The 266,156-nt window shown below is 41.6% G+C and overlaps 3 protein-coding genes across 54 annotated transcripts; 1 reads left to right on the top strand and 2 right to left on the bottom strand.

The window, feature by feature from the left end:
- Nucleotides 1–30,512: 30,512 nt before the first annotated feature.
- MND1 (meiotic nuclear divisions 1) lies at nt 30,513–76,028 on the bottom strand. 3 transcript variants are annotated; one of them, XM_005307391.4, is made up of 8 exons: nt 75,763–76,028; nt 71,065–71,130; nt 68,898–68,955; nt 66,080–66,228; nt 50,117–50,191; nt 47,920–48,034; nt 32,646–32,690; nt 30,513–30,760 (listed from the first exon to the last, which is right to left on the bottom strand). In XM_005307391.4, the coding sequence occupies exons 1-8, from the start codon at nt 75,763–75,765 to the stop codon at nt 30,654–30,656; spliced, it is 618 nt and encodes a 205-aa protein (XP_005307448.1). In that variant the 5' UTR covers nt 75,766–76,028; the 3' UTR covers nt 30,513–30,653. The 3 variants fall into 3 exon arrangements, with proteins under 3 accessions (XP_005307448.1, XP_023959165.1, XP_065453951.1); XM_024103397.3 differs by lacking the exon at nt 75,763–76,028 and adding an exon at nt 75,367–75,494; XM_065597879.1 differs by lacking the exons at nt 30,513–30,760; nt 32,646–32,690 and adding an exon at nt 38,244–38,433.
- A 10,203-nt stretch (nt 76,029–86,231) lies between these two features.
- Nucleotides 86,232–196,529, bottom strand: TRIM2 (tripartite motif containing 2). Of its 50 annotated transcripts, none has more exons than XM_065597854.1 (14): nt 196,186–196,495; nt 174,579–174,711; nt 137,035–137,142; nt 136,178–136,359; nt 133,844–134,081; nt 118,678–118,829; nt 116,490–116,670; nt 112,058–112,781; nt 102,538–102,641; nt 100,997–101,164; nt 95,301–95,469; nt 92,331–92,401; nt 88,674–88,814; nt 86,232–86,708 (listed from the first exon to the last, which is right to left on the bottom strand). In XM_065597854.1, exons 4-14 carry the CDS (start codon nt 136,309–136,311, stop codon nt 86,556–86,558), a joined length of 2,235 nt encoding a protein of 744 aa, XP_065453926.1. In that variant the 5' UTR covers nt 136,312–136,359; nt 137,035–137,142; nt 174,579–174,711; nt 196,186–196,495; the 3' UTR covers nt 86,232–86,555. The 50 variants fall into 50 exon arrangements, with proteins under 50 accessions (XP_065453926.1, XP_065453910.1, XP_065453921.1 ...); XM_065597838.1 differs by lacking the exon at nt 137,035–137,142 and adding an exon at nt 158,013–158,095 and having other exon boundaries at nt 95,289–95,469; nt 196,186–196,466; XM_065597849.1 differs by lacking the exon at nt 137,035–137,142 and adding an exon at nt 158,013–158,095 and having other exon boundaries at nt 196,186–196,466.
- LOC135983954 (uncharacterized) lies at nt 150,326–152,326 on the top strand. Its single transcript, XM_065597878.1, has 2 exons — nt 150,326–150,725; nt 151,720–152,326. Exons 1-2 carry the CDS (start codon nt 150,353–150,355, stop codon nt 152,193–152,195), a joined length of 849 nt encoding a protein of 282 aa, XP_065453950.1. The 5' UTR covers nt 150,326–150,352; the 3' UTR covers nt 152,196–152,326.
- Nucleotides 196,530–266,156: the final 69,627 nt, after the last annotated feature.

Raw genomic sequence — 266,156 nt, 5'->3', positions numbered from 1 at the left:
CTTTCCCACATACCAAGCAAAGCCTGTTGACTGCTGTGGTTTTCCTGTTAACCTTCAGCAGCAGAAAACAAACTAACCCCGCCCCCATCCAATTATCTGGGATGATTGATGTACCCCTCCCCCCACCGCGTGGCTGGTATCAGGAAAAATCCCTGCTAGCCAAAGGCGAAAAGCTCAGGGCCAATTCCCCCCTACCCCCCCCCAACCCCCCGCGCTTGGCTAACTGCAAGGAAGGATTTCTTTTCAGCCACAGGCAAACAGCCCAGTAGGCACGGCCACCTCCGTCCCCTTAATTAAAGTCCCGTATTTCAACCAGGTTACCATGAGCGATATCACTCTCCTGAGGATTACACAGCGAGATAAAGAACGGATGTTGCTTGAATGCCAGCAAACACCGGGACCATACGCTGCCAGGCTTTGTCATGCAATGATACCAGATTACTTGCTACTAGCATGGCGTGGTCAAGTGTCCTACCATGGAGGACGGAATAAGGCTGCACTGCCCAGAAACCTTGTGGCAAGACTTTTGGAGTACCTCCAGGAGAGCTTCATGGAGATGTCCCTGGAGGATTTCCGCTCCGTCCCCAGACACGTTAACAGACTTTTCCAGTAGCTGTACTGGCCGCGAATGCATCCCAAGTCCTCAGGGCAAAGTAATCATTAAAAAACGCTTGCTTTTAAAACAAGTTTTATATTTTAAAAGGTAAACTCACCTGAAGTCCCTTCCATTGGGTCATGGTCTTGGATACTGGCTTGAGAGGCTTGGGAGGGTACTTCAGTCAGGCTGAGAAAAAGATCCTGGCTGTTGGGGAGAACGGACTGGTGTGTGCTCTCCGCAAGCTCGTTCTCCTCCTCCTCCTCTTCCCCGGCCGCAGAATCCTAAGGTGTAGCTGATGAGATTACCCCCGCCTCGGAATCCACGGTCAGGGGTGGGGTAGTGGTGGCTGCCCCCCCAGAACTGCATGCAGCTCGGCATAGAAGCGGCATGTCCGCGGCTCTGACCCGGAGCGACCGTTTGCCTCCTTTGTTTTTTGATAGGCTTGTCTGAGCTCCTTGACTTTCACGCAGCACTGATCTGAGTCCCTATTGTGGCCTTTCTCCATCATGTCCTTGGAGATTTTTTCAAAAGTTTTGGCATTTCCTCTTTTCGAATGAAGTTCTGCTAGCACTGAATCCTCTCCCCATATAGCGATCAGATCCAGTACCTCCCGAACGGTCCATGCTGGTGCTCTTTTTCGATTATCGGCCTGCATGGTTACCTGTGCTGATGAGCTATCTGTGGTCACCTGTGCTCTCCACGCTGGGCAAACAGGAAATAAAATTCAAATGTTCGCGGGGCTTTTCCTGTCTACCTGGCCAGTGCATCCGAGTTCAGATTGCTGTCCAGAGCGGTCACAATGGTGCACTGTGGGATAGCTCCCGGAGGCCCATACCATTGAATTGCGGCCACACAAACCCTAATTCGAAATGACAATAATCGATTTTGGCGCTACTCTGCTAGTTGGGGTGGAGTACAGAAATCGATTTTAAGAGCCCTTTATTTAGAAATAAATGGCTTTGTTGTGTGGACGGGTGCAGGGTTAATTTGATTTAACGCTGCTAAATCCGAATTAAAGTCATAGCGTAGACCAGGCCTAAATAGTCTTTTATAAAGCTCAGTAGTAACCCACTGAAAATATTTTAGCTCTTAAAAATATATAAAGCACAATAGCATCTAATTTTCTGGATGAGAGGGGCACAAATGTGTTCAAAGTATCAAAGATGCAATAGATAATACTCCTTTCAAGTCATTTGTATCCAACTGTGTCTAACTTTTGTAATTTCCATTTCCAATGCAAGAAATTCACTATCTCTGCAGGCTGGTGCAATGCAAGAGATCCCATTCTAATGCCCTGGTGTGGGAGAGCTGTGAAAGCATCACATTCAGCTTCTGTGGTGAAACTGTGTCACTTTATTCAATACAGGGTGCCTCTATCTAATTATGGAGCAACATTAATAGCCTCCAAAGAGAGTCTCTTCTGATTTTCATTGGATGGCAGGCTCAAAGATGTGTTGTGGCCATTCAGAATGTGTATGTTTGAAGAAGCAGAGAATTAGAACTCCCTCTAATTGGGAATCAGTCTAGAAAAATTAGACATTTTAACCTCTTCCCAAAGACATGTGTATATACACAGAGTATATATAGGTCTGAAATAGAACTTAGATGATTATGGTATTTTGAAGGTTTTATTTCCCAGAAATGTATTATTTTTGTTTTTAAAAAGTTTGTGCAAGTCAGTGTAATAAAAGTCTCTTTTTAAAATGGCATTTTCACTGCTGTAGCTTCATTAAAAATAGCTAAGTACACTGAACTTCATGAGAGAACTAATTGGTGGTGCATTTTGTTTGACTTCATTGCTCCTCTGCCCTTCCCCCCCACACACTCACTACTTTGCCATACCAACAGTTTTGGGACCGTATCCATTTGCTCATCAACATTATTTTCAATAGTACAGAAAGAACAGCTGGACAGAAAGAGGTACGTTTTAGGCACAGTGCTTGGAGAATTAGACATGCAACTTCTATTGACTACAGGAGCCATGTGCCCAATTCCCTGCATACCACAGTGAACATTTACTCCACTGTGCCCAAAGGCCATACAATGGCACTGGGAATAAAGGGTAGCTGTGACAGTACTTAACGGGCCTAGTAAAATGTCAAGCAAGGAAACTTCTGAAAACTTTGCCAGCATTTCCCCCACTTAACCCTACAAAATTTGTAAATTATTTGTTTATATCCAGAACTGCTCTAGTTTCAGGCAAGTAGAAGAAAGGAAAATAGATCACCAAAGTCCTTTTTTTTTAATGTCCTCAATCTATCAAAACAGCTATCAGTCCATTTTACAAATATTATATGTGCAGCACATGGAAGACCATCTTACATACAAAAATATCATTGTTTATACTGACCTCTATATACACAGAGATTTATAGATGATAATATTTCTCTGTAAAAATATTATCTGTTTAACATGTAACTTTAGGGCTTAGTGCATTCAGCTTTATGAAGCATTATACATTATGCTGATTACACACTAGACTTACATGGTTTCTTATTTTTTGGCTCACTGGAGCAAGCAGTTAGCTTTTACCTCATTCCTGAGGGATATCAGGTTACAACTGATGTTTTCCACTCATATATAGTTACCCAGAGGCTTATTAAAATGCATATTTTCCATTTGATTTTCACCTCACCAGAGTCACTTGTAATGCCACTTTTCTTTCCCCACTTATAAGATAGTGTTAGCAAACTACTAGTTTAGTCCCAAATATAAAAATACAGGCAACACATTCCCTGTGTTACTGAATTCAGAATCGGGGGTAGCAGTGTTAGTCTGTATCCACAAAAACAACAAGGAGTCCAGTGGCACCTTAAAGACTAACAGATTTTTTTGAGCATAAGCTTTCGTGGGTAAAAAACCCACTTCTTCAGCTGCATGGAGTGAAAATTACAGATGCAGGCATTATGTAATGATACATGAAGAGAAGGGAGTTATCTTCAGAATAGTGTTCAACTTAATTGTGGGTTTAGTCATCATTGGTCCCAAAAGTGCCAGTTCATTCTAATTTAGTAAATATATAATGTATCTCTGAGGCTAGAATTATTTTTAATGAATTAATTTTTGGGGCAGTAGGTAAGATTCCATCCCAGTGAGGAGGTTAATGGTGAAAGCATAATACAGCTGCAAGCATTCCACTGCTGCTGATCCAGAACATGTGTCATCTCATACCATAAAATGTCTCCAACTCTCTACCAGCAGGGTCTGGTATGTGCTCCAGTATGGAAGTTCTTATATAATGAATTATGGTTTAGGAATTTGCTAGCCCTTTTCTGATCAGAGATGAGAGAAACCATTATTGAAGCTTTTGGGGGTTTGTTTGTGGGTTTCCGCCCCAAACTCTCTACAACCATTCAGTAATTGTACAGTTTTTGTGAAACCTTACGTTTACTCCATCTCTGACTGTAACTGTAATGACTCCTTTTAATAAGTTCATCTTATGTTAGAACTTGTTCTTGCAAAAATATCTGCACACATGGGCTCTTAGCTCCCATGTAGCAACCCAGTAAGGGCAAATCTTGGCACCCACTGATGCTGCTTTGTACTGCTCCTGCAGTGTAAAGTAGCCTTAAATCTACCTGGGGATTCTTCTGCCACATAGCCAGTATCTTTCCATGACACCTTTTCCTGCCTTTTGCAGGGCCTGTGGAGTGTCCAGCACTGCCTGTGCCCTATTGTCCTATGATCAGAAAATTGTGAAACTGTCCCCCTGAACTGCACCAAATAGCTCCTTCTGAGAATCTGGCCCACTGACATTATAATTGAACAGTGCCCAAAAGAAAGGATCTGCGTGTGACGTGGGCAGGATCAGGCTCCTAGTTTCTAAACTCTTCAGGTCAGCGATTAGGTATTCTTGTAAAGTACCATGTAAATTTACTCTGCTATATAAATGTTTATCAGTATTAAACAACACTATTCATATTGTCTGAACTCGTATTGGAAGTCAAATGAAGCTTATTAACTAGAACTGATGCAAAAATACCAGCAGACGGATGCATTCCTGAATGATATTTATTTGCAGTAGTAAAAACAAACTATTTGGTACTCTGCAGAGTTTTATAACCATAAAAAGCCTGAGGGGCAGTTTATCATTTTCTCAAAGAGTACCCTGAAATAAGGAGAAGGGAGTTCCAAACTTTTATACCGCCAGCATAAAAATGATGAAAGCTCCTGTCTGCAATTATATTTGTGGCTTACTAATTGCCCAGCTTTGGAGAGTGTGGGGCTAAGGGTCTGTCACTGCAGAGGGAGGCAGTTAACTAAAGTGAACATTGCACTCATAAAAATGACTGACCACTGCATTTAGAAATGCTGTTTAAAGGAATTAAATTGTTTGTTGGCATAACATCTTCTCCACCCATAATGGAGTAAATAAAGAAGTGGATTTATTATTAATTATTAAATTATTATATAGTATATATATAAAAATTATATAAATTATTAAAAAAGAATTATTAAATTCAAACTTCTAAATTGCTTTCCCATTGCTTGGCTTTACCTGTGGCTATGAAGTATGGATAATCACAAAATAATTAAACACTGTCAGTGAGTAATGGTTCACCCCACAGAAAGACCTAATAAACCAACAAAGGCAAAGCAGAGCCATATATTTAAAAAGCAGGAGAAAATTTTATAGTCAGTGTTATTTATTTAAAATATGCAGGGAGGACAATTATAATTTTTAAAAGCAAGAAGTAGGAGGTGAATACATTTATTTTCTGTAAACAGTAAGAGGTGATATAGGACTCAGATACATGTATTTCAGATCATGCTTAATCCTAAAGACTGGGGTTGGGGATTTTAATGCATGAACTTTTAACTCTTCACCTAGCTAGTGACACGTATTAGGGTCCATGCTAGCTCATATGAATCTTCAGCAAGATAGCTAGCTAATACTTGTTTGCTTTGTGCAAATGCAGTATTGGAATTCTGCATATTTATGAAAATTCAAAGTAAATTAAGAAGCTTCTTAATCTATTTAGCATGAATCAACACATGGGGAAGAAAAAGAGGATACCCAATAGCAAGGGAAGACAGGATGTGGGGCACACCAATCTCATAATATCATATCAACAGCAACTAAAAAGACATCAATCTAGTCATTTTCCAAAAAATGAACTCTATACTGCACCTATAGTCTATATAGCCCTAAATCAAAGCTGAGATCATTTTGATCATGTTAAACTACTGTGGATGCAACTTTGTCTACATCAATACATCCAATGTCTTGACTGCGTCAAACATGTAAAATGGGTTTGTGGTGTAAAGAAAAATGAGATTTTTGTAGAAGAAAAAGCAAAACTGAATAGTTCCAATGTATGGGTCCACTTTAATCCAGATCCTTCTTTAATATCAGCAGGCACTGTTCCTCCAGTAGGGGATAGGACCTTTAAATTTCTCACATATGTAAAGATGGTAAAGAAAACTTGTTGCATTTCTATCAAGAACATTAAAAGCTGAAAAGCATTAGTCTCAAACTGAAAAGAGAGGCATTCGTTATTATTTTGGAGTCATTAAATCATAGAAGTGTAGGGCTGGACAGGATCTCAAGAGGTCCTCTAGTCTAGCCCCCGGTGCTGAGACGGGACCGAGTATACCTTAGACCATTGCTGACAGATGTTTGTCTAACTTGTTCTTAAAAACCTCCAATGATAGGGATTCCACAACCTCCCATAGAAGCCTATTCCAATGCCTCGCTATCCTTATAGTTTCAAAGTCTCCCCACCCACCCCTGTCCCCCAGTATCTAACCTAAATCTTCCTTGCTGCAGATTAAAGTCCATTACTTCTTGTCCTACATCAGTGGACATGGAGAGCAATTGATCACAGTCCTCTTTATAAGGTTCTTCCATCAGTCTTCTTTCTCAAGACTAAACATACCCAGTTTTTTAACCTGTCCTCATACGTCAGATTTTCTAAACCTTTTATCATTTTTGTTGTTCTCCTCTGGACTCTCTTCAGGCTGGCCATATCTAAGGGATAACCAGTGCCTAGTAGAGCATGACAATTACCACCTGTGTGTTACATACAACCACCCTATTAATACATTGCAGGATTAGATTAGTCCAGAGGTCCCCAAAGTGTGGGGCACAGTCCCCTAGAGGGGCATGGAGGAACATCTGTGGGCATCGCAGGGCCTGGGTCAGCCCCCAGGGGGGCGGGGAAGGCGCACCACCCAGCCCCTCTCTGCCCCCAACTCTGCATCAATCTTGCCCCCAGCCACATCCCCGGCTCCCATCCCCATGCCTGGCTCCGTCCCCAGCATTAGTGCAGCTCTGCTTCTGGGGCCGGGGCAGCCCCCAGCCTTGGCCACAGCTCCATTTCTGGCCTGGGGCTGAGCCTGGGGGCAAGGCCAGGAGCGAAGCCACAGCTGGCCGCGGGCCCGGTTGCTGGCCCCCACTGCAGCCCTGCTGTGGCTCCGCTCCCGCCCTCAGTCTGTGGGTGCAGCCCTGCTCCTAGCCCCAGACCCATCCCCAGCCTCAGCCCACTTACCCCTGTTTGAGCTCAACCCCACCAGGAGCTAAGGCCCGCTCCTGGCCCAGCTTCAGGAGCGGGAAGGAGTATAGACAACTTCAAGGGGGGGCGCGACCCTCAAAAGTTAGAGACCACTGGATTAGTCTTTTTCACAACTGCAGAACATAGTGGATTATAAATTGAATATGAATCAACAATAACCGCTGAATCCTTTTCAGCAGTATTACTGCCTAGCCAGTTAGTCCCCATTTTGTAGTTGTGCATTTGATTTTTTTCTTCCTGAGTGTAGTACTTTGTATTTGTCTTTATGGAATTTCATCTTGTTTATTTCAGTCTAATTCTCCAATTTGTCAAGGTCCTTTTGAATTCTAATCCTGTCCTCCGAAGTGCTAGCAACCCCTCCCAGCTTGGTGTCATCTGCACATTTTTAAGCATTCTGTTCACGCCATTATCCAAGTCAGTAAGGAAAATATTAAATAGTGCTTGACCCAAGACAGACCCCTCCGGGATCCCACTAGATGTGTCCATCCCAGTTTGACAGTGAATCATGGATAACTACTTTGAGTAGTTTTTCAACCAGCTGTGCACCCACCTTATAGTAACTTAATCTAGACCATATTTCTCTAGTTTGCTTATGAGAATGTCACAGGGGACTGTGTTAAAAGCCTTACTGAAATGAAGATATATCATGTCTACTGTTTCCCCCCTATCCACTAGGCCAGTAACCCAGTCAAAAAAGGAAATTAGGTTGGTTTGGCATAGGGTTACCATATGTCCGGATTTTCCCAGACACGTCCGGCTTTTTGGGCCTCAAATCCCCGTCCAGGAGGAAATCCCAAAAAGCCGGACATGTCCGGGAAAATAGGAAGGGAGGGGCCGGCGGTGCTCGGCCGGGGGCTGGGCCGGGCTGGGGCCAGCGGTGCGGGGACGGGGACGGGCCAGCAGTGCGAGGCCCGGGGCCGGCGGTGCTCAACCAGGGGCTAATCCGCACCACGCCCCAATTTACTTGCTGCCTCCCTGTTTCAGGCTTCTCGCGAACATTTGATTTGCGGGAAGCAGGAGGGGGGGAGGAGCATTAAGGGGAGGGGACTTTGGGGGAAGGGGCGGAGTTGGGGTGGGGGTGGGGCCCCGTGGAGAGTCCTTTTTTTAAATTAAAATATGGTAACCCTAATTTGGCATGACTTTCTTGAGAAATCCATGTTGGCTATTATTTATCACTATTATCTTCTAGGTGCTTACAAATTGATTAATAATTTGTTCCAGTATTTTTCCAGGTATGCTAATTGGTCTATAATTCCCCCGGTCCTCTTTGTTTCCCTTTCTTTTAAAGACAGGTATTATGATTCCCCTTCTCCAGTCCTCTGGGACCTCACCCGTTCTCCGTGAGCTCTTGAAGATAATTGCTCATAGTTCCAAGATTGCATCAGCTAGTTCCTTAAGTACCCTACAATGAATTTCATCATGCCATGGTGACTAATTTATTTAAATATTCTTTAATCTGAGCTTTCCCTATCGTGGCTTGTGTTTTTGATGTCATCTGTTATTAGATCTTCTTCGGTAAGCAGAGGGCCTACACTTTCCTTTGTCTTTCTCTTGCTTCTAGTATATTTATAGAGCTTCTTTTTAATGCCTTTTATATCCTTTGCAATGTGTAACTCATTTTGTGCCTTACTCTTTCTGATTCTGGCCCTGCATGCTTGTGCTAGTCTTTTGTACTTATCCTTTGAAATTTGTCCATGCTTCCACTTTTGTAGGCTTCCTAATAAGTCAGCTTATTAAAGAACTCCTTCTGGAGCTATATCGGTCTCTTATTATTCTTCCTATCTTTCCTTTGTGCTGGGATAGTTTGCTGTTATGCCCTCTCTTCGAGAAACTGCCAGCTCGCCTGAATTCCTTTTTTCCCTTAAATTTTCTTCTCATGGGACATTACCTACCAGTTCTCGCAGTTTGTTAAAGACTGCTTTATTGAAATCCAATGTCCTGCTGCTGCTGCTCTCATTACTTCCTTTCCTTAGAATCATGTAATCAATCATGTCATGATCACATTCACCCAAATTGCCTTCAACCTTTAGATTCATAACAAATTCCTCCCTGTTGGTCAGACTCGAGTCTAAAATGTTTGTGCTCCCCACACTCTCCATTTCCTCCACTTTCTGAAACAAAAACTCCCCCTTACATTCCAAGAACTTATTCCAATAATACTCATTAGGAAAGAAATTTATCTTGAACGTTGATATTAAAGCTCTGATAAAGATACTAGATGCAAAGGAAGGTATTTTGCCTCTGACAGTGGCCAGGATACAGAGGTGGCATTTAATCTTGGGTACATATCATTACTGTATCCAAAACAAGGCTTCCCTGTAACACAATAAGGCTGATGCTCTTATCCTTTTCTATCTGAAAATAGCAGGCAGAATCAGTGTACAGAATCTCTTTTTTAGACAATATTGTAAGCACTTTGGGGCAAAGACTATCTTCAGATATTTTTGTATTACATCTAGCACAACAGGGATCTTATTCTGATTGGGACTTGAATGATACTTTAATAAAATATTAAATAATCTTGCAATTACGGTAAGAGAGGCATAGAAACAGAAGAAATTTCATTTTGTTTAATATACTTTTCTGTTTGACTAAATCATATCAGGAATTCAAAATCCAGTCCTTATTTCTTAGACAAAGTGTATATTACAATGAGAGTGACAATACACCATACGTTAGATCAGCTGTTTATCACCCATCATCAAGTGGGTTAGCAGAACATTTTCTGTGCAGACACTCTAAAGGACATTAGAAAATAATGAAGGTAGAGTCTAGCAACATTGTATTACAAATTGTCTTGTATTATAAGACCACAGACCTGCCTCACAGAACACTCCAGTAAAGTTATTTAGTTTATATAAGAATTAGATGTGATTTGACAAGATTTAACAAAAAGATAAGGTGAATATACAACAGAGTAAGAAACCCATGACATAAATCTCCTAGATTTTTATTCCTGAAGCACAAGGCATTGATTTGAAATTACAGAGGAAGAGAATAGAATATAGGTGTTACAAGAGAGGTGTCAGGGTCTGTGACATACCTGATTCAGATAAATAGAGAAAGAAATAGACAAACGTTTTGATCAGTGATAAATAAAGGTTCAAATCAACAGGGAATTTAAATGGACACTATGGCATTAAGAGAGAAAATTGTTTTATTTTTCATTGTGAATTGATTATTGCAATGACAGCATTTCTATAGAAACTGAGTTGAAAAATAAAGAGGTTATTGCAGAAACTGATTCTTTAAAGGTGAATGATGAACAAGTAACAGCTACTCTTCCTGATTGGCACCTGTGAAAAAGAGAATCAAGGACTACCCAAAATACTAAAATCTCTAAGTTATAAAATGACACGGGGAAATGCTATATGGAACTTTTGTGACTTTGGGGGAATCACGTTTCAGACCTGGAACATTCTGGATACAGAATTCAAAAGAAAGATGTTGGTTGGAGACAATTTCAATTGGAGGTAGTTGAAACAGACAAAAGCCTAACGGTGAAATAAAGCTGGATGTAGCTTGTAAGCAAGCACTCCCCTCGCTGTGCTAACTTGATTGGTTTGTTACTTTTATTTCCTTTTCTCTGACCAAATTAAAGTCTCATCTGTGGTTAAATTAAAAGGCATAATTGGCCGATTGGGTTTTGAGGAACATAAATTGCCTGAGAATTATTGTAGTTTTACAATAGTATTTCCTGTTTTTCTTTCCCAGGTTGTCCGGGTGGTTCTTTCATGTAACAATGTGGAAAACTGACTATACTGAAGAAAACAGTGAAACTGACTGCACTCAAAGTAAACCGAATAGAGAACAAAGTCCGCTCTTCTCTCAGATAGTAATCTTAGGTGTTACATGTAAAAATAGGAAATTTAAAAATTCAGGGAGAGGAGTGGTTTTTAAGTTGGTAGTGTCTTTTTTAAACATAACTAGATATAGGGATGTACTTTTTCTTCAACAGTGGACCCAATAATGCTTTTAAAATTAGTTTAGGCCCTTCCCATTGAGACAAAACTAATTTGTATCTCTGGATTTGCAAATGACAGGATCTGAAGTGTCTGATCATGTATGAATGGAACAGGGATATCTTGTGATCCCTGCTTAGGTTGCCTCATCGCCAGAACAGCTGAACTTTCAGGTAACTAATACAATGGCATAGTAGGGGGAAAAAAATATTTTTTGGTAACCTGGGACAACCAAAAATTTGGTCCCAACAAGTGAAATGTACTTACTGCCCACCAAACTAGGACTTACCTGCAGCACAACTTTATTAAAAAAAAATATTTTGGTTACAAAACTAATTTACTAAACAAAATCCTAGTTTCATGGTAGACACTCAGAACTGAGACTTAAGTTGTCTTTGCACAAGTGCTTTCAACAAATATTTTCCTAGACTTCAAAGTAAACATTTTCCTAGCCTTGAGGCTTTTAGAGAAAACATCTAACTGAAAAAATCCACAACATTAAGCAAACAAATACTTGATACTACCAATCTGATGATCTACTCTAGCTGGAATGCAGACAGAAGTCCCAGAGTCCTTGCAACTCCCCTTATGCATATAGATGAGGAGTCGTTTCATGGTGCTGAGGACTACAGAACATGTAATTCCAGCCTCTAGCCAGCTGAAAGTGCACAGCAGTGCAGTTGTCTGTTGGAAGGGCCTACCACACCATCAGGTCATTCTTTATAATGGTGGAGATCAAAAGCAGATTACTGCCAATGGTATTTCAACCCACCTGAATAATGAAGACAAGCTGAAACACCTCCTAAAAGTGGGAGACCCACACATGAATTGGATAGCGCCTCTCTTCCTTAGAGTTAAAAATCCATCATGAGAGTATTTACAGCAAGTATATGGTCATCAATACCTAATAAAACCCCTGTCAATCCCAGACTCTCATTAAGTCTCACTAGATGGAAACAGAAGGAAAGCTACTTGTCAGTATTCCCGCCGAGTACTCCGCACTGGCAGTAGGCTGTGCAAGACAGCAGAGCTACAAAGGGAAGAGACATTACTTCCATAAGAACAGAAGGGCCTATCATGGATAGGTCTGGGAATCTGTGCCCTAGGCAGGCATAGGGAAAAGCATTTTGCCAGTAGCTTGAAGCCTGGAAACTTATTTCCAAAGTAGAATCTTTCTTCCTCTGTCTTCACTCTACTTTGCCTTTTCCTTTCATTTTTGTTGCTTCCATCATAGAGGGCTGGAGAGAAGATAGAAATGGAGAACTAAGGCATGCACATGCTGTATGGTTACGGCTGAAAGAAGCAAAAGAAACTTAAATAGGTACAAACCAGCCTTAAACAAAATAGGTAATGCTACATTTCGTATTTGCATGAAGTCTTTCTTCCAACAATTGTTAAGTCTTTCACAATTAATTAGGAAGGTATTTTCTGTTTTTTTCCCCACAAAGTAAATTAAGGGGCAGTATCCAAGATAACACAGAAAGTAATTTGCAGAACTGCAAAGAGAATCTAATAGTCCTGACTACCAGGCCCAGGCTCTAACCACCAGACTTGGAGATATTAGGGTACCTGAAAGGTGGAGGGAGTAAATACTGCACCTTGCTTCTTTGTAGGATAGGAACAGAGGCAATAGATGAAAAAGTCAGTCCAATCAGGTTTTGATCCATTTGAATAGATTCCGAAATCTAGCCAGCCTGTAAGACACAGGCAGCCATTTTACAGAACTGTTGCTTTTTCTATTAGGCTAATTTTTTGAATTGAGTTTTTCCTTCAGTGCCTTCTAGAGCACTCAGATCTGGCACAAACGCGGTTTAATTTTAGTAAGGACTTAAGCATCTGTCCTAACACCTCTTCGATAGCTCAGAGGAAAGAGGATAAAAGATTAGTCTTCCAATTCACTGTGGCTCAGTGTCTAACAAAAAATGGAAGGCACTGACACATACTGTATTGAAAGACTTACATCTTCACATATATACATGCTGTTATGAAAGGGTTTCTATTAGGGTTTCTCTCCATTTTAACATATAAGCATGTTCTCTGTGTTGAACAATCATTTAAAAATTCGTTAATCTAGTTACATATCAGTTGATTACCCCGAAAATTCATATTACAGTGTAATTACTTACCAACCAATTGCCACAGGAGAGCACTGGCTGGCAATGTTGTGTCACAGACAGTAGGGCCCTCTCTCAAAGTGCCAGAATAAAGAACCACTATTAATATATAGATCTAAACATAACTCTTGCTAGTGCTCCTTAAACAGAGACGATTTCTTGCAAAGACCTTTATCAATCAGGGAGGGAGAAATGCCAACTACTATAACCACCGTTTCCTACAGGCTCCGAGATGCACAAACCAAAACGTGAGGAAGGTGGAGGGTGCTGGAATGAATGAAAGGGAGGTGCTTGTCAATGAGTTCAGGGCATATGACACATTTGAGTAACATTTTAGTTGTAGCCCTTGGATCTCAGTACAAACACAGAGCTCAGACAATTCCATTACACTGTTTCACAAATGAGATGGTAACTTCTAAAACATCAGCCCAAAACAGGAGCAAGATTTGAAATTAAATTCCTTTTTTATCATCTCCTAAATTGTCATCAGGTTAGATGCAGAGTTTGTGCAGTAGTAGCAGAATGTAGGATATGCATGAATGGAACATTGTATGAGAATCACAGTTTGTATTATTAGAGAAACAGTATAAAAGGGATGAAAATAAGAGGATGTCCAGTCTAAAAATTCAGCAAATGAGAGGATGGAGAAAGACCAATAACAGAGTTTAATCTCTTACAAGGAGGCATGGGCTAATGGTCCCAAGTACAAAACCAGGAGCTAGGAACTATCAAATTCTAAACCTGGGTCTGGAAGAGACTCTTTGTTGTCACACGCAAATCACTCAACCTCTCATCTTCAGCTTCCCTATTTTTGAGGTCACTACTACTTACCTGTCTCCAAAGAGAGCTGAGAAAATTAATTAGGGAGTGCAAAGTTCTTTGACGAGGTAAAGTGCCAAATAAAAATGTTAAGGTTGGAGGTTTTTTTTAAACTGTCTTTACTCCTCCTCTGGTCTTGGAGACCCTCATGTTTACTGTACACTAAGAGATGATGCTGGGGCCCCTTTATTCTATCCCCAGGCCACGCAGCATCCTTGGCACAAAAAGATTGAGAGAACGTGGGATGACATATATAGAGCTGGTTCCTTCCCTCCTCAAAAATAAGGTGGAGATAATTGTATATGAAAGCTCAATGCACCACCTCTCCCAGACCAACACAGTAGGTGCCTTACTGGAATTTCACAATTGGCACAATTGGAGCTGTTTGAGAAAAGACCCTAAACAGCTTTTTTGCTACGGCCATAAAAGCAATCTAGAAGAAGCAACTAGATGTGGTTGGACATTTATTCTAAGTTGTCCACAGGAGTTAACCTGTTGAGTCAGGAAAACCAATGAACCTGTTGGAATGGAACAGGTGTAAAGGATCATTTGCTCTGTGGAAAAAGGTGAGAAAAGAAGTCTTCCAAAGGTGCCAAAACAAACTGATAAAGGCTTCATCTACTGATAAAACTCGAGGAGCTAAACACTTGGATGGCTTATGGACATTTCAAGATGGAGGGATTCCATCAACTAGATTTCCTTTCACAAAAGGGTTACCTACACTCTCAAAGCCAATGCGTGCACAACAGCAGAAAAACTTACGGTTTTCTTTTGGAAAGGCAGTTTACCAGTCCGCACCCGAAGGGTTGTCACTGCTGATATTGCCGACATAAGTAATGGCTATGCTCGGGGCTAGAGGCCTCAGTAATTATTTTATTTGTCAAGCATCTATCATCCTGCTCAGACAAACAAACAACAAACACTTTAGAGACCAGCATGAAAGCAGATAAAATACTTCAAAAAGCCAAAGGATGGGGTGTCATTACCCTCTTGGTATAAAATGTGCTTGCCTCGCCATTAAACAAGTATCTTACAGTTTTCAGAGGCAAGTGTCTGAAATGACATTTTTAAAAATTCCTTCCCTTGTGTTTTTTTCCTCTTGAAGAGAATACAGTAGTAGTGGGTCTCAAGTCCCTCAATGCCCAAGGATTCCCCTTCTACTTTTACCCTTTTGTCTAGTCTCCATTTGCAGAAGGTCCCTAAATTGCAGCATCACGCCAATCAGTCAAAGAGAATGTGTTTCCTCCCAGAGTCAGGTGATGCTAGTCAAGTCAGCTGGAAAACAAAAATCACTAGACTGTCCCATTGCTTTGTTCTTTCCCCATCATCTCAGGTGATGAACATGCTCCCAGCCCATGTCCTCCTATAAGTGGCAACGTTTGAGTGCTGAATTCCTATACCCTGCTTGGGCATGTATTCTATTCCCAGTAGATCCTCTTCTCTCCCCCTCCCCCCCACAATGATTTATGCATTTATCCAAAACAAAGTAGACCCTAAATTTGAAGAAAAAAAGAAAGAAGAAGATTTCAAAGCTTCAATAATCAATTTGAATAATGCTAAGGTTGATCAGAGCTGTGAAATTTTTAATCCCCTTCAATCCAGGGAGCGAGCAGAGTTCATGGACCAATATTTTCAGAATACATTTATTTGAAAGGACCACAAAACAGTTTGTATGGAATCCTAAATCAGATTTGTCATTGAATAAACTCTCCCAACACATGCATCATGTGGGTAAGGTGCAAACACTTGTGCATAAAATTGCTAATTTGATTGAAAACCCTTGATTTCATAACTTTTCCAGAGAGATGGAACAGACTATGCAGTTGCTTTCTATACAGAGGACACTGGTGATTAATCTCCAAGTGAAACCAATGCATCAATGAAAGGACCAAATAAATCTTCTGAATTCTGTTTTCCACAAACTGAAAACTATAAAAGTGTCTCTAAGAATTTTACACCAATCTCCTCCTCAAAGTTATATGCCAGATTCCTTTCCCACACAGATTTGATACCAAATGACCTTATCTGTTGGATAAGACATAAACATGTTATAAAACCTAGATATTTTTTCAGTTTCTCTTAAAACACTATAGAAATGTTCTTCCATACAGATATTACATATCAATGCTCTTTCTTGTTTGACCTAGAATGAACTTTAAACTGCAAATAAGTACACAGAAAAGTTATTTATTATGCTTCCCAGACATCCTTCACCTACTCAAAAAATTTCCTATAATTCAGGTGTTCTTTTTACAAAGTATAGTGAATCACAATCATACAACAGATAAGAAAAATCCTTAGCTGAAATTACTGGTGGAGAACAAACTACAAAATCATCCTTCATCTGCCTTAAAAAAAATCCAGAACTCTAATGTGACATGTCAAATGCTGATATTTTGCATGGCTTGTAGGGTTGAAGTATAAGTCTATATTTTTGAATTTTTTGGAATAGATAATGAGAATGCAAGCAACAAACACCTGTCTCCATTAAAAACTGAGTTATCCTACAAGATACTCTAGGAAACAGAAAACCACAACTCTTGCATCTATTCAGAAAAAATCTCCTCTTTTACCAGTCTTCAAAACTGCCAGATGCTCAGTTACCACAGGGTCACATAAGTAGCTAGAAACAGTTAGGTAGATGAGAAGTTTCAGTATTAAGAAACTTAAAAAGAGATGCACCTCAACTTTTGACATCTTATCAATGGTAAATTCAGAGCCTCAAAATGGAGTCTATGTTCAGACCACTTTCACTTCCAAAACACCTCCCCCCTTTCCCCAAAAAAGCTACCCATGTTTTTTTTTATATACCATAAGCCCCCACTAATCTTTTACATCTTTCCCCCAAAATATCATGACCTTCATGACAGAGCTTTATTATGTTTCATAAAATACAGAGTAGGCCCTCAAAACTGGAGCTCTACAAGCCCTCACATTAGGGCTGGTCAAAACATTTAAATCAAAACTCCCCCCCCCCCTCCCCCCACCCCCAAACAGAAAATGAGGTTTCAACTACATGAAAATGTTCACAGAAACTGTTTGCTTTCCTCAAAAATATCTGATTCTTTTGTTGGAAAGCTGAAAACCAAAAGCTGCCTGGTGAAAAAATTTAGGGGTTTTTTTTTTGGGGGGGGGGGGAAGGGAGGGTGTAAAAATAAAAATAAAACAATTCTGACCAGCTCTACCTTATAGTATTTGGTCAGCATGTCACTGCTTCATCTACAAAGAAAAGACTACGTTCATTTGTTCAGGGAGCATTTCAAGGCTTTTAAGAGACCTTGTACAGAGCAATGAGTAAGTGTGTGTTTGTTTTCTCAGCTGCTCTCATACATACGCCCTGATTTACCAAGTTTCTAGCTGATCTCTAACCTTCCTGACATATAACCTTTTGTATATACAATTTTAAGAGACTAATTTTATTTTTGTATGTACTGTGTCCTGGTCTGTGTCACTACTATTTCTACTGAATCCAATATGCTGCTGCTTCAGCCTACTAAGGATATTCAATTCCTGGTAAGTAAAATAGAGAGAAAGGGAAGAGAGAGCAAAAGGAGGGAGGAAGGGAAAGAAAAGGGAAAAAGAGGCAGAATGAGTAGGAAGATGAGGAAAAGAGAAAGGAGCAAGAGTGCCGCTTGTAATGGCACAATCTCATAGACTCGTGAATATTTGAGGGAATGTTATACCCTGCTAATCATAGCAGCAGCACCTGCTTACAAATTCTGAAGAATCCAGTGGTTTGTGACAGATTTAACATTAGCCCATATATCTGTACAAGCTGAGCAAATGAGCTAGTCCTGGTATACTCTGTAGGGTTGTTTGTAAAACCCTGTATAAACTTACAGTGGTACAAAATTACTGCATAATAACAAAAGTAACGAGTGGTCAGTTTGCCTCCATTCTTAGAAATACCTGTGGGGGCAGAAAACTCCCTAAGACTATCCTCAGCCAATCTTCCATAAATGATTCCATGCTAGGATGTGTGGCCTTTGAAGAATGAGCCATAGTTTTCTCATGGGCTTCATTTCCAACTCTGCTACTGATTTACCACATGACTAGGGACAAGCCCTGCCTCCCTGTGCTTCAGTTTCCCCATCTGTACAATGGGGACTATTACAAGCTTTGTAAAGGGCTTTGACATCTACATTACAGTATACACATAATTAATAATAAAAATGGAAAAGGAAATTAATACATTTACCTAAACATGCATTTATCTCACAGTATCCAGCCCTGTTGTCTGTACTCAGGCCAACCCCTTTTATTAGAATATTTTGATGCATGCTGGGGGAAGGTTATATAAGGCTGTATAAGGACTGCAAGATTCAAGCTCAGTACTGTGCAAAGACTCTGTGTAATAGCCTTAAAAGAAAATCTGCAGAAGCACAGATGATTTCACAGACAGCATGGGAAGACAACATTTTTAGCTGGAGAACACTGTGGGAACAGCAACTTTAAAAAATGTATTCTGTACCTGATTTTGCCTCAGAGTGTCTGTTCAAACTCAATGTGAAGTAGGTTTACCATAAGTCTGTATCTCCTTTTGCACTAAATTGTCACTGAGCCTTACTTTGAAAGACTGACCCCAACATTACTACAGATGTGTGTAAACGTGATTGTAAGCATTGATGAAAACACATTTGCTTCTTACATGTTAGTGCCAATAGCTGTTTAATTTTAAACCTGAATCACAGTAAGGGCTTGACCTGCTGACTTTACTACAGCAGCTCAAAATATTTACCTTACATGGGCAAAGAAACCTACAGTGCAATAAAAAAAAAAAAAAAAAAAAAAGAGGAAGATATACACAGTACAGCAGTGACAGAACCACAAGGGTGACTGCAGGAGTGAGTCTCTTTTTCACTTTCCTCTTATGTTAGACTGTTTGTTTAAAAAACCCTAGATATTCTCTTAGAAAATCTAAAGGAATCTAACTGGAACTCAGGATTGCAACTGACTACTTGTGCTAATCTTTATTATGAATACCATGAATATAGTCCAAAACCTTTTTTCTTTTCTTTCTTTTTTGGGGGGGGGGGGGGACAGGGGGGAAGGAGGAAATAATTGTAATCATGGTATGCTCAGTGATTTTAAATCATCAGAATACAAAATCATCAAATATCGTTTAGAAAATGTTCACTTTCCACAATGCCCTTCCTCTAGATCACATAGTAATCAGACATTAATGTGATTTACAAGCTGACTGCCGCTCTAACAAGAAAACTTTCCAAATGTGAGCAGAAACCGTATTACCTCAAGCCTGCAAGCAGTTTGGGACAAGTGAGAGGTGTAAATTATCCATTCATCCCAAGCAGGTTTTGATTGACTTGTATTACTGAAAGGTACTTACATCAGAAATGCAGATCACAGAGAAATAGTTACTTGTACTAAAGAAATGAGCATTTTAGTTTCCTGCATGTATAATTTGTCCCCCTTATTTTAGGTCTTTGTCACACATTGCATCCCACATTTGGGCATGAGCAAGTTGAGTGGTGTGCTTCCTCCCTTCTTCTCTACCCTCACAACTTTGTCCTGCTCAATAGTAGGTTAGAAACAGGTCTCACGCTGACTGTAACTATCTATCCACGTTATATCCACTACTATATCTCAACTTCTCAAAGCCTTGCATGCACTACACATGCAACAGCTGTCCTTGATATCTAACAAGCACAGATTGTAATGGCAGACTCAGAGTAAGCTTTTATCCCAAATACAGCTAAGCTGATGCAATCTGTAATGATTTCAACCCCCTCCCCCAACAGGAAACCACAAAGCATTGTGGTTGCATCCATTCTGCTGGACTTCCTAAATTTCTTCTTGAACTTGGAAATTACCCAAAAGCACCACAATTATTTAAAAGTCCCCGTTCCAAGCAACTGTGATAGGCATTATGCGATAGCGGCTTCAGGTGTCCCAAAAAGTTCTTGCACAACAAGTTACAAGCCATGTGGATGCACCAAAACTGGCAAAGTAAGGGCATTGGTGTGTTCAAACTAGACTACTGTACAGATAAGCAACGTAAAAATTAACATCCCTTAGTGCCATGGTTCCCCCTTTTAACAACAACAACAAAAATAATAATAATAATTGTGTCTCCCTTACAGATATTTTAAAGCTTCATGGCTTCTCACAACCAAATACCTCCTCTTAAAACAACAAACAAAAAACTGACTCATGACAGATTCAAGAGGGACACAAGAGTTTGGACGATCCTGTGACTTTATTCAAATACACAGTTTGTTTAACACTGCTCTACAGCCAAAATGCTTCTGAAATAAATGTAGTCAAACTTTACTAATTCTGGGTCACTGAGAACAAAAATGATGCTTAAAATTGTTGATTGGCTCTAGTTTTCAAGATATGCTATTGGGTCAGTATATACGACCCTTGACTTGGGAATGGCGGAGGATAAGTGAGTTATAAAGGGAAGGGATCTCAATTTAAACCAGAAATGACTAAAATACATCTTTGACTGGATCTATGAATAAATCTATAACTGGGTTTGTACAGTACTTGCTTTTTAGGCAAAACAATGATGCAATCTGAAGCTGGTATTGCATCATACCTGATATGAATTGCATCATGTTATTCCTAGAAGTCATGGATGATGCAATCATAACAAAGCTTACATCACTTTGCTGAACAAATTGCCCTATATCAGCTCTAGAAATCATACAGTGTCATGCTCTCTTATTTGTCAGTGTTTGATTTTGCAAAGGGACACATTTCTGTTTAGCCAAAGTGAGCAGAGATGCCTCGTACTTGTGTGAACAATGCAGATAACTTCTGCTATGTTTGTGGTGAAGTGACTTTTGCATCACAAAAGCGCAGTATAACCACTATGGTTAAGAAAGCCTATCACCTTTATTTTGGCTGCAAAACAGGAGATCAGGACAAGAGGTGGGCCCCACACATATGCTGCAACACTTGGGCAACAAATCTTTGCCAGTGGTTGAACAGGAAAAGGAAATCTATGCCTTTTGCAGTGCCAATGATTTGGAGAGAGCCAACAGATCATACCAGCAATTGTTACTTCTGCATGGTGCCTCCAGTTGGGAAAGGTGTGTCAAAGAAGAAAAAGTGGACTGTGCATTATCCAAACATTCCATCAGCTATACGCCCAGTACCCCACAGAGAAGGACTGCCGGTTCCTGATGCACCAGAATCATTCTCACTTGAGTCAGACGAGGAAGAGGATGAAACTTCTGGTCCTGAACCATTAATGTCACAGGACCCACATTTTCTCCCATCCTCCTCCTCTGAACCACACCTCATAACACAAGGTGAACTGAATGACCTTATCAGGGATTTGGAACTACCCAAGAGTAAGGCAGAGCTGTTGGGCTCCAGACTACAGCAGTGGAATCTCCTGGCAGATGATGTTAGGGTTTCCATGTTCCGTGACCGTCAAAAGGATCTTGTCCCATTCTTCTTCATGGAAAGTGATCTTGTAGCCTGCAAACAACATTGATGGTGTGATGGCAGCCCTCAACATCGTTCACGATCCAGATGAATGGAGACTGTTCATTGATTCATCGAAGACGAGTCTTAAAGCTGTTTTACTGCATAATGGCAATGTTTTGCCATCAATTCCAGTTGGTCATGCAGTCCATATGAAGGAAACCTATGACAACATGAAACAACTTTTGAGGTGCATAAACTATGACCAACATCAGTGGCAGCTTTGTGGCAATTTGAAGGTTGTTGCTCTCTTGCTTGGTCTGCAGACTGGATACACAAAGTACTGCTGTTTTCTCTGCGATTGGGTAGTCGTGCAAGAGAGTCCCACTACATCAAGAAAGATTGGCCACTCCGACAGTCATTGGAGCCTGGGAGGAAAAGTGTTCAGCATCCACCACTTGTTGAATCAAGGAAGATTTTGTTACCATCCTTACACATCAAGCTGGGTCTGATGAAGAACTTTGACAAGGCCCTTGACAAAACACAAGCAGCTTTCAAGTACCTCCGTGGAAAATTTCCAAGGTTAAGTGAAGCTAAGACAAAGGAAGGTGTCTTTGTTGGTCCTCAGATTCGTGAACTTCTTCGAGATGATGCATTTGACCATGCACTGTGTGGCAAGGAAAAGACGGCATGGAAAGCCTTCCAGTTAGTGGCAATACATTTTCTCGGAAACAACAAGGCAGACAACTACAGGTTGTTGGTGGAAAACCTCCTCAAGGCATACAAAAGCCTTGGTTGCAACATGTCACTAAAGATACATTTTTGGCACTCTCATCTAGATTTTTTTGCACCAAACTGCGGAGCAGTGAGCGACGAGCACGGTGAGCGATTTCACCAGGACATTGCAACAATGGAGAAACGCTATCAGGGCAAATGGAGCCCATCTATGCTTGCAGACTATTGCTGGACAGTGACAAGAGATGCTCCATTTAATGAATACAAGAGACAAGCCAAGAAGCGCCGAGTAGACACTGAATAGGACTAAACTATGTACATAATAGTTTTTTGCCTTTTGTTTCATAATCAATTTTATTTATATAACCCTTTTGCTGATTTTTAAAGTGTTACATAAACAGGACAGGTGAAATATTATCATGTAAAGCAACCATAAACACATGAAAAGACCTAGGTTTACAATTTATGATTAAAACTCTACTATCTACACAATATACATAGACATAAAATGTAAAAACTTAAATATCTTAGAAACAGTAGCCAATCAGTTGTTTTAATTGTCATATTTGAATTCAGCACATCAAAATACATAATAACTAGCACATTTTATCTCTGAAGCAGACGACTTCTCAAAAATTGAAGACCAGTGTTATGTAATGTGATCTAATCTTATTCAGGATCAGGTTAATATTCAAAGAACCTGGCTAAAGATTCTGACTTACTGGATTTTTTGACATGTTTGGACACAGCCAAAGATTTTAGTGAGAAGAACAGGCTTGTTTCTAACTGCATAGCTGCACAATGTTTGGTGGAATCTCTGAGAGTGCCCGACATATATTGTTTTCCAGCTTGATTTTTAGTTTTCACAGAAATCAGTGCTGAAAATTAAGACTCAAAGAGACAACTGGAAGTGAATGGAAGTAGTACTTCCATAGTTTCCTCACTGAATTCTCTGTACTCTCCTTTAACAGTAATCCAGAATTCCTAGTTTGTTAGATTTGAAAATTTGGTCTGGTGTGTAATCACTTAACAGTTTTAAGAGATTTTCTTGAGCCAAGATACTTAAGGTTGGAACAGCATCAATGGTTACCGAGAACAGGTTTTGATCTAGCTGGTACCTGGAGATTCACGTTCAACTCCAGGAAAATATTAATCAAAATGAGACTACAACTCAGGCAAATGAGTTAATATTTGTTCTTTATTAGCATTTTGAACACTTTCACTCTGTTCTTTGAAAAAAGTCTGATAACGCTGGAAACATCTTGTTAATCCCTTTTCAACATGGCATCTCCAAAGACAAAGCATCTTCATAAATCCCTCAATTTTCTCTTTCATATCTGTATTCCTACCTTGAAGTTCAGTGCATTAAATTTGCCAAATATGTCCAGTAGGTAAGCTAACGAAGAGAAGAAGTCCACGTTACACATATAATCTGCAAAGTTTGTTTTCCCAAGGAGGAACATTGTCATCCAATTAAAAGACATGTAACACTTTCCCATGTGACAGCCACCTGACTTCACTGTCAAACATAAGCGGAGTGTGGTCAGATCCCATCTCTCTTCACCCAGTATACTAAAACAATGCATGTTCACTGCCTGGGATTTTATAAAATTAACAAATTTAAGAACAATATTGAAGGCCTCCTATACTTCAAGTTGCAATTTCTTTGATGCCAAAGCTTGGCAATGAATTTTGCAGTGAGCCCTAATTGCTGCTGATGTCACTTTCTTTCTTTGTGCTGCAACCCCACTGTTCTTTCTGGGCAGGGCTGCTGCCCCAGCAGTGCACAGCCCCACATACAAAGCCCAGTTAAGACCTTCCTCCACTATGAATTGAGGATTATGACCATTTCCTCAACAGTTGTTTGGGTTGGGATTTTTTGGCAAAGTAAAAGTTCTTCACCTATTGTACCTGCTTTGACAAAACTCTCAAAACACAGAAGCTGAGTCATGTTGGCTATGTCTGTGGATTCCTCAAGCTGCAATACTAAACACTGCCTTTTCTTAACTTGTTCTGTCAGCTGGTCCTAGACGTTTTCTGCAAGGTCATCAATGCGTCAGCGGATGGCATTATTTGACAGAGGAATATTGTCAGTGCTATGACTGCTTGTTCCCCAATTATAGTTCTAGATGTCTATTGCTGCTGGAAGTAGTAGTGTTTCACCAATGGTATGTGCTTGTTCGCATTTGCAATTAGCATGGCCACAACATAAGCTGCTTCTAAAGCTTTTTGAGAAACAATTGCTTCTTTAGACATGCCTGGTTTATTTGCTGCTTTAGTTTGTCTTGAGCTGCATTTTTTCATTCAGAAACTTGTTTACAAATCCCAGGAGTTTGGTTTCCAAATGTCACAGTCATTTCCCTGGCCTCATTTACTAACATTTCCAAACAAATGAAATTATGGCTGTGGACTTTCCATAGTAATAACAAGACACAAAAACCCAAACATAATGTAACAACCATCATATTGTCTACTGTTCTTCCTATCCTTATTAAAATAATTTCTTCAGATGCATGTTGGCTACATGTAGACTTAGCACTTGTTAAAACTCGTTTAGAAAAATAAGACAGCTGTGTCTCCCTCAGCCTTCATCTCCTATCTGCAAGTGCCACTGCTGCTGGCAGTGGGAGCCTCTCTTTGCCATCTGCTCCAGCAGGGGGCCTTCAGCAGAGCCTTCCTGATGAGGTAAACATTCAGCAGGAAGTCTCTCTGCTGAGGGCCCCGTGCAGAAGTAGAGGGCACAGAGAGGCTTCTAATCCTGGGTGCTGCAGCAGCAGGACAAGATGTCAATGATTTCTAAGCCTAGTTTAAGAGTTTCTTAATTAGGAAAAATAGTGAATACCAATTAATTTTTGTCCCCAGACGCTCACAGCTCCCCTCTGAGACCCCTGCGACTCCCAAGGGAGCCATGGCTCTCAGTTTGGGAAGCACTACCTCAATAAGCACAGATCTTTTGAGCCATCATTCATGTGGCAGATAAGTGCTCTTAATTGGAATTATGCCAAACAACTGTGACACCACTGAGGTTTAGTAGCAGAGAACAGTTTTACAACAAACGTTGGCATTTCTCCTGTAAGGATGTCACCTCTCAGATAAATTCATTAAAGTGTAGGTAAGAAAAATAGCTCTTAATCTCTCAGTGTCCCACAGCACAAGGCAAAACCCAAGAAAAAAAGAGAATCACTCAAAGCCCTGTAGAGACAAACTGTGTGTCATCACTTTGTTTTCGCATCATTTAGTCATGATCAATAGCATGACACATGGGCCTGTATCCAAGCCTGGAGAGAGCAATTGCAACTCCAGTCAAGTCAACTGTCCTTGCCTTATACCAAGACTGAATTTGGCCCAATGTAATTAATAGGCAAAGTGTTACCTACTAATTACATTAATAATAAAATCCAGTCTTTTAGATTTTGCGCTAATTAAGAGAAAAATGTTCTCCTCCCCCATTTTTAACTTTAATTAACCCCAGATTGAGGCGACATTGCCAATTTAAAAACCACACTTCTGTCTGAAAATTTTCCACCGATCTTGTCGCTTATCACAACGTAAAGTTACAATAACTGAAATATTTTTCAGTTTTTGTACTTTGTGCTTTTGACTACACTTGGATTCAAATTAATTTTAGTGTTTCACTGTAGTTGGTTTTGCCCAGTTTGTCCAAGTTTTCCACACAGCAACAGGGAGAATTAACAAAAAAAAACCCAGACACATTATATATATTAGAAATGACCAAAACAATTGGCAGAGACCTCAGGGGCAGATGTACAACTGGGTGTTACATTTAACTTTTTTTTTCTTTTTTAAACTGTGAGTTAACAGCATCTCTAAGTTACACAAGAAATACACACAAGTGTTATGTGAACTAGAATGCTGCACAGAAACTGCAAATGGACATAACAGAAAATGCATTTTTGCTCATTATACAGTTTTTTATAGATCAATTTTTCACTCATGTACAAGAACTCCTATATTTCTTAACTTCTCAAACTGACTGAGAACTTTGTTGCACCCCAATTTTAGCTCCCAAAAATACCAGACTATTAAAAAATAATTGAAACAAAAAAAGTCTTTAAATTAAAAATATAATACATTTCTAGCCAGAGCTTCATTGTTATGGAAGATTTAAGAATAAACATGATCGTATAGCTAATAAAACAGGAAACAAAATGAGAAATCTATATAAGGGCACTCAAAAGTCTGGTCTTCAAAGAATATTTAGAAGATGCCTCAATTTAACATTTTAAGCAAAAAGTGTTGATACAGTGACATGTCAGTGTGTGTCATATCACATACCACAATTAAAAAACCAAGCATGAGAGCCCATGTCCAGACTATGAAAACGATGCCTGTCCCTAGGTTCAATTGTCAAGACACTTGCATGAGAGATCAGATCCTCCCTCTAGGGAAGTGACACATCAAGTCTGAAAACCACATGTTTGCAAGCTCCTCAGACTCTAGAGGGTATAATAAACTACTAATCCCTGAACGGAACTAACAGTTGACTTAGTCCCACTATGCTCCTCTGTGGGTAACCTGCTCAGAAATGCATAGAAAAGGAACTGGTTGGAAAGATCATCCTTTGATTCAAGTTGATCCTCCCTCAAATCAGAGTCCAATTAGAGTTTCAACTACAGGGCCCCGTCACGAACACCACGCTGTTTCAAGCAATGCTGACATTTTCTCTGATTATGCTCAGAGTCCTGGGGAGACAGCCCTAAGTTTTTGGCTCAGGCTGTGGCACAATAGGGCACTTGCTTAACCTGCTGTAAGGGTTATTGATTTGTGTCTGGGAGACTTACCACTGACTTGGAAAAACAATCAAAAGGTTTGTGCCTCTAGGTCATTATTTTGTGCTGCAGAAAGATGTGCAAATGTTAACTGTGCTCCCTATTTTCTATCAAAGGTGCAACTGGGATGTAAGGAACACCCAATTATAGTTGCACTGGACAGGAAGGATGTGTGAAGGGATGTCCAAAAAAAAATCAGCATCTACCCAGGGAATTTTAAACAACTGCACTTGGGCACAAGCGGACACCGAGCCTTTTGCACCTCACTTTGCGCTGCATGGCCCCATTAACCATCATGTTTGAAGGAGCAAATGGAGGGATCCCAGCATCCACTGTTGCTTCACTGATGCACTGCATTGGGTTTATTACATGACAGTATGGGGGTCATTCACAGTGCAGCTATATCAGGTACCATAAATGGCCATGGAGGGGAGAGAGAGAAGAAAAAAGGTGTCCTCTGCCCCCAAAGGCCCAGACCTCCTGCAGGATCAGGCTTGCCACAAGGCCTATAGGCTACGAGTGGGGTTCATGGAGTTAACAGAGACAAACTACTCTTCAGGTTCAGATTTAATTTAATTTTCAAACCAGCTACACTGCAGAGGAGGATTTGGAAGAGCCAGACACAGAGGAGCTGTGCCCTAACTACGTCACCACCACCCTGGGGGCCATGGCAACAGGACACTTTCAGAGTTCTGGGGGCTACCACATGGATCAGACAAGTCTGCCACCTCCAGCTGCATTAAGCATTTCTCGATGGTATCTTCAGGAAAGGGTAGTAACTCTCTCTGGGAAAGGCTGCAGCACCAATCAGTCAACAAGAGAGTTCTTTGACATTGCAGTTTCTATATCTCCTGTATTAGTGACTGCATGCATATTGTCCTTAGGCCAGGTTATGCTCAGCCATCAAGGTCACCTATAGGAAGAAAAGAAGGTTCCAATCCAATTAATATATATCTATCCTTGGCAATGCTTATCACATCCTTAGGGTCCTACCAAAATCACTGCCATGAAAAACATATCATGGAATGTGAAATCTTGTCTCCCCCTGTAAAATCAGGTCTTTTGTGTGCTTTTATCCTATACTATACAGATTTCATGAGAGAGACTAGAGTTTCTCAAACTGGGGGTCCTGACCAAAAAGGGAGTCGCGGGGGGGGGAGGGGAAGAGATAAGGTTATTTTATGGGGGGAGGTCATGGCATTGCCACCCTTACTTCTGCGCTGACTTCAGATCTGGCAGCCGGAGAGCGGCGGCTGTTGGCCGGGCGCCCAGCTCTGAAGGCAGCGCCCTGCCAGCAGCAGCACAGGTAAGGGTGGCAATACCATACCACCCTTACTTCTGCACTGCTGCCTTCAGAGCTGGGCAGTCGGACAACAGACACCGCTTTCCGGCTGCTCAGCTCTGAAGGCAGAACTGCCGCCAGCACCAGCGCAGAAGTAAGAGTAGCTGTACCACATCCCCCATACAATAACCTTGCGCCCTCCCCACAACTCCTTTTTGGGTCAGGACCCCTACAATTACAACACCATGAAATTTCAGATTTAAATAGATGAAATCATGACATTTACAATTTTTAAAATCCTATGACCATGAAATTGACCAAATGGACCGTGAATTTGGTAGGGGCCTACACATCATCTTAGACAAAATTGCCCAATACCCAGGAGCATGTCTTAAATCCTTCAGTTCTCAGACACTCTGGGCTGTTTGGGAACATTGACTGGACAGATCACCAGAGACTGGCTTCTGAGCAAGTACCCAAATTAACATCACTTTTCCAGTAGAACTCTTGCTAAAGTTAGCAAGTAAACCAAGGTGGAGACAAAGAAGGCACGTTGGCCTAATTCTCACACTGTTTGCTTGTAGCAGGCAGAACCTACCTTCTGAAAACTTGGCTCATGATCTCTGTGGCAAACTCCCAATAATTTCCAAGAGTTAAATTGTGGTGCTGCCCATCAGGGTACCAGTTCAATCACAGATATCTTTCAGCATCCTGAAATTGAGATTCATATGTCTGGATAATCAAGTGGCATGTTGCTTTACAAGACAGTAACAATGTGAAACACCATTTTGGGCTTGCTGCATCCTGCATATTGCCTTAGGGTGCAGGATGCCATTGCCAGAGGGGCTAGAAGTGGAAAATCATAAAGTCCTATCCCAGAGAGAGATTTCCAGATGACTCCCACACTCCCGGATGTGGATCAAACAAAGACATTCAGGATTACCAATAACGCCCTCACACATTCAAACAGAAAAAGGAGGGGTGAAAGAGGAAAGGACACAGATGCTGCAGTTAATTGAAAGTTATCTTAACACCATGGACACTTGCTAAATGTAGTGAGAAGTAGATGTAAGTAAGGCCTGAATTTAGATCCATGTAGACAGATGCAAGAACAAACAGAAGTGCTAACAATGTATTAGTCTGCCAAAGCAAAAATTGCTACAAGACTTGTAGTAAAAGCCATCAGAACGGCATATACAGAAACATATGGTTCATAAAATTTACTTAGGTGTTGGCAAGGAGACTATTCTCACAGTACCCAGGGGCAGCTACACAAAATAGAAAGGAGGGGAATGATCATACAAAAATAGCTGTTTATATTTCCTTAAGCTTTCCATCCCTGCCTCTCATTCTTTTCTTTTGTATTTGATGCTGAGGTCTCTGAAAAAGCCATTCTGAAATTGGCTACTTCACTCACTCTCAATGGGTTGCGTTGGCTCCTTAAGGGCATGTGAGGCATCCCCTACAGCTGATGCTGCACCAAGATATTATTACACTTGACTCATGAGGGTAACTATCACGGAAACACATGACCTTACAATCAGTAGCACATCTGATGGTCTGGGATCAGTCCTTTTTTTGTGGCCAAGCAATAATACATCCAGCGGTCTATCACCAAGCTCATGGGTTGTTCGATATATCACATGTGCTGCTTCCTCTCAGGTCTTTTCAACAGCTTGTGCCTGTTGCATTTCAGGAAGCAAGTCTACTCCCCAATCTGTTTGTCTCAAGGACTATTCATTGTCCCTTACCAGTTCCACCCTCCCTCCTACAATCAGCCCCCAAACGTTGTCCACCTTCTCTACCTCTGGGATGATTAGTAGTTTTGGTCATTATTTCTTATGATGGTGTCATTATCCAGATCAACCCATCTACTCTCTGCAACTTACTTATCCTGATTCAGACTTTGGGATGCTGGACTAAGTCTTCTACAGAGTATGTGACTGACGCGTCAACATGGATAGGTGGACATGTATTGGTTTACTAGGATGGTTTGTCCTCATCCAGATCAGTGGAAACTTCCTTCCTTCCAAGTCCTCCAATGTTATTCCCATTCCACAGACTCTTCAGCAGAGTCAAATTGCTGAACATGCCTAGATGGGAATTTCTTGGAGATTTTGTCTTCCTCTTGATTGGGCTCATCCTGGTTCTTATAACAAGCAAACAGAAGCATGAAGACCAGGACCTTATGACAACTACCCTGCACAGCCTTCCTTAATACTTGGGCTAAATCACTCAGTGCCAGAGTGAGAGAGTGTTCTGGAAGTAATGCGGGAGGGGGGAAACAAAACCGACAATGTATTGTTTATATTTTATTAACATTAATGAAAAGTGCAACTAATACAAGGGGGTGTTTGGTTTGGTTTTGAAAAGCAACACAGACAAATGTCAGCTGAGCAATATTAAATAAGATATGTACAGTGTGTGTGTCAGTATCACATTAATCAATATAGTCAAAGTCTTCTGGAATCCCAAAACTTTTGTCAATTCTGTTCTCTTCAAATCCAAATTTCCGTTTGGCCCAAGATTTTATTGCAAAGATATTATCTGTGAACAGAGTGAAGAAATGTTTCAGTTCACAAGCAGAATGGGGGCACTAGATTCCTCACTACTGTAAACTCTTCACTACCTCTGGAAACATCCGAAAAAGCACAGAGCTGCAAAGCTTCTGAATATAATTTACTAGGTAGGGCTAAGAGGGGAAAGAGGAATCAAATACTTGTTCTGTTTTTATGAATAACTGAGCACTGCTACAAATGCTAATGAGGCAAATAGGGTTGGTAAAAATGTGTGCATAAAAATAAAAATTATGCTCAAAATGAGTTTTTAGCCACTATTATGTCCTTAGCTATAAATTCTGTAGCTATTTTATTTTGTATAGTTAAAATATTACTTAAAAGATTAGAAAAAATTGGGCTTATACAGTTGTTATTTTGGGGGAGCTTCTTCACGGTTTATGTACAGAAACTTGAAAAGGTGTAGGGTTTTAAAAAATATTCCTATCTGATTATTTTCACCCAAGAAATATTAGCAATATCAAATCTGTTCTTCCCTGATTATGCTGAGGACCTGCTGAACAACCTAAAGAATGTGCATTTTCTGTGAACTCTCACAGCTTAATTTGTTAAAAAGTGTTAATAATTGAAGCCAAATAGATGTAACAAAACCAAACTGAAGTGTTTCAAACAGTCTGATAAAGAATCCTTTCTCCTCTCAATTATCCAAATGTCTCTTGCCTCTGATGAGGTCATAATTTTACTTGATCTCCACTCATTTTAGGGCTGGTGTAGTCTAGCTTGTAACTGAGCCAGCTGTCCTGCACTGGTGTAAAGGTAAAAGTTCAGTATATCCACACTGAATCATGTTAACAACCTTCGCAAGTTTTGCCATGCACCTGCAATGTGCGGTTCTAAAAAATTACAACTGCAATGTTGTGAGGGTAGCTACTTCACAGTTCCCAATACAGTCTCCAGAAGCAGTGTATTCTGGGTGACTTTTCAAAAGGCCACCAGTACACTGTGGAGCACTAGTCAGAGGACTAGTTTAATTAGTGGTCTTTTGAAGTCACTGAATACATTCTCCCACTACTATTGAATAAGGGTTAGTCTACAGTGGCAATGTTAAAGTGCTGCTGCGGCAGCACTTTAATGTGGCTTGTGTAGTCACAGCACAACGCTGGGAGAGAACTCTCCAAGTGCTGTAAAAACAAACAAAAAACACCTCCACGAGAGGCGCGGCTCCCAGCGCTGGTGCACTGTCTACACTGGCACTTTACAGCACTGAAACTTGCTGCGCCTACCACTTCTCTGTTTCTAGAAAAGATTGGGCTATTCACTTACTATACAGTGAACAGGGACAAATTCTGAAAAAATGTAATTTACAAACACAATATTTCCACCAATTAAAACCCAAATGAAAAATACACATTGTTTGCTCTGCAAAAGGGCAATATGTAACACAAATCACCTGCAGAGCAAAAGGGAGGGGAAATAATGGGTAAAATATTTCCATAAGAACATAATGCAGTAACCTTCTTCAAAACTGCAACAGCTTATAGATTTCATCTGTGACACTGAGCAAACTCTACATACTCTAAGCAAGAATAACTACTTTATCACGCCACATATATATTTACATCTGAATGCACACCAGCAACAACAAAACCTCGATATAGCATTGTAAATTTTAAACACATTAAAAAATGTAAATTAAGATTAAATTCATAAAATAATTCATGTAATTTGCTATGCCAGTGCCAACCACATCACTAACATTAAGGGACTTCTGCTATTGAAGTCTCCTGAAATCAACTGTAGAAATTAGCTCCAGACTGAAATCTGGCAAACCAAGTTTCTACTAGGAGAGGAAGTCTGCTGTCCATTTTAAAAAAAAATTAAACTGGTAGGTTGTGAATTATATACATGAAACACACCAGTCCATCTGTTGGCTGCTTCCTTGGCGACTTTGTTTGCTTGACCTGAAAGAGAGGAAAACCATGAGCAGCCACATAATTTAACAAGTGCAAAACAGTGAGATGATGTTTATATTGACACAGTTCCTATGAATCCACTGGCCATAATGAAGATATTCATCTGTGGCTTTCAAATATATCTTTTTTAAGATTCAACCATGGCCCAAACCTAGGTTCATGAAAAATCTTTAACAAAGGACCATAAAAGATAACATCTGAAGTGTCAAAAGTATTTTTAAGAATGTATTTTAAAAGAAAATAATTCTGGTTTAGCCTGCTTGGTGGCTCAGCAATAGTGCTCTGCACAGCTATGTGGGAGATCCGTGGGCTGGAAGTGCTGCAGGGACAGCTGCCTCCTCTCTGAGAGAGAATGCTTGGCATTACTCAGGAGCAATCTCTCTCACCTGTAAATATTCTTATTTTTGTAGCATCACAGGTGTTCACGACTCTTTAGAGAAAAAGCACATAGCAATGGTAGTGGCCTGTGAGGGAAATCCAGTTGTGTATCATGTGCCTTAGAAGAGGGAACCAGAAAGGTTCTCAGGACTTCAAAGATATTAAGGACCCCTTTGATGAGACAGACAGAATAACGTTTCTGGATAACAAATGCAAAAATAAAGTTTAAAACACTTTTTAAAAAACCCCATCTCCACTGCAAGTAGCTTTAAAAGAGTTTTTATGACACAAACCAGTTTCTAAGAAAGTTTGTTAAATCTTCTTGTCCCCATTGGTGTAAATGCTGTATCAGCCTGGGAACTTATCAGAATCATCATATTTCTCATGCTTACATACACCTTGACCATTTCCAGTCAGCCTTGCTAGTGCTTGCATGATAATATTCATTTACAATGGTCAGCATGAAATACAAAGTTTGTCTCTAGGGCTACTGAAAATGAATATGAGATAAAGTGTTCATCGCCATGGATTCCACTGTAGGCAAATTTTAATTATTTTGCAAAATAAACTTAGCACACGCTAAGGTTGGTGCTCATTATTTAACCTTACGTGCTGCAGTCAGTGATGCGAAGAATGATTAGATAATAGTAAAATGTAGTGGTGAAAGCTCTGAATTTTTTAAAGATGGCTTAAAAAGGGGGGAGGGGAGAATGGGACTTTGCCCTTTTGCTTCTTTATGATGTATGAAGGCAAAGAGAGAGTGTTAGTTTGTGTTTTATATTGGAAATTCAGGTCATGTCTGTCCTGAGAGACTCTATACTCTTCTCTGCACTGGCATTTGTTCCGAGAATTTTCCATTGTTGCTTCCACGGGTTCAGCAGCTCCATCGATGGGAATGCTAGCACTGACAATGTACTAGCAGCATCAGCATTTTAAGCACTGTATGGCCTAACCCTGCTCAGAGCAGGTCTACAAAATAAGGGCTTGTGTAGTCTAGGATAAAATGTGCATTTTTAAAATGTGTTAGCTAAACCATTTTAGCTAGCATGTTTTAAACCCTAGTATAGATAGGGAAAGTTGTATCGGAATCTAGGGCTTATCTATACTTGCTTGTGTGTGCTAAAATATATATACAACTTGCCTAGCCAACACTAGGGTTTTAAAACATGTTAGCTAAAATATTTTGAAAATGCACTTTTTCTCCAAGCCTAAACAAGAGCATATTGTATAGACCCACTGTGAGCAGGGTTAGGCAATGTAGTACATAAAATGATGGTAGCCATTCTCAGCAAATAGAGGATAAATAGGTACTTATGTATTTAATTACTATTTATTCAATATCAAGACAAAGTACATTCACCTGCAAAAATCACAACACACCTGTCCAATTTCTTTTAAATATTAACATTTGATAGACATGCTTGGTTTGTCAAATTTGTACAGAGATTTTACTTATTTTAATAACATCACCAGAAGCATATCATGGGTACTATAAAGATTCTCACTCTGTAATATGGTAACATCCTGTTAAATGGAGAGATCTGATGATTATATTGCTGTTTTACTATATTAACATTTCTCTAAACAAAATCTCACTCTGGTAACAATTATTGTTTTCTCTCTGATATTTACATAGCATGGATTTGTAAACCTGATAAAACTTCCTAAATAAATAGTTAAAAAAAAATAAAAAGCAAGCTGGTAGCTGCCTGGAGGCTTGCCTTTGCTAGCACTCCCACTGCTAGAGCTGAAACGTTGGTAGGCAGCGTCTTCTGATCAGTGCTTAATTTGTAATGAAAGAGGTGCTGGAGCTCAAGCAATTTTTTTACTTTCATAACTGATGTGGCAAGCCCAGAGGTGCCAGGGCTGTGACTGACAAGCCCAAAGGTGCCAGGGCTGTGACTGACAAGCCCAGAGGTGCCAGGGCTCAGCCCTGGCACAAATTAAGCACGGCTTCAGATTGTAGAAGTAGAGAAATGACATCACAAGAGCTGGAAAGTGAAGGTTTAACAATTAAGACAGGAAAGGGTTTTTAGCCACACTTTCTAACTTTGTTTGTTTGTTTTGCTAAAGTCTATTCAACTTCAATGAATGGTAACACTGTATAGAAAACTTATCTTTGTCAAAGATTAAACAGTTAAGGTGTGTGAAATCACAATGCACATGCTCCAAGACATCCATTAGGTCCCTCCAGCAGAAGTAGAGTGGACAATGACATTCTTGATATTTTTATGGTTAAAAAACAACACCACACAAATCTTTTAAAAAGCCACTTTCAGGCTCTTTTTAGACATAAAGCAGGAAAAAGGGACAAGTCAATTTTTTGTTTAAAATCAGTCATTGTTCATTTCTAAAGGGTTACTGTAGAAACAATGACCCATCAATGTTACTAATAAATGCTGAAAACTCTCAGCATCCAGAACCTGCATATTGATTTTCTTCCTTCAAGTTTTTAGGTGGTAACGAAAGAATTGTACTGAATTCCCTTTCTTACCCTGACTACTTTATCTTTCCAGGCCACCCTTAAGGCTTATCTTTTTATGTACCAAATAAGATCTCCAAAAACAGGAACCTCAAGATCTTGCCCATAAGAATAATGAAATGCCAAGTCTCCCAAGACAAAGTAGCTAAATTTACAAAACAAGTAGCAGCTGGTGACAGTGTGAGGTACCATACTAACTCAGCAGGCAGGTTTTATGGATTTCTTCACTGAAAGGATCAGAGATTGCAGAGAAAACTGACAACTTTTCAAGGATATAATTAACAATCAGCCTGCAGAACTGTTATCAGGTAATGCAAAATATAACTAACATCTTAAATATTTTTGGGGTAAAGTAACTTTTACATCATGAAGTGTAATTCTGTTGTATGGATCAACAGCAGGTGCAATTATTCTCACAGGCTAACAAGCACTGTTAGTTGTGGGCTTCCTAGTACTGCTCATGCAGGGAGGTCTCAGTAAATAATAACCCTATAGTTACAGAAATGGAATTCACTCTGATGAGTCTCCCTTTGTATTTAAATATCAAAATGGTAGCTATAGTAAGAATTGTCTATCAACCTTAATCTTCTATACTTCTTCCTACTGACAGAAACAATTTTGTATAGAAAATTTTCTACTCCCCTGGGTCTAAGGCCTCTGCTGTTGAGAAATTCATTAAACATTTCCCTTACCCCTCCAAGCACAATAGGCCAGATTTTCCTCTCACACTAATTCTTGACCTCTCTTGGAGAAGCCTCTTTAAGCTATTTCTGGGAGCTGTATGACATAAGAAGATGCCTACTAATGAAAGTGTGCTCATGCAATCAAATTCTGAGTTCACGTTTATTAGGAATGCCACTTCCAAGACCACTGGTCATAGGTGCATTGCAGAACTTACACACTTGGCATACAGGAGAGCATACTGCTAACTTGATTGCCTAGCAATTCCTGCTGACTCATCCATAGATCAATACTGACAGTGGCCTTGGACAAGGTTCTGCATTTTGCCATCAGAGACTATTTGTAGCAATGAGAGGGAAATCAAAAAAGTTAATGGAAGAGGCAGCGCTCACGAGACAGAAAGCAGGGCAACAGCTCATATGTGAATGCCTATGCAAGTCAGGGTCCAAAAAACTCTACCAGCAGACTCTATCAAACACTGAAGGAAGAAAAATCTAATTGTCTGGTAGCATTGGGGAAGAAATGGATGCTCATGAGATGTTTCCATCATAATCAGAGTGAAGAACATGACCCATGACCCCAATGCTCTGCTTTACCAGAATTCTTTGCACTGTTTCAGCCAAAATATCAAATATGCTGTAATACTTTTAAAGTTCACTACATCATAAACTGGATTCAATGTATGCATTTGATTTGTCATTTAAATTATGCATTAAATATCTTATTTACTGTAGCTATTTACATTGAGAATGTTATCTTCACAACAAGGGCTAAAAATGTTTAAGTGAGTCTAGATCCTGTAGAAAATTTTGCAATTACTAGGAAATTCACCTGGGAGTCACAACTCTTAGCTTAAGATCCACTGTGTGTTAGAATGGTTTTGAAAGACATGGAGCATTACATAGTGCAAGCCATCTGCGATTGAAACCACTATGTGTATAACTTATATTAGCATTGCTTTCTCAAAAAATGAAGAACTTATGCCTGACAATAACCCCTGTGCAAATGCATATAATAGTTCCACCTCTGACTCTACAGTGAGACACAGTAGCACATACTAAATTATTGGGAAGCTAATCCCCTATTCTGGGAGTGTGTTATTAAAGTGTCTAAGATCTTTGTCAGCCTATTTAAAAAAAAAAAAAAAAGAGAACTCAAGTTCCATCAGTACAGGCTCTCTATGTCCTTTATGACAAGGTTAGACTGTCAAGTCTCATCAATACATATGGAATGTGTCTTTGAAAAATGTCTCATATGTTTTGTCAGGACTGGTAACAAAAAATTTCTGCAACCCACACATATACACAATGTACAGTGTCATGTACTCACACATACCACATTGTGCATGCACACTCATGCATGCGCACGTACACACTATTCGCTTTAAAGATTTTTTTTCTTAAAATCCCACTCCTTAATTCTTGGTCTCATAACTCTTATAACCAAAACTACACCTCTTCTGTTGCCCAAGCAGACAAGAGCTAATGCAAGCAGGAAATAGTGCACCTAACAAAGAGAAAGTGACCACACTGGCCTAGGGTCTGATCCAGTGTTCACTAAAGTCAGTGGGAGTATTTCCCTTGAGTTCAGTGGACTCCAAAAACAAAAAAAATTCACTCATGATATGTCTACACTGCAATTAAAAACCCATGGCTGGCCTGCGCCAACTGACTCAGGCTAACGGGCTGTAGATGTTCGGGCTCAAACTGCAGCTCAAGCTCTGAGACCATCTCACCTCGCAGGACCCTAGAGCCCAGGCTCCAGTCCGAACTTCTACACCACAATTAAATAGCCCCTTAGCCTGAGCCCCACAAGGCAGAGTCAGCTGGCACAGGCCAGTCACGGGTGTCTATTTGCAGTGCAGACATACCCACAGTTGTGAAGTCTAATGAACTACATCTCCCCACATAGGCAATTCCTTACTGCCCTCAGAGACCGTCAGTATTTGTATTAAATTATTGCATCTAGTATGTATTTGTCCCCCAATATTTTTATTAGTTACCTGCATTTGATGTTACCTGCTCCCTCCCTCATGTACTTTGCAGCCATGACACTAGTCAAGAGGAACATCAAGACTTTCGTTCTGTTATACTGTATTTAGAAAGATCCATAGAGCCTCAAAGTTCTTCCATATCCCTACATTTTGGGGTGTCACAAATCTAATATCCTGATCATTCCAGTAAAGTTGACCTACAAAGGAGGGAGGGAGAAATTACATCAATCCTCCCGTGTACACATGCACCACATGTAAGACAGGACTTGCATCAATACAATCTGCCCCGGTACATTACTGGTGTAAGCTGCACAGCACAGTGTGTGTGTCCACATTATGAGTTTGCCCTGGTGTGTAACAATAAATTTCCCTAGTCTAGACAAGCCCACAGTTATAGCACATCTAGCTCTAGTGAAGACATGACAAAGCTCTTAATATACATGAGACTGTTGACACATTTTCTCAGGAAAGAGGAGACTTGAAAAATCCTGATATTTTAATGTAAAAGCAGAAAGAATAATTAAAAAATCCAAAATATATTTCCAGGTCTACTTTATACAACATGAAACAGCAAAAAGGGCACTGTAGCAGGGTAGTCACCTCGTTCCAGCCTTGAAGGGGTTAAACCAGCCCAGGGAAGGGGCTGAGGCTGCCAGAGGGCTGCTGCTGGGATAAGCGCGGCAAGCCTGGGCTGGAAGGGGAAACACTCACTGCTGGGGCCACGCCCCAATCAGGGCTCAGCTGGCCCTTATAAGAGGGCATTGGGACAGGAACTCCGACAGAGTCTCTCTCTAGCTTGCTGAGAGAGGAGGGACTGGCTGTTGGGGAGCTGAACAGGGTACCTGAGTGGAGCAGGGCTGGGGAAAGACTAGAGAAGCTGGGAAGCTCCAGCCTGGAAACTCCCCAGGCTGGAGGCTTGATAAAAGCCAGAAAGGTACTGGGGCTGCAGAGAGGCAGCCCAGGGTAGGCAAAGGCAGGAGGTCCAAACCCCCCTTGCCTATGATGAGTGGCTTTTACACTGCAGTCCGCCCCACTGAGCAGGGGCTAGATGGTGATTGGCAGTAGCCCAAGACTGAGGCGAGGTGGGGATAGGGGGTTGAGGGTTCCCCTGGGAGGGGAGACCCAGAGAGCTGAAGGGGTACTGCCAGGAGGCAGCACCCAAGGAAAAGGGGCACTGGGGTCCAGGAGGGACACGGAGCCAGCGACAGGTGAGGCTTGGGCCTGCAGAGGACGCTCCAAAGGCTGGAGAGCTAATTCCCTAGACAACCAACAGGAGGCACCACAGGGTGAGTCGTCGCCCCATTACAAGAACAAAACCAATATTTTAAATTTTCCTTTGCAGATCACCTTTAAACAACAGTCAACAATATCTGCATCAAAGAGCTCAGTGAGCTGTTTTAGTGGAAAGCCAAGTAAGCAAGGTTGTTCTAGTCCTTTGTTTAACAGTGGGACAGTACAAGTGATGCAACCAGTCTCTTTCTCTCTCTCTCAAAGTAGTCTCAAACATCTTCTCTCATTTCTTTAGTTTTTTTCTGGTAAATGCAGTTTCCATGTAATCTTTTTAAGACACCACCAAGTGAACTGCTGCTTATTCCGTCACTGAGAACTGATTGCAAATTGTGATGCTCCCCATTTAGTCACCTGTAGCCATTTGCCCACATCACAAAACCGATCACGTGTTCACCTACCCATTATATCAGCTCCACAAGATGGTTATGAAGATTTACCAGCTTAGGCACTAACCTACTTACACTAATTTCACTCCCCATCTTCCTTTTCAACATTTTTTTTCTCTTAAAACAGAACAGTAATTTAAAACAAAACTAATGATCCTTCCCCTTCCTCTCCAAAAACAGTTAAATACCAGGGCAAGTACAATTATTCAGGGTTGAAGCAGAGCGTGTTGCAGGTGCTAGTTAAAGGCCTGATCCTGCAACTGGACTCATGAAGGCGAACCCCTATCCTGTGTTGAATCTTTGGAAGTGCCTGCGTTGAACCCCGTGGACAAGATGATTGCAAGATCTGTACCTAAAAGTTTGAATGAGCCACTTCATTATAAACCCTTGTTTTCACTTGCTCTTACAGCTTTTGAAAAGATATTCCTTACAGGATTAAATGTCTCCTTTCTTCTCTCAGAACAAAGAGAAAAAGGTTTTTTGGGGTTTTTTTCCCCTGCTCTAAAGCTGGAACAAAATATATTGAGCCAGTCATTCGATATATCAGTGTGGAAGAAAACATGCGTTCCAGCTTTTAAAACTGTGGGGTTTTTTTTGCTTAGCTAACTAAAACAGCTTCATTTTAAAATAAACTTGGCAGAGATACAAGTTCTCAGAGAGGACTCATCACTTTGACTTGTTTGAATTTGTCTGAAGTGTAAATACCAGGTATGCATCTATAATCTCAGATTCACAGTATTTGTCACATTAGTTTCTACTCCAGGCTGACTGTGAAACGTGTTCTCTAGCTACTGAATGTGTACAAAAATCAGACAGCAGTAGTTTAGAGAAATTCTCCACAGAAGTGGAGAACCTTATTTATTCAAACTTGATTTCTCTACAGAGTGTGCCAACAAAAACTGCAATTACTTGTGATCTATAATCTTCACCCAGGTTTTCAAATATTAAAAACTAGTGCATTCATGTGCAATTATACTCAGAAATGAGATTACTTAAAAATGACACCTGCTTACCAAATTGGTCTGTTCCCTATGTATGTTCAGTGACATCTGCTTATTTCACTCACGAAACAAGACTTCAGTTAACCAGTAAAGCCAGTACCAATGTGGATGGATTCTACTATGGCTCACGTTTCTTCAACAGAATTGTTAACTACAGTCAAGCTGCAGAAGCTTTACTACTGGTGTCGATGCACAAGGCACAAAGAACACAACTGAACTATTGGATATCAGGTGCATATTGCATGGCTGGTAACTACAAAACATCTTTTTATTAGCAAAATGAGCACATTTGATCTGGAAGCTGTTGGAAAATAATCTCTCACTACAGGCCTGGTTCAACTCCCATTGACTTCAGTGGGCTTTGGACTGAGCTTAGTCATTTTTCACTTTTCTAAGTATAACTGCATTTTAAATAAGAGTGCCATGTAGCTCCTCACTCCAAAACATACCATATCCACAAATTATACATTAAAGGTATTTTAAAACAAAAAACCCTCATACAATATACTTTCCAATTTAAAAAAAAAATGAAAACCTTAATAGTTATGTACATCATTTGTATTTTGGAGAATTTTACATACAATTTACCTACTTCACTCATTTTTTGAGCCTCTCCAATTCCCTAAATTAATTCATTCCCCTTTGAGATTCCCCACTACCTTCGTTCCTCCGGAAATAGTAATTTTGTGTTAAGGAACAAACACAAATCCAATACTCGTGGAATAATAAAGTTTTTCTATCTTTAAATCTTGTAATACTTTTCTACATGGAATGACTTTTCAAATTAATCCAAAAGCAATGGCTTGCATAAAGCACAACAACTAGATTCTTCTACTCAAAGGATCAGTAGTGAAATAATTAAATCATCAGCAGCTTTCAGAGTTAGTTCTCAAAATAATAATGTGGAGTTCACACCGTTCACAATTATTGTTTCATTCTGTTAGTAGACTCAGCAAGATAGTACTGCTTCCGTTCACAAGTGGAAAGTTGTCTTCAGCACCAGAAGAGTTAGAACTACAATTTGGTTTTAAAATGAAAAAAGATGGTTACTCACCTTTCTGTAACTGTTGTTCTTCCAGAGGTATTGTTCATGTCCATTCCAATCAGGTGCACGCATGCTGCGTGCATGGCTGTCGGAAACTTTTTCCCTCAGCAGCTCCCATCAGGTCAGCTAGGAAGCCCCCTGGAGTCGCGTCCTCATGGCACTCAATATATGACACTGCCGACCTGACCCCCCTTCAGTTCCTTCTTGCCAGCTAATTCGACAGAGAGGGAAGAGGGTGGGTATTGGAATGGACGTGAACAATACATCTCGAAGAACAAGTTACAAGAAGGTGAGGAACTGTCTTTTCTTCTTCGAGTGCTTGTTCATGTCGATTCCAATCAGGTGACTCCCAAGCTCTCCCACGGGGGTGGGGTCAGAGTTAAGAAATCACTGATTGGTGAACTGCCCTGCTGAAAGCTGCGTCCTCTCTAGCATGCTGGGTGATGGCATAGTTGGTGGTAAACGTGTGCACCGAGGACTAGGTTGCCACTCTGCGAATCTCCTGAATGGGCACCTGGGCCAGGAAAGCGGTGGACGAGGCTTGAGCTCGTGTCGAGTGGGCTGTAATAGCTGGGGCTGGGTCCTCAGTGAGGTCATAACAGGTACGGATACAGTCCGTGATCCAGGAAGAAATGAGTTGTCAGGAGACTGGAAGCCCCTTCATCCAGTCTGTCACTAGTACAAACAGTTCGACTTCCTGAAAGGGTTTGTGTGCTCAATGTAGAATGCTAACGCTCTCCGCACATCTAGTGAGTGAAGCCTCTGCTCCTGTGCATTAGCATATGGCTTGGGATAGAAGACTGGTAGAAAAATGTCCTGGCCAATGTGGAATTGGGAATACCACCTTTGGCAGGAAGGCCGGGTACAGCCTGAGCTGTACTTTGTCCTTATGAAAGACTGTGTGGGGGGAGTCGGAGGTTAACGCTTTTAACTCTGACACCTTCCTGGCTGATGTGATGGCAACTAGGAATGCCACCTTCCACGAGAGATACAGAAGGGAGCACGTAGCCCATGGTTCGAATGGGGCCCCCATTAGCCTAGCAAGGACCAGATTGAGCTCTCAAGCAGGTACCGGCAGTTGGGACTGTGGATATAGCCTTTCCATGCCTTTCAGGAAATGGCCCACCAGAGGGTTGGTGAATACCGAGAGCCCCAACTCTCCTGGGTAGAATGCCAAGATGGCTGCGAGGTGTACTCTGATGGATGATCCGGTCAAACCTTGCTGCTTCAGATGCAGTAGATACTCCAGGATGAACGGTATATGTTCTTATGTATAGATGCCTGAAGTAGAGGTATGAGACTCTGCTCACACCAGCATGAGAACCTTTTCTACTTAGCTAGGTAAATGGCCCTGGTGGAAGGTTTCCTGCTACCAAGCAGCACCTCCCCCACAGATTCCGTGCCTTGGAGCTCCATTGGGTTTAACCATGAAGCTTCCAAGCCATGAGATGGAGGGATTGGAGGTCCGGGTGAAGGAGCCGACCGTGGTTCTGTGTGATCAGAGCGGAGTGGAGCGGCAGTGCAATCGGGGTGTCCACTGACAGCTCCAGAAGAGTGGTGTACCAATGTTGGCGTGGCCACGCAGGAGCCAGCAAAATTACCTCCACCTGGTCTCTGAGGATCTTGAGCAGTACCTTGTGGACGAGTGGTATCGGCGGGAAGGCATACATTAGATGGTCCCCCCAGGGGAGCAAGAACACGTCCGAGATAGAGCCAGGACTGTGTGTTTGGAAGGAGCAAAATGGACACTTCCTGTTGCTCCTGGTGGTGAATAGGTCTACCCAGGGAAACCCCCACCTTTGGAAAATGGAATGTATGACGTCCAGACGGATGGACCACTCGTGACTGCGGAACGACTTGCTGAGGTGATCCGCAAGCTCGTTACATATTCCAGGGAGATCATTCACCTGGAGGCATCATGAGTGGGCTATACAAAAATCCCACAGCTGGAGAGCCTCCCAACAGAGAGGGGAAGAGTGGGCTCCCCCGTGCTTGTTTATGTAAAACATGGCGATGGTGTTGTCAGTCAGCACTGCCACACACTGAACCTGTATTCTGGTCTGGAAGGTCTGGCAGGCTAGTTTCACCGCTCTGAGCTCCTTTATATTGATGTGGAGCGGGATCTCGGACTGCGACCACCTACCCCGAATCTGTAGGTCTCCTCGGTGGGCCACCCAACCCAGGTCTGACGTGTCCGTTACAAAGGTCATGGATGGTTGAGGGGTGCTGAATGGGACTCCTTCGCGGACCATGCGAGGGTCCAGCCACCAGAATAGAGTATCTAAGACTCGCTCCGGCACTGTTACTACCAAGTCCAAAGGGCATCCCTTCAAAACCCGAGTGATAAGCTGAGGCGAGCCACGCCTGGAGAGGTCTGAACCTCAGCCTGGCATGCCTGACCACATAGGTGCATGCCACCATGTGTCCAAGGAGACAGAGGCATGTCCCTGTGGTTGCGGTGGGGTATTGTCTGAGAGTCTAAATGATGCCGGTCAGTGTTTGAAATCTGGACTCTGATAGTATCGCTCTTGCCTGAACCGAGTCCAGCACCGCCCCCAATGAATGAATGAATGATCGATCCCACTCAACAATTTCTATAGTAACTACAAACAACAATACACTAACTACTAAAACAAGAAACCAGGTAGGACTAGGTAATAGGCTAAGGGAACACTTGCAAGCAAGTGAAATGCAGTTCCAACGCCAGCACGGATGGTAAGAGGGAACTGAAGGGGGGGTCAGGTCGGCAGGGTCCTATATTGAGCACGCCACTTCAAGGGGCTCCTTAGCCGACCCGACGGGAACTGCTGAGGGAAAAAGTTTCCGACAACCATGCATGTGGCATGCGCACACCTGATTGGAATCAATGTGAACAAGCACTCAAAGAAGAACTTAAAATATTGAAAACACCACTAGAAAAAACAAAGCCGGAGATACTTTGAAGTCCACGCTATAGCTTGGACTTTCCATGGTGCCTATTTCCAGTGGTCTGACTCATGAACCAGTAGCTTAAAAGAGGAAATTTATTATCTGCTAACAAAACTCATTCTGCCTCCTATTACAAACCCTGGTTTAGATCAGGATGTGGCCAGATTTCATTATAAAGGCCTGGTCCCCACTAAGCCCCCACTTCGGACTAAGGTACGCAAATTCAGCTACGTTAATAACGTAGCTGAATTCGAAGTACCTTAGTCCGAACTTACCGCGGGTCCAGACGCGGCAGGGAGGCTCCCCCGTCGATGCCGCGTACTCCTCTCGCCGAGCTGGAGTACTGGCGTCGACGGCGAGCACTTCCGGGATCGATCCCGGATCGATTTATCCCCTCTAAACCAGACGCGATTAATCGATCCCAGAACATCGATTGCCTGCCGCTGGACCCTCCGGTAAGTGTAGATGTACCCAAAGTGTCCATTGCCCCACTATGTTCAAAATAGTTTTTGGCTATCCTTACACAGCTGCAGAAGCAATTAATTATTTTGGAGAGGTAACCTAGCTCCAACCTAGCATTGGTAGTGACACATGCCCTTAACTAGAGCCCTGCACAGATACAAAATTTGTATCCGCGTCAGATCTGCAAACATGATCAGGGGATATCTGCATCTGCGGACATACAGCGGATATCTGCAGATTTGCAGGGCTTTACGCTTAACCACAGGCATGCAGACTCAGAATGACAACTATCTGGACAGTCCCAGCTAGAAATCCAGCCCATCAGCAACATAACTGATGAACAAACCTAATTTCTTGACTACTTATACTCTTACCTATCATTTACGATAATATTGGAGGAGAGGGAAGGAGGGAAAAGTTTGACTCCTACTACTTATGCTAAAATATTCACAAGATTATATAAACAGTTTGCAAACTGCTTCTTCAGAGTAAAATGCCTCCAAATATTTTCAGCTCACCATTCCAAAGCTAAAACTATAAAAACGCAGGCATACTAGAAAACACTGATTAAACAGGAATGTTGATGGTCTTCCTCTAAAAGCCTGCCCTCAAATGTGAACATTTGTGTTCAGCCTGTACATAATTATTGTTGAGATTAACTATACTATGCACACACACACAGTAACCAAGATACAGATGCTGTGAGAACCATAACTACATATCCTCAATTTTGTTTCAATTATCAACTATAAATGTTGAATTAATATAGTCTGACATTAAATTTTCCTTTAATCAAAAGGTTTAAGAATAAAAAATCTTGATGGACAGAAAATGGCTGCAGTTGCTTTAGTGTGTGCATATCTAGTGCTTCACGCCGTAAATAATTCCCTCCAACCCCATTTATAGACTTTATTGTCTTCACAGTAAATAGTAGGAGCAAAGAGATTAGATTTGATGCACACACTTATTTGGGGCCACTATTTCAAGGAGCTGAGCGGTTCTTGAGGTGCCCCGAACACCCTCAGCTCTCTTTGATTTCAAGCGTGTGTCAGGAGTAAACGACAATTGCTAGCCTGCTTCCCTTCTAGCATAACCCCCAGACAGTCTAAAGAGTAGAGTTAGGCCGCAATTGAGCCTCCTCATAGTCCAGGGGTGGGCAAACTTTTTGGCCCGAGGGCCACATCTGGGTATGAAAATTGTATGGCAGGCCATGAATGCTCATGAAATTGGAGGTTGGGGCATAGGAGGGGGTGAGGCTCCAGCTGGGGGTGCAGGCCCTGGGGTGGGGCCAGAAATGAGGAGTTCAGGATGCAGGAGGGGGCTCCGGGTTGGGGGGGGGGGTGAGGGCTCCGGCTGGGGGTGAAGGGTTGGGGGTGCAGGAGGTGCTCTGGGCTGGGACTGAGAGGGGTTTGGAGGGCAGGAGAGAGATCGGGGCTGGGGCAGCCCGGGAGAGGACAGGGGTGCAGGCTCCGGGCAACGCTTACCTCAAGCAGCTCCTGAAAGCAGCGGCATTTCCCCCTTCTGCCTCCTACACAAAGGCACGGCCAGGCGGCTCTGCGAATTGCCCCATCCGCAGGCGCCACCCCTGCAGCTCCCATTGGCCGGGGTTCCCGGCCAACGGGAACTGCGGGGGCTGCATTTGGGACGGGGGCAGCATGCAGAGCTCCCTGGCTGCCCCTATGCGTAGGAGCCGGAGTGGGGAAATGCCGCTGCTTCCAGGAGTTGCGCGGAGCGAGGCCAACCCCTGACCCCGTTCCCCAGCTGGAGTGCCAGAGCGGGGCAAGCCCCGGACCCTGCTCCCCGGCGGGAGCTCGAGGGACAGATTAGAACATCTGAAGGGCCAGATGCAGCCCCCGGACCGTAGTTTGCCCACCTGTCATAGTCCAACCACCCAGATGGCTGAGGGAATTGACAGACCTGCTCTTAAGCCCAGCAGCAGGGCCCTGGCTACTCAAAGCATTTGCCCACAGCTGCACTAGCTCCTTTTCCTGCCTTGTTCCTGCCCTGCCCCAGCCTTGGACCCAGCCCTTCTGCCTTCTCTGACTCCTGGTGGCTCAGTTCTGAACTTTGGCTCCAATTCCTGACTCTGACTTGACTTTTGGCTCTGGTATCTGGCCTCCGGCTCTGGTTCTCTCTCTCTCTCTCTCTCTCTCTCTCTCTCTCTCTCTCTCTCTCTCTCTCTCTCTCTCTCTCTCTCACACACACATTCTCTTTCCTTGCTCCCAACTCGTGCTCCGACTACTAGGCCTGACTGCCCATGTCCCAGTCTGTAACAGTTTATCAGTAATGAGTTATAAATTATAGAATAGAAGCAGTAGCAACCTCTATTTAGGTTACTTAACACTCTTGATTATAAAATAAAATGTCAGAAGAATTTTTAGAGCTTTTACAACTCTTTGGTTTGCAGCAGCAACTTGAAATTTGGCAGAGGAAGTTTGCCTTTTGTGCCCACATGAAAATCCATTCAGCTGTGCGCGAGTTATGAGCTGTTGAAAAGCACCATTTTTCCTTCAGTGTTTGGTTCTTTTTGTGAAATTTTAATACATTAAAGCTACACAATGTACAACTTACGGATTTCTTCAACAACATCTGGATCACATTCTTTGTATTGGTCTATTTCTGCCTTTAGGTGCTCTTTTTTCTGCCGGAGAGCAGCAAGTTCCTTTGTTAGGGCAACACGTTCTGCCTGGGTTCAGAGCATTTTGGGAGAAACCAACAGTAAAGAAAATTAAATAGGCAATGATTATACTACTACTACTACTACTACTACTACACATTTATGCAAAATGTAAATATCATTTTACTCTCCAAAACTATCAGATGCTCCATTTCCTACTATTTTAAGGTAGGCAAACCAATCCTGCACTTTATGCACATTCAAAATACCCTGTTTCAAAGTGAGTCTTCAGTGCATAATGAATGCAAGATCAAGGCAAAGTGGTTAAACAAATCAAAATTATTCTAAATAATCAAACTGTTCTTTGTTCCTAGTTATACACATGGGTAAATAAGGATTGGGATCACATCTCAGATCCTCACCACACTACCTATACACGTTATGATCATTCATAATCAATAACTAGCAATTGTTTCTTTAGTGTACCTGACTGCTTCCACTGAGCCCTTACTGTAAACACACTATTATATGTAATCTTGATAACTATTTAGCAACTAAAAATATGCCAGCGCATGTATATCAACAGTGAAACAGACAGTTTCCAGTTTAGATGAACTTGTGAGGGAGAAATATAAATATAGTGAATCAATTAAATGCAATACTGTGTGAATTGAACTTGAACTTTATTATGATAGTTGAGAATAGTGTAAATGAGAAAGATAATTCTAGCTTAAAGTTAAAATAAAAAACATAATATTAAAAGAGCCACACTCTTCCATTCTAAACACTTTAATGCAGGGGTTCTCAAACTGGGGGTTGGGACCCCTCAGGGGGTCATGAGGTTATTACATGGGCGGTCGCGGGCTGTCAGCCACCACCCCAAACCCCACTTTACCTCCAGCATTTATAATGGTGTTAAATATATTTAAAAAGTGTTTAATTGATGGGGGGGGGAGGGTTGCACTCAGAGGCTTGCTATGTAAAAGCGGTCACTAGTACAAAAAAGTTTGAGAACCACTGCTTTAATGTGTGTGGATATAGCATCTCTCTCAGAGAGTCTCTTTCTTACTACAGTAATTGATTACTCAGAGGACTGAATGAATAATAATAATAAAATTAAAAATATAGCTTATTTTAAAGAAGAGACTTTACGTTATAATTTTATGTCACTAACGGTACCATACAGTAGACCAATTAGTGAGAGTAACAAAAATCTATTACAAAGTTATACACATGTATTGTAGGGTGTAGAAAAAAAATGTATGATGTTATTTGAGAGCTAGTACGCGGTCACGTAATTCAAGATTGTGTATCCATAACACATTAATCCTTAACTTTCACATTTTCTGATACCTAGATACTTGATTGTGCAATACTAATGTTCTCTTGACAGTTTTTTTAATGGAATTATTGTTTCTATAACAAAAACCTTACCTCTGTTTCACATCATTTTAGGGCAGCAGCAATCTCCAAAGTACAAAAACTAATTCAAATATTTCAGATCTATACTGTCCCTCCAAAGAACATCATCTACTTCAAACATACTACTGATCAGTAAGAATCTAGATTTACCTGCCCCAATGCTCAGTTTAGCTAGGATACTGTATGAAAGACATTTCCACCTAACAGGCCTATGAAGTGGCATGTTTTAAGTTTCGTTTGACAGTGTTTCTTCAACAGTTTCAACACAGAAAGGATCTTGGTTAAATTTAGCCAGATTAAAATCAAGATCCAAATTTTAAACAACCACCTAAATTCACAGATAGCTGGGTTCATTTGGCCATTCATCAACCTCTGGCATTTCAGCACATACTTATGATTAGTTTAGTTTGGGGGTTTGTTTGTTTTATTTTCAGTCTGATCCAGGTTTATAAAGAGCAGCTCTCAAACAATCACAAAATTTCCCACCCTATGAAACACCCACCTGGTACTCACCACAGATCAAAATCAGCTGTGCCATCAGCATTGATGGAAAGTGCTGTCTAGCAAGCCTGATATTTTTCCCCTCCCTCATCCTCTCTTCCAATATTTAGCCATTCTATTAAGATTTTCAATGATTTTATATAAAACTGTAACATGTTAACATCTACAGATTGTACATCCTCACAGACAGATTCTTTAATTTTAATGAAAAAATGAACAGAAACTTACAGTCTCTTGGCGTCCGATTTTTGATTTCTCAATGCTTTGCTGTAACCTCTCTTTCTTCTGGCTACTTTCAGCCAACTGAGGAAGGAAAAACAGAATCCAATCAACATATTTTATTAGGTATTTAAAGGTTGGATTTTATAAACGTATTCATAGACTGGGTGTCATATATTGAGTTTTCCCCTTCATGGCACATCATTTTGCTACCTCATTCATCACCAATAATAGCCCTGTTTCCTATCAAACCCAAGAAGCCAACCTTGGTATAAGAGGCTTCATGATACAGAAACATAATGCTGCTGTTACTTCTCCCCCCACTGCATCCCTACCGAGCAATGACTAATGTGTGCATATTGTGACAGATCCACCTGGTATTTATGACCCTTCCCTAAGTCTGGTAAGTCCTGTGGACTGCCCCAACCACCTGGTTTGTAGTAAGTCCATAGAGTGCAAAGCTGTGGTCCCCAAAATCCTGCTCCCCTGTTCTGCTAAATTGCATTGATGATGCTATGGCTGGAGCCATCTGCCTGTATGCGTGTGGGAAGCTGCACAACTACTCATTTATATAGCATCCACTTTCAAGTATTACTTCCTATTCTGGACAAGATTTACCAATATACGGAGCAACTGTAATCACGCTCTGAAAGAGTGGAAGATTCCCCCACCCCCATTAACAGTGATCGATTATATAAAAGTTACACTAACAAGTAAGGCACATAAATTTTGGGTGAATTAAGTCCAACTATTCCCTCATTGCTGTCAGTGAAAATAACCACAAGCTCAGTGAAGACTTGGAAGAAAATTATTTTCAGTGCTTATGGATCAATGTCCTAATAGCAAAAGCACATAATGGGGTACTTGTTGGTGTCTGCTACAGTCCACCAAATCACACTAGGGAACAGGATGACCGGCCCCTTAAGCACTTATCTATACTGTTTATGAAAAAAGGCTGCATGATCACGCGAGGACTTCAGTCTGAGTCACATAAGCTGGAGGGCTCATGCTGCCAGTGCTAAAACGTTTTCAGAATTTCTAGAAATTACAAATGACAATTTTCTAATTTAAGAAGTGTTGAATACAACATGGGAGAATTCTATAGGAGACCTCAAACTATAATTTGGTGCTAGCTTAGGTACAAGTGATCATGACTTGATCAAATTTGTTCTGTGCGAACAGTATGAAGTCCAAATAAGTATTTACACACACACACACACACACACACACACACACACACACACACTGAAGAAGAGCTCTGTGTGGCTTGAAAGCTTGTCTCTCTTACCAACAGAAGTTGGTCCAATAAAAGATATTACCTCACCCACATCATCTCTCTTATATCCTGGGACCAACACAGCTGCAACTACACAGCGCGCTCGCACTCCCCCTCCCCCACCCCTTGCTATAAAACTGCCAATTTCTCAAAGCTGAAAACAATTATGAGCCAAATCAGGTGGAAGAATTTAAACAGAAAAATATGAATTATAATTGGGAATTGTTTAAGAACATTTTACTAAGTATCCAAAAAACCACAATTGAGAAAGGAGGCCACACTGGTTAAAAAAACAGCCTGTCTTAGAGGAGTAGTGAAAACAACAAGAAAAAAAATTATAAACACAACTATAAGAAGCTACGAATTGTAAGAAATGGGTAAGGGAAGCAAAAGGATACATGGAGAAATCTATGGCCACCAGCAATAAAGACAATAAGGAGGAGGTTTTTTAATTAAAATTTGTCTATTTGACAGTGAGGAATCATCATCAGAGAATATGTTTCTAGTGGGGTCCCACAGGGATCAATTCTTAGCACTTTGCTACTTAATATTTTTATCAATAATCTGGGGGAAAAATGAAATCAATTGATAATATTTGCAGATGACAAAAAGTTGGAGGAGTGGCAAATAATTAAAAGAACAGGTCACTGACACAGAGCAATCTGGATTGCCTGGTAAATTTGTAAAAAGCAACAGAGGGTCCTGTGGCACCTTTGAGACTAATAGAAGTACTGGGAGCATAAGCTTTCGTGGGTAAGAACCTCACTTCTTCAGATGCAAGAAGTGAGGTTCTTACCCACGAAAGCTTATGCTCCCAGTACTTCTGTTAGTCTCAAAGGTGCCACAGGACCCTCTGTTGCTTTTTACAGATTCAGACTAACACGGCTACCCCTCTGATACTGGTAAATTTGGTGCAAGCAAATACTTTGTGTTTCAATAAAGCCAAATATAAAAAGTCATACATCTAGGAACAAAGAATGTAGGCCATACTTACAGGATAAAGGACTCTATCTTGGGAAGCAGGGATTCTGAAAAGGACTTGGGGGGGGGGGTCAGGGTGGTAATCAGTTGAACACGTTGTCCCAGTGCAACCACTGTGGCCAAAAGGGCTAACGTGATCCGTGGATGCATAAACAGGGAGTAGTAAATAGGAGCCGGGAGGTTATTTTACCTCTATATTTGGCACTGGTGCAACTGCTGGCAGAATATTGGGTCTGGGTCTGGTGTCCACAATTCAAGAAAGACGTTGATAAATTGAAGAGGGTTCAGAGAATAGCCACAAGAATGATCTTCAAGGAGCTTAATCTGTTTAGTTTAACCCAGAGACAGTTATGGGGTGACTTGAACAGAGTCTATAAGTATCTACAAGAGTCACAAATATTTAATAATGGGCTCTTCAGTCTAGCAGACAAAGATATAACAAGACCCAATGGCTGGAAATGGAAGATAAACAAATTCAGATGGAAAAAAAAGATGTAAAATTTTTACCAGTGAGGGTAATGAACAACTGGAATAATTTACTAAGGATCGCCAAGTGATTCCCCATCACTGGCAATTTTAAAAACAATATTGTAAAAAATATGCTCTGTTCAAATTATTTTGAAGAAGTTCTATAGCCTGAGTTATACAGTTGTTCAGACCACCGGCCTTAGACTCTATGAACGTGTACTGTCAGCACACTCAGGGTATATCTACCCTGCAAATAAAAAGATGTATTCTTAACTAGGGGTTAGGTAACTTGGATTAAAAATAGCAGCAACAATACAGCAACTCAGTCTTTAACTCACGCTGGCAACTTGAGGTAAAGCCTAAAGGAAAGCCCAGGGTTGAACTCGAACTGATGACATGAGTTGCCATGTCTTCACTGCTATTTTAACCCAAGTTAGCTAACCTGAGTTTAGCTAACACACTTTTTTTTCCCCTTTGGGGGTGGGGGGGAGAGGAAGCACAGAAATATCCTCATTACTGTGGCTGGCCACTGGGCTAGCCCCTTAGGCATCTCAATAATTCAATTAAAAGTTTGATAAAGGAATGTTAATCCCTGCCTTGCAGGGAATGTTGGGGTGACCAATTATATCATGTTTGTTCAGCACTTTGGAAGAAGTACTGTTGTCTACCTTCCAGTTCAGTTTGTAATAAAGGATAAAAAATAAATGGACAGTGAAGATTTACAATATATTGTATAAAGGTCATTGCTAGGATTCCATGGAGTCAATTAATTAATTAATATATGCTTTGAAGAGGAACATTTATACATTCCCCCTGCACAAGAACAGTAGTTTTCACAGTTTCACACCCCTTGCTCTTCCTTGTGGTGCAGTCAAAGACTGAAACCTTCCTGAAATCTAGTTTAGTTTAAACAATATATGCATTATCTTAAAGTGCTGATCTCTTATTTTTCAGAGCAACAGTGAAATTTTTTCTTGGATATCTTCCTTCTAGATCCCAAATTCTCAACCTCACTAACCACTAATATCCCTCCAACCATGTAACCTGCCTATCACATTAGAACAGCTATAAATCTGCCATAAGTCATTCAAACATAGACCCCAGTGTGTATACTGGACAGGAATCAAACCAAAGGTCCCATATGCCAACCACCAAGAGCATTTTTCAGCTGTTACACTGGTATCATTTTGGTCTTTAAAAGAAATATTATCATAGTTGGTTTTCTTTCAGTCAAGCAACCTAACCAAAGATGGTAAGACAACATAACTACCATAGCAGGTGGGGATAGTGCACATGATAGTTACCGAGTTCCAACAACCATTCCAACGTCCCTTTTTCAGACGCTCATAATTTAGTCAAATTAATTCCTTCTGGGTTTAAATTCTCCATGCTTTGTCTCAGTCCAGAGGTTAGCACTGGTATGCTTTTTAGTTTGAACAAAAAGCAGACTATTTTTTTTATACATGCAGTTTTTTTATACAAAACATACGCTCCTTTCTATATTATAGAAACCCTGCTCATCACTGAAGAGATTAGATAAACTGGATCTTAGAAGGCATGGAGACGAGGGTAATTTTACAGCATTTATTACACTATATTTTGTTCTGATCAGCAATTATATGCAAGAGTAGCTCATCAGCTGGAGATAGAAAGCAGTCTAACAAAATATAGATATACAGAACAGAGTGGAATCTAGTGAAATTCATCTAATAAAACATTAAAAATAGACCCATTAAGTTAAAAATCATAATCCTTGCACTAACACGAAGTGTATACAACACTACAAAAATACCACTCTCCAACTATTACTAACTAAACCAATAAGCCTATTTATAAAGTAGATAAGTCTGTAAGCCAAGTCACTGTACTGAATTGGTTTCTGCTGTACTACTCAGGGTTACACTCAGCTGCAGATTCAAAGGTCTGTTGATACAATTATTTCTCTTAGACATATATAGTTCCAATCACACACTTGCTGAATAAAGCAGGGTACAGATACTTAAGATATAAGTTTGCTAGCGAATTACACTGCCAGGAAACTCACAACAGAAGCAGTGTATCTGTGATAAAAAGTGTACCATACAGCAGTTTTGCTCTGCTCTCCAGAGATCACTGATACCAAAGGCATTATCATCAGTCACAAAGTGCCACTGCGGTACATAACATTGCACAATAACTAAACTGAACCCAAGTAGGAACAGGTTCCACAATGACACACTGGATACAGAAAAAACAGTTTTGGGGAAGGACAGACAAAGGACATGTTCATTATATACCACATAATGTCAAAAATAGTTTTTTAAAGAAGTTTCTGAAATTGAAAGGAAAAGGAGAAACTTGAAATACATTAATTGGGCAGTTGTTCCAAGCCTGCTGAGCAGCATGAAAGAAGGGATGCAATCTGGACCTGGTGAGGGAGTCAAAGAAAGCAATCAAAATAGTGAAGCACAGGAAGCATAAGAGAAGATGAAGGCAGAGCTATTAGAATCAGAGGGGTAGCCGTGTTAGTCTGAATCTGTAAAAAGCAACAGAGGGTCCTGTGGCACCTTAAAGACTAACAGAAGTATTGGGAGTGGACTGGACAGTAACTACACAAGAGAATAAATGGACACAAGTCAGATATCAGGAATGGCAATATACAAAAACCTGTAGGAGAACACTTCAACCTCCCTGGCCACACAATAGCAGATGTAAAGGTAACAACAAGGAGTCTGGTGGCACCTTAAAGACTAACAGGTTTATTTGGGCATAAGCTTTCGTGAGTTAAAACCTCACTTCTTCGGATGCATAGGTAAAGGTAGCCATCTTACAGCAAAAAAACTTCAGCACCAGACTCCAAAGAGAAACTGCTGAGCTCCAGTTCATTTGCAAATTTGATACCATCAGATCAGGATTAAACAAAGACTGTGAATGGCTATCCAACTACAGAAGCAGTTTCTCCTCCCTTGGTGTTCACACCTCAACTGCTAGCAGAGCACCTCACCCTCCCTGATTGAACTAACCTCGTTATCTCCATACTGATTTATACCTGCCTCTGGAGATTTCCATTACTTGCATCGTAAGAAGTGAGGTTCTTACCCATGAAAGCTTATGCTCCCAATACTTCTGTTAGTCTTTAAGGTGCCACAGGACCCTCTGGAGCTATAAGAAGAATCTAGACTCCAGACAATGGGGTATGCATAATAGGCTTCCATAGAAGGGGGGCGGGGAATCATAAGAGAGATGACGAGTAGAATGGAAGAATGGAGAACAGCAAGAGTAAGAAGAAAGAAACCAGTCCCACTACATTTCTAGACTCTTGAGGGAAGCCTCTTCTTTTGGGGGATGGGGGAGAAGAGAAAGAGAGAGAGAGAGAACATTTAGTACAAAAGCTCTTTTCTTTTTGCATGTGTCTAAATGTACCATAAAAAGACAGATTAGCTCAGATGAACGTAATCTTTGAAAGAATTAATTTAAAAATCTGGAGAAAAATAATCAATCCCACTTTAGCAAAAATTGCATACTAAAGTTTTCTTACACTGCTCATAGTGAAAAAGTGGTAAACAAAACAATTTCTCCTGAACATTATTTTTAAAACCACACACAATGTATTTCATCTCCAACACCAGTAAGATTTGTTACTATTGAACTGCAAAGGATTTTTATAATTGAACAATTATGGTTTACAACCATGTTTCTCAATGATAAAAAGTCAATGCTTTGGACAATTTAAGGATAAATAATCATATTTAAAACACCTATTTTGTACTGTGATGTTTCACGTTAGGCATTTCAAATAAAGCCAGCAGGGGACAAGGGGAATGGGTCGAGTTGGAAAGTAATATTTGTTGTTTTCAGTAGTTTTCCATTAAATATTTTTGCAATGATGCTTTTAGTCAGTTTCATTTTGTTCTCTGTTCTTAATACTAGTTCCTAGAAAAGCAAATATCATACCCTTTGAAAAATATATGACAATTGACTAAAGAGCTGTACTTTATATCTGAACACCTACTACTTTCCTCATACATTGATTAGGAGTTGAAAGTGTGTACTTTTCCATCAGCAGCAATCCTTGAGTTAAATACTGCAATGCCAAATTCAATAAGAATTTAGCGGTCATTAGTAAAAAGTGAAAAAGCAGGTAACAAGTTTGAAGAGGCTTTGACTTAAACAGCACCAGGTTACAAAAAAATTAAAAACAAAGTAATTAATAGCACTAGTTAGCAGAACTGGAATTAATGAATGAAGAAATAGTCATGCTAGCAGGAATTCCTGAATAAAGGAAGATATTTTTGCAGGGAATCATGATTGGAAAAATACATTGACTCCTTTTACAAATATATGATGGAGAGTTGTCAAGACCATAAAACTGGGTGCCTAAAAGTTAGGCTCCTAAGACTGTAAGTGGCCTGAATTTCAATAGCATTGAGCAGCCATGAACTCTTATTGAAGTCAATATAATTAGTACTACTGAAAATCAGGCCCCTTACTTAGCCATCTAACAATGACTTGGGACTCTAATATTAAGTATCCGTTTTTGAAATTTTTGACCTCTCTCTCTCCTTGCCATAGATACAACAACCCTCACACTAGTAACTGAATTCCAAGACTTGAAAGGAAGCAGTTTTTAATACTGTCATTTTAATCTGGGATTAATTCTTCTCACACTTAATCATTAATACTTCTTCAGAGAAAATATTTTATTTTTATTTATTTTGTTATCTATCTGTAATGCCAGTTGTAAACTCTACAGTTTGGAAACAGAAAATAATAAATCCAGACCAAGTTTTTTTTAATTAGACAAAAAGATGGATTTGACAAAAGATAGAGAATGAGGACTTGCATATGATTAAGTGGAAGAATTAAGTTTCTCAGACTGCTTTCAGACCTGGTGTAATTGGCAAGACTTGAGGGACAGATGGCTGTCTACTCAGATATCAAGTATGCCAAATCAACCTGAACAAAAATGAGAACAAGCAGAAATGCCTCATTCCTTATCCTTGCTTTACAACTGCAAGCAATCTTACAGTAAGAGCTGAAACAACAATCAAAAAGCCATCAGATACATCTGACAAAACAGTGCAAATTTTTAACATGTGCAACACCCCATTGTTTTTCTTAGTGCACAATTTAGAATTTGCTGAATTGGGAAATAAGAGAAAAAGTGGAGATTAATAGTTACCAGGTCAGTGGACAGCAGAAAGAATACTGAGGAACGTTACCATTAAAAAAAATGAAAGTCTTCTTTTGACAACTTTTACCTCAAAGGCTTTTCAATGATTGCTGTTTCTAACCCCGTTGCCAACTCTGTCTGCATATCTATTCAAGGGACACCATCATAGGACCTAACCACTTCAGCCACACCATCAGGGGCTCATTCACTTGCACATCTACCAATGTGATATATGCCATCATGTGCCAGCAATGCCCCTCTGCAATGTACATTGGCCAAACTGGACAGTCTCTACGCAAAAGAATAAATGGACACAAATCTGACATCAGGAATTATAACATTCAAAAACCAGTAGAAGAACACTTCAATCTCCCTGGTCACTCAATAACAGACTTAAAAGTGCAATTCTTCAACAACAAAAAACTTCAAAAACAGACTCCAACAAGAAACTGCAGAACTGGAATTAATTTGCAAACTGCACACCATAAAATTAGGCTTTTCATTTAAAATTAAATTAAAATGCAGAGCCCCCCAGACCGGTGGCCAGGACCCAGGCAGTGTGAGTGTCACTGAAAATCAGCTCGCGTGCCATATGTTGCCAACACGTGCCATAGGTTGCCTACCCCTGAATTATAGTATTAAAGGAGGTTCCCAAATAGTCATTCTGAGACTTACTGAATTCAGACTCATTTTAAGCACATGTATTTTAAAATCTAAGATGCAAAAAGGTAATAAAAATTTGGAAAACAATAGTTTAACTTTAAACAAAAGCAGTCTCAGCATCTTGCAGGAAATGATTCCAGAGCAGTGAATTATACAGAACTTTATAAACCACATTAATGCCAACATAAGACAGATACCATCAAGTATATTCGTAGCCCTAGTATCACCATAGGAAAGCCAATAGTTACAATACACGTAGTTCCATTACTGGCCCAAACATGTGCCTAATCTGCTCACACTAAAGTTGAGGCAACAGTTTTAATACATTTAATATGTGCAATGTTAATTTTGTATCGTTCTAGTCATGTGCTACCAACTTAAATGCCTTTCAAAAGTCTAAATATATTACTTCAACACTATTACCTTTATCAGCCAAACTTATAATCGCATAAAAAATACTAAATTAGTTTGACAAGATCTATTTTCCATAAACCTTTGCTGATTGGCATTAATTATATTAGTATCCTTTTAATTCTTTATCAACCAAGTCCCATATCAGCTATTCCACTATTTTGCTTTGGATCAATATCAAGTTGACAGATCTATATTTATTCAGGTTGTTCCTTTTTTTTTTTTTTAAATATTGACACATTAGCTTTCTTCCAGTTCCCTGAACTTCCCCAGTGTTCCAAGACTTATTGAAAACCAACAATGATCCAGAGAACTCCTTGGTCAACTCTTTTAAAACTCTTGCATGCAAGTTATCTGGACCTGCTGCTGGGAAAAGTTTGGAAGAGAATAAAACTTTTTTGTCTACTCCCATCAAAAAGAAATTGTTTAGAAAACAGTTGTTCAACTCTGTCAGTAATGTTTCTCTTGGCAGAGAGATAGAGGTTCATTTGGTACTTCTTATTCTATAGGCTATTGGAAACAAGATTTGTTGCAGAAATCATGTGATTGAAGATGTTTGCCAACTTTACTATTCACACTTCTTCTTGTGGTTCTCAAGAGGGAAGCTGGGTTAGAAAGCAGTGGTAAAATCCTGACCTTACTTAAGTCAATGGGAGTTTTTCCATGAACTTCAACGGGGCCAGGATTCCACCCTGGGTGTTTAGCAGAAAACCAAGAGCAAGATGGGAAATTAAAAAACAAAAGCACCCAAACAACAGTGACATCCACAATGAAAAGGGAATTAAAACCAAGGTTAATTGCCATGTTGCTGATTGCACAACAGGATCACTGCCTAGAATGTATTCACACTGTTCACTAAGAACTGAGAAAAAAGGATGGGAAAGTGTCTACTAAGCGACCAGATGCATCACTTTTGATAATGCAATGGAGTTTTCCTGAAAAGATAAGCATGTACATAGCCGTAATGAAAGCTGAACCACAACACTGCAATATCCAAGAATAAAATTTCGTATTTTCTTGGTTCTGAATAGATGAGTCAGACTCCATTGCTAGTGAGCAGCTGAATAATTCGGGTGTGGTTTTGCAATTCCTAAAAGACTGAAACAAGTGTTAAATTGCAAAAGCAGTTGTTAAACTGACTGCCCCAGGCTTGTCTTCACCAGGATTTCAAAGTGTGTTAGAACATGTTAGCAAACACCTATTCTAAACCTCTAGTGTAGACTTTAACATATGCTAGTTGGTCAGGCAGAATCATAGGCTTAATTGTTGAGTTACACCAGGGAGGAATTTAGCCCATGGTTTCACATTTACAGACATGTCTGTTCACAACTCAGTGTTTGTTTTGACTAATAGAAAGGTGTGTTGTTAGATCATCCTAGTTAACACATTCTAAAGCTGAAGAAAGAGATTTAGGCCAGGTTTACAGTACAGACCTATACTGGTGTGAAAAATCCACACACCTGAGCTAAATAGTTGTACCAACCTACCCCACCTGTCCTCCCCTCCCCCATGTCCTCCTCCCCCGTAGACAGTGCCATGTTGGCGGAAAAGCATCTCCCGCCCACTTAGCTACCATCTCTTGGGGAGGTTGATTAACTACGCCAAAAGGAGAGCTTTTCCCGTCCTCAGAGGAGTGTCTTCACTATAGGCTGCGCTACAGCCGTAGCGCTATATGTGATGAAAAACCCTTAAACTCTCCACTTGAAAAATAAGTAGTTAAATCCTGCAAGTCTTCAGAGTTAACACTTCACTGAAGTAACTGGGAGTGAAAGAGTTCACCCCTCTCATACAACTATTTATTCAGGCTCTCTGCAAACAAAGGTCTTGTCTACACTAGGAACACTAGGATACAAAAAATCGACCACCGACAAAGCTCTTAGAGTCCTATCTTCACTACAGCCACATTTGTTACTAACAGCAAAAAATACAAGTCCTAAATACAACTTTCATAGCACTGACACATAGCACAGACTGCATAGGGTCAGTTAAATTCAGTACACATGAGAAAGGATCACCTTCTACCAAACCACTAAATATTTTTTTCTTCATAATGAAAGCATACGTTTTACAGATTCTGAAACAGATGAAGGGAGGGCACAATAAATATACCATACAAATGGACCTGGAGAAGACAGACAAAAGGGAAACATATCACACTGCACATTGTAGGCTGTAGGACTATAATCAAAAGTGTGTGATGTGCTAAAGAAGTGGGATGATAACTTACAATTATTTGCTGCTTTACATGTTATGACATGAGAGACTTGCTGACTGGATTTGGAAAGCATTAAGAAAACATATGCAAGTGCTCATGTAAGGAAGAATATAAACACTTAGATGTAACTAATTGTTTTAAGTCTGTAACCATAGACAGAACATTTCATCATCTAGTAAAAATAAGTGTCCACATTTTCTTTAGAAAGACCTACTTACAGAATAGTGAGGATCCAGAAGGAAACAAGCAAGTCCACTTGTCTTTTTCTTACTGAAGTACTATCCAATTCCCTTCCCTTTCAATAACTCAGAATAATCGGTCCAAGAAACCTAAAGAATGTCTTAGGCCCAGCCTATGCAGTTTTTGGACCAATATAATTGCATCAATTAGGGGTGTGATTTTTTTCCAGAAGTAGTTACACCAGTACAACCCTTATTGTGAATGCAGGTATACTGATATACAGGGGCTCATACCAGTGTAGTTTATCCCCCTTCCCATATGAGACTAGCCATACTGATATAAAGCACCCTTGTATTACTATAACTGCATATATACTAGGGTGACAATTATCACTTTAACTATACCAGTAGAGTATAACTAGTGTATGTAGATAAGCTCTTAAATAATAAGTGCGATTTTAATGCAGCTACTGCAGGATATTCCAAGGAAAATATTCATCAATATGAGAGAGAGTTTATGATAAGATATGCCAGAGGGCAAAATAATGACTATAGCATATTAATTTCATTATTCAGCTACAGGCTATGTGTTCTTTTAAATAAATTATACTCAGTCAGACTTGTAATGACATGTCCAAAAACAAATCACTTGCATTCAACAAGGCAGTTGTAATGGTGCGTTTGGGTGAACAAGGCTGGAGTTTTGGCACACACCAATTTGGTTGCTCAGCTTCTTATTTACATTGTGGCAGGTTTTTTAATTGGCCATTTTGCAGATCTCTCAAGTTGCCTTGTCTCTATCTTATCTGGACACTACTGAGATGATGAATTTTACTACTTTTGCTAGGAACCTAATTCCAAAATAGGTCAGTGGAGGAGAGTTAAACTGATCTAGTTTTTCAAAGAATTAAAAACCTTGTTAAAACGTCAAACAGGAACCAGCACAGCGGTACTCCCATGTGGCAAAAATGGATTTAATTTCCAACCCCTGCAGATACTCAACCGGACACCGTGCCTGGAAATGCTGTAAGATCATCCTGCTGAGCATAGGAAGCAGTTCATGTTATAATTTGCACTCACATAGTGCCTTTCATTTGACAGTTTCAGATGTCACACAAGGGTGTCGTGAGGCTTTACTAACATTAATGAGGCCGCACAACATACCCGTGAGGGAGCTGTTGTTTAAACTCACTATAAAAATTGGTGATCTGAGGCACAAAGAGGGTAAGTGACTTGCCCTGCAAGTCAGTGGTGGAACCAGGAACAGAGATGAGGGCAATAATTCTGACTCAGTAGCCATGCAGCGTCATTGTCATGTTAGCATCTCTTTCAACTCATCCAAAGCACTTGCCTACATGACTGCCAATACATCTGGAACACCCTGCTCCTATTAGTGATGGTCAGGATTGCAGTGCTTCCTCCATGCTGCCTTACAGCACTTTGAAAATTGCGCTGGCTTGTGAAAACCAGAGGAATTATGGGATACCAGAAAAGGAATCATGGGAGCTTGTGAATCTGACCCAAGTCTCAGTAGGTTCCAATAGCTACCCTACAATGCATCAAAAGAAAAATCCCAGAATACATAGAGCCTGGCAGCAAAACACTGGACCCAGGGGTGCCTGCCCAGAATGTGGTGGACCTATTTAAAAGAGCAGTATTGCGTGGATGCTGTGATTCACAAGGGAAACAGCTTAAACCAGTTTACATAAAGCCGTGTGGATGCAGAACTATACTGAGAAAACTCTCATGTAGACAAGGCCTCAGCTCATCCCACTTTTTGTTAAATAAGTAACATGCTCTGAAGCAAATAAATCCTCCTGGACAGAAAAATGACAAGGGACTAACAGCAGTTAGCGATGTAAAGTCAGGGTGAAATTAAGAATTCCAAGAGGAATGCAAAGGAACACATAGGGGGTCGGGGAAATAGCATTTAAGTATTGAAGATAAAACAAAAGGATCTGCAGATTAACACTGAAGATGCACTGCTCAGGCACAACAGGCATCCCTTAGTGCAGGGGTCTCAAACTCAAATGACTACAAGGGCCACATGAGGACTAGTGCATTGGCCTGAGGGCCGCATCACTGACACCCCCCCCATCGCTGGCCCCGGCTCCACCCCCACTCCACCCCTTCCATGAGGTCCCACCCCTGCCCTGTCTCTTCTCCCCCTCCCCCAAGCGTGCTCCTCCCCCCCCTTCCTGGAAAGTGCTAAGTATTATACAGAGCATACAGATCACTGCTGCTCCTAAAACAAGTCATTTCCAAGCGGTTTTAATAAAATATATACACTCAGTAATGCACCTCACTGAAAGGACAAAACATGTACTTAGTTAGATTTACTTCTGTTAAAGCCGCCCCCCCCCCCCCCCCCCCCCCACACACACACACACTGCACTGCACCACCACTGCTCTGCCTCTTCCAGGGGTGGCAGGTTTGTAGAAATTTTGGTGGTGCCCAGAACCTGCCCCCCCAAACTCCACCCCCACCTGCCTAAGGCTCTGGGAGAGAGTTTGGGTGGGGGTGCAGGCTCTGGGATGGAGTTTGGGTGCTGGGTGCAGGCTCCGGGCTGGGGCAGGGGAAGAGCTCCGTGGGCCACATGCGGCACCCATGCGGCCCCCGGCCACGTGTTTGAGACCCCTGTCTTAGTGCTTAGCTATTATGGTACCAAAAGATCTTTGAAACTGAAACACCTATCGTTATTGTGAGCAGTCATGTTTCAAAAAATAAACCTTTGGATTCTTTTAAAAAAAAAAATTCAAAAACCCCAAAACGCTGTAACAAGAACTGAAAATGTTTCATTAAAACCATTCAGGCCTCTTCTTTTTAAGTGGTTCTCTGAACACCAACGGTAGGGAAGTCTCAGAAAAGAGCAGCAACATTTAATTAAGCCTTGTGCAACTGACAATCAAGATTTTATTTGAATATTCTGCAGCAAAAGAAATTAGAACAATTCCATTGTCTTTAGATACTGTTGCAAAAAGAATCCCTGAACTGACAAGAAGAACAGGAGGACTTGTGGCACCTTAGAAACTAACAAATTTATTAGAGCATAAGCTTTCGTGGACTACAGCCCACTTCGGGTGCATATGCATCCGAAGAAGTGGGCTGTAGTCCACGAAAGCTTATGCTCTAATAAATTTGTTAGTCTCTAAGGTGCCACAAGTCCTCCTGTTCTTCTTTTTGCGGATACAGACTAACACGGCTGCTACTCTGAAACCTGAACTGACAAGAAATATTTACAGTAGAACCTCGGAGTTATGAACACCTCGTAACTCGAACAAAACGTTATGGTTGTTCTTTCAAAAGTTTACAACTGAACATTGACTTATATAGAAGAACAATGCTGCTTTCCCTTTATTTTTTTAGTAATTTACATTTAACACAGTACCATGCTTGCTTTCCATCCCCTCTGCGCTGCTGCCTGATTGTCTACTTCCAGTTCACAATGAAGTGTGTGGTTGACTGGTCAGGTCATAACTCTGAGGTTCTACTGTATAAGGAACTAATTACAATATGGACTACTCCACAGATGTGTCATCTACTGCACAACTAATTGCATTTATTTGGTATGGATCTTATGACTGTTTATGAAGAGAAATGTGGAAATTGCTTTTCATTTCATGCTACAAGTAAAGCACATTTTTTAAACTTAATTTGGGTCTCAAAAAAGATAACTTAAATTGGCAACATTTCAAATTATATTGATGGTGCAAGAGCCATGACTGAGAAATAAGTCTGTAAATATTTCTCATAGGTCAGGAATAAGAATTTTGTATTCATAACACATTCACTGAAGAATCAGTTAATTGTGCCAAATCAGGGAAAGAACAGATGAAAAGAAATGTCATGTGATCAGACCATGAAGTTGCTTATAAAAAGTTGCCCTGTGAGTTTTGGTTATTTTTATACTCTGAATAAACAAAACTGACGAGTAGAAGTGAACAGTGAACAGCAATTCAAACAAACAAGCAGAATGATTTGGTTTATTTAAAAAACAAATAGAAATAAAACTGAAAATATAGAATAACAATATTGGATCAAAAGAGAGTCATGCTCTTCTCTGGAACATTGTGACCAATTTGGTCGACTCCCCTAAACAGGAGTGCAGGGTTGGTTTGACAGTGTACTTGAGGACTAAAGCTACCAGTCAGAAACAGATGCCCAAGTTAAGGCAGCACTCTGCTGGGATGCCCATTTTAGTCCTCAGAACAGGCAGACACTTTAGAACATCACCCAGCCACAACATTCAGTGGCGGACAAAGGAAAATGCATACTGCCCAATAATTTAAAGATAATTCCCCAGTTAAAAATGTTTTGAATCAAAAGCAAATGGGCCACAATTTTTTTCTGCATCAATGGAACAAAACAACAACAAAAATCTTCTCAACCGTGGGCAACATTTTTTAAAGCATCTGTGGTTCTGGTGGTGTGATCATGGCTCACGAATAGGCTCTTTTGATGAAACAGTGAAATAACAGGAAAAAAAAAAACTTTATTAGCTGGGTGCCAATGGACTTGCTGGCAGCATTTCCTGTAACAAACTTAGATAGATATGGCAAGGGCTGTAGGAAAACAGAATGCTAATACCATTCAAACAAACAAGTGTTTTTCTCAACACAAATATACCTGAGTCTCCAGTGCTTCCAATTTACGCTTCCTGGCATGAAGAGCTTTACTTGGAAAAGCCCAAAAATAATTGGAAGTTCCAATCCTATCAGTGTCCACCATAGCATCATCAACTAAACTTTGCAGGATCTCCTTTACCGACATGGCAGCTAACAAGGAAAAAAGAAAAAAAGTCACTTTTTCTTCAGTGTATGTGTTAGGTGGTTACACTTTATTTTAAAATGTGATTGAGTAGCAAATATGACAATGTAACAGACAATGTACTAGACCTGTTTTCATTTTCACTGCAGATTGCTTAGAACTACAGCAACATAAATAAAGCACATAATCCACGAACACACATTTCTGAAAAGCTTATTCCTTTTTCATAGGCTATCTGGAAGACACCAAAAATAAAAATCTTGTGCCACAGCCACTCCATGCAGAGAATCCCTTTGAAGTCAATGGCAGTATCATGCATAGGAGTTTACAATATGAAGACAATTTGTTCCCGGATATTTTCCATTCTGGGTCCTGACTTTTTCCCTAATCCAGATCAGTTTCAAATGTAGCAAGCAATAAAGAAAAATCATCAGAGCAGGTGAGATTAGTAATCTTCTTCCCTAAAGTCATAAGTACTACTTTATAGAGGGAAATCCTTCCTACAAAAGGACACTTGTGCGTAAAATTGCAGGTCAGGCCTGTAGTGCTTAGTAAAGGTGATGGGGGACCATCAGCAGTGGGCAGTCTCACGGTTACTTCTGTGGTGACTGATGCTCTTTTGGTCTCTGAAGTTGCCAAGAATCCAGTTAAATGGGCCATAATCCCACCTAGGATAGGTTTATTTGCAGCTAAATATGCCTCCAGGATGCTGTTTGCATGATGCTATTGGTTTAAAGTTCTCCAGGGCCTTAAAATAATCTAAGATTCAAAAACATTTTTAAACAACCTATAAATTTGTGGGAAGAAAGAAAAACCAAAGAGGTGGGAGACTGCAGGTCTAAGCTTGACTAAATGAGGCAGTGATCTGCAGGGATCTGTGAAAAGGAGTAGCATGAGACTATGTAATTAAAAGACTATGGCAACACATACAGACAATAGGGCAAATTAGAAGTTGTCCGGCAACCTTAATTCTAGCATTTCTTAATGTTTAATTTCTTAATTTGGCATGTAATTTTTACTCTTGGTGAAGAATTAATCAGCAGTAGAGGTACTGGAGCTCTCTGCCTGCAAACTCAAGAGGACAACATTGCATTAAGTATCGGGGTAGCCGTGTTAGTCTGTACCCACAAAAACAACAAGGAGTCCAGTGGCACCTTAAAGACTAACAGATTTATTTGGGCATAAGCTTTCATGGGTAAAAAGCCTCACTTCTTCAGTTGCATCTGAAGAAGTGGGGTTTTTACCCACGAAAACTTATGCCCAAATAAATCTGTTAGTCTTTAAGGTGCCACCGGACTCCTTGTTGTTAACATTGCATTAGTTTATATTCAGTTCACATACAGAATGTTATCCTCCGTAATCAAAAGGGCCAGTAACATTTAAGTGAATTCATGTTTATTCTTGAAAAGCTGATAGCTTATGCCCCACACTTGCCAGGGAAAGCTTCCCACTCATCACAGGAAAGTGGGTTTTTTCAAGCATTGTAAATATAAAACAATTAAGCTAAGAAGTAAGCTTCTATAGACTTGAAATTGTATCGTGTCAGCTTCCACATGATTCTATTGGCAAAGTATTCAGTTACAGGTGTACAATAAGGGATTACAAGAGAAAGTGTGTACAGCAATATTTTTAAAAATTGTATTTAAAAATTCTGTGAATACAAATGAATTTTCTTTGCTCGATATTTAATATTGTTTTGCATTCCTTAAAATAGAACTGCAAGTATGTTGAAACACCAACTGAAACCCTATCTTATCTCCATACAGCTTTTGCAAGTGCCTCTATTCTCTGCTGACATTTTTAAAAAATGTATTTCACCACTAAATATTTTTTGGGTTATAGCTGAGCTCCCTGCAGCTCTTACAACAAAACTACTTTTTTTTTTTTAATCCATTATTGGAGCATGATCATGTCACAGAGATGTGCTGATCAAGGAGGTGAACATTTATAAACCAGTACTAAAACACAGATCTAAAGAGGAGAAAACATACAATCAATATAGAAACAAGAATATAGGAAGTGCACAAAATATATAAAGTCATCTTGGTCCTGATCCAAAGCCAATGGAAGTCAACAGAGAGACTTCTGTTGAATTCTATGGGCTTTCCACCAGACCTTTCCTGCATAGAATAGTCTTGCAGCTTTGTTGGAGAAATACAACAGAGTTTGATTGTGTACATGTGTGCACCAAAATTTTTTAAGATGTGGATGACTGAAGTTGGACACCTAAATCCTTAGTTAAGCATCTAAACATATGGCATGATTCTCAGAGATGGAAGCTGTGAGTACTCAGCAATGACTTCAGTAGGTGCTCAGCTCCTTTGAGAATCATGCCATGTATTTAGGTAGTTAACTAGGGATACAGGTTCCAGACTTTAGACATCAGCCTTTGAAAATGTTGGCCTTAATGCCCAATATAAGTTACAGCTACTAGTGACATAGGGTTGGGATGTGTGTGCATAAAAGTACAGTTTCCAAAGTTACACTTGGCTAGGCCACCATGACAATCCAGTACCACTTGCAGCTAGATATTTTTTTCTTTTGTTTAACGTTATTGTTATAAAGATCATAAAGTCAGTGTTATGTGAAAACATGAAAATTCACATAGTATGACGGGTCCACAAAACAATTCTCAATGTCTAAACAAGTTTTAGAAAGAAAAAGCATTAATACTCACTAATTCCTTTCTCTTTTGGAGCAATCTTCTCCATATCCTTTAATTGGAACACATCTTTCTATTCAAAACACAAAAGGCATGTCACCTCTGAATGACAGTCTCATTTAAGTCATGTCTACATTCTTTACTAAATTAATCCCAACAAATACACACGTAGCATATCTAATGTAATTTTTCATTTTTCCAGGAAAAATACTGCATGCTCCTCAAGCTAGAGCTAAAGTATTTGAAAATAAAAAGTGATTTTATTTTGTTGTAGGCTTTGTTATTTCCTCCAGTTTTTCTTTGTTATTCTAATTAATTGCTTCATGCCTAAATTTAGACTGCTAGCTCCTCAGGGCAGAGAGCGCTGTGGCCAGATCCTCAGCCCCTAGTCTAGCTGCTTTTTCACTGCAGCATCACAATAAATTTATTTTAACAAACAAAATAAATAATATTTCAGTTACGTCGCAAACACAAAGGTGTCTCTGAGTTGGTGCTCCATTTCTCTTCCCCTTCCACTGCTCTCTTTTGGGTGCATTCTCATCCTTCCCTTTCCTATTTCCCAGTTTCATCCCCCTCCCATACTGTCGAATTTGAGCATCCCTAACTACTCCCTCTGCCTTCTGTGGCAGCAAAGTGAAACTGATGAGATTTGGAACCTAAGGAACAAAGCAAATACTGAAAATGTCCCAAATTCCTATTTAATTTTACTTTGCTGTTCCCTCACATATGGACTGGAGGTTATTAAGGTACCAGGTCAGAAGGCTTTGTGCATCCATCGCTGTTGCATATGCCAGCCCCTTTACAGGAAAAGGTTTGAGAAGTACTACATACAAGTACATAAAGCACAAGCCAGTCCGCAGCAATTACTGATGTTATGGGAAATCTAACTTTGGATTTCCTGACTATTGTACCTAAATTTGAAAACGGTGCATTACACGAAAAATACACTTTTTTGGTTTTCCACTTAACTGTCAATAACTTATCCACTGCTGACAAAGGAAGCAATAAAAGTTCAGTTGAACTGGTGCCGAACAATTTAACTAAAAGAGCATCCAAAACTCTACTTAGCACAAGCTCATCTGCACCTCTCACCAACACCTTTGATCAGCAACTGATAGTTTCACAAATGCAAGTAAGGCCAATGTGTCCTAGGAAAAATAAAGCTTGCTAAAAAATTTTACAGTTTGGTGGAATCACAAAGGTATTTTCCCCTATGGTACGTTAATAAAGAATAGTAAGACAGTAACTCCTCACTTAACGTTGTAGTTATGTTCCTGAAAAATGCAACTTTAAGTGAAACAATGTTAAACGAATCCAATTGTCCCATAAGATTTAATGTAAATGCAGGCGGTTAGGTTCCAAGGAAATTTTTTGGGGGCAGACAAAAGGCATTACACTGTATACTGTACAGTATTGTACTGTACTGTGGTGTGGTTGGGAAGTGCCCCTGGCTCACCCCACACAGGCATAGCCCGCTGCAGGCCAGGACGCTAGGAAGCACCTTTGCAGCAGCAACGGGAGCTTCCCCAGAGAACAGGCTCAGATTTTGCCAGGAATGTTCCAGGCCCGCCTCTTCCCATCCCTGCTCCACTCCAGGCCCATCTCTTCCCACCCCCACTCCACCTCCTCTCCGGAGTACGCCACATCCCTCCTCTCGCCCCCCCCGCCCGCAAAGTCCTAAGCGCTGCCAAACAGCTGTTTGGCGGTGGGGGAAGTGCTGGGAGGGAGGGGGAGGACGCGGAGAAGCAGAACTTGTGCAATGCTCCCTTGTAAAGTCACTGCTCTTCCACAGAATCTTACAAGCAGGTAGCCAAACGACATTATAAGGAGCATTGCACAACTTTAAAGGAGCATGTTCCCTAATTGAGCAGGGACGTAACATTGAAACAACGTTAAGTGGGACAACGTTAAATGAGGAGTTATTGTATAGCACTTTTCATTTAGTCACTCTCAAAGCACTGCATAAAGGAGAGCAGTATCATTATCTGCATGTTACACATGGGGAAACTGAGGCAGAGAGCAGGAACGTGACTTCCCAAGGTCACCCAGCAGGACAGTGGCAGAGCCAGGAACTGAACCCAAGACTCCGGAATCACAGTCCCGTGCCCAGGCCACTCGGCCTCTCTGGCTCCTTATGGATGCTCCCAATGGCCAAGAAATATACAAAAATTAAAACACTTACTGTTTCAAAAAATATTTCCATCATACGAGTTCTCTTCTCTTCAACACTCAGTCCCTTTTTCTTGGACTACAATAGAACATGTATTCAGTACTTTAATACTATCTTTAGAATTAACATTTCATTCAGAATTCACATCTAGTTACCTCTAGAAGAAGCATTTCCTTGACATCTCCCTTAATACTCTACTATACCACAATACTTCCTAAAAAAAGGACTTCTTCACAAAGAAAAACCATGCCAGCCTAATCCATTCAAAATATATCAATTGTTTCAAAGATATTAAGTTTGGGACTGATTTGTTGTATAATATAGTTCATCCCCTACCTCACTTCACTGCAAGGTAATTTTCAATGCGTTTTACTACATCCCTATAGTTCCTTGTCTGTATTGCCTTATTAACTCTAGAAATGGCAATTCTAGTCTCTCTTGGTAGTTGGTATCAATGCCCAATTGTCCTTAAAGTAGTAGAAATAGTTATTTCTACTATTTAGTCTATAGTGCAAGACTTATGCTTTTTGTCTGACTCATTTACTTCTGTGAATATTGTTCTTTCCTTCTTGTGACATAGCCAATGTGAAATCTAGGCCATTTTAAAATACAAGTTGGAGTAGTTTTCAGATACTGTATCTGCCTTCAAATCACCTTTCCAATGTTGTGGTTTAACAATCATATTATCTTTATTAAAAACATAAGAACGGCCATACTGGGTCAGACCAAAGGTCCATCTACCCCAGTATCCTGTCTTCCGACTGTGGCTAATGCCAGTGCCCCAGAGGGAATGAACAGAACAAGTAATCATTAAGGGATCAATCCCGTCGCCCATTCCCAGCTTCTGGCAAATAGAGGCTAATAGCTATTGATGGACCTATCCTCCATGAATGTATCTAGTTCTTGTTCTTTGAACCTTGCTATAGTCTTGGCCTTCACAACATCCTCTGGCAAGGAGTTCCACAGGTTGACTGTGCGTTGTGTGAAAAAATACTTCCTTCTGTTTGTTTTAAATCTATAAATTTCATTTGGTGACCCCTAGTTCTTGTGTTATGAGAAGGAGCAAATAACACTTCCTTATTTATTTTCTCCACACCAGTCATGATTTCATAGACTTCTATCATATAGCCCCTTAGTTGTCTCTTTTCCAAGCTGAAAAGTCCTAGTCTTATTAATCTCTCCTCATATGGAAGCCATTCCATACCCCTAATCATTTTTGTTGCCCTTTTCTGAACCTTTTCCAATTCCAATATATCTTTTTTGAGATGGGGCGACCACATCCACACGCAATATTCAAGATGTGGGTGTACCATGGATTTATATAGAGGCAATGTGCTATTTTCTGTCTTATCATCTATCCCTTTCTTAATGATTCCCAACATTCTGTTCACTTTTTTGACTGCCGCTGCACATTGAGTGGATGTTTTCAGAGAACTATCCACAAAGATTCCAAGATCTCTTTCTTGAGTGGTAATTTAGACCCCATCATTTTATATATATAGTTGGGGTTATGTTTTCCAACGTGCATTACTTTGCATTTATCAACATTGAATTTCATCTGTCATTTTGTTGTCTGGTCACCCAGTTTTGTGAGATCCCTTTAACTATCTTGAGTAGTTTTATATCATCTGCAAATTTTGCCCCCTCATTGTTTACCCCTTTTTCCAGATTATTTATGAATCTATTGAATAGTACTTGTCCCAGTATCGACCACTGGGGTACACCACTATTTACCTTTCTGCGTTCTGAAAACTGACCATTTATTCCTACCCTTTGTTTCATATCTCTTAACCAGTTACTGATCCATGAGGTGACCTTCCCTCTTATCCCAGGACAGCTTACTTTGCTTAGGAGCCTTTAGTGAAGGACATCGTCAAAGGCTTTCTGAAATTCTAAGTACACTATATACAATGGATCACCCTTATCCACATGTTTGTTAACCCCCTCAAAGAATTCTAGTAGATTGGTGAGGCATAATTTCCCTTTACAAAAACCACATTGGCTCTTTCCCAACAAATTATGTTTATCTGTGTGTCTGACAATTCTGTTCTTTCTGATAGTTTCAACCAATTTGTCCAGTACTGAAGTTAGCCTTACCAGCCTGCAATTGCCGGGATCACCTCTGGAGCCCTTTTTAAAAATTGGCATCACATTACCAGATGACTGGAGGATAACTACAGAAGCTGATTTAAATGATAGGTTACTTATCACAGTTAGAAGTTCTGCAATTTCACATTTGAGTTCCTTCAGAACTCTTCGGTGAATACCATCTGGTCCTGGTGACTTATTTCTGTTTAATTTATCAATTAGTTCCAAAACCTTCTCTAATGACACCTCAATCAGGACACTTCCTCAGATTTGTCAGCGAGAAAGACTGTCTCAGGTTTGGGAATCTCCCTTATATCCTCAGCCATGAAGACTGATGCAAAGAATTCATTTAGTTCGGCAATGGCCTTATCACCCTTGAGTGCTCCTTTAGCATTTCAATCATCCAGTGGTCCCCTTGGTTGTTTAGCAGGATTACTGCTTCTGATGTACTTAAAAAAAAAATTGCTATTACTTTTTGAGTCTTTGACTACCTGTTCTTCAAATTCTTTTTTGGCCTTCCTAATTATATTTTTACACTTCATTTGCTATAGTTTATTCTCCTTTCTATTTTCCTCACTAGGATTTAACTTCCACTTTTTAAAGGATGTCTTTTTGCCTCTCACTGCTTCTTTTACTTTGTTGTTTAGCCACGGTGGCACTTTTTTGGTTCTCTGTTTTTTAATTTGGGGTGTACATTTAAGTTGAGCCTCTATTATGGCGTCTTTAAAAAGTTTCCATGCAGCTTGCAGGGATTTGACTTTTGGCACTGTACCTTTTAATTTCTGTTTAACTACCTTCCTCATTTTTGAGTAGTCCCCTTTCTGAAATCAAATGCTACCATGGTGGGCTGCTGTGGCGTTTTCCCCACCATAGGGATGTTCAATTTAATTATATTATAGTCACCATTACCAAGAGGTTCAGCTATATTCACCTCTTGGAATAGATCCTGTGCTCCATTTTTCAAATATTTTTCTTTTCATCATGCTGTGTCAAACAATTAGCAGGGGAAACTGATTGAATATATAGGGACACACTGGAATTGATTATATACAAAGTGCTGAATAATACAGAAAAGTAAAACTGAAAAGTATTTTCTTCTCCAATCTCTTTCAATTATATTAATTACTAGGATATAAAATATTTCTAAACAGAAATGTGACTTTTTAAGTTGACAGCGTCCCTTTAAAGCCCATAAGAAGAAAGTGGTAGCTCATCACTTGCATCAGATTATGTACTGGAAAAATATTCTGCATAATCTTCATAAACACCCATCAGTGGGAAAGTAAATTTGGTGAGTTCCTAGAAAAAAGGTAGGTAGCATTCAGGGGCACCTAGGACTTTGGAAGGGGAGGATCACACCTTGCTCCCATATCATATCAAAGCTTCAGTAGAGTGAAAGTGATGGAATTCTTGTCAGTTTCATGGCTTTTTCACTTTGAAACAGGTTATATGCAAGAGCAACAAATATTTGAATTTATCATCTGTAGGGACAGATTGATTTGGATTTTTTTTTAATTATATTGTACAAAATCTTAATTTTAGAAGCTAGTTTATTCAGCAGTCACTTATACATCAAGCTAAAACAATATAATTCATTGTAATAAAAGTTTATTTGACTAAAGACTTTGTTAAATTGTGTATTTTTTTTTACATAAACTCCTCCCATCTGATTTATTCATCTCTGCCACATACCTATATTGGTGACATCACCACTAGTTATTATGAAAGAAGCTGGAATTGCCATACATAAGGAATTGCCATATTGACTAATCAGTCCATTTACTCCAGTATCCGGTCTTTGGCAGGGCAGAGTACCAAATACAGATCCAAAAAAAACAGTAATGGACAATCATAGGATAATCGGCCCATTGTGGATGTTTCTTCCTAACCTCTGGAAAGTGGTGGCTATTTCATTCCCTACATAATATAACCGGGGTGAGCCCCCCTTCCCCCCCCCATCTTGTTAAGCTATTGGCCTCAATAAGATCTTGTGGTAGTGAGTTCCACAAGTTAATTACACCCCATGAATTCTATTAAAAGTCCGCATTTTCTCCTCCAATACAAAGCCTGGTGTTTAGAATTGGATAAATACACTAAACTTGTAACGACTTGGGTCTTGTCTGACTTTTTTTTTTTAAGCCGACATAAGACGACTAAAGAAGCTGGGCTGGAGCCCCCAGGAGTGAGTGTGGGGGCTGCATGCTCCGCCCGCGGACCGGTACACACCTGTGGCGCTACAGGTCTGACTCCGGGCACCTGCCGCGGGGCCGCGCCGGGTGCACAGGGCTGAGGGGCCCAGCAGGATCCGGGGGAGGCCGTTTCTAGCAAAGCTCAGCACAGACAAGGCGGCTATGGGCACACCCCGTCTGTCCATTGCACCGGGCGGTCCAGGCGGCCACGGGCCCCCCAATCATCCCCTCCGCGCACCTAGGCCATAAACCGAGCAGCGCCTCGGACAGACTCAGTCCCCGCCCACCCGCGGTAGCGGCTGACTCTGGGGAGGGCCCCGGAGCTCGGTTCCCGCAGGGACGCCCGGGCAGCTGCCCAAACCCCCCGTCCCGCAGCCGCCCGCTGAGGGTCCGCGGCTCCCGGGCGGGAAGAGCCGGACCGGACGCCGCTTACCATATCACCTCCTTCCCGCTGGAGCGGGGAGTCCGGCCCGGAGTGGCAGCGGCGGCGCTGAGGGCCCAGCCAGGCGCCGAAATTTGATTTCCGCGCCGCCGCCGGGAGGCAAAGGGCAGCGGGAAGCGACGGTGGGGGCTCACAGCGCCGCCTGCCGCCTCCAGAGAGAGACCGAGCGCTGGCGGGACCCCCTTCCCTTCGCTCCCTCTGGGTCTTCCTGCCTTGTTTAACCTCCCTCCCTCCGCCCTGCTTCTAGATGTAGCCCTGGCTACAATCAGTTTTTTACATACCCCAATTCAAAACGTACATCACGTGAAAATTGACGGAATTAATTTCCCTGACTCTTCTCGGCCTGCTTGGTCTCCCTATAGGTCTCTAAAAATTACACAGACCTCCCTCAGGGTGCCTCTGATTTTCATAGCCAAGCAAACGAAAGTGCCTACAATAAAACTTCTTATTAAAGCTAATGTTGAAATTATCTAATACACAGGTTAAGGAAAGAGTGCCTATACATCTGGGTATAATACTTAAATGATCCAAAAGTACAAAGTTTGGTTTTAAAGTCATAAAATACATATTGTACATAATCTGCAATATCCCAAATTAAGGTTAATAATTTAACAATACAATTAAAATATTACCATCCAAATATTCAGATATGTCACTAATAAAAATTTATACTCAGAGTAGTAGTTTGTGGAAAGCAAATATAACAACAGTGATAGATTGTCCCTCAGTAATAGAGAATTTAGGGTAGGTTGTCCCTCAGTAAATACATGATCATTCTGTCCAGGAGCAGCCAAATTACCCCCTCTGTTTGTATCAATTTATACTTCATCCTTTGTATAACATAGCTTTTTATTGATTGATACATTGATCTGATACAACTCAAGCTAATAAGCAAAATTCAAATTTAAGACAATAATAAACTAGATGTTCTAGCTGCCCCACCCACAGAGAAATGTTCTAAGAATTTTGGAGTTTGATTCCCTGTATATCAAAGAACAGCTGATTCCAGGATTCTGGATTAATTTTTAAATATTTCTCAAAAGCATATGCATTTTTAAAATTTCTTTTAGAAGAGTTGCTGTATTTGAACAGAATATAGAAATATCATAATTTCTATTTTTAAATAGCAATGTATCAGTTTCTAAATAAAGAGATGAGTAAGGGGTGATATGACAGAGGTCTATGAAAATCATGACTGGTATGGAGAAAGTAAAGAAGGAAGTGTTATTTACTCCTTCTCATAACACAAGAACTAGAGGCCACCAAATGAAATTAATAGGCAGCAGGCTTAAAACAAACAAAAGGAAGTATTTTTTCACACAATGCACAGTCAACCTGTGGAACTCGTTGCCAGAGGATGTAGTGAAGGGTAAGACTATACCAGGGTTCAAAGAACAAGAACTAGATAAGTTCAGAGGGATGGTGTCCTTAGCCTCTGTTTGCCAGAACCTGGGAATGGGTGATGGGATGGATCACTTAATGATTACCTGTTCTGTTCATTCACTCTGGGGCACCTGGCATTGGCCACTGTCAGAAGACAGACTACTGGGATAGATAGGCCATTCTTGTGTTCATATGTAAATTTTAAATCCACCCAGCTAAAAATCAAATCTGAAATATACACCTACCCCTAATCCTTGCCTGGTGTAATAGTGGTTTTCAATTTTATTTTTCTTGTCCCCATAATGAGACCTGTTAACCTCCTTCCACCCTGCTATAAAGATCCAGTAACTTTCTGTCTCTGTGCCTTGCCATCCCCCAGAAATTGTTTTTCCTTCATACCTCCTTCCAGTTTCTTCCCCCCGTCACAGTGGCCTACTATCCCCACTGAGCCTTATTCCTGCTCACTTCATACCCCATAATTAAGTGTAGCTTTCATCCTGTGTTTACCACTCTAAAGCCAAAGGGGAAACACAGTAGCTGAAGCAGGAATGAGGAGCTGCGGCTTTATAGAGGTGCCTGAAGTGCTAAGCATCAAGTGGGGGTAGCACAGTAGGTGACTAAACTAGGGAAGGCATTGGCAATTGTGGAAGAGGGAGGGCATTGGAAGTAAGTTGTGTCAAAGGGGCACCCACTTTTTAAAGCTATGCTTGGGGCCACATCCATAAATCATGCAGTTGAGGTCTTTATTTAACCACACAGTAGAAAGTGACTGACCAAGCTTCCACCTAGTGCCTGATTACATATAGTGGTTCCTGCCTGCAGGGAATCCAGAATGTGAGCCTTTCAGATATCCAGAGTAGCACCCCTATTCTAGCAACAACAAGAAAAAGCCATGGGAGCTTTAAACTACTGTACCAAACTTTGGTTTTATGTCATCTAACATAGTGGTTCTCAAGCTTTCCAGTCTACTGTACCCCTTTGAGGAGTCTGATTTGCCTTGTGTACCCCAAATTTCACCTCACTTAAAAACTCAGGCTTCAGCTCTGTGTGGCCAGGCTTCCTGCCCTAGGTCCCAGCGAGTCTAACCTGATGAACCCATTAAAATGAACTCATCCACACTTTGAAAACCACTGATAGAATATATAGAATTGTATAAGCAAGTCATTGTCTGTATAAAATTTTAGTTAGTCCTGACTTCACTATTGCTTTTTATGCAGCCTGTTGTAAAATAGGCAAATATCTAAATGAGTTGATGTACTCTGTGGAAGACCTCGGTGTACTCCCAGAAATATACATACCCCTGGTTGAGAACCACTCATCTAACAGAATAAACATCTAGCATCACACTGCCTGTTAACCCTATTCTGGTCCATTAGTTCAATATTGGCTCACAAAAAGCACCTGCATGTGTCACAACCCAATCCACTAATACTCTTAGACATGATACAAGATCACATTCTTGGTGGCATGGCTGCAGGGTTAGAAACTTTTTCTGGCTACTTTCTCTGGAGTAAACCTACTTAATCCCCAACCAAGTTTGCTGGCCCTGAGCCCTGGTAGCCATGGGCCCTTTCATGGACAAATCATTAGATCAGTTTCATCTTGTAATGAAAAATTCAATTAACACATCCCAATTTGTCAATGCCAGATTAAAATTAAATTAGAAGAGCACTGAGTAGGGAGTAGTGGACCCAAGCAGAATGAAAATGCACAATAGAACTTTTGACATGGACAAGTGATTACCATTTCTCACTACTGGTTGAGTTAGTGTAACTGCTCCTTTTACACACCAGGTAATAGCCTGTGGCTTTGGAGCTGACAGGGCCATTTAAATTTTTGAAGCTGTAAGTATGTGGTTAGCTGATAAGCTTGCTATTAAGTGTACAATTATTATCATTATACTATTATCAGACAAGTTAAATGATGTACAGTAACATTATTATAGGGGGAGCTGATTGGCAGCCTTCATTAAGCACTGGAATGGGTTACCTAGGGCGATGGTGGAATCTCCTTCCTTAGAGGTTTTTAAGGTCAGGCTTGACAAAGCCCTGGCTGGAATGATTTAGTTGGGAATTGGTCCTGCTTTGAGCAGGGGTTTGGATTAGATGACCTCCTGAGGTCCCTTCCAACCCTGATATTCTATGAAACACACAGTTAACAATTTCCATTATAAGACTTGAGTTGCCTAGAACTTTCCCAAATTTTAACTGATTGGGCTGGAATTTTCCATGTCCAAAGTTGAATTTTTTTGTTTGTTTTGTTTGAAGTTTTGGCAAAAATGGTTCAGCTGTTTCCTAGAACAAGATTAGAGAAAAATGTTGTTTTGTACACTTTAAATTCTTACAGCTATTTTGTGAAGATACTCCAGTGCCTTCATGCTTTGGAGCAAGATCTTAATTTGGGGGGGGGGGGTCAGCCTGGTATTTGTCCCTGTCAAAATCCACCATAATTTGGCCAAGTTCTGAACCTCATAAAAAATCTACATTCACATACGCTCAGTGGAGATTTGTTAGATTATGGCAGATTGTCTGAAGAGTCTATCAATCTTTAGTATGCTCCAGTCTCCGACTGAGCAGCCCTTTCTTTGTAATTACTCTTCCCACTGCTGAGAGCTGCTATTGTGTCAGGCACAGGAACTGAGAGCAGGAAGACTGTCTTTCCTATGCTCTCAGCCTCTTCCTGCAGGTGCCCAGGCAGCATAGAGGAGGAGAACAGCTTGACTTGGATGCAGAGGATGTGTAAAGTCAGGCTTTGGGGCAGGGATAGGGGACTGTGGGGCAGGGAGAGATTGCACAGGCGCATACTAGGGACCAGAAGCAGAAAAGGAGAGGGGGTGGGGAAAGAAGGATATGTAACTACTAGAGTACACTTCCCTCCAGAACCAGAAATTCTTTCTCTGCTGTCAGAGGATAGCTGTGAAACCCACGGGCAAAGTAGGTCTTATATTTCTCAAGATAGGGTAAGATGTGGTGGTTGGTCCACACGTTACTCTATTTACTCCATTGGCTCAAGTGATGTGGATCTAAATGCACCAAACTTGCTGATGATCCACATTGGGGGATAATATACATGACAATTCGTTTTATCAGTATTTCATAACAAAACAAAAAATCTAGAAAATTACATACAAAAACTACATTAGAAGAACATAAAGGTTGCAAAGTCACACACTCAAAAGTTAGGAAATACCAGAATTAAGGTTGCATTATAATTTAGATATGCACTAAGGTATGTGTTATGATACAGTCTTTAATTACATAATCACATACAGCACTGTCCATCCTGTGCACTGAATGAGGAAGGTGTCATGTGGAAAAGAGTACAGTATGTAATCATATAGTTAAATATTATAATGCATAGTCACAGGAGAGTCGAGTTAAAGTTGCACAGGCAACCTTGATTGTAAGTTCCTTGAGACAGGGACCATCTTTTTGTATACTGCCTCACACGGTGGAGTCCTGCTCCACGACCAGGGTTCCTATGTGCTACTGTAATATAAATAATAAATAAATCTTAATTCTGGCAGTTCTTGTCTTTTAAGTGCTCTGCTTTGCAACTTTGTTACAAAAACTGTTTTTATGTTAAAGATTTTTTTCATAAAGTATTTGGAAAAGTTCCCCTAAAGGAGAAATTTCAGATACAGAATAAACCAATAGTTATACAATTTAAAAGTATTCAGTTTAGTACAGTAATGGCATTTGGTCTTCATGGAAAGACTAATCAGAGTATTAGAAAAAGTTGCCAATGTTTGCAGAGGACTAACTGAGGTGGAACAGTTCATATTATGAAATAATGTACTAGCACTAAACAACGTATTATAATGAATAGCAAAGTAAGGTACTGAAGGACACGGACATTGTCATTTAGGCAAATATTTCATTAAGCACTTCTCTGTTGTTTAGAAATGCTAGTGCAAAAATTAAGAATGTTCAAAGAAACCAGAGAGCTGTTCAAAACACAGATTTCTTGACTAAATTCTTCCCTCACACCCCCAAAAGTTGTGTGTTCTCTCCTCTTTTCCTTTTTATGTTCTCTCTCCTCCTCCATGGGAGTAGCAAGTGCTCAACATCTCTGAAATTCCGGCCAATACTGCTCTGCTTCATTGTGTTTTGTTCTAGCTGGCAGCCAAATAGAATGGATTGTGTACTGCCAAACTTCAAAACAGCTACAGTGCTTTGGCAAGTTCAGCGTTGCACTGTTCTTCACAGCCATATATTAATGTGAGACTTGATGAATGAGAACAAAGCCTTACAGATCCATTACACTAGTAAATTTTGCCTTAGGAAGAAAAACTGGAGGCCCTGAAATATGTCTGTTGACACATTCTGAGACATGCAGTAAAGAAAAGAAAAGGATGCCTACTTAGTGCTGGCAAAGACAAGAGAAACTGGGTGACTGCTTCTGTCCTTTGAGGTGCTTTGCACTTTTGAGTGTCCTGCTATCAACACACTAGACCTGACTCCCCATGAGCCTGTGCAACCCAGCTGTCTCAGAGCCATCCCTGCTGCACCAAAAGAACCCACGCTACTTGTTAAGTGAGTTGTTGGGCCAAACTGACTTTTCACAGGATCCAGTTTTCGGCGATTTCACCAGAGACTAAGAAGGAATCCCAAATATTATCCAAAGAGAAAGGGAACATAGGCCAATAAGATGTAGGCATTGGGAGGGAGTCTGATTGAACTGCTCCCTTATGCCAACCCTGTGTCTTTTTAATACTGTGTTATTTTTCTAAAATGTTGGCTGCAGTAGACAGAGTCAGTGTTAACAGAGCATACAGAACAAGTGGTAGTGTGGATCTTAAAAGACTATAGCATAGCTGAATAGGTATCACATTTTAATGACTTAAAGGAAGAAAGCCTACAGTTCTTAATCATATTCCCGCTAAGCAATAAAAACCACTCAAAAACAGAGGACAAGAGAAAAAAAAATCCTCTTCTTCCTCTGTGTATACATGATAAGGGCCAAACACATATGAAACAGTTTTCCTGCCTAGTGATCTGTGGCAAGAGGTTCTCCTTTTGAAACAATTGCCCCTTTTACAGTGTGGATATCTGTGAGAACAATGAATAGGATACACTGACAAATAAGTCCAACTCTGAAAATAAACAGAGGAAACAAGCTTTATTTTTATTATTTGAAATTTGTGTGTGTGGTAAGATACAACATTTGATTGACTTTTCCTAGGTTTCCAAGACGGATTAAATTTTAAAAGTTTTTATTGTAGGCTAAAGCATCAAAAATACCACAGCACACATGAAGCTAAAACTACACACATACAAACACTTTTTGATGCACATCTTTCATCCTCGACCTTAAGCAAACAGTTTGTATTTTGTCCTCGAGGGGGGCGGGGAGAGAAGAACAAATGGCTAGAATATTTCAATATCAGTTTGAGAAGACTTTATATGTTCTATACACAAAACATATGAAACTGATTTACAAAAATGGAATGTACAAAACTTAAAAAAATGTATATTCACTTCTAGGACTGGAAAGGTATAATGTATTAAATGATACGGATTTCTAGCACAGGGATATTGCTGTACGCTATGCAAAATATGGAACATTCCCATGTCATAAAGCAAAAGCATCAGGGTTAAGGCTGTGTTGCTCACAAACATTAACTGAAGTGCAGTACATTCATCAGAAACATCATAACCAATTTAGGATCATCCTACTCTAAGTACAAATATCTTTCATACAATCTCCACAAACAGACTAAATAATCACTGCTCACAATTCATCTTCAAGAAAGCGCTGAATGTACATCATGACTTCATAACTTGTCATCCATAAACAAAAATAGTTTCCTTATAACATAACTTATTGGGCACTTATAGTTTTCATTATGGCAACACTAGATCCTTAGTTATAAAAAAATATTAACAAAATTATAAAGTTGAAAGCCCTGTAACTTTTACAGAACATACCAGCATTTACTAATTAACAAAAGTCTCCAACACCATTAGACAATGTTTGCCTCAAACCATCTTCATTTTCAGTTACATTGCTGAAACTTTAATCAATGTAAAAAAATGCATTAGCGTTTGTTCAGGATTTAACTGAACAGATACTTTTCTTCCGTTTCAAAAATTAATAAATATATATAGTCCACTAGTTTGTCCTAAAATAGTGCAGATAACAACTCCCAGAAAACCATCTGACATTACTTCCATAGTTTAAACAGAACTCATACCTCCACCACTCCTCCGCTGTGTTGCCAATCTCCTAGCATTCCATTGAAGTCAGTGGAACAGTTAGGGTGTACATGGCAGTACAGGAGGCGTGTTCTACCTGGAGCCTTTGATAGATGCTAATAGCTCAGAGGACCTAATAGTGCAATTCAGGCAGTTACTTAATTGAAAGAGAAAAGAATGGGTCACCATAAAATATTACCAAATTTCTACCATGATTGCTGTCTTTAGGGTCTTTTATCCAAATGTTTTAGCTGACTAGGTTTCCAAAGCACACTGTGAAAGCAATGCATTTCTCTGTCTTCTTGTTCCAGGAAGATAAGATTGGCATTGTAAAGGGACTGCATGATATCATTGAGTTTAAAACTGCAATTGGGAAGTATTTACTGTGTAAGCAGAATTCAGATTAGGGGCAGTTGTCAGCACTGGTTAGTATCAGTGGGTGCTGCATTGATGACAGGTTCTGAAAACTCAACACAAAAGATGAACAAGGATCTAGAAGGAGGCGGCCACATCCCCTAAATGTATTAGTAAATGGATTATGTAAGAGTTCCAGATTTCATCAAGGTGTGACAGATTGACATAGATTAATTAAAGTCTTATTTATTAATATTAGATCAAAGGAACTCTTATTTTCTGAAAATCTTTAGAGGAACAATGTACATACATGTATGTACACATGAAATGGTATCTTGAGTATGTGTTTTATAGAACTTTTTCAAGAGACCATTTAGGGTCTGATCCCTGTGGGCCTCAGAATTTCTGTGTCAATGGAGGATTTGGCCTGTACTGATTCCCCTCCCCCCTTTCCCTTCTTTCCATGAAAACTCTTCCATTTGTCTTAATCTTAGTAAAAATATTTTTTACAAAAAATCTAAATTTTGGGCCAAATTAATACCGTCCTTTAAAAATAATCTACAGCAATAGATTATTTATAATTTTATTCAAGCCCTTAACATAGAAAATAGGTGGAACTTTTTTCTTGGTTAATAAATATAGTTGAAATGTTACATATAGAATATTCTTTTTCCTTAGTATGTTAATAGTTTTCCAAGTGCTCCAATGACCGAGTGATTGTGTGTCAGAGTGTTGGCTAGAAGGCTCCTTCTAGAAGGATCTAGAAGTTTAAGAGGATAATTCATAGTGAAATAATGGATGGGACTCTATCCTCCTTGCAGAATTTTAGGACAAACTAAGTTCAAACACAAAATACCTTGCCCTCTTGATAATACTTGCTTGGTTTTTAAAATTTAGAAAATGTTATTACCAATTTTCCAGCTACATTTTATAGTCCAACACTGTAGCCCTTAGACAAGCCAGTCATCCTACTGAAATCATGAGATTAATTTTGTCTGCAAGGGTTTGCAAGATTGGGGTCTAAGTGCAAAAAATAAGCAAGAGAAGGGGGAAAAAACTCAACAAATATAACAATTCAAAAAATAGACAACTTCATCCTCATGAATTTCAAGGTCTACTTCTTTACAGAAAATTGATGTTATGCACATTTCTCAAGAGAGCTGAAACAACAGATTTAACTTGTTAGAAACAAAATAATACAAGTAATTTAACAAAAATCAACTTCAATTTTGCAGACATACTTAAGATGGTCCCCCATCTACTTTCCTCTTTAAAAAAAAATAAAAAATAAAGATTCCTAAATAAAGAAAAGGTACTACTCCAAGATTATTTCAGCCATTGGCACCATACTGACCACAGCCTCTCTGCACAGGGTTGAGAGAGGGCATGACCCTGTATTCCTGAACAGTGTCAACACATCTTTTGAGACTCAAATTTACAATTCTTTATAAAATTAGTGTTTCTTAAAATGGGCAGGTTCACATTATACACAGGAAAATACAAAATTTGGCTCTGTTTTAAGTAAGTCAGATGACTAAGCATTTTAAATTAAATTGGAGTTTCAGAAATATAGTAGAGATGGGGGGAGGGAGAAGAGACACTCCTTTTTAGAGTGCTGCCATCCTCAAATGGCTTGCTGAAATCACTGACACTAATACTTTCTTTATTCCTGTGTCAAACAAACATACACACATACATAATGGGACAAATCCTGCGGTCCTTATTTTGTCTTCAGAAAAACATCTCATTGACTAAGAACTTCAGAAATTGGTTCAATTCGCTCTTATTTGTAATGTACTTTTCTTGAGTTAAATAGCTTTGATAACCCTTGGCTGTCACCATACAACATTTGTTAACCACAGTTCCTTTGGTTGTACAATGTAGGTCCTCCAAAGGAGTACCTGTGTGGCTTTCTGTCCTGTGTGATATGTTGATGAATATATCGAGTTGCCTTTAGAAAGTATGCCAAAGAACATGTATGGAAGAATTGTATACATGAGGATAGGACATTATAATGACCCTGATTCTAATGACTTTGTTTGGTGTTAATGGATCTGTCATTCTACAGAAAGTCAGCAGTAGCTAATGTATCATTACAGTGCAGTTTTTCCAAAGCTGTAGAAATTGTAGGTCTCTAGAAAGAGCTTACAACACAGTGAGCAGTAGGAGGGTTGGAAACAAGCACATGAAACAATCCTTCATTAATCTCACAAAGAGTAAGAAATTTGCGTCGATTTGTATAATACTAAAAAGTTGAGCTGTGTTATGTCTGGCAAATAGAGCTGGAAGGATTTTGCATGACTTAACGTTATATCTTTACTAAGAGAGCCTATCTGTTATAGTTACTAAGACTGAAGAATGTTACATGTGCAATACCTACCATGATAATGAGATCTAAAAGACTCCCAGTCTTCACTGTTGGATTAAATAATGCATAACAATGACACTTTTCAAATTTGGAAGCTCTGAACGGGAGCTACCCTTCACAGGTTAAATAAACCCCTTCAAATAGTTTAGATATTTTCATTTTATTTTATTTGCAAAATTAGTCAACTACTTAAATTCCTGTTCCACAAGCTGCAGTTCACATGTTTAATATTTCATTGTCCTAATGAATTCAGGAAAGGAGGGTTTTGTTTATTAACCCGTACAATAAATTCAATGAGGAACATAAGAAGTGCAAGTCTTATGTAAACAAGGTAAGTTTGGAAATAAACATGAAAAGTCCACTGGAGACTCCTTCAACATTAAAAAGTAATTAATTAAAGTACACATCCTCCACAGAGAGATCGATTAAGGATCTCTGGGATCAGTTGTTTGTTAAGGGCCAGGCAGCTCCAGAGCCCATTGTTACTGTAAGTATCGATAGACCTTGAAGCAGTGATTTCCAGAGTCTGCAACTACAACATGGCCATCTGAAGTTAGCGCCAGACCTTGGGGACCATAAAGTGGGTCAGCAGATGTGTTAATGTAGGATAAAAAAGATCCGCTTCCATCAAAAACCTTTAAGGAGAGAAAACACATAAGTAATGTTATCTGTATTAATAGGGATAAAAATAATGGATCAAATTACGCTCTCAGCTGGACAAGTGTAGATCTGTAATATTTCCACTGATTTCAGGAGCTCTGGATTTCCACCAGTGTAAACGGGAACAGAACTTGACCTCCTATTCTCAAATATAAAAATTCACATTTAAAAATATTTATTTTTACTTATAATAAATTAGAAAGCCTATCTAGGGCTGTAGGTGCCTTTGCCAAAAAATAAACATATAATCAAATTAAAAATAAAACCAGCAGCTGTTCCTCATTTCAAAAATAACTATCCCCGATAAATCAAACCACCACTACCCACCTCCCTCCCCTAAAAGGATCAGCCTTCACCACGCTTCTCTCAAATCCTAGTAGATAGGTCCTCAGGGTGCAGCAAAAGCAGGGAATAGATTACAAAGTTGAGGGTCTTTCACAGAGAATTTCCTGCCAGTATCTTTCTTTTTTTATATCAAATGAACTCCAGCTGAAGCATCTCTGCTGATACATGTATTTAGTTGCTTATTAGATATTCTTTGGCAAGGGAGAGTAAATGAGAAAGGACTGTGATTCATACTTGAAACAGAGCAGTGCAACTTTCATCACAAATGCAGAATATTTTCTCAATAGGTGGGGAAAAAAATGATAAAAAGCTACTGGGGATTTGTCTCAGTGCCTGAACAGAATATTTTATTTTTTCTGTTATTTAAGTATGTCCCCTACCCTCAGTTACAGGGGCTATACATTATTACTGCCTGTACAGTACTGTATAAACCCCCTATGGGCAGTAGTTGTATACCATTTCTCATCTGACTTCAACTGATTTGTATAGTCCAGTGCATTATGGAGTATCTCAGCCCTAGTGTTAAAGGGCCAGGATGCACCAGTGGTGGCAGAAGCAGAGTGGGGTTTTCAGTCTGCTGTTGCAGAAAGTAGGAGCAACCAATCTACTCATCCCCGAGGAGGAAGATTAGGAGGAGCAGGCTCCCAAGGCACTAACTGAAGAGTCAGGATGGAGGAAATGGGTTTGCCAGAAATCCACGAGAAAGCCTAGGCGGAGACAGACTAGAAGGTTACTGTGCCTTTCTCCCAGAAGACAAATTAAAAATAATATGAGAGGCCCAGGCTATGAGGAGAAAGAGAATCTTGGGGAACGTAGGCCGGTCCTATCGGAGGAAAAGGAAAGGTCTCTGGCCACTCATCTTCACCCTGTAGCCCCTTCAGGGCCCCAAAAGCACCATTTCATTCTTTTTGTCCTCCCCCTGGAGGCTAGCTGAGGATTTCTACTCCTTCCTTCACTGCTTTGATCAGGAAGAGAGTAGAGTCCCTGCTTCGGCAGATGGCTGAAAGGTTGTCAGCTAGGCCCTGTAGGCAGAACTAGAAGTGCTTCTCGGCAAAAATAAATATCTGGCAGCCCAGTATTTCTTGTGAGATATTAAAAAAGTTATTTGGCTGCCCAAAGAGCACCAATACCTGCGCCATTCAGCAATTTCATTGTTCGATTTTCCCTACCCTGAATACTGCAGTAAGTCTGTGTCCCAGTTCTGAGATACATAACATACCAAGATTAGTATGAAATATCAAAGGGGTAGGGTTGGTATTAATTCAAGAGAGCCATAAATCTTCAGACTGCTGTCAGTAGTGGGGCCTATGGAAAATACAGTGGAGTTGTTGTGGTAAAGACTCCTATTCTCTAAAGTGGACAAAACATCACCATCAGCCTTGTTAGCAGTCATAGCAAAGATTCTAAAGGACTGAAAGAGCATGGAGTTCGTCTATCCTACCAATCCTTAAAGTGGTCCTGCAGCTCAGCATTGAGGCATAAAAAAACTTGTGCCTGTTTTGTGGTAAACAGAGGGCTTCATTTTCCAGGACTATCAATCCAGTACCTTCCAGAAGCACTCTAATAACTTTAAAAATGTATAACATTTTGTCTACCTGTATTCGACTGTTTCCCCAATCTGCTACAATAATATTTCCATTAGAATCTACAGCTACTCCTGTTGGAGCATTAAACTGTCCATTGCCTTCTCCATTAGATCCAAACTTCAACATGAATTCTCCTTCCTGGTTATATACCTATATGAAGTTAAAAAAAAAAAGGCATTAAGTCAAATATTACTTAAATTCTAGCTAACCTGAGCAGTTTTGGTTGTTCAGTTCACTGCCACTGGAATGACTTGAGAACAACTTTGTAAGTGAAGTACAAGACTGGGTATTAATCAGCACAGAAGAATCTCTACCCTACTTAATAAGCCTGTCTTTTCTGTACTCCCTGATAATTCTGTAGGTAATTATGTTTCTCATTTTATTTTCTGGGGAAGTTTTACCCTCATTTAGAAGCATTATATTTACCTTACCAAAAGGCATTAGAGTACATGCCATATGCTCAGAGTGATGCTTACGTGTATCTGTAATTTTTAAATAGCCAGTGTTTTTTATTATATCTACATTTTATTGTGTTCAGATGCTTAAATCATTAACATTTCATTTTTCGGCTTTAGAGGAGAGGGGAAATAGTCAGCCAAGAATGAAGTTATTGTTGTAATCACTGCCAATACCTGAACTAGCCTACACCCTGAATAACCAGTTTATTAAAAATAAGAAGTACCCCCTCTCTAGAATCAAATATGAACCAAAACCTTTCTAACCAGGCATTTTCTGATCTTTAAAGACAAGACCCACCTCCACTCTCTTCTCTTTCCTATATGGAAATACATAGGAAAAGACAGATTTTGCCTTTCCTCCTCGCACCAATCCTGTGATCTGCTGACATACCCCCTCTTCTCACTTTAGGTCTGATCTACTATGCGTGTACAGGGGGCGAGCACATGGATCCTACACTGGGAACTAGTGAGTGCAAACAAAAGAGCAGTGGGATGAAGCAGGGACATAGCTGGTATGGATGAAGGCCATACAAAACAATCAGAGGGAACAAAGCATGCTGCACCCTCTGTATGGGTAGCACAGCAATTGTTCACTGTGAAGATTTGCATACTGTTTCTTTAAATCTATGGCTTCTTCCAACTGCCTGGGTCTCTGGTTGGGACTATAAATTCCCAGCATGGTCCTAGACAAACCAGGACAGTTGCAAACTATGAAAAATGATCCCTCTTCAGTCTCGCGCAACCCAAAGGGATGTCTCCGCATCACATCAAGATTAGTGACAGAACCTTTCCAGGTCTCTCTTTCATGGGTGGTGAAATCACAATAACCTATGTGAGGGAGGAGGAGGAAAGCAGACCAGCTAAATGCAAAAAAGAAACCAGCCCATCTGCAAATGAGGTGCTTAGTGAATAAATAAATAAATAAATAAATAAAACTGTAGTCCGAAAAAATGACAGAGAGGAATGGAAGAAAAAAGTTGGTCAAGAGACTTTTCTCATTAGACAGGTGGCAAGAGAAAACATACTGTTGCGGAACACCTGGAGAGGTGGAAGAAGAAAAGAGAAAACAATTCATGGGGGATGGAGATGAATTAGTATGCAAGGTTGGCTCCTGAGATGATTAGAAAAAAAAAAAAAGTGGAGGGAGGAAGGGAGGGCGAGAAATCAATTGATGGCAAGAGAAAAAGAGAAAAAAAGAGGCAGAGATGTGTGTTTATCTATTTCTGGTGAAGAACGGGATATCATTGAGAGGAAGTAGTCATGGTCAAATGGGGTGCTATGCGGGAGAGAAGAAAGAAAACAAATAAACAAAACCAAACAAAAAAACAAACATCCATGGGGGGAATATGAGGGACAATTATTGTCAAGGGATCGTTTTTCACTTAAGCTGGGGGAAGGGGGGGGAGAAAGGCTGGTGGAGGGTTTTAGGTGCATAAGGTGAATTTTAGGGATTTGCTCTCTGCTTTTCTCTCACCTTTTAAGAAGAAAACTTAAATATCACCAGAATGCACAGAACTTTCCAATATGTTGACAATTATATACACAAAAAAAGAATAAAAGGGGCAATGTTTTAATACCATCAAGATAGAACAAACAATATTGTTAAGCACTGAATTAAATCAGGGCCAAATGGGAACTCTTTAATCTAACAAGGAAGACAGTAATGTGTGCATTTTAAATTCATATTTAATGAATTAGATGCCATATTTCTTACTTCTCTTTTGACTGGCTTTTGTGTCTCGTAAGCTGCCACTAGTTTCTGAAGCGCTCTGCAGTCACTCCTATTACTGCAGTAAGCCCTGCTGGTGAAGATATAATTTACCAAATCAGAGCCCTCCTATTGCTGAACCATGTAACTAATCTGCTTTATGGCTCCTGCAGTGCTCTTGCTTTTTCTGTTGTAATCCAAACCACGAGTTGCTATTGCCTCTCTAATTAAAAAAAACACCCATATGAAAGGTCACAATTCAAAAGCTAGAGGTTTAGTACCAGATTAAAGATAGTAAATTACAGTACCTTTTATTATTCATGTTACAATAATCAGTAACATTTTTGAAGTAAATGTTAAAATTTGTGGCTCTACGATGTGAATATTGATCAAGAAAACTAAATCTTTATATTCAGCAGAACAGAAAGTTAATGGATGAAATCCCAGCTGCATTAAAAGTCAATGTCAAAACTTCCATTGACTTCACTGGAGTCAGGATTTCACCCAAATATATTTAATTTCATACCTCTGAGAACTTCTTGACACATAGCAGCATTCTTTTTGGGTGTGTGGGAGTGGTGGGGTGTGTTTGATTTATGTTTTTTTGCGGGAGAGAAGGGAAAAACTAGCATTCCAAATCGGAGAGGAAGCCTGAAGCCCAGAAAAAAAAAAAAAAGTTATGCTGGTGAGTAATAGCTTCTTTCAAACTCAGTGGCCTCCCACCAGCATACACCATCTCTGATATGCTATCTGAATGGTAATCATCGTTCCTGCCCTATATATTACTAAACCTGAGGCAACAGAAATGTAACGACTTGTCATAGGACTTTTCAACCAGTCATGAACAAGGACTCTTCTTAGGGCTGCAATAGACATCACCAACCCAGTGACCAATCCTGCTCAATGCAGGAATTACTGAGTGAAATTCTATGGCTTGTGTTACGCAGGGGCATAACACAATATGGTCACAAATGGTCCCTTCGGTTTTAAAACCTATGTATCTAGGACAATGGAGATGTACATTTAACATGTGGCCTCCTTTTACTAATCTTTGTTATACTAGTTTTAATCTGGAAGTGAGGGAAACATTTATTGAGAATACCTAAAAGAAGGGGGGAAAAAAAGTCTTTCAGAAAATAAACAGAATACAATATATAAGAAATTATTTGCCAGGAGGGCAAAATAACAAACATTTTTGATTATTTTTTTATATCTGAGTTACAACTTGCATTTAAATGTTATTTCATTAGGGGGAAAAAAAATAAAAAATTACCCCAATCCAAGAAATCAACTTTATCTACAAGAAATTATTTGTTAAATCTCTGGATTCCCCAGTCCTTAATGAGGCCTTTCTTTCTTATCCAAATTTGTGAAATTAGACCTTGGACCAACAACTTCATTGTATTACAATAGGGCTTAATTTTTATTTTAGTTTAGGAAGGAAGATGTTAAAAGCCAATATGAACTGCCAGAATAGCAAATGGCATTAATTGACAGTACCTTGACAGAATGGTTATGAAAATCTGTAACAATGATTTCATTGTTGCTGTTTACAGCTGCAAAATGAGGACCTGAAATACAGAAGAGGGAAAATAAATAAAATAATAATAAGATAATTAGTAAACTTCAAAAGTAAGGATTTTTACTTAATTTTTTAAGTTATGACAAAAATCCATTACACTCTTTAAAAAATTACGGTTGACTTCTGAGCAATCACTAGTCAAGTAGGAGGGAACAACAATTTAGAAGCTTTTCATTCTATTTTCCAAGTAAAATGGTACTTTTTTTTTTTTAATTGGCATATGCTCTGTCCTCCATCCACTCATCTGTTATAGTTATCTATCAGTAATGCCTAATGTCCTCCCAGTTACACACTGATTATTATATGGGGTTATTATCATTAACTAGCACTGGTACTTAAGGACACTAATGTTCAGGGATAGAGCAAGGTATAGAATGCAGCAAGGTTTCTGAAATATTCATACACATTTTTAAATGAAATCACCCATATACTTTGTATTCACTCTTCACAAACATTTGAGTCATCAAGTTTTAGAACAAACACAAAACTGATATCATATGTAAAGCAAATTCACTTAAATATATGAATATTATCAGAAAAAAATGCATTTTTCACCCAGCTCCATACATCAAAATTGCACATGCATGTTTTGGTCGAAACCAATTTGTTAAATCCAAAACACACAAATATTTGGGCTAGAAGATCTCAGTGCCATGCTACTTAAGTAATTACAAGAAGTCAACACAATACAAAGTTCCAGTTTTGTGATAAATTCATAAAGTAAATGTGAAAATATATACAATGCGTAAATTCAAATAAAGACTGAATTCAAGTAACTTGTGATCTGCTATGGATATTCCACCAGCAGAAAGAGAATGTAAATTGATCAAATAAATTGTTAGAGATTACTTGTTCAGCTGTACTCAGGAATTCATACCTACAAGTTTTAAAAAGAAAGGAAAAACAGCAAATCGAGAAAATTTTGGTAACAATTAATATTTAGCAGAGCTAGAGCTAAAACTCCAGTGAATAATATGCAGTTATAAGTGTACCATAAAGCACTATTAGAATAGGGAATCTAATAAAGCCAAAACACATTCAGCTACCTACTCTACTAGAAAGGTAACTTTTGACAAGATTATAACAGTGTACAATTTAAGGCAGTATTCCTCCCATTCTGCACACTTATCAGAGTTCCAGACTAACACTGGGGACAGTGACAGGGTCTGCTTAGCCCGCACTAGCCCAGACAGGGTTAAGCCACAGGTATTAACAGCGGAAGTCCCGCCTCCCTGGCGAGACTGGGCATGCTCCAAGTGCTCTAGTAGGAAAGGGAGGGAGACCAGCTCATTCTGGGCTGGAGCCCGCAGGGGAAGGACCTGCCTGGGAAGCTCCTGTGGAGGGCCAGCCAAAGCCTCTCACTGCACCGGGAATCGAAGCCGTCCACGGCCCGCCTGCACCCCGGCGACTGGAGGAAACCCTGGAGACCACTGGCCCTGCCTAACACAGAGTACCCGACATCTCATGGGAAACCCCAAGACAGACTCTGGTAGGAAGTGACCCAGGGAGGGTGAAGGAGTGGTAACTCCCACCCGGGGAAACTCAGCGTGTTTGGGTAGGACCCCCCCCCCCCGCGAGTCAGTGGCAAGCCGCTATGCCATTTTTAGGGCCCTGGGTCGGGGCCTGGTGGAGTCAGGTGGGCCCAGACCCCCTTACCAGGGCTGCCCTACCCCATAAGGGGCGCCCCAATGCTGTGTAGACTCTGGCCGCTAGGATATACTGTCCTGCACCCAAGGGTGGTGCTATAGACTCTGGCAGCTAGGCCACACTGTCCTGCACCCAAGGGCCGCTTTGTAGACTCTGGCCACTAGGCTGCGCTGCCCTGCACCCAAGGGTGGCGCTATAGACTCTGGCCGCTAGGCCGCGCTGCCCTGCACCCAAGGGTGGTGCTATAGACTCTGGCCGCTAGGCCACGCTGTCCTGCACTGAAGGGCTGATTCATAGACTGTGACAGATAGACCATGCGGCCCTGACCCTAGGGGCGTGGACCGTCACACGGACATTATCCAAAGTGACCAAGCACCTGCAAAATGATCTAGACAAGTCACTTGGAGTTGCAAAGTTAGGTATGCACAAAAGTGCATGCCTAATTTTCACAATTATATGTGCAAACTGGATAATGGCATGAGCAAATGGCCAATTAGACATGTAACTGGCATTCTTCCTAAAGTAGCTATTTCCTCTCACATGATTGTCCATGCCTAAATTTGCACTTAAAGTCTCTATGCCCATTTTCAAAGTGTCAAGAAGGGGAAAAAATTATTTACTTTTATCTACATAGGGTTAGTTAATAGTTGCATGGTTCTTCAATGATTGTAAAGTGCTGTATAAGTGTTAATTATTATCAGCAGCTGAGTGCAGACATTACAAGGCATTCATCAAATGCCTATTATGATCTATCTTCCCTAGGTCATTAGCCTGAAACATAGCCAGGCAAAGGGAGGTAGCTAATAAGAACTGGTTACAATTATTGGTGAAGAACAAATTGTTTATCTTCCTGACTGATTAAACTAACTGCAGAGTAGCATGTTAAAATGTGAACCCAACAAGGCGTAATTTTCAGAGCTGTCTTTCAAAGATGGATTTACCTTTTGAAAAAGACTAAGAAGACCGAAGTTCCTAGAATGTAGCACCAGTTAAGAAAATTAGCATGATGAACTTCTGAACAACTTCCAGGTTTAAGAAAAAAGTCTCAGACAAAGACCCTTCCTTTTCCTGGTGCAGCTGCTGAAAGCTGAAGATTATACTTTGGCTTTTCTTCCCATCCATTTTTTTAAATGACAAGGAAAAATAATTCAGATCTCGCGTCTTCAACATGCTCAAACATCATGCAAAATGTGAGCAGAAGAAGCAAGAAAAGGGGATTTACATATTACCGTCAAGTGTACCTGCAAACTGCTTGTCCCCATTTCCTCGGCTACCAAACCTGGTTACTATTTTTCCATTTGGCTGGAAGATAAATACACAACATGCTTTGTTGTCTACAACAATGATATGCCCATTACGATCCACGGAAACACCTTTTGGTCCCATAAGTTTTCCAGATCCAATTTTTGCCTGCAAGAGAAAAGAAGGAAAAAATGATTGATTTTGTGAGATACACATAGAATCACAGAAGATCAGGATTGGAAGAGACCTCAGGAGGTCATCTAGTCCAACCCCCTGCTCAAAGTAGGAACAATCCCCAGACAGGTTTTTGCCCCACATCCCTAAATGGCTCCCTCAAGGATTGAACTGACAACCCTGGGTTTAACAGGCCAATGCTCAAACCACTGAGCTATCCCTTCCCACATAACCAAGGTCAATTCAGGGATCTACTGTAATTTATAATCTTTTTATAAACATGGTGTGCCAAGTGAAATTTAATCCTCTAAAATTTACCAGACAGTTTAACTGCGGACGCAAGATTTATTACGAACATTTTCATTACTTTTTTTCATTTTAAGAAGAAAAGTTGCTGAAATATAGGCCCTTTCTAGGATGGAAAGCTATCAGCATTCAAGGCATAAGTAGGCAGACTTAACCTTGCATATACTAAATTCTTTGCACGCTGTGGCGTGTCAGCAATTGTAGAAGCCAAGCACATACGAAGCCAAACACCTAGCTTGATATCAAGTGCAAATACAGTAGAACCACAGCGTTACAGACACCTCGGGAATGGAGATTGTCCGTAACACTGAAATGCTCACAACTCTGAACAAAGCTCAGTTTGGGCTCCAGATCCAGCAGCTGATACTCCAGGCCAGGATTCAACAGAAGCTGAGTTCCCTACTCAGAGGAGGGTGGGGTAAAAGCAGCAAGGCCCCCTGGGGTGAACGCTGCACAGAATGCAAGGCTGCTCTTGCTCTGCTGGCTCGGGCTGCCTTGGGCTGGCAGCCCCTGTGTCTTGCTGTAAGTGGCTTCCCAGGGGCGGCGTGGGGTGGGTACAGGCAGTGCAGATTGCCTACCTTTAAGATGCAATAAAGGCACAGTCTAGTACTTGCCTTGGGGGGGGGGGGCGGTCTCAGCTGCTGCCTGATTGGTTACTTCTGGTTTCACATGGTGTCCGGTTGACCAGTCAGTCTGTGACTCTGGTGTTCATATCTTTGAGGTTCTACTGTATGTCACATTTTATGTTGTTGATGAAACTGGAGTCTCTGGGAGGAAAAATTGTGGGCCAGACTGTTGCCAACCCTTGTTCAGATGCAGGGGTGGGAGGAAGGTACAAAGGACCTCTACCTTTTGGGTACCTGCTCCAAGTCCAGTTACCTGAAAGGAGTAGAGAAGGGCAGGGCCAGGACCTGATCCCCAGGCCATCAGAGCTGGCTGGGGATATGGAGTGTGAAGAAGCATGCTGCAGCCTCTCTTAGTGCCTGTTAGCACAGCGAAGGAATTCTGATAGAGCCAAAGCCCAATCTAGCTTCAAATATACTGTACTGGGCCTCTCTGACACTATACTGCTCACAGCTTAGAAATGTGGGTTCATCAAAAAATTTTTGGCCACTGTAGTTGAAGGTTCCAAAAATCTTGAGATTTTATGCAAATGAGTCAATGGTCAAATTTGCATCTTTGATTAATACACTGCCTTATTTATAAAAATGATAGCAGATGTCCTAATTATCAGAATTTCTGCCTGACAAGAAGAAAGCATGGACCAAGCTTTAGAAACATGGGAGTTGCTGTGCTCCTGGGTGGTCCTGGCATTGCCCTGGGTTGATGTCCAGATGGCTCCTTGAGGCTCTGGCCTAGTTTCTCCTTGTCCTGGACTGGGTGAAACACTGTGGTTAGGTTGCTGGATCCCCTGGGCCTGACTGCAGCTTTTTCTAAACTGGTAAGGGGGTATGGATGGGCTGCTGGCCCCTAGCTGGGTGCCCTTCTCTGACAGCTCTCTGCCACTTGCTCCCTGGCTGGTGGGGTGGGGGGTTCTGACTGTGGTTGCTGTTCCCTGTCTATTGTTCGCAGGTCCTGTGGCCAAGAAGAAATGATTAACATGTTATCCTGTGTCACTGTGCCATAGTTCTGAGTCTGTTGCCATGTGACTTGTGGGGCTAGTGGAGACAAAGCATCAGGAAAGTGAAACTTTTCTCCTTTGCATGGGAGTTAGCTACAATAAACCAACCAAGTCCTGTAACTGTGGAGATGCTTGGCCATAGCTCCAAAGAAATTTGCTTACTGGCTCTCATGGCTGTTAAAATGGTGCAAAGGGAGGAGTGACTGGAATGAGGAAAAAAGTGATAAAAATGACATATAGAATAAGATCAGAAACTCTGATGTGACCCTCAATGGTGCAGCCTAACAACTAGCAGACTTCTTGCATCAGATAAGCTGCCCAGTATTTCATGCCTTTCTTCAATCAGAATCACCATTAATACTTTGTATGTTTATCTACAGTCTCAAAGCGCTTGGCAAACATTGCTGACTTTAACCTCATAAAACCCCAGTGAAGGAGGGAAGTATTATTGTTCCCATTTTACAGATGGGGAAACAGACAAGAGATGAAGCGATTTGCTCAAATTCCATATATTTCTAGCTCTGCTAGACTTGCTAACAGATCTTCTGAATCCCCATTCTGTGTTTCAACCATAAGACCAAGCCTGCCCACTATATGTAGAATACTTATTTAATAGTCTTGAATTTCTCTCACAAATACAGTCCATTCTGTTTACATATAAAAAAGTGTTTTATATTATAATTAAGTTTCTCTCCCATTTAAACATTCTGACTACTAGCACCATAAAGTCTGATGTATTGACTTGTACTAGATACAAAGATATTGCCAACTTTTTTTTTCCTTTGCAGAGCTCCTATAGTCCAACAGAAACACTAACTAAACCAAACAAAGTCGGTCTGTATGTCATGTATATGTCCTTAATATCAACATTTTGAATACTTGTCTCTGTGCTGGCGGGGAACACTGCACAGGATACTGGTTCCCAGAATAACCATCCAGTTTGCTTAGTTTATGTTCAATCTAGGGGAACTAAAGAAAATGGCACTCCAGCATCATCCTCCAATCCAAGCCAGTTTACATGGAAGATTTTAATTATTTATACAATGTTCCAATTACTCCAAAGGTTTGAATTTGATCCCAGTTGCACTTGTTTTACACCAGTCTGTCTTCAGTTCATTCACTGACTTCAATGGAGTAATTTGCCCTAGTCAGAGAGGAGAACCAGATCCCCTGAGTATCTGAACATTTTGGAAGCTATTTTACCTTTATAAAGGGACCTACCTCATGTTTCATGCACACACCGGAGACATTCTATATATTTTTTTTAAAACAATTGGTTAATTACTGATCTTCAGGTAAAAGTAGAACAAGTAGGAAATACAGCTGCACACACCTTAAGGCTATGTGACTACACAATTTTCTAAAAGGGGTGTCACTGAAGAGATGATAACTGTCTACTATAGAATGAATTATTTAGTAAATAGCAGCCAAAAAGGAGGGCATTTCCTCCCTGTTAAAAGCCACCTCGAGCAGCTCAGGCCTGAGATTTTGGGTTGTTAACTGCCAGAAAATGCCAACTAGAAAATTATGCTCCAAAGCCAGACTCTGTGAATGAGAAAGTAGGTTGGTAGTTTCTCAGCAGGTCTTTTATGTGACTGAAGAGCATACTGCCATCTCACTCAATCCTGCGGCCTCTGTCTCAGACTTAGGCATGGTCTACACTAGCCTGTTATTTTGGAATTAGCCGAGTTATTTCGGAAAAAAAGATTCCGTCCACGTGACCAAACCATTTTTTTCGATTTAAAGGGCTCTTTAATTCGATTTCTGTACTCCACCTTGGCAAGTGGAGTAGGGCTTAAATCAAGATCGCAATCCCGGGTTAAAGGTATTCTGGATGCAATTCGAGGTTATTGGCCTCCAGGAGCTATCCCAGGATGCTCCCTTGTGACTGCTCTGGTCAACACTCTCAACTCCAATGCACTAACCAGGTGGGCAGGAAAAGCCCCGGGAACTTTTGAATTTCATTTCCTGTTTAGTCACCAGAAGAACAGGTGACCACCAGCACAGTCCACAATCACAGCTCTTTGAAATCAACAGGGCTTTGTCTAAACTAAGGGTTAAAAGGTGTGATGTAGCATGTTAGCTAACTCATGCTAACTAATGTGTATTAGAAATCTAATACAGACAAAGCACGCTGCCTTTAACATGTGCTAAACTGACCAAGTTGAAGTCTAGTGGAAGCCTACTCCCATGAGTAAAGAACTACTTAATGTGAGTAATGATTGCAGAATCAGGCCTTACATAACACTCACAGGCAAGAACACAGCCTCTTTTGCTTTAAGTAAAGGAGAACACCTCTGTCTAACACTAATAGTACATCCTTATTCTTTCCACGTGCTGACCATTAAAGAATAACAGCATGCACTCACATACAAAGTCAGTTCATTACTGTAAACTTCATTTCACTGAGAACGAAGAAAAAAAAAATCACATGCAGAAAGTTTTTCTTGAGCAATTAAGTACATGATCCAAAAGAGATTTTCTTGGTCACATCAAGCTTTAAGGCCCAGTTTGTCTTGCCATGTGTGGGTGGCACATAGCTGGCACTGGTAAAATTTGTCAAGAACTAGAGGTTCTTCCTGACCACACACTGACCACAAAGAACCGTGGGACAAGGGATAATATAGATGTGTTTCTAGCAAGTTCATAACTTTTATAGAATTTGCCCCTCTCTCTAGTGGAGATCTCACCAGGTCCTTTTTTATTGCTACTCGAATAATGTAATTCTCTCTACTCTGGGATGCCTGCAAGTCAACCAGCACACAATATGGCAGCCCATACAGCACTCGGGTGATCTTTTGTGACGATAATAAACCTGCCTTGCTGTTTTTGCATTGTCTGCCAATAGGATAATGGGTGAATTACAAACGTGCTTTGCTGACATGCATGTAGTAAACAGAGTAGGACGCACCTTTCTGGGGAACCAATTATCAATTTAGTATCCTTCTAAGACACTACGTTCTTTCTTTAACTGCCGTTTGAAGGTCTCAACTCATTTTAGGTCACGGCCTCCAGGATATGAAATGGGCTACCACTGGAGGATCTGTTTCAGAGTGGTAGACGTGTTAGTCTGTATCAACAAAAGCAAAGAGGACTACTTGTGGCACCTTAGAGACTAACAAATTTATTTGGGCATAAGCTTTTGTGGGCTAAAACCCACTTCATCAGATGCATGGAGTAGAAAATACAGTAGGCAGGTATAAATACACAGTACATGAAAAGATGGAGGATCTTGTTAATCTTCCCGCCTAGTCTTAAAGTACTGAAGACTACTTAATGATATGACTGTGGAACTGTTTGGAGTTTGGCACTGTGTATTATTGTTGGGTGTTTTGCAATTCGAAGTTGTAGTGTGGCCCCCAAGCACCTATCTGATAAAAATTTTATTAAAAATATAATTCATATACTTTTGGTATCTCCATTTTGACATTTTCCTATTTATTGTTAAACTTGGTTTTAGGCGCATCATGGTTTTCCACAAGAAAAGAATGTATTTATTAATCTGTTTCACATCTCCAGTTCTCTTTCTCAAAACAAAACAAACAAATGTATTCCCTTGTTAAAAACGGTCAAAGCTTCATATTATAATCTTACCTTAAATTTTCCATCTGATGAAAATATGCTAACCCATTTGTTATCGTAGTCTGCAATAATGATGTCACCACTAGGATGCACAGCCACTCCTGTAGGCCTCTGCAACTGGCCAGGAGACCTTCCTCGTATACCAAAACGACTTTTGAACTGGCCATCATTGGAAAATATCTGTGATAAAAAAATATTTATTTTTAAAAGTAATTGTACATTAATCACAGTAATCTATTTCTGATGACATGGTCTTTGGCAAACAGGAAAATAATTAAAGCACTGGAAATATTAATTGTTACAGTCCCTTATCTGACTCTAATAATGAAACAATGTTACTGCACATATCTGAAACCTTTGAGCCCAATTTACAGGGAGGCCTTAACCAGGACCCTAGCTTTACTGTAAACAAGTACTTTGCATTTACATAGCACCATTCTTGCAATAATCTCAAAATGCTTTACGGACATTAGTGAATTAATCTTCACAACATCTCTCTGAGGTAAGGAAGCATTGTGATTCCCATATTATAAATGAAGAAAGTGAGGCACATAGACACTTAGCCAAGGTTGCACAAGAAGTCTGTGGAAGAGACGAATGTAGAATAGAATTTCAACATCTAATTACCTGAGTTAGGGGTAAATATTGGGCGATATCCTGGGAGGTGCTAAGGTACTTATCACCTCTTAGAATTTAGCACACTGGCTATGTCGTCAAGACAAGTAATTAGATACTGAAATTCCATTTGTGGCTGCAAATACATGAAATGCAAGTGCAAAATTTTAAGAGCATGTTTAGAAGCAACTGATGAAAATTTGATCCCATATCTCTTTGAAAACGTGTATAGTTTACTAATAAAAACAAGTTTTTACTGCAGTTGACTCTGCGAATCCAATATTTTTAGGGAAGAGGAAACTTCTATCACATTCATCTCCAACCATATGTGCAGTCAGAATGGAGCTGATAAATCCTTAATAGTGAAGATGATACATGATAGAAGGGAGGGAAAAACAACCCACGCACCCAGCTTGATCTTCACACAGGAAATTGAATCTGAACACCTAAAACCAGGCTATTGTGGTCATTGGGGCTGCTGCTATAGACATCAACATTTGGATCATAATATCAGAGAGAAGAGTAAATTAGACTGATGTGAAACTAAAAGGTATTTGAAAATGAAACCTACATTAGTTTGTTTTTCCTCAAAAAAAAAAAATCAGATTATGTAACAGAGTTTGGGCACTGTATTCTGGATTTTATTTGGGAACACTGATTGAAGTAATAAAACTTGCAATGCAAAGTCAATATTTTTCTAATATGACTGCTGATCAATCTCATCTTTATATTCAAATATAATAAAAAGGGAAGCAATTCTAGCACATGCTGTAGCAGATCTGATATGAATCTGAAACAGCTACAATATTTCAAAAAAATCAGAGTGATCCTGAATGCTGAGCAGAGCAGGCTTCTCTATATTTTCTAGCCATGCTTGTATCTTACAAAACTTATCTTTAATACAGTAAAATACTGATATTAAAAGAGAGACATAATACCTGTACACACTGGTTGTTACTGTCTGCAATTAATATTTTTCCATTTGTAGATGCAGCTACCCCCTGAAGATTTGTAAATTCCCCTTTGTTTCTTCCTTTGGTACCTTAAATTGGATATAAAGCACATAACAAATCAGGTTTCAGAGAGGTAGCCATGTTAGTCTGTATCAGCAAAAACAATGAGGAGTCCTTGTGACACCTTAGAGACTAAAAAATTTATTGTTAAACTTATGCCCAAATAAATTTGTTAGTCTCTAAGGTGCCATAACAAATCAGATTACACAGATCTAATCAGTTAGGGCTTTTTCAATTCTAACACTTAAATTAGGTTTTATTTTGTCCTTGTACCCTAGATTCTTAATGTGAATGGTTTCTTTTACCATCACCAATCAAAAGGAACATGTATCCTAAAGCAACAAATATCAGTAAAAGACAGAGGCATTGTCCTCTTTACTCCTCAGTCTGACTGTAGTAATCCCTTTTCCCTTTCAGAAATCATGGTATCTTCATACTTTACATCTTTCTGCAACAACAGGAAAATACTTCTCAAAAGAATGATGGCTATCAGGCTTCATGTTAGCTCAGACCTACGATAGTGATGTGTATTAAAATAAGAACCAGGACAGATGGATGAGTGTATAATACGGGCCTACACTGTCTGGACCAGTGAAATTAGAAGTTTAGTTAAAACGTATCTGAGAGTGTGTTTGTGAGAGATCTTTCCAGCCATTTCAAAATGGGAAGCTTGCCGGTCATCTGTACATATAATTTCCAGTTTATATAAGTTTTCCAGACCTTATTTAGATTGTAAATTCTTTGAGGCAGGGACTGTTTTCTCTTAAGGATTTGTTCTGCATCTAGCACAGGGGTCTCAAACACACGGCCCGTGGGGTGATTTTCTGTGGCCCATGAGCCCCCCCGCCCTCCCCCAGTGTTTACCAGAGCGGCTCCAGCTGGACATGCACCAGGAGCAGGGCAGGCTCCCTGCCTGCCTGCCCTGCGCAGCTCCGGGAAGAGGCTGGAACGTGGGGAAGGAGGGGCTGGAGGGGCTGTGTGTGGCTGTTGCTTCAGGCAGCGCCCTCAGCAGCTCCAATTGGCCAGGAATGGGGAACCGCGGCCCATGGGAGCTGCTGGAGGTGGTGCCTCAAGCAACAGAAACAAACAGCCCCTCCGCCACCCCCTTCCCCACGTTCCAGCCTCTTACGGGGACAGGGCAGATAGGCAGGGAGCCTGCCCTGCCCCCGGTACGCGCCAGGCCAGATCCTGCCCCCCGAACCCCTCCTGCAGCTGAACCCCGTTCCCTGAGCTCCCGCCGCACCCTGCACCCCAACCCCCTGCCACACCCCACACTCCTCTTGCACCCCAACCCACTGCCCTGAGCCCCCTGCCACACCCTGCACCCCTCTTGCATCCCAACCCCCTGCCCTGAGCCTCCTGCCGCACCCTGCACCCTTGCTGTACCCCTCACCCCTCCTGCACCCCACACCTCAACTCCCTGCCCTGAGCCCCCACCACACCCCACACCCTTCCTGCACCCCCTGGGGGCAGAGAGGGGGCAGAGTTGGGGTGGGGATTTCGGGGAAGGAGTTGGAATGGGGGCAGAGAAGGGGTGGGAAGAGGCAGGGCAGGGGCGGGGCCTCATGGAAGGGGTGGAATGGTGGCGGGGCCGAGGGCGGCGGGGCCGAGGTGTCAGTAATGCAGCCCTCGGGCCAATGTACTAGTCCTCATGTGGCCCTCGGGGTCATTTGAGTTTGAGACCCCTGATCTAGCACAACAGGGACCTAATTCTGATTGGGTCTCTGAATGCTACTGCAGTATAAATATTAAATAATAACAACTGATATAGAGCAATACATGTAACACCACCACCTTACAAGTGCCTTGTAAAAATCAACTAACGAATTCTCACAAATAGTGCTGTGATGTAATTAGGTACTATCCTGATTTTACTGGGGAAACTGGGAAGTTAGAACAATATTTTCAGAAGTGTTCACTAATTTTGGGTATCCACTTTGAGATACGTAAGGGTCCATTCAAAATAAGTGGACACTTTTGAAAATGTTGATCCTACGTGACCTATCAGAGGCGACAGAGGGAGTCTAAGTTGTGAGCACAAGCCTCAGGATTCTCAGGGTGCCTATGTGGGTACTGAAGGATTCTCTGTGTCCTCGTCCCGCCTTGTACAAACATGCAAGAATGGCAAGAACTTGCACCAAGGTGACCTGTAGCTCTTAGCAATGAGCTTCTTTTCAAACAAAAAGATTCTATGCAATTTACTAAAAACTGGTCATAATACTATTTCCACTGGGCAAGTATTTTTAGAAGCATTCATTGGTCACATATACCTTCTACTTAGATGTTTCAATATATCATTTTCATTGAAAAATTGTATTTTGTTTTAGTCAACCCAAAATATCCCTTAGCGCAATTAAAAATGTTCTGGCTAGGATTCCAGATACAGGAGTGATGTATTAACCCTACCTTATCTTTGGCTCTCATTAGGGATGCACATTCAAGAGCAATGCATTTGGCACTACTCCTCCTCCCTTCAATGACATTTTCCGTTGGGAAGTATGGATGTTGGGTGCACAGCTCCAGTTATTGGTCTACAAGAAAATCTAATTCCTCTGCACTTCGTGCTGAAACTGTATCCCTTTGTTTCTCTCAGTCTGTTCTGCCAACTACTGGGCACTTTCAGTCTCTCAATACGACACACTTTTTTTATAATTATGGCATTAGAAAGGGAAAGTAAATGTTATGAGAACAGTCACCTATACACCATTCATGCTATCCACACTGGACTCATTGCTGTGTATTCTTTTAACGAGTGACTTCCATAGACATGTATACTGATATCATTTGCATATGCAGGAAGAAAATTACAAACTTGCTGTTGTGCCCTCCAGCCAAAGGATAAGTGACAAGCATTCCCTTTAACACTGGCAGAAGGGGGAAAGCATTTGTCATAAAACGAGAAGGCCTAAGTTACAGCATCTGGAAACAACTAACATGAATATTATAGAGCACACACTCTTTCCCTCAAAAAGAATGCTCTTGAAAGTTCAGGAATTTTCATTTTTGAGGTAACAGAGTATATAACAAAGGGGTATTTAAAATGCTTTTCAATGCGACCCTGTAAATATTCATGAGATGAAAAAGAAAGAATGGCCATTGCAGTAGGAGTTATGAATGGTAATTTATTAACACAGTTCTCAGGAGGTGAAATTCAACCCACAAAAGGCACATTGCAGCACGTAAGCCCTTGATGTGGGGCTTAAGTTGCACATGGGGCTTTGTTCAGTTCTTTCATTCTGGAGTGAATTGCCATCAGGAAGAAAATTGTGCTTAAGTAACATTAACTTGATTTCTAATTTACACTCAACAGGAAAATGAACAACTTTTAGGATAGTTATCTTACTATTAGAGCTGGCTGACAAATTCTGACAAAATATTTGCTGTGGGAATTTGCAGATTGGTCTATTTAAAGCAAAACCGGTTTGTGGAGACTGTTTGATTTTGATTAAGTTCTGATGGAAAACAGGCATATCTAGAAACTTGCCTGCCAGGCAACTTTCTGTTGGAAATCTGCCTATTTTCCTGATTGCTGGCTGCAGGGGAATCCAGGCTTCCAGGGTCCACTAATCCAAGATACATCCACCCACCATGCAGACTTCCCTGGAACCAGAGACCCCAGGGCTTCCAGCATCCTTGACCCTGGGACAGCTAGCTAGGCAGATTGCCCTGGAGTCCTAAACCCAGGGCTTTCCCTTTTGTAGAATTTCAAAATTTAGAGGTTTTGTTCCTAAACAAAATGTCAAAATATTGAAACTCACCACAAAATGGAATTTCCTTTCTTAACACAGCTCTAATTTTGAGTGTTTCCTTTGGATCTGATGCATGTGGAAAGGAATAAAGATGAAACAGCAGATCCTCAAGGATCTCTTTTAAAAGTAGAACAAATAATTTTGGATTTTCACAGCTGTTAAGTTTAATTATTTGTCAAATGTATACCCTTATCCATTCCATTGTGAAATTATTTGTCCGTACGATCAATTATCTAGGTAAACAATACTCTGACTATTGGTCCCATTCAGCATTTCATATTCAAATAAATTCTTAATAAGCCCCACAGTAGCTTTCAATACATGTGAGGAATCAAAAGATCAGATATGTTTCTCAGTAGAAGGTGGAAACTAAAGCATGTGAGTTTTTAAATAAATTAGATTACACATGCAAAAGCATCTATTTACACATTCAATTAGGCAACTAATCACAATCTGGGTAAGTTGAAAATTTCATATTTAAGTAGACAACCAGCCCACACTCCCATTCAGGGGACCAATAGTTTTTGCTACCTAATATTGCCTCTGTAAATTGCAAGTGCACGTTTGTTGTGCAACTTGAAACCTAGATGTATATTACTGAATATTTAGCCTTAAGAGTTAAAGGAAGGATTTTTACAATACTAGTAATATGCTCACTGGTTTTCATTGCTGTAATGTAGCAAGTTCCACTTCCCATTAGTGTTATCTGGTAAGGGATTTACAATAGAATTACATATTTGCTAAAATAATGTTTTGATATTTTGAGCATTTTTGCACTCTGTAGCGTTTAGAACACTAAAATGTGTGCATGTTTCTAAAGCAAGCTAATCCATGGACATAGAAAATTAGCAAGAAATTTCACGTGCAACTTCCCAAGGACAGAGCGTTAATTAATACCACATTTGTATTAAGTTAATGGCCAGCACAAAAGCATTCTCCTACCAGATTTTGATGAGTTTTCTTGTGTATAAAAAATTCAAATCCTGGTTGTAAACAAATATCCACATGCTCCATTATGGTTCTCCAACAGAACTGTATGAACCTTTGGCCGCAAAAGCCAGAACTCTGCTAAACTTGCCCAGTTTTAAATTACAAACCCCAAACTCAACCCAGGATTGTCAAAGGGTTTACATGAAGCTTTTCCCTCTTAATGAATTCAAGAAATGGATATATGGTTTTATTAAAAACCATGCAAAAACTTCTTTTCAAGCACAACTAGATAAAATTCAGAATTTTCAAATGAGTTTGGAATTTGAGACTGAAACACAAGTTTTTAAAATTCTTAGACTAATGGGGCTGCAAATCAAAATAGCAGGTAAAACTTTAGATATGCTCATTAATTAAGGCCATTGAGTTGTGACTGCAAGACCATTCAGTCAGTACTTACGTTGTTTTGGAGCTCTCTAATGGACTGTGCACATATAATACACACTACATAGTCCACTGGTCAGCAAGGCAGCTACTTCTCCATAGATTCTTTATCTGGAAGAGCTATTCTGTTAAATAAATAGATATAAATTCTCCACAGAATGGGACGAAGTGACCCATGTATCCCAGTGGGGGAAACTCCAATGTCAGTAGACAAAGCTTCAAGTTCTAAATTTATTTTTTCAAGCAATCAAAACAAAAACAAAACATCACATTATGTTGTTTTTGTTATAACTGTATGAAGCTGTGCTTCAACTTTCAAAATACAGTTGGGCTTGTTTTATAAGCGAGGCTTGCAGTATACAGATAGGGCTGTGAAAAATTGGGACTGTCCCATGAATTGCAATCCAACCAGATATCAGGTTCATGGTACAAGCTGCTCACTTGAACCAAGATATGCTACAATGCTAACAGACACTACAGGTAGAAATGTCAATCTACAGAGATTTAAAAAAAAAAAAAAAAAAAAAAAAAAAAGTCAATCCATCCATCCAAATCTCTTAAATTATTTTCAAGGTATCATCTATTTTAGTATTTTTAAAAAACATATTAAGCTTATCTGACACTCTAGAAAATAATTCATTTTAAGGATTGGCCAAATTCTTCCCTGGGTAAATCTACTGACTTACATCAGGGATGAATTTGGCCTTCCCTCTGTGTACAGGTGAGCGAACATGCATGCACGTATGAGCAACAGAGAAACTAGTGCTCATGAAAGAGGTCAGATGATTGACAGATATGGTAACAGAGGTCCCCTGTTTATTCTCAGAACTGGCACATCTCTGATAGCAGCTTTGCAAGCTTTCCTTATGTTGCCACACTATTAGGCCTCAACACTGACCCAGAGGGACATCCCTAGGGTCTTGTGTGCTGTAGAAAAGTTAGGACACAGCTGCAACAGCGGTGACAGTGAGAAACTTCTGCCATTGTGTTTTTTAACCTTACTGCGAGTAGGGCTAGATGACTGTTAAAAATGTCTGAAACGTGTCTACACTAACCCCTCCGTTGTTGCTACCACCAATGGAACTGCATTGGTGGAGAATTACAGATCCTGTAATTATCTAGTGTAGACACAGCCTAGATGGGGGGGAGGGAGGGGAGGGGGAAGGTTTAATCTCCACAGCCCTTTCAAGGACCAATCTCTCTGATGAGACTACTAGTAAGAGTTGCATTGGTGCTGGGTGTGGTAGTATTTTTTGTGAGACGGATACGTGCCCACTAGAAACTGGAGAACATCCAATAGGAAGCATTTCATTCAGGCCAAACAGTCAACAGGATACAAAGTTTGGCCACTATTGAAGTGAGCTGAATTTGAACCAGTGACCTAAATGTGAAGGGCTCTATATCTCGTTTCCAGTTTTCTGAGACTGCATGCCCCATAAGAACAAATGTTATTGCCAATAAAACTGAGCACCATCCTCTCCCCGAAAAGACTCATTAATATATATTGAATCTGTTATATTCACAGGGCCAATTATTTCACAATGCAATATACTGGTCTGTTTCTTTACCCTCCTTTTAGAAAAGGCTGGTGATTGTTAGGTAAAATTAACATTCTCTTTCTGAAAATGGACCTAGGTACTATGGTAATGAACATATTAAAAATACAGATAGATTACATACGGAAATCAAACGGATACGGATAATCACATGCACGAAGAAACCATTTATGATTGTATGTCCAACACAATCATTAACGTATTCTGGTCTTTACCATTTGTTCAATCATTCTTCAGTGACTGGCAAAGCCAGCATGTTGTCTTGTTAGCAAATTCCATACATGAACCTCTGTAGACCTGATTTTTTACCTGATTTGTAATCTTGCTCATTTTTCCCCTCCCCAAGTCCTAGGGAAATTTATAGATTTAATATTTAGTTATTTTAAGATACAGTAAAATAATTTATAGGCCTTTTTAGTTAGTGAGTTGTTATAGTCGCAGGCACTATATTAAAGACTAATTAAGAATTAAGACAGAGTAATTGTAAATGAGACTGAGATGATGTATTTATTTCCAAAACAAGCATTGTAAGCCCAGGAATTCAGAGATAAGGTTAAACTAAAAAAAAATAATAATAATATTAGTCCAAATATATTAAGGTATAGATGTCTTAACTGCACATTTCCAAACAACTTTAACTCTGCCCTGTAGTGACATCATGAAATACTAGCTGTATATGATTAAGACATTTAGCTTTTGTAGTCCCAGATTAGTTAAAAACATTTTAAAGACACATAGGAGTCTTTTCTTTTCTCTTTCCGCTACTTACCATGTGAGAGACATTTTAACAAAAATGTTTAATCTGAGATCATACTTGTAATCACGTGGTTACTGCATGGGGTCACTATAGCAAGGTTAAGTAATAGTTAAGGTTGTAACATACACCTCTACCCCGATATAACACGAATTCGGATAGACCGCAGTAAAACAGTGTTCCGGGGAGGGGGGGGCTGCGCACTCCGGCGGATCAAGGCAAGTTCGATATAACGCCGTTTCACCTATAACGCGGTAAGATTTTTTGGCTCCCGAGGACAGCGTTATATCGGGGTAGAGGTGTACTTTATCCTAAATCATGATAAAATGGGACTGGTTGAGAATATATAACAGTTTTTGTCTCAACATTTCCCTTTTTAAACAATATTAACATTTTCATACAATAACAACAAACAAGAAAACCAAAGAGAATATTACCATGTGCTACTTCTAATGTTCTGAAGATATGTAAAAAATATCAATCTTAAATTTTAACTTTTGGGGCCAAATTCAGCAGTACACTCTGGGTGCTTACACTGTTCTGGAGCAGCATGAAATAGCCAGTGTACACATCAATTTTGTCCTCTTTCCAGAGTTTTCTCTTCTCCTGCACCCTATATTCTCCTGCTCATACACCCCAGCTTCCCCTTCCTTCTGGCATCTCATTTTCCCTGCTCATACACAAGACAGTTTCTACTGCCCTATTAGACACACATCACATTTCCCCCTCGAATCAAAAGCTTTTCTCCTTCCTGCAGATCTGATGCAATGGCTAGTTGTTGGTTTGGTTTTGGGTTTTTTTGGTTTTGGTTTTGGTTTGGGGGGGGGGGGAGTAGGAGGAAGGGAGGAAATTAGGGTTAATGATAATTTTTTTTTGCCATTTTTCATAGCTTGAAGTTAATCTGGTCAGTAGAGGCTGAAGAATAAACTCTTCTATTTCAGAAAAAAAATCATGAAGACAGACTTGTCCTCCCAAAAGGTTACCATATCTCATTGTATACAGCGGAACAGGGGCCATAGACTGACCTCAGTTAGTATGCCCTCCTTCAAAATAACCACTACCTTCCATTGTTCTCAGTTGGGAGGGGAGGGGGAGGAGAAGAGGAAGGAAGGAGAGAGTTAAGCTTCCTGCACAGAACATGGCAGCCTCCTTTGGTGTCAGGAGGTGGAAAGGAACATTGTGAGGAGAAGGCAAATTGAGGCTTTGGCTAGATAGTGACTGTCTTTTGAGAAGGACATGTAAACGGAGAGCAATATTTAGATCAGGGGTAGGCAACCTATGGCGAGCTGATTTTCAGTGGCACTCACACTGACCGGGTCCTGGCCACCAGTCTGGAGGGCTCTGCATTTTAATTTAATTTTAACTGAAGCTTCTTAAACATTTTAGAAACCTTATTTACTTTACATACAACAATAGTTTAGTTATATATTATAGACTTATAGAAAGAGACCTTCTAAAAACGTTAAAATGTATTACTGGCACGCAAAACCTTTAATTAGAGTGAATAAATGAAGACTCGGCACATCACTTCTGAAAGGTTGCCGACCCCTGATTTAGCTTCAGCCCTATTGATAACAATAGAAGATAGAAGCCATTTTGAAAGAGGGGAATTATTCTTCAAATATTCTGAAAAAGAATTTGCTACTCAGCCCTGTTTTAAGGAGAACTTGGAAGGGACAGATTTTTAAAGATATTTAGGTGCCAGTGGGAGTTAGGCACTGAGAGAATTCAAAAGATCTGGCCCAAAGTGTTTTATCCTGTAGGACTATAACCTCCTGCCTTTAAACCTCAAATCCCACTTACATCACTTAGGGACATATGGAATGAAATCCCATGTAACTCCTCATTTACTATTCTAACAACTTCAAAAGCCTAGACCTGACCAGTATTAAATTTCACTTGTGTGTTGACAATAATTTAAAAACTAGCTTTTTACCCAGTTTTCCTAAAGTGTCCTTAATTACAATTTGAATGCCATGATCCTAGTACCAATAGATAGAAGATAATTTCCTTACCCACTCTGAAGATCAAGTCGTCTTCAATAGGATTCTCTTTTCTTTTGCCAGTGCTGTACATACTAGCTGGTCTTTTCACAGCTTTCTGCTTCACATGGCCACTGCCAGGAGACTTAACACGCCTCTTAACTCCTTCGGTAGTAGGGGACACGTCTGCTGATCTGATCACTTTAAGTTTAAATGGACTGCCCCTGATATGCTGATCATAAAGTCTCAGTGAGAGAGTAAAGTCCCCTTCTTTCTGAACAGTATACAAAAATTCATAAGTGCCGTTTTTATTGTCAAGTATTTCTCCATCCGCCACACTCCCATCAGGTGTGCTCAGTTCAGCAGTGAGGTAAGCATTCCCAGATTTACAGAGCTCCCCATCTTTGTCCTTGGTTGTTATGGTAACTGACATCGGCTGTCCAATCACAGTTTGCCTCAGCCCCTCACCTGTGGCAACTGTTTCAGATGCTACGGCATTAGTGGTTAAAATAGTACCCAGGTTGTGAATGGATTTCTTCAGTCCTTCTGTTTCTACTATGAAGTCCAGCTGGTCATTTTCACGGGGCTGCAGTGGGAAGTCCTGGTCAGCCAGCTCATTCAGCTTGTCACTCATTTGCTTCTTAACTAGTAAAACTTCAGTTTCAGTGCCATGGTTGAGTGCTTGGGCTGTAAAGTTGCTGCAACTCTTAATACTCTCCTGTCCTTCAAGCAGGGTATCCAGCTGTGTCTGTAGGACCTGAAAGTAACATGAAACACCTGGTTCAAGTCATGTCAGGATGAGATTGGGTGACATCAAGCTGGAAACGCAAACTTATAGATATGCAAACCCTTAACGCACAACCTATTGTGTCATATGTTAAAAGCTTCAACTTTTAAAAAAGTGCAGTGTCAATTCTCTGGAACCCACCAGTAAGCTACGGCAAGATTCGTGGAGCACCAGGACTCAGTTTGTATGGACCTCCTAATGTGAAACCCTGCAGCACTGGCTTCAGAGGTCCACCAGTAGCAGCATGTTACTCCATCTCCCTCACTACTGAATGTGCTGGTAGAGCTTCCATCCCTCTGTCTGAGAACAGTCATAGATTGTTTCACAACAACGTTGACAAGGAGCTCTGCACACAGGGACGCTGGTATTTTGGAGTCGCCAGACATTCCCCTATTTAGATGGGAGGCTGCAGCAAGTTGCCCCAGAGAGTTCCTCTTCTCCCACATTTACAGTGGGAAGAAACAGCTCTGGAGACCCCTCTCCTCTGTAATACAAGAAGCATGGTTGGGGGGGACGGAGGTCTCAGAACGGCTGAATGGCGAGAGTGGCCTTCAACCAAGAGAAGAGAGAAAGGAAAGTCTCCTTATGACAGGGGTGGGCAAAATACGGCCTGGGGATGGCATCAGGCCCTTCAGATGTTTTAATCCAGTCCTCAAGCTCCTGCCGGGCAGCAGGGTCTGGGACTTGCCCTGCTCCAGTGCTCCAAATGGGGGTTTGCCCCGCTCCGTGCGGCTCCCGGAAGCAGCGGCATGTCCCCCCTCCAGCTCCTACTCATATGGGTGGCTAGGGGGCTCCGCACACCGCCCCCACCCCAAGTGCTGCTCCCGCAGCTCCCATTGGCTGGGAACCATGGCCAATGGGATCTGCAGGGGCAGTGCCTGTGGACAGGGCAGCGCGCCGAGCCGCCTGGCTGTGCCTCTGCGTAAGAGCCGGTGGGGGGATATGCCGCTGCTTCTGGGAGCTACGTGAGGTAAGTGCCACCTGGAGCCTGCACCCCTGACTCCCTCCCATGCCCTGATTCCCTGCCCCAGCCCTGATCCCCGTCCCGTCCTCCAAACCCCTTGGTCCCCACCCAGAGCACCCTCCTGCACCTCCAACCCCTCATCCCCAGCTCCACCCCAGAGCCTGTACCCTCAGCCAGAGCCCTCACACCCACCCCCCGCACCCAACCTCTGCCCCAGCCCAGAGCCCCCTCCCGCACCCTGAACTCATTTCTGGGCCCACCCCAGAGCCCTCACCCCAACCCCCAATTTTGTGAGCATTCATGGCCCGCCACACAATTTCCATACCCAGATGTGGCCCTTGGGCCAAAAAGTTTGCCCACCCCTGCTCGATCAGGAACCAGGGAGAGAAGTCTACTCCCCAGTTTTCAACAGTCAGGAAGGTGGGGGCTAACAGGATAGTGGGAAGAATTGCTGGGGTGGGCAGGGAAGGTAGCCTGAAATTTTGGTGGATTTTAAGTGGCCACTTCATACTTAAGGTTGCAACAGAGTATCCATTATACACTCAATTTTAGCCCTCGCTCTAAAATCCACAAAGTCATATCAACCTCAGAATTGGTAAGTGAGCTCTGGAAACAAAGGTAGAAATATTATATTTTACAAATTTGAAATGAACTGGAAAAGGATTCCTGAATTATGACACCCTAAAAATAGAGGGATTTACTCAAATACAAAAAGTCCAACTTTTTGATATATTGTAGTGAAAATGTAAGAAAAATTGTGCACATTTTCAATATTTCAACCATAAAGATCGGACTGTAGCAGGCTGGCATCTCTACGGGGCAGAATTAAGGTAATTTGTCTACCACTGATGTGAATGTTTATATTTACAAATGTTACAGCTCCTTGTACATCTAATCTAAATTTAGAATTAGCCTGACTTTATACCTACTTCTATACCATCTTCTTTTAAGAATTTTTACCTTTAAATTATTGACATGTACCATTAATCTTAACTTCACTTTAAAGTATTTTGTCCAGGAATTTTACGCTGTTCCCCACCCACTGCACAAAATTCAGGAATATTTGCTATTGATATGAACAGGCAGCAACGTAATTACAAAGCATTTTGTGATCTTAAAATTCTTTACTTACCTACAAAAAACTCCACAAATTTTTTTCTAGGACATACTGAGCTAAACAGATATTATAGCTAACGATCAGTCCCAATCTGACTAGGAGCCACATGTGGCTGTAACTTGCTGCACAGTAAGAGGAATAATCCACAACTATGGAGAAAACCAATTTGCAGCTATAGCTTAAAAATCATTATATTCCAAATATTTTTTCTGTCATTACACACAAGGAAAATATTCAACCTCACATGTATAACATATTTCAAATATTTAAAAAGAAATATGCCTGTCAGCTTGGATAACTGCAATATACTGGTCAATTCACTTTTGTTTATAGTGTACTTGTAGTCAATTTCATTTTTAATATTCACACTGTACTTTAGCAGGATGCTGGAATATTTGGGTTTAACATGAATAATCCTTCCCTGAAGTATTTCAAAGTAAACTGTTTCTATTCACTGTTTTAAAATAAAATTCATTAAAACATTTCTTCTAGTGTTTGCTTATACAAAACCCCCCTAGATTTTACAAAAATCTAAAATGACCTGAAAGTGTACCTTTAAAGGAAAGTATGATAATATATGCTTTGAGGATACTTTCCAAACTAAAGAAAATGTGGTATCAGACATAATGGCTGCATTGCACACTAAGTGGTGGAGGGCCATTGTCTAGCTTGCTGGAGAAAGGTATGTACGTCTTTGAGCGACAGAAAGAGATAGAGTGATTTTGTAGCCTCAAAGCAGGTCAGTGTGAAGACACGGACCCATTCCCCCTCATTGACCAGAAGAGAGGGGAAATTATATAAGTACACGCTGAGTAGGAGAAGTCCTCTTTTACCGGGACCAGGTGGAGCAGTACCCACCTTCCTACCCATGGAAGTGGCAAAATACCAGGTTTGGTCAGGATTCACTGTGAACACTGCGCTAATTGTTTTTTTCAGGGGGGGGTGGGGGGAGAGGGACTGGGAAGGAATTCTTCCTTCATTGCCAGATTGGCCTAGGCAAAGTATGTGTGTGCGTGCCGGGGGGATGGGGTGTTTGCCTTCCCCACAGTGGGTTGGGGGGAGTGGGAGGGGGAAGTTAGCTGGGAGTGAACACAGTACAGGAGTTAAGCTATGATGTTGCAACTCATTATGCTCACACGGGGTGCTACTCTATAAGGAAGGGATACAGTGATCAGATAAAATGGACTGGTAAAGGATTTAAAGGAGGTATTTGTTAAGAGCAGAAATGGGGGGGTTAGGGCTCTTACGAATGACACAACAGGGAGCCAACACCCCACTTCTTTTATAGCCTACCTTAACCCTCATTCGTGGAGCGGGAGCAGAAGAGAGAGTAAGGTTCCAGCAGAGGGTGGGCTGATAGAAGCCCCTGGGTATAAATTGAAATGATCATGGAATTACCTGCACGGTATGCTTTTACCTGATGGGTATTCCCAGACAGTTAAGAATAAAGTTGCAGCCTCATTAAACCACATCCAGTGTCTCCTGTCCTCCTTTCAGCAAATCTGGACAATTATTTGACCTGTTGGCATCATGCACCCTTATAAGAATTGGCTTACTAAACTAATAACGGTCACTGGAAAAAGAACACATCTCTTACTTTGTGTTTAAGGCCATAATTCACTTCCAGTTCCATAAGCAACACACTCTTTCGCACATTTAAAGTCTTCTGTAGTTCATCAAAAGTGGAATGAATGTCATCTACAATGCTAGCCTTTTGGTTGGCTAACTGACGTATAATTTCAGATATGAAGTGAAGTGCAGAATCTATCTCTGGAAGTCTGTGGAGGAAATAAATTACAATTGGCATCTCAAAAAACATTGTCTTGTCCCTTGTTCCTAAAATTCTGTGATGAAACAATCCCATTCGCATGTGGTTTTTAAAGGCAGTATTTTTCAACAACAGAATTCTGCTCCTTTTATTACAGTTAGGGTTGACAATTTGGGTTGGATGTATTCCTGAGGTTTCATTACATGACATTAAAGAGTCATCTTTAATTCCTGGAGATTCCAGGACAATCCTGGAAGGTTGGCAACCCTCAGAGCCGGAGCTTCCATTTAGGCAACCAGGATTTGGGGGGGCAGCATTTTACTGCCCTTGGCAGCAATTCGGCGGCAGCGGGGCCCTTCTGCGCTTTGGGTCTTCGGCGGCAATTCTGCGGTGGGTCCTTCACTCGCTCCGGGACCCACCGCCGAAGTGCCCCAAAGACCAGGAGCGCGGAAGGACCCCCCCCCCCCCCCACCACACAATTGCCGACAACGACCTGGAGCGCGGAAGGACCGGCGCCTAGGGCGCCAAAAACCCTGGCGCCGCTCCTCGCAACCCTACTTACAGTATAGTCGTTTAACCTTTTTAAAACAAAACCAAAAGATTGGTGCATTATCAATGACATTCTAGGGCCAAAATCCTCTCTGGTGGAACTCCATTGAACGTAATGGAGTTCCACCAGGGAGAACTTTTAAGGATAGACAGTCATTCATGCTTCTGTAAGGGTGGGGAAGGGGGTAACTGGAACTTTCCCACATCTTTCACTATTTCCCAAAAAGTTCTAATATATTTTTAAAGATCAAGTATCATTCACGTGTTCTGCGTCTAAATGCGCATACCAAATATTTTTCTCCCCAGCATTCTACACCCCCTCCTTGGAAGGTATGTACCTTAGGGTGCATAAACAAGACCTGGCTTCTACCATGCAGAAGATACCTAGCTATTTTTTTAATCCTCTTCTCTGTAGTACAGAAGAACCTCAGAATTAGGAACACCTCAGGAATGGAGGTTCTTCTTAACTTTGAAATGTTTGTAAATATGAATGAAACATTGTGGTTGTTCTTTCAGTGTTCAGCTATAAACTTTTGACTTAATACAGCTTTGAAACTTTACTCTGCTGAAGAAAAATGCTGCTTTTAACCATATTAATTTAAGTTAAACAAGCACAGTAACAGTTTCCTCATCTTGTCAAGTTTTAAAAGCTTTCTTTTTTTTTTGGTAGTTTACATTTAACATAGCACTATACTGTATTTGCCTTTTTTGGGGGGGGGGGGGGGAAGTGGTCGGTCTCTGCTGCTGTCTGATTGCATACGTCTGGTTCCAAACAAGGTATGTGGTTGGCCGGTCAGTTCATATCTGAGGTTCTATTGTATTGGAGTGCATCACAGTCATTAATAGATTTTTATCCTCACAACCAACCACATCTCTGTGAGGCAGGTAAGTATTACTCCCGTTTTACAGGTGGGAGGACTGATGCACAGTTGCCCAATGTAACACAGGAAGTTTGTAGTTATGCTGGGAACTGAACCCAGTTCTCTTGAGTTCCAGGCCAGTGCTCTACCCATAAGACTCAGACTCTTTCCATCTTCCTTAAGAACTGGGACTTTTAAAAGTATTTTTTCTTACAATCTTAGTTCAACTAAATGAGTCACACACCATACAACTGAGCAGGATTATTATGCTTCATCTCTCCTCAAGGGATCCAGGACTGGAACAGTGAGGTAAACATTCAGAGCTGTATAAGCAGCTTCCTACTCTGTGATCAGGGGAATCGAGTGTATTTGGTCCATCACCTTCATAATGACCAAGTTCATTTAAAAAAATTGCTAAAATATTAATATTCAAAAATGTTAGTCAAAACCACATTGTAAAGGAAAACAAGTCAGGGGGTCCTGTTGGATGACCTAGCAGTTCCACAAGGGGCAGTGTGAACTGATTAAGACAGCAGTTTCAATAATAGCTTGACCAATCACCTAATGCACAGCAGTATGTCATGGCGGAGCCAGAATAACTTGTGTACCTTTTGTTGACAGCATCCAGCTGGACTTGTAGTGAAGCCTTGTGTTGTTCTACCACATCCTTGAGAGGTACAGTGGGGTGTTCTGCATGTTCTCCCTCTGTACATTCCCGGCACATGGCTGTCTCACAAGATTGGCAGTAAAATTCCATCACCTGGTGCAAGAAAGTGCAGTTCTAAATTTAACATTGCAGCAACAGCATCACTTGCAGCATCTCTTAGGCTACAGGAAGGATGTTTTGAATATATTATCCAAATCCTGAGACTATAGCCTGGCACAAAGCATAAGTGTTTAAGAAAGTGGCTGTTTTAAAATTTGTGATATTCCTTAAAAGCTGATATTGCCATTGATTTATTTCAAACTACCAAATACAACTGCTTTAAATCAATTTAGTCAGAAACATCAGATCAGCTCTGGAAACTGAATACCAATACAGCAGCAGCTAGCCTTAACACTCACCTGACACTGTAACAATAGATAACAATGTGTCTCCATTCAGCAATGCAATGAACCACCACTGAAAACCAGGTCACTTTAGTCTTGGTGCTAATTCATCCATAGCCTCTTTGCTGAGACTGCCAAGCAGGGTTTTCCATAATGTCGCAAGTGGAGACTGAGATCACCAAACATGACCGTCATTTGCTACTGACCTGGATCATATCTGAGCCAATGATCAAAAAGGGAAAAGCTCCATATCCCATTTCCAATCCCCTAAAAACATTATAATCTCAGGTGGGGATCTGATTGAAGTAGTGATCTACATTTATAAAGGGAACGAACGTTTCAACCTGTTACACTGCCAGTGCAATGTTTGCATTCTATTTAGAGACAAACCTGATTGTTATATTTGCTAGGATATGCATCAGAAGCTGCATATATTCACAAAAGGACAAGGAACAGACAAGTCCTACATTTAAAACCTATAGGTTAGTTGAAATGATACCATACTCTCTCTGTTTGGAAGCATATTATGTATACAAGGAATGTCAGATTTATTAAAAAATATAAAGAAATTCCTAGAATGTGTGTCAAAGCAAGAAGCTGGCGGCACACTCGGGAATTCCAAACAGTGTCAGCTTCACATGCAATTAGGCCCATGTTTTTGGAACTCAGAACTCTTAAACAGAGCTATCTGCACTGAGTATGTTGACACCAAGAAGTCTGTGAGAGGAAGAGTGAGTCAGCTATGTTCACATGAGCCAAGGAAGTTGTATAGGAGTTGCACAAAGTAACTAGCAAGATCAAGAAGGTCCTGAGAATTAGTGAGGTAAAAGCTGAAAGTTTTTTATCTGGTAAGATAATTAGTTAGTATTTTCCTCTAATAAGCTTCCCTTGTCTCCACCCCCAAGATGCGGACAACACAGATGACAAGGGTTTATTTATTTGTTGGTAGCTCATGGAAACTATTTTACAGAAAAGAGAAGACAGAAGAGCAGCTGGAGAAGAGAGTATTAGGTAGAGTATAAAAGCGGAGGGGGGGGAGGAGGAAATATGTAGAATTTACAAATTAAAGTTCAGTCATGCAAACGTGAAAGGTGGTGAGCACCATCAGCCCCCACTGAATTCACTGGGAATTCAGGGAGCTCAGCACCTCACAGGATGAGGCCCTTTGAATTGAGATGGTGTTTCTTCACGCATGGAGAGTTGCCACTTTACTGATAAACGTCAGCAAGAGGTTCAGTCTCAAGGTGACTATAGGATTAAGACAAAAGAAATGTAACAAAGCTTGGAGACATTCATGGTTGTGAAGTAACAGAAATTAACAACAATGAAGAAAAATAAATATCAGACTTTAGACAACTCTGAAAGTCTTTGCCATATGGTCATGCACTTCATTTCCTTTGCCTTATTCTACATCACTGTCAAGATGTTAACAACTCTGTTTCTTACTTATTTGACTATTATATTTAAGAGACTTTACAAAACTCTTTAGTGATTTAATTTTTTTGTCATTAGATATAATGATTAAAATTAGGGCTGTCAATTAATCGCAGTTAACTCATGCGATTAACTCAAAAAATAAATCACGATTAATCACAGTTTTAATTAAACTGTTAAACGCTTGACTACCAATTGAAATTAAATATTTTTGGATGTTTTTAATACATTTCAATTACAACACAGAAAGCAAAGTGTACAGTACTCACTTTATATTTATTACAAATATTTACACTGTAAAAATGGCAAACAAAAGAAAAAGTATTTTTCAATTCACCTCATACAAGTACTGTAGTGCAATCTCTTTATCGTGAAAGTGCAATTTACAAATGTAGAAGTTATTTGTTACATAACTGAACTCAAAACAAAACAGTGTAAAACTTTAGAGTCTGTAAGTCCACTCAGTCTACTTCTTGTTCAGCCAATCGTTAAGACAAACAAGTTTCTTTACATTTATTGGAGATAATGCTGCCTGCTTCTTATTTACAATGTCACCTGAAAGTGAGAACAACCATTCGCATGGCACTTTTTTAGCCGGCATTGCAAGGTATTTACGTGCCGGATATGCTAAACATTCGTATGCCCCTTCATGCTTTGGCCACCATTCCAGAGGGCATGCTTCCATGCTGATTATGCTTGTTAAAAAAAATGCATTAATTAAAATTGTGACTGAACTCCTTGGGGGAAATTGTATGTCTCCTGCTCTGTTTTACCTGCATTCTGCCATATATTTCATGTTATAGCAGTCTTGGACGATGACCCAGCGCATGTTGTTCATTTTAAGAACACTTTCACTGCAGTTTTGACAAAACACAAAGAAAGTACCAATGTGAGATTTCTAAAGATGGCTACAGCATTCGACCCAAGGTTTAAAAATCTGAAGTGCCTTCCAAAAAACCTGAAAGGGACAAGGTGTGGAGCATGCTTTCAGAAGTCTTAAAAGAGCAACACTCCGATGCAGAAACTACAGAACCTCAACCACCAAAGGGGGAAAAAAAAATCAGCCTTCTGCTGGTTGCATCTGACTCAGATGATGAAAATGAACACACATCAGTCCGCACTACTTTGGATCATTATCGAGCAGAACCCATCATCAGCATGGATGCATGTCCTCTGGAATGATGGTTGAAGGGACATATGAATCTTTAGCACGTAAATATCTTGCAATGCCAGCTACAACAGTGCCATGCAAATACCTGTTCTCCTTTTCAGGTGACATTGTAAATAAGAAGTGGGCAGCATTATCTCCTGCAAGTGTAAACAAACTGGTTTGTCTGAGCAATTGACTGACCAAGAAGTGGGACAGAGGGGACTTGTAGGCTTTAAAGTTTTACATGGTTTTATTTTTGAGTGCAGTTATTTTTTGTACATAATTCTACATTTGTAAGTTCAACTTTTATGATAAAGGTATGTCTACACTACGAAATTACTCTGATTTTACAGAAGTCGATTTTTAGGAACAGATTGTATAAAGTCGAGTGCATGCGTCCACACTAAGCACATTAATTCGGCGGTGTGCGTCCATAGAACCATGGCAAGCGTCGACTTTCGGAGCGGTGCATTGTGGTAGCTATCCCACAGTTCCCGCAGTCCCCACTGCCCAATGGAATTCTGGGTTGAGCTCCCAATGCCTGATGGGGCCAAAAATTTGTCACGGGTGGTTATGGGTAAATGTCCTCCGTCAACCCCCCCTCCATGAAAGCAACGGCAGACAATCATTTTGCGCTCTTTTCCCTGGATTGCCCGAGCAGACACCATAGCACGGCAAGCATGGAGCCCGTTCAGCCTTTTTTCCACTGTCACCGTACGTCTACTGGATGCTACTGGCAGATGCGGTACTCCAGTGCTACACACCAGCAGCTGCAGCTCCTTGCCTTTGCAAGTTAGCAAAGACTGTTACCAGTCATACTGTACCATCTGCTGCTGTCACGGGTGCTCCTGGCCGGCCTCCGTGAGGTCGGTCGGGGGCGCCTAGACAAAAATGGGAATGACTCCCCAGGTCATTCTCTTCCTTAAGTTTTGTCTAATAGAGATTCAGTGCTGCCTAGAATATCAGGCAAGCCTACTAAAGAACCACAGATGCAAGCTGCTGCTCCGGGTCAGAGCCCCAGACATCCCGCAGAAATGATGAGCTGCATGCCATTCTAGGGGGTGCCCGTACCACAACCCCACCCGTTGCTTCCCTCCTCCCCCACCCCTCCCGGGCTACCTTGGCAGTTATCCCCCCATTTGTGTGATGAAGTAATAAAGAATGCATGAATTTGAAACACTGACTTTATTGCCTCTGCAAGCAGAGATCAAAGAGGGGAGGGGAAGGGAGGGCGGTTGGCTTACAGGGAAGTAGAATGAACCACCATTCTGCACTTGCTCAGCCTATAATCTGTCCATCACGGCCTTGGAGATTTTTTAAAATGTTTTGGCATTCCGTCTTTTGGAATGGAGTTCTGATAGCACAGATTCGTCTCCCCATACAGTGATCAGATCCAGTACCTCCCATACGGTCCATGTTGGAGCTCTTTTTTGATTCTGGGACTGCATGGTCACCTGTGCTGATGAGTGCTGCATGGTTACCTGTGCTGATCAGCTCTGCATGCTGGGGAAACAGGAAATGAAATTCAAAAGTTCACGGGGCTTTTCCTGTTTACCTGGCCAGTGCATCGAGTTCAGATTGCTGTCCAGAGTGGTCACAATGGTGCACTGTGGGATAGCTCCCGGAGACCAGTACCGTCGAATTGCGTCCACTCTAACCCTAATTCGAACCGGCAATGTCGATTTCAGCGCTACTCCCCTTGTCGGAGTACAGAAATCGATTTTAAGAGCCCTTTATGTCGACAAAAATGGCTTCATTGTGTGGACGGGTGCAGGGTTAATTCGATTTAATGCTGCTAAATTCGACCTAAACTCGTAGTGTAGACCAGGCCAAAGAGATTGCACTGCAGTACTTGTATTAGGTGAATTGAAAAATATTTCTTACGTTTTACAGTGCAAATATTTGTAATAAAAATTATAAAGAGCACTGTACACTTTGTTCTGTGTTGTAATTGAAATCAATATATTTGAAAAAGTAGAAAACATCCAAAAATATTTAAATAAATGGCATTCTATTATTAAGAGTGCGATTAATTGCAATTTTTTTTAATTCCTTGACAGCCCTAATTAAAATACATATTTTTACTGCATTACATTGAATTATCCCTTTTTAATACAGTATAATGCACCCTGATGTGCTGCTGCAAACCTACATTTGAGATCTTGACTGGAACAATTTAGAACATGTGCTCCAGTTTGTCCAAAGACCTCTTGCTGGCATATAGAAAAATCAATCCTGGCTAATCTTCTCTCTCCTTGTTCCAATACCAAAGAATCACATAAAACCTGAATAGCAAGAGTGGCTGTGGTCTAAAGAGAACATCTATATGGCTCCCTAGGAGCAATCCCCTTTGCCTCAGACATATTTTAAATGTTTTCACTGAATCATCTTTCATTTTGATATGACACAATCTAGACAGTTTCACGGCAAATGAAAGGGGGGGGGGGAGTTACTTTCTATGCAATTTAGGCTTAGTTTAAAGTCAATCCTGCCTAGAAACTGATTTCCCCAGATTTTGTCTAGCATCTCTTAACCTGCTAACACTTTTAATATTTTGTTCTTTTGTATTTAGTCCTAACTACAGACATGCTACTGCAATGGCTCTGAACCTTTTCAGACTACTGTACTCCTTTCAGGAGTCTGATTTGTCTTGCATACCCCCAAGTTTCACCTCACTTAAAAACTACTTGCTTACAAAAATCAGACAAAAAAAATACAAGTGTCTCAGCACGCTTACTGTCTCATTTTTACCACATACTTATAAAAAAAATAATTTTTCAGTATATAGTATATAGAACAGTACAAACAAGTCATTGTCCATATGAAATTTTAGTTTGTACTCACTTCACTAGTGCTTTTTATGTAGCCTGTTGTAAAACTAGGCAAATATCTAGTTGAGTTGATATATCCCCTGGAAGACCACTGAGTACCCCCAGGTATAAACATACCCCTGGTTGAGAACCACTGTGCTGTTGGATGTTTTTTTTTCTGAACAGGATTATCACATGGAGCTTTTTTGCTGATGACAACTTTGCATTCTGAAAGTTCTTGCTAAATATATTGAGAAAACATGTGATCAAACCTCTGGTTTCCAAGTGGAAGCAATCTTGAATTGATCTTATTGGGACGGATATTCTAAAGCAATCAGCATTGGCCCAACTCTGCTTTCACTGAAGTCAGTGAGAGTTTTTACCATTGGCTGTAATGAGATCAGAGTTAAACCAATGCTAAGTGCTTTTGAAAGACTCACCCACTGACTCCACCTTAAAACCATCCAATCTTATGCCAGCACAATGAGGTGCTTTTAAGCCTCTAAGTATGTTGGCTACCATCATTTGACACTTAGAGCAACATGTTAATCTGTACAGTGAAGTAGATATGTACTCTTGAGATAAATAATTTCTTACAGTAAGACCACATTTATCCCAAGCTCCCAGCTATTATGTCACCTGACATCTGTTATATGGAAAAGGTGATCAGTAGTCAAAAAATTCACTTCTCCATGTTTATATTAGGATAATCAAAGTTGTATTGCATTTAAATTTTTTCCATTCACTGATCTTGTGTACAGTTGAATTAAAGCAGCAATACACTGTACAGCAAACCTAGCAGTACTGACTTTTGTTGTACCAACATTTACCTATTATTGCATATATGTAGTAGGTAAAGCTTTAAATAATTTTTAAAAAGGTTTACAAGGTTACAGTGGAGTTTTAAAAAAACCAAATATGCAATGCACAGACAACACACCAAAACCTTACATATCTTTTCAATTCAACCAAACAGACAAAAGTATCTGAATCCTAATATTGTGTCTCTCCAGTTAAATATCAGCTAGTATCCTAAATACTCCCCTTGAGACAAAAAGCTCCTACCTCTCAGTAGTGATCTCAGCTGTTTAGATTCTTCATAAGAGTGGTAACCCTGACATACACGATTTCTTTAGCCTCAACAATGCACTTGTCAGGGTTCCCGCCCCACTCTGAACTCTGGGTTACAGATGTAGGGACCCACATGAAAGACCCCCTAAGTTTATATTCCACCAGCTTAGGTTAAAACTTCCCCCAGGCACAAATTCCTTTCCTTGGATGGTATTCCTGCCACCACCAAGTGATTTAAACAAACATTCGGGGAGGGGCCACTTGGAGCCCTATCTCCCCCCTCCCCCCAAGCCCTTTCACCCCCTTTCCTGGGGAGGCTTGAGAATAATATACCAACCAATAAGTTAACAAAGTGAGGACAGACCAGACCCTACCCTTGGGTTTTTAGGACACTAAAAGCCAATCAGGTTCTTAAAAGGAGAACTTTATAATAAAGAAAAAAGTAAAAGAAGCACCTCTGTAAAATCAGGATGGAAGGTAATTTTACAGGGTAATAAAAAGATTTAAAAAAAATACAGAGGATTCCCCTCTAGGCTCAACTTCAAAGTTACAAAATAGGAATAAATCTCCCTCTTAGCACAGGGAAAATTCACAAGCTAAAACAAAAGATAATCTAGTGCATTTCCTTGCTATTACTTACCATTTCTGTAATTTTAGGTGCATCATTTCAGTAGGAGCTGGGTTACCTGCTTGGTCTCTCTCTTTGTCTCGAGAGGGAACAAAACAAAGAGCACAAACAAAACTTCCCCCCACCCCCAGATTTGAAAGTATCTTCTTTCCCCTTTGGTCCTTCTGGTCAGGTGCCAACTAGGTTAATTGAACTGATTAACCCCTTACAGGTAAGGGATTCTGTACCTCTGGCCAGGAGGGATTTGATATTACTGCATACATAAAAGTTGTTACCCTTCCCTTTATATTTAGGACAGCACTGAACACTGGATAGTACACAATAATAGAGATTACAGTCTAATGAAATACATAAATAAGTGGCATATGGGGAAGTACAAAGGATGGTGGAATGACAAGGATTTTAATGTTACACTAAACACACTTCTTGTGAGCATCAAGGGATAAGTGAATTTTTAAGCAGACAGTACAGTAGCAAGTAGCATCCACACAAGTTTACAATAAATTCTTCTGTTCTAGACAGGCTCTGGTATATGCACATTGACACGTCACTTCCTTTTGGTCTTCTATGTAAACAGCAAGTGTAGTATCAATTTAACAGCTCACATTCTCTAGCATAGGACTATATGCTGCAGTTGCAAGAAAATGAATTTGATGATCTAATAATTTTCTCTCATTTTTAACTTCTATGATCCTAGGCCAAAATCTTCAAACCTTAGTGCCTAAAGTTTGACTCCTATTCTCAATGGAAGTTGCAGGTGCTCAGCACCTTTGAAATAAAGCCACTCTTATCTCAGTGTCTAAATATAATGTAGGAGTCAAACTTTATGCACTCAGGTTTGAAAGTTTTACAGTATATATATGACCTATTGTCCTAATTTAAAGTGTGAGGAAGCACCTATTCATAGTTCAAACACAGGAAATAGTCTCTGACATATAAGACTGAGTTTCTCTTATCACAAGGGAGCACATGACAAAGATGTCACGTCAAAGGATTTGTTTAAAAAAAATTAATAGAGGGATATAAATAAGTTGCAAAATGAGAGGGGTTAGATTAAGTGGCAAACAGGCAGAGAGATCATAGAATTTACAAGGACTGAAGAAGGTTAAGCTAAAATCAGGCACCAAGCCAGTGAAACAGTTTTGACCTCCCTCCCACACACCAGTGTTTATCTGATTTTAGTCAAGGGGATTTTTATGCACTTAATCCAACATCACTGGAGCAATGAAAAATTACTTCCATAAAATAAAAATATATTTGGATTTCCGAACTAAAAATACAAAGTCTGGTAATATTTAAATGCAATGTATCAAATATGTGTTTTCCCTCCCACTTGATAATAAAAACACAATGGTATGACCTCCAATGCAATACCAAACCTATAATGAAAAAGGTAATAAACAGTAGGAAGAGAGGGGTTAATGGAGACGTGACTGCCCATTCCTACAACTGTGGCACAAATACATAACCATGTTTACCTAATGTCTCCCTGCCTCCCCCCCTACCCAAAGTCCCATCTTCTTTCAAATCTCACATTTAGCCCTCAGCATGTTTCTCTACGGCTGTCAAATGCACTTTCAGTGCCCTGTAACATCCCCTGACTGCCACAGATTCACTCCATTCATTCTTATCTAACCTAAAGGAGACTCTTCACAGAAGTCTTTACCAGTTTTCATGGGTTCTAGCTGTTACCAATGGAGAATGAAGAAATGAGAAGCTCTGTGAAGCACGAGCAACATCTGTTTGGGAGCAAGGGAGTATGGAACATCTGGGACTCTGACCTACTAACAGAGATTTTCCCCCTCTAAAATGAGGTATGGAGATTTAACAAACATCCCCCCCATTCCTGGACATATGCACTAAACTAATCAATTCTAAAGATTCCATTATTCAATACTAGAGACTGTGCAAATTACTGCCCAGCATCTAACTTCCCTTTTGTAAGCCAGTTAAATGAGACTAGCAAAAAAAACAGCCAATATCCTGGATTCGTCTCAGTCAGGGAATGAGACAGCACTTTATGTTCTGCTGGAGGAGCTCCTGCTGTTCATAGATAAGGGGAGAGCAGCCATACTCATTCTGTTACACCTCTCTGCAGCAAATGATACATTTTATCACTACATATTCCTGTACCTTCTTGCAGAAGATGCATGGGTGAACAGAAATGCTCTAAAATGGCTGAGGTCCTTCCCTTTAGACTGAATTCAGAAGGTCATTATGGCAACTACCAAATAGTGTTTCCAACCCTCCAGGATTGTCCTGGAGTCTCCAGGAATTAAAGATTAACATTTAATTAAAGATAATGTCATGTGATGAGACCTCCAGAAATTCATCCAACCAAAGTTGGGAACCCTACTACCAAAGGCCTAGCATATGGACTCCCACAAAGCTCAGTCCTCCTCCCCATATTATTTAACATTTATATAAAGCTTCTGGGATAGCAGGTGAAACAACATGGGCTGAAATGCCAACAGTATGCTGATGACAGCCAATTCCTGATCACTGCTCTCCAATGTGAGCATCATCCCCTAGTTTACTCACTAGCTAGCTGAAGTCAGCACCCAAATGAAGAGCCGTTTGCTAAAGCTGAGCCCAGACAAGAGAGAGAGTTGATGCTGGTAGAAAGAGAAGCATTCTGGAAAGTTTACTCTCGCTGTAACATTCTGAATCATCTAGGGCATTTACACTCACATAGTTATGTTATGTTGGTCGGCAGCCCTCAAAAGTCTTTGGGACTGCTCAATACATTTGGATACATTGGATACCCAAATTAGCAATGGCAGCACAAGATGCCCACTTCTATCTGCAACTAGCCACAGATCTCACCATAATGATCCAAGTAATCATAAGATCTAGGTTCATTTATAGAAACTTATGTCCAGAAACTAACACCCTGGAAAAGCTCCAAATGCAACAAAATGCAGCAGCTTGTTTGCTTAGCAACACAGATTACAGTGGACACATCACCCTGGTATGCCGCTTTCAAGTTTGGCTTCCCAGTTATTAGCCTTGTTCAGGATCTCTCTTCTGATAGAGTCCATCGTGGGATTGGCCCTACCACCTGACCTCCCATCACAGCTACCAGTATGTTTCCATGGACCAGTGGAATAATTAGCTAATAGGAGGAGCCTCATGAATACCAGAGCCAGAACTTTCACAGTACCTGGACCTCGATTATAGAACTGACTCCCACAAGAGGTAAGAATAACTACAGAAATCGAATTTAGGTGCTAAACTCTTTGGAACAGGGATGGTCTTGTTTGTACAGCATATAGCACAATGGGATCCTGGTCCATAACTGGAATTCCAATGGGTTATTACAATACTGACAAATAATAATAATTACACACACAAAAACTATGTTACCAGAACACAAAGGCTGCAAAGTCAAACACTCAAGAGTTAGGAAATGCTTGAATTAGGGTTGCCTGTGTAAACTTAATTCAGTCCCCATCTTGTATCTGTGCATTATGATAGTCTTTAATTTCATGATCACATGCTGTTTTTTCCACAAGACCTCTGCCTCCTTCAGTGCACAGGATGGACAGTGCTCACTTAATGAGAAACAATTCAATCTTTTGTTTTATTCTCGTTGATCAGTGTACCATCCGATGCCTTATTTATTGCACACTAAAAACCCTGCTCAGAATTATCATGGGTTTTCCTATAGTGCTCATCTCTACAGTATACAAGTGCTGCACAAACATTACTTTGAGATTCCTAGGACCTGGTTTTTTCAGAGTACTTAGCATTATATAGCACTTTATATGTTCAAAGCACAAATCCCATTGACCTCAGTTGCAGCTATGAGTGCTCAGCGATTCTGCAGATCAGACTCCATAATCTCAAATTAGGTGCCCAAAAAAATTGGGAATACACAATTAATGACCACTTTTCAAAAAGATTGGTTTCACCGATTTGCTGAGCATCACTCTGTGGCAGAGGAAGAGATAGAATCCAGTTCTCCAGGGTATCATTCAGCTGCTTAACCATGATGCTCTCCTTTCACTACACAAGTTCTGATGTCTGCAACAAATGTCCTACAGAAAGCAGCGTCAATCACTGCACAACCATGATTCATCCCAAAACAGATCCATCCAGGGCACTGAATGAGGCAGGGAACTTGTGGGAAAAAATAGTATCGTTATGCGTTACGAAGTTAAAGACTATCATGATGTTTACACATAAATAACCTAATTAAGGTCACACAGGCAACCTTAATTCTGGCATTTCCTAACTTTTGGGTGCTTGAATTTGCAACCTTTATATTCTTTCTAACATAGTTCTTTGTGTGTAATCTCCTAGATTTTTTTAAAAAAGCAAACTGAAAAAACAGAAATTCTATCAGGTGGCATCATATTGACAACCTCAGGGCTGGAATCATTAGATTGACCACATAGACTTCTGTCACTTGAGCTAACAGAGTAACTGATAGCAATAGTAGGTTGTCATCTTTCATGTGGACCAGCACTAGAGGAGGATGAGACACACACTTGACCAGTGGGTTTCACAGATATTTGCTGATAAGAAAGGAATGGTGAAATTCAGGAATCTTGAGCTTTATTCCAGGCTCTGGAAGGGAACATACACTAGCAGGCATAGTGTCTTCTACATGTTCTCCCGGAAGCTTGGCCCTTCTGCCCTGTCCCCTCCCCAGTTTTGTCTCATCCTTATCCCTGGCTCCTTATCCCAGTCCCATTGTCTACCTACCCCAGTCTCTGCTCCTCAGGCTTCTCATCCCAGTTCCCTTGCCCAGCCAGCCCTAATCCACCACTCCCTGATTCCTTGTTCCAGTCTTTTTGCCCAGTCAGTCCCAGTTCTCACTTGTTTCACCATAATGAAAATTATAAAAAGTGCCCAGTTCAGGATGCTCTAAATCTTTCTTTTCAACAAACTAATGCAGGAGACTGGCTTATACAGGTGGAATTTGTTGAAAGGTAATCAAAACTGTGATGTGTAGGCCAGGGGAAAATGGACACTAAATCACCATCACAAAGAGTCGTGGTGTTCAAAATCATTTTTAAAATGACATATGGGTATTTATATTTCTCTCAGAGAAACAGAACAGAGCCGCTGAAATATGGAAGAGACAGGTGGAAGCCTGCAACTTTTTAAAAAGGCATAAGCTGGGCTACTGTCCAGTGTGGTCTCCTCAGCTCTCAGGATGCATTATTTGCATGCCACTGTGACAGAATACATGTCTGTTTCACACCCTACACTCCATTGTAATCTTTTTTGTACAAAGTATGCCTTGTAAGGGATCTTGTGAAAACTCATAATTTGCTGGTCAGTACTGTTCTTATAACATACGTGTGGCAACATTGTATGTGAAGTTATAAGATTTCCCCTCTATGATTTTATTAACATACATTACGAACCCCACAGAATGCCGAAACAGAAATTTGGGAAACAGGTCTGTCCTAAACAAAGGTTTGTGTGCTCTGCTTAGTTTGCATTTCAGAAGTAAACAAAGTCATCAAGTAGGGAGGGGAAAAAAAGGAAGCTCAAACAGGTGACAAAAAAACAAGCAGGGACCATCCTTCCACATAAACTCTTTGTCTCCTAGTGCCCAGCTGGAAATGTTTTTCAAGAGGGGGACAAACTATAAAAAGGAGGGACAAAACACCAAGGCACCCCTCTTTCTCTTTGCCCATTATATTCACTATACCTAATGAGACAAATGAAGCATTTGTTGGACTCTGGGAAGAGAGGTCCTGACCGGTCCAAGAGTTTGGTCACTAATCTGCTGACATATATGGTGAAAACCTCTGCTTAAATCTTCTATAGTTTGTTAAGTTAGGCATTAGTAAATGTCTTATCTTTATTTTTCTTGTAACCATTTCTGACTTGTATGCCTCATTACTTGCACTCACTTAAAATCCCTCTTTGTAGTTAATAAACTTGTTTTGCTCTTATCTAATCCAGTGTGTGTTTAAATGGAAGTGTCTGACTAGCTATTTAAGATAATAAGATGACATTATTCCCTTAAAGAAATAGTGGATTTACCATATTAGTACTGTCAAGGAGATAGCTGGAAGTACAAGACATGCATTCGAGGGTGGGGTGGGGGCAGAGAGAGAATCTGAGACTGGGGGTGAGTTGGGGACACCATGCAGTATAACCAAGGCTGGTGAGAGCCAGAGCGTAGCCTAAGTGTGGCTGGCGGGCTGCAGTTACACACAAAAACACTGTAAGGCACTCAAGGTTGCAGGGCGGGGTGATACAGCTACTCACTAGTCTAGATTGTATCTTGGTATGTCACAGCCATTATGCTTCTTTGCAAAGAGGCGGCTGCTGAAGGTATTCTCCCCATACCCCAATAGGTCATCATTTAAGACTAAATACCTCTGAGATGACAATACTGACCATTCAAAATAATTAACCCGGTCTCAAATTTTAATAAGCTCCTCCCTTGGCCAGTCTTAACAGTCTAAACTTCTCCCTAGTAAGGCATAATATAAAGGATGGCAAGCCAGATAACATCTTGTTTTTTGAATTTTCCTACATTTCACAACCATATAGTCACTATAACTATACCAAAGGGGGTTGCCTGCTATTCAGTTTGCTGGAGAAATCATCATTAAAAGTGTAAAGTAAGAATGGAAACTTTGGTCAGTAACCAGTGTATACACAGAAATACAGTATACTTTTTAAAATCTATGTTTTTTCATTAGTTGAAGCACACAATAGGTTTGTTTTCCAAGCCTATCTGGATCAAGCCAGCAGATCAATAATGGAAGGGTAAGCAATTGTTATTTTATCTGATGGATGCTGGTATTATAGAGTGACTGTTTCTATTATACCAGTACCAAAACTGAGTCACATAAAACAATCCTCAAAAATTGCCTTGAAATTTTGTCACAAATTTCTTGGCTTATAGAACAAGCACAGCACTCATCTTATAACACAAGGAGGACAAAGTTTGCAACATGGCCTTTTTATGCTTCAGAAACAGGCTAAGAAATAAGAAGAGTTGGAACATTCATGTTCCGAACCAGGTTCAATGAAACACTTGGAAATTGTATGACTGACATGGAATCAAAGTTGCTCTGTAGTAGTTTATGAAAACTGTGTTGACACTGTTCCTGGAATGTTTCCTGAATGAATTTTAAAAGGGGATTGTAAGGAAAAACAAGATAAGCCACTTTTCTGCAAACCCTTGAGGGTTGGTGTACTGGATACTGTATCCCAGGGCCGAGCCTAAGAGTGGCGGATTTGCAGAATTCTGCCCTGGAAGAGGTAAAGGCACAAGACCTAACACCTGAAGGAGGGCATTCAGAGAGACCAGAAAGGGGACATTGGCACAACAGGCCCTGTAAATTTGACAGTGTTTTTACAGTGCTCTAGAAAACAAGCAGGTAAGCAAGTATAGAGACAATAGCAACTGCGCTGAGCAGTAAGAAAAGAATATCCTGAATATTATAAGATGCTAACAACCCACCTATTAATGAATAGGCAGTCTGCTCTAGTATTGTTCCTTTAAAACAAGTTTCTTAATCTTGTTGAGATGGATATCAGAGAGAGAGAGAGAACTGCTGTGGTTCTCATTATCCCTGCTATCTGAAAAACCATCATTGTTATAAGCTAGGGTGATTAGTTTAGCATGCATTACCGGAAATCATTTCACTTACATTTCCATCGTGGTTGGGGCAGGAGAGAGGTTTTCCTGCAGCAACAGCTGTGACAGTCTCCAAGATGGAGGACTCTTCAATGCTGTTTTCTGGTGTTCGCTGCAGGACATCCATCAGGTTAGTGATAAAGAAGTTGTTCTGGAGTGCAGAAACCCCTTTCTCTGGCAGAATGGAGGTCTGGCGGCACACTGGGCAAGAAAGGGTTAAACTGTGGGCTGGAATGTAATTCTGCAAGCACCTATTGTGAGGAAAGATTGAAAACAGAGAGTAGCATCAAAATCCAAGATCTCTTAGAAGGTATTTTGTTTTTTAAAGAAAATCATTTTTAACCAGCAACAGCTGTAGTTTGCATAGCAAGGGTGAAAGCTAGCCATCATGAAGGTCAGGAAGGAATTTCTTCTCTAATCTTTCCTCCCACTCATACATCTTACTCCTACACACAAAGAATGCAGGAGACTGGATTTGATCTGATCTGATAGGACAAATATAAGCTCCTTCAAGAGTTTGTGTCTTTTTAATTGATATCTGTTGGCTAACCTGCTGTCTTTCCCATACAATTCTCCTTGTTTAATTTTAATCTTTGGTTTTAATATTTTAGGGCCAAATCCAGTTCCCAATAAAACCAATGGGAGCTTTGACATTGCTTTCCACAGCGAGCCAAATAAAATGGCTGAGGGCCTTTGTAGAAGACACATAGCATGAAATCCTGACTTCACAAGTCAGGATTTCATGCTGTCAGGATTTCATGCTATGTGTCTTCTACAAAGGCCCTCAGCCATTTTATTTGGCTCACTGTGGAAAGCCACCACTACGTGCCACAAACCATTTTGCTCTTCACCCACACAAAACTGAAAATCTTATACTTCAATGTTATTGGTAATACCCACTGCAAATCAAGCTAGAAAGCGATGTTTAACACCTGAACTATAAATTCACATGAAGTACCATTTGACTTTAATTCTCCAACAGTTCTGTATGTAAAATAAGAAAGTCTACCACAAGCTAAATCTCCTGGGTCGAACAAAGGACTCCAAACTGTATTTTTTAAACTGACTTTTCAAAAACCACATTTTCCTTCTCGCCTCAATTTGGTATAAAATATAATTCTAAAATATTGCTAGCTGCATTGGAGAGACAGTCAACAGAGCAAAAGTGGAAGTCAGATATATTTTCAGATTTCCTTTCTGAGAGAATTTTTTTTACATACCAAGCATTACCTACACTGAAAGAATGATAGTTAATTACGAGTCAATATTTTAATATGGCATGTAGAAAAGTTGGATATTCAAGAATGGAATAATTATTTCCTCTACTTAATAAAACAACAACATTTTTATTGCTTCTAATAATGGACTAATCAATATAAAATGGACACTGTTAATCTAAAGGCTTGATTCTGATCGCACACCATTTTCATGCTGGTGTAACGCCCTTTATTAGCTTTATTGATTTACTTCTAATTTACAGTGGTATAAATGAGATTGGAATCAGGCTTTAAGGTCTCTAAAATCTATGACAGTCTAGGAGATACAGAACCTTCAGTACTGTTACAAGCAAAGGCCATTCCCCTCCCAATATATTTGTCATTCAGAAATAACATCTTAAAGAACCACAGTAAAGGAAAAGGACAATGGATTTTTAAAATACCATTGACCTCATTCTCTTCTCATTCCCGTGTAAATCAAAAAACGTCATGGACTTTAATAGAGTTACTCATCATGGTAAAGCCATTGAAAATATAGAATCAGGCCCACTGTATCTCTGAAGTATCTCTAAGATTCCTTCAGGAACAGTTCTTCGCCTTTAATCAGAAGCCTTTTACGTGCAGGTATTTCAGCTGGATTTAGAGAAATAAAGACAGCCCTATAGACTTGAACTCAAGCTGCTAACCCAAGTTGCTGTGTCTCCTCTGCTATTTTAACCCAAGCTAGACAATGCTGGTTAGCTAACCCCAGTTAAGAACACACCTGTCTTTGAAGTTTAGACATACTCTAACTTATAGAGCAATAACTATGTTTGGTCCTGGCTCTTTTTAACAAGGCAAAACCAGAAGTGGACGGTGGAGTGAAAGAAGGGAAAAAACATACAAAATTCATTTATAAAAATAAAAATTTGGGAATGCAGATATTCTGTTGCTGTCTCCTGCTTACTGCCCAATATGAAGAATGCCAGTTCACCTCCCTAATCTTTAATTTAGGATCATGCTTCAGGATGACCTAGATAGACAGAAGGTATATTGCTGGTTGAAGATAGTTGTAGGTTTGTGGGTATGCACTGTAATAACTAAAAAGAAAGAAAAACATGAACCACAAATGGTGAAAAAACAGCTCTTACCTCTCACAGAAAGTGTGCAGACAGGGAAGTACTTTGGGGTTCTTGTAACGTTCCAGGCATATGCTGCAAATCAGAAACTGTTTGTCAATCTGTCGCACCACAGGACTTGGGATGTTGGAGCCTTCACTGGCCATCCTAGACCATTGACATATGGGTCCCGATCCCTTCTACCCTGCACACTGCTGAAACAGAGGGAGGGAGGGGAAGTTTTAATCAGCCTGAAATGCCAATTTTAATACCCAGTTCTCCAATATACTTCATCCTGATTTAGAGGGCAATATTTCCATTTAGATCAAAATACAGAGGGGAAACTTCTAAAATGCCCTATCACCGGCTACAGCCTGGAAATAGAAATGGCTGACCATCACACTAAATAATAAAAACCTGTGTCTCTGTGGGTTCTCTGGAAAAGTATGTTGCAGCTACATTGTAAGAGTTACAGGGCTGCTTGTGCCGCAGCCATTATCAATTCTTCCATACTCTGTGATTTAAGTATGTCTAAGAATCTATCTACCCTGGCAATAGAACCATTTTTAAACATGGACCTTCTTAAAGATAGCTTCATATCAGTTTCTCCAGCCAGTGCTTCACAAACAGAACCATTTTCTAGAGTGTGGAAGACAGTTTTGGAATGCTTGTGCTGGGACTGCACAAGCCAGCTAAATGACTTTAGTATAAATCAAGTTTTAAAGTGAGTTGCCCAACATAGTTTCCGTGCCAGTGCAGATAGAGCCAAAGATGGGGCACGTTTGGTTTCTGGAAGGGAAAGGAGCCTCAGCTTCAGAACCAACTGAGTGCTGAGAAGGAGAAAGTGATCAGATACTACATTAATGGGTTCAGTAAAGGAGCCTACGTACCTAGGAGACCCAAAACTAACACATCATCCTGCCCATCACATTGGAAGTGCCACCAGCAGCAGTTGGCAGAGAGGGAGGAAGGAGATCCAGGAAACAGTTAGAGAATAGCTGTAAGAAATAGAACATCCCCAAAAATGAAGTGGGCATTGCCCACATTTCTGTGACTGAAGTCTGCTCATCCCCTCATGGCAAAAATAATGTAAAGTGGGAGAACTATGTGACAATCTGGTGACACAGCAGCAGGTTTTTACTCCTCAAGAAATAGGGGTCAGAAGCAGACTTGGAAATCCTGCTTGTCTAAGAGAATGGCCACAAAACAGAGTCATCATAAGGAGAAAAACCTGTCTCTGGGTCAGTGGAATAATACAGAAATGATAGACATACATAAAACAGGTAATAGTTAAGGAGAGAAAATGTGGGGAAGAAAAGAGAGCAGCAGCATCCAACAAAAGGAACTGAAAACTACATGTTAAAATGTATTAGGAAATGCTAGCAAAACACATGCAGCAAAACTGCAGGTACAAAAGAAGTGTTGTATGAAGTCAAAAGCAATCATTTATTTTCCTTCTAACCAATAAACACAGCACTATTCCTGCACTAGAGATATTCTTGGGTTGGCAAACTTCTTGCAGAAATGTTTCTTTCGTGTTCATTTGATATTTGTTTTAATAATAATGCCCATCTGTCTGGGATGAGGGTCACATGAATTCAGAAGCCAATGGAATTACACAAAGTTTGGTCCAAGCTATTTTGTAATTACTGTAAGGTCTGGTCTCCTATTGAATGTATTATGTATAGCAACAATTACAAAGGCAAAGCACATAAACCGAATAGAGCTGAACCCGGCTTGCATTCTTGGAGTTGTGTGTCTGGCTAGATTAGGATGTTTTACTGGTTTGTTTTTCTATTGTGTGTGATGAATTAGGATAGCGGTGATGGCTATGGACATGCTGTACTGGCTTTTTTAGGAAGCTGGAGTCCTCTAGGGATCACCTTGTAATGAGCAAAGAGTCATAAAATTAGTCACAATTAAAACATTAAGCAGTATGAATTGAAGAGAACATATGAAATGTATATGCATTGGGGGAGGGGGGAGGAACTGATCATTGTTTTCCCTTGTTTATTATTTCAGTTTTAACATTAATGGTTACGGTATTAAATCATATACTATATTTTTGGTTCCTGTATATGTGGTTTTAAAATGTATTTCTTTATTGTCACTGTTCTTTTTCAGTTTTCCCCATATATAACAATATAAATGCACTTAATTGTATAAGTGAAGTTACACCAGGTGCATGTGCGTAATACACACACAATTGATTATGTGATCATGTTACATCTTAAAATCTTGAGTTAAAAAAATGGCTTCCAAAAATAAAAAAGCCAAACCGACCAGCTTCTGAAAGTGAGATCAAAAATGGAGTATTAGACAGATATTAAAATGCATCAGTCCACTGGGCTATGAGGCTTGGGGAGTTTCGGAGATTTGATTGGAAGGAACTGTATTTGATCATTAATTCACAGTTCCATCTGCTCCCCACTCTGTACTAACCTGAAATTTAAAAAAAGTGAAAACCAGAAAGACTGCCTGCATGCACTAAAAAGCAGGTTACAAACAGCATACGGATGTCAAGTGTAAAAAGTAACACCCTCAGCGATTTCATGTCTCTATTATAAAGAGCATTTATCATAGTAAATGAAATTCTTAAAAGAAAAATATTCCTCAAGTCCATTGCTGCAGTTATTACTCAGGCAAAAAACTCTCACCATTTCAATGGGAATTTTGGCTCATTAAAGATTGCAGGATCTTTACAGCTAAAATAATGTTTAAGTGAATGCAGAGACTTATTTATAGTCAAAGATCTTTCATCTGTCTGACCAATTACAGTTCCGAATCTCATTGTAAATCGAATATTGTATACAGATCTCATCCTATCCACTTTAGGTTTAAGATATTAATCATCCAAAGAAACCATGGACAAGAGAGTTTAAAAATAACTACATTCCATTTAAAATGTTCAATACACATTTTGTCTTAAGCACAGCAAGCCCAGATTACCACCTACCACTTTGTGTCACTCTGCTGAAATGAATGGGTTTTCAAATGTGCAACTTAAGGCAGAATTTGGTCCGGTTAGGGTTTTTATTTTTAGGGAAGCTTGTTTTGCTGGTTCTCTTCCCCCTGTGCCGCCGCCCCCTCCCCATGTATACTTTTAGGAGACAGACTATGGATTTTAGAAAAACTGATATATCAAGGGGTATACAGAGTGAAGTTACATCTGTTTTGTTTAATCAGAAATTAGTGTCTTCACACTACAAGCTTTTTCTTTTCTTTTTTTTTTTTTTAAAAACAAAAATATAGTGAGCACCTGTCACTGCATATAACCAGACTGAAATAGCTCAACAAATTACAATCTTAGGTCTTGATCCTGCAAACCCTTATATATGAAATATTATACATACCAGTAGTTCCAGAGAATAGTTTAATGTGCAAGTGTTTGTGGAATTGGAGATTAAATGTCTGATCCTGCAACCCTTTCTTGTGCAAGTATCCCACTGAGCCAAATTCACCCCGAGTGTAATTCTACTAAAATCAATGGAGTTATGCCAGGGTGGAATTTTACCCACTGACTACTAAAGGAGTAATCAAGGACTACTTGTTTAAGTAAGAGCTGCCTGTCTTAAATAATCCTCCTAGAAATTAGTTGAAGACAAATTTTATTTTGATTTATGGCAGCAGCAGCACTACACAATGTTAAAATAGCCCTGAAATATAGGATAATTAAGGATCTAGCCATAGTAACAGTAATTTTTAAAAGGACAACATTATATAATCCCATCTTTTGATTGTCACATTTAGCCAAAACGTCTTCAACTCTTTTTATGTGGTTTAAGTTAAAAATCGAACTTCCAAATATCCTCATTGTAGAAAAGCCATTTGGCTAACATTTGGGTGCAACAGACTACTGCTTTGTTTTACAGAACACAGGAAACTTCTTTTCCTCTGTCTGTTAAAGGCATTAGAGACACAAGGTAGTTGAGGCAATATCTTCAGGTCTGCTAAAGAAGAGCGCTGTGTGACTCAAAAGCTTGTCTCTTTCACAATCAGAAATTGGTCCAATAAAAGATATTACCTCACCCAGCTGGGACCAACATGGCTACAACTACACTGCATGTTAGTAGGGTTGCCAACTCTCCAGGATTGGCCTGGAGTCTCCAGGAATTAAAAGTTGACATAATCTTCAATTAAAGATTATGTCATGTGATGAAATCTCCAGAAATACATCCAACCAAAATTGGCAACCCTACATGTTAATGGCATCATAATCTAGCTTCTCAACCAGGTGGAATAAGAATGGCCATCAGTGTTTAAAATTAATGTAAGACCTTGGGAGTCTCCACATATATATTACAGATCTCTCTCTCTCTCTCTCTCTCTGTAGAACTCTCTCTCTCTAAAGCTGAAGGTGTGTGGACCAGGGCTGGCTTCAGTCACCAGCTTAACAAGCATGTGCTTGGGGGCGGCCAAGGGAGAGGGGCAGCACCTGCAGCAATTCGGGGGCGGCAGGTCCCTCACTCCCTCTAGGAGCGAAGGACCTGCCGCTGAACTGCCGCCAATTGAGGCTTTTTTTTTTCTTCCCAATTGCCGCCGCCGATCACGATCGCGGCTTTTTTTTTTTTTTTTTGCTTGGGGCGGCAGAAATGCTGGAGCCGGCCCTGGTGTGGACTATCACATAAAAATACATCAAAAACCCCACCCTCTGATTTTATGAGAGCGCCACTTTGGAAACCCAGTTCATCTTAGCTAAACCAATTCCAGAATAAGAGCTTATAAAAAAAGTAGTATTCTTTGTCACCCACCCAGTGCTCAAAGATTACATTTTGTCTCTTATCCTTTTGTCTGGAAATATTTATCAATTTTCACTCAAAATATCCTTTAAAGCTCAAAGAAAAAAAAGCAAACAGTTCTGTGTAATAGTGTAAAAAATTCCCAACCCTAACAAGTGTACACAAATTCAGTAAGAAATGTCAGCATGCAGCCCCACCCTTATGGAAAAGAACTTCCAGTAGAATTTCATAGCGATAAAACCCATTAGGGTTCTATAAATGACATTCTAGAATACTTATTCTAAAAAAAAAAAAACGGCACAGTTTAATAGAGAATAATATTCTTCCTACAGCTTTTTTTTTTTTTTTTTTTTTAAACAGCCTTTAGACTCTCAATAGATTCATACATTCCAAAATCAGAAGGCTCCACTGTGATTGTCTAGTCTGGCCTCCTGTAGAACACAGGCCATATAACTTCCCAAAAATATTTCCTAGACCATATTTTTTAGAAAAACATGCAGTCTTGATTTTAAAAATTGTCAGTGTTGGAGAATCCACCACAAATCATGGTAAGTAGTTGCAATGGTTAAATACTCTCACATTAAGAATTTATGTCTTATTCCCCCATGCTTCTACAACAGGAATTTAATTATCTATGAAGTTCTATAAGATTGTCCACACACACACACACAAAATGGAAAATTAATAATTGCTTGTTAAATTCCATAGTTCTTTTTCATAAAAGGGGAGAACTCTCCCACCTTGAAGACAGTGCTATCAAAGAACTCGACCCGCCCAGAACTGCAACTAGATTGACTGAAAGGCTATCAGAACAAACCAAATCATTTGCTGTTTCCTTGTCTGCTACTTATCAATGATATACAGAACCTAGAAGGTCTATTAATGTATTATGAATGAATAGGTTTTCAATGGCAACATTTGCAATGGAACTGTCAGACTGAGTTCTGTAGGAAAGGATGGGTGGGTCTAAATCATGCTGCTTCAGAGATAGCATTATACATGGGTAAACTTCCATCAACCAGATACTATGCCTGCCTGTCTACCTGCACAGGAATAAAATAAGGAATTCAATCCAGTTACAGCAACAGCTACAAAATTTATCTCAGAACACAAAGTCAAAATACAGAATAAATTAATCATCCTCATCAACATACAGAAATCTAATACACTGTGTAAAAACTCATTTTCGCATTTCTTTCTCTCCCACTCTTGTAATCAGATTGATGCCACTGTTTAAAATATAGAGCAAGTATCTTCATTTACTACAGCATGCAGCATCATAAAGAACAAATAGAGTGCCAGAACAGAAGGAGTGACCCAACAGAAGTCACCAGACATAATATGGAGCAAACGAACATTTCAGACCTACCCATTTTTGTAGATAAATAGCTTAATCAGTGCGTGCTGAGGATAAAATCCTTTCGGGGATGGAGCTGCAGTTCCTCAGTAATCCAAGCAAGCAAAACATTATTCTGTTAATATTTCAACTTTAGGAGCCTCAAGCATGAAACTGTTTAAGAATCCCTGACAGCACAGTCATTATTAGAGGCACAGCATATTTTTTGCTCTAGGTGGTGATGCTCCATTCCACATAGAGGACAGGTGTAAAGAAAAATGGAAGAAATAAGAGGAGGCCCAGTGAAGTCATCATGAATTTTTTTCCTCCCTGGGTCATTAACAAGTGGGAGACCCCTTCAAGATTCAAACCAATCAATCTTTATTTAGCATATCTTTCTCTACCTCAGCCTGTGTTGAAAGACTGCAGCAAACTGTGCAAGGGATTGTGGGATAGGGATGCAGCAGAGAGCTGCAATGAGATTCGCTGGTTGTTTTTTTTTTTTTTTTTTTTTTCCCCCTCTCTCTTCCCTAGTCAGCAATCAGCTGTTTCCCGGCTCAGGCAGAGCCATTGAATTTGGTCACCAGAATGTTATTACAGGATTAGCAGGCGGAGACAGCTACCACTGTGCATCTGATGTGCCAATGCAGCTAAGAAATACATATGCAAATATTACTCAGATCAGAATAAGGATTTAATTTAGAGAGGGGGAGTGAATATTACAGAACATCAATTATCAGGACAGTCACCACAGATAAAATGAAAGCACGTATATAAAGAAGATAAAAGCTTAAGACTAATGCACTTCACTCTGATTTTCCAGGCTTTAGAGCCCTGTGAAAAATATATCTTCCTTACCCCAACTTTAAGATATGAGAGAAAAGTGTTCTGTGATTTCCCCAGATGTATAAAGCAGAACAAGAGAATTTCTTTAAAAAAAAATAAAAAAAATTGTACTTCTGGCACATAAGCCAAACAGAAATTTCATGCACCACAAATGGGGTATTTCAGCTTACTCAGACACAAGCAAAATGATAAGGCAGCAATTATTATCCTCATTATCACCTTAAATGCGAACAATGAAAGCACAGCTGACAATCTGCTGAGGTATTTTTTCAATCACTCACGCAGAGTTTTGTGCCTCTCTCCCTTATTCCATTTACCTGTCAGGAATTTTTTTTTAAAAAAAGCTTGTTTTCAATTTTATGTCCTCGGGTGTGCAAAACAGGTCATTGATCCCATCAGAAAGATATTGAGTACACAGAAATTACTGAAGTCAAGCAAAATAAAATTAGTTTTGTCCTCGAATATAACAGCCATGATCTTTTTGCATACATCTCTAAATATATGAGTCTATGTTTCTTTTATGCAAGTGTTCTAGCTACCAGGTGTTATTAAAGCTCCAACAAACATAAGGACTCTAAGGATCCATCCACATTAAAGATAAAAGATTATTTATCACTTAATTGGACCAGGCAAAATGTTCTTAGAAATCAAAGTTAAAAACCTTGGTTCTAGACTCTTTAAACACCATTTGTAGAATATAGTTATTCCCCCCCTGCACTGGTCAGGAAAACAGCATGCAAGTCATATTAGAATACATCAAACTTAAGCTCATTAATATTGTTTTTTCTCAAGTGTAGGCAGGCTCTCAAAAGCTTGTCAAAGTTTTCTACAGTCTATCACAAGCTCCCTTTGTGCCTTAAGATATAAGCAGAGCTAGTCAAAGAACAGAATTCCCAATTAATGGGAAATTCTGAGATTTGTAAAGTTTGTTTTGTCCCAAATCAAGTTAAAATAGCATAATTTTTCTTGAAATGAGACATTCCAAATCATTGTTTTGACCTTATCAAAATGTTTATTTCAACTTTAGTTTAGACTTAATCACATAATATAAAAGTCAAAATGACAGTCTAAATGAAATATTTAATTTCTATAAGGTTGAAATATTTGATAATTTTCTGTCAAAAATATAAACAAAATCTGTTTATTCCTACAGAATTAGGGTGACCAGATGACTGCCTCTTTAAAAACAGGACAGTCCTGTTCTGGGGGACTTTTTCTTATCTAGGCGCCTATTACCCTACACCTCCTGTCCTGATTTTTCCACAGTTGCTATCTGGTAGCCCTATACAGAATGCTTTGATTTTGTAGAATCAGCATTTTACAATAGAAAAGTCTTCCATCAGAAAACTTTTGACCACCTCTAGATCCAAGTTTTATCCTGACAAAATACTTTGAAACGAAGATAAATTTTTAAAGTGCTCTGGACATTATTTAAACTACAGTTCATTTGTGTTAGCCACACTGGTTTTAAACATAACAAGATTCCAACATGGTTTCCCAGGTCAACATAGATGGGACTAAAGCATGCTGTAAACCAGTTTGACACAAGGGTTTCCAGCCTCTGGTATCAACTACAGCTCCTTCACTTCCTGCATCCAATGTTGAACTAGGATTGAATCATAGAATATCAGGGTTGGAAGGGACCTCAGGAGGTCATGTAGTCCAACCCCCTACTCAAAGCAGGACCAATCCTCAAACAGAATTTTGCTCCAGATCCCTAAATGGCTCCCTCAAGGATTGAACTCATAACCCTGGGTTTAGCAGGCCAATGCTCAAACCATTGAGCTATCCCTCCCCCCAGCCTCAGTTATATTTCTTTTCAGTTTCAGCAGAATTCCTTATTCCCTCAATAAGGAAATCCCGGGGATATTGTTCAACTGGCAGAAACAAAAAACCACATTTGAAACAAAAAGCCTGTAAAAATTCATAACTAGTGCTCCCTGAGCTGAAATAGAAACATTCAGCCATATACGTGCACGCAAGTAGCATTTAGCTACCTGTCGTCACTTAGTTACTACTACAAGATTTACATGTACTGATATCGCCAGTATAAATACAGCTATTTACAATGTAGAGGAATGACTACGCACCCCTGGAATCACAACTGATACCACAACATACCACATGGACGAAGGAGGAGATTGCAATCACTCTCACTAGGAGCTATTACCATGTGTCACCAGCTTAAAAATGAGTGTGTGTGTGTGTTAAAGTTCAGTTCTCTTATAATTCCCAGAAGCTGCCAGCCAGCAATGATTTTACATTCTACACATAATAATTCTTCTTTGAAAAAAATAAAAGTGTGGGGACAGTACCAACGGAAGTGAGACAGAGAATGTCTGCAGCACTTTCCTTGACGCTTTTGTTCTTGCATGTTTAATGTTTGACATGTAGGTTTCTTTTCCCCAGTGGAGAGGAAATGGATTTACAGTTCACTGAACAACCCTGCTGCACTTTACCAGCACACCAATTACTAGCTGGCTGCTTTGAATAGTTTTTTTTTTTTTCAATAAAATACTCTCCCTTGGGGACTTCCTGCACCCTCCTTCTCTGCTGTGCAGTTAGTGAAATTAGTTCTGAATAGAAAAATGTGCTATAGCACATGCCACCTTCTCTGTGTGTGGGAGGGGGAAATCCCCACTCTGCTATTACAACAAGAGTGTCTGCTGTTGTTTACTATTCTCTTTCTCTACTCCCTGTCCCCCACTCCCAAAACTCCCAATTCTTGTTCCCACTCCTGGAGATCCTATGAGCAAAAGGGGGGAGGGGGAAAAGAAACCCTATCTGTCAAATCGAAGTGGGTCTAAATTTCTGCACTAATAATGTGAGTATATATCAAAATACTCTGGATTCAGATTAGCTGATTTTGTTCAACATTTATATAGTTACACACACCTTCAAAAGGGAACAGCAAGTGCTTTGATAAGTGGGTTGAAATGTTGGCTCATTTTACTGTAACTTCTATAAGCACCTCTGCTGAAATGATTTTTTCTACAGCAATGGGAGTTAGGCACACAGTGGGATTTTCAAGAGTGCCTAGGCACCTAAATACCTTTGAAATCTGTCCCTTTAGGACCTGCTTTTCAAAGGTGCTGAGCACCTGCAAGTTGAAATAAGTGGGAGATGTAAATGCTCAGTTCTTCTGATGATGGTCCCCACAGAGAGGATTAAACCTTTTAAAGAATCCACCTTCAGTCTTTCTATAAGCATCCCTGCTTATCCTCCCATCTCTATATACAAACACACACCTGTGCCCCACCACTGCACCAGCCAAGGCAGGATTTGTCCTTACAGTTTTTCAGTTCTTCTTTCAGAAAGGATGTAACATATTAAATTAATATTAGAGGGTTAGTCAAAGGTTCCTTATCAACCAAGACCATGCATTGCTCCTCTCTCCCTCACCCCACTTCAATTCCTATTTATTTTGAGTGGATTTTGTTGGTTGAACATACCATTCAGCTCAGCAAGACCCAGTGTAGCATCCAGTAATCACTACTTGTCATATGATCTCTGAACGAGATGAACTCATCAATACCTGCTAGTCCCTCCAGGATTGCCTCTTGCAACCATAATTACCTTCCAGCTATAAAAGAATTGATCTAACATATGTCACCATCTAACTTGCTTTTTAAAAAGTGTAAAATCATCCCACTAAATCCAAACCAGATTATTTTACCTCTAAAATACTTTCCAACTAGTGCAGTGATCTTGTGACTGGTTGAATCTGCTATTTTTTGGGGTTGTTATAAAGTTTTTGTTTCACATTGTCAATATACTTGCTTAGTACTGTAGAAGAGACAAAGATAAAGATATTCAAGGCCCCAAATTGTTTGTAGTCTAAAGGGATTATAGTGACTTTGCTGATTTGAAACTGAAACATACACATTTAACCTCCTTAGGGTTGCCACCCCTCCAAGATTGTCCTGGAGTCTCCAGGAAATTAAAAGGTCAATCTCTAAAGATTATGTCAGGTGATGAAATGTCCAGCAATACATCCAACCAAAATTGGCAACCCTACACCTCCTCCTGATGTCATTTTTCACGATAGGGAGGTTATATGCTGTCCAAGCAGAAGTCATGCTCTGAGAGTGGTATGGCAGGATTTGCAGGTGTGCAGATTTTAAATTCTGACTGAAGATACTTCAGAAAGCTTCTTCCATTCATTCAAATGCACATAGAAAAGGATGTTCAAAACAAACAGGAATTTGACATGAACATACCAAAACAACAAAAAAGGCAAATATATTCATTAATGCTAAGAGTTCATCTGTAATTACTTAGTGCTTATGTACTTCATGAACCACTTTATGTAAAGTCATTCATTTACTACTTGTGATCTCTTGCATTAGGTATCATGTTATTTTGTCACATTAGTCACAGAGAGGAGATTCAAATTAAAAAAAAAAAATCACATGAGAATTAGAACTACAATGTTGGAGAACCCAATATGACAGACACACAGTTCTCTTGCAGTGTAGACAGGATGGAACCATATTTTCAATTATGCTACAGCTCTGCAAAATCCAAAGCTGAAGCATTTCATGGTTAGAACACTTGCTTTGGGCCCAACTACACGATAGAGGCTTGTTTATAGTAGGGGCTTTTAGCAAAAAAAGAAAAAAAGAAAAGAAAAGAAAAATATTCCCAACCATGCTAGCATTGATTTAGCAGTTCCACTGGCAGCTGTAGCATAGAAAAACATCTGTAAGAGTATGTCCATTAGACCTACTTTTGATCTTCCCCAGAGGGAATATTCTGAGAAACTAAACAATCCTTAGAGTGGACAGGGTCTAAAACAGAACCCATTTTAAAGCCATGTTTGGGGATTGCTGTATGCTGTTAGTAGGTACTCTAAAATAGTGGGAATCGTAATGTAGATGGGAGAGAAGAAAAAACAGATAAAGCAGCCTTGCATATTTCAGAACAATAAAAATAGACTGTTTGGCCCAAATTTTAAAAAAGGTATTTAGGCATTGTGACTGCAACATTTACTGCATCAGCACTGCAACATTTACTGATCTAGGAGGCTAAATCTCATTTTCAAAAGTGATTTAGGCACTTATGAGCCCAAATTCCATTGGGATTTAGGGTCCTAAATGTCTACAGAACTTTTGGAAATGAGACTTAGCGTATTTCTACATTATAGCCGCTACAGTGTTGCCACTGAATCACCCTAATGTAGATGTTTCCTTCATCGATGGAAGGAGTTTTTCCATCAATGGCATTAATCCACCTATCCAAGAGGTGGTGAGTAGGCCAACAGAAAAATTCTTTTGCTGATCTACGCATGTCTATACTGCAAGTTAGGTTGACCTAACTACAGCCATTAGGGCATGCACTTTTTCATAGCATTAAGTGACATAGCTTGGTGGATCTAATTTTTAAGAATAGACCAGGCTTTAGGTGTTGCAACGATGACCTAGACTAAATACTAAAGACTAAATACCTTTAAAAAAAAATCTAGACCTTAAAACTTTTAAAACAAAATATCATTTAAGTTACATTAAATGTTAATAGACTGGAGAGACCATCTCCAGCCCAAAACATTGAATCAAAAGCAAGTTTTGAACAACAGGTGGCTGGTCAAAGTATCAAAAAAAAATAAAGGAAACTGATGGGGGGGCTGGTCTACACTAAAAAGTTATATTGGCGTAGCGACGTCTGTCAGGGGTGGGAATTCTTCCATTGACCTAGCTACCACCCCTCCTGTCACAACACTGTCTACAATGAAGCGTTTTAAGTGTAGACATAGCCTCGCTTTAACAATGGATTATCCTAAGCGGCAGAAAACCTTGTCACCCCACTGGAATAGTGTAGAGAAAACAAGCCACAATACCCTGAAAGAAATGTGATTCACAGCAAGATATGGAAGTTAAAAATATAAAAAAACCCAAACAGAAACCGGAGAAGCGTATCACCCCTCCTCGTGTGCAGCCTGAGTAAACACTCTATGCAAGGAACACAGCAAGGATGCAGGGCAGAATCCACCTGCCATCTAGTTGTGCAGAAATCCAGCCTGCCCACCCCTCTGCAGCAGCTAGTCCAGCCCAAGGATGAAATAGTGGCTGCTGCCCCTCCATACTTTTATGTAAGCTTTTGCCACTGAATCACCCAGTTCCTTCCCCCACACCCTCCCCTCTCCATGTCTGCCAATTCAGCACAGAATCTCCTTCAAAGGTGCACAAAAATACTCCATATCCCTTTCTTCTATATGTACCCATAAAGGGTCATTGTGGGGTCAAGTGGTACAGAAAGGTTTGGCCAGGCCCTCTGTGCTGGATCAACTTTCACTGTAAACGCACTAACTCACCCTGTGAGCATATGCATGCACATGTATGTGTGTAAGCTGGGAGCATTATATTGAGGAATAAACTCTGTCAGAGTAACCTTGGCAATGAAAATTACTAATGGCTTTTAAGAGAACTGGACCCACAGGACCCACTTCCAATGGGTAAAAACAGCCGCAACTCTTACTTAAATCACTGAGTTTTTAATACTTAGCAGCTGTCAGGATCAGAGCCTATATCCTCACCCACCACATTCACCAAGTTCATTCTATTTGATTTAACATTATCCATCTTCAGCACATCCAAAACAGGAAACACAAGAGTTTCACAGCATAGAATAAAGTATAGTTCTCCATTCCCAAGTTGTCATTAATAAAGGTAATATTAGTAGCCACACTTAGGCCTGGTCTACACTAGGCGTTTATGTCGAAGTTAGTGCCATTACATCGAATTAACCCTGCACCCGTCCACACCGCGAAGCTATTTAGTTCAACATAGAGGTCTCTTTAATTCGACTTCTGTACTCCTCCCCGACGAGGGGTGTAGCGCTAAATTCGACATGGCCATGTCGAATTAGGCTAGGTGTGGATGGAAATCGACGCTAATAGCTCCGGGAGCTATCCCACAGTGCACCACTCTGTTGACGCTCTGGACAGCAGTACGAGCTCGGATGCTCTGACCAGTCACACAGGAAAAGCCCCGGGAAAATTTGAATTTGAATTCCTTTTCCTGTCTGGCCAGTTTGAATCTCATTTCCTGTCTGGACATCGTGGCGAGCTCAGCAGCACTGGCAACGATGCAGAGCTCTCCAGCAGTGATGGCCGTGCAATCTCAGAATAGAAAGAGGGCCCCAGCATGGACTGATCAGGAAGTCTTGGATCTGATCGCTGTGTGGGGCGATGAGTCCGTGCTTTCCAAGCTGCGCTCCAAGAAACGGAATGCAAAGATCTACGAGAAGATCTCTAAAAACATGTCAGAGAGAGGATACAGCCGGGATGCAATGCAGTGCCGCGTGAAAATCAAGGAGCTGAGACAAGGCTACCAGAAGACCAAAGAGGCAAACGGACGCTCCGGATCCCATCCCCAGACATCCTGTTTCTACGAGGCACTGCATTCCATCCTAGGTGCGGCCGCCACCACTACCCCACCACTGACCGTGGACTCTGAGGATGGGATATTGTCCACGGCCGGTTCCTCAGACATGTTAGCGGACGGGGAAGATGAGGAAGGAGATGAGGAGGACGAGGCAGTCGACAGCGCTCACAACGCTGATTTCCCCGACAGCCAGGATCTCTTCATCACCCTTACAGAGATCCCCTACCAACCGTCCCCAGCCGTTACCCCGGACACAGAATCTGGGGAAGGATCAGCCAGTAAGTGTTGTAAACATCTAAACATTTATTTTTAACAGAACAGGAATATTAACAATAACAAAAATGGGTTTCTCATGATTAGTTTGCCCTAGGTGCTTAACGGTTCAGTCATGGGCAGTGCAACTATTGAAAAAAAATCTAACAATGTCCGGTTTTGCATGATTGTCCTGCCCAAGCCGCTCTACTGTTTAGTCACTGCTAGTGCAGCTAGAGTAAAATGCGGTCTATATGTCCGGGGATAGAGCAGAAATCCTCCTGTGACATCTCGATGAAGCTCTCCTGGAGGTAATTGGAAAGCCGTTGCATCAGGTTCCTGGGGAGAGCGGCCTTATTGGGTCCTCCGTAGTATGACACGTTGCCGCGCCACGAGACAATCAAGTACTCGGGAATCATTGCTCTGCACAGCAGGGCGGCATACGGCCCTGGTCTTTGGAGGCTTTCCCGGAGCATTCTCTCTTTCTCGCTGTCAGAGATCCTCATGAGGGTGATGTCGCTCATGGTGACCTGCTTTGAATTAGGTAGGGGAATGTTAGTGTTGGGACTGCTTGCCCGTTCCTTTACGGGACTGTAACCGCTAGTTTGCAGCCACGCGGTGGAGGCGGGAGAGGGGCAGCCGAAAGGGATCGTTCCCGGGGACAGCCGCGAGGGGGTGGGACAGGGGCAGAGTTCCTGCTTGCCGGATTGCTGGCAGCAGGGACTGACATTGCTTTCAATGTGAAAGGAGGCCATTTCTAATATTAAAGTTTTAAGCTGCCACAAGTCTACGGCTTACCATGTCTGCCTGCAACAGAAATTCCGTTGTCCTGCCCCGCTTCTCAAATGTGCTGTGCAAGACCCCAGGCACTGAATGCGAAGGCCAAGAATTCGACCTTGTGCTGAGTGCGCATGTGATAGGTGCTGTGCATGGTCTTGTTCACAGAGAAAGACTATGTTCTTTGTTCACAACTACATTTATCTTTCTGAGGAATTCACTCCCTTTTTCCCATTCCCACAGCCACATCTGCGACTGTCTCACAACCTAGCCTGGCATCACACTCCCAGAGGCTAGCGCAGATTAGGCGTAGGAAGAAGAGAACACGGGAGGACATGTTCTCGGAGCTTATGGCCTGCTCCCGAGCCCAGGCAGCACAGCAGACCCAGTGGCGGGAGAACTTGTCCCAAATGCACCAAGCAAACATGGATCGGGAGGAGAGATGGCGGCAGGAAGACCAGCAGGCGACTCAAACGCTGCTTGGACTACTGAGGGAGCAAACGGACACGCTCCGGCGCCTTGTGGATGTTCTGCAGGAACGGAGGCAGGAGGACAGAGCCCCGCTGCAGTCTCTCTCTAACCGCCCTCCCCCGCCACCAAGTCCCATACCCACCTCACCCAAAGTGCAAAGAAGGAGAGGCGGCAGAGTCCCTGCTAAATCTCACTCCACTCCTGCAGAGAGCTCTAGTAGCAGAAGGCTCTCATTCCCCAAAATTTGACAAGTTCTTTCCTTCCCGCCTGACACAAGCCCCCGTCCAAGTTTCACCTCCCAGTTCCATGTGTAGTTGATAATAAAAAATACGTTTCTGTTAACTACTGTTTCCATCATGTTCTTTTGGAGGAGGAGGGGAAAGGGGGTTGGTAATTGGACAGGACAGTCACCTTTGGCAGGGTACATAGGCGGGGGCAGGTACAGCAGCAGGGCACATACACAGTGCAGTGACTAGTTACCCTGGTCAGTCTGTGAGGTGGTTTTCATGTTATGTGGTGGGGGGTGGGTTGCTCTGTGACTTTGTGGCAGGGGAGGGCAGTTACAGATCTTAAGCAGCGGTCCTTATGCAGGATCACAGAGCCACGCAGCAGGAGATCTGTAACCGTCCTCCCCCTGCCACAAAGTCACATAGCCCCCCCATACGCACAGTCCCGATCAGGAGGGGTGACAGGCTCCATTGAAACAACCAGCCCACCACAGCGGAGCCTGTCAATCCTTGAGTTTAGAAGCTTCATTTGCGTCACTAAAGTACACCCGCTCCCCACCACAGTCTGCGTCCCAGTTTAAAAAAATTCCCGCGAAAACAGTAATAAAGAAAACAGTGTTCATTAACAAAGTAGAACTGATTTTATTTTGAAACGTGTGTTGGAAGGGGGTATGTAACTGGAGAGGATAGTCAACATTAACTGGGTAAAGAAACGGGGGCAGGTTCAGCTTCTCTGTACACAAACTTAAAAGTCACAGGTTACCCTGCTCACTCAGGAACCTAGCTTTCAAAGCCTCCCGGATGCACAGCGCGTCCCGCTGGTCTCTTCTAATCGCCCGGCTGTCTGGCTGTGCGTAATCAGAAGCCAGGCTATTTGCCTCAACCTCCCACCCTGCCATAAAGGTCTCCCTCTTGCTCTCACAGAGATTGTGGAGCACACAGCAAGCTGCTATAACAATGGGGATATTGGTTTCGCTGAGATCACAGCGAGTCAGTAAGCTTCTCCATCTCCCCTTGAGACAGCCAAAAGCACACTCCACCACCATTCTGCACTTGCTCAGCCGGTAGTTGAAGAGTTCTTTTTCACTGTCCAGGGCGCCAGTATAGGGCTTCATGAGCCAGGGCATTAGCGGGTAGGCTGGGTCCCCGAGGATGATTATAGGCATCTCCACAACCCCAACAGTTATTTTGTGGTCCGGGAAGTAAATACCTTGCTGCAGCCGTCTAAACAGACCAGAGTTCCTGAAAACACGAGCGTCATGAACCTTGCCCGGTCATCCGACGTAGATGTTGGTAAAACGTCCCCTGTGGTCCACCAGTGCTTGCAGCACCATGGAAAAGTAGCCCTTTCTGTTAATGTACTGGCTGGCCTGGTGGTCCGGTGCCAGGATAGGGATGTGAGTTCCATCTATGGCCCCACCGCAGTTTGGGAATCCCATCGCTGCGAAGCCATCTATGATCGCCTCCACGTTTCCCAGGGTCACTACCTTTGACAGCAGTACATCAACGATTGCCTTGGCTACTTGCATCACAACAACCCCCACGGTAGATTTGCCCACGCCAAACTGGTTCGCGACTGACCGGTAGCTGACTGGCGTTGCAAGCTTCCAGAGGGCTATGGCCACTCGCTTCTGGACAGTCAGGGCTGCTCACATCCAGGTGTCATTGCGCTTCAGGGCAGGGGACAGCAACTCACAAAGTTCAAGAAAAGTTCCCTTCCGCATGCGAAAGTTTCGCAGCCACTGGGATTCATCCCAGACCTGCAGCACTATGCGGTCCCACCACTCAGTGCTTGTTTCCCGTGCCCAGAATCGCCGTTCCACGGCATCAACATGACCCATTGCCACCATGATGTCCTCAGCGCTGGGTCCCGTGCTTTCTGAGACGTCTGTGCTACTTTCAGACTTCAGGCCCTCACCGCGGTGCCGTAGCCTCCTCGCCTGACTTATCTGCATCTGCCTCAGGGAAAGGTGGATGATAAGCTGCAAGGCGTTGAGAGCAGTCACAACTGCAGCGATGGTCGCAGCGTGCGCCATGCTCGCAGTGCTGTGGCGTCTGCGCTGTCACTGACTAGAAAAGTGTGCGAACTGATTTCCCGCCGGCGCTTTCAGGGAGGGAGGGCGGGAGTGATGGACGGATGACGACAGTTACCCAAAAGCACCCTGGACACATTTTTTTTACCCAGAAGGCATTTGCGGCTCCACCCAGAATTCCAATGGGCAGCGGTGACTGCGGGAACTGTGGGATAGCTGCCCACAGTGCACCGCTTCCAATGTCGACGCTTTCCCCGTTACTGTGGACTCACAAAGTCGAATTACTGTCCTTAGTGTGGACACACACGTTCGACTTTGCAATATCGATTCCAAAAATTCGATTTAAGTAAAATCAAACTACTCTCGTAGTGTAGACATACCCTTACTAGAACGGCAGTAAACAGCATGATGACATTTACAGAGCACATGTAGATTAGGGGGGAGGGATAGCTCAGTGGTTTGAGCATTGGCCTGCTAAACCCAGGGTTGAGAGTTCAATCCTTGAGGGGGCCATTTAGGAATCTAGGGCAAAATCAGTACTTGGTCCTGCTAGTGAAGGCAGGGGGCTGGACTTGATGACCTTGCAAGGTCCCTTCAAGTTCTAGGAGATAGGATCTCTCTATTTATTTATAATTTATTAAACAGTTCTCAAAATACCAAGCTTTGGTGCTAGAGGCACCTGCCACGTATATCTCTGCACTTTGGGGAGTTTGGTATTCCACAAAGCACATTAAATTCTCTAACAATAAATACTGTGGCCCAAATTATTCAAGGGAGTCAAACAGTGCAGTACCTAGTCCATCCTTGAGGGGACTAGATACAACAAGGATGAGTACATTAGAGACAGACAACTGTATTTTTAATCAGGACTTTGGTTTTTGCCATGATATTTTAAAAGTGGAATGTTTATAATACACCACCATCTTTCTTTGTGTGTCTCTAAACAGTGATGTCAATTGTATTTCATAATAATCCTAAACATTCACTACTACACTTTTTGTTTGTTTTTTGAGTATGCAGACAAAGTCTGGGAGCATACTTGCATATGAATATTTCCATACTACTCACTGATAAGTAGGTCAGAGTAACTCAGCCCAAAGCCATCATTCTTTTCTTGTTAAATCAACTACTATGCAGTAGTACAGCACAATTTCAAGCTTTTGATTAAAAAATTAGTTCCAATAATCCTTAACAGACAATGAAACAAGCACTGTATAAACATTTGCAAAGATTAAAGACTCACACTACATTCTTTTAAGCCATCATCCTGCACATGCCATTTCTTTTGGGTCAACTGACATGTTCAAACACTGAAGGAAAACGTTGTCCCCAAAGCATACTAGCCAGCAACGACTTTAGCCCTCAGAACTAATGAAAAAAATGGATTCTGATTCCAAACTTCCAGGATGGAAAGAATCAATCAAGAAGCACATCTTTTGATACAAGCAAATAATTAGATATAGACAACAAAAGAGAAACCCACCCAGACATTAAGCAATCATATGCATGTTTAGGAAGATTAATAACACTCAGACAAATAAATCTATACTGAGAAATCAGTTTGCTGAACTTCTATACTATGTATTTAAAAATGAGCTGAAAATAATTCCATCCATTCCATTGTTTATGGTGGATCCTCATTGCAAAATATGCATAATTTAAGAACTGGAAGTCAACATCCACTGTCATGTACAATAACTCATCTGAAATTGTGCCAAGAAACTGAAAACATTAAGAATGTTTTTAAATGGTAGAGAATGAAAAAGCCCTTTTGCATATAGGCAAAAAGGTAAGAGAAGACTGTGACAAGCATTCCACTCTGCTCATTCTTTAAGAAAAACTGTACTTTTATATTTCCAATTTGAATGAATGACCTCTAATATCTTATACACCTCTCCTTCATACTCTCTTTAATCTACCATATTTTATTGTCTTTTAGGGACCAATTTATTCAAACTGATTTGTTTAGTAATATTTCCAATCACAGATAGCAGCTATTAAATTTTTTTTTAAAAGTCCCTCCCACCATTTCATTTATAAATCATTTGTTTTCTTCTAGTGACCACAACATATTCCTAAAGTAAGTTATCTAGCAGTTCTTGCTAACTGATGTTAAACAGTGCATAGCTGTTTGTTTGCAAACTAAATTTAGTAGTCTAGTCTAAAGTAGGCATTTTCAAACCTGGGTTTATTTTTATGTCTGTATTAACTAGATCACCATGTAGAGAAGTAAGTGCCAGAATACATACTGTTAACATTTTTCACATCTGAGATTAGTCTCCCTCTTAAATTAGCTGCGCTTCATTTAACTTTACTATTGCTAACTAGCACTAAGACAGACACAGCTGATCACTGCTCATCCATCCACCTTTGTATTCATCACATCATCTAGTCTAGGTTTTTAGTCTACAACTCTTCCTTCTTATTTGGCATCCATTTGGGAGTTGTTGCCCCAGCTGCCTGGGTGACCTACTGGTGAACAGGCAAGCTGCCCAGCTCCCCTGGTTGGCTGGATCCCTGTCTCTCAGACATGATATATTCTATTATGATGTGGCAGGTCATGTTATTTATTTTTATATTTACCTTATTTTCATATTATAACAATTCCAATAGGAAATGACCAGCTACCAAGTCAATCATCAATTACAAATGACCACTAATGACAGTTACCAATGAAGAAACTAAGTACCAATTACCGAACTAATTATAATAGTAATTACTAATTGCCAGATAAAGCTATAAAATTGGTGATTGGCATTCTATTTTATAGATTATAACTGCAAAGTAATTAAACACCAATTTAAAAAATATAGAATAGAAACATTTAGACAATTGTATTATGCAGGGCCGGCTCTGGCTTTTTTGCCACCCCAGGCAAAAAAGCCTCCCGCTGCCCCCCGCTGGGGAGCGGGGCAGGGGAGGGCAGCGAGCCCGGCCGGGGCCCCGCTCTCCCCGAGCACCGCCCCCCTCCAGGTGGCACCCCAAGCACATGCTTGGTAGGCTGGTGCCTGGAGCCGGCCCTGGTATTATGACATGTCATAATATAATACGATATGACATGGCAAATCATGTCATGACATAATATAATTGAAATACTTTGACTTTTATAGTCTATTGTATTAGAATTTATAATATAACCAAAAGTCAATAATTTTGCAATGCAATAATTTCAACTTTATTTTGGATAATATTACAAGTTGGATTGAAAAAAGTAATAGTGTTGATGTAACATATTTAGATTCCTATAAGGCATTTGACTTAGTATTGCATGACATTTTAATTCAAAAACTGGAATGATACAAAATTAACATGGCTCATATTAAGTGTGTAATGGATAGTTCTCAAAATGTAATTATAAATCAAGAATTATCATTGAGCAGGTGTGTTTCTTATTGGTCCCAAAGGGATTGGTTCTTGGCCCTACATTATTTAACATTTTTATCACTGATCTAAAAGAAAACATAAAATCATCACTGATAAAGTTTGCAGATGACACAAAAACTGGGAGAGTGGTCAATAATGAAGAGGACAGGTCACAATACAGACTGATCTGAATCACTTGGTAAACTGAGTGCAAGCAAACAATATGTATTTTAATACTGTTCCTAGATGTATACATCTAGGAACAAAGGACTTGGACCATACTTACAGGATGGGGAACACTATCGAGGGAAACAGTGACTCTGAAAAAGATTTGGGGGTTGAGGTGGATGCTCCCAGTGCAACAACCTGGTCAAAAAGGCTAATGTGATCTTTGGATACATAAACAGGGGAATCTTAAATAGGCGTTGACAGGTTATTTTACCTCTGTATTTGGCACTGGTGCGACCACTTCTGGAATACTGTTGTCAGTTTTGGTGCCCACAATTCAAGAAGAATGTTGATAAACTGGAGAGGGTAAGAGTGGAGCCATAAGAATGATTAAAGGATTAGAAAATATGCCTTATAGTGATAGACACAAGGAGCTCAATCTATTTAACTCAAAGAGAAAGATAAGAGATAACTTGATCACAGTATATCAGTACCTACACAAGGAACAAATATTTGCTAATGGGCTCTTTAGTCTAGCAGAGAAAGATATACCACCACCCAATGGCTGGAAGTTGAAACTAGACAAATTCAGACTGGAAATAAGGCACACATTTTTAACAGTGAGGGTAATTCATCATTGGAACAATTTACCAAATGTTGTGATTTAAAAATTGCAAGTGATGGAGAATCAATCAAGACTGCATGTATTTCTAAGAGGCTCTAATTCAAAAAGAATTATTCTGGGGAAGTTCTATGGCCTGTTTTATACAGGAGTCAAACTAGATCGGGGTAGGCAACCTATGTGGCACGCACGCAAAAGGCGGCATGCAAGCTGATTTTCAGTGGCACTCACACTGTGTGGGTACTGGCCACTGTTCCAGGGGGCTCTGCATTTTAATTTAATTTTAAATGAAGCTTCTTAAACATTTTAAAAACCTTATTTACTGTACATACAACAATAGTTTAGTTATATATTATAGATTTATAGAAAGAGACCTTCTAAAAACGTCAAATGTGATACCGACACATGAAACCTTAAATTAGAGTGAATAAATGAAGACTCGGCACACCACTTCTGAAAGGTTGCCAATCCCTGGACTAGATGATCACAATGGTCCCTTCTGGCCCTGGAATCTATGAAAATAATTCAATAAAGCTGAAACAAAATGTTTCTAATTTTTCCTAAAAGAAATTGTAGAATGAAATTCTGCGGGAAATTTTTATTTTTTGTTCCAGTTCAGTATGAAACAATTTGAAATTTCAGAATTTCCTGCAGAACAGGATTTCCATTAAGTATATATGACTAGAACCTCAGCATCACAGTTTCATAGCTATATACACCAGTTCACTGATTAAATGTTTCTCCACTCCATGTATGGCTTGTCTAAAATAAATAACAGGGTTGCCTCAATTCTAACTAGAGAAGCATAAGTAAACATTGTTAATTCAACATATTAAGCATTACAGGATAAAAATTAAGCGCATGGAAGGCTTTAAATAGGATACGATCAAGTTTTATGTCTTAAAAAAATGTATTTAGCTGACACATAATGAAGGGAAAATAGGTCATTTTTCTTAGAATCCTGAAAGTGAACTTTAATTCCTTTTTTATTTTTCTTCCCTTTAGCAAACATTGATCTGGTTCCAGTGATTCTATAGAACGAACCATTATGTCTTCATGTTTCTTGCTTCCTTGTTTATGCACAAACATCGTTAATAATGCAATAGGAATATGCACATCACTTTGAGATCTAGTAATGGAGAGCTTGGTATTATTAGGGCTTTGTCTGGCAAAAGTTATATCTAATTTCTGCCAAACGGCCAACAAAGCATAGGGGCTAGAATTTAGAGTTCATATGTAGATCCATCAATATTAGTGGCTATTTGCCTTTATTATGGAGTGCTGCATGTGCCCTAAAAAATATTTAAACCAGAAAAACTAATCCCCACCACAATATAATCATTTTAAAGGTAAATTAAGTTCTGGGCCCTAATAACTCTATGTCCCTTTTTACAGCTCTGACAAATCTGTATAATTTTGCTGCTGTAGATACATAAGCAAATAGTGCTAATCAGCTGCATTAATTTCCCAAGGTTAGGCATATTTTATTTTGAAGAGCTGATATACTTGGTGAATGATTAAGCACAGTCCTTTTAAATTAGGCTCAAGGACAAATCCTAATTTACCATACCAAGCATTTGTTTTTGTGCAAGACACAATATAGCATGTTTACCCAAAACAGTATATATTTAAAGTCCCATGCAGCTGGACAAATTTCAGCTTTCATGTGGGAACAAATGACACTGTTCTCAGAGTTAGGACACCCTGGACTGAAGTGGTTCATTTTACTCATTATTTCCCAAGAAGGAATCGGTAGCAACAGAAATATAGTTATATAAGCCACTGAGTCAGAAATTTGTTATGAATTAACAAATTTTCCTGATCAGGCAAGGACATACCCAGTATGTCTTTGCGATAATTTTAAGCACTGATGATCCAGAACAATCCAATCTTCAAGCTAAAAATGAGATCACTAGACCAGGAGGCCATGCCTGGAATACAGCTTGGCCAGGTTCACCCAGGTAAGACCAAAACCTACAACCCATTTTTCCTACCAGATCTGCTTGGTAGGCAACCAGACAACCAGGAGTTAAATGGTGGATTGAACAAGATTAAGCCTTAGAAAGGGAAGAAGAGCATTATGTTAGTTGCCCCTCGAAGACACAAACACTCTCTGTTGGTGCCTTCACCTTTTTTTTTAGTACTAAAATTGTGAAGCCATTACTCCAGTCTGCTCAAGTTACTGTTCCCCAGCACTGTTGTCTATAAAACCATGCAACCAGCCTGCAAACACACAACTATATAGTGTATTAACTGAACAAGTGAAAAATACTTGTACAAAAATTACAGCAAGTGCTGTTTAGAGCAGAAAATTAGTACAGAAAATTAGTAATTTTTTGGCATTTAAGAATTTGATTTTCAAAAATTATGCACCTGCAGCTGTGCGCAGCAGAATTCACACAGCATTCACAGCTAGGAAGCATGCACAAATGGCTAGTACACCTGAAAGTCAGGCCCTACCTGTTTAATGTCAGTTAACTATAAGCTTTCTGAATTAATGCAATATGGTTGGTTCATGGAAAAGAATTTCCATTTAAAAAGTTGATATTTAGAACAAAACTATTTATCCACCACCAATTCTCATCAGTAAATGAGTACAGGGCACATGAATATAGCATCAAATATCATGGTTTAAAAATTCCATTTAAAAACAGCTGTGAGGACCACCCATAACATAGGCCAGAACCAGACAGAATGCAGTGGGTTTTGTCATAAACCCCAAACTTGCGAAAGTTTATGAAAAGGTTTTCTGGGGTTCAATTAATGCTTCAGTGTATCTTAGGGGGTTTGGAGTAGGCCTGAGCCAGACAATTTTGGGGGGCGGGGGGCGAAGGGAGGGAAAATCAGCCATATGCGCCCAGAAAAAGAGGACCTGCAATTCTTTATCATTAGCGATCCTCTAGCTTGGTGCAGGAGTCCAGATGGACTTCTACCCCACCTTCTCCCAATGTATTCAGCAGTAGCTGGATGCTCTTTTCTCAGTGTTCCCAACCCCAGGAATTAAAAACAAACAAATAAAAAAAACGCACAACACGAATTAGTCTCCCCCCGAAAAAACCCACAACACTGGCTTAAAAATAATGAGTTTAAAAAAAAAATCATAATACATTTTGGGTTCTTTTCATTTGCCTCTGATTTTTTAAGACGTTAGGGTTAATGTTTTTAAGCTCTTCCCCACAACCAGGAGGGTTAGAAGCTTTCATTTATGTATGTTGAGATTCCCATACAAATCACTTGACTCCAGGAACTGGGACTTTAAGAAAAATGCCAACTATTACGAGACCCATGATAAAATTATGAGAGATGCCAACACTGTCTTCTCAGCTCTTCAAGGGGTTACCCAAAAGGTAGCCCACTGCCTCAAATTCCACATTCCAGAATCTTCAGTGGGAGAGGAAAGGATCTCCCCTCCCCCTTTCTTTTGAAGCAGGATCTGGAAAGGTTTCAACAGTGCCCACTACATCTCCCCCTGTAGTACTATAGGGCATCCCCCAGCCCTACAGATCCCGTTAAGTATTTATTTATCAACTATGTTATAATCTTCACTTCAGTCTTCTGATTTGCCCACAGAAAGTTCAGTATACCTATACATGGTTTTTGCCTGCTGCGCCTGTTGAAAGTTTGACCTCAAAGCTATGGCTTTCCTTGTTTCACAAGCTGATATTGGAGCATATTTCAAGGATAAAAGGTTTGGGAGCGGGAAGTTAGGTTGTTTCGTATTGGGAAGCATCAGATTCAAGGGTACAGTATCTAAATTGATAAGGCCCAAAATTGTTACATGACCTTGGTCTCTCTTATATCTATCCACAAATTGTCTGAAGCTCCTTGTGCACTGTATGATCAAGAGAAATAATAAAAAATAATCCCAATCCATCAGTATCAGCAGACAAGCAGCAGTTATTAACCTTGCAATGAGAAACTAGCCTGAGTCTGTATGAAGAACAATTGGTAAGGCAATGGAATTTAGTTCCAAGCTTCCAAGGGTTAAACAACAACAGGAGGTTGGGAGGCAAGAAAGAGGGGAGAACTATTTTTAAAATTCCTAAGTGTACCTTGATATTGTCCTGTCAAGTGTGCAGAGTCATGTTCTTTTGTTGAATAAATGGCTTTGCATTTGTTTCACATGGAAGCTCCTGGGCTTTGCTTCAGTTTTTTTCTTTTAACATTAAGTAGCAGAAAACATTTGTTTTCCTTGTCACGTCCTGTTTATGTAGCATCACACAATCTCTCTTTGAAAAGCTCGCTCTTCCAGCACTCGACACACACAGTTGGTCAAAACATTCACTGTTGTCTTTTCGCCAAGTCTCAAACAGTTTCTGCACAAATGCAGCAAAGGTTCTGCCAGGAAGGATAACAGCACCTAAACTTCCAAAATCATATTGACATGCCCATCAACAAAAGGGGTGTCAAACTGCCAATACTTAACTGTCTACAATGCCCCAAAAGAGGAGAAACAACACAAGCTGATTTTTTTCTTTCTCACTCACACAGCAGAATCCCTGACAAAAGTCACAGCAACCAAGAGTGGATTCTCACCACTTCCAGAAAATACCTGAGTGAAAATTAACACAAGGATAGTAGCAAGCAATTGTGAAAGAACTTACAGTATTTAGAAAGACAATGGGAGAGGGCTGTTGCTACCTCTCCTTTTTTTAAATGGCTGTCAGCTGAGCAAGGAAACCACCGGAAAGGCTTTTAGTTTCCCTCTCCCTCCTCACTTCATTTATTCCTGTAGCTCTGCAGTCTGAAGAGATCTGAAAGTTAAAACTTCATTCCCTTATATTTCCAAATGGTATGTCAGATTGTCTTTGGGGCCATACCAATGATGTAATAAAAATAAACAAAGGAAAAACAATCTAGCTTGAGCTGAATCTTCTTAACCCAGGATTTTCTGTCAAAGCTGTTCTTATGTCAGTCGCTTTCACTTCCAGAGCATTAAGTCATCTGTTTTTCATAAGCAGAAAATTGCTGCTAAAGCTGGATGGAACATACTGCCTGCTTTGCTTGCATTCTCCAAATACTGGCCCCGCAACTAATCCAAGGTACAAAGACTGAAAAGCAACAGCCAGCTTCATGAGCTGTTCCAAAATGGTCTCATGAGTGCAGAGGACTAAATGTTCCTATAGGCATCCTCCAAAGGCAGACCAATACAATCATGAATGAATTTATAAGGCGTTGGCCCATTTTCCCCTCTGCAGCAGTAAACAAATCTCCCAACCCCATCAACATAAGCAGCCCTTCCAGAGGAAAAAAAATGCTAATCTGCTGACAGACTGATCGGCAATTTGGAAAAATAGCTCATTATTTACAAATGGGGAAGTGAATACTGATCTACTTACATCCTTTAAATGTTTGGGGGTCAACCTGGAGGTCTTTCTTGGTCAGGCAAACTCTCCCTCAAGTCTATGGAGGAACCCTAGAATTTAGCCCAGCAGCTAGCAATTATTAGGCTGGGTATCTTTTACTAAAAGGCAAAGTAGTAACATTTTGAAAAGCACCTAAATCCTGTTCAAAGTCAATAGAAGCCTGAATCATTTGCATTTTTCAAAAAAATTACCCCATATCATCAATCCCTCAAAGGTTCAGTTAACATGTCCAAAAGTCTGAGTATTTATCTACATTTTCTGATACTTTAGGGCTTACATATAATCTGCAAAAGATTTTTAATGGAGTTCTGCTACTCTATGATGGATAAAGTGGCATAGTTGCTTTTAATTTAGGTGGGGTTTGCCCCTTGCTTTTTTTTTAACTGAGGAGTGTAAGGTCTGGTCTAGCTTTTCTGGAAGACCTGCAAAGGATATTAGAGAATGTGTATTAGGAGTACAGTATTCAGACCCTAATTGAAGGGGCAAGTGTTAAACCTTTAACAGAAACATCCTTCTTCCAAAGCATCAGTTAGACATTGCAAGTAAAAAAACAAAACAAACACTTTAAACAGTCTGCCTAAAAACTCCTCCTCCTCCCATTTGCTCAACTTTCCATCTTTTGTGATGTTATAATTACACTAGTCATCTAGTCACCCTGAACTTTTCTAATATAGATGAGACATGGATTTCTAGTGTAAAACAAAAACAAAAACAAAAAAAAAAAAACAAATCTAAAAATAAACCAAAACACAACAACAACAAAAATCAGGCAATCTTTAAACATTAGGGAAAACAAGCAATCAAAAAGAGCATACGCCCATTTCCCTTCTCCTCCCCCCTTTTTTCCTTTAAAATTGTTTTTAAAAAATAAATAAATAAATAAATAAAAATCAATCTTTAAATGCATTTCATTTTAAAAAAACCCAGCCCCCACAAAAACAAAACAAGGTCTCCTTTAAATGTATTGCAATTAAAAACCAGCAAAAAAAAAAAAAACCACCCTACCATATCTGGATATTATGACACCAAGAAATCACCAACCATCTGCACAAAATGTAGAAGAGGCTCTGACTGGATTTTAGCTTTTCCTCTTCTAGTTCAGTTCTCCCCCCCCCAATTAAGCTATAAATGAGAACATACTTTAAATGCCACTGCCATAAACTGAGCTTAAAGGGCTTTTTGGGAGGGGTAGAGCTGAAAAATGGTTAGTCTTTTACCTAAATAAAAGTAAATGGAAATAGTTGGCAGCTATGAATCATCCCATTGCTGACTAGAGAATGAATGGAATAAAGTGACTTCATTTAAGTTTTCTCAGTACTGATATTTTTCGTGCAGTCAAAAGCTCTGATCCTGGTGCAGTGATTTGTAGGACAGAAAGGGTTTCATTTTGTAGGTAGAAGATGAAGTACTCCTTTCAGCATGGCTTGCTGGGCAAGTCAGGGCATCTTCCTGGTTGTCACGGTACAGGGCAAGTTCAATGATTGTTACTTTCAGTGATTTCCCTTTTTATGGTCGCACAAACTTTCATTGACATTTGCAGTGTTATTATAGGTGCATTGGTCCTAGGATACAAGAGAGACAAGGTGGGAGAGGAAATATTGTCCAGTAAGAAATATAAAAGATATTACCTTACCCACCTTATGTCTCAAACTTTAATTGAGACATTAAAGTGAATGCAATCAACCCTTTCAGTCTGAAGCTGTCGTGTCAGCTGAGACTTTTTTTCCCCTTGCAAGGAAGACTGGGAAAATATAGCTAGTTTAGGTTTTTTTCAAGATTAAGAAATACCTATTGTGTGTGTTCTCTTAAAGGAAGACTCCAGTGTGTTTACATTAAAGGCTGTCTAGAGAAAGAACTGTGATGAAAGATTGCCTCATTAATATTCATAACCAGAACATACTAGTTTAGAAAAACTTTTTGAATCCCAAGTGTCTATTTGATAGCTCTTATTTTACTGCTTGGAGGCCACCATTTTTATGGGGAAAAAATAGTGCTTCTCTTATTTCTTTCCCTTCTCCCCAGAACTCTATCACACCACACATTGACAACCCAGCATGCAATATGGCATAGGCCTGGCCTACCCTGCATGGTTAGGTCAACATAAGCTGCCTTGTGTTGACCTAGCTGTTGAAGCATCTTCACTTAAATTTGGTTCCCACCAATATAAGTGCCTCTATATGCCAATTTAGTAACACTATCGCCCCAAAAGGTGTAGAGATACAGTCAACGTTATCAGGTTGATGCAGTGTCAGTGTAGACACTGCGTTGCTCACGTGGACTGTTACTGGCCTCCAGGAGCCATCCCACAGAGCCCAACACTGAGATTACAATTGATACAAGCATTCTTGGTGAGGACGTGCACCACCGACCCAAGGAGCCTAGGGTGCACATAAATGTGGCAGTATGCTGATGTAAGTTACTTTGACATCATTTTGTAGTGTAGACATGGCCATAGTTTCTCTCTACCCCACCCAGGCCTAAGTCAGCCATTGGTGAACCTCTCGCCTCCAGACTGATCTTGGATCATATCTATTCCCCACCTGTACCTCTCCTCTGGACACTGATATATAGGGTTGCCAACTGTCTAATCACACAAACCCAAACACCCTTGCCCCGCCCTGCCCCTTCTCCGAGGCCCCACCCCACTCACTCCATCTCCCCTCTCTCCATCGCTCACTCTCCCTGGGCTGGGACAGGGGGTTGGGGTACGGGAGGGAGTGTGGGCTCTGGACTGGGAGCCCCCTGCGCCCCCGGGCCTGCAGGGACATGCCAGCCACTTCTGGGAGTGGCGCAGGGCCAGGGCAGGCACGGAGCCTGCCTTAGCCCTGCTGCGCTGCCAGACTTTCAACGCCTAAAATCTCCCAATTTGGCTTCAGTAGCCTCCAGGAGATAGGGTGTGATTCCGGGAGGGTTGGCAACCTACACTATGCTATAGGTTTGCTGCTTGGTTTCTCACTCCCTCTCTCCTCCACCCAAGTGTCTAGATCTTCCTTGGAAACTCCCTTCCCACCTCACTTTCTACTGGTTCTTTCCTCTCAAACATGCCTTTCTTTCTGTTTTCTGGAGGAATTAGATGGGAAGTGTTTACTAATGCACTGGTAGGAGAGAATTAGTTGTGGAAAGTTACATACAGGGAAACTTGAAGCATAAATAAAAGACCAGATAAACTATTTTCTTCCTGCCAAAATAATGGCATTTTACATACATTATGTTTTATCCTTTAAATTGACCTTCTCATAGTTAGCAAAGAAAAACAATTATTTGCATGGCAGAGTGGTGCTCACTAGAATAGGCCAAATACTTTAAGGCTTTATTCACTAACACAGGTTCAAGTAAAACCTGTAAATTCACCTCAGGTTTCAGAGTAGCAGCCGTGTTAGTCTGTATCCGCAAAAAGAACAGGAGTACTTGTGGCACCTTAGAGACTAAAAAATTTATTAGAGCATAAGCTTTCGTGGGCTACAGCCCACTTTTTTGGAAGCATAAGAAGTGAGCTGTAGCCCACGAAAGCTTATGCTCTAATAAATTTGTTAGTCTCTAAGGTGCCACAAGTACTCCTGTTCTTTTTGTAAATTCACCTCAGTGTCCCCAACGCTTTTTATTTTTCCACAGACTTTCAATTTTTTATTTGAAAGAGTGTTTACAGAAAGTAAAACAAATATTCACATTCAATTCAGAGGCTGAAATTTGTTCACAAACTATTTGTTGAATCATGTTCAAGAATTGACAATCAGGGGTTCTTCCATCGCTGTTGTATAGTAAAGACTTGCATTGACCTAGTGATGTCTACACAATGGCTTAGGTCAGCTTAATTACATTGCACAGGGTGTGAAATTTTTCACAGCCCTGAGACAGGTAGTTAAGCCAATCTAACTTTGTAGTGTAGATCAGCCCGAGGGTTGAGTTTCCAAAACAAAAGTGAAAGAATTGGAACAGTACATGGCAGAAGATATTATATTATCTTGGAGTTACACGTTGCAGTCCTGTCTCAGTCTGTAAGCAACCAGCACTCCTGTTGATTTTAACAGGATTTTTTTTTCTGAATAAAACCTGCAGAATTTCAGCCCATGAGATTACTGAGACATTCTTTAACATTTGACAGGTTTCAGAGTAGCAGCCATGTTAGTCTGTATCCGCAAAAAGAACAGGAGTACTTGTGGCACCTTAGAGACTAACAAATTTATTAGAGCATAAGCTTTCGCGGGCTACAGCCCACTTCTTCGGATGCATGCTGTAACCCACGAAAGCTTATGCTCCAATAAATTTGTTAGTCTCTAAGGTGCCACAAGTACTCCTGTTCTTTTAACATTTGACTAACACCTAGAGAACCTGGGCAATCAGGTTTGATCTATATGTTTTCAGGTTCTGGGAGCCTCAGCACAGAAGGGAGCCCCACAGCTATTTGATTCCATGTAGCAAATGGTAGCATGAGTCTTACAACTTAATGGGCATTATACAGCCTGTGTTTCTCAAATACCCACACAGGGAAATAACAGCGACAAGGGGGAAAACCTGAAAATAGGTTTGATAATTCTTTCAGACATTAGGAACCAGGAGAGAATGCAGGGAGCTGGCTGCTCAATTAAGGACATTTTCTTCTAGGAGATTAAATTGCTGCTTTCCCCTGACCTCTGACCCAGCTCCCAGGCAAGGAGGAAGGAGATGGTAATATTTTAAAGCTCCTTTCTGGATGAAGGAGCAGAGGCATCCATAAAATTTCCTACCTAGTTTAGAATCACCCATGCTGGGACTGGACTTTACTTTCTGGGACTGGTATTGGGATAGTTGCTTCGTACAGAAATTCTGAGAGAAGAATCTGAGTGGGCAGTCTGTAAGTTACAATAAAGAAAAGAACTTTAACTTTACACCATTTCTGTTGGCTTAAACACAGAAGAAGTTGGCTCCTTGTATTGTGTGTTTAACACTGTATGAATTATCAATAATTTGCATTAATGGAGTCCAGTCCTGCAACATGCTGATTTAAAAAGGAACTGAGAGCACTAGAGGACTGATTCTGGTTCCACCCTAGCCTCTGTCAACTGTCCTGGTGTCATAGAGGGACATGGGGAAAATTGCTCCAGCTCAGCAGCAGTGTATAGCCAATAGAAGTGGCCTTATGCTCCTGCTGCCCTCCCCTGCTTTGGAATATCTGGCATAGGGGGCATGCCAGAGCACAGCCAGATAGGAAGGACAAATTAAAGATAGGAGGGAGAGAAGTCATAGCAGCCAGTGTTATGGAGGTTCTGGCAGCCTTGGGGAGACTGCTGTAAGTGTGAGCAGTCCCATACTGTTCTAACTTATTCCAGAGGCCATGTGAGCCAAGAATTCAGGCAGTGCAAAGATGATATAACACCGCTTTTGCTCTCCTTCCCCCTACAGGCTGCTACCTCTCTCCGGAGTTTAGCTGTGTGAATAGCCAATTTTTCAGTTTCGTGCCTGAACTTAAAAAAGAAAAGAAAAAAATTGTTTTGGGTCAACCCAAAACAAAAGATTTTCAAATTTTTCAGTAATATGAGAAAGTTAAAAAAAAAAAGTGTTGGGTTGGACAAAATGTCATTTCATTTGATGTTTTTTATCTTTTTAAAAATCAAATTGAAACAAAATTCAAAATGATGTCATTGAGTAATTTAAATTTTTCTGCTTTTTTTCCCGCACTAAACAATTCAGCAAATTTGACACAAATTTGCAAAATGTTTTTGTTGACCAGAATCTGCTTTTTTCGGGGGGGATTTTTGTTCAAAAACTTTTGCCCAGCAAACAATTTCAGATCAGGCCCAAAGTGAATACCAATTTGAAACTCTCTCTTCTGTTTTTGTGGCAGCATAATTGGCTGTAAATTAAAGGAGGGCCACTTGCTCTTGCTGTATCAGTGCCAGCTGAGCACTACACACAGTGCTTTTAAAAAAAAGAAAAGATCATATGCTTAGGATGCCTTTAGATTTTTTATACTGCCAAAGATATGTCCCATCTGATGGGCAGCAGCATCCACTCCCAGTATAGTTTAGTAATTCCTATGTTCCTAAGTCTGCTGTGTTGTTTCCATTTAGGAACCAGGAAAATAGATCCAGAAAAGAAAAGTAATTTTAGACAATCCTAAAGGCTGAAAAAAGCAGATTCAGGTCAACTAAAACATTTTAGACAAAGGCTTTCAAAACTTTACTGAACTTGAGTGAAAGCTCAGGTTAGTTCCAAGTCGATTTGCCTTTCCTTGATTCTAATGTACAGCACTATGAACTAGGGCTGGGTGGACAATGGCTGTCTTTCCAGTCACTGCACTACCAATATTTAACTCCTGATTTGCTAATGTGCCTTTTGATAGTGTGGTTGGATTATAAAAGGGCCTAAGCTTATTCTATTCCTGACATCCTGTGCAATATAGCTGCACATTTCCTTTGCTCAGCAATGGCTAGTTGTGTATCGTGTTAGTCTGAATCTGTAAAAAGCAAGAGAGGGTCCTGTGGCACCTTTAAGACTAACAGAATGGGACTGAACTTGCATCCCTTCCACACCTATAAATCCCAGTGTGAAAGCAGGATTCAGCTCATTGACAAAAAATACTAGTGAGAGAAACAGTATGGCCTGCAGAAATGAGCAGATGGGTGAGAATCAGGAACTCTGTCACTGACTTGCGGTCACTTCACCAGTTTCTCTCAGTTTCCCCCATCTACAAAATGGGGATATCAGTTCTTACAGGGAGATGTGAAGCTTAATTAGTTAATGCTTGTACAGTTGTAATGCAGTTGTAAAATACAATGTCAACACAAACTATTATTTTAGGACTAGCCTCCTCTTTCCATCCCAGGCAAACAATTGGAAGAAGTTCCCATGAGTTCAAGCCTCATCTCCCCTATCCCAGAGCCTCCATTAAAAAAATCTCTTCATGCTATGTTTCTCTAGTTACTTTGCTGCATCGCACAAAGAAAGCAGAGAGGTGAGTGCTGATGTGTCCCGGATGAAATTTGGGGAAATCCTAGACTGTCACTTTTTTAGTGCACAATTTCTTTTGGGCACTCAAAGTTCTCTGGGTCGCTCATTAAGTCAATTTTCCAGTTATCCTCGGTCATTTTGATGAGACCCTTTGATACCTGGGCAGGTCAGGTATTTCACTCCCAACCCAGCTCAGATTTTAAATTTAACTGAAAAATGATAAAAGTGTCTTGTTTAAAAATATGAACCATCAACACTTGCACTGCATGTGTTAAGGGGCTGCTCCTGCAAGGTGATGAGCACCCTCAAATTCCTGCTTTCACTGTGCATTGAGAGAGCTCAGCATGCCACCAGTTCCAGATCCAACGAATCAAATTTAAAATTGCCTCCTGTTCGTCACAAGAATATCATTTTCCAAGAGTACTGCAAATGGCTTCTAAGCCTGGGAGCTGGTCTGACATTCATTTTGTCAAGAGCTGGCCAGGGGGAAATGTATTAGATCAGACTCAGCTTTACAGACTATGTATTCAGGCATTGGTAAGGATATTTAGAAGGCTATTAGTTAAATAGTCAGGGTTACCGTTAACCCCAAATTAATACTCTCCATTAATTGTTGAAAGAAGAACAGGAGTACTTGTGGCACCTTAGAGACTAACAAATGTAATTGTTGAGTTATTCACAATACAGAAAAAGCTGCTACCTTGCAAATGTACTTAAAGGCAAATACAGAACCAGAAGAATAAAGGTCTGTGGCAGACCCAGCCGTTGGAAGCCGGAGAGTTTGATTCTACTCTCAGCTCTGCTGCAGACTTCTCTGATGGATTGATAACAGTTATAGGCTTTATAGGGTATTTTAAGGCTCAGTTAATTAATATTTGTTACACGCTTTGTTTTCACAGAGTGTCTATCATCTAAGGATGATATGTGGTACACCGTGGTCAGCTCTTTTTATGATGGATGTTGGTGCAATGCTCTGATTTATCAATCTCTTTGACTATATCTGGAAAATTATCTCCCTGTAAGGGTGAGAGAAAGAAATCCATTTTAATCTGCTGCCTCTTTAGACTGAGGTAAATTAAACAGGTACAATTAGCTCCTATTGAGCAAGCCATAATGTGTGGCACTCCAGACATACACATCATTTCTTTCAATAGTCAGACACAATACAATGAGCTTATATATTATTAGGAATAAGCAAGACAAGGGTGCTTTGACTTATCCACAACAACAACAAAATCCATTTTCATATTTGTATCAAGCCTGCTATTCAAGCTGCAATATCTAAGCACTGCTTATATGGAATCAGACAAGACCTATGCCGTACAATAGCTGGCCTGACATAGAAACACCTTATTTCTGTAGTTAGCATTGGTTTGCCTATTATAATGGCTCATTCCATGTACCTGAGTTAATATTTGCTTTAGCATTTCAACAATAAAGCCTAGTTTCTTGAACATCAGCTCACATCCAGCTAAAACATACTAAATGAGATGGTAGCCCACACTTTGACAATTTTTATTTTAAACAAGGGTTTATATTTAATTAAATGAATAGTAATTTAGCCACTATTTTCATAGATATTGAAGCTTAGATGACCCTGTACAATCCAAGCTCCTAGCATTGAGTGATCTTAAATGCCACATGGAAGAATACGAAGAACCTGAGCTAAAGGTGTCAGGCCTGATTCTGAGGTATGGTCAAGCTGTCATGGCATAGAATCCAAGTAGTACGGCAAAGATGGCTATATGCTGATGCTACAATCCCTAGGGAATCTCCCACATTGGGTGACTTTTCAGCTGGCTAGTTAGGAAAGCTTTACTGCAGGCCATACTAGTGAGAACTGGGCCCCCAGCCTTCCTTGAGAACGTCCTTGTACTGGTTGGTTTGTGGCTCAAACTTCATAATAATTTAAATCAAACAAAGTAAAAGTACTTCTGACCTCTGGCTTAAAAAAAGGTTAGTTTTAAATATGGTGAACATATGAATTTACAATAAGAGTCTTTCTTGCCTGGAAACCTTTTACCAAAGAGGAAGAGCTAAAAGGCAGCAGGAAAGGCTATCCTGGAAGTATTAAGTGCTGTCAGTGTGACATATGGAATATTTCCAGCCAGACCAGATAAAGGAAGCACTAAAAATACTGCAGGAATCTGCTCTCCTGAGGTTTCCAGCCCACTGCAGATCTGAATAGTTTGTGTCATTTGGATAAGTAGCGAAACATGTGGGTGTTTCTCTTAACTAAACCCAACCTCTGAGGTTCACTCATCATCACTTCAAATTCTGCTCTCTGATGGGACTTTGCAAAAACAAAAAAACAAAAAAGAGACACTAGTCTAGTGAACTGAGTACCAGACGGAGAGCCAGTCTAAGGCCGTGGCTACACTCGAAACTTCAAAGCACTGCTGCGGGAGCGCTCCCATGGCAGCGAGTGTGGTCCACCTCCACGAGGGGATTATCTTACAGCGCTGTAACTTGCTGCACTCAGGGGTGTGTTTTTTCACACCCCTGAGCGAGAAAGTTGCAGCGCTGTAAAGCGCCAGAGTAGCCATATCCTTAGTTGTAATACTTGCTTTTGCAATGACTTGCTGTTTGGCCTTGGAAAGTCACTTAGCACCTTTGAGTATCTTTACACATAGGTGCTGGAACTAGGGGTGTGTGTGGGGGGGTGCTGCTGCGCCCCCTGACTTGAAGTGGTTTCCATTATATACAGGGTTTACAGTTTGGTTCAATGGCTCTCAGCACCCTCACTGTACAAATCGTTCCAGCACCCCGTGTCTACAGAGCATTTTGGAGTGAGTGGGAGTAAACTTCTCAGACTCAGGCTAGTGCACTTCACCTATTGCTCCAAAAAACAACTGTATAGGCAACGCTTTGAGTTATGGCTCACGCTGTAGCTTGGTTCAGAACCCCTCCAGCCCAAGCCACAACTTCAAAGCTTTATCTATGCAGCTATTTTTAGAGTGCTAGCACAAGCTCTGCTAGCCCAAGTCTGTCTACCCAGGCTGGGTGCTTGCTTCTGCTCACCCCAAAATGTTGTATAGACGTATACCCATTGTGTCTCGGTTTTCTACATTTACATTGGGTTCAAGCCACAAACTTAAATCCAGATGCAGGCTCGTCCAAAGTTCAGAGAGTGTTGGTCTGTACTCATTTCTAAAGGGATGAGAATATTTACCTCACAAGGGTTTTTTAGGAGTAACTAGTTAATCTTTTCAGACCCCTTTAAAGATGTAAAGAACTGGCTAAGCACTAAGGATTATTTTTTAGCATATTGAAAACCAGAAAAGATACACTTGGGGATCCAGAAGGCTAAACCCATCCCCACTCTGAGGTCTCCGGCTTCATGGAACTGCGCACATTTCATAACATTACGCAGCAAAGAATATTAAAATTGCTGAGCCTGTATCCTTTTTTTAGTTAGTAGGAATATATCTTAGAATATAACACCTTTCAGCACTTGTATAGAGCATTCATTTTACAGTATCTCTTATCTAACTCTTTCACACTTTTCTGAAGTCCTATTTATGACTACAAAAACTGCCACAATATTGTAAATTTGTGTGATAGAGAACTAGATGCTGATAACTTAAGCCCCATATAGTTTAAACACTGACACACCCCCCAAAAAAAAACCACACACACACACACACCACAAAGCAAGTTTAAATAGCTTGTGTCCAGTTAACGTCATCCTGTTATCTCCCTGTTTTATCCAGGAAGATCTCATTCTCATTTGAAATTAAATAGACTGTTCTTTGTAGCCGTGACATTGAATACAAAGCAGCTGTTCTTTCATTTCATACAGAAGGATATAATTTATTTTAACAACTGCACATCTGAATTGCAATTTCTTACTAGTTCTGCTAAATGTGGATTATCCATAGCCCCATGATAAAACCTATAATGGCACAGTTAGAAGCCTACTTACTAGTGTTCCATAATGTCCATTCAGGAGCATCAGAGGCTGAAATACAGTCTCTGTGATCAGGAGATTCAGTTCCCTGCAGCATTCAGACAATTGGTCCCATTATGGTCATCAGGCGGCTGAGTTAAAGGGTGGCCTTGCAAAAACATAAACAGCTTGTCAGCACAAGCCAAAGAGGCGGGACTGCAGTATCAGGGGACAATGTGAGCCAATGATTAGCCTCTTTAGGTTCTGTTTGTTTAAGATATTGTGTTTCATTCTTAAGAAGGGGAAAGTAGGGGAGTAAGAGGAGCTGACTAGGAAGAAACAATGAATGTTGTGCTGTTTACAACTAATCAGAAAAAGGCTTAGAGCAGAAGGGGGGGGCGGGCGGAAATCAATGTGTCATTTCAGGAAAAACACATTTGCTTCACTTACATATAATCATTTTTAGAAATCTCACAGGCATCTGCATTGCATTTAGCCTGGTCCTGCTTTTAGATCAATAAAAACACTAGGAGCACAGCTGTGGCCTATGTTCAGTATAGAATTTTTTTTTTCTCTTGCCCACACTCTTACAGATGTTTCCAGAGAAAAGAATTGACAAAATTCAATGTGATCTTCCTCCTCTCACCCCTTCCCAGCACACTCTCTTTCTATCACCTTCTTTCCCCTGACAGAGGTTTCTCATTTGCTGTCTAACACCCCACGCTGCCGTCTTGGCCCTATCCATTCCCCTAACCTCCCTCAGCCTCTCTCCAGTCTCTTTCCTCTCCCTTGTCCTCAATACCATATACCAAGCCCTTTTGGTCCTTTATTCATGCTACCACCTTGGTCTCATCAAGTCTCTAACGACCTCTTCCTGGCTAAATCTCAAGTTCTATACTGCAGCTTCACCCAAAAACAGCAAAACGTCACTTCTTAAAAATCAAGTGCTCCGTTGGCTTTCACCTGGTTCTCCTCTTACCTTTCTGATTAATTGAGCTTTCAACGTCTCCTTCAGAGTGTCTGCCACTTTCCATGGTTGTGCCACAGGCTATGGTCTTGGTTACCCTCCTATACTCTGTCTAGGTAGTATGCAACTTCTTCTAACACTTTTATGTCAATGACTCAGTTATGCTCTTCCACTCCTCACCTTTCTCCTTCCATCCAATCACGTATTTTAGACTGTTATTAGGGTTACCATTCGTCTGGATTCCCCCGGACATGTCCGGCTTTTTTGAGTTAAAAATAGCGTCCGGGGGGAATTTGTAAATGTCTGGATTTCCCCCCCATGCAGAGCACGCGCGGCTTACAGGGCAGCCGGCTGGATCGTGCCACTCGCACAGGGCTCCGGCAGCCAGAGCCCTTCCTCCACTTCCCCCTCCTCTCCCCTGCAACTTGAGACCACTCCCCTCCTCTCTTTCCCTCCCCCTCCTCCCCCCCCCCCCGCATTCACAGATCGCCGGCCGGCCATTCGCCTCGGCCCTCCGGCAGTCTGGAGCTCCGACCCTGCTCCCCTCCCCCTGCTGCTGAGCGCGCTGCTCTGCAGCACTCTGTTCTAAGTGGCATGGTAAGGGGGCCAGGGGGTCAGAGAAGCGGCAGGGAGGTTCTGGGGGGGGGTAGTCAAGAGACAGGGAGCAGGGGGAGGGTTGGATGGGTCAGGAGTTCGGGGGGGGCTGTCTGGGGGTTGGGGGTGTAAGGTTTTGGGCAGAGTACAGGTGGGGGGGTTCCCAGGAGGGGGCAGTCAGGGAACAAGGAGTGGGGGGAGGGTTGGGGGTTCTGAGGGGGTGGGAAGTGGGGGGAGTGGAAGGGGCAGGGGCGGGGCTAGGGCAGGACGGGGGCGGGGCTAGGGCGGGGCTCCTCCCGTCCTCTTTTTTGATTGTTGAAATATGGTAACCCTACTGTTATTTGAATATCTCCTCCCAGATGTCTTGTCAATTGTAATATAACCTAGCCCCATCTGAGCTCCTGATCTTTCCTTCAAATTCCTTGTTCAGGGTCAGATTAGGTAATCCACTGCCCTGTTCACACACACCATGATATAGGGTCCCTTGAGGCTCCACCTTCATGACCCTCTCCCAGAGCCATGGCCCACCATTCCCTTCCCAAGAGGGCCTTCTCCCCTCAGTCTCACAGCAGGCCCTTCTGAATCTCGGGAACAAGAAGGATAGTATTAGGAGTCCCCTTTCCCACCTGGACAGTCAGGGTGGCAGCAGGATCCCCCAGCATTTACTCCAGCAGCCAGGGCGTATTTGCTTAGATGGGGGAGTGGAGTCCCCTACAAAGGTGAGTGTTAGACTGAAACAATAGCTTTGAGAGGTGTGAACTACACTATCTTTTTCAATGCGGTGTTAATGCTATCTGCAGACTCAGGCACACATCACTGCATCAGATAAGCTTGAGTCACATTTTCATTTTCCTTCACAATCAGGAGGGATAGAATCTTTTTTTTTTTTAAATGAACACTGGGATTCTGGTGCAATCACATGACTCAGTAGCTGGGTACTAAAACATGGGCCTATAATGCCTATACCCTAATCCAGCTCTGTCCTCTCCACTACCTCTATGCTCTGTTATTTTTGACAACATTTCACCAGGCCCACACATCCAGGCTGTGATAAAATCTTACTGCTTCTTCCTCATAACAGTTCTACAACCCACCCTTTCTTTTCTGTCCAGTCAGCTAACATCATCATCTACACCCTCATCATCTCTAGTTTTGGTTATTGCAGCTTCCCTTGCTCTGGCCTCCCTAATGCACATGTGGTTCCTATCTCATCCATAGAAAAGCAGCTACTAAGATCATCTTAGCTCATCATTCTGAGCACATCACTCTCCTTGTTGGAATCCCTCCACCCATAACAAGCTCAAGATTTTTGTTGTAACCTTCAAAGCCTTTCACAACTCTGCCCTTCCCCATTTATCCCCTTTACTACTTGCATTGCCCCTAGGGTGACCAGATCACAGGGATGAAATATCGGGTCGCGGGGAGGAAGGGGCGGAGCAAAAAAAAATGGCGCCGGAGCAACAACAACAACAAAAAATCAGTTTCGCAGGGGCGGGGGTCATTAGAAGGCCCCAGCCGCGCCGCCAGGTCGTACACAGCACCCCGGCCGCGCGCACTGGCCACCCCAGGGCAAAAGGTGGCTCCGATGCAGAGGGGGCTGGGGATAAAGAGAGCATTGGGGGGGACTGAGAGGAAGCGCTGGGAAACAAAGAAGTCCGGGTGGGCGAGGGCGTACGGCTCCAGCGGGGCCCCGGGCAAGGCACAGGCTGGATGGGTGCAAGGAGGCAGAGCCCTGTAGCGGGACCGGGCAGGGACAAAGCTGTCTCTCCCCTGGAAGCGGCTGCAGGAGCCCCCGAGCCCAGGGAGCAGTGGCGGTGCATGGGAGCCGGGGACCCCAGGGGCAGCGCGGCGTGGCATGGGTGTGCAGAGGGCCGGGGCTGGCACAGCTGAGCCGCAGTGGCGTCCGGTCTCCCGAGGGGCTCCCCAGGGCTCCGGGCTGGGCAGCGGGCGGGAGCCGGGGCTTTTCCCGGCCCCGCAGAGCCTCCCACCCCCCAGCCCGCCCTGGGCACATGCGGCACGTCCCGCCGCCGGCAGAGGGAGGTGGATGAGGGACAGTTGTGGAAATTGATATTTATTTATGTAATTACAAAGCAATACAAAAAATTATACCTATATACAATTGTTCCATACATAACTATTTTATGTATTTGTTTATCTCCCTCTCATCCATATGGCATATGTTGCTTATTCTCTTCTACTATTAGATCTTAGGGGTAGGGACTGGCAACAAATATCCGCGATGGATTTGTATAAGGTGCACAAACACTGTACCTGAGTTTGTGGCAGAGCTGTGAATAGCTATGAACAGACAGTTTGTCTGTTTGTAGCTATCTCATCTCTGATTTCCATGGCAATTTCTTTAAGATGCTAATGCAGTGTAGCCACAAATAAAGAAACAAAGGAGAGTGCAAGAACGAGCTGATTGAGTGGATTATGCTGAAAAGGCTCACTCTTCAGAAAAATTCATTCTCAGTAGAATTCCTTCAACACCAATGGAGTTATGCCAAGGATGAATTTGGCTCCTTGTCCTTAGGGCCTTGTCTACCCGAGGAAATTTGTTACTGGTGCTATCAACAGTGTAAGCTCAAGTGTGGACTGAGTGCTTGTGTTTTTACTGGCTAGTCCTCTGCTGAGTACCCTGGGAGATATCACTCTTTAAACACGTGATCCAAAAGCTACTGACCCCATGGCAGCAACCACTAGTGCACATCTCTAAATCTAAGCTTGTTTGTTTGTTTGTTTGTTTGTTTGTTTGTTTGTTTGTTTAAATATTTTCTCACTTGAAATTGGCTTTTTGATTAAATGGACATTTTTGAAAGAAAAAAAACTGTCATAAAAATTGTTTAATTTCTCAATAAAAAAAGAAAATATTTTGGTTTTCTGCAACAGAAACCAAAAAATATTTGATTAAAATCATAAAAAACTCATTCCACACCTCTTCCTGGCCTTTAGGTTTAATCTAGTTTCACCTATGTTCCTTACCCCTTCCCAGACCTCAGAACATGCAGTTTATCTCTACTCCCTCCTTATTCTTCACCCTGGAACCAGAGTCTCCCTTCCTTTTTCCAGGCCTCAGTCCAGCCTGCCTCACTGTTCCCCTGTGCCCCTTTCTTCTCAGACTGCAACCCCACTTCAGTATTATTTCCCTTGTATTCCCAGACTTCAGCCCAATCCAGGCCCCACCTCAGTTTAAATCTCAGTTTAAATCCGAATGGTTTAAATCTCACCTGTTTCCCCATGAATAGCTGTCATGCATATAACTCGGTACTTTTCTTTTCAAGTTGCCCATGCTGAACAAAGTACAGTTTGTAGTTTAACATTTTATTGGCATGCTTTCAATTGTAAAGTGGGTCACAAGTTACTTCTTTACAACTAAAGAACTGTGGGGGGAGGGGTGACGGACTCCAGAAGTGAAGTGATTTGATTATTTTTATTTTGTAGAAGAAAACAAAGGCATATGGCAGAAATTGAAAAGGAGATCACATGCAGATTCAGTGCACTAAAATATGGGATCACAATCAATGGAAAACTGGGCTGAGTCTCAGACCAGACCATGTGTATTAACCTTTGGACCATTTCCTAATTCAAGAGAGAACTACCTATTATGAAACTATTTAACCCCCTTATGATACCTCCCAAAGTACAACAAGTGCCAAGTAAGACTCTGGGGATGCCTGTATCTGCTGAAGCCTCATACGAAAAAAGAAAACGTTCCCCCATTCCCTTTCATTTAACAAATTATTTTTTGCCACAACCTCCTCTTTAGACATCCAAGCATGGATGTATTATAGCTATATACATCTGTTACTCCTGAGGGAATTCTGCACCTAAATATTCCGCACACAATATTTTAAAATTCTGTATATTTTATTGGTTAAAATTACACAACATAATCACACCATTTTTAATTATTTGCTGACAAGTTTTTTGAAATAAATTACCAACATAAATGAAAATGGTATGGTTATTGTTATTGTGCTTCTGTATTATTTTTACAATTAAAATAGGCAGAACTTTGCAGAATTTTAATTTTTTGGTGCAGAATTCCCTCAAGATTCTGTGTAGTGCAATCTGGGTGTGGATAGCTTGGTGTGGGATCTGGGAGTGGGGGAATGGGATTCTGAAGGGAAGTGCAAGTTAGGGCTCAGTGGGTTGGGTTGGGGGAGTGGGGCTTGGTGGGGGAGAAGGGTGTAGCCAGTTGGGGCTTAGTGGGGTGAGGGTCTGGGGGGCCCCTGATGCAGAGGGTGAGGCTCAGCAGGCTAGTGGTTTGGGGGGCTTGGTGGGGGGGGTTCTGGGTGTGGGAGGGCTCTTGATGCAGAAGGAGCTATGGGTGCATGGGTGGAGGGAAGGGTCACTGTACAGGGCGCTGCTCCCCCTGTCCGCCCAAACCCTGTGCATCCGGACTCCCCCCTGCACCCAACCCCCTGCTGAGCCTCAACCCCCTGCACCCAAACACTCCTCCTGACCCCCACAGTGCAGAGCTTCCTCCAGCGAGGGAAAGTTTGTGGGGCTTGATCTGACCCAGCCCCGGCTGCTCAGTGCAGGGAAGGGGAACTCCATTTCTGTCCTCCTCCCCTCTCTCCCAGCTGGGACTAACGTCCCTGGAGGCATTATCAGCAAAACATTATAGTCAGTATACTTCGTAAGGCCCCCCATAGTCTGTTATCAAAGAAGGGGGAAAATGTGCTAGTTACCTAGCATGTGGACACGTAAATAATTAAACATTTTAACTGGAATCACCTGGCTGTAACAAAGGACTATCATTTACTCAAATATGAACAGAGCCATCCTGTTTGCCAGGCAAACCCCTATTTTAAAAGCTGCGTAAGGAATGGAAGAAAAATAGGTTCAACAGCAATAGACATGAAACAACAATATGGAGATTTCCACAAATTAGGGCCCCACCTACACTACAATTGTAGCCAAGTAACAGAATTCAGTCAAAAGATAGTTGTCTCTTGACCCAGTTACAATATGTAACTGGGACCAAACTGTGTCCCTAAGATCAGAATAAAGCTTTGGCCTATACAGGGTCTGACCCCACTTATTGTGACCAGGTGAGGTCTATTTGTACTACAACTTTTCACCATGTTGTATCAGATTATAGTTGCAGCACAGATCAGTTCTAAAAAAAACAGGGTTGAAAATACTCACACAGTAATTTATCAAATAATTGAATATATAAAGAACCTGAAAATTAGAGATCAGGCCATATCAGCAGACTGAGCAACCAAGGTCCATTAGTTCTTATAACAGGCAATGACACAAAGAATTAGTGGATCACTGAAGAATCAGGGAACTGTTCTGTCAGAAATTCCTACCCACGTCTATTAAATCCAATAATAATGACCAAACTAATGCAGACTGATAAGACTTTATGTTCTACTAACACTGTCTTGCTTATATGAAAAACTAAATACTTTTTTTAATTCCTTAAACATTTTTGAAAGTTACTAGCAATAGTTGCAATTTTTTAGGTGCATTTTAAACAAGTTCTCCATTAAAATCATTTGTCAAAGATTGTATGTTTAATGATGCAGTTACTAGTTGTGAAAATACAATATATTCCCATAAGAAAATATTTAATAGCTGTACATCTATATTTAAAAATGAAATACAAAGGACAAGAATGGAAATAAAAAGGGTGGTATTTAATTTTGCTTTCAATCTGAGGGCAGTTGTAATTCAATTTATTAGTTTTTAAACTGAAAATTAAGATGCCTAGATGGCCTTTTTGCAAATTTTATCACTGGGTTACATTTAATGTGTATTTAAATATTGCCTAGCCTGAAAAGTCTTAAGCAAGTTGATTTATTTATTTTTGCCAGATTAAAACAAACCTTTAAAAAATGCAAAAAAAAAAAAATGTGAGCTGTATGTCTATATTAGTAGAGATCATCTGGGCATATACAGGAGGAGAAAGGTTGAAATAAAATCTCAGTTATAATCTGACTCTAAATGCTTTACAATTTTGCTTGTAGCTTGAATCATGTATTTTCAGTAACACCAGTTATAGTCAGTCTCACTTACACTGCTTTTTTAACTAACACACACACACACACACACACACAAGATGTTAGATTCCCCCCGACCCCCCAGATATTCTGGAAGAAACTCATTGTCTCTTCACAACTAATAGGCTCTCTGTGCAGATCCTGTCTCTTACGCTGGCTCTCTAACCAACTCACTTTAAACAATTACATTTTAGCTTCTGAGCCTCCGGTCTGGAGTATGCTCAGTCATTCTTCCTGGCCTGTGTACTCACCATCCCTACATTATGAATATACTGTAACCTACAGACTTCACTTCTGCTTGTGTATGTGGAATATACTCAGTTGTAAAGCAGAACCACGTTTGACCTCTTTCCAGTTGTCCACCTGTTAGGTAAGCAGCATGCCATCAGAATTCCTATTTGTTTGTTTGTGTGTTTCTCTGGGCTCATCTACACTTACTGCACTGCTGTAGCACTTAGTAAAGACATTACTTAGGCAGGTCCTCCATCTCCCTGAAAGGCAATAGCTATGTCGACAGGAGAAGCCCTCCCGCCGACAAAGTGGGAGTTAGGTCGGTATAAGTGTGTCACACCCTTAAGTGATGCAGTTATATCAACATAAGCTGGGTGCATAAACCAAGCCTCAATTGCTTACGAACACTCGTCTCTGCAATGTAATATGTTTTTTTTTTTTTAAAAAGAGGCTTCTTACTCTGGTCACTGAATTAATTACTCTTCTTTTAATTGCTGTTTGACTCCAGCTGTATATGAAAGGTACCGAGAGCTCAGGCCAAGAGACAGTCTAATGGTGTTTGACTAAGTAAGAACTGCTGCTCTGGAAATTACCAGGGTAATGAGAGCTGCCTGAATTAATTTAGTAGTTTTTATACTATATTTCTTGGTCACAGATAGGAGAGGTAAAAGATACCAGACAGCACAAGTCAACCAGGATGGAGGCTTGATTTGCACTCAGCCCTTTGGCACTTTTATATAGGATGGTTCCTAAAGGATAGCATTTTTGAATCTGCTGGTGTTACACAGGAGGTAAAAGCTTAGATTTTACCTCCTTAAATTATGCACAAAGCATAATTTAAAACCACACAAATGAGTGAATCTCAACAATTCAGAATAACAAGAGACAGACAACTAAATGCCTTAGAAAGCAAATTTATCAGGAAAATACTAGGTATTACATTAAATGAATTTATAACAAGTGCCAAGATTTGTCAGAGAGCAACTTCTTATCTCTAAAGTTATTCTGAAAAGAATGGAAATATCTGGGACATGTGTTAAGAAGAAAGGCAGAGTATCTGCCACAGCCGCTGTCCCATTGAGCAGCTGGAGAAACATGTAAATGGGGCCAACCGAAAGAATCCCTCTGTCAAACAGTACTTAGAGAGGTAAAACTTAATGAGACTTAGCAACATAGGGGACATGCAAAGAGGAGCCCAGGATAGGCAGGAACAGTGGAGCTTTGTTTGTGTCCCTAAACAACATTTGAAGGCATGGGAGGGATTCAGTTTCAACACTAATTAACATGGGATCCAGTTGAAACTTTTCTGCGAGAACATTTTTCCATTTGTCAAAAATCAAAATATTCCACATCGATATCAGTGAAATTTATTTAAAAAACAACATAAAAATAAAGTAAAAATACATTTTAAAAAAGAGTATGAAAATTAAAATATGCAATTTGAAAAAATATTAAGTAAATTTTGATTCAATTTTATTGAAACAAAACATTTTAATTGATCCAAAGTGAATTATTTTTGAAAATTACATGTTGTGAGAAATTTCAAAATTCAACATTTCATTCTAATTCAGAGTGAATTTTGTTGAAATTGTGGAATTTCCCACAAAATGGAAATTCCAGTTCCCAAGAAATCTCTCATTAATATTCAGATTTCTTCTGAAAAATCTTTAAGAGCTAGGCTTAGGAAGCTCTTTTCAGAACACAGTTTTATTGAACCCACTAACTTGAAGATATCATAGAAATGTAGGGCTGGAAGGAACCTTGAGAAGTCATCAAACAGGAGGGGAGCAGGGGGACTAGTTGGGGAAGGAGACTGGGACTGGGAACGTGCGTGGTGGCAAGGTGTGATGGAACATACCCCATCCCACTAAAAGCAAGTCTAACAAGCATCTCTACATTCAGGCCATGCCAATTAGGCATACCTTCAGAGCATGGTCTACCTGGAGAAGGAGAGCTTAAAAAGGTGAAGTTGGTCACAGAGCAGTGGGAGTGGTTTTCCCAAGAAGAGAGGCTGCTAGAGAGTCCAGCCACCAGGGAAGCCCAGCCTGAGACTCCCTCCCCCACCTGTTTAGGGCAGACAGACACTGCAGCCCTGAGAGGGGCTCTGAGCATCTGCCCTCCAGCAGTGCCCTGTAGCCGGACCTGAGGAGCAGCACCAGGGACTGGATGTAATAAGACCCAGAAAAAAAACTAGGAGTGGGCTTTTAACTCCCATGGGGAACAGTGAGCTTGCCCAGGAGTGGGGGTTCCTGAAGGGGACTCAGGAACAAGAGACTGGAAGAGACTACAGCCAAGCTCAGGCTGAGTGTCAGTTGACTACAATTGGTGGAGAATGCGGGTGATTAAGCCCTACACCTGTTACAAGGCCCTGAGACAGAAACAGGCTTCACACCAGTCCATTGAGAGGAAGCTTCCGCCAAGATGGACCCTGACTACTGGTGTAAGTGGGTGGCAGAGTGGCAGCATCAGCAGGCCAACCAGCATCAGCAATTCCAGCAGCAGATGTTGCAGCAGTGGATGGCCCAGCAGCAGATCTAAGTCCTGCAGCAGCAACAGCAGTTGCTGAAGGAGGTTGTGTCCCAGCAGCAATAACTCCAGAGAGACTTCCTGCAACAGTTAAGACCACCGCCCCCTGCCCAGGGAGACCCTGCAGGGCCCAATACCAGGAAGAGCTCTACCACCTGTGCCAGTGAAGTTAACTAAGATGGGCCCAGCTGATGCTCTGGAAGCATTCCTCACTGTCTTTGAGAGGGTGGCACTGGCCTCTCAATAACCTCCAGAGCATTGGGCCTTAGTTTTAGCTCCATATCTGATGGGATAGGCACAGCTGACCTACTATAATCTTGAGCCTGCTTTGGATCAAGACTACATTTGGGTGAAGGCCACTATTTTAGATTTCCTGGCTTTAAGCAAGGAGACGTTGATAGTGTTTTAAAGCAAAGCTACCCCAAGGGCCATGCCCCCAGGTGCTGGCACAATGATTAAAAGAGCATTGCTGGTGGTGGCTTCATGCAGGGGAGCACTCCAGGGCCCAAGTTACAGAGTTGGTCTTAACAAACTGGTTTGTATCCATGCTTCCAGGAGGGGGTGCTCAACCATAATTCTGAGTCATTGTTGGATGTGGTGCAGCTGATGGAGAATTTTCTCATAGCCGATTGGTCACTATTGATGGACCATCCACAGCCTCTGCCTATTCATCAGCTAGGGGCACTGACAGGACTGGATACCCGCCAGCAGACACTGAACCCCAGGCGTGATGAAAAACATGTACAAACCCCATCCCAGCAACCCAAGCTACCCATACAGAGAGGAGAAAACCTCAGCAAGTCTCAGGGCCAAGCTTGGATGAGGTATCACCCAGATAACCACCTGACACAAACAACTAGAGCGGAGCCCTTGAGCTCAGACTTGGGTCCCATTCATAATTTAAACCAACTCCCTGATGGGAAGGAACCCACAGGAATGAACTCAGTAACCTGATATTCTGTGGGCAACAGGGGCACATGAGGAAAGAGTGCCCATGGATGCAATGTGAATATGCAGAGATTGGACAGCAGAAGAGAGGGCCCCTGGGACTCCTTCCATGTTGACTGTTCCAGTATGGGTACAAGGGAAGGATTTACTGGGGCTTGTAGATTTGGGGTGTAGCCAAACTGTGATGCAAGCCACCCTTGGGGGTGAGACAATCCTCATGGCTCCTTGTCCACAGTCTCTTTGCCCATACAGTTCCAGTTCCTCTCTTCCAGCTCCAGTTCTGAACTGTGTCTTCCCCCTCCCCAGGACCAATCCGGGGAGAGGGGCATTTGGCCTGGGCCTCAAGCTCAAATGGGGCCTCAAATTTAGACACTTGTTAATTTTTTGGAATTTGATAAGTTTCACAACTTGTTTTTATGCACATCCCTATCAGACCAAAATGTGACACTCTTTCAGCTTAGAGCTGCAAATAAGAGAAATATTCAAATTATGTCTCACTTTTTTTGGGTGCCTTATTTTATTTTAATGTGTTGTCATTTTTTATTTTTATTATGGCTAAGGGCCTGGGCCTCTCTGAACTTCAGAGAAGGCCTGTCCCTCCTACAACTCCACTACCTGGCTTCCAGGTACCTCCCACAATCCCCAGTCCCAATGGCTGCCAGCCCCAATCTCCTTCCCTCGGCTCTTTGTCCAATTTCGGTGTCCCCCCACCCTTTGTCCCAGTCTCTTTGCCCAGCCAGTCACTAGTCTCCTCCTGCATCCAGGTTTCTCATCAGATCTACATTTTTTCCCTTGTGTAGCTGGCTGACCCTCAGCCTGGGATCGGCTGTAGTCTCTTCCAGTCTCTTGCCCCTGTATCCCCTACAAGAATCTCCACTCATGGGCAAACTCATTGTTCCCTGGGGGACTTAAGCCCGCTCCTGTGGTCCTTTCTGGGTGTAATTACCTTCAGTCCCTGGTGCTGCTCCTCAGATCCAGCTACAGGGCACTGACAGAGAGCAGACATCCAGAGCCCCTCTCAGGGCTGCAGTGTCAATCTGCCCTAAACAAGGGAAGATGGGGAAGGAAAGGGTAGCCACTGTCCTGGGCTAGGCTTCCCTGGCTACTAGGTCCCTAGCAGCCTCTCCTCATGGGCAAACTTGCCCTTCCCCTCTCCATCCCCATGACCAGCTTTTTGTGTGTAATATTCATTATCGACACCTATTCAGATATCACTTTTTATATGGCACCCCAGTAACAGAATTCACCAGTATCTGAAGGGAGCTTGCCTCAAAATGTTCTCTGAACCCATCTGATTGGGTGGTCTTGTTCTAGATGTAAGGGGACTGTTGCCCCCTTACTAACATTCAGTGGGGGTGTTTTGGTTGGCTAGCTCCCAGCACTAAAAGGGGAAGAGTCGATGGCAAATCAGGAGCCTGAGACTGACAGTTCCCAGGAATAATGGGGAGAGGCCAATGCTCCAGATCAGCCTGATTGACAGGGCGGGCAGACTAATCAGAGAGTCAGGAGGCCAGGCAGGTCCCGTCCTCTGTGTCAACTGGATTTGCCTGGGTCAGACAGAGTGGGGCCGAGCTAAGGAGAGAGAAGGGGCCCGAGCTAAGTTGCTGGAAGCAGAGCTGCAGCCCCAAAGCCAGAGCACAGCCCAGAGAGAGCAGACCTGCAGCAACCGGAGCCAGAGGGGCCAGACAAGCAGCTAGGAAGCAGGTCAGAGCTGGGAGCAGAGTCACAGAAGCAGCCTGCAGAGCAGACCTGTCCTGGGGGCAGAGCTGTAGCAACCAGAGCCAGAGAGGCCAGAGAAGCAGCCCAGGGAGCTGAAGGCAGACAGCAGCAGCAGCCGTGCTGAGGCAGAGTGGAGCTGGAGCTGGGGCTGGAGCCGTCCGGAGCTGGGTGTGGTGAGCAGCTGGGGAGAGTGAGGGGGACCCTGGGCAGTGGGCCCAGCGCAGGGAGACGCCTCAGCCAAGAGGCCTTGCAGGCCAGACTTGGAGGGGATTGTAACCCCGACCGGGCAGGGGCGACGCTGGGAAAAAGGGTCCTGCCACCTAGAGCCTGAGAGCGTGTGGCTACCGCCAGAGCAAGTGTCCAACCCGCAGCATCCCTGCAGCACAGCCAGGGCCTGAGAAGGAGGCCTGGGACCTACAAGGAACAGACTGTGAACTGCCCTGACGTTCCAGAGACACTGTTTGTGCTGTTCCCTGCCACAGAGCAGGGTGATGTGTTCTCCTTTAACCTTTCCCATTTTTCCTTATTCTTTTTTAAAATTAATTGTTAATTAAACAACTTGTATTTGCTTTAAATTGTATGAAATGATCAGTTGGTCAGGGAGGTGCCCAGTGCAGAGAGAGTACCCCGGAGTGGGGACACCCTAGCCCCTGTCCTGGGTGACCACAGCAGGGTTGGGGGTCGAGCCCCCCAGGAATCCTGGGCTCAGCCTTGTCAGGGTTTACGAGGACTCTGCCAGACAGGAGAGTGGAAGGGGAGTCCTCAAGGGCAGGGAGGCCTCTGGGTAAAGGAAGTGGGAGCCAGGACTCAGATCCTTTTGCTAGCCCACTTCACTGGGGTAGTGCAGAAGCCCGGAAAGTTCCCCACAATAGCGGGACCATTCCCCCGCTTACATAGAGTGAGTATTTGTGCCTATTTAATCTCATCTGCTCCTTCCAATACTGTGGAGAAGAAAATAGCTCTCATGGAAAAGAGCAACTCTAAAAAGGATGATGGTATCGTAGCATAATAAGAATTAGCACAAAGCCAAAATGAAGATACATTTTTATTATAGAAAGCTTGTGATTTCAGAAGACGTTAGAGAGCTATAAACATGAAGAAAGGGAGAATTCTAAATCATATGCTACCTGGTCATACATCAATATGCCATCTTTAATCTCCAGTTTGCTGGGAAACATTGCACCTTTCTCCCAGACTTGACCACAAAGCTCCAGGCATCTGTCACCTCCAAGCTGGATTACTGAAATTCATGGTTATCTGAAGCTGAATGGGAAGATGATTCACATGGTGCAGATGGTACAGATTATGGCTGCCCACCTACTGCATGGTTTATTCTGCCACAAGTTCATCAGGTCTGTGCTCAAGTCCCTCCACTGGATCGCACTTAGCTTCTGATGCCAGCTTAAGGCTTTTCAAAGCAATTGAGGGATCAAGCTCCAGATACTATGACAAGCAAATTTTCATCTATGAAACACCATGACAGCTGTTTTCCTCTGGGACAATACAGATTACAAAGCCCAGGATGAAGTCTTTGAGAGCAGAGATCGAAGCATTTTCTGTTGAGGGGACCCAGCTATGGCAGAGGATATTACATGAGAACAGAGTCTGACCATCTTTAGGAAACAGTGTAAAACCTTACACTTTGAAAGAATCACAGGGGTAGCCGTGTTAGTCTGGATCTGTAAAAAGCAACAGAGAGTCCTGTGGCACCTTTAAGACTAACAGATGTATTGGAGCATAAGCTTTCGTGGGTGAATGCCCACTTCGTCGGATGCATGTAATGAAAATTTCCAGGGGCAGGTATAAATATGCTGGCAAGAATCAGTCTGGAGATAACGAGGTTATTTCAATCAGGGAGGGTGAGGTCCTCTGCTAGCAGTTGAAGTGTGAACACCAAGGGAGGAGAAACGATTTCTGTAGTTGGCTAGCCATTCACAGTCTTTGTTTAATCCTGATCTGATGGTGTCAAATTTGCAAATGAACTGAAGTTCAGCAGTTTCTCTTTGGAGTCTGGTCCTGATGTTTTTTTGCTGTAAGATGGCTACCTTTACATCTGCTATTGTGTGGCCAGGGAGGTTGAAGTGTTCTACTACAGGTTTTTGTATATTGCCATTCCCGATATCTGACTTGTGTCCATTTATCCTTTTACGTAGGATAATGCTCCAATACATCTGATAGTCTTAAAGGTGCCACAGGACTCTCTGTTACTTTGAAAGGAGTTAGGGGTGAGGGTAGTTTCTGTCAGGAAATGGTAGTTTTAAGCACCAAATAGGGCTGTATAGAAGGCCCACAACAAGGAGTATCAGCCTACTTCTGTTGCCTCTTGGGCTGGCTCAACTCAATTTTGGGGCTGTGTTAACATATGTTAGACCCCCTTGGAAACAGGAGATGGTGGGCAGCTTATGCCATTGAATCCCCTCGAGTGCACTCACCAGTGGAGCCTGGGTTCAGTGGAAACCACTGGAACCTAGGGAGTGAATCAGGCCCACTGAATGGAAAAAGACTGTACTGTCACTGTATTTTCCTGTCTTAGCTCGTAGTTTGTCCATCATGCATAAAACAGCCAGCAACTGTTAGCAGCAACAATTGAGTTATTCAGTATGTATTTTGGAAAATGATGGATGGAGTTTCTTGTACCACCCAGACCCCATTTCTTTATCAATTCCTCTTTGGTTAAAGCTGTGTTACTGCAGCATCTGTTCTGTGTATGTAGATAAAACTAGAATGGAATTATTCTTATATTTAGCCATTGATTGTTGTCTGTATTTTGGAAGTGTCTGTCTGTCTATACACAGGGCAATCTATTGACCCAAAGAACTATATCTCTAGTGTAACAGAGAGTCCTGTATCTATTCTTAATTGTTACACCTTATCATGGTAATAATTTAAAGCAGGGGTGGGGAACCTTTTTTCTATCAGGGGCCACTGACCCATAGAAAAAAAAATCAGTCATGGGCCACACACAGCCCTGTAGGGGGGTGGGGAGGGGAAAACACAGAAACTTGGGGCTTCCTCCCACAGCAGGACAAGTCGGTGCTCATGGCTCCATTCCCATGGGAGGGTGGGGAGGCTCGGGGCTTCCCCTAGGGTCTTGGATGGGGCCAGAAATGAGGGGTTCAGGATGTGGGAGGGGGCTCCCGGCTGGAGCAAGGGGTTGAGGTCTGAGAGGGAGTTAGGGTGCAGGAGGGGGTTCTGACCTGGGGCAGAGGGTGCAGGCTCTGGCCGGGCAGTGCTTACCTCAGTCGGTGGCGCAGCAGGACTAAGGCAGTCTCCCTGCCTACCCTAGCTCCACGCTGCTCCCAGAAGCAGCTGCCATGTCCAGCCCTTAAGTGGAAGGGCTCTTGTGCACCTCTAACTTGTGCCAGGGCTATGTGACTGAGCATCAGGAAGAGACAACTGATTCTCCTCAGTCCTCACTCTCCAGGGCCGGCTCCAGCATTTCTGCGGCCCCAAACAAACAAAAAAAAAGCCACGATCGGTGGCGGCAGTTCAGCAGCAGGTCCTTCACTCCTAGAGGGAGTGAGGGACCTGCCGCTCCCGAATTGCTGCAGGTGCCGCCCCCTCTCCCTTGGCCACCCCAAGCACCTGCTTGTTAAGCTGGTGCCTGGAGCCGGCCCTGTCACTCTCCACTACGCCTGAGCTCAGGTGGGAGAGAGAATCTGCCCCTCAGTGTCTATTTATCCTCCCCTCTTCCAACTTAAAGCATAGCAAAAATATTCAGAATGTTTTTTAAAAGGGCAGAACTATTTTTAAATGAACATGAGCCAGAAAAGAATGCCATAACCACTCAGTGCCATCCAGTGATAAATTCTGGCCTTCCCTGATGTAAAAACAACAGTAATTTGTGTACTATTTCTTCTGTGTTTACATTTTCTGAGACAGGCTATTTGGAATAATGAATTAGCAGCAATTATTTATTTTCAGTGTGTGAAGTGTCAAGGTCAGAGCCTAACCAACCCATCACTAGCATCCCCCTAATTACAATGAAAATAATTGCTTCTTTTCTCATCAATAACTATTGATTTCTAAGAGCGCAGGATTTTACCTGGGTCCATGCAGTGGTGGTCATACTGAGCACTACACCAAGCAAGCCTGAGTCTGTTACTTGAAAAACCGCCCTTTAATGATTAAACAATAAATTAAAATACACTGAAAAAAATTCTTACACATTTTGAAAACTACATCAACCAATCTCCATTTTGGTGGGAAAAGAGATGGCATCGGTCATCCCACTGTTCGGACTATAATAGGGCAAAATGTCTGCCTTGACAATTTTCAGTATGTTTATATACAAGGACCAAATTTGCCCTATGGTTTAATAAACACATATTAGCATGTCTGGTGTTCCTGAGGCTATAAGTTTGGCATTAGTTGATTTAATTCTTTAACCAATTTTCAGCCTCATTGCTCTACCTTTTACTTAGTAATTTTCTAATGCCTAAGAATTTACTAATGACTGATTTAAAATTTGTCTGTGGGCTAAATATATTGTAACAAATCTATGGCCACCTAGGGTTTCACATTTGTCACTAGACTGCACACCACTGGCATTTAGATTTTCAAGTCAATAGAACTCAAATCCTCCTACTCCTAAAACAGGCCCCCAGAACTAATGAGGAATCACTGTCTGCAGAATAGCACTTATGACACATTCTAGCAGTTCAGATTCAATCCAGTGAAGGGTCTACATACTAGTCAGTTAATTAGAATACTTTTTATAGAAAAAGCTCACTAAATCTTTCAGTATATAGACTCTCACTTCAGTCTTTAAAAAACTCTTAAATTAATGGGCAACATTGTGGCCCCACTGAAGTCAATGGCAAAAAAACCCCACAACAATCAGGGTAGCTAAACCCTGGAATAACTTACCTAGGGTTCTGGTGAATTCTCCATCACTTAAAGTCTTCCAATCATGACTGAATATCTTTCTATATGCTATAGCTCCAACAAAAGTTATGGGATTGACATAGAAATTACTTAGTGAGGCTTTTTGACCTGCATTATTAGAGTTGATCAGAAAATGTTTATTAAAACAGGCTTTTGTTGGAAAAAGCTGTTTTGATTAAACCATTTTTTGGACAAATTTCGACAAAGTTTCTCATGAAAGAAAAACATTTAGAATTTTTTTTTTCAGTTTGGGGGAAAGTTTTTTTAAAAATGTCTATGTTTGGTTTCAAATTTTATTTTTTTATCATATACATATGATTTTTATTACTTTTGCATTGTTTCATGACATCAGCATGATTAGTCTTGACATACCATAATATGACATAATAGTTGAAATAATACAAGTGTCAAACTGTTTCATTACAACACAAACAGGAGATACTAATCTAGAAAAGAGTACTAAGTAGCAGCTGCATTTAATGATTTTCAGAACAAAATAAATTAAAAATAATACAGTGTTTCAACTATTATATCATGTTATGACATCAGTAGTACTGCATGTATATTATGCAGGACAACTATTGATGTGTCATGAAATAATGTAAAGATGATAAAACTGATATGAAAAACCCCAAATGAAACTTCTAAATTTCAACCAGCTCTATGTGTTATGCAAGAAGCCAGACTAGATAATCAAAATGGTCCCTTCTGGACTTAAAAACAACCACTATGCAGTCAGCTTGGGGCACAAAGTTTTAGGGCCATACGGCACTAAGAAAATAGGAAGGGTAATATTCTTTGTGGGGAGGAGTAATTGGGAGGGAGGCAGGGCCCCGGTCTGGGGGGAAAAAAACAAGGAAACTATGGAGAAGAGGATCTTCTTCATCTTCAGTACCTCAGAGCATAATGAAGATGGTTATGGATTTACCATCATTAATATTTTGTCATTTATTACACCTCAGCCTTTACCTCCATTTAGAATGGAAAATACCGAAAATTCCAGGATAAATGTAACTACTGCAATAGTAAATGTCAAGAGTGGACTGTATTCCCTCCAGTGCTTAAAAAAAAAAAAGTCTAATATCACTAATGTGCATAATAGAAACAGCACCAGGAACTGCAGGGGTTGTTTAACATTCAGTGAGCATATGCCTAAAAAGTCAGTGCACACATTTGCAAATTTCACTGCATATCTCTGCATCACTGAACTTTGTTTAGGCATGATCAGTTCAGAGCAGAGATGAAACTTTTTGGATGAAATCTGGTACAATGTGAAGCACAACTGAAAGAGAAAAGAGTTTTTGCTTACTCTGCTTGCCCCTCCCCGCCCATTGTGTGTGTGTGTGTGTGTGTGTGTGTGTATGTGTGTGTGAGAGAGAGAGAGAGAGAGAGAGAATAACCTTGGATTCTGAAATGAAGCACAGCAGACAGAAAGATCCTGCACAGATTTTTAAAAATCTCAGACTTTTAAGCCCTGTTCCAAATTCTCCTGGAAGAACTTGTGAATAGATTCAGTGAAGTCATAGATAATTTCTCTGCATTCAAGGGACCTATTTTTGGCTTTCAGCATTTATTGAATAAGCTGCCATTAGATGAATGCCATCCCCAGCTGGCAACCTTTCCCTAGCCCCACTACCCTTGATGCCTGCTATTTTAATCTTATTACATTTTTCTGATAGACATAGTCCTTAGAGGTCACCACTTGTTTCAGCAGTTGGCTTGCTGCCAATCTGCCTGGGGAAACCTAACTCGACCAATTGTGATCAAAGATGACCATTTTCATAAATAACTAATGGTGAAGGCACGTGTATCGCCATATACTGTATAAGTAGGGCGGGAGGAATAAGTAGCTGCAGTGGAGAGAGACATCTACATGTTCACTGGTGCCTGAATTTCAGCAAAAGCAGCCAAATGCATCCCTGGTGTAACTACATTGACATCACTGGAATTACACAAGGGATGCATTTGGCCCTTTATTTGCCATACAGTGACACATGAAACAAACACAATCTTCATAATCACTTCATGCTGGTCACCTGTTTAAAAGAACTGCAGTAATTAAATTTTTGCATGGATCATAAAGGGTTCACAGTACTGTGACAGCGCCTCATAAATAACAAATCCTGTAAAGAAATAAACATGACATGACAACTCAAAGAAACTGGATATGGCAGGCATTTCTGATGCAGTTATCTGAAATTTGTACGCAGTACTGGTTGCAGATTGTTTTCAATATGCAGATTTCATTCATAGAATATTAAGATTTCACCAGCTATGAACTGAAATTCACTGCAGTGGAGTAACCACAGTATAAAATGCTTGCATTATACAGGAGATTGTAAATCAAGATGCTATTATCTTTGATGCTATGATCAGGTTATAAAAAGCACAAAACATACCAACCAACGCCTGTGTTCTTATTTACAATTCCTGTCTGCAGCACTGAGAAACCTGCAACTCCTCTGCTTCCCAACCACCATGTTATTCTGTATTCATGCCTTATAGCAAACAAAGCTCATCTCTCACTACATAGGGTGAGAGATTTGGTGAAAAACATGCATTGCTCACCCTGCTATTTTCATTGTTCTTATCAGTTCAGAAGCAAGCTAAATAGTGCCCCGATGATGGAGATTTGGTTTTTCTTCTATAATAAGTTACTGTAGAATTTCTTAATTAGAAGTCCAATTCTATGTTTGTTTGTATGTTTAAAAAAAAAAAAGAATTCCAGGTGAAAAATGCCAGGAGAAATTCCTTTCTTTTGTGCTTGCAAATAGTCTCTTTATGCAGAGGTATCTTTCTCCCTGTACCTCAAATACTATCTAATAGCATTTCTATCAGGCTTCTGGCTCTTCCCGTCACAAACAAAGCAGTACAGACATCCTAAAAATCAACTAACACAATTGTAACGTATTTGTTCTGTAAATCTACCAAGGATCCCCTTCTCTCTCTAGCATTTTCACTGAAAACCATTACAATACTGCAGAGAAACATTCTCACTGGGGATGTTTTTGGCTTTCATCTCACTGCTTTTTCAACCAGAACACTGGAGTTAGAAACCTTAATTAGCAATCTGAAAGCAGCACACAGGCCAGGAATACTTACATTTACAATTGTGTTTGCGATATTTGTGCACTGATCCAGCACAAAGAAGAGAAAGAGCTTTTTTATAGCCTGCCTTTCAAGCCTGGTAGGAGTGAAAAGAAGGCTGCTATCTGAAAGCTACTCATTTTCTATATGCTCTGCTCTACTTGCTTTCTACGTGCATGCAACTCAGCTGCCAGATTAATAACCATGTCAGCCTCTTTCCCTCATAAAGAGGCAGAGAGATGATAGGATGAAGATGAAGCAGCCAGCATGTTAATCTGTAGTTATGGCTACACTAACCCTTGAACAAATGTCACGGTGTTATTGTCCTTGAAGAAATAAAATAAATCAGCACTATTTCTTCAGAAGAAAAGGATTTTGGAAATAGTATTCAATGCTTTTTCACGATGACATTAAAAATAAAAACACTCCTTAAGCAGTAAAATCTGAAAACAAAGTTAATTTGTCTTTTACTATTATCTGACCTTTCATCAGACATTTTTCTAACAAGGCATGTCTACCCCCAAACAAGAACAAAACCCTTCTTCTTCAGAATTATTAAATAATTACTCCTCCCCTCCCCGTCTTCATTTTAAAAGGAAATGTTTCCATATCCAGCTTTGTTGAATTTTTCAGAAAAAAAGAAAAGAAAAGAAAGAAAGCTCTCATTTACCATTTAAATGTTCCCATGCAGTGATTCTTAGAGCCCTGGACCTTAACGTCTGACGTAATCAGTTTCAGTTCTCTGCAGGCATGGAATATTTCCAAATCACAGGCCACAAACCCAGCTCCACGGAGGTGAGGGATTGGCAAATCAGAGTTTACATGATTGGAGAATAGGGAAGCTGGTCTTGCAATGAAAAACTACAAACTAAAAACATAAAAAAATATATGACTGACTTTGTTACAGCGTACAGATGCTGCAGAGATCATATGACATCGCTCTGTGTGTGTGTGTGTCTTTTTGTCTCTCTCATTTATATTCTCATCTCTTCCCTTCAAGGCACCTTTCTCAGCAGGGAGTGGTTTCTGTGGAAACTACAGACAGCCAGTTTTCCCCTCAGAGAAACTGTTACCATGGCAACCTTACATAATGTATATGGCCTAGATTATCATTCTTTTTTAAAATGAAAGTTATATTGAAATTATTAATCTTAAAATTGGAGCTAAGCGTGTTGGGGGGGTGAGAAATAGAGTAATAGCATCACAAAAAAACACATTATTGTCACCAATAAAATTATAGTTTAACGAACACTATCATAGCATCACCCGCAGAGATAGAATTGTTTCTAAATAGAACTAAATGAGGCATGTTGTTTAGCCTTTTGTACTGAAAAGCGGACATTTATTTTTCTGTTTACCTTAGCGTTCATTACAGCACCCAGGACTGAATTATCAAAATGCTGAGATTTGTTTAATTTGTGAATAATAATATTACCAGCAATGAACAGCATATTTAATAACCCAGACCCAGCTACAAAACACATATGCGATATTCAAAATTGAAAGATCACATTACAGAGCCTCACTATCTACTCAGAAATAATTTAAAAGAAAACCTTAAAATGTGCTGAACTGCCTAAAAGAAATTGTGTTAGTCAGCGTGGCATGGCTCCCAGTGGAACATGAACAATGAAGACACATTACGGTTTACTCCGCTTTCATCTTCTCAACAAATTCAAAGGAGTTTACCCTGTCTGAGTCCATGGTAGAGAGGGGGGATTTGATCAGATTATAAAACAAAGTATTAGGAAGATGGGATGGTTCGGGGTTTGATAATGGGATTATGGATTCTTTCATTTCTACAGCAGCAGTTCAAAATCCAGCCCCAATTGGTACTGACAAAGTGGTAATCTACCAGTTGGTGTTCAGTGACCTATCTGAAATGACTTTGTGTGCTCAGTCTAATTTCTAGTGGACAGGTGTCCACATCACACACCCCCTACCACAACCTATATTTTAGTACCTTTGTTTTCAATCTGAGCAGAGAATGGTTACGAAGGTTGGACTACACATTCACCTCTATGGGTGATCATTCGTGGACAGGTTTGAAAAATATTGCTTTAAAATATATTACCTCACCCGCCTTCTCTCTCTAAAATCCTTGGACCAACATGGCTAAAACAACACTGCATACAACATGGGATTAGAATATAAGAACGGCCATACTGGGTCAGACCAAAGGTCCATCTAGTCCAGTATCCTGTCTTCCGACAGTGGCCAATGCCAGGTGCTTCAGAGGGAATGAACAGAACAGATAATGATCAAGTGATCCATCCCCTGTCGCCCATTCCCAGCTTCTGGCAAACAGAAGCCAGGGACACCATCCCTGCCCATCCTGGCTAATAGCCATTGATGGACCTATACTCCATGAATTTATCCAGTTCTTTTTTGAATCCTGTTATAGTTTTGGCCTTTACAACATCCTCTGGCAAAGAGCTCCACAGGTTGACTGTGTGAAGAAATACTTTTTTGTTTGTTTTAAATCTGCTGCCTATTAATTTCATTTGGTGACCTCTAGGATCTTGTGCCGTGAGAAGGAGTAAAATAACACTTCCTTATTTACTTTCTCCACACCAGTTATGATTTTATAGAGCTCTATCATATCCCCCCTTAGTCATATCTTTTCCAAGCTGAAAAGTCCAAGTCTTCTTAATCTCTCCTTATATGGAAGCTGTCCCATACCCCTAATAATTTTTGTTGCCCTTTTCTGTACTTTTTACAATACCAATATATGTTTTTTTGAGATGGGGTGACCACATCTGCAAGCAGTATTCAAGATGTGGGAATAGCATGGATTTATATAGAGTCAACATGATATTTTCTGTCTTATTAGCTATCCCTTTCTTAATGATTCCCTACATTCTGTTGACTTTTTTGACTGCCGCTGCACATTGAGTGGATGTTTTCAGAGAACTATCCACAAGGACTCCAAGATCTCTTTCTTGAGTGGTAACAGCTAAGTTAAACTCCATCATTTTATATGTATAGTTGGGATTATGTTTCCAAATGTACATTACTTTGCATTTATCAACATTGAATTTCATCTGCCATTTTGTTACCCAATCACCCAATTTTGTGAGGTCCCTTTGTAACTCTACCGTCTGCTTTGGATTTAACTATCTTGAGTAGTTTTGTATCATCTACAAATTTTGCCACTTTATTGTTTACCTCTTTTCCCACATCATTTATTAATATGTTGAACAGTACTGATCTCAGTACAGACCCATGAGGGACACCACTATTTACCTCTCTCCATTCTGAAAACTGACCATTTATTCCTATCCTTTGTTTCCTATCTTTTAACCAGGTATTGATCCATGAGATGACCTTCCCTCTTATCCCAGGACAGCTTACTTTGCTTAAGAGCCTTTGGTGAAGGACATTGTCAAAGGCTTTCTGAAACTCTAAGTACACTATATCCACTGGATCACCCTTATTCACATATCTGTTAACCCCTCAGAGAATTCTAGTAGATTGGTGAGGCATGATTTCCCTTTACAAAAAACATGTTGGCTCTTCCCCAACAAATCGTGTTCATCTATGTATCTTATAATTCTTTTTTTACTATAGTTTCAACCAATTTGCCCAGTACTGAAGTTAGGCTTATGGGCCTGTAATTGCCAGGATCACCTCTGGAGCCTTTTTAAAAAATTTGCATCACATTAGCTATCCTCCAGTCATCTGATACAGAAGCTGATTTAAATGATAGGTTACATACCACCATTCGTAGTTCTGCAATTTCACATTTGAGTTCCTTCAGAACTCTTCGGTGAATAACATCTGGTCCAGGTGACTTATTACTGTTTATCAGTTTATTCCAAAACCTCCTCTAATGACACCTCAATCTGGGACAGTTCCTCAGATTTGTCACCTAAAAAGAACGGCTCAGGTTGGGGAATCTTCATCACATCCTCAGCTGTGAAGACCGATGCAAAGAATTCATTTAGTTTCTCCGCAACTGTCTTATCCCCCTTGAGTGTTCCATTAGCATCTCTATCATCCAGTGGCCCAACTGGTTGTTTAGCAAGCGTCCTACTTCTGATGTACTTTAAAAAAAATTGTTGTTACTTTTTGAGTCTTTGGCTAGCTGTTCTTAAAATTCTTGTTTGGCCTTCTTTATTATATTTTTACACTTCACTTGCCAGAATTTATGCTCCTTTCTATTTTCCTCAATAGGAAGGTTCAGATACCTGTTGCAGCTACACCTTACCCAGACCGATTATCAAGTACCTGAGCAGGATATTTATGGATGAACTGCCCCATTGTTAAACCTAATGGAACAGATTCTCCAATCCACAATCCCACTGTGTAGAAGGAAGATCCATTATGCTAAATGTGGCCAAGGCCCAATAACTACCCCCATACCAGATTCCCCTCTCCCCCTTTACTCTCCCCTGCACAAGGAGGAGGAAGGGATGTGTTGGGGGTGGGGGCTGGAAGTACATCAGAGTCAGAGTCAGAGATGTGGTGGAGCCAAGTTCCATTATACTGGATCACCCACTGGCATAAGATCTATTAGTTTATGACAGTAGCAGAAGCTAGGGTGGCCCCAAAGTCATAAAGCAGTGGCCATTTTCATTCATTGGAGAAGCGACTAATAAAATAATAATAATGCCTAGCTGTTATATATAGCACTTTTCATCAGTAGATCTTTTTACAAAGCTAGAGAGTCTTATGCTAGGTAACTCCATCTAGAGATTGCTTCAGATTGGACAGCAGGCCACCTGGCTAAGGAGACAACCGAGAAGATAGTTAAACTAAGAAAAAAGGGATTTATATTTTCGGCAAGGTTAATACACACAGAGAAGCAGCTTTGGCTTGTCAACTTGACATTCATTTGCCCCAGCAAGGAATTTGCTCACTCCAGGAGTCCAAACCCTTCTTGGTAGCCCAGAATCTGAAACAATAGTCTGTCAGTTAACAGACTCTGAGAATATGTAATCGAGCCATCATGATCTGGACTTTGATGCAGCTCACTGAACAACATGATGCTACAGCCTACAATATAGCTAAGAAAAGAAGAATCTGAAGGTTATTCAAGGAGACATTCACCCCTCTGGGCATCTTTGTGCTCAGTTCCTTATATTCTTTCCCATGTCATCATGATTATGAAAACTGTATTAGGCACATGATATTATGCATGCATCTGTTCAGGGATAGAGAGAGGTATGGGATGAAACCTTTGAACAATGTTACCCATCCATTCCTGAAGAAATCTCTAGCCCTGTCTCCTTCCTCAACTTCATCCGAGGCATCTTTGCAAACATGTTAGCTCTATTTTTAAACAGTATCTGCCCACTTGATTTTTGTTCCATTTCTGATACTATCATCTCTTTTCTCCCAAGGGCCTCATTATAATCCTTTCTGGAGACCATATCACTGTCTGTGCCTGGCTTACCTTATTGTTTTAAATTACAGCTCGCCCCTGTGACTACAGGCCTGCCTCTTTCTTTACTTGTTTTTGATACAAAAAATCTTTGTCAAGGCTCCAGTCGGCAGGTCAGAAAAGCCATCCCGCAAATTGTGTTAACTGATCTGGCACGCTTCATTAAGGGTAGATTATGTGCCAGAGGTTTTTGCAATATAATTTCTTGAATAGGACCGATGAAATAATCGCTCTCTAGGCTCACTTTAGATGCAGAGATGATGTTCAACTGTGTAGAGTGAGGGACATAGGCTATTTTATAAAATTACATATTATGTATCCTAGTTGTGAAGCACAATATATAGAATGATACTTCACATCTAAATCAACCTGCACCACAACTATGTGGATAGCTAAATATTATTGTGCCTGTTTTACAGGTGGGGATGGTGAGGCAAAGAGAGTAAGTGACTTGCTGAAGGCCACAGAGAGAGCTGGTTTCAGAGCCTGGAGATGAGCTGAAAAGTTCCTGACTTCCAGTTCTATGCAAAAACCTCACCTCTAAGATTGTGTTCTCAAGAAGGGTCTGAACTTGGCACCCAGTTTATTGTGGCACATATTTACTGTAGCAGAATCCATCTGCAATCTTCTTAGTAAATAGTGCTCTCTCATTTCTCTGTATAGTAGCATAAGGCAATGCTGCTCTGTATTGTATCAAACCTCCTACAACTGTGGTTAGTTCAAACACCAAGAGAGTTTCCATTTTATAATCCAACAGTTTTGGTTAGCTCTCTGTGCTGACAAACCTTTAGATATTTCTCACAAAGATTGGATGACTTTAAAAACATTTCCAATTTCAATTGAAAATGTTTCTAAAGCTACATGACATTTTCGCTTACCTCAGGGAATCAAATAAAATGATCGGATCCAAAATTCTGTCACTAATCAGTGTTACTTTCTGGACCCTTTCCATTGAAATGAAATGCATATGGGCGCAAATAAGCCAACACATGCTTTTCAAGAAATCTGCAGTGCTCAGTGCAATTTAATCTAGAGAAAATTTTAGATAACCGTGACGTTCCCCTCTGGTGTTATCTGGACCGGTGATCTGCTAGATCACTCCAATCCTTCACTCTGGGAGCCAGCCCTGCCCTGCTGTGAGAACCCCCATTCCTGGGCTGTTCACGCACAGCCTCTGGCATGTAAGCTGCTCCTTTGATTGTGCAACCGAATGACACTAGCCAATATCTCCGGTCCCAGACACAACCCTAGGAACCTGTGTCTTGCAGTGTCCAGTTACGCCCGCTGGACACTGCAAGCTTATATGAGTTCGTCAATTTAACAAAGAAATTGATATGTACCAGGCTTGTTATCCCAAGGGGAGTCTCTGACACACTTCAAACCAAACACACTGCTTCAGGTAGAATAAACAGATTTATTAACTACAAAGATAGATTTTAAGTGATTATAAATCAAAGCATAATAAGTCGGATTTGGTCAAATGAAATGAAAACAAAATGCATTCTAAGCTGATCTTAACACTTTCAATGCCCTTACAAACTTAGATGCTTCTCACCACAGGCTGGCTGGTTGCCCTTCAGCAAGGCTCTTCCCTTTGATCAGCACTTCCGTCGATTGGTGTGGTGTCTGTAGATGTAAATGGAAGAGAGAGGAAGAGCATGGCAAAGTCTCTCCCTTTTATCATGTCCTTTCTTTCCTCTTGACTTTGCCCCCGCCCCTTCAGAGTCAGGTGAGCATTAGTTCATTGCAGTCCCAAACTGACCAAAGGAACGGGGGGTGACTTACTCGAGAGTCCAACAGATCCTTTGTTGTTGCCTAGGTCAGTGTCCTTTGTTCCTATGAGGCTAGGCTGGGTTTGTCCCATACATGCCTTGATAAGGTGTGAACTGCCCCTCTGCTTCTGAAGAGTTTTTGCCTGGGCTTGCTTTAAGCCATGAGGACACATTCTCAGCCTCATAACTATATACATGACATTACAACTTATAACATTTCTATAACATTATTATAACAACAGTGCTCAGTGCATCATGAGCCTTCTGAAGACACTCGACATGACAAACTTTGCATTAGATACCACACAATCATATTATAAGGATGAGAATGGGGGTGCTGGGTGTTCCCCTGAGGTACAGAACGTCACAATAACATCAAAAGAAATATGTTAGCCAGTGACCTCAGTCTAATTTGGTAGACCAGAATGGAGATAATACAATTAAATTGTATTGGTTACTATCATATTAGCGACAAACTACATTGCATTATATGATCTCACATTCTATGAAAATTAATAGCAGAAAAATAAAATTAATCTGTAACCATTTTGGCTAGTAAAGTGTGTGAGAGTGAGTGTGTGTGTGTGAGAGTGTGTGTGTGTGAGAGAGAGAGAAAAGACTCATCCATGTCTCATTGTTTTATCTAGAAAGGTAGGAATAATAAATAAGGCACTTCTGAAACACAAAATCCAAGCAACCCCATTTGTTTTAGTGGGGTTAGGAGTACTGTGCAAGACTCCTTTGGGGCGCAGCATGCTTCCCAACCCCTCCACGCCCCGATCCATCCAGCCATGACTCTACTGACTTTCTGCCATTTCTTGACAAAAGTTGCACCCAGGGAAAGCATCCTAGACAAAGCCCATGCCCATCCCTGAATGCCAGGGGGCACAATCTACCAAAACTATGAAATACAATTGTTTTTGTTTTTTTACTAACAGGGAAAGCAGATGAGAGGCAGAGGTGCAGGTTGCCAAGGGTATTTTCATTTTGAACACAAGTTATTAATTGGTTCCAAGATTTGATTATTGCTCTGGCTTATGACAGAGACATCTTTCCTCTTCTTCCCGCTTCTCAGTGCTTCCATCTATGAAACATTAAGCTGGCACACATCACCAAAGCCATCACCACAACTGGCACTAACTAGCTCTCATTTTAGTACTTTCAGCAGGGAGGCCAAGGACAGAAAGGGAAACAATTACCCTTAGCTCTAAGTCAGTGCTGAGGCACATTGCTCCGGAGGCATAAGGAAACCTGCTGTGACCAGGAGTGGTGCCAGAGTTTTTGGCGCCCTAGGCGGGGTTCCTTCTGCGCTCCCGGTCGTCGTCGGCAATTCTGCGGCGGGTGGGGTCCTTCCGCACTCCCGATCTTCGGGGCACTTCGGCGGCGGGTCCCGGAGCGAGTGAAGGACCCGCTTCAGAATTGCCACTGAAGACCCGGAGCGCGGAAGGACCCCCCGCCGCCGAATTGCCGCCTCCCCCCCCCAAATCCTGGTGCCCTAGGCGACCGTCTAGGTCGCCTAAATGGAAGCGCCGGCCCTGGCTGTGACCTTGCCTGACTGTATCAGTTCTTAGGTAAAATTAGATGGCTTCAGGGACATCAAGGTAGTACTTTCCACAAACTTTGAACTTAATTTTGTGGTGTAGTGAAAACTGTGTTAAAATTATAAGTTACCTCTTTAAATTATCAGGAACTTTTCTGGTCCTTCTTGCAGGGTAGGGGGATCTGTAGGGAAGCATGTCATCTGAGTCTGCACAAAGCCTTCCTAGAGCAAGGTGGGTGAGTTGCACATTTCTGCCTAAGGAAGCAGCCCGCATTCTCTTTCTCTCTGTTTTGGGTTCTTGTGTGTTAAAGTTCTGGATTTTAAGAAATAAAGTAGTGTTATGTTGCAAGCATCCTGAAAGATTAAAAACATAACTACTCTATCTTCCCTGTTTGTGTGCCATGAACACACAAATTTGAATGTCTTTTTTTTCTCTACCACAAGGAAACAAGTCAAACACAAACCAAAATTGTCCACAAAGAAAACTAGGTTCCAATATGACTAACATATTCAGCTTTGGTTAGACCTCTCTAGGGCTTAACGTCAAATAAAGAATGAGTAAAGTAATATTCTGGGAGGGCAGAGGTTTCAAGTGGAATGGACATGAGGAAAGCTCTTATTCAAAACATTCATTACTATTCTTTTCCAGAACGCTAGTCCAAAACAGCTATTTTAGCAGATTTACACTTTAAGAACCCCAGGCAATGTCATGCCTGCAAAAAAATCCCACAGAAAGCTAGAAAGAAGCAGAAATAACATGACATTGGTAGGAGTGTGCGTGTGTATGTTTTGCACTTAAGCAGTAGCATCTCTTCCTTTAGTTTGGTGGAAGTGTCTTTGCATGCATTGAGGGTTCCATGGGCAGGAGGATCATGGCTGGGTCAGGAGCCAGAGGCTGGGGAGTGTTCATTGTACCAGACACCCCACCTAATGTTCTGGTAAGAGGGTACATTAGCCATGCAGAGTAGGTACTGATTTATACAGACCTTTGACAAGCAGGGCCAGATTAACACAGGGGCTTTAGGGGCTGCAGCCCAGGGAAAGGGGGCCCCAGCGCAGCAGGGCTCAGGTGGGCTGCCTGCATGCCGTGGCCCCACACTGCTCCTGAAAGCGGCTGGCTGCTGGCACATCTCTGCAGCCCTTGGCAGAAGGGGGGGGAGGCGGTTCCGCATGCTGCACCTGCCCCCAGCTCCCATTGGCCGGTTCCCAGCCAATGGGAGCTGCGGGGGTGGCGCTTGCGGGGCATGCAGAGATGTGCAGAGACATGCCAGCTGCCAGCCGCTTCCGGGAGCAGCGTGGGGCCATGTCACGCAGGCAGCCTGCCTGAGCCCTGGTGCGCCACCGGCCGGGAGCCGCCTGTGGTAAGCACCTCCCAACCAGAGCCTGCATCTCGCACCCCCTTCTGCATTGCAACCCCCCCCCTTCCACAGGTCAGAATCCCCTCCTGCACCCAAACTCCCTCCCAGAAAGAAGTAGGCTATTTTGAATTAACTATACTCTACATGTTTTAAGACTGAAATGTAACCACAGAATGGCTTTATGTTAATTAAAAGGCAAGTTTATTACAGCGTTAATAGCCTTGAACCAAAATTGTGATCATTTTGTTTTAAATTAGGAAAAAGACTTGTATATAGGGGCTCCACAAAATCTAATAGCCCCAGGCCCACAGGAGAGTTAATCTGGCCCTGTTGACAAGCCAATGTTTGTGGCTGTCTGGAACTGCTCTTTCAGTCCTAGGAGCTATGGAGGTCCCTGCTATCCTGCAGCAAGTACTAGCTGGGAAGACTCCTGAGAAGTTTGTGGCCCAACATTTCCCATCCAGCCCTGGGGTGGCCAACTTTCCAATGTTTGAAAACCACACATCCTGCCCCAGCTCTTCCCCCTGAGGCCCCACCCCTGCTCTGCCTCTTCCCCCAAGGCCCCAACCCTGCTCCACCTCTTCCTTTGAGGCCCTACCCCCGTTCGCTCCTCTCCTCCCCCTCCCGTTGCTCGCTGCTCTGCCCCCTCAACTTCAGTGTGAGCAGCCCCAAGGGACTTGCAAACCCCAGCTCCAATAGGCCGCCTGGGAGTGCAGGTCAGAAAAGGGCTGCAGCCAGACAGGAGCAGCCCCACTGGCAAGCTAGGACGTGGATCTCCTGCATGGCAGCCTCCCGCCTCCCTCTGTGCTGCCTACCCAGCAGCCTCCCACCTCCCTGTGCGCTGCCTGCCCAGCAGCTCCCTTCCCCGCCTGCTCAAGCCCTCTCTGCCTCAGAGCTGTTTGAGAGGACAACCACAGACCGGCCAAATGCTCAACCTTGTTTTTAGGTACTCAGGTCACAGCTGGTTGGATTCATCTGTTACAATTGGTTGGTATGATCTTATACCCATATCAGCACTAGAGGCAGGTTATGTCATGCTATCATGGAGATTTAGCAATCCTATGGATTTTAATAGTCTCTTCACTTGTGCCCTACTCTGAGGCACATCTTGTCAATTTGTTTTTTGATCAGTTCATTCACAGCCAATATCAACTGGCTGTCTTTGGTGCTCATAGACCATAGATTTCATTGGGTGCTCCAAGTGCAGAACATTTGTAATACAGAACCCTCGTGGTATAGGAAGCTAAGAATCTAAGCTCTCTGCACATTCACAGGGCCATTCCTATGTGAGGCAATGACAGCAGTGTCACTTAAATACTATACATAGGGAATAAATGATCAGTCAAAGTCCTTGTAGATATGAAATGCAGCCACGCTCATGCTTTCTCAGATCAAATTCAATATCAAACATATTCATATCTGTGCCCACACAAAGCTGGGACTAATTAGGGCCTGAATGATTCCGTTCTCTCAAAGAACATCTTGTGTGCTTTATGCAAAATACATTTTTCAGGTTCCTCCAAAATCAATATTATGCCTAAGCAGGCAGACACATGTAATTGATATAACAAGGTCCACTATAAATGAAATGGAATAAAAATCTGTATTCTTGACTATAAATGCAAACAAAGCAGATTATCAGCACCTCTCTTTTAGTGCTAGCATTTAATTTTGGTTTATGGTCCCGTAAAATGAAATTATGTGAGTGGAGCCCACAGTTAACATATTTCTCATGCAACAGCCTGTTCTAAAACTATGTCCAAACACCAAGCACACTTATTTTTTTGTTTTTTTAATTAACTGAATTTTAGAACGGTCTTCCACATATAAAATATGGTAATCATCATCTTGCTGTGAACTAAGTCACACCTTGCTATAAAATAATTTATTTGAGATGCACATTTTAGTAGATAGCGCATATTTGGGTCTAATTAAACATGCCACTCTAATTACAGCTTTGGTTGTTACAGACATTTCTGAAAACATCCAAGATATGTGAGAAGGCTATTTCCATTTCATGCTCCCTCAACCCTTCATTAAGTTCTACACGTGCGCTCATTCTGACACCCGCAAGCTCAATAGCTGCACTAGTGCTAATTAAGTTTGGCCATCATGATCTTAAGAAAAGTACTGCACAAGAGAAGATTATAACTATTCCATGAGAAAACAGTGATTGTTGTGATTTTATCTAATGTATTTCACTCTTCATCTTTTGTTGCAATACTCTTTCCTGTATAATGCAAATAACTGACTCATTTCAGCTACTCTCCCAGTCCTTGGTGGTTGGAATAGAAAATGTATTACTATCTTTTGACTGTAAAGAGAACTACACCTCTAGAGAGAGTCCTTTTCCGTACTAAGTCATTGAAACAATTGGTCTTTTTTTAAATGAGTGAAAACAGCATAGTACGTCAATTTAAATACGAAGACATTAAATGGTAAGGTAAGCGTAAGAGCTTGGTCCTTTACAAAAACATTGAGCATTCCCAAAATAATAATAATAAGAATATAACATTAGGGATCTATTATCGACCACCTGACCGGGACAGTGATAGTGATGATGACATGCTAAGGGAAATTAGAGAGACTATCAAAATTAAGAACTCAATAATACTGGGGGATTTCAATTATCCCCATATTGATTGGGAACATGTCACCTCAGAATGAAATGCAGAGACAAAATTTCTCGATACTTTAAACAACTGCTTCTTTGAGAAGCTGGTATGGGAACCCACAAGGGGAGAGGCAACTCTAGATTTAGTCCTGAGTGGAGCACAGGAGCTGGTCCAAGAGGTAATAATAACAGGACCGCTTGGAAATAGTGACCATAATATAATAACATTTAACATCCCTGTGGTGGAAAGAACATCTCAAGAGCCCAACACTGTGGCTTTTAATTTCAAAAAGGGGAACTATGCAAAAATGAGGAGGTTAGTTAAACAGAAATTAAAAGGTACAGTGACTAAAGTGAAATCCCTGCAAGCTGTATGGGCGCTTTTTAAAGACACCATAGTAGAGGCCCAACTTAAATGTATACCCCAAATTAAGAAACACGGTAAAAAAACTAAAAAAGAGCCACCATGGCTTAACAACCATGTAAAAGAAGCAGTAAGAGATAAAAAAGACTTCCTTTAAAAAGTGGAAGTCAAATCCTAGTGAGGTAAATAGAAAGGAGCATAAACACTGCCAAATTAAGTGTAAAAATGTAATAAGAAAAGCCAAAGAGGAGTTTGAAGAACGGCTAGCCCAAAACTCAAAAGGTAATAACAAAATGTTTTTAAGTACATCAGAAGGAGGAAGCCTGCTAAACAACCAGTGGGGCCCCTCGATGATAGAGATAGAAAAGGAGCGCTTAAAGACGATAAAGTCATTGTGGAGAAACTAAACGAATTCTTTGCTTCAGTCTTCACGGCTGAGGATGATAGGGAGATTCCCAAACCTGAGCCGGCTTCTGTAGGTGACAAATCTGAGGAACTGTCACAGATTGAAGTGTTACGAGAGGAGGTTTTGGAATTAATTGATAAACTTAACATTAATAAGTCACCAGGACCAGATGGCATTCACCCATGAGTTCTCAAAGAACTCAAATGTGAAATTGCGGAACTATTAACTAGGGTTTGTAACCTGTCCTTTAAATCTGCTTCTGTACCCAACGACTGGAAGATAGCTAATGTAACGCCAATATTTAAAAAGGGCTCTAGAGGTGATCCTGGCAATTACAGCCCGGTAAGTCTAACGTCGGTACTGGGCAAATTAGTCGAAACAATAGTAAAGAATAAAATTGTCAGACACATAGAAGAACATAAATTGTTGGGCAAAAGTCAACATGGTTTCTCTAAAGGGAAATCGTGTCTTACTAATCTCTTAGAGTTCTTTGAAGGGGTCAACAAACATGTGGACAAGGGGGATCCAGTGGACATAGTGTACTTAGATTTCCAGAAAGCCTTTGACAAGGTCTCTCACCAAAGGCTTGTACGTAAATTAAGTTGTCATGGGATAAAAGGGAAGGTCCTTTCATGGATTCAGAACTGGTTAAAAGACAGGGAACAAAGGGTAGGAATTAATGGTAAATTCTCAGAATGGAGAGGGGTAACTAGTGGTGTTCCACAAGGGTCAGTCCTAGGACCAATCCTATTCAACTTATTCATAAATTATCTGGAGAAAGGGGTAAAAAGTGAGGTGGCAAAGTTTGCAGATGATACTAAACTGCTCAAGATAGTTAAGACCAAAGCAGACTGTGAAGAACTTCAAAAAGATCTCACAAAACTAAGTGATTGGGCAACAAAATGGCAAATGAAATTTAATGTGGATAAATGTAAAGTAATTCACACTGGAAAAAATAACCCCAACTATACATACAATATGATGGGGGCTAATTTAGCTACAACAAGTCAGGAGAAAGATCTTGGAGTCATCGTGGATAGTTCTCTGAAGATGTCCACGCAGTGTGCAGAGGCAGTCAAAAAAGCAAACAGGATATTAGGAATCATTAAAAAGGGGATAGAGAATAAGACTGAGAATATATTATTGCCCTTATATAAATTGATGGTACACCCACATCTCGAATACTGCATACAGATGTGGTCTCCTCATCTCAAAAAAAGATATACTGGCATTAGAAAAGGTTCAGAAAAGGGCAACTAAAATGATTAGGGGTTTGGAACGGGTCCCATATGAGGAGAGATTAAAGAGGCTAGGACTCTTCAGCTTGGAAAAGAGGAGACTAAGGGGGGATATGATAGAGGAATATAAAATCATGAGTGATGTGGAGAAAGGGGATAAGGAAAAGTTATTTACTTATTCCCATAATACAAGAACTAGGGATCACCAAATGAAATTAATAGGCAGCAGGTTTAAAACAAATAAAAGGAAGTTCTTCTTCACACAGCACACAGTCAACTTGTGGAACTCCTTACCCGAGGAGGTTGTGAAGGCTAGGACTATAATAGCGTTTAAAAGAGAACTGGATAAATTCATGGTGGTTAAGTCCATTAATGGCTATTAGCCACGATGGGTAAAGAATGGTGTCCGTAGCCTCTGTTTGTCAGAGGGTGGAGATGGATGGCAGGAGAGAGATCACTTGATCATCATCTGTTAGGTTCACTCCCTCTGGGGCACCTGGCATTGGCCACTATTGGTAGACAGGATACTGGGTTAGATGGACCTTTGGTCTGACCCAGTACGGCCATTCTTATGTTCTAATTACTAATTATTCTTGGACAATCATCAGTTCCACAGGAATACATCGGTCGTCTTAATATGTCAGTAGCAATATATCTATATCATATAGGCCTAGTACACTGGAAGCATCTCCACTACAGTATTATGGACTACACCCCTAATTATTCTAGCTTGCATCACTACATGAGGATTGGTTTCCTAGGAGCAGCACTCTCTTGTGGACCTTGTGTAAGAATCAGATGCCAATATATTACCTGGTCTTTTCAGGACAAAATATCTATTATTTATGAGAGATTTGAGCAGTGACTAGATCAGGGGTAGGCAACCTATGGCACGCATGCCGAAGGTGGCACGCAAGCTTATTTTCATTGGCACTCACACTGCCCAGGTCCTGGCCACCGAGGCAGGGGGCTCTGCATTTTAATTTAAGTTTAAATGAAGCTTCTGAAACATTTTAAAAACCTTATTTACTTTATATACAACAATAGTTTAATTATATATTATAGACTTATAGAAAGAGACCTTCAAAAAATGTTAAAATGTATTACTGGCACGCAAAACCTTAAATTAGAGTGACTAAATGAAGACTCGGCACACCACTTCTGAAAGGTTGCCGACCCCTGGACTAGATAGTTCAGGGAGTTGATCATTCATGAGCTATAGACTCTTTCACCTTCAGATCATTGGTTCCAATCAAGATCAGACCAGATTAGAAGGTGATAACTTCCATCACTACTGAAGTGTTTTATGATATATGTAAAATAAATTGGTGATTTCAGTTCAGTTCCTAATAGGCAAGTGGCCATATAGAATTATAGCTGCTAGAGAATCACACACTTCATTGCTTCTTTTGGCTGAGCTCATTGCACATATCAGGCTCCATGCATCCCTCCATCCCTCCCCACAAGTTCCCAGTGTGCCATTCTCCCATTCCCCGCTGTTTCAGGGTCGTATGTAAACAGTTAAGCTTGTATATAGTTTGTAATTTATTAAATTATTTATTTTAAGAAGTCATTCAGGGTGTCAACATTTTAATCTCCATTGGGATGATGGACAGGGCTGAGACAGGGATGTTGTTATGGTGCAAGGTGTTAATGGCTGGCTCAACCAGTTCTTTGATCTACAGACAATTACACAGTTTGTTAAAGTTGAAGGGTGTGTTAACAAGAAGTAAGGGTCTCCATTTTTCACCCAGTTTCCCCTTCTGATTTTCACCAAAATCAATAGGGTTCTGCCCATTGATGTCTAGAACATTCCCTGAAATTTTGGTATGGAGCATTCACAATTTATGATGTTACATGCAGACAGACAGAGAGACAAACAGAGGGAGAGAAATGCCATCAAGTTGAGTGTAGGGCCTCACTTCACATAGCCAACCAATTGTTCAAAGTCTCAGCACAGATGATTAAACAGGCTTTGAGAACTTCTCCCTTTTTACTCCTAGGTGGGACCCCTCTGAAATCGGGCAGAGGCCCATTGGTGAGACAAGTTAACAGAGGTCTTCAGAGGCTGCCTACCCATATCACACAATATAGTATGGAAGTCATGCTAAACTGCAGAAACGTTTAACTCAGGGATTCTCATACTGTGGGCCATGACCCTTCAGGGGGTCATGAGGTATGGGGGGGGGGGGGGGGTCACAAGCTGTCAGCCTCCATCCCCAAACCCTGCTTCCCCTCCAGCATTTATAATAGTGTTAAATATAAAAAAGGCATTTTAGTTTATAAGGGAGGGTCACACTCAGAGGCTTGCTGTGTGAAAGAGGTCACCGGTACAAAAGTTTGAGAACCACTGGGATAAACTGACATTTAATGTGCTTCTTATGCGATTCCAAAAGAAACTCACGATTTCATCGCAGACAGACTGATTACAAATCACTGAAAGTAGGCAAACAAAAATCCAAAGATAGCACATAAAACTGTTCTTTTTTCATCTGACAAATGCAGGAGTTTTATTTTTTTAATATTTCATAGCATATGAATAACGGTTCTGTTGTATATTTGGTAAAAGAAACAACATCTTAGTAAGCTCTTTGCTATTAAATCTGTGCCAAGAAGTGAAAAGAAACCACTAGAATGTTGGGGGTGAGTTATGGAAAGTGTAGATTTCCAACGTAACACAGTTTTATAAATGCAGGGTAAAATCCTGGCCCCACTAAAGTCAATGAAAGATTGGCCATTATCTTCAACAGAGCCAGGATTTCATGTACAGAATTTGAGAGTTGGGATGATCTTTTGGCCTGGAGTACAGCAGAGGATTACAAATATATACATTAGAATGTATTCAACAGTAAGCAGAAAGCAAGACAAAATAAGCTCTACATAGTATATGCAGCTGACAATGTCAGGTTTTATAAGCCTCATGTCTTTAACCAGAATCAATTGCCCTGTGCTGCTATCATACATTCTATTACTGTTAAGCAATCTTCATCTATAAATACTATTTTTCAAATTCTCCTCTTAGTAATACGGTGCAGTTTCATTGATTTAACTAGAATTGCACAAAAGCAGAACCAGTCCCAGGGAAAATTGTGTTCACTGTAAAAATTGCAAAATTTCACAATTTTACATTTTCACAGCAGCAACTTCACAGAGCGCTGGAATGTACAACACTTCCATGTGTTTGAGCAGAAGACTGTGAGCAAACTCATGAGATCCGGCTGCAGGCTACTGTATGAACTGATGTTCTGAATCTGCACTGGCAGTATTTTCTCACTAAATTCCAGGCAGCTCTCAGCAACATGACAGACACCTCCATTTCACCACATTTTGCTTCTAATACATAACGCTGCCCATTTTTTGCATATGTGTTTAAGTTCTTTCTTTGCAACTAACCACATGCAACACGATATAACAGCACCAGGGGAAAACTAAACAAACGATTTAAAAACCACAATGAGCAGAGCTGATCGCGTATGCTGGAAAATGCTTTGTGAAATAAATCCCAACTGGAAAGTTACAAGATAAAATAACCCAGCTGCCTTCAGACACAAAAAGCACCTTTTAAAAGCCCCTAAAATTGCAGAAATGTCTGAAATTAACAAATATATCATCCTCCCACCCCCCCACAAAAAAATAACACAAATTAAACCCAGTTACTGTACAATCAAGACACACTTTAATCCTTGATCAAGTATTCCTGTTCCAGGCAGGTTGTCAAAGAATATATTCATATGCTACTAGGTCATAGGGTCGGAGGTTGTTATGAAGCCTCAGGCAGTTGCAAAAACATGCACATAGCATTACAGACAATGAGATGACAGTAGCCATGTTACCCAGGGGTCTGCAGTGAGGAGCCAATGCTGAGTATGTATTGCGATTGAGATTCTTCTCAATAGTGTTACTGGAGCCCCATATTCAGATGACGCTGTGGACCGCTTATTGTCTAAGGGCTTGATCTAATGCCTATTTAAATCAATGGGAGTCTTTCCATTAACTTCACAGGGCCTTGCATCAGACCCTAAAAGCATAAAACAATTTGCCTTTATATCTTAATTTCCTCTCTGTAAAGAAATAATAGCAGGAAATATCTTATTAGATTGGTTGTGCCTTTTCATGAGATCCAGGACATGTGGAAGATAAGAATCCACAACATTTCCACTAGCACAGATTTGGAATTTAGAAGTAGTTTACACTTGCTCTTTGGTCCTTCATTCAGGACAGGGCCTAAAGGTTGCTCCTTCATCATAAAGTGTCAAGATACTTGCACAAAAATGTGCAGAAATGTCAAAAGTTTTGCCACCTTCGCTTCACAAAGAATATGCACTTCTTCAGCGCCTAGGAAGGCTGCAAAAATTCTTTATAGAAACAAGAGGACTGAGAAGCTCATCACTGTTGATAATTAATCATAAAAGGTAACAATTCCATCCAAGGGAGATGCAGCAGCAACCACTGTTTTTAAAGTTCCTTGCATATTTTCATTCTCAATGCCTTTTATCAGTCCCTTTTATATTTTTTCAAGCTCACCTTTCTAAAATTTTTCAGATTTTGTCTTTTTTTTTTAAATAGTCTTGTCTGAACAAAAGAAGTTCAGCTGATTTTGAATGCAAGGGGAGTAGAAAAAAATTCATACACACTTTCCTCTTTATAAATATCCTTTTAAAAAGTCCTTGAAGTCCAGTGCAAGTTAGGCATGGAAAACACCAGGTAGAGGAGAAATACCTTTGAGCTTGCCAATTAAAATCATATTTGCTTTGACTGACCTGCTGAAAATGCAATCTTTATGTATTCAGAGTGTTTCACAGTTTTTTCACTTGGCTTTAAAGCAAGGAAGGGAAGAAAGCCGCACTGTTGTATGTACAATTAACCTATCTGAGCAATGGAAAGGTCAGTGCAGGTACATAGGAGCCCTTTCTTTCTATTTAGGTTCTTAAACCGTTTATATATCACTGCACATCTTGTATGGTAAAAGCAGCATAGGTCTTAAGGTTTGTCTATCTTTGTTGACTTAATTTTTCATACAATAAGTTATCTATACAGTCTAAATATAACAAGAAGATACCCATGTGTATATAAGGTTGCAGTATCACGACAAGTTGCTTTTCACTTACTAATCGCTGCAGGCATTATATGTTTATGATGAAATTCATCCCAGTGCCAAGGGCCCACGCATTGCCCTCCACACCTCTTCAGCATGTTAAGAACTTAAGTTGCATGCAGGGTTGCAAGACGGTCCTCTGTACTGGAGTGAATTTCATCCTAATCCTGCTTCTGCACAGTATGCCTCTCCTTCATATCAGATACTTGGAATCCAACTGGACAGCAGCTGTTCTGCTAAAGAAAAAACATAAGGTTTGTTTTGTTTATTAAGGGTTGTTGGCTTTTTGCCAGTTTGTCACATCACATTACTTGAGTGACAACATGTTATGCTGACATCTTGTCAAACTGACACAGAGCAAAACAACATAAACCATACTAACGTAACTTTTTCACTTAGTCTTAAATTGCTTGGGTCATAATGAGTTCTACCCTCGATGCCCCAGTACTTGAACTACTGAACATTTGTGCCAGTTTGCCTTTGCTGTTGGTTATGAGACCAGAGGGCTTTAAATCACACTATGAGGATATTAGGCCCAATTCTCCACTGTTTTGCACCTTTTATAGTTATTTACATTTGTGCAAGGTAAGTGCAAAACACTGCCATTCTTATTTGCAATTTACACCCAATTTGCACAGGTGTAAGCGACTACATTGATGCAACCAGGACCTGTGTCTTTTGACAATTGGTTTACTGAATCTTCTCAGTCTTTCCATATAAGTTCAAGTATAGTTTAGTATTTGCTTAATATCTGATATGGTCTCTAGAGGGGGACTGTATCCTGCACTTGCAGGGGAAGAGCCGCTGTGAGTTAGTAAGCCCCAGTATTGAATGTGGCTGAATATTACTGTGACAGGTTGGATCACAGAAACCCTCTTGGGACCTGCCACCCGATGTGCCAAGACTACTCCTACCCCTGCTTTCCCTGCCAGCTCAGGACTCCAGCACCCTGTCTTGCTGAGCCAGACATTCCCAACTGCTCCAACACAGACCCAGGGTCTGAATTACTTGCCCCAAAGCTGCAGGTTTACCTGAAAGCAGCTTACAGAAGTGTTCCTGTCTTTAACACTCAGATGCCCAACTTCCAATGGGGTCTAAACCCAAATAAATCCGTTTTACCCTGTATAAAGCTTGTACAGGGTAAACTCATAAATTGTTCACCCTCTATAATACTGATAGAGAGATATGCACAGCTGTTTGCCCCCCCAAGTATTAATACATATTCTGAGTTAATTAATAAGTAAAAAGTGATTTTATTAAATATAGAAAGTAGGATTTAAGTGGTTCCAAGTAGTAACAGACAGAACAAAGTAAGTCACCAAGCAAAATAAAATAAAATGCACAAATCTATGTCTAATCAAACTGATTACAGATAATCTCACCCTTAGAGATGCTTCAGTAAGTTTTTTCCTCAGACTGGACACCTTCCAGGCCTGGGCACAATTCTTTCCCCTGGTACAGCTCTTGTTCCAGCTCAAGTGGTAGCTAGGGGATTCTTCATGATGGCGCTCTTCTCTGTTCTGTTCCACCTATTTATATATCTTTTGCATAAGGCGGGAATCCTTTGTCCCTCTGGGTTTCCACCCCCTCTCACTAGAAAAGCACCAGGTTAAAGATGGATTCCAGTTCATGTGACATGATCACATGTCACTGTAAGACCCCCAAGCCTTCATTCCTCCCAGCCTGACTCAGTGTTCTTCTACTGTTCTCCAGTGCATCATCAAGGATCTACAACCTATCCTGAAGGACAATCCCTCACTCTCACAGACCTTGGGAGACAGGCCAGTCCTCACCTACAGACAGCCCCCCAACCTGAAGCAAATACTCACCAGCAACTACACACCACACAACAAAAACACCAACCCAGGAACCAAACCATGCTACAAACCCCGGTGCCAACTCTGTCCACATATCTATTCAAGGGACACCATCATAAGACCTAACCACATCAGCCACACCATCTGGGGCTCGTTCACCTGCACATCTACCAATGTGATATATGCCATCATGTGCCAGCAATGCCCCTCTGCCATGTACATTTGCCAAACCGGACAGTTTCTATGCAAAAGAATAAATGGAGACAAATCTGACATCAGGAATCATAACATTCAAAAACCAGTAGGAGAACACTTCAATCTCTCTGGTCACTTGATAACAGACCTAAAAGTGGCAATTCTTCAACAACAAAAAACTTCTAAAACAGATTCCAACTTGAAACTGCAGAACTGGAATTAATTTGCAAACTGGATACCATCAGATTAGACCTGAATAAAGTCTGGGAGTGGTCAGGTCATTACAAAACCTAAACTTTATTTCCCCAATACTAATTTCTCCCTACTGTTACTCACACCTTCTTGTCAACTGTCTATAATGGGCCAGTCTCTTACCACTTCAAAAGTTAATTTTTCCTCCCTTGGTATCCTGCTGTTAACTGATTTATCTCGTTAGACTGACCTCACACTTGGTAAAGCAACCCCCATCCTTTCATGTATTTATACCTGCTCCTGTATTTTTCACTTCATGCATCTGATGAAGTGGGTTCTAGCCCACGAAAGCTTATGCCCAAATACATTTGTTAGTCTCTAAGTAACAAGGACTCCTCGTTGTTTTTGGTGAAACAACAAAGTGTTGCACTTGACTTACTGGTCCTTTTGACCTTCTAGAAGGCATTACCTCTAGAAAATCTACTAAATTTTGGTTTAATTTTGCCCAGATTCACTGTCACATTGTATAATATCTTCACAGTTCCCTTATCATCACTGTTCTGCTCTCTGCCCATTTTGTTTTTCTTACCATTTCCTGAGAGTTTTGAAATAAATATTTAGAAATAAGGTAACAAAGTGCCCAAGACAGGATTTTCTGCTTCAGAGAACTGGGATGAAAATTGTGTGCAGGTCTACAAAAGAAAAATTAACATACCCTTTACAAACTGCTACACAAAATAGCAGGCATGCAGTTCTTCCTTGGCCAATAAGTAAGCTGCTTTGCATAAATTACAGAGATGCATTACCGAGTCTGGTATAAAATACCAAAAGAAGAAAATACTTTAAGGAGGCAAACAATCACATCTTACAGTATTTATGAAGTACAGGACTGCAGCTTTCCCTCTGGACTTTTTAAAAAACCTGTATTAAATTATACTTCAACTCTAGTTTCAAGAAGATATTTTTAGAAGCAATTACACTAAAAGGTTTAAGCTTCACAGAAACTAATCTGAGAGAATCTCTTGGTCTGAAGCACCTCAAATAGCTGAGTAAAACAACTGATCTTCTAAATGAAAGGGAAATAAATCTGTGTGCTGGAAAAAAGTGTGGCCTATAACTAGAGATGGAGAGAGCCATTACAGAAATGCTGGTGTATTTGCATGTATAGACACACACTGTGTGGAGAGTAGGATGGGCATTTATATCTCCTTGTGCTCTTCCTATTGGCCATTAATGGCTGGATGGGACAAACTATTTATCATCTATCTGAGGAGTTCAGTTTAACTTAAGACGTCCTTTCCCTCAGGGGTTACTCTCCTCCATCCCATAGTCTTTCCCAGGATTTCCCAGCAGGCACTTTACATTGTAGCAATAAGTAAGGGTGGAAAAAATTAAATTCTATGCTTAAAAAAAGTTAAAAATCATTACAGAGGTTTTTGTCTATGCTTTAAAGTTAAACCCTTATATGTAGGCAGAAAGCTTAATAATTACGGACCTTGGATGGCAGACTCTAGGGACTCGATTAATCATTGCCCTACTCCTTATGTAATTATTTGCACTGATATGAAGGAAGAAGTGGTCTCTGTAAGTGCAAACTATTATCAATAAATCATTGTCTCTGAACTTACTCCTCATGAAAAAAAGTATATATTGTATCATAACATCTGAGCAAACTTTCCATTAACCAATATTAAAAATAACTTAAGTATGTTTTGTATTTTGATTTGAAGTTCACTTTTTCTTTCCTTCTGTAACACTCTCTCCCTCTTTCTCTCTCTGCTTCTTTTTCAGGATCTGTGTTTTCCTTCAGACCTTTTATAATATTGAGTAATATATAGTTTTATTTTTTCATCCTTCTGTCATACTGAGAAGACCTTTTTCTCTTTAGCATTTCATTTTTCCTTTTGGAGTGGGTCTCTCTCTTTCTCTCATGCTCATTTCTTTTATCCCTGTATTTTTTATTTCCTCACTCTAGCTTTCTTATCTTTCCTTTAGCCAAGTCTATCCCTTCTCTATTAAACCCTTCCCTCAAATACCTTCCCTGTTTCTTCCTTCATTCTCCCTCCAACCATCTGTCCTCCTCTCTGCATACTTCTCCAGTCCCTCCTTCCTCCAGCATGTTCCTTTGTGTTTCTTTTTCACCCGTTCCTTCCAAAGCCTCACTTCAATTCCATAGGACCTGGCCTATCAACCCTCTCCTCCTCCTATCAGTAGGGTCGCAATCAGCCTGCAGAATCCCTTCTATATGGTGTGTAGATTACTGAGGAGCACTCATTCCTTCACATTTTGCAGTGCTTCTCAGGAAGAAGTGGATGTCACTACCACTCCCTGATGAGAAGAGCTTATCTGCATTAAGGACGGGGAGCTTCAGTTTGAACTGCTAAAGGTCTGAAAAAGTGCTACTATGTATAAGACTATTCTGCTGGGATCCCAGCACCCATGGAGATCTAAACTACAGTGGCTTTGAGTTATTAAGTTTGGATCCAGATTGATATTCAGAGGTGTTTGGAGCTGAAGTTTTTCAGCCAGGTGAGGGGGAGTAGCAGAAGACTCATTGAAGTCCATTATGGATCTCACTAGGCAGATCAAATCTACCTGGGAAGCAATTATGATACCTATAGTAATGGACATTACAGAAAACCTTAAAAGAAAGATTTCTGAAGCTCATTAGTCAGGAGACAGAACTAAATTAAATATTGCTGGGGACCCTGATATGTGAGCATGTACAGTTTAGCAGCTGAGAATCTAAAGTACTAGGAGAAGTGACCCACCCTATAGGTGATAGACTTCCTTTAAAATTAAGAAAGCATGTATTTTACCTATAATAAATACAGATATTTTCCCTTGCCCATTTTTATGTGAACAGGTGTGTACACTATGTGGGGTCATTTTCATATGTACCCATTTTTTCCTTGGCCAATTGCTTTCAGATCCAGGTTAGAACAAGCATTAACACAAACTTGTATAATTAACTTAGGTTTGAGGTTTTGCATTGCAGGTCTCTTTAAAAGCAAGAGTTGAGTTTCACATGTTTACGGGCCTTGTTCTGAACAAAGCATGCAAGGATTTAATGGGCTACATGCTGCATCTTTAGTACGAGGAGAAATGCCTGTGTGTTCCTTCAGCCACTAAATATATTAAATTTTAAAGTGTGGGGTTTTGTGGAACTGCACTTTTCTGATGGCTGCGTTATCTTACCCTAAGGTGTTGAAGAGCAGTAATGAAATATTAAATTTATGGTCTTCTTTGATCATGAGTCTCCTTCCTCAGGGTGATGGCCTGTTGAATGCATGGCACTTCTATTCTAAAGTACTTATATGGGCCCATCACTATGACTTCGAGCACCTCACAATTTTTAATGTATTTGTGACGGGTTGGAGCCCTTAGGATGCCACATGATGTGCTAAGAGACAACTGAGCCCGCCTGTTATGCCAGCCTGGGACCCTTTTTACCTGTCGTGCTGAGCCAGGCCATTAAGACTCCTTCAGCAAACACACAGGCAGGGACACACCCAACTGCAGACCAAAACAGACACTGAGATCAGTTCTGAGAATGCTCAGCTTAAGAGACTTGCCCCAGCACTCAGGTGTCCACCTCCCTGGGAGTGCAGACCCAAAGGTATATTATGAAATCTGTCTCCTCCCTCAATGTGGAGGAAGATATGCACAACTTCTCCCCCCCCACCCCACCCCGCAGTTAGAAATTACAGAAACAGGGTGTAATAAGAAACAAAACAAATTTTATTAACTATACCTCTACCTCGATATAACGCTGTCCTCGGGAGCCAAAAAAATCTTACCGCGTTATAGATGAAACCGCATTATATCGAACTTGCTTTGATCCACCAGAGGGCGCAGCTCCCCTCCTCCCCCCCGGAGCACTGCTTTACTGCATTATATCCCAATTCACGTTATATCGGGTCGCGTTATATCAGGGTAGAGGTGTATAAAAGGCATATTTTAAGTGGTTAAAAGGGTAGCAAACAGAAAAAGCAGATTTCTAAGCAAATAAAACCAAACACGCAAACTAAACTTGTTTCACTTAAGAAATTGGTTACAAATAGTAATTTCTTACCCTAGATATTGGCCTGGTCCCCACTAAGTCCCCACTTCGGACTAAGGTACGCAAATTCAGCTACGTGAATAACGTAGCTGAATTCGAAGTACCTTAGTCCGAACTTACCGCGGTCCAGACGCGGCAGGAAGGCTCCCCCGTCGATACCGTGTACTCCTCTCGGCGAGCTGGAGTACCGGCGCCGACTGCGAGCACTTCCGGGATCGATCTGGGATCGATTTATCGCGTCTTAACCAGACGCGATAAATCGATCCCAGAACATCGATTGCCTGCCGCCGGACCCTCCGGTAAGTGAAGACAAGGCCATTGTTGCAGGCAGATTACAGAAAGTCTCAAAAGGCAGATACACTGGTCTCCAGCTTGAAACCTGAGTTAGTATTACTCACAAGCTGGACACCCTTCCAGCTTGGGCTCAGTCCTTCTCCCCCCAATTCAGTTCTTGCTTCCAGGTCTTTCAGTGTCTCTTAGGGTGGGGAGGAAGAGGAGAACCATGACAATGTCACTCCCTTGCCTTATATAGCTCTTGTGTAAGGCGGGAACCCTTTGTCTTCCAGTGGAAAACCACTGGCATTCCAAAAGGGGAGGAGAGGTGTATAGTACCAGGTGATTCGGATACATGTCTCTGCATGGCTGTGGCAGCCATTGCTTGTAGGCTATCTCCAGCATCCACAGTCCATTTTCTCTGCTATTGGCCATTTTGTAATCAACTTCAAGGCAAAGTCCCTTACATCGTTTCTTTTTAAATTCTTTTATAAAAGATGAGCAAATAAATTTTAAGATTATTTAAATTTTAAGAATATGCTACATGGGCTCAATCCAAAATCCATGCAAGTCAATGGCAAGATTCTCATTGACTTCAGTGGGGCTTTGGATTGGGGTCCAAATGCAAATGCCCATTAGCCCTGTCTGGCTTTTCCATTGTTGCACCTAAAGGGCTGGTTGGGTGTGACACCCAAGGTAACACATTTGAAATACAGATACATAGTTAATATTCCTAACTTCAGATACAGAAATGATACAGGCATACAAATTGGATAATCACATTCAGTAAATCAGAACCTTTCCAATGATACCTTACATGAGCCATCTTGTATAAAGTATATCTTAGTTATGTCATATTCATATCATAAGCATATGTTTCATAGAGAATATGGAGTGAAATGTCACAGTATTTATCCTCACAAACCCCCGTGAAGTAGGAATATGCTATTATCTCCATTTTATGGATAGGGAAGAGAGGCACAGAGAGGCTAAGTGACTTGTCCATGATCCTACATGAAGTCTGTGGGGGAGCAAGAAATCAAATCCCAATCTCCCAAATTCTACACAAGTGCCCTAATCACTGAACCATTCTTCCTCATGTCACCTTGACCTTGACTATAACCGGGGTAAAATGCAAGTGTTAATACAGTGCCTGCATTTTTCTGTTTAAAAATGTCAATACATGCAATGGAACTTGTCAAAAAGTTTAGTTCAAAAACAGATTAAATGTGGCCTGTTTTCAAAAAACAAATATTTTATGTTTTTTTGCTGTTTTTTCTTTTTAAATTAAGCTTTCAAAAAACCAAAAGTCATCTGAAAACTAAATAATTTGGGTTTTTTTGGTGAAAACCAGAAACAGTCAATGAAAAATTAAAAAACAAAAACAAAAACCTTGCCATATTTTGACATTTTTTGTGCAAAATACTTATCACTTTCCAACCAGCTGTAATGTAATAATATTTTGTGATTACAATGCATTTCATCTGACAGTCTCCAAATGCTTTATAACGTTTACCCACCTTTATTAACCTCATTTCAAAGGGTATGTCTACACTACGGGATTAATCCAAATTTACAGAATTCAAATTTTGGAAACAGATTGTATAAAGTCGAATGTATGCGGCCATACTAAGCACATTAATTCGGTGGTGTGCATCCATGTACTGGGGCTAGCGTCGATTTCCGGAGCGTTGCACTCTGGGTAGTTATCCCATAGCTATCCCATAGTTCCCGCAGTCTCCCCCGCCCATTAGAATTCTGGGTTGAGATCCCAGTACCTGATGGGGCAAAAAAACATTGTCGCAGGTGGTTCTGGGTACAGCCTCACCCCTCCCTCCGTGAAAGCAATGGCAGACAACCGTTTCACGCCTTTTTTCCTGCGTGAATACTGCAGACTCCATACCAAGCATGGAGCCCGCTCAGCTGAAGACAGCAGTCATGAACATTGTAAACACCTCGTGCATTCTCGTGCAGTTTATGCTGAACCAGGACCAGAAAAATGAGGCCAGGAGGAGGCAGCGACGGCAGCGCAGCGACAAGAGTGATGAGGACATGGACATGGACATGGACACAGAATTCTCTCAAACCGCAGGCCCCGCTGCTTTGGAGATCATGTTGTTAATGGGGCAGGTTCTATCTGTGGAATGCCGATTCTGGGCCCGGGAAACAAGCACAGACTGGTGGGACCGCATAGTGTTGCAGGTGTGGGACGATTCCCAATGGCTGCGAAAATTTTGCATGCGTAAGGGCACTTTCATGGAACTTTGTGACTTGCTGTCCCCTGCCCTGAAGCGCCAGAATACCAAGGTGAGAGCAGCCCTCACAGTTGAGAAGCGAGTAGCGATAGCTCTGTGGAAGCTTGCAACGCCAGACAGCTACCGGTCAGTCGGGAATCAATTTGGAGTGGGCAAATCTACTGTGGGGGCTGCTGTCATGCAAGTAGCCAAAGCAATCATTGAGCTGCTGCTACGAAAGGTAGTGACTCTGGGAAATGTGCAGGTCATAGTGGATGGCTTTGCTGCAATGGGATTCCCTAACTGTGGTGGGGCGATAGATGGAACGCATATCCCTTCTTGGCACCGGAGCACCAGGGTACCCAGTACATAAACCGTAAGGGGTACTTTTCAATGGTGCTGCAAGCACTGGTGGATCACAAGTGACGTTTCACCAACATCAGCGTGGGCTGGCCGGAAAGGGTTCATGGAACACTACTCTGTTTAAATGGCTGCAGCAAGGCACTTATTCCCGAACCAGAAAATAACCGTTGAGGATGTTGAAATGCCAATAGTTATCCTTGGGGACCCAGCCTGCCCCTTAATGCCAGGGCTCATGAAGCCATACACAGGCAGCCTGGACAGGAGTCAGGAGCTGTTCAACTACAGGCTGAGCAAGTGCAGAATGGTGGTAGAATGTGCATTTGGATGTTTAAAAGGTCGCTGGCGATCATTACTGACTGGTCAGTTCTCAGCCAAACCAGTATCCCCATTGTTATTGCTGCTTGCTGTGTGCTCCACAATCTCTGTGAAAGTAAGGGGGAGACCTTTATGGCGGGGTGGGAGGCTGAGACAAATCGCCTGGCTGCTGATTACGCGCAGCCAGACACCAGGGCGATTAGAAGAGCACACCAGGAAGCGCTGCACATCAGAGAAGCTTTGAAAACCAGTTTCATGACTGGCCAGGCTACAATGTGAAATTTCTGTTTGTTTCTCCTTGATGAAAACCCGCCCCCTTTATTGACTTATTCTCTGTAAGGAACTCACCCTCCCCCTTCGATCACAGCTTGCTTTCAAAGGAAATAAAGTCACTATCGTTTAAAAATCATTTATTCTTTATTAATTGATTATAAAAAGAGGGAGAGAACCCGGGTGGGGTTTGGGAGGAGGATCGGCGGGAAGAAAAAGGCCACTAAAAAAAGATTAAAAAAATGACAGCCTTTTGCTTGGGCTGTCCACTGGGGTGGAATGGGAGGGTGCACGGAGCCTTCCACCCCCCCCCTCCGCGTTCTTACACTTCTGGGTGAGGAGGCTATGGAACATGGTGAGGGGGGAGGCGGTTATACAGGGGCTGTAGCGCCAGTCTCTGATCCTGCTGCCGTTCCTGAAGCTCCACCAGACGCCGAAGCGTGTCTGTTTGCTCACACAGCAGCCCCAGCATTGCATCCTGCCTCCTCTGATCTTCCTGCCGCCACCTCTCATCTCGAGCGTCTCTCCTCTCCTCACGTTGGTCCCTCATGTCCTCACATTGGTCCCTCCTGTCCTCACGTTCACTGGCATCTTTCCTATACTTTGAAACCGTGTCCTTCCACTCATTCAGATGAGCTCTTTCACTGCGGGTGGATTCCATGATTTCCGCGAACATCTCGTCTCGCGTCTTCTTTTTCCAACGCCTTATCTGAGATAGCCTTCGGGTCAGAGGAGGGAGGCTTGAAAAATTTGCAGCTGCTGGAGGGAGGGGAAAAAAGGAGAGAATTTTTTAAAAAGATACATTTTACAGAACAATGCGTATACTCTTTCACGAACAACACTACTCACATTACATAGAACAAGTGATTTCTGTGCAAGGTCGCATTTTGCCTCTTAATATTGAGTGCCTGTGGCTTTGCTGCTAGAGATCACAGACGCAGGTCTGGGCAACAGAATTCGGGTTGCATGCAGCCATGGTAAGCCATTGTCTTTTGGCTTCTGCACCCTCCTTTCCCACATACCAAGCAAAGCCCGTTGAGTGCTGCGGTTTTCCTGTTAACCTTCAGCAGCAGAAAACAAACTAACCCCTCTCCCCCATCCAATTCTCTGGGATGATCGCTTTATCCCTCCCCCCACCACGTGGCTGGTAGCAGGGAAGATCCCTGCTAACCAAACGCAAAAAGCTCAGCGCCAATGATCCCCCCACCCCCACCCCCCGCTCGGCTAACTACAGGGAAGAATTTCTTTTCAGCCATAGGCAAAAAGCCCAGTAGGACCGTCCACCTCTGTCCCCTTAATTAAATTCCCGTATTTCAACCAGGTTACCATGAGCAATATCACTCTCCTGAGGATTACACAGTGAGATAAAGAACGGATGTTGCTTGAATGCCAGCAAACACCGGGACCATACGCTGCCAGGCTTTGTCATGCAATGATACCAGATTACTTGCTACTAGCATGGCGTGGTCAAGTGTCCTACCATGGAGGACGGAATAAGGCTGCACTGCCCAGAAACCTTGCGGAAAGGCTTTTGGAGTACCTCCAGGAGAGCTTCATGGAGATGTCCCTGGAGGATTTGCACTCCATCCCCAGACACATTAACCGACTTTTCCAGTAGCTGTACGGGCCGCGAATGCATCCCAAGTCCTCAGGGCAAAGTAATCATTAAAAAATGCTTGCTTTTAAAACAAGTTTTATATTTTAACAGGTAAACTCACCTGAGGTCCCGTCCATGGGGTCATGGTTTTGGATACTGTCTTGGGAGGGTACTTCAGTCAGGCTGAGAAAAAGTTCCTGGCTGTTGGGGAGAACGGAGTGCTGTGTGCTCTCCGCAAGCTCCTCCTCTTCCTCCTCCTCCTCCTCTTCCCCGTCCGCAGAATCCTCAGGTGTGGGTGATGAGATTGACCCCACCTCGGAATCCACGATCACAGGTGGGGTAGTGGTGGCGGCCCCCCCTAGAATTGCATGCGGCATGTCCGCGGCTCTGACCCGGAGCGACCGTTTGCCTCCTTTGTTTTTTGATAGGCTTGTCTGAGCTCCTTGACTTTCACGCGGCACTGATCTGAGTCCCTATTGGCCTCTCTCCATCATGCCTTTGGAGATTTTTTCAAAAGTTTTGGCATTTCGTCTTTTCAAATGAAGTTCTGCTAGCACTGAATCCTCTCCCCATATAGCGCTCAGATCCAGTACCTCCTGTATGGTCCATGCTGGTGCTCTTTTTCGATTCTTGGCCTGCATGGTTACCTGTGCTGATGAGCTCTCTGTGGTCACCTGTGCTCTCCACGCTGGGCAAACAGGAAATAAAATTCAAATGTTCGCGGGGCTTTTCCTGTTTACCTGGCCAGTGCATCCGAGTTCAGATTACTGTCCAGAGTGGTCACAATGGTTCACTGTGGGATAGCTCCCGGAAGTCAATACCATCGAATTGCAGCCACACTAACCCTAATTCAAAATGGCAATATCGATTTCGGCGCTACTCCACTCGTCGGGGAGGAGTACAGAAATCGATTTTAAGAGCCCTTTATTTCGAAATAAATGGCTTCGTTGTGTGGACGGGTGCAGGGTTAATTCGATTTAATGCTGCTAAATTCAAATTAAACTCATAGTGTAGACCAGGCCAAAGAGGAGGAATTGAGGCCCAGATAGGTTATAATGACTTGCCCACGGTCACACAGCAAATCAGAATGAGAGTTGGATCTGGATTAATGAGGTCCCCTGTGACCTCACTGCCACGTATCCCTCTTTCCTTTGAGTGACAACATCAGGGGCCATCCGCACAAGTTCTGTCTGCTGGGTGGTTCAGCACCATTCCCCTTTAGATAGGCTAAGCCTCCTCTTTCCACACTGCCCACTTTTGTTCACAACATAAAGGGGTAGAAGCTTTTTAGCAGGGGTAGAAGCATAAAGGGGTAGAAAACTCAGATTATGATTTCATCATGTGATTCCAGGAACTAGGACCTGAGGCATGGGCCCACAGTACCTATGCTTTCATCTAACACTGGGTAGAGGATCCTGGTCTTGTGAAGCCCAGTCCATTGTTCTAACAGTTAAATAATGCCTAAAGATTGTGGTGCTGGTGCTGGTTGCAGACAGCAGTATCATGGCTTTGCTGTGTTTTTCACATTCATTGTGCACAGTCTGAAAGTCCATTTCATTGCACATCCACACATCACTGAACTAATGGTTATATATTTTGGATTAAGTCTAAATACTTAGGGTTTCTATCTTTCAAGGTCTTTCAGGTTATATCCTGTTATCTTTGTCTGTGTGCTAAGAAGATTTAAAGTCTCTGGACCATCCCTTAAGAGTCTAACAATAGGATTAGAAAGACCATTTGTAGGGTTGTACGTAAAATATGCATCAGAAAGACTAGTGTGGGCTAGCCATCGCAATGTATGGTGAAACTATCAAACTATGCATTATTTTCCAAAGGCTTTTAATAAATATAAACCTTATATGCATTTAATCCAATTCTTTAAAAATTATATACACTGAAATAGTCATTTTTCAATTTTGGCAAATGAGCATAAAGCAGAAGAGACTTTTTTGTACATCTTGCATACAAATTATACATGTTGTGGATGTATCAATCAAAACCAATGATAGGTGAATACCTAATACAGTGAAAAAACAAATACACAACATTTAAAACAGAGTGTAAAGGTTCCTTGTTTTACCACTCATTTGCAGAGTGTTCATTACAAAACAGAAAGAACATATTTTAATATTTCATGTAAATATCACCCTGTGCTAAACAACCTTTCACATTAAAGAGGTTTTACTATTCTAGATCCACCATCCCTTGAATCTGAGTAAAGCACCAATAGATAGAGAGAATGTGCAAAGTATAAATTGCCTCATCAAAGCTCATTTTTACAAACTGCCTGCTTTGAGTTATTTTTGCTTTCCAACTGCGACTGAATATGCAGTTTTAACAGGAGAGCAGAGCCAGTTTTTGACAAGATGTAAAATATCTTATATGACCCATTAAACAGAATGAAAAGATCGGTAAGTTCCTACCTTGTCCTCATTTTCTTTGGGTCAGCTCTTGTACCTTTTTCAGTCTTGCAGAACTCCCATGGTGCTGGCAGACCCACAGCACAGACCTGACTAATACATTGTGACAAACTCTCAGCCTCCCTTCTGTTTAGCGTCAATGTAGATTGCTAGACTTTGTGTGTTTATTTCCAGACAGAGGCGTTATTGTGAGAAAAAAGAACCATCATGAGAAACGATGGATCTGGTTAAGGCACATTGTATTCTTCCAACATGTCGAAGAGAATTTGTCTATTCACCAACTACCGGCTTTGGCTGTAGGTCACTAGGGTGCTAATGCCAAGCAAGGCTAAAGGCTTCTGTCCTTTGATAGGATTTAGGGGTAATCTTAGGAAGAAAGAGTGAGAACAGATATTAGCATTTGGGTAGGCAATTGCTAATCCAGCAATAATACAATCTGGGTGGAACAGAAGACAGCACAAAACTGATTTAATAACTATTTCACTACAAATACAAATGAAAGATGTTTCTGCCAAGTGGCTCCCTTTTCCTATTGGAGACCATAATGGCCAAGTACCATTTCTACAGCAATGCCCTTGGGATGCAAAGTCTTTGTAATTCACATTGAGAGAGGAGTTTCTAATGTATTCTCCCTGGACACATATTCCATGTTTTCCTCTTTCTCTCTCTCGGCATTTCTGTGTGTAGTTTTTCTAGCTCTCTCTAACACTATTTATCTCAATGGTAAGACTAGATCAGGGGTCGGCAACCTTTCGGAAGTGGTGTGCCGAGTCTTCATTTATTCACTCTAATTTAAGGTTTCGCGTGCCGGTAATACATTTTAACGTTTTTAGAAGGTCTCTTTCTATAAGTCTATATTATATAACTAAACTATTGTATGTAAAGTAAACAAGGTTTTCAAAATGTTTAAGAAGCGTCATTTAAAATTAAATTAAAATGCTGATCTTACGCCACCAGCCTGCTCAGCTTGCTGCCAGCCTGGGGTTCTGTTCACCTAGGCTGGCAGAGGGCTGATCAGGGCCTGCGGCCGGGACCCCAGACCTGGGGGGGGGGGGTTCAGGGGTCAGGGCAGAGGGCTGTGGGGGGTGCAGGGCAGAAGGCTGGGTGTGTGTTGGGGTGTGGGGGGGTTCAGGGCAGAGGGCTGGGGGTTGGGGGGTGCAGGGCAGAAGGCTGAGTGTGTGGGGGGGTTCAGGGCAGAGGGCTGGGGCTGTGGGGGTGCAGGGCAGAAGGCTGGGTGTGTGTTGGGGTGGGGGGGTTCAGGACAGAGGGCTGGGGGGGTGGGGGTGCAGGGCAGAAGGCTGGGTGTGTGTTGGGGTGTGGGGGGTTCAGGGCAGAAGGCTGGGGGAATGGGGGGTGCAGGGCAGAAGGCTGAGTGTGTGGGGGGGTGCAGGGCAGAGGGATGGGTGTGTGTTGGGGTGGGGGGGTTCAGGGCAGAGGGGTGGGGGGTGCAGGGCAGAAGGCTGGGGTGCTCGGCTCGTGGGGGTGCTCCCAGCCCCCTGCCCTGAGCGGCTCATGGCAGGGGGCTGGAAGGGATATGCCCTGTTCCACCCCCTTCCCCCAGGCTCCGTCCCTACCTTTCTCTGCGTCCTCTACGGAGCTGTGTGCACGCTGCCCTCTTCCCCCTCCCCCTCGCTAGGGCCATCAGCTGATTGGCACAGGGAAGGAGAGGAGGAGGGGCAGGAAAGCACCACGCTGGGGAAGAAGCGGGGGAGAGGGGAAGCTTGGCTGCTGCAGAACCAAGCTTCTGTCTCCTGCCCCCGCAAGGGAGAGCAGTGGGCGGGGGGGGGGGGGCTGAGTGGGGCTGGGGGCCGGGACCGTGGCAGGGAGCTGTGTGCCACTTAAAATCGGCTCGTGTGCCGTGTTTGGCATGCGTGCCGTATGTTGCCAACCCCTGGACTAGATCCTGTTCTTATTACAGGTAAGCAAGCAGCAAGAAAACACCAGAGTAAACCAACCATGCACAGCATATCCCCCAAATCCTAGTCCATATATTGCACTGCAAAAACATCAACTAAACTGCATTTCTTGGATTATTATGTATCAGTTGTCTTGCAGTAATGCTGAAAGGGCCTGGTGAGGACTGGAGCCAGATTGTGCTATGTTCTGTTCACACACAGCAAGACAGTCTCTGCCTGAAACGCTTACAATTTAATCACACATTGCATTGGGAGAGCAGCATTGAAAGGTCAGTTCTGATCAGGTGGTTATAATTGTTTCAAGCACTGTACTGAATAAACTTAACTAGATCTGTAGGAACCTTATGCTCCCACACAATCACACTTCTATATTTTCTACGTCTGTAATTTAAAACAGGCTTATACTTCCTGAAAAACGGAGATGTTGATCTATGTAGTAACATTTGTCTTCACTTGTAAGACAGGGAGATGGGAACACAACATTATGATTCACCACTCTTGAGTTATCACTGCTCACTATCCTCATGAAGATAAGTGTCAGAACAAAGATCAGCTGTCATGGATTTCTCACGGATGCCAAGAACAGAAAAAAATATATCAGAATTTAAAGACAGAAAGCCCATATCTATGACTGAAAATAATGAGTGAGCTGCTCAAGAATTTCCTGGTTGTATGCCTGAGTGAGCAGAAATCATTCCAAAACTGCAGTTATTCAGGCCAAGGGAAAGATCTGAAAATGACACATGGTCAAGTGTTGAACCAATAGGTCTGGCTAGTCTCAAGGCTAAATTTAAGCATATGCTGGTGATTCTAGGTGATGTGTCACTGAGTACCAAGTAAAGAAATTACTCCAATTAGTCTCTCAAATGAGTTACATCATCCTCACCAAGACTAACACTGTCTGAGTACAACCTTCATTATTCAGTACTCCCCATTGTCTAGATCAGGATCACATTCCCCAGAATCTTAATTTGTTTCCAGAAACTCAGGCCTACAACTATCTCAGCACATTCATTATCTAGTCACTGTAGACTGTTTTGTAGACATCACAGCTAAGTTGAGTCTGAAGAAGGGGTTTTAAGGCAAACAGTCAGGTCCCATTGGCTTCAGTGGCACCTCTGACCATCAGACTATTGTTATTTTTATGTCTAAGTATGGATTCAGGTGCCTAACAATAGGTGAAAAGAACAGGAGTACTTGTGGCACCTTAGAGACTAATAAATTTATTTGAGCATAAGCTTTCGTGGGCTACAGCCCACTTCTTTGGATGCATAGAATGAAACATATATTGAGGAGATATATATACACATACAGAGAGCATAAAACGTGGAAGTTGTCTTACCAACTCTGAGAAGCCAATTAAGTAAGAGAAAAAAACTTTTGAAGTGATAATCAAGATAGCCCAGTACAGTTTGATAAGAAGTGTGAGAATACTTACAAGGGGAGATAGATTCAATGTTTGTAATGGCTCAGCCATTCCCAGTCCCTATTCATGCCTAAGTTGATTGTGTCTAGTTTGCATATGAATTCCAGCTCAGCAGTTCTCGTTGGAGTCACTAGATACAATCAACTGCTGCTGAATTTTTTAATGCAATTCAAAGCATCTATGTATTTTTCTCTGAATCAACTCATCGATGGCAAATTTTGAAGCAACATCTGGGAACATCCTCTGTGACACTGAAACCACTGAGTGCCACACGATGGGAAAGTCGAGTGGAGGCGATAAAGCCTATCAAACACCAAATTGGGAAGATAGATGATGCCATAGTTGCCATTGTGGAGGATAATGCTATGACAGGAACTGTTTGTGGGAGAACAGTGGCAGAGGGAAATGGAATCACCAGAAACATACATAACTTCAAATTTCTGTGTGGCTTAGTGTTGTGGCATGACATACTGTTTGAAATAAATGTTGTAAGCAAGAGACTCCAAAGTGTTGACCTTGATATATCTGGAGCAATGGAACAACTGGACAAAGCAAAGTCATACTACAGTCTTACCCAGAGTGGGCAAACTACGGCCCACGGGCCGGATCCGGCCCCACAGGGCTTTGGATCCGGCTGCGGGATTGCCCCGCGTGGCGCTGCGGGCCCCACGCCGTTCTCAGAAGTGGCTGGCACCACTTTCCTGCGGCCCCCGGGTGGGGGGGCAGAGGGCTCCATGCGTTACCCTTGCCTCCAGGCACTGCCCCCTGCAGCTCCCATTGGCCGGGAATGGGGAACCATGGCCAATGGGAGCTTCGGGGAGGTACCTGAAGGCACTGCAAGGGCAGAGCACACGGAGCCCTCTGGCCTCCCTCCCCCAGGGGCCACAGCGCTTCCTGGAGCAGCGCGGGGCTGGGGACAGGGCGGAGCGGCGCCAGGGCCGGGGCAGGCGTGCGTGGAACCTGCCCTGGCCCCGGTGTGCGTTGCTGCCACCCTGGAGCCGCTTTAGGTAAGCGGCGCCAGGCTGGAGCCCGAACCCCTCCTGTACCCCCCAACTCCCTGTCCTAAGCCCGCTGCCTGCACCTCACACCCCTCCTGCACCCCAACTCCCTGCCCTGAGCCCCCTCGTACACCTCACACCCCTCCTGCACCCCAATCCCCTGCCCTGAGCCCCCTCCCACAGTCTGCACCCCTCCTGTACCTCAACCCCCTGCTGCACCCCACACCCCTCCTGTACCCCAACCCCCTTCCCTGAGCTCCCTGCTGCACCCCGAACCCCTGCGCACCCCGCACCTCTGCCCTGAGCCCCCTCCTGCAGTCTACACCCCTCCTGCACCCCAACCCCCTTCCCTGAGCCCCCTCATACAACCCGCACCCCTCCTCTGCCCCAATCCCTTGCCCTGAGCTCCTTCCTGCACACCACACCCCCTCCCGCACCGCACCCCTCTGCCCTGCATACTATATCCCCACCCAGATTTGGCCCTCAGCCCAAAAAGTTTGCCCACCCTTGGTCTTACCGGTCAGATGAGGGATTTCAAAACGTTCTGAAGAGGGCACAGAAGTTGGCAGAGGAACTTCACACTGAAGCTATTTTCCCACCCATTCAAGAATACAAGAATCACCAAAGAAGTCATCATTTTGATTATGAGACATGGGATAATCCCATAAGAGACCCCAAACAACAATTCAAAGTTGAATTCTTTAACCAGGTGCTAGATTGTGCAATACAGTCAGTTGAAGAACGTTTCATGCAGCTCAAGGAACACAGCAGTATATCTGGGATGTTGTATGATATTCCAAAACTCCTCACTATACCTGAAGACGACCTACACCAGCAATGCAGGGCAGACAGTATTGACACATGATGACATGCGTGATATTGATGCGAGTGATTTAGGTGATGAACTGAAAGCCCTTTCAAGATACATTTCAGCAGGATCAACTCCAAAGTCTGTTCTGGAATATATGTGCACAAATAAGATGACCACCCTCTTTCCAAATGCTTCTGTTGCTCTGCGCATACTTCGAACACTTCCTGTAACAGTTGCCAGTAGAGAACGCAGCTTCTCCAAGCTGACGTTAATAAAAACACATCTACGCTTCATAATGACACAGGAGAGGCTGGTTGGCCTTGCAACCATCTCAGTAGAGCATGAGCTGGCCCAGACTGTGGACCTTCAGCAGGAAGCAGTTCAAATCTTTGCAACCAAGAAGGCACAGAAAGCACCACTTTGATTATTCAAACAGATAAAAATGCCAGTGTTTACTATGCAGACAAGAAAAGTTACATTTCTGTTCAGCCATTTGAAAGTTAAGCGTTACTTAACATTTTTGAACAAGGCATTTTAAGTTGTTAGTTCTCCTTTATTGGGGTAGGTAGCAGAGCAGTACCATGAGAGGAGTAGAACATGAAGAAGGCAGAATTGAGACCTTTCAAAGTTTTAGCCCAAGCAAGGGGGCATTGGGGCATCATTTGAGCTCCCCGCCTCAGGTGCCAAAATGTTGTGGGCCGACCCTACTGTTACACCAACATAAAATCAGGAATATCAGTCTAAGATAAGATCTTCAGAAATAAGATCCTTAGCAGAGTCCGACAGTGTATTTATCCTATCTCTAATGCAAATGTGCATGAAGTGAGCTAGCCCATATGCCAGGCAGGGAGGTGATATATACATTACAAGGAGAGAGCATGGCCTAGTATGCTTAGGGCATGTGCAGGGGTGGTGTGGGGAGGGAGGCAGGGATCCTTCACTCTACATTCCCACTTTACTGAGAGGGTGTCCTTGTGCAATGCAGTAAAGACAATGAGAAGTACTTTTTATCTGTAACCCTTATCTTCTCATAGCCCCCTGTCCTGTTTGGTCTGCCAGCAACCGCTGCCCTTTGTCTAACTTTGACTGCAAGCTAGGCAGGGCAGGACCTGATCTTCATCCTTAAACCATTATGCACATTTATGGCACTATATAAACAACAACAGTAATTCATCTGATCTCTCTATGCCCCAGTTTTTCCATCAGTAGCACAGGGATGATAACACCTACCTCACAAAGTATTAGGAGGTATTACTAATTCACTAATATTAATAACACACTTGGGGTATGTCTACACTACGGGATTAATCCGAATTTACAGAATTCGATTTTTGGCAACAGATTGTATAAAGTCGAATGTATGCGGCCACACTAAGCACATTAATTCGGCGGTGTGCGTCCATGTACCGGGGGCTAGCGTCGATTTCCGGAGCGTTGCACTGTGGGTAGCTATCCCATAGTTCCCGCAGTCTCCTCTGCCTATTGGAATTCTGGGTTGAGATCCCAATGCCTGATGGGGCCAAAAACATTGTCGCGGGTGGTTCTGGGTACAGCCTCCCCCTCCCTCCGGGAAAGCAATGGCAGACAACCGTTTCGCGCCTTTTTCCTGGGTGAACAGTGCAGACGTCATACTGCGGCAAGCATGGAGCCCGCTCAGCTGAAGACAGCAGTCATGAACGTTGTAAACACCTCACGCGTTATCATGCAGTTTATGCTGAACCAGAGCCTGCAAAACCAGGCGGCGAGGAGTAGGCTACGGCAGCGCAGCGACGAGAGTGATGAGGACATGGACATGGAATTCTATCAAACTGCGGGCCCCGGCGCTTTGGAGATCATGCTGTTAATAGGGCAGGTTATAGCCGTGGAACGCCGATTCTGGGCCTGGGAAACAAGCACAGACTGGTGGGTCCGCATAGTGTTGCAGGTGTGGGACAATTCCCAGTGGCTGCGAAACTTTCGCATACGTAAGGGCACTTTCATGGAACTTTGTGACTTGCTTTCCCCTGCCCTGAAGCACCAGAATACCAAGATGAGAGCAGCCCTCTCAGTTGAGAAGCGAGTGGCAATAGCCCTGTTGAAGCTTGTAACGCCAGACAGCTACCGGTCAGTCAGGAATCAATTTGGAGTGGGCAAAACTATTGTGGGGGCTGCTGTGATGCAAGTAGCCAATGCAATCACTGAGCTGCTGCTACCAAAGGTAGTGACTCTGGGAAACATGCAGGTCATAGTGGATGGCTTTGCTGCAATGGGATTCCCTAACTGTGGTGGGGCGATAGATGGAACCTGTGACGGGTTGGATCACAGAAACCCCCTTGGGAGAAGCCACCTAATGTACCAAGACTACTTCTATTCCTGTTTTCACTCCCATCTGCTCCAACACAGACCAGGGTCTGAATTACTTGCCCCAAAGCTGCAGGTTTACCTGAAAACAGCTCACAGAAGTGTGCTTGTCTTTAGCACTCAGATACCCAACTCCCAATGGGGTCTAAACACAAATGAATCCGTTTTACCCTGTATAAAGCTTACACAGGGTAAACTCATAAATTGTTCACCCTCTATAACACTGATAGAGAGATATGCACAGTTGTTTGCTCCCCCAGGTATTAATACATACTCTGAGTTAATTTCTAAGTAGAAAGTGATTTTATTAAATACAGAAAGTAGGATTTAAGTGGTTCCAAGTAGTAACAGACAGAACAAAGTAAGTCACCAAGCAAAATAAAATAAAATGCACAAATCTATGTCTAATCAAACTGAATACAGACAATCTCACCCTCAGAGATGCTTCAGTAAGCTTTTTCTCAGACTGGACACCTTCCAGGCCTGGGTACAATTCTTTCCCCTGGTACAGCTCTTGTTCCAGCTCAGGTGATAGCTAGGGGATTCTTCATGATGGCTCCTCTCACTCCTTGTTCTCTTCCACCCCTTTATATATCTTTTGCATAAGGCGGGAACCCTTTGTCCCTCTGGGTTTCCACCCCCCCCTCACTGGAAAAGCACCAGTGGATTCCAAGTCAGGTGACATGATCACATGTCACTGCAAGACTTCATTACCCACTTGCCATCACACACATATACAGGAAGACTAACAGGTAAACACAGCCATCTGAAGACAATGGTCCTGGTTAATGGAAGTCATCAAGATTCCAAACCATTATTAATGGCCCACACTTTGCATAATTACAATAGGCCCTCAGAGTTATATTTCATATTTCTAGTTTTAGATACAAGAGTGGTACACTTATACAAATAGGATGATCACACTCAGTAGATTATAAGCTTTGTAATGATACCTTACAAGAGACCTTTTGCATGAAGCATATTCCAGTTACATTCTATTAATTTTTTATCATATTTTTATAAAACTATTCCAGTTACATTATATTCACTTATTATGTTTTTATAAAAACAAATAGACTGCACAACGTCACAGAACCCATATCCCTATCTTGGCACTGGAGCACCAGGGCAGCCAGTACATAAACAGCAAGGGGTACTTTTCAATGGTGCTGCAAGCACTAGTGGATCACAAGGGACGTTTCACCAACATCAACGTGGGCTGGCCGGGAAGGGTTCATGATGCTCGCGTCATCAGGAACACTACTCTGTTTAAACGGCTGCAGCAAGGGACTTACTTCCCAGACCAGAAAATAACCGTTGGGTATGTTGAAATGCCTATAGTTATCCTCAGGGCCGGCTCCAGGCACCAGCTTGCCAAGCAGGTGCTTGGGGCGGCCACTCCGGAGAGGGGCGGCACGTCCAGCTATTCGGCGGCAATTCAGCGGACGGTCCCTCACTCCCGCTCGGAGTGAAGGACCTCCCACCGAATTGCCACTGCAGATCGCGATCGCGACTTTTTTTTTTTTTTGTGCCTCTTGGGGCGGCAAAAACCCTGGAGCTGGCCCTGGTTATCCTCAGGGACCCAGCCTACCCCTTAATGCCATGGCTCATGAAGCCATACACAGGCAGCCTGGACAGTAGTCAGGACCTGTTCAACTACAGGCTGAGCAAGTGCAAAATGGTGGTAGAATGTGCATTTGGACGTTTAAAAGGTCACTGGCGCACTTTACTGACTCGCTCAGACCTCAGCCAAATCAATATTCCCATTGTTATTGCTGCTTGCTGTGTGCTCCACAATGTCTGTGGGAGTAAGGGGGAGACCTTTATGGTGGGGTGGGAGACTGAGGCAAACCACCTGGCCGCTGATTACACACAGCCAGACACCAGGGCGATTAGAAGAGCACACCAGGAAGCGCTATGCATCAGAGAAGCTTTGAAAACCAGTTTCATGACTGGCCAGGCTACAGTGTGAAATATCTGTTTGTTTCTCCTTGATGAAAACCCACCCCCTTGATTGACTCGTTCTCTGTAAGCAACCCACCCTCCCCCTTCAATCCCAGCTTGCTTTCAAAGGCAATAAAGTCACTATCGTTTAAAAATCATGCATTCTTTATTAATTGATTATAAAAAGAGGGAGAGAACTGACAAGGTAGCCCAGGTGGGGTTTGGAGGAGGATAGGCGGGAAGGAAAAGGCCACTAAAAACGTTCAATATAATGACAGCCTTTTGGTTGGGCTGTCCACTGGGGTGGAGTGGGAGGGTGCATGGAGCCTCCTCCCCCCCACACACACATTCTTACACGTCTGGGTGAGGAGGCTATGGAACATGGTGACGGGGGAGGGGGGTTATACAGTGGCTGCAGCGGCACTCTGTGCTCCTGTTGCCGTTCCTGAAGCTCCACCAGACGCCGGAGCATGTCCATTTGATCACGCAGCAGCCCCAGCGTTGCAGCCTGCCACCTCTCATCTTGAGCATCCCTCATGGCCTCACGTTCACTGGCATCTTTCCTGTACTTTGATACCATGTCCTTCCACTCATTCAGATGAGCTCTTTCATTGCAGGTGGATTCCATGATTTCTGAGAACATTTCGTCTCGCGTCCTTTTTTTCCGCCACGTTATTTAAGATAGCCTTCGGGATGGAGGAGGGAGGCTTGAAAAATTTGCAGCTGCGGGAGGGAGGGAAAAAAGGGAGAGAAGTATTTAAAAAGATACATGTTACATAACAATGCTTATACTCTTTCACGATGAACAACACTATTCACATTATATAGCACATGTGATTTCGGTACAAGGTCGCATTTTGCATCTTAATATTGAGTGCCTGCGGCTTTGGTGTTAGAGAGCACAGACACAGGTCCAGGCAACAGAATTCGGCTTGCATGCGGCCATGGTAAGCCATTGTCTTTCAGCTTCTGCAGCTTTCCTACAAGTAGTGCCTTCCTTTCCCACATACCAAGCAAAGCCCGTTGAGTGCTGCGGTTTTCCTGTTAACCTTCAGCAGCAGAAACCAAACTAACCCCCCCCTCATCCAATTCTCTGGGATGATCGCTTTATCCCTCCCCCCACCGCGTGGCTGGTATCAGGGAAGATCCCTGCAGAAACCAAACTAACCCTCCCCACATCCAATTCTCTGGGATGATCGCTTTATCCCTCCCCCCACCACGTGGCTGGTATCAGGGAAGATCCCTGCTAGCCAAACGCGAAAAGCTCAGCGCCAATGATTCCCCCAGCCCCTCCGCTTGGCTAACTGCAGGGAAGGATTTCCTTTCAGCCACAGGCAAACAGCCCAGTAGGAACGGCCACCTCTGTCCCCTTAATTAAATTCCCATATTTCAACCAGGTTACCATGAACGATATCACTCTCCTGAGGATAACACAGCGAGATAAAGAACGGATGTTGCTTGAATGCCAGCAAACACCGGGACCATACGCTGCCAGGCTTTGTCATGCAATGATACCAGATTACTTGCTACTAGCATGGCGTGGTCAAGTGTCCTACCATGGAGGACGGAATAAGGCTGCACTGCCAAGAAACCTTGTGGAAAGGCTTTTGGAGTACCTCCAGGAGAGCTTCATGGAGATGTCCCTGGAGGATTTCCACTCCATCCCCAGACACATTAACAGACTTTTCCAGTAGCTGCACTGGCCGCGAATGCATCCCAAGTCCTCAGGGCAAATTAATCATTAAAAAACGCTTGCTTTTAAACCATGTTTTATATTTACAAAGATACACTCACCGGAGGTCCCTTCCATCCCCTCATTGTCTGGGGGTTGGGAGGGTGCTTCAGTCAGGCTGAGAAAAAGATCCTGGCTGTTGGGGAGAATGGAGTGCTGTGTGCTCTCTGGAAGCTCGTTGTCATTCTCCTCCTCATCATCTTCCCCGTCCGCAGAATCCTCAGGCAAGGTTGAGATTACCCCCGCCTCAGAATCCACAGTCAGGGGTGGGGTAGTGGTGGCGCCCCCCCCCTAGAATTGCATGCAGCTCAGTGTAGAAGCAGCATGTCTGCGGCTCTGACCAAGACCGACCGTTTGCCTCCTTTGTTTTTTGATAAGTTTGTCTGAGCTCCTTAACTTTCACGCAGCACTGTAGTGAGTCCCTATTATGGCCTCTCTCCATCATGCCCGTGGAGATTTTTTCAAATGTTTGGCATTTCGTCTTTTGGAATGTAGTTCTGCTAGCACTGAATCCTCTCCCCATATAACGATCAGATCCAGTACCTCCCGTACGGTCCATGCTGGTGCTCTTTTTCGATTATCGGCCTGCATGGTTACCTGTGCTGATGAGCTATCCGTGGTCACCTGTGCTCTCCACGCTGGGCAAACAGGAAATGAAATTCAAATGTTCGCGGGGCTTTTCCTGTCTACCTGGCCAGTGCATCTGAGTTCAGATTGCTGTCCAGAGAGGTCACAATGGTGCACTGTGGGATAGCTCCCGGAGGCCAATACCGTTGAATTTCGGCCACACTAACCCTAATTCGAAATGGCAATGCCGATTTCAGTGCTACTCCCTTTGTCGGGGAGGAGTACAGATATCGATATTAAGAGCCCTTTATATCAAAGCAAAGGGCTTCTTTGTGTGGACGGGTGCAGGGTTAATTCAATTTAATGCTGCTAAATTTGAGATAAACTCCTAGTGTACACCAGGCCATTGAAGAGCTTTTACTGAAAGGTATATGTGTGAAGTATCATTACACAGCTTTTAATCTGCAAGAGTACCAAGTTCTCCCCTTTTTTTGGCACAACTCGCCTACTTCTACAATTGTTCCAGCCCTGCAGTGAATGCTTTTCAAATTCTAGACATTAACTTAAATTCACCATGGTGTCTCCAAAATAATAAATGTACCATAATAACCACTGTTTCTGTAGGACCTATGGCAAATCCCACTCTAACGCAAACAAGGCAACCACTGAAAGTCAAAGGGTTGTGACAGACCCAGACCAGTGGGGTACAGGAGTCTGGTAGAGGGCAAATATACTGGTCACTGGATGAGTAGTTTTCTGTTCCCTGAGTGACCAGAGCAGGGGCTGCACTAGAATAATCAGGAACCTGCTAGAACCAGTTAAGGCAGGCAGGCTAATTAGGACACCTGGAGCCAATTAAGAAGAAGCTGCTAGAATCAATTAAGGCAGGCTAATCAGGGCACCTGGGTTTTAAAAGGAACTCACTTCAGTTTGTGGTGTGATTGTGAGGAGCTGGGAGCAAGAGGTGCAAGGAGCTGAGAGTGAGCTGCTGGAGGACTGAGGAGCACAAGCGTTAACAGACACCAGGAGGAAGGTCCTGTGGTGAGAATAAGGAAGGTGTTTGGAGGTGGCCATGGGGAAGTAGCCCAGGGAGTTGTAGCTGTCATGCAGCTGTTACAGGAGGCACTATAGATAGCTGCAGTCCACAGGGCCCTGGGCTGGAACCCGGAGTAGAGGGTGGGCCTGGGTTCCCCCCAAACCTCCCAATTGACCTGGACTGTGGGTTCTTCCAGAGGGGAAGGTCTCTGGGCTGTTCCCCAACCCACATGGTGAATCTCTGAGGCAAGAAAATCTGCCAATAAGCGCAGGACCCACTAAGATAGAGGAGGAACTTTGTCACAGGGTGTACCACCAATGTCCTAGGACAGAATTTAACCCAGACTGGTTTTTGTTGTGTTACAAGAATGACACAAGTTAGTTAACAGACTGTAGTCACAAAGCTGTGCTCATTTCATCAATGCACAAATGCGGATGGTAAGGTAACAGCTATGTCAGCTTGTGCTTCCCAAAAAACCATGGGTGATTGGTGGGTGAAAGACAATCAGGAAGAGGGCAATACTTAGGAAAGAAAAGTGTTAAAGAATTTAAGAGAGAACATGAAAAAAAATATTGGGGGGAGGGGCGTGTTTCTTACTTGATACTGGTTAAAGTTCTCATTCCAAATAACTAATTTTAAAAATATCTATTTTACCTGCTGATACATAATTGTCTGTTTATTTATAAAGATCTATGGGTGTAGGATGGGGAGAAGCAGTTTTCCTACAGATTTGCATATGCAACTCTCATTGAGTTAAATGGGAGCTGCACAGGGAAGGAAAGAGCCCACAGCATTGACTGACTGCATAATCCTTACTGGCTCAATGAAAAGGTTTCATTGGGGATGCTCATGCCCTCTGATGAGGGGAAAGCTGATCATTTGTATCCTTTGCTGCTGCTGATACAAAGCCAACAAGCTGCTGTTGCTGATGTCACTGTTCTAAATTAGGGCTTGTACTCTTAGTGATAGTTTAATCCTAGGAAATCTCTAGTGAATTAAAAGCCAGGTCCCTGGATTCCATAGCGAGTACACTAGCTAAAAGAAGAGGGCTTCTTTCTGCTCAAGCCCAGGGACATTCCACTATCAAAACCTGACAATTTCATTCACCCCTGCTAAAGCCCAGAACTTTCAAAGCAGTCATATTTATACACCACACTGGGATATAAGGCCATGAATTGTGCAGCTGTGTAAAACTTACTATGTATATCACCAGGAAATGACGGGCTGCTATGACTTGCCCTCCGAAGTTTCTGAACATCCACCAGGCTAGTAACTACTGTCAAGTTCAACTGCATTCCTACACTGTAACAAAAGAGTTAACAGCTACTACTTTTGAAAGAGATATTCAGGACCGGATTGATGCAGGGGCGTGAGGGGCTGCAGCCCAGGGCCCTGGCTCAAGGGGGGCCCCCGCAAAAATAAATCACAGCCAGCGATCTCCAACTCCAGGCTGCTAAAAGTCCCACAGCACAACAGGGTGCTCAGGCAAGCTGCCTTCATGCCATTGCCCCACGCTGCTCCCGGAAGCAGCTGGCTGCTAGCACATCTCTGCGGCCCCTGGCAAGGAGAGAGGCAGCTCTGCGCACTGCCCCTGTCCCCAGCATCATCCTCACGGCTCCCATTGGCCAGAAACCTACCAATGGGAGCTATGGGGGCGGCGCTTGCAGGCGCAGGCAGTGCACGGAGCCACGCTATCCTCCTGCCCCCGAGCCGCAGAGACTTGCTAGGAGCCAGCCACTTCTGGGAAGAGCATGGGGCTATGGCAGGCAGGCAGCCAGTCTGCCTGAGCCCTGCTGTGCCGCTGGCCAGGAGCCGCCTGTGGTAAGCGCCTCCCGGCCACAGCCTACATCTCACACCCCCTTCTGCTCCAGTCCCCTCCTGCACCAAACTCCCTCCCAAGAAAAAGACTTGTATACATGGGCCCCACAAAATCTAATAGCCCCGGACCCACAGGAGAGTTAATCCGGCCCTGGAGGTATTGATGGCTAATCTAAAACAAATCAAAGGAATATACAGGACATGCCACAGGAGATCAGAGACTCTGCTCCAATCATGTTGCACTGCAGCATAGATCTAATACTGGAACTGGTACCTTTTCAGGAATAGTCCCTCAGACATATATCTAGTAGAGCTCCAGATTGTCACATTGGATTTTACAACAAGCAATGGGCACTGAATAGCAAATTTTTCTCTCACAAATTTGAGAAAGTAGTTGTTAGGCCTTTGACACTAGAATACATATAATGTAGACTTTTTATCTTTGTTTTCTTTATCCCCTTGAAAACGACAACACTTTTTTAAAGGGAATTGAGATGTGCTGAATGGGAATGCTTTGACATCCCTGGAGCCAGGAGCCTTTTTTGCAGCCTCAGAACCAGCAGCAGCGCAAGGCCTGCATGCTGCCTAGCCAGTCTGATTCAACCCCGATCAAGAGGGGCTCCCCTATGAATGAGGGTAGTTCAGTCTTCAGGCTCATTCCATCTTTGGCCACTCAGGTGCCAAAAAGGAACTAGTTGTGATGGTGGCTTTTGCGTTAGACTAAACCTGTCCACTAAAAACTGGACTGCAACCATGGAACCACCAATTCAGTTCATGTGACCTACCCAGCCACTTTCAAATGGTAACAACTTCCTGTCACTAGCAGACAGAGCTCAGTTTGAACTGGTGACCTTGTGGTGAAAGATGATATACCCCCAACCACTAGATCTGGATCAAAATTTTCAGGTGAACAACTTCTTTGCCAGAAAATGCAGCCTCTGCTGACCCAAAACTATTTCTGAATTTGACCCAATTAGTTTAATCTGGGCAGAAGTTTTAGGGGACAGGTGGGAATGTGGGAGACCCAGGTCAGAATCTCCAATCTGGAGCAGGGACTTAACCTCAGATCTCCCCTCTCCCAGGTGAGCATCCAAATTGCCAGGCTAGTGGGGAAGGGGGGAGAAGAGAATTGGGGTTGCTCTCAAACTGTCTTGTTGAAGCTGTTCCACTTTGTATTAAACCAGTTTTTCACCCAGCTCTACTTACCAGCCGGAGCCAGAGTCATTCAGTTCCCTAAATAAAACTTTTAGAATTGTCTTTTGCCAACAAGTATTTTGCCACAGTAAAACCAATCTTGGGTACTGAATAAAGGCATTCAGAATACACAGCAATGGGTAAACTGCCACATTATTCCAGCGTAGTTGGCACTGCCTATAACAGGCTGCTCTACTCACCTCCGAGGTCCCTCCTTGTGGCTTATCTGGGGATTACCTCTTAGTCTGATGTTTCAGACTAAGAGGTCCCTCTTTCAGTTGTTCTCCCCCATGGTTTCTCTATCCCTCTCTCTCTACTCAGACTAATCCCTCTTCATTGCATGGCCCTCCAGCCAGGTCACTATAGATTTCCCCTTTCATGGTCTCAAAGTCCCACTGGATAAACTATGGCTTGGTCTACACTACCCCCCTAATTCGAACTAAGGTACGCAACTTCAGCTACGTGAATAACGTAGCTGAAGTCGAAGTACCTTAGTTCGAACTTACCTTGGTCCACACTCGGCAGGCAGGCTCCCCCGTCGACTCCGCGGTACTCCTCTCGCCGAGCTGGAGTACCGCAGTCGACGGCGAGCACTTCCGGGTTCGACTTATCGCATCCAGACTAGAAGCGATAAGTCGAACCCAGAAGTTCGATTTCCAGCCGTCGAACTAGCGGGTAAGTGTAGCCAAGGCCTATCTCAGGCAGTCTTCCAATCCACATCCCCAACTGTGCTACTTTCCCAGTGGCTGCTAAGGAAACCCAGGGCAACCAACTGCTCCAGGTGCCAGCCCAGGGACCATATATCCAGCAACCACAGTCTGCTCCAGGTCCTAGACCCTTTCACTGGACTCCTTCAGACTTTTCTTTGCTATCTTCTGCTTCCGCCCCCACCTTGGGTACCACTGGAACTTCCTCTGCTCCCTGTGACTATTTCACCACCCTCGCCCTTGGATTCTTGTCAGAGTCTGTATTCCCAGGCAGGATTCCAGGGCTTACTCCCCCCAGGATACCTCCCCTCTCTTGCCATCTCCCTCTACTCTAGGGAGTGACTGCAGAGTTCCTTCCTGTAGATCCTCCTTGTTCTCTACTTTCTGGTTTTATTCAAGCTCCGCCTGCCCCAGCCCAGCTGGGCTTCTCCATCAGTTAGAGCTTATCAGCCCTGACTCTTCTCCAGATGCAGCCTGTCAGGTGGTAACTGACCCTTTTTTCCTACTCAGGCCTGGTGAGGGGTAGACACTTCATGACACAGCTGAAAATAGTTAAGATGCTAAAGAGAAGTCTGTTCAGCTTTTGGTGTTTTCAGAGTCCCTTGTGAATACAGATATTTATATATAAATAGAACATTTGCTCATTGCTCGTCTGCCTTTGTTATTGAGTAGACTTTCTAGTCCAATAACCAGATGTCCAGTCCCACATCTGTGCTAATAAATGATTGATGTCACCAGCTGCTTCAGCCGATGTCTTGGCTGTGCACACGCAATATGTAGTTTTGTAAACATTATACCCTAGCTGTGCAAAGAATGAAAGCTTGTTGATCATGCTCTAGGCGGTGATCAACCTGACTAACCAACAGAGCTAACCTCCCAGCAATGAAACCACCACCACAGATGCTTTTCCTCACTAAAGTATTATTTGGCTTTGGGGGAAAATGCACTACACTGAAGAACCAAAAGGCCATGGTACTGATCCTGAGCTAGTGTAAATTGGTATAGCTTCATTGAAATATATGGAGCTGCACAAATTTACTTTGACTGACAATCTGTTCCCATAAATTCAAGTCACCTCTTCTACTGATTGGTGTTAATAATTCTATACACATCACAATTTTCATTTTGAGTGAAGCTTCCTACCCATACTCTAGAAGACTGGCAAGAATCCAGCTCCTCTGCCTTGATCTAGAGTTGGAATATCAAAGTGTCATATGAGACAGAGGCAGATGTGTATGGAAACAAATAAGTACAGAGAAAGTCATCAGGAAAAAAATGTAACATTCCAGGTAAAGAGGAGATGGGCATATCAGAATTCTCTTGCTCCCAAAAATGACTGAGGACAACCACCACTGGAATGAATTTCTAAACAGCAGACTGTTGGTAAGGGCAGATACATAATTTGTGCACTCATTTCACTGGCACAAAACACACATACCTGTTGTGCAGAACAAATGGACTCAGCAGAACCAACATGACAGGTTCTGTACTCATAAGTAGTAACAGCAGTACCAACTGTGAGGCATTACTCATAGACTTTAAGGCCAGAAGGGACCATCATGATCATCTAATCTGTCTTCCTGCACATTGCAGGCCACAGAACCTTACCCACCCACTCCTGTAATGGGCCTATAACTTCTGTCTGAATTACTGAGATCCTCAAATCTTCATTTAAGGACTTCAAATTACAGAGAATCCAGCAATTATTCTAATTCAAACCAGCAAGTGACCCATGCTCCACACTGCAGAGGAAGGCAAGAAACCTCCAGGGTCTTTTCCAATCTGACTTGGGGGACAAATTCCTTCCTGACCACAGACATGGTGATCAGTTAGACCTTGAGCATGTGAGCGACACCCACCAGCCAGACACCTGGGAAAGAATTCTGTGTAGTAACTCAGAGCCTTCCCCACCTAGCATCCCATCTCCGGTCATTGGAGAGATTTGCTAATAATAGTCGTGGATGGGCCATATGCCATTGTAGGCAACCTCATTATACCACCCCCTCCATAAACTTACCAAGCTCAGTCTTGAAACAAGTTAAGTTTTTGGCCCCACTAGTACCCTTGGAAGGCTGTTCCGGAGCTTCACTCCTCTGATGGTTAGAAATCTAATTTCAGGCCTACACTTGTGGATGGCCAGTTTATATCCATTTGTTCTTGTGCCAACATTGGGCTCTTCACTTAAATAACTCCTCTCCCTCACTGATGTTTATCCCTCTGATGTATTTGTAGAGAACAATCATCTCTCCCTCAAACTTTGTTTTGTTAGGCTAAACCAGCCACTCTTCTTAAGTATCCTCTCATGAATTAGGTTCCCCATACCTCTGATCATCCTAGTAGCCCTTCTCTAGACCTCTTCTATTTTGAATTCATCTTTCTTAGACATGGGGCATGCAAACTGCACACAGTATTCCAGATGAGGTCTCATAACCATTAATGCAAGGCATTAGTAACACTTTTCATGTCTCTACTGGAAATACCTCACCTCCATCCTAGGATTGCATTAGTCTTTTTTACAACCAAGCACTTTAGTGGCTCATAGTCATCTTGTGATCAACCAATACATCTAGGTCTTTCTCTCACTTCCAACTGATACAGCTTATAGAAAAAAGTCTTGTTTTTAGTCCCTAAGTGCATGACCTTGCACTTTGTGCTATTAAATTTCATCCTATTTCTATTACTCCAATTTTCAAGGTCATCCACATCTTCTGGAATGATAGCCCAGCCAGTCCTCCTGCATACTGGCAATACTCCTTTGTGTCTTCCACAGATTTTATTAGCACACTCCCACTTTTTGTGCCAAGGTCATTAATGAAAATATTAAATAAGATTGGCCCCAAGACTGATCCCTGAGGAACTTCACTAGCAACCTCCCTCTATCCTGACAGTTCACCCTTCAGCATGATCCATTGTAGTCCCCTCTTTAACCAGTTCCTTACCCACCTTTCAATTCCCATATTAATCCCCATCTTTTCCAATTTAACGAATAAGTTCCCCCTGTGGAACGGCATCACATGCTTTAATGAAATCCAGGTAGTGTAAATCTATTGCATTTCTATTGTCTAAAAAATCAGTTTTCTTCTCAAAGAAAGAGATCAGGGTGGTCTATCACAATCTACTTTCAGTAAAACTATGTTGTATTTTATCCCAATTGCTTCAATGTCCTTAACTACCCTCTCTTTTTCAAAATTTGTTCTTAAGTACTTTGCTGGATCAGGGTTTTCAGCAACACAGGTAAAATTTCAAACGAGTGAAAATCTGCAAGTTCTTGTGATGTGATGATTACATGTGGGCATTTACTGGGTCCCCCACACATGTAGTCTTGCCAGTTTCTTTTTCTTCCTGGCTGGACTATGAAGGGATTCTTTGTGGAGTTATTGTTTTGAGGGGAAATTTTCAGCAGTGACAAAGAGATTCAGTACCACTAACAAGTACCACTGACTTTGAATGGGACCTGTGTTCCCAAATCCTTCAGCTGCTTTTGAAAATTTTCTCCTTAAACCTTTAGAGCCACATTTGGTCTAACAATTAAATATTTCAAAGAAATAAGGTTTACATGGTTCCTTTTTAAAATTAACATTTTGCACTTCCAAGGTGCCTTTCATCTGAAGCTTTCATAGTATTTTACAATCATTAACTAATTCAGCTTCACATCATGCCTATGTAGTTGGTAAGGAATCTAGTAAGGACCACTTCACTAAAGCCACTGAAATGCTGCCACCTCTAGAACGAAAGACAGCAGCTGTTTGACAAAGCACAACAACACTACACAACAGTTTCTCAGTCAGTGAAGAAGGGCACCATGTTGCAACTGAGACAGCATGGAATTTGATAAGGAAGAAAAGACTCAGTTACCCATCCATACTTATATCACTGCTATTTCTGGGTTAAGTCCATGCTTTCTGTCTCTCTAGAGGGAAAGATAGTGCACTCTGAAGTAGCAAAGAAAATATCCCATATAAGGGCCTCTTACTTTCAGATGTCACACTGAGATACCCTTCTGGGGACCCCAGTTTTTAGGAAAAGACAAGTAATAGTAATTGGGGATTTGATTATTAGAAGTATAGATAGCTGGGTTTGTGATGACCAGGAAAACCACAAGGTGAATTGCCTTCCAGGTGCAAAGGTTGCAGACTTTCAAGACATCTACATGCAGGGCTGGGAAGGAAATGGTGGTCATGGTATCTGTAGATACCAATGACCCAGGGAAAGGTAGGACAAAGGTCCTGGAAACCAAATTTAGGCTGCTAGGTAAAACAAAGTCCAGGACCTCCATGGTAGCATTCTCTGAAATGCTTCCAGTCCCACTTGCAGGGCCAGTTAGAGTGGCAGAACAGCAGGATTTCAATGTGTGAATGAAATGATAGTGTTCAGAGGAGGAATTTAGGTTTATTAGGAACTGGGGAACCTTTTGGGAAAGGATGGGATCAACCTAAAGCAAAACAGAACTGGATTGCTGGCATGTAAAATTTAAAAGGTGGTAGAGGAGTTTTTGAACTAAGGGCTGGGGGAAAGCTGGCAGGTGCAGGGGAGCACAATGTTCAGATAGACACATCCCTTAAGGGAGGATTTATTAAAGCAGATACTCTACATCCTAGTAAAGAGGAGAGGAATGAAGCAGATAAAGAACAGATACGAACTGAAGATAAACAGTCAAATGAAGCAGACGACTAAATATTGACAAATTTTATAAGTGTTTGTATACAAATGCAAGAAGTCTAAATACTAAGATTGGTGAACTTGAGTGCCTGGTATTAAATCAGAAAATGATATAATAGGCATCACAGAAAGTTGGTGGAATGATGATAATCAATGGGACCCAATAAATACCAGGGTACAAAATATATAGGAATGACAGAGCAGGTCACACTCATGGGGGGAGTGGCAATCTATGTGAAAGAAAGCATAGAGTCAAATATCGCAAACATCTTAAATGAATCAAACTGTACCACAGAATCTCTATGGATGGAAATTCCATGCTTTAATAATAAGAATATGGCAGTAGGAATATACTACTGTCCACATGACCATGATGGTGACCGTGAAATGCTCAGGGAGATTAGAGAGGCTACAAAAACAAAACAAAACAGAAAACTCAATAATAATGGAGGATTTCAACTATCTCATACTGACAGGGAACATGTCACTGCAGGACAGGATGCAGAGGTAAAATTTCTAGACACCATAAATGACCAGCTAGTCCTGGAACCCACAAGAGGAGAGGCAATTCTTGATTTAGTCCTAAGTGGCTCATAGGATCTGGTCCATGAGGTGAAGATAGCTGAACTGCTCAGTAATAGCAACCATAATGTAATTAAATTTAACATCCTTGTGGATTGGAATATTCCAAAGAAATCCACCACAGTAGCATTTAACTTCAAAAAGGGGACCTACGCAAAAATGAGATGCCAAACAATCAGGGGGGCCATTAGATGATCAAGGTTCTAGAGGAGCACTCAACAAAGACAAGGCCATTGTGGAGAAAAGTTAAAAGAATTATTTTAATCAGTATTCATTGCAGAAGATGTGAGGGAGAGTCCCACTCCTCAGTCATTCTTTTTAGAGGACAAATCTCAGGAACTGTCCCAGATTGAGGTGTCAATAGAAGAACAAATTGATAAATTAAACAGTAATAAGTCACCAGGATCAGAGCGTAGTCACCCAAGAGTTCTGAAGGAACCCAAATATAAAATTGCAGAACTACTAACTGTGGTATGTAATCTAACACTAAAATCAAACTCTGTACCAAATGAATGGAGGATAGCTAATGTGAGGCCAATTATTTTTTTAAAAAGGCTCTAGAGATAATCTTGGCAATTACACGCCAGTAAGTCTGACTCTAATACCAGGCAAATTGGTTGAAATTTTAGTAAAGAACAGAATTATCAGATGAATATGATGTGTCTACATGTCGGGGAAGAGTCAACACAGTTTTTGTAGAGGGAAAGCATGCCTCACCAATCTATTAGAATTCTTTTTGGGGGTCAATTAACTTGTGGCTGTTGTAGGAAGAGAGCCTGAGAAATAAGCCTTTGTAGTAGAGGCCTGGTATGAGGCCTGAGCTAAAGTAGCAGTCAAAGCTTTGCTGATATAAAGCAATATTAGCAGGAGGCAAGCCCTGCTGTAAAACATGCCAGATTGTAGGCTCATAGAATCTGATAAGAACAGGGCTGATATTGCAGAAAACACACATTCCTAAGACGTGCTAGTCACACAACACTCATGCAAACACATTCCAGAAGGGCAGTACCAGAATACCCTGACACGAAGAATGGTACAAGCACGTTCCCCAAAGATAACAGGGGCATGGTGACCAATCTTAACGATAAAGTCAGGATGACAGTATGATGGATAGAAATGTTTTGATCAAACCAACAGGTACAAGGTGATGGGTGGTTGTTAGCCACATCAGAGGGTGGCACTAGCCACGTCAGAGGGGCAATACATAAATTGTTTGTATTGATGTATAAAATGAAGCCTCAAAGGGAGTGGCTTTGTCTGACCTAGGGGGGAACGGAAAGGCCTGGCATTCACTGAGCTGGTCCATTGTAACGGGCATACATGTGTTAGTGGTCCTGTAGAGTCTGAAAGATACTAGGACCGTGCCTCATTGACAATAAACGTGGCATGGTTCCTTCACTAAAATTCAAGTCAGTGGATTTATTTGGCAGTTTGATTAAGGTCTGCTATCTGCGCAGAGCTGGGACAGCACGCTGAATGAACACACACAGACAGCTAATATCTCACCACAGTGGGCAAGGGTGATCCAGTGGCTATAATGTACCTGAACTTTCAGAAAGCCTTTGACAAGGTCCCTCACCAAAGGCTCTTAAGCTAAGTAAGGAGTCATAGGATCAGTAACTGGTTTAAAGGTAGGAAACCAGGATAGAAATAAATAGTCAGTTTTCACAGTGGAGAGAGGTAAATGGCAAGGCCCCCCAAGGATCTGTACTGGGACTGGTGCTGTTCGACATTTTCATATATCAGCTGGAAAAAAGGGGTAAACAGTGAGGTGGCAAAATTTGCAGATTATACAAAATTACTCAAGGTAAATAAATCCAGAACTGACTGCAAAGAGTTACAAAGGGATCTCACAAAACTGGGTGACTGGGCAATAAAATGGCAGATGAAATTCAATGCTGAAAAATGCAAAGTAATGCATAGTGGAAAACATAATCCCAACTCTACATACAAAATGAAGGGGTCTAAATTAGCTGTTGCCTTTCAAAAAAAAAGAGATCTTGGAATCATTGTGGATAGGTCTCAGAAAACATCTGCTCAGTGTGCAGCCATAGTCAAAAAAAAAAAAGCTAACAATGTTAGGAATCTTTGAGAAAGGGATAGATAATAAGACAAAAAATATCATAATGCCACTATATAAATGCATGGTACACCCACACCTTGAGTCCTGCATGCAGTTCTGGTCACCCCATCTCAGAAAAGATATTAGAATTGAAAAAAGTATAAAGAAAGGCAACAAAAATGATTAGGGCTATGGAACAACTTCCATATGAGGAGAGATTAAAAAGACTGGAACTGTTCAGCTTGGAAAAGAGATGACTGGGTGTGGGGGGGAATGTTAGAGGTCTATAAAATCATGACTGGAGTGGAGGGAAGGGGAGTTATTTACCCCTTCACATAACACACAAACCAGGGGTCACCCAATGTAATTAATAGGCAGCACGTTTAAAAACAAATATAAGGAAGTACATCTTCCCACAATGCTCGGTCAACCTGTTGAACTCATTGCTAGGGGATGTTGTGAAGGCAAAAAGTATTACTGGGCTCAAAAAAGAATTAGATAGGTTCATGGAGTATAGGTCCATCAATGGCTATTAGACAAGGTGGTCAGGGGAGACAACCTTTGGGTGTCCCTAACCCTCTGACTGCCAAAGGCTGGGACTGGATGGGGGATGGATCACTTGATAAATCGCCCTGTTGTGTTCACTCCCTCTGAAGCATTGTCAGAAGACAGGATACTGAGCTAGATGGGGCATTGGTCTGACCCAATGGCTGTTCTTATGTTCTTATCATTGTGGGGGCTCAATTTACCCTGTGTCACTCTGCATCTCTCTTATGCTTTTTCACAATGGCTAATACCAAGGATATAAACAAATGGCTGCCTGGCCTGATAATTATGCTGTACCTAATCAGATTCATTGTTTATAATATGGTTAGAGAGAGCTTGGTAAAATGATACAGTGGCCTAGTCATCCTTCCCAATCCATACTCGGAGATGAAGATAAACTCTTGAGAGTGAATATGGAGTTCTGATACACCATGGCAGGGGTAGGGTGAGTAAAGTGTGCCTCTGTAGCATGAAGTATTAGTCATTGCAGAATGCAATTTTAGAGGATAAATGTGCTGTATAAAATTAACAGGTACATACAGGGCAAATGGTAGATTTAATGTCAGAGAGGCAATCATAAGGATCAATAAGCCTAAAGATACTTAATACAGCAGCACAGGGATCAACTATTTTGTTTGTCAAGGTCTGTGGCAGACAGCAGCTCCTGATAAGAGCTTATGTGCTGCAGTGAAATCCCAGGAGACACCTCTGATTATACTGAAGAGGGAGTCACCTTCAGAAAAACTGGGGAAACTCCAGGAGACTAAAAGAGCACTAATATTGTGATAGTAATCAAAAAGGGAAAGCAAATGACCTGGGTAACTATAAGCTAGTTAGTCTAACGTAAATCCAGGACAAGATTATGGAAAAGCTGTTATGGGATTCAGTCAAGAATTAAAGATAGGAATATAATTAATGTCAGTCAACATGCTTTTGTGGAAAATAGGTCTCATCAAACAAACCTGTTTTCAATCTTTAATGAGATACAGATGTTGTTGATAAAGGTATTTGTGTAGATGTAATTGACTTTTGTAAGATGTTTAATTTAGTTCCACATGACGTTCTGATGAAAAATTTAGCACTATAAAATATCAATAAAGCACTCAGTGAATGGATTACAAACAGGCTAACTGATAGCTCTCAAAAAGTAGTTATCAACGGAGAGTCATCATCAAATGGGGGATTTCTATTGGGGTTTTGCAGGGATTAGTTCCAGCCCTGATGCTATTTGATATTTTTATCAATAATCTGGAAGCAAATATAAAATTGCTGCTAATAAAATGCCTAGATGACAAAGATTGGTGGAGGGTAAATAGTGATGAGGGTATAGCTGTCATATATAGAGTGATCTGGATTGTTTGGTATCTTAGGACCATCCAAACAAAATACCTTTTTAATCATAGAATCATAGGGTTAGCAGGGACCACAGTACAGCCAAATGCAAAGTTATACATCTAGGAACAAGAAATGCAAACCATACCTAGAGCATGGGGGACCTGTGTCCTGGAAAGTAGTGACTTTGAGAAGAATGTAGGGGCCACAGTGGACAAGCAACTGAACATAAGCTCCCAGTGCAATGCCATGGTCAAAAGGACTAAAGTGGTCCTTGGCTACATAAACCATGGAGGAGGAGGAGGAAGGCAATTTTACCACTGTATGCGGTATTGGTGAGAACAACACTGGAATACTGCACATTGTTCTGGTGTCTGTATTTTTAAAAGGATGTTGAATAATGGGAGAAGAAGCAGAAAACAATCACAAAAATTATTTGAGGACTGAAGAAAATGCCTTACAGTGATTAAGTTCTTTAAGCCTGTTTAAAAACTGATTAAAAAAATTATCAGAATGAAAACTGAGAAGTGACTTGATTACAGTGTATAAAGTACCTACGTTGGGAGAAAATACTTGATGCTAAAAGTCTCTTAAATCTAGAAAGCCATAACAAGAACCAATGGCTGGAAGTTAAAGCCAGACAAATTCAAATTAGAAATTAGACAGTTTAAAAAAACCCAAAAAACAGAGAGAGTGATTGTGACATTCCCCTCTGGTGTTATCTTGACCGGTGATCTGCTAGGCCTCTCCAATCCTTGACTCTGGGAGCCAGCCTTACCCTGCTTTGCTGTGAGAACCCCCACTCCTGGGCTGTTCACGCACAGCCTCTGGCATGTAAGCTGCTCCCAGCTACACCTCTACCCTGATAATAACATGACCTGATACAACACAGTAAAGCAGTGCTCCGGAGGGGCAGGGCTGCGCACTTCGGCAGATCAAAGCAAGTTCAATATAACGCGGTTTCACCTATAGCGCGGAAAGATTTTTTTGGCTCCTGAGGACAGTATTATCATAGAATATCAGGGTGGAAGGGACCTCAGGAGGTCATCTAGTCCAACCCCCTGCTCAAAGCAGGACCAGTCCCCAACTAAATCCCCAAATTGCCCCCTCCATGGATTGAGCTCACAACCGTGGGTTTAGCAGGCCAATGCTCAAACCACTGAGCTATCCCTCCTCTATTGAGGTAGAGGTGTACTTGCAAGTAAATGATACTAGCCAATATCTCTGATCCCAGAAACAACCCTAGGAACCTCCATCTTGCAGTGTCCAGTTATGCCCACTGGACACTGCAAGCTTATATAAGTTTGTCAATTTAACAAAGAAATTGATATGTACCAGGCTTGTTCTCCCAAGGGCGATCTCTGACACACTTCAAACCAAACGCACTGCTTCAGGTAGAATAAACAAACTGATTTATTAACTATAAAGTAGATTTAAGTGATTATAAGTCAAAGCATAACAAATCAGATTTGGTCAAATGAAATAAAAGCAAAACGCATTCTAAGCTGATCTTAACACTTTCAATGTCCTTTAAACTTAAAAGCCATTCTGTGGTGAGAAGCATCTCAGTCACGCTCTCCCTTTTGATTAGCATTTCAATTGCTTGGTGGTGGTGGTGTCTGTAGATGTAGGTGTAAGAGAGAGCATGTCTTTTATCATGTCCTTTCTTTCCTCCTGGTTTTGCCCCCCACCCCACCCCACCCCAGTCAGGTGAGCATTACCTCATCACAGTCCTACACTGACCAAAGGAAGGGGGTGACTCCTTCCAGGATCTAACAGATTCTTTTATTGCTGCCTAAGCCAGTGTCCATTGTTCCTGTGAGGCTGTGCTGAGTTTGTCCCTTCCGTGCCCTGACCAGGTGTGAACTGCCTCTCTGTTCTTGGAGAGCTTTTGCATGGGCTTGCTTTAAGCCATGAGGATACATTTTCAGCCTCTTAGCTATATATGTGAAATTATAACCTGTAACCTTACTATAACATTACTGTAACAATTACTATAACAACCATGCTCAGTGCATCATGAGCCTTCCGAAGACACGCAACATGACAAACTTTGCATTGGATACCACACAATCATTTTATAAAGATGAACATGCAGATGTAGGGTGTTCCCCTGAGGTACAGAGCATCACAGTGATTAACCATTGAAACAAAGACTCTCTTGATGTCTTCGAATCAAGACCAGATGCCTTTCTGGAAGATACACTTTAACCATACATAAGTTATTGGCCCAAAAGAGGAGAAACCAGATGAAATTCCATGACCTTCTGGCCTTAAAACAGTGAATCTGGAAAAAAAATTAAAACGAACAAAAACTGACAAGCATGAGAGTAAATACTCTCTGCAGTCACCTTTTAAGTATCCTGAAAAAGTTTGTGTCATTTCTGGTATAACAGGTCAGCCACCCTTCCCTTTTGCCCAGTTAGTGACCTTAACGATTGTTTCCTCATGGCAGAATAAAATCAAGGATAGATAATCTAATAAAAATCCAAAAGTGGAAACGAGAAAAGTGTGGGACAGCAAGAACCCAAGTACACAGCCTATGTGTCTCCCACAGTATCGAATGCATGGGAAGAGGCAGAAATAAAGAGAGCTATAAGCAATTCTGCAGTTTAGGTTTGCAGGGATTCTTTCCGACCTATTCTTTAGCTTTTCTTTATGAAGCTCTGCACTTCATAAGATTTTCTCTGACTTTCAGATTCAGAACAAGACACAAAATCAAACTCAGCTCAAACTGCTAGATTTCATATGATAGTGTTCATACAAAATAAATGGTTCTCATGAAGTAGCCCCAAAAATGTGTGACCCTTTCAACAAAGCTGAGATTCAAGTTAGTGATGAAACACTTACAGCCAGCTGAGATTCCTTAGAAATATTTCACACACCTCTAAGAATAACCCTGTCATAAAAAGAAGAATAAAAAAGATGCAGTGAAAACTACATATTACACCAAATTTTCAAAAATGTATGTGTAATGTACACCGATAGAGGGCTGCGCATAGAAATCCCCAACTGGTGCATGCAAGCTAGATATTGTTGACACACTTTTCAAAGTTCTGACCATTAGGAATCCAGGTCTGGTCTTTGTCTCCACCTTGTCTCCTTAAAACACACTTCTTCCCCCAGGCCTACATAGGCTACACTAGCTCCCTACCTCTTAAGAAGAACTAGCAAAACATATGATTAAATTATATTAACAAAAAAATCATGGAACTAATAAAGCCCATGGTAAAATTAATTACTTGCTTCTTGCTACATCACATCCTTATCCACAATTCAGTCTTTGTCCCATGCTGGAGTAGGCGTCTGGCTTGGAAGGGGTATGATGAAGGATCTAGGCATGCAAATTCTTCAGGGCAGGTACTCTATCTTCTTACTATTGGCAAAGCACCTTGCACATTTTCAGTGCCATTAGATAAATAAAATAATGTTCCTTAGAACAGATTCTCTCAGATGGTGGCATAAATCTAAAGTACCCCATAAATCCTTCCACCCCACCTCAATAAATATGATGCAGGATTAAAGGGTAATTCTTGGAAACACTTTTGTGAAGAGCATTTTATTTTCATCAGCCAGGAGAGCTGGGAAATACTACTTCCTTGCTGGGTTATGGTTATGCTGGGTTCAGCAAGAGCCTAAGTCAAAGCCCACTGAAGTCAGTAGAAGGACTCCCATTGACCTCAATGGACTTTGGATCCGGTCCCCTAATGAAGATCTACCTACTGAGAATTTAAATGAATATTCAGTGCTAGGTTCTGCAATACAGTAACTGTAAAATAAAGAAAGGGAAACCACTTTCCCTGGGTTTCATTGATCCTCTTTGTGAAGACAGTAATGGATCATGCCTGAAGGCCAGCCTCACCACAGGAAAGCTACTGACTTTGAACAATGGTTCTCAAACTGTGATCCAGAGGATAATTATTGGTGGTCAGAAGAGCGCTGGCAAGTGTCTTCTCCTTGTTTCCAGCTGATATATTTTAGTTTAAAAAGCTAATATAAAATAATAATAATACCTAACTCACATAGAGTCTTTCATCAGTAGATCTCAAAGAGCTTCACAGTCTTTAATGCATTTATAAATACTTTGTTAATATGTCAAATTGCCATATAAGCTATTGCTGTAGTTGCCACAAGGATACTATATAATTACTAATGTGGGGTAAGGCAATTCACTCAATGATGACTGAGAGTGGACATGTCCAGGAGACAATCAAGATTTAGACCATGACATAAAAAGTTTGAGATCTTTTTATGCAGAATCCTATGGGGCCACCCTGTGGTTACTCAATATAATCTTTTGCCAGAAATTTGGGGCATTCAAACACATCAGGGAAGAATGCAAAGAGACAGAAAGCCCTAGTTTTATAGACTAGAAACGAAGATTAAAATTAAAAATTAAGAAAATCATCTGGAATGAGTTATGACTTTGAAAACACTGCAAATTATTAGAACGTGGGAGAGCTGAGTGAAAACGATTGATGACTCTCTCTCTCTCTCTCTCTCTCTCCTTTCAGAGACTGTGAGAGCAGCAAATAGTGAGCCCATTTTTGTAACATTCCCAAAAATATAAAACAGAGATTTTGCTTCCCACTAAAATGCTTCACAGTTTAAAAAACATTCACTTAGGCATCAAATAGCTTATCTATAGAATTAATGGAAAATGCTAATTTTTCTAGACTTTTTTGTATCTGCTTATAGCATTTAATATACAGTTATAGCCCTGCTACTTAATTATATGCAGAGGTTAAAAGAACAAATAGAAAGGACAGTATTTTCCCATTCAATTCTATTGGTTTTTAGAATAGTTTCTAAAGACTTCTCCATGTTTCTATCAACCCCAATAGACTCACTTCCTATTAATATCTATAGGACTTTTCCATCAAGGTCCTAGAATTTTCAAGTGACAGGGTGAAAAAGTAGAAAAAGAAGAAGACAGCAGCAGCCAGCAATGGGGAGTGATAAAGCATTGTAAGCAATGCAGAACTGGTCTCATGAGACATTCAGATAAACACAAATATATATATATATTTTTAATTTCCTTTAACTTTCTATTTTATTTCTTTAAATTTTTGCACCATACAATTTCCTATTGAGAAAGTGAATCAAACCCATTAAGTGGGTCTATGCCAAAAGCACAGCCTTTTGCAGTCCTCTGAAATTTGGCAGCTTGAATAAAATAAAACATAAATCCTAAAGCAGCCGTGCTTTAACATGGCTTGTGTAGTCACGGTAGAGCGCCAGGAGAGAGTTCTTCTGGTGCTCTAAAAAACCACCTCCATGAGGGGTATAGCTACCAGTGCTGGGAGTGCGGCTCCCAGCACTGGTGCACTGTCTCCACTGCCACATTACAGCACTGAAACTTGAAGCGCTCAGGGGGTGTTTTTTTCACACCCCTGAGCGAGAAAGTTGCAGCACTGTAAAGTGCCAGTGTAGACAAGCCCAAACTGTCCCCAGTGTTGGTCTTGAATTTGCAAAAGCAGATGGATGCTGTTTTGGAGAACTAAGATTTGGCCTAAAAATGAGACGTAGTGGCACAAGGAGACCTGTTAGATCAAACAAACAAGATTTAGCTGATTCTGTAATACAGAGCTAGCTTTTTCCTTTAGTTATTCCTCCCTTTTGACCATGGTGAAGCCAAAAATATTAGTTTCATTACAAACCCAACACATTCCAGCTTCCTGATAACAAGTGGCAAGACAAAGCTTCAAAAGAGATACAGATGGGAGAAGTGGCTTCCAAGAAGGCCTGCTGACTGTGATGAAGTCTGGGCAAGAGAAAACAATATTCAAGCACAAGCATCTCTGAGGGAAAAGGAAGTAAAGCCAAAGCACTTGATGCTTGAGAGAAAAGATGACAGACATGCCTGCGGCTGCAGTACCATGTCTGGCCCTCTTATAACAACCCGTACCTTTGATAAGTTTAACTGAAACTGGGTCCTTTGCCTCAGTTAACAGAGAGCAGATGGAAAAAAGCAATCAGTCACTCTTAGAAGAGTGCAGGGCATGACATTTTCTGATGGAAGGCAATGTGAGATTGGCTGGGGATAAAGAGGACTTGCTCAGTAAGCTTTTTTTTGGTGGTCATTTCCATTACCAGGGTTGATATTGAGTCATGTGTAAGCTCTTCAGGGCAGGAACTGTCTCTTATGTTGTGTTTGGACAGCAGTTAGCACAATAGGATCCTGATCTGATGCAGGCTTCTGGGCACTGCTGCAATATAAATTCTAATAATTTATTAATAATAGACCTATCCCCCTACTATTAATTCCACCACATTCCACGTGGTGAGCAACCATGGCAAACTGTGTACTTTTATAAGGCTGAAGACAGTTTCTGGGTTACATAAACAGAGGCGAAGGAGAAGCAGACTGTTATTTATACACACACACACACTCAGTAGAAGGTTGTTATGGAAATACCCATTTATTTTTGCATAAGAGACTGCTCACAGGCACGTTACTTTATTTTTATGCTCAGCAGGTAAATGCTTGCCTATTGCTAGATATAACTAGCAAAAATTAGTTCTGATTTTTTTCCCATCAAATCAACAGAGGGATAATGAATTTCAACCAATATTTCCAGTTCTACCACATATCCCTTCCCTTTCCTCCACTTTGCTGTCAAAGGCAGCCCCTCTTTCCTCCTCTCCCAGCTGTGTGATCTAGACCTGCAAATGTGCCATAAAATTGAAAATGTAATTTTATTCCAAGAGTGGTTGCCAAAACTTAACTGGGGGACCACACCAGAAGGGGGAGTAACACAAAAAATATTAATCTTTCTTAAAATGTCATATGGACATATTGTCTAATCAGCCAATTAATAGATACAATGGGCTAAATAAAAGCATTCCGTTCATATATAACAGAGCTACTTCTTATAAACAACTGAAAAGATGGAATTTTTTTTTCAAATGTGAAAAGCCGTATCTTTTTTACTTCTTGCTTTGTCTCCCAGCATATGCAGGAGCTGAGCTGTCTGATCTGATGGGGAGCAGCTGCCTATATATTTCAAATTAAATCCAATACTCTGAATATAATCCAGATAACCCCCTTTTCTAGCCATGACGGCATCCAAATAAAAATGATCCAATGAAGCTTCCAAGTCAGTTTACACAGGAGCGCATCATGTTACATCACTATCTACCATGACAGAACAAACACAGGGAAATTTACCCAACCGCCTTCGTTTAAGAGCTGATCTGTGTACCTGTCTCAATCAGCAGATCAACCTCTTCTATGCCCCCAGGTGCACATTCCCAGAAAGCAGTCCCCCCTCCGCCCCATCCCTAAAGCCCCTCTCCTCCTGGTTTGTAGTGCTGTTCCCTGATTATCAACTCCCCCTCAAGAGATCCACATTCCTCTCTCTCTTTCTTGCCCCTTTGTTCTGATGAGTGGCTTTGCCCTCCCTCTTGCTCTCTGGAGTAGCATTTGTTTACCTGATGCTCTGATGGCAGGGCTGATTATCAATCACAGGTGTGATAACTCACAGGATTTTCCAGATTCTTTCCACATGGATTGCAGTCTGCATGATGCCGACTCTGAGAAGTTACTGGGCTGGATTGTTTGACAGAACTCTACATTTTATTTGGACACTCTCAAGTACTTTTTCAATAATTTTTTTCCAATCATTATAATACTTTTTCCAAAGCTTGAAAGGGGATTTTCATTTTTCTTGCCTTTTTCTCCCACAGTTTTGTCTTCTGGACTTTACAAGCATTCTCTCCCCCCGCCCGCGCAGGATGAGTCAGAACAAAAATTCCAGCTCCTAATTTCATATCTCTTCAGTGGGCAAAACCAGGTGCCCAGACCTGAACATTCCCACACTTTTGGATTTGAAATCTAGATCCAAATCTAAACTTCCCTAAGTGTCAGGCTGTTTGAATTTGACAGATTTGAGGGAGAGATTAAAAATTAAATCTAAACCAGGACCCACATCTGGAGTTTAGATGTGAGGTTTTGGTTCAGGTAATTTCTCATGTCCACCATTACCAACACCCCAGATTTCCATTAAAGATTAAAAATAATGCAACTTTTCTTATTAGTTTATTGCATCAATGGTCCGTCATTGAGTACTGTAGCAGAGCTGTGGCAAATTGGTTTGTTAATGAGACCACTGTTCTGCAAGTTACTCTGCATGGGCCACAGACCCTGCAGCCACTCAGAACCCCATTGACTTCAATAGGGCTCAGTGTGAGTGGATACAGGGCATGGGCCCTTATTTTGCAAATCCTTATGTAGTGAAACTACCCAGCAGAACTGAATGCAAAATGGACTTTTTGGTTTATTAACAATTTTGAAAATTCGGGATAAATCATTTCTGGTCAATATGATTTGTTTCAATCTGAAGCATTTTACAATATTTTTGAATTTTTTAAAAATAAAATTAAAGTTGTTTCAAATCAAAAAAAGAGAAAAATCAAAAACATTTTGTTTTGAAAATGTCAAAACTGGTCATTTTGATTTTTTTTCCTGAAAACATTGACAAAATTGACACATTCAAGAAATGTTTTGGTGTCATAGAATCGGCATTTTTTTGTCTTAAAGTTGTGCATGAAAAATTTCGCCAAGCTCTGTCCTCAAATTTAAGGATAAGTTAAGTGTTTGTAGGTTTGAGGCCTTCACTTCTATGCCCTCTAACAGCAGAGCACAAAATATTGTAGGTCCTACATAAATAAGGTTGAGGAGGGGTTGTTTGTTCTGTATTTATTTTGAACCAAATTGGTGGAGATGTTTTAAAAGGCCTGATTTTCAGAGATGCTTACACCCACAATCACATCCAATACAGTTCTACAATATTACTTCCCAGAATTGATAGCCCTCAACCTGAAGATCTCTGTGAAACTCAAAAGCTTGTCTCTTTCACCAACACAAGTTGATCCAGTAAAAGATATTACCTCACCCACCTTGTCTCTTTCATATCCGTGGACCAATATGGCTACAATAACACTGCAAACAGCCCTCAACTCATCAGTCTCAAAGCCATTTCAGAGACGGGAATCAGGACCTTGATTTCTCTCCTTTTTTACCACTGACTAAATGCCATCTCTGTAAGTAAACTCCTCAATCAACAAATATTCAGGAATAGGGAACAAGATGTGGTCACGTGGTTTAGTCATATGTCAACTCCGCAACAAAAGGCAGCATGGCCATAGTTAATCTGAAACCGTGATTATGAGCCAAAGAGAACAGTTATATAACTCAGAAAACTGAAACTAAATAGAACAAAAACAAACAAGTAAGCGCTACATTTACTTGAAAGAACAATCACCCACACTTACGAATTTATTACACTTGCTAGGCAATCAAGACCTTCGTATAACTGGCTTTTTTAAAATTAAAAAAATAATGGCGGGATTGTGCTAATTAAAAAGTACATGCAAGATGCTGAAAGGCAATACATTATTTAAATACACACTGTAACAAAGCAAAATATTTGCTTCACCTGTACTTACAGAATTAGCAGACTCAAGACAAACAGCCTGGTGCTGCGTTTACCAGCTGGAAATGGACAAAGACAAACAGAACACTTCCCAAGAGATAAGCTGCCCTGGGAAGGAATGGAATCCACTGTCTCTAGGTCAAGGACAGAGGTTTACCATAGAGGCAGTCACCCTTTTAAGCCCCCCAGGAGATATCAGCCCTATAGGTGAGGTGCCACTGAACAGTGATAAATTTCAAAGACAAAATCTACTGCATGGATCAGCGATCTGTTTACCTATTAGATCATTTCTGAACCTAGAATAAAATGTTTGTTTGTTTTTTAAAGTACAAATATCCATCAGCAATGTTTTTCCCACACAGTTGCAGGAAGTGATTGTGTAGGCTGTGCTTACCTGATCCTAATGTATGATTTCCCCCAGAATATATAACAGAAATACATTCCCCCCTAAAGTCCCTCTCAATATGCCCTGGGAGGAAATGCCTCCTCAAGCCCAACATGGCATTCACTTTAATCACCTGTATGTGGGCAGGTACTGTTGTAGTCAAGCATCTATCATCTCCTGAGATATCATTTGTAACCAGTGTGCCATCCATTTTTTTCTTAAATCCTAGTAAAGTGGATTCTGGAAGAAGAGAATTTAAACCAAATAGGAAAAAATTAAGAGTGGGGGAGTAAAATTCACATCTGAAATGTGTCTCGTTGCATAACCCGCTAGCCCTTTAAATTACAAATTCCTGCCACTGCTGTGGGAGTGACTGGTGCTGTTCTTCACAGCCATGGGCAAATTCTTCATGCTTGAGTACAGCTATTAATAATAACATTAGCACTTATATGGTGTTTTGCATCTTCAAAGCACTGTGCAGACATTCATTTATTAAACTGGAAGAAATATGAAGACTGAGAGTAAAAGTGATTTAACAAATAGGTCCATGTTTTTTACCATTATACACCAGTGCCAGTGCAGGGTGCTATAGAAAACCCTAGCACAGACAGATAGATGCCAAACCTCACTTGGTCTCAAAACCTGCACACGTTTACATATGACTGTAACATTAGGCACATGAGCGGTCCAACTGAATTCAGACTGTAGACAATCTACAGCTCTCATATATTTAAAGAGAAAGCCAATATGTTCAGTCCAAATTAACTTTACTTTGGATTGAGAGACTATGCAAAGACAAATCAAAGCAAGGGCAGTGCGAGACAGAACAGGAGGTGTGCGTCTATAATGTAGCATTCTGCTCTGAACCAGCCCCAAATGGCTACCTATTTCTGCAGGCAAATCCTTAGACATTTATGGGAGGCAGTGCTGCCCAAAGGCTTGGGTGATGGGCTGGAACATGGGTTCTATTCCTGGCTCTGCTACTAACTTGCTTTTGGACATTGGGTAAGTAACTTCACCTCCCCATGCTGATTCCCTCCCATCCTTTTTCCATCATGTAAACTGTAAGCTGTTCAGGGCAGGGACTGTCTCTCTATATGGCCATGTCTATAAGAATGGCCATACTGGGTCAGACCAAAGGTCCATCCAGCCCAGTATTCTTTCTCCTGACAGTGGCCAATGCCAGGTGCCCCAGAGGGAGTGAACCTAACAGGCAATGATCAAGTGATCTCTCTCCTGCCATCCATCTCCATCCTCTGACAAACAGAGGCTCGGGACACCATTCCGTACCCATCCTGGCTAATAGCCATTAAGGAATGGTACAACGACACAGCTCTGGGGCTGTAGCACAGTAGTGTAGACACTTCCTACAGTGACGGAAGAGGTTTTTCCATCACTGCAGTAACGTCACCTCCTCAAGTGACAGTAGCTATGTTGATGGAAGCATTCTTCCATTGACCTAGTTGCATTGACACCAGGGGTTTGGTCAGCATAGCGATAGCACTCAGGAGTGTGGATTTTTCCCAACCCTTAAGCACCATAGCTATATCGACCTAACCTCAAGTGCAGACCAGGCCTTAGTGTATGCTCAACACAATAGGGCCCTGATCTCATTTGGTCTCTAGGCGCTATGTTAA

The sequence above is a fragment of the Chrysemys picta genome, chromosome 5 (genome assembly GCF_011386835.1).
Source record: "Chrysemys picta bellii isolate R12L10 chromosome 5, ASM1138683v2, whole genome shotgun sequence".
Taxonomy (NCBI): domain Eukaryota; kingdom Metazoa; phylum Chordata; order Testudines; family Emydidae; genus Chrysemys; species Chrysemys picta.
This window is presented reverse-complemented; position numbering and strand designations above follow the sequence as displayed.

Excerpts from the sequence above, each read along its gene's own strand:
- MND1 (XM_005307391.4), bottom strand. Across the intron at positions 32,691-47,919 it reads AGATGTTGTTGAAGAAATCC|GTCAAGCAAACAAAGTCGCC; the intron begins GTAAGTTGTACA and ends CCTCTCTTTCAG. Across the intron at positions 30,761-32,645 it reads AGCAGCCAACAGATGGACTG|ATAATATCTTTGCAATAAAA; the intron begins GTGTGTTTCATG and ends CTCTGTTCACAG.
- TRIM2 (XM_005307379.5), bottom strand. The coding sequence starts at position 136,311 with ATGGCCAGTGAAGGCTCCAACATCCCAAGTCCTGTGGTGCGACAGATT. Across the intron at positions 112,782-116,489 it reads ATTATGGCCTTAAACACAAA|GTCCTACAGACACAGCTGGA; the intron begins GTAAGAGATGTG and ends TGTTACTTTCAG. Across the intron at positions 86,709-88,673 it reads GGGGAAACAGTCGAATACAG|GTTTTTGATGGAAGCGGATC; the intron begins GTAGACAAAATG and ends CTCTCCTTAAAG.
- LOC135983954 (XM_065597878.1), top strand. The coding sequence starts at position 150,353 with ATGCAGTGCCGCGTGAAAATCAAGGAGCTGAGACAAGGCTACCAGAAG. Across the intron at positions 150,726-151,719 it reads ATCTGGGGAAGGATCAGCCA|CCACATCTGCGACTGTCTCA; the intron begins GTAAGTGTTGTA and ends CCATTCCCACAG.